At 51.8% G+C, this 284,832-nt stretch overlaps 4 protein-coding genes and 1 pseudogene across 7 annotated transcripts; all 5 read left to right on the top strand.

The window, feature by feature from the left end:
- The first annotated feature begins 17,050 nt into the window (after positions 1-17,050).
- On the top strand, positions 17,051-20,086 carry C1QA (complement C1q A chain). The gene is made up of 3 exons (XM_082449428.1): positions 17,051-17,156; positions 18,099-18,268; positions 19,345-20,086. Exons 2-3 carry the CDS (start codon positions 18,106-18,108, stop codon positions 19,917-19,919), a joined length of 738 nt encoding a protein of 245 aa, XP_082305554.1. The 5' UTR covers positions 17,051-17,156; positions 18,099-18,105; the 3' UTR covers positions 19,920-20,086.
- A 3,313-nt stretch (positions 20,087-23,399) lies between these two features.
- Positions 23,400-28,206, top strand: C1QC (complement C1q C chain). The gene is made up of 3 exons (XM_082449487.1): positions 23,400-23,531; positions 23,811-24,003; positions 27,365-28,206. Exons 2-3 carry the CDS (start codon positions 23,823-23,825, stop codon positions 27,919-27,921), a joined length of 738 nt encoding a protein of 245 aa, XP_082305613.1. The 5' UTR covers positions 23,400-23,531; positions 23,811-23,822; the 3' UTR covers positions 27,922-28,206.
- Positions 28,207-28,645: 439 nt separating this feature from the next.
- Positions 28,646-34,778, top strand: LOC309654848 (heterogeneous nuclear ribonucleoproteins A2/B1 pseudogene; annotated as a pseudogene). The gene has a single exon. The product of its transcript is annotated as a heterogeneous nuclear ribonucleoproteins A2/B1 pseudogene (transcript).
- Positions 34,669-39,962, top strand: C1QB (complement C1q B chain). Its single transcript, XM_082449437.1, is given in 4 exon segments — positions 34,669-34,778; positions 37,860-37,869; positions 37,871-38,063; positions 39,248-39,962. Coding segments are annotated over 4 exon segments (873 nt in total). The 5' UTR covers positions 34,669-34,683; the 3' UTR covers positions 39,823-39,962.
- A 39,082-nt stretch (positions 39,963-79,044) lies between these two features.
- On the top strand, positions 79,045-263,444 carry EPHB2 (EPH receptor B2). 3 transcript variants are annotated; one of them, XM_082448782.1, is made up of 16 exons: positions 79,045-79,257; positions 143,940-144,004; positions 147,259-147,943; positions 220,847-221,002; positions 222,154-222,489; positions 237,740-237,864; positions 245,673-245,742; positions 247,858-247,966; positions 248,867-248,934; positions 256,383-256,505; positions 257,099-257,346; positions 258,305-258,520; positions 259,412-259,561; positions 260,616-260,809; positions 262,290-262,445; positions 262,995-263,444. In XM_082448782.1, exons 1-16 carry the CDS (start codon positions 79,197-79,199, stop codon positions 263,101-263,103), a joined length of 2,871 nt encoding a protein of 956 aa, XP_082304908.1. In that variant the 5' UTR covers positions 79,045-79,196; the 3' UTR covers positions 263,104-263,444. The 3 variants fall into 3 exon arrangements, with proteins under 3 accessions (XP_082304908.1, XP_082304906.1, XP_082304907.1); XM_082448780.1 differs by having other exon boundaries at positions 245,580-245,742; XM_082448781.1 differs by having other exon boundaries at positions 79,046-79,257; positions 245,580-245,742; positions 248,870-248,934.
- The last annotated feature ends 21,388 nt before the right edge of the window (positions 263,445-284,832 follow it).

The raw sequence follows: 284,832 nt of genomic DNA, 5'->3' as shown, positions 1-284,832 counted from the left end.
GGCCGCTACCTGCCCACTCTGCCTGCCGGAGGGGTCTCATCAGTGTCAGCAGAGACCTCTTAGCGAGATGAGGTTGACATTTCCTGCACAGCCTGCCGTGGGCTGCCTGTCTGTCCCAGGAAGGGGCTCTGGTGGGAGGGGTGTGGCGTGAAAGGCAGATGTGACAGCCAGGCCCTGGAGACTGGCCCCGGGTGCCCTCCTTTTCCAAGTGCTTGACGAAGAAACAGATGCAGCTCCAGCCCCAAGCTAAGGACTTGCAAGAGGAGCTGCCGGCGTTTAGGGAGGGCTCCTGTGTGCCAGGAACCACACCTTATCCTTTATTCTTACAGCTGTGCACAAAGGAGGCACACGGAATAGCCCCGTTTTACAGTTAGGGAAACCGAGTCTCGGAGACGTGAAATTGATTGCCTAAGGTCACACAAACGGAGCAGTGGATGCAGGGCCAAATTCTCTTCAACCCCAGAGTCCTCACCCTTAAACTCCCCTCTCAGGGGCCTCAGCTGAAAAAAAGTAAGTCACATAAACGTGGCCCCTGTTCTCTGGGAACTTCCTCCTACTATTTAATGAGGTAGGAGAAAAAGGCCCTGGCTGGGGAGCTAGAAGACGCAGATTCAATCCTGCTGCTACAGAGTCCCTCTCTGTGTGACCTTGGGCAAGTTACTTAACCCCTCTGATCCCCAGCTGTGACATCCTCAAAATGGAGACTTTTATGCACCCACGTCTGAGAGGGAACATCCTGCCTGTCTGATCCCTAAAATCCCCTCCACCCTCTCACTCTCTGATTTCTTGGGCTGAAGAAGACTTTCATACTGAGAAGGAGGAGGTGGCCTGTGGCAGTCAGCCTCGGAGAAAACAAACAGCACAGCCTGTAAGAAGACTCCCAAAATGTGGAGTGGGGCAGAATCGGTCCAACCCTCATCAGGGACCTGATGAGCAGAGAGCAGTGACTTGCCCAAGGTCCCACGGCACATGAGCATCCTGAAAGGATTCCCAGTCCAGCACCTTCCCCTGTGCAGCTGCCACAGCAGTTAAAATGTTCAAAGAAATTTAAAGCTTTACCTTTGGCCCGTTTTTTTTTTTTTTTTTTTAATCTTTATTCCTTTTTCTTTGAAGAGAACAGCACATTAGGGTTCTTGGAAACTTTTTTTTTTTTTTTTTTTTTTTGTCCTTTTAAACAAAAAATAAGCAAACTCAGTCTAGAAGACCCTGAGGACAGAAATGGCATCTCGGCTTCCTCTCGCTACCCCCCTGGAGACCCAGTGGCTGTGTCCCCGAGTCCCTGGCGACTGGCACCGTCATGGAAAGGCCCGCCGGAGTTGGGGGGGATCTTGCTGGACCAGCTGCTGCGTAAACAGCCAGCGACTTCAGACAGACTGGAAAATCAGGCATCACTTCAAAGGCTCGATGACAGTCGGCACCGGTGGTGGGAGCACGGAGGTGGCCTCCCCTGACGACCAGCCGAGAAGCGGAGGCTGGACTCGCTGCTGTGCTCTCACCTAGAAACAGCCGACAGAAGGACGGGCACCACCTCGCCCCAGCAGCGAGCAAGTTCTTACAACATTTGTCAAACCCTGAGCTCCAGGGAGGGTGGATGATCCTGCTAGAGGAAGGGGAAAGGGTGGGAGCAGAACGCAGCACTGGCCCTGGGGTCCGGGCCTAACCCCTCCCGGAGCCAAGCATCACCTGCAGAGCTGGGGCCTCGAGCCGCTGGGGAGGGAGCAGGGGAGGGTGGCCGTGGGGCTGGGAGCCGGGCTGAGATGGAGGAAAAGGAAGGGCCCAGCTCCCTCACCCAGGTGCCTCGGGGTGCCGGGCAGTCTGCGGCCACCGCAAACCTCAGGCCACGCAGTTCCGTCCCCCTTTACAGAGGAGGGAGGGCTGGACTCACTGGCCGCAGAGAAGCAGCAGGAAGCCCCACTAGAAAGGTTAGAGTGAAACAGAAGCAGTGGGGAGTGTGCATATGTGTGCATATGTGTGCATATGTGTGGGTGCACCCATGTGTGTGTCCTCAGCACCACCTCTTTCACACTCACACCTGCTGGGCGTATTCCCGAGGGGCTCATCCCACTTCAGGCCCCCACTACCCTCTCACTTCTCTCTGTCCTCCCTCCCCCTCCTCCACATCTGCTGCTCAGAGAGACGTTGGAATGAGACAACCCAGGTTCCAGACCCAGTTCAGCAACCCCAGGCTGTGTGACCTCAGACTAGGGGCCCCGCCTCTCTGAGCCTCAGCTTCCCTGTCTGTAAAATGGGACATATTGCTCTGCCTTCTTGGAGCGGTGGAGGTGTGTGAAGCACCAAGCTTGTGTCTGGTACACACAAGCCCCCAGTGTACACAGGTCCTTCCCCTCCAACCCCCATCCTCTTCTTCCCTCTCCTTAGCTCTTCCCAACCCCTCTCTGTGCCTCTGTTTCTCCGTCTGTAAAACAGGGTTAACGCTGCCTATCTCCAAGACTGGTGGTTAAGATTAGGAAAGATATGTTTAAGCAGGGCCTGTGGTTCCGTCACTCTCTGGCCGTGTTCTCGTCATCCTGTCTCAATGCCTGGCACATAAATGTAAGTTGTTAGTACTGAATGAGGGAGGGGCATTGGTCTCGCGTGTTTAACGGTTTGCACTGATCTTAAGTGTACAGCAAAATGGCTTAGTACATAGGTATACACCCATGACACCACCACCCAAATAAAAATGGAGACCATTCCCAGCAGCCCAGAATGTTCTCCCTTCCAGTCAGTACCTGCCCCCACCACCACCGGAGGTAACCAACCGCTATTTAGGATACAGCCAAAGTTTTAACCTAGAAAAGCTGCGGGTTTAGACCACAGGGAGGAGAATGGATTGGAGGACGAGGCAGGGGACCAGGGCACAGGCAACCGGGCAGAGATCTAGCGGTGATTGCATTTGGGGTGGGATGCCAGGAAAATGCTGGCTGTCAGAGAAGGCCCGCGAGCCTGGGGTCTCAGGGGACCCCTTCTCCAGAAGCCTTGCTGCCCGAGGGAGAGGCAGTAAGTGTGCACGGTGTAGCTTGTGGTCACATGCATCTTGGGGCTCTGGGCTGGGCTGCGCCAACAGAGCCAGAAATGTGGGCAGCTGCCACCCCCGGGTCTCTGATGTGACAGAGATGGAGACACACACATGCCCGACAATTAATTAATTGTGACTTTCACCATGCAGCGGCCGCTTCCTATTGATCTACGCCCGTCTGGAGTGAGAAAGACAATTAAGAGGGAGCGCAGCGGCGGCAGCTAATTACCCACAGAATGAAAACCGTGCCTTTCAATTTATTAAACTTTTATCACAAAACTAACCTGGCCACCCCCTCCTGCTGAGAAGCCAAGGTGGGGTGCTCTGGAGTGGCACCCCCAGTTAGCCCTTCACAGAGGCTGAAGGCCCTAGGAAGTCATGACACCTCATTGCCACAGAAGACCCTGCACACACCTGGGTTCTGGGAAACAGAGCTGGGAGGGGGGGCCAGAACCAGCCCCGGGGGCCTGAGGCCTGAGTTCTGAGTAAAATCAGGCAGCGGAGCAAATGAAATCAGGCAGAGGCCTTCCAGGAATCCAGAGGCTTAGCTGAAGGCAGGGAACATTCAAGCCAAGCTGCAAAGGCTCTTGGAAGTCACCCAGCCCCACCCCTCAGGTGACAGAGGCAGCCGGGCATGTGAGCAGGTCCAAGAGGTCACGCAGCCCTGGTTCAAACCTCAGCCAGGCCTCCTAGGACTTATATTGCCTGCCATTATTTAATGCCTGCACAGAAGAGACTGCCACTCCCATTTTACAGATGTGGAAACTGAGACTCAGAGAGGCAAAGGTGCTTGCTCAAGGCCACAGAGCTGTATACGGTAAAACCCAGTTTACACCTCTGCTTTCTTATTCTCTTAGTGCTTGGCCTGGGGCAAATGACATCACCTCTCAGAGCCCCCATTTTCTTATCTGTAAACTGGGAATGATATATCTCCCAGGCAGGGAAGTTGTGAACATTGAGATTTTTTTTTTTAAAAATCCCTGCCTGCCCTACAGTGTGGCTAACTGCCATCGCCTTTGGCAACAGGGAAGCTGAGGCCCCGAGATGGTGTCACGGACTCAAGGCCAGCACGCAGGCTGCAGAGGGAGCAGAGGCTACCCAGCCAGCCCTCTTTCTGTTCCATAAACGTCTCTAAGTTCAGACCCAGTTCTGCCTATTGTGGGATGTCTGTGGGGGACCCTGAGCAGGTCACCCGCGAGCAGAACTCTGACGCCCTTAGATCTGCCTGGCTTTGGGGATGTTCTTTCTTGAGTATCATCCCGTGGAGTCTGCCCCCAGCCCCACGAGGCAGGCAGGATGGTGCTTGTTAGAGGTGAAGATACACCCCGAGAAAGAAGGGAGGGGCTGAGGTAGCATAGACAGAGCCTGGCCGAGCACCCGGTCTCCAGCCCCCAAGCAGGGCCCCCTCTAGGTGCCTGGGCAGAACTAGTGCCCCAGCCTGGCTCTAACAGCAGCCTGGAACCCATACCCAGGCTGGCCCCAGAGGCCAACCCACGAGTTTTTGCTTCCTCTCTTCCCCGCCAGGTCAAGCCGGCCCCCAGAAAACCCCCCAGCAGCCTCGGTTCCTGTGGGAGATGGTGGGAACAAAGGGAAGGGTGCTGGTCCCACCAGCCCCCACCCCAGTGTGTGCCAACTCTCACCAGGGTCTCCCAGCAACTGTTGTCTGCTGGGAGCCAAGAGGCTGGAGAAATCGAGTGGGGCGGGGGGCGCCCAGAGCGGGCTGCTTTGAAGTCCATTTCCCAGGGGAGAAAATAGCTGAGCCAAGGCTGTTTGCACTGCTCTCCCTCCCAACCCCGTGCCTTCAACCCAAGCCCCCCACTAACACCCACAACAGCCTGGCAGTGTAGGCAGCAGGCACATTCTTTACTTCGTGGAGACAAGGAGAAGCCAGAGGCTAAGCAGCTCTCCTTGTTTAAGTTGCCTCAAGGCAACCAGGCACCTGCTGACTTTGAACCCAAGTTCCTTCTTCATGCTCCTTCCCATTAACTTGGCCAAGTTTCCCTGAGCAAGCACTATGTATTTCTGGAATAAATAACATCTAGTATTTTGTAAGCACTTGCTATGTGCTTGGCACTATTCTGAAGACATTACTGTCTTGACCCCATTCAGCCTCAGCCCAGCCACATGAGGTGGCTTCTATTACTATCCCCATTTTACAGCTGGACACACTGAGGTGCAGAGAAGTGAGGAATAAAGTGACTTGCCTAATATCACACAGCCAGGGAGAGGCAGGCTCAGGATTTGAACCCAGGCTCTCTAGGCTGCTTCTCTAGCAAGTCAGCGAGGGTTGGGGGTGAGGGGGGGTGGATGAGAGGGAGGAAATGGTGGGGGAGGTTCCGTTCATGGGCCAGGCACTGTGTCAAGCTGGGAACAGGTGACTCTCACCTGCCCCTGCCCCTGCCCCCCCAGGACTCACACTCTGCTGGGGCTTCTATGTGGGTCAAACAATTCAAAGTCCATTGTGACCCTTCTTGACCCACCACAGGGTCCACACACAAGGACCCTCCACTCCAGGCATCTCAAAACGGACAAAAGCCCTCTTACCTGGAATTCAGGGCCCGCGCCAGGGAAAATGGGGGAGTCCATGGCGCTTGTCCCCCACCCCTGCTTTCCCCCATTTTCTCTCTTGGGTAGGACATGGTCCACAGTCTCTTGTGGGTGGAACTTGGTTGTGCCTGGGCTCCCATCTTCAATTTCGTGTTCTCATGGAGAAGCTTCTGCGCTGGGCCGGGTCTCAAATCCCCACCCAATAGAGCAAGAAGAGGCCACGGAGCTCAGCCCTCTTGCCATGATCCCTCCCCACCCACCTCCCTTCACTATAGCTTTCAAGCTGGGTCTGGTTCCTGGGAGGCCTCCTATCTTTGCCCCCCGCCAGGGCTTGTTCGGTTCTAAGACCCACTCAGAAAAGGAGTATTTCGCTACTGACTCTGCTGCCTCTTCTAGCTTGAAAAGTCAGAGTGTGACAAGACTCAGGAAGTCACGTTACCTCTAATTCATCCCTCTAGTGCTTTAAACCAAAGAGTCTTTGGTCACCCAAGCTGGACACATTCTGGGGGGCGGGAGGAGGACTCTCATTTTTGCTTTTCTTCAAAGGGAGATTATCTCAACAATATTCTGAAGGAAATTCCCTATTATGAAAGGGAGGGTGTCGGTGAGACCAGGCACAGATAATAGTAATCTAAGGTTTAAAGTAATCAGAGACTTAAGCAAGGGATAGATGGAGGGTTGGGCGCTAGAGGGGCAGGAGAGAACACTGGAGGGTAGAGGTGGCTTCCTGGAGTCGGCGTGCATTCAAGATGAGCCTTGGGGGACGCGTGGATTTGGACTATGGAGATGGTGCAGCAGGGCATGCCAGGTGTAGGGGAACTGTGTCGGCAAAGGCATGGAGCTGAACAGGTAGCAGAATGGCCAGTGGGCCGTGAGCTGGGTGGGGGTCTGGTTCCTGGATCATTGAGAACTGGGGCTCCTGGCGAAGACCTTGGAGTGGCCCCCCAAGATGGTGGCAATAGTAGGGTCTCATGAAAGCAGGGACTCTAATAGATATCTGTACATCCATGTTCAAGGCAGCATTAATCACACTATAACCGGAGATGGAAGCAACCCAAGTTCCATCAATAGATGAATAGATATTAACAAATAAAATGTGGATGATACATACAATGAAATATTATTCAGCTTTAAAAAAGAAGGAAATTTTGGGCTTCCCTGGTGGCGCAGTGGTTGAGAGTCTGCCTGCCAATGCAGGGGACATGGGTTCGAGCCCTGGTCTGGGAGGATCCCACCTGCCGCGGAGCAGCTGGGCCCGTGAGCCACAACTACTGAGCCTGCGCGTCTGGAGCCTGTGCTCCGCAACGAGAGAGGCCGCGATAGTGGGAGGCCCACGCACCGCGATGAAGAGGGGCCCCCGCTTGCCGCAACTAGAGAAAGCCCTCGCACAGAAACGAAGACCCAACACAGCCATAAAAAAATAAAATTAAATAAATAAATAAATAAATAAATTTAAAAAAAAAAAAGAAGGAAATTTTGACACATGCTACAACACAGAGGAACTTTGAGGACATTATGCTGAGTGAAATAAGCCAGTCGTGAAAGAATAAATACTGTCTGATGCCACTCATGTGAGGTACACAGAGCAGTCAGCTTCACAGAGACAGAAAAAAGAATATGATTGCCAAGGGCTGGAGGGAGGGGGAACGGAGAGTTGCTGTTTAATGTGTACAGAGTTTCAGTTTGGGAAGATGAAAAGAGTTCTGGAGATGGATGGTGGTGATGGCTGCACAACAATGTAAATGTATTTAATGCCACTGAACTGCACACTTTAAAATGGTTACAATGGTAAAAATTTTTGTTATGTATACTTTGCCCCAATTAAAAAAAAAAAGAGTGGAATCTCAAAGGTCAGGCATGGAAAGAGTGGGAGATGTGGTCAAGGCAGAGGAAGCAGTGAGGACACAAATCCTAACACCAAACAGGCTCTGGTGAAAGGCAGGCACAGCTTGCAGTCCACGCTCAGCCGCTTCTTAGCTGTGTGTTTTTAGGCAAGTCACTTGCCCTTTCTGAGCTTCCTTTTTCTCGTCTGCGAAACAGAGACAATACTAGTTATTTCTATTCTCTTGCAGGGTTGTTGCAAAGGTCAAATGTGGTCATAAAAACAGCTCTTCATTGAGCAATTACCACATGCCAGGCACTGAGTAAAGCGCTTTACACATATTAACTTGTTCAATTCTCAGAACAGCTCTATAAAGATGTATTTTTATAGTCCCCATTTTACAGATGAGACAACCAAGGCTTTAGGAGGGAAGGTGCCTGCTCTGCATTACACAGTGCGAAGTAAAGGAACTGGGACTCAGACTTGAGTCATGATGAGAGCCTATGAGTACCCAGAGGGGAGTTGCTGTGGCCACCTTCTTCCTCCTCCTCCAAGAAGTCTCCCAAGATTCCTGCACTGGGGTAACTCTTGTCTTACCCACTGGGAGCTCCCACCTCGGGTTTCTATGCTGTCTGGCACCCGATAAGCCTTCCACTTTGGGAGTTATTTCTGTATCTGCCTCCCTGCCACAGAATTTAAGCTCTCCAGAGGTGAATCTGGGTATTTTTCATATTAGAATCCTGGGAGCCCAGCCTAGACAACACAGAACTGATGAAAGTCTGGGCAGTGCTGGAGAGCTCAGCCTGAGGACAGGACCCTGGAGCTCAACGGGGATCAGCTGGGGAGGGTGTAGCCTGAAGGGTTCTTTGAGGGTGTTGTCAATGACAACGACAGCCTGAAAATGAAGAGGAGGAGGAGGGTGGTTCAGACTCTGAGGCCAGCAACAATATCGACGTCATTATCATTCTGTGTCAGGCCCATCCTATGCTGTATGGGTCAGGAGAAGGAAGTTATGCTGTAGAAACAACCCACACCTCAGTGGTTTGACACCATCAAGATTTACCCATCGCTCCTGCAAAGCCTGTTGTGGCCCAGATGACTCTGCAGGGCAGTGGTCCTCCATGCAGACACTCAGCGAGCCAGGCCACTTGGATTCTGTGGCTCTAACCATCGCAACATGAGGACTCCACAAGAGCAGCAGCAGAACAAGAGCGTGTTAGAGGATTTGCACCAACAATGTCACTTATGCTCACATGTCATTGCACAGAACTGGTCCCAGACCCTGCCTAACTGCTAGGATGAGGTGGGGAAGTGCAATTCCCCTGTGTCTCCAGATGTGCAGAAGCTCTTAAATATCTCACAATATGTGACAAACATTTCACGTATCACACCTCACTTAACCCTCATGATGATTCCTGAGCACAGACAATCCTGGGACAGTCAGTAGAGTAGAGGCCAAGGCTTTGGACTCTGGAGTCAGATCTGGCTTCAAATTCTAGTTCCACTGCCAAACAAGTGATGTCCTGGCTCCATTGGTAGTGAGCTCCCTGTCACAGGAGGTATACAAGCAGAGGCTGGATGACCACCTTGGTCATCACCATCATTGTACATTAATGTGTGATGTCTCCCAGAAGATACCCACATTTTATTTATTTTAAAATTATGTTTTATGGAAGTAAAATATATATACAGTGAAATACACATAAATGTACCATTTGGTAAGTTTTGACAAATGTGTACACCCGTGTACCTGATACCCCAGCGTAGATATAAAATATTTCCATCACCCACAAAATTTCCTCGTGCCCCTCTCCCTGCTCCCCTCTCCCATCCCTGCACTTTAAAGGACAATGCTTAACTCTGAGAGATGATTTGACAGATGTGGGGTGTCAGCAGAGCCTGGACCAGCATGAGGTGAGCGAGGTGCCCAGGGCACACATTTTAAGGAGGGGTTCACTCTCGGAATCAGTTCGGCACTCACAGAGTCCTGAGCGATCGCCTCCTTACCCTAGTCCCGGCCCAGAATTTCAGGCCAGGCAGGAGAAATAACGTACCTGGGAATAGAAGGGCCATTCCTGAAGCCTTTCAAGTCACATGTCACAAGACTGACTGCAGCCCTGAAAGGCAGACTGGGAGAGGATGAGCCCCCCAAGGGGGCGGAGCCTTGACTCAGGAGTCTTTGGCCCACAGGGATGCTATGGGCATCTTTTGATGCTTTCTGGTAAGAGTTCCCATTTACTGAACACTGAAATGCCAGGCCATGTTAGACACTTTGTGTGCTGTCCAACTCTCAGTACAAGCCTGAAAAGCGTGTCTTTGTATCCCCATCTTTCAATGAGAAAACTGAGGCTCAGGAAGGTGGGAGTGACTTGCCCAGGGTCACATAAGCAAGGACCAGTGGTGTGATTCAAAGCCAGCCCTCTCTGAGCCCTGAGCCTATTTCTCCCTCTGCCTTCCCGCAGAGCTCCAGACACAAGGACGGCAGGTGTGCTGGGGAGCCCCGAAAGTGAGCCCCCTGCTCCTAGGCTGACCCCTCCAACCTCCCTAAACGTGACGGCCCAGGACCCCTGCAGCTGGGGTCACCGTTTCCCAGAGCCTCTCCCTTCTTAGCAGCCGGCGCCGCCCGCAGCTCTGACGGCCTTTCCTGGGAGCCCGAGAGGGTGGTTTGCATACTAGGGGTGTCATTTGCATATACTTAGGAAAAGCCTTCATTTTTCCCACCTGCAGCAAACTCCAGGCTGATTAGTTCTCCCCACGTTGGAGAGTTAATTACTCTCCCGTGTAGACTGGTGTTTATTTGTAATCAGCAGAGGGCTGGGAAGAGGGGGAGGAAACAGGCTGAAGCATCTGTCATTAGCCCAAATTCCGAAGCCGCCCCGTGGGTGGAAAAATGAGTAGGAGCTGATCACGGCAGACCTGCGCCCAAATCCCAGCTCTGCCCCTGGGCTTGCCCCCGTTCAGGGAAAGGAGAAGGGAGATTGGACCTGAGGTAGCGAAGTGTAGGACAATTGCCCGCTGTGAGTGGCTGGCAGGACAGAGGCGGAGGCTCAGAATGTCACACTGAAGAAAGCAGCGCCTCGGGAGTAGGGCACTGTCTGTCCCGGACATCTTCCAGGACCGCCTTAGGGTGGGGCTGGTGGCGGAGTCACGGCCCCAGAGACAGGAGACTGGACCAGCTCTGCTGTGTAACACGGGAAACTGATTGCCCTCTCTGAGCCTTAGTCTTCCCATCAGTTCACCGGGGCTGACAACAGTAGTCTCACCAGTCCCCTGGCGGGGAATCACGTGAGGCACGCAGGGGCTGTGGAAAACATAAATCTCTACTCAGATGTAAGAAATATTTCTGAATTCCCAGGATGGAAATGGTCTCAGCCCCAGGGAGATTTAGTGACCTTCCCTCCCTCCCACCCCCACCCAACCCAACAAACCTGGGCTTTCCCCCGCTTCTCCTACTTCATCAAGGCATTTCTAGACACTTCAGCACCTGCTCCCCACTTGTCCGATGAAAAAGGCAGGCCCAGCCCACCTGTCAAGATTGGAGAGGCCCTCAGGTGCTGTCAGAGCTCCAGAAAGATGCTGGGCTGCCTGCCTCAGCTCACTCAGGGCACCTATGAAAACGGCAGAAGCCCCACCTCACAGATTCTAATGCAGTACACGTAGGGATGCAGCTCAGGCAATGGTATACTTAACCAGCTCCCCCAGGTGACTCTGACCCAGGGAACTACTGCTTTGGTTCAACTCCTCCCTCTTTTTTACAGATGGGGAGACTGAGGCCCGGAGGGGTGATCTGCCCATGGACACCCTGCAGAGCTGGGAGTAGAACCCAAGTCCCCTGCCTCCGCCCATAGTGGCCTCTCCTGATGAAAGTCTGGGGCAGGGAGAGAGTTGGCAATGATATGGGGGGGGGGGGGTCACAGTGGGAGAACCTGGCTGGGGTTCTTGGCTTGCCCACAAGAGCAGTGATCTTGGCCCCCAGACGGAGATGAAGGCACCTATTCCCCTTTCCCCTGGGAGGCAGAGACAAGCATCCCCTTCAGCCCACATCTTCCTACCAAGATAGGCTTCCCAGTGAGCCAGAAGAGTGGGGAGAATAGTCACCCACAGGCTGTGTGACCTCTGTAGGCTGCCAGATAAAATACAGGATGAATAATTTTTTTAGTATATCCTATGCATAGTGTTGTTTATCTAAAATTCAAATTGAACTGGGCATCCTGTATTTTTATTTGTCAAATCTGGCGGCTCTAGACCCATGAGCAAGTCACTTTACCTCTCTGAGCCTTAGTTTCTTCATCTTTAAAAATGAACCAAAATACTACCCTGTAAGGATACTGTGTAAATTAAGTGAGATGATATATGTAAAATGCTTGGCACAGGGGAGGTAAATTTGTGAAACTGGCAAATCTTGCCTTCAGAGTCCCCATACCCAATGCTTGTATCTCCTCCATTCCTCTCTCCCTTTCAGAGTTCCTATTTTAGACCCCCGATCTGCAGGATGCCAGTGAACATCTTCAGAAAGGTGCCTGCTGTGGTGGAAATAACACTACCACTTACTGGCTGTGTGACCTGTGGGGATTGTTTACCCTCTCTGATCCTCATCTGTAAAAATGGCTTGTCATAGTACTACCTCCCTGGGGTTGTGATGATGAAATTTTTAGATAGTGTGTTAAGCACTAGTACTAAGCCTAGCAGTAGGGCTCACTAAGTAGAGCCCATTAACGTCTTGCAAATGCACTAAGACACAACTTTAATTGTAAAACATCCCAGAGAAGGCAAAGCTTACCCCACGGAAAGAATGAGTAAAAGTGGAATTGCAGGCCAAGCGATGGGCAAATGAGGGAGGTCATTTCTGCGTGGCGAGTTGGGGGCGGTGGTGGAGGAGGATAGGGGGAAGAAGGGTGGCGGGGGATTTAAAGGTGGGGGTAGGGTGGGGCTTTCCCCTGGCTACTCCCCTTGCATCTATGTGAGCTCCTTTGAAGCTCGCATTATCCAGGCCTTCTGGGTGCCGCATTTCCCGGCTGTGGAGTCCAGGCAGCCCTCGGGACCCGGGGCCCATCCCCCACCAGGCAGAGGCCTGTCCTCCTTGCTGGCTCTCACAGCCGTGCTTGTTTTCCAAACTCTCTCCTAATCCTCTTAATCTTTTTACATCTCATCTGCCTGCATGCCTGGTGGCTTCCATTAGCGCCTTTCCAGCTCGACCTGCGATCTGTGATCTACACGTTGGAAATTTCTTCCAGAGTAGCTCCACCTGGCCCCTTGCAGTCTTGGCTGCTTCCTCCTGGGCAGCCAGGATGCTGGTCTCCAGCTGTGGCCAGCTGTTAGGGGAGCTTGTCTTCTTCGTATTTTTCTTACTCTCCCCGCAAAATCATTTGTGCTGTGTTTGGTCTTCTTTTTACATTTTTCCCCACAAACTTCTCAACTGGTCTCCGTGCATGGCCCCCCGAGCAGCAGGTGGGAATTTTGCTAAGTGCCTCCTGCCACATGCCAGGTTCAAGCCACACTGATCAGAAACCTTGTCCCAGTCCGAGGGGTCACTGCCATTCCCCAGACACAGGAGTTCTCTCGTGCAAGAGCAAAAGGGAGGCAGATGCTGGATTTGAACCCACGCTGCTTCCGTCTCCACAATAGATCATTTCTTGTTCTACAATGCCCTCCGTTTTTCATAAAACAATCCCCCAAAGCTCTTTTATCTGCCGAGAGAGGCAAAGAATAAAGAACATGCACTGAAAACGTGTAGCAGTTTCTGACAGCTCCCTCCCCAATTCCCAAACATCCCCCCCCAAAAAAAACCCTGATCTTTTGGGTGGAGGGAAGGTGAATGGAAGGAGAGATTCAGAAGGCCCCAGAGGAGGGGAAGGATTTCACAAGAAAGCCAAGATTAAGACAATCTCCATAATAAAGAGCCAGGAAAAGGAGTACAAGCGGATCGGGTAGAGGGTCCAGGAGGTTTGTGTTTTTGAGGGAGAGGGAGTGGAAGAGGGAGGTGGGGGGCAGTGGATGGGAGAGAAAGGAGTATCCACGTCAACTCCATGTCCCCTTCTTGGTGTTCAAACAGTACAACAGGGATTTGAGCACATCCATTCACAGGGTGGCACAAGGAGGAGGGTTGTACGCGAATGTTCTCAGCAGCTCTCTTCATCATTACCGAAAATATCCACGAACAGGAGAAGGGCTACACGAAGTGCACTGCATGCACGCAATGGAGTACTACTCAGCAATAAAACCGAACCGACACGAGCAATAAGACAGCTGAATCTCACAAGCATGTGAAATGAAAGAAGCCAGACACAAAAGACACACACTGAACAATTCTATTTACGTGAAGTTCAAGAACAGGCAGAAATAACCCATGGTGAGAGAAGTCGAAACGCTGGTCACATTGCGGGGAGGGGGGAGTACAGTTGTCCCTCAGTATCTGCAGGGGATTGGTTCCAGGACACCCCTATATCCCCTCGGAGACCCAAATCCAAGGATGTTCAAGTCCCTTCTATAAAATGGAGAAGTATTTGCATATAACCTACCCACATCCTCCCCTATACCATAAATCCTTTCTAGATTACTTATAATACCTAATACAATGTAAATGCTATGTAGATAGTTGTAAATACTATGTAAATAGTTGCCAGCACAAGGCAAATTCAAGTTTTGCTTTTTGGGAACTCTGGAATTTTTTTCAAATATTTTTGATCCGCGGTTGGTGGAATCTGTGGATGCAGAACCCTCAGACGCTGAGGGCTGACTGTACTACAAGGGGCACGAGAAAACTTGCTGGGGTGATGGAAATGTTCTGTATTTTGATCTGGGTGGTGGTAAAGGATATCTTCATTTACATGAGAAGCCATTGAACAGGGCACTTAAGATTTGTGCATTTTACCGTATGTAAATTATACCTCAATGTTTTTTGATTAAAAGAAAGGAATACAAGAACTTCAGAGTTACATTATATGCACATTTGACTATCTGTATTTTGCCTAGTAAAATTCAGAGTGAGAAAGAGCTAATGATACCAATGAAAATAAGGTAAGGGACGCTGCCCATCACTCCAGACCCTCAAGGAGCCTATTCTGGAGCGTTTTCCTGCGGTCCCCACGTCTGCCTCAAATCCAGAGCCTCTCGTGGTCTAAATGCCTCACCACTGAGTACAACTCTAAACCTTAAATATTGAATTTCTTTCTTTTTTTTTTTTTTTTTTGAAATAGGAGGTATATATTAGCCAACTGATATGCAATTGAAGAACAAGAAATCTGTTCTGATGTCAAAGCTAAAAGTGACAGCATAGAAGTATCCCGAAATGGTAATACAGTCTCCAACATGGCGCTTTCCTAAGAATTTCTTCCAAGGGTAATACTGACCATTTACAATTATTGCCTTATACGCTGATTTTGGACCCCAGCCCTTGAGTGAGATGTGACTCCACCATAAGGAATTTGAGTAATTTAGAAATTATTTTTCTGGTTATTCCTTAGACCCTTGGCTATACTGTGGGATGGGGTCCCTGGATCCTGACCTCACAAGCATGACAAGGGGTTTCCTCTCATCCCTATATCTCCTACCTCCCCTCCAAGAGCCTGAGCTCTGGAGAAAAGGAAGAGAAAGCCATCCCCTCTGATTGAAGGTGTCCCAGCTGTGACATTCACAGGGCTATTGCCAACCCATTACTTTTCACATTAATGATATGTTTATTACTATCGATGTCTTTTATTTCTTGGGAAGTGTTTATATTCTTGTAACAGCCTGATAAGTGAAATCATCCAACACTTGGAAATAAGGCAAATAGATAACTCGTGTCCTTTCAAAGTCAAATTCGAGTAGTGTCTAACAAGCCTTCCTAAGGATCATCTGACACTCCAGGGGAATGTCACTTTGCTTGACTTATTACTTACTATTGATTAGGGCCCAGGCTCTATAAAGATAGCTGTTAGCTGGTACAAAACTGATAAGTTGCCAATTATTTTTGTCTGGTAGAGATGCAAATGATTTCTTTCCAATACAGAAGATAGCCCCAACGTTAGGATTTTATTGCCCTATAGAACATTAACCAGTTTTGTATGTAACTTAGCAACCTTATGAATATTCCAGAATTCTTGGTTTTTTGGTTATTGTTGTTTTTGTTTTTACTGAATCTTTTTTACCATATATAGGTATATATAAATTTTTTTCTCATATCCTTCATTGCACTAGCTTTGTCCTTCATTTATAAGCTACAAAGAAAATTCACATGAGCTCACTATGTATTTCTATATGAATTGTGTATTTAATATTTTGAAAACTACATTTTGAGAAGTCTTTCACAGTATTTGTTTTTCCCTCATGCCACCTCTGCCGTTCTCTGCTTCCCACCACTCTCTCATCTTGAGAAAGTGAGGCTCAGAGAGGTTAGGTAACTTGCCCAAGGTCACACAGATATTATTCATAATGATGACTTATTTTAATGTGGTGTTTGACAGTGTAAACTTCCTCATATATTCATATAATCCCTTGGCAGCTCACCGAGGGGACTGTATCATCCCCATTTTACAGATAAAGAAACTGAGGTCTGGAAAAGTGATGTGGCTTGCCCAAGGTCATAGAGAAATTCTAGTTCCCCTAAGCCCCTGAATCCTGGGGAGCAGTAGAGGGTCTGGCAGGAGGAGCTCTGGGTCCCCACCCTTAAACCAGAGCATCCCCGTCTAGATTTGTTGTATATATATTGTATGTCACACAAGATTGCAAATGAAAAAGGAGTCCCAAAGGCTTGAAAACCCTGGCCCTAGACTGTCTTCACCTGCCCAGGTACAATAGCCCTCCCTCTTCTCCTCCTCCTCTTCCTCTCCTCCTCCCTCTGGAAAGCAAAACAAAACATCAACAACGACAAAAAACATGGTCATGGGAAGAAACAGAAAGACATGATCAGCCCAGGCCTGAACACATTGGTCTCCAGTCTGGAGGAGACAGAATCACTCAATCTAAAGAAAAACATTCTCCGGGTCCAGGCTGTCAATGACAAAGTGAGCTGTGCTGACAGGTAGTGAGCACTCCGTCAGTGAGAGTGAGTAAGGCTAGATGATCCATCCAAATGTTAACAGCAATTCTCTAGATGGGCTTTTGTCGCTGATTTTTAAATGTTGATAAAAGCTAATTATTAAGTGGTCACCATGTGTCCACTGTTTTGTATATGTATTATGTTATTAAAACTTTATAATATTCGACAAGGTAGAATCTGTTGTTTCCAATTTACGAACAAACAAACTGAGACCCCAGGAGGTCAAGTATCTTTCCAAGGACATGCAGCTAGGAAGTGGCAGGTCTAGGAAGTTGATTACTGAGCTTCCCATTACTACTGCACTGTTCTTCTTTCTTCTGTATTTCTGTATTTCCAAGCTTTGGCAATGAATACATGCTGCTTTCATAATCATGAAAAAGTCTTACAAGTTACTGATTTTGTAAAGGTTCCTTCTGCCCTGATGTTCTAGGCCTCTATGGGTCTCACAGCCCTGCCCAGTATCCCCACCACGGCCCCCCCGGCAGACTCCCGGCCTGCTGTCCCTGTCCCCACACCATCTGTGGCTGGGGTAGGATGTCCCATGTCCCAGTCTTGCTGAGGTCTGCTCAAAATGTCCCTTGCAGGCCTGTGACCCTAGGGCAACACTGGGGGCAGTTCCAGGGAAGGAGAAAGGGAAGTGGGAAGGGATGTGAAAGTTGGCCACAGGCCAGCACCGCCCTGCTGGCTGTCCCACAGGGGTCCCTGGGTGAAGGGACGGGAGTATCCAGTGCGTGGACGACCAGACGCAGGTGAGGCCAGCGCTTGACAGGGAGGGAGCTGTAAAGTTCAGGGAACCAGGAGGGGTGGCCCAGGAGGCTGGACCGGGCAGGGAGGGAGGGAGAGCTCTGCTGGCTGGTTCTGTACCAGGACAGTGTTGCGGGGGTGGGGGGGGGTGGGGGGAAATGACCCTGATCTAGGACCCAGAATGAGTGAGTGGGGGGACCTTAACTCCAGGGGCTTGGGGGAGGGGGGAGGTAGTGACAGACCCATCAGCTGTAACCAAAGTTCCTGGGTCCTGCCCGCCCACCCCCAAAACACAAGAAGCTGGGAAATGGCTGTGGGTGTCAGAGGCCAGCAGAGGGGTCCCACGAAGGGATAGTGGGTGGCAGTCAGCCCTCTGTCCTCCAGTGGGTGCTGAAAGGGGCCGAGTGTGTGGAGGAGGGAGCAGACGTGTGTGTCAGGTGTTTGTGAATTCAGGTATCTATGCGCAGCTCTGCCATCTGGGTGAGAGGGTGTAAATTAAATGGGGAGCAGGCACTCAATAAATATTTGTTCAGTCATCTGTAGGAGTGTATGACTGTGTGTGTCCAGGTGAGTGCGTGGGGGGGGGGCACATGTCAGTTTGGGTGTCAGTTTGTGTGTCCAGGAGTGTGTGGTGGACTTTTGACTTTGCTTATTGTGTCGTGTAGGTGCGTGAGCAAAAAGCTGTGTTCGTGTGTAACTATATGGGTATGTTCAGTTGCATGTGTGTATCTGTGTGAGTTTGTGGTTCTGTGTGTGTGTTTGGGGTCCCTGGAGCTGGATGGAGGGTGGACATTGAAGGCCCTCGAGGAGGTGTGTGTGCAATGGTCGGGGAGATGATATATATAGATAGACAGAATTGGGCGGGGTTGGGGGGTTCAAGTGTGGGTGTTGGGTGTGTGTGAGTGTGTGATGTCCAGCCTGCCCAGGCCCTGCCCGTGTCTCCACAGGGACACCATGGAAGCCCCCTGGGGCTGGCTGGTGATCGGTGTGCTGGCCATATCCCTGGCCTCTTCGGTGACCCAGGACGTTTGCCGAGCACAGGATGGGAGGGACGGGGCCGCAGGAATACCCGGCCGACCCGGACGGCCAGGCCTCAAGGGGGAGCGAGGGGAGCAGGGTAAGCCCTCCCTCTGGACCCCAGCCCCTCATCCCTGGGCTTCACCTGGCCACCAGGGTGGAGGCTTGAGATGGCACTGAGAAACAGGAGTCCACCTGGGCCCACACATGAAGCCTCTCCAGTCTGCACTTGGTCCCAGGGGCTGAGGGGGGCCTATCCTTCTTCCAAGGCCATGTCCACAGGCCCCAGTGGCCTCTCTGTATCCCCTTTACTGCCCGGGTCCTCTTTCTTTGGCCTCACCTTCCTCCTCTGGACAGTGGGTCACTGCAAGCAATGAATATGAAAGGTCCCAAAGCTGTGTTCAGTCCTTGGCCTTTGTTCAGTTACCAGAAAGATTAATGCCCTTGGCTTTAGACTCAGGAGCCCTTGTCTTGCTGTGTGACCTTGAGCGACTTACTGATCCTCTCTGAGACTCAGTTTCCTCATCTGTAAAATGGAGAAATAACCCCACCTAGCACATCGAGAGGGATCAATTCATGGCAACTATCTTTTTTGCTTCCAGCTTCCCCACAACTCTGTCCCTGCTTCCCCCTTCCCTGCCCCTTCAGGCTTCAGAAGCTCTCATGTTCTAGAAAAAAAGGCTAAGGGTGAAGGGAAAGGGAGGAGGGCACGACCAGAGCAGGAAAGGAAAGTCTCATGTAATCGCCCTGAGCCTCCCAGTCCATAGCAGACCAGAAAGATCTGCATGGGCATTTGCAAACCATCTGCACACAGGCATCCTACATGTAGTCCCTGAACCTGAAGAAGTCAAGGTCAGTGCCCTGGGGGGAGTGTGGAGTGCAAGGCTGTGGGCAGGGGTACCGTGAAGCCAGTGGACTGCTTTTCCCAGAACCTGACACTCCCAAGTGCCTGCTCACATTTCTCTCCATTTTACAGATAAAGAAGCTGAGGCTCAGAGAGGTTGAGACACGTGCCCAAGGTCACACACAGCCAGTCAGAATCAATGTCTTGAAGGCCCAGACACTCCCCCTATCCTCTATCCCACAGCCGTCCGGGGTCCCAGCCACCTCCCTGAGGTCTGGAGGACACTAGACCAATTGGGACTCTCACTCCCAATCTGGCCTTTCTCCCCACAGGGGCCCCTGGTATCCGGACAGGCGTCCGTGGCCTTAAAGGAGACCAGGGAGAGCCTGGGCCCCCTGGAAAACCTGGCAGAATGGGCTACCCAGGGCCCAGCGGCCCCCTGGGGCCCCCTGGCCTCCCAGGGTTGAAGGGCATCAAGGGCAACCCAGGAAACGTCCAGGACCAGCTGCAGCCAGCCTTCTCGGCCGTGAGACGGAACCCTCCGATGGGCGGCAACGTGGTCATCTTTGACACGGTCATCACCAACCAGGACAGCCCATACCAGAGCCACTCGGGCCGGTTCATCTGCACTGTGCCGGGTTACTACTACTTCACCTTCCAGGTGGTGTCCAAGTGGGACATCTGCCTGTCCATCGTGTCCTTTGGCAGGGGCCAAGTCCAGCATTCCTTGGGCTTCTGTGACACCAACAGCAAAGGAATTTTCCAGGTGGTGTCCGGTGGTACGGTGTTCCAGCTCCAGCAGGGAGACCAGGTCTGGATTGAAAAAGACCCCAATAAGGGCCGCATTTACCAGGGTTCAGAGGCCGACAGCATCTTTAGCGGCTTCCTCATCTTCCCATCCACCTGAGCCCCTCCCCACCATGGCCCCCGCTTCCTGCTGTGTGACCCTGGCCCATTCACTCCACCTTTCTGGTGTCTATGCACTACTCTATAAAGTCGGGGTGCTGTTGCTTTAGCTGCCTGAAGGAAGATCATTTCTTGGAACTCTTCCTGGAATAAATACCTGAGTCCATGTCTGCTGACCTTGAAGTTCAGTTGCTACCCTGGTCATTGGGAGGGAGGCTTAAGAATGACAACAATTATTGAGTGCTTACAGGCCAGGCCTGCATTTAATATTTTACAATAAATATTTAGCAGGTCCTGGGAGCCTCATCGACCTGGGCTCAAATCCTGGGCCACCATTTACTTACTAGTTGTACAATTATGTGCATTTTATGTTACTTCAGTGAATCTCAGTTTCGTTATCTGTAAAGTGGGAATACTAATGGCACCTTCCTCAAAGGGTTGTTGGGAGGATTAAATGACTTAATATATGAAAATTACAGAGGAGTGCCTCGTGCATAGTAAGGGTTACATACGTTTTAGACTTAATTATATTTTGTTTAATCTTTACAGTTGAGCTCTGAGGTGGGTATTATGACCTTATTTTACAGAAAATGAAACTGAGGCTAGGGGGCTGGGACAAACTTAAAGCCCAAGGTTAGTGTGTAAGTGGAGAAGCTGGGGTTTGACTCCAAGTCTTACTGACACCCAAGCCTGTGTGTCTACCTACTACCCTAGCCAGCCTCCACAGACACACGCCTGACAATTGACACGTGTCATTTCCAACGCTCAACCAGAAAGGCAGATCCAAGGGCATCCAGAAGTCTTCCTGAAGCCAGGTTTCCCGAGGCCAGCGCTGGACTTCTACCCCGGCAGGCACAGAGGCTGGGGCTGTTGCCTGCTGGGTATCCCACCTGGGCTGGGGACTGGGAGGGTCTGGAATGTTTGTGGTGCGTTCCCAGGGTCCCACTTAGTCTGTCTGGGTGCTGCTCAGAAGCAAAAAGCCCCACTATGCCCTTCGTATGTGAGAAAAGTAAGGCGACCAGAAGTTCAGTCCTGAAAATGTCCAGCGTCCTGTGCTTTTTCCCAAAGGAAGCCGATTTTACCTTTGTGCTGCACACATTCACGTATGCACACACACGCACAAGAATACACATCACACTTGCACACACACCTCCCGAGATGCACGTGGACCCACATTCCTGGACCAAGACTCGTCTACTCCTCACCCACACACCCACTCCCTGAGATCCACCGGGTGCACCCCTGGATGCACTACTTACGCCTCCAGACCCACAGACGCACTCAAGGATACACATGCGTCATACCCGTGCACACCCACCTCGTACACCCATGTGCCCCCATCAACCATCAGTAGTGCTCTCACACACACGTGTTCCAGACACACCCCTGACACGAAGGTGCACACACCCTCCTCTCCCTCTGACATGCATGTGCCTTAGAAACACCTGTGATCTCCAAGTCCTCACGTACCCACCACCTCCACGCCCGCCTTCCCCACACACTCAAGACCCACTTTGGGGGGAGGCCCAGGCCCATCAACAGCCTTCGGGGGTCAGGAAGAAGAGAGTAAAGCTCTGCAGCCCCAGAGCAGTTCTGGACTCCTCAGCCCCCTTTGGGCCTCCACTCCGCCCCGATTCTCCCCCTGCCCACCCAGAACACACACACCCACGGACTGGGAAGAGAAACAGATCTGTGAGCACCTACTGTGTGCTGGACATTTTATAACCATGGATGCATTTAATCCCAACAAAATCGATGAGGACCCTGAGGCTCACAGAAAGGAGACATCTACCCAAGGTCACGCTGCCAGAAAGTGGCAGGGCCTGAACTTGAACCAGGTTTGCCTGACCCCAAAGTGAAGGGCTTCTTTCATTGCAACAGGGCTCAAAGACAATGTCAGGGGTAGGGGGCCCGTAAGAAGCTGGAGAGGCCAGGCTATAGAAATGGCGGTGCAGGGAGTGCCCCGCTGCTTCTTACCCTAAATTCCACCCATACCCACCCCTCTTTGCAGAGGCAAATCACTTGCCCCTCTGGAAGGAGGGGACCCAGCCGCAACCCAGGCGGGCGGGGCAGGGGCGGGCTGAGCGCAGGCTGAGGCTGCCACCTGCTGGAGAAGCCAGACCCGGGCGCGAAGGAGGTGAGGACTGAAGATGGGAGAGAGGCCTGGGTGCCATCGGCCGGGTCCCCCACCCCCCATAATGCTGTGTCCGTCATTTCTGCTCTCTCCAGCCTTCCACCCACCTGGGAATTCCAGGGCCAATTACATTCACGTTCTTGCTCTTGTTGCACACTCTGCAGCCCTGTGCCAGAGGATGGAGAGCCAGCTGGGGAGACTGAGGCCCTGAGGGTCACCCAGCAAAGCAGGGGCAGGGCTCGGAACTCTGCTCATGGCTGGCACAGGGCTAAGCACTGTGTATGCGTTAGCACTGCCCTGCATGGAAGCTACTGGAAACCCTCATTTACAGAGGAGAAATCAGTGCTCGGGGAGGTCAAACCACTCACTCACATGGGTGGCAGGAGTGGAATCAGGGCTGGAACCCTCCACTGCCCATCACCTCCTTCCTCTCCGGAATCTCATGTGAGGAGAAGAAAGAGAGGAGGGGCCTCTCTCAGCTCTGCCAGCCTGGCCTCGACTGCCAACCCCTCACTAGCCATAATAGGCTCTGAGACGAGAGGCCAGGGATGGAGGTGAGGGAGGGGGTGCTGGCAGGGAAGGTGGGATCATCAGGGGCCCCAGCAAAGGAAGAGGCACCAATATGAAAAGCCTGGTCCTCCCCCACCACCCAGTATACAGATGGGATGACTGAGACCTAGGGGCCAGTGGTTTGCTGAAGGCCTCGGGGCCAGGGAGTGGCGGGGCTGGAAGGAGAACCCAAGGCCGCTGACTTTGTAGCCAGAGGAATCTGTCGGCCACAGCAGGCTGCCTGCTGTCAAAGTTTGCCCTGGATGTCCACCCCCAAGTAAGGCAAATGGGAGGGGGCATATGGAAGTCTCTAGAATAAGACCTGTCACTTCACAAGTGCATATGAGGCTTGTTTCTGAGGGCAGCTAAGCAGAGGGGTCAGAACAAGGCTTTGGACCCAAGAAACCGTTCACTAAGTGACTTTGGGCAAGGGTTTTCACTTTCCTCAGCCTCAGTTTCCTCATCTATACAGGGGGAATTATAACTTCCCCCTAGGGATCTTGTGAAACAACGGGGTCTCAGGTACAGTAAATGGCAACAAACAGGGATGGGCATTAGCTGGGCTGAACTTGACTCTAGGGGAAGTCTGCCCAGGCGGCTGATGTTTACACGCGCACACACATATACGCACCCTTCAGCAGACCCGGGGCAGCGGACATTTCCTCATTTCAGACACTCATGACCTGGAGGTGGAAGGACACAGGGACATCACTGCGGTCAGCCTGGCTCAGCACCCAAGAGAAAGTATTGAGTCAGGAAAAATTATGGGAAAGGGGATGTGGTATTGGGGAGAGGAGGGGAGGGGACAGTGCAGTCTGCCCAGGCCCTTCTTGCTGTGTCCACGCTGACACAGTGTCCTCCTGCCTTGGAGAGGGGAAGCAGATCTGAGGACATCTCTGTGACCAGACCAGAAACCTCCCACCTGTCCAGGTGAGGGCAAATGGCAGCTTTTCCCCGCTGCCACTTCCTGAAACGTGGCCCCAGGGACAGCCTGATTTGTGAGAGGAAGGAGGGTCCCCATCTCCGCTAAGCCGGGGCCTGAGCTTGAAGAAGAGGCCCCATTCCCCATCCACTGGGCGGTCCCAAGGGGCGAGGGGCCGGGGAAGGGAGGTCAGCTCCTGAGGGCTGAGAAGGACGACTCCTGGGGAGAGAGAGGGTGAGGAGGGCAGGCCGGGGGCTGGGGGACAACTCAGCTCTCTCCCCATCCAGCTCCTTCCCCAAATGGACATGGGGTCCAACTCCTGGCCCCACCTTGTACCAAACCTGCTGCTGCTCTTGCTGGCACTGCCGCCTGGGGGCCAAGCCGGCACAAACTGCTATGGGATCGCCGGGATGCCGGGCCTTCCCGGGGCCCCAGGGAAGGATGGGTATGACGGATGGCCAGGGCCCAAGGGTGAACCAGGTGAGTCTGCTGGCCTGCTGGGGAGGGGTCACCTAGGGCCTGGGGGCAGGAGTCGGAAGTGTCCATCTGGGGCTGACTCTGGGGAAGGTGGACAGCTGCTTGATGGAGAGGAGTGTGGGTGGTCCCTCCGGCCACGCCTGCTCCCAGGGCAGAGTCTTAGCTCTTGTGGCAGGTCTATCCCCTCTCCCCCTCAGAGCCCAGGCTCCTCAGTTTCCCCATCTGATAACAGGGAGAGAACAAGAGCACCTGCCCTAGAAGGTGGCAGGGAGGATCACAGAAGACGATCCAGGTGAAAGCCTTTGGCAAACTCTAAAACGCTCTGCTACTATTGTATTCCAACCCCTCCACGACTTGCCCTGCAACATGGACCCCAGTGACTGTATACAATGCCCAGGTGGCCAGGGTTCAAGTACCAGCCCCACCACTTCCCACTGTGTGAACTTGCACAAGTTACATAACCTCCCAGTGCCTCAGTTTCCTCGTCTGTAAAATGGGGAGATGGTAGTACCTACTGCACAGGGGTGCTGTGATGATTAATAAAATTAAATATAAAACAGTACTAGCACGTGGTAGGTATCAGTAAGTGTGGGCTATGTTTGTTACTGCTGTTGTCATCTTTGTTTTTATCAGAGATGTGTGCTCCCTTCACTCCCTAGGATTCTGGGTAGTTGGAGGGGTAGGGAGTAAGGAGTCAGGATCACAGTCACAGAATCTTCTGTCGGAGATTCACGGGCAAACCCTAGCACGAGTGAAAAGGGCTGAGGACATGAACGGGCACCAGTGTTGGGTGAGAACTGGAGCCTGCTGGTGACTTGTCTGGGAGTAGGTGCACATCTGGGGGTGGAATGTGTCCAGAGTGGGCATGAGGGAGGCTGGGGTGTGGCTGGGCAGAGGTGACAGGGGTGGCAGAGGCACTGGGCGAGGGAGGCCAGTGGAGGGGAATGTCCTTAGGAATTTCCCACTGTCATCTTCCCTCCTGGCAATAGAGTGGAATTGTACCAACATTCCAGAAGGAATTCTCCAATTCAAGATGAGTCAAATGAAGCCCCCAGGTCTGCCATTTTTCCAGGACCCTGTACTTCACAGCTGTCTCTGGCCATCTCACTGTGTGGGATGGCTGATGGACACCAATTTTTTTTTATATAAATTTATTTTTTTTAATTTATTTATTTTTGGCTGCTTTGGGTCTTCATTGCTGTGCGCAGGCTTTCTCTAGTTTCAGAGAGCAGGGGCTACTCTTTGTTGAGGTGCGCGGGCTTCTCATTGCAGTGGCTTCTCTTGTTGCGGAGCACGGGCTCTAGGCACGTGGGCTTCATTAGTTGTGGCTCACAGGCTTAGTTGCTCCGCAGCATGTGGGATCTTCCCAGACCAGGGATCCAACCCGTGTCCCCTGCACTGGCAGGTGGATTCGCCACCACTGCGCCACCAGGGAAGTCCCGGACACCAATTTTTAGCTCCTAATTTGTACCAGGCACGGTTCCAAGTGCTCTATGTATATTCATCTCATGAGGTAGATAAAATTAACTCTATTTTACAAATGAGAAAACTGAGGCCAAAATCCTTTGAAGAAACGATTTACTCCCATTTTACAAATGTCAAAGCTGAGGTTCAGAGAGATTGAGCAACTTGCCCGAAGTCACACACTGAAATCCTGTCCAACTTCCAAGGCCACGCCCTTAATCGCTACCCTGCACTGCCTCTCAGGCCCCCTCCCCACTGCCGTATCCCACCCCTCCCTAGTTGGTTGCTGGAAGTCAACCTGAAGCATGAGACACAGCCCTGCTTAACATAGCTGACAGCCATCACCGAGACCTGACATTACTGAGCACTGCCTATGAGGTGCTCGGTACGTGCATTCTCCCACCCCACTCTGCCAGCAGCTCTGTGGGATCCGTTCTATTATGCCCTTATCTCAACTGGGCAAACAGAGGCTCTGGGAGGGGAGATCACCTGCCCGGGATCACGTGGCCTGACGCTTAGGTCTGCTGGGTTCTGATTCCCCACTCCTAACCCTGGGATCTAAAAGGCTCACAAGCTGCAGAAGATCCATCACAGTAGGTCTGCACAGACACCCACCCCAAAGGAAGTCGGAGGAGGAAGCAGCCACGAGGGCCAGCAGGGGTGGTCAGAGAGGGCTTCTTGGAAGAGGAGACTGGAGCCAGGCCCTAAAAGATGAGTATGGTTTGGACAAGGGGAGAAGCTCTTAGGGGCTCAGATAATTAAGGTGGTAACAAGAGTCAGACACTGACTGGGACTAGCCAGACTTGACTGTGAGTCCTGACTCCACCTCCTACCAGCTGCATGGCCTTGGGCAAGTTTCTGACCTCAGTTTCCTCATATGTAACATGAAGTAAGTTGAACCAGGCCAGTTGTCATAGGGGTTGAATTGGGCTGAGTGGGGCTGGGGGAGCTGGGGAAAGGCAGCCTCTGTGGTTCCATCCGGTGGATCCCATGTGCTAAGCTGGCCTGGGCCTGGGTGGTTCCAGCTCAGAAATGGAAACAGGTTTTGTGGGGCTCTGAATCTCATAAAATGTTGAGGATCCTCTTTAAGAAAAGTAATACAGAATTTGATGCGGGGGAGGGGGGAGGTCTCACAAATCTACACATGCTACAAAATTGTTTTAGAACTATAAACACACAAATAATGCATGTAGAAGTGGAGCTCTGTGGATCCTACAAAGGTTAATTTCTTGGTTTTGATTTCGTACTTTAGTTATGTAAGATCGGGGATAACTAAGTAAAGGGTACATGAGACTTCCTTGTCCTTTTTTTTTTTTTTTTTTGCAACATCCTGTGAATCTGTAATTATTTCAACATAAAAAGTTGAAAAAACTATAAATATAAAATTATGCAAAGGGTCTTGAAGGGGCCAGTGCAAGTAAATGGGGCCCAAAGCTTAAGTTTTATGACCTTTCCAGGAAATCTGCCTCTGACGAATCTTCTGATTTTTGTCAAGAAAAACTAAGAACCTAGACTTTTAGTTGAGGAGTTATCTGAGGCCGCATGCTCTCCGTGGGCTGACAGTCGTGGCCTCTGGCACGCTCTCTGAGATGCGGCCCAGCTCTGCCACCTCCTGAGCTGGCTGGTCCTACCCTCCTCTCCATCACAAACATGGAAACTGAGGCCGAGACGAGGCCGTGCTGTAGCCAAGGTCAGAGGGCAAGAACATGGGGAGGCAGGATTTGAACCAGGGTCTCCCTCCCCTCTTCTCCCTGCACGCTGCTCGCAGGTGAATAGGCCACCCTCTGGGGGAAAGAGAGTCCAGAGACCAAACCCTGGTGACATGTCCCCTGGAGGATAACCCTGTCCCTCTTCCCTGTCCCCTGCCCCATCACTTCCTTCCCACCTGCTCTCTCCCCAGGAATCCCAGCTATCCCTGGGACACGCGGACCCAAGGGTCAGAAGGGAGATCCTGGCACACCTGGCTATCCTGGGAAAAATGGTCCCATGGGAACCCCTGGAATTCCAGGGGCTCCCGGCAACATGGGACCCCCTGGGGACCCGGGCGATGAGGGCAGGTACAAGCAGAATCACCAGTCAGTATTCACTGTCACACGGCAGACAGTCCAGTTCCCGGCGCCCAACAGCCTGGTCAAGTTCAACTCGGTCATCACAAACCCGCAGAGGGATTACAACACGAACACTGGCAAGTTCACCTGCAAAGTTCCCGGCCTCTACTACTTTGTCTACTACACGTCACACACGGCCAACCTGTGTGTGCAGCTGTACCACAGCGGTGTCAAGGTGACCACCTTCTGTGACCACATGTCCAACAGCAAGCAGGTCAGCTCAGGTGGTGTGCTGCTGCAGATGCAGGTGGGCGAGCAGGTGTGGCTGGCGGTCAACGACTACAACGGCATGGTGGGCACTGAGGGCTCCGACAGCGTCTTCTCCGGCTTCCTGCTCTTCCCTGACTAGGGCAGGCAGGCCTGCTCCGCTCCCCGGGGCCACCCCATCTCCCTCAGCTTCCCTGCAAGAACCCACTGGGCCACACATCCTTGCTCAGGTCATCTCGCCACCGGATGGACTCCTCCTCCAGGAAGCCCACCCTGCCCTCCTGCCCTGAGTTCTCTCCCTCCTCCAAGCTCCTTCAGGAGTCACTGCTTTGACACTTAACCAACACCTTCTGATACTGTCATTAGTGTTTTCCAAGTCTTGGAAGAGGCAGAGAGATACATGAATAAATAATTAAATCAAAGACTATGCACGGCTCCGAATCCTCACTGCCAATTCCCTAAGAAGTAGTTCCCTTCATCTTCCACTTTGCCCCTGCCACAGCCATCTGTGGGCTCCAGATTCAGGCATGTAGCTGGTGTTCAGTAAAGCTTGGTGCCAAGGTTGAGACGCTCAGCACCATTTGGCCATTTGGGAGAGAGATGGTCCAATGTGGCTGAAGGCTGCAAGGGGTCCCCAAGGGGCCATCTGCTGTCACTTGTTTGGGTGAGAGGCACTGCTGTCATTAAAGGTATTCGTGCTCACAGGTAAACGGGAGTGAGTTTGCATTCCCAGACCTATGCTGACCGACGTTGAGTTTGGGGTCACCCATCACAAGAGGGGTTTGGGCTCAGGCAGGCCCAGCACAGATGAAGGCAAGATGGGCAATGAATTTGTGCTGAGTGAGTGAGTGAGTGAATTGGGGTGAATGAATGACTAAAAGCAGAGGGAATGAATAAGTAAAAAATCGTAATAGCTAACATTTATTGAGCACTCACTATACACCAGGCATTATGCTAACGCATCTATTAAATGATTTAATATTCGTAATTGTGCTCTAGGTGGGCATGGATGGGTGAGGGAGAGAGTGAGAATCTGACTCCTGGATGTCTGATTTTCCCCGAATAACTGAGACTCTGGGGGCCCCCAGGAGACCATCCAAAACCACTACTGCCCACAAGCCATCAGGGTTTCACTGTGAGACTGCTGAACAGTTGGGCCCAGCTGCCCCGATCCTTGTTGGAGGACCAGGAAGCCGGCCGTAAGCTGCTGCACTCTCGCTGCACTCACCATGAGAAGGGGTTGACAGTTCGGGTTCAAAAAGATAAAAAGTGTAACTTTCCTGTGCAGATTGAGGGTCCGGCCTCAGAGCCCAGTGAAACCCAAGGCTCACTCAGGCCAGGAAAAACCACCCCAGCCTGATTGGGCTCTCAGCTTGGTTCCAAAAGGCCCCACAAGGCCCCACAGAGCTCACAGAGGCATGAGATGGGCTGTAACAGCAGAGGCTGGAGCTCAGCTCTCCAACCACCGCCATCCACTTTGGCTCCTTTGTTCCTGAAGGAAGCTGTTTCACACCCCCATAGCTTTGCCAATGATGTTCCTTCATTCTGTAGAGCCCCCACCCGGCTCATACAAATCCTCCGTCCACTTAGATAATACACACTCAGCTGTCAGGAATCAACACAAAGATCACCTCCTCCATGAAGCCTTCTCTGATTCTCCCCTTCGTGTTCCCACAGGGTCCTCCACCGACTTGGACCACAGATTCATGACTTGTTAGAGCCCAGGTTCCCAAATCTGGGGGTGCAACAAAATTACCTGCAGACTTATTTATAAAATAAAAAAACAGATTTCTGGACCCAAGCCTGTTACACAAAGGGGTTTGGGAAGGACTGCTATTTCCAGCAAGCTACAGGCTGTCTACATCTCAGGAGTGGGTCTCAGGACAGCTCTTGGGACTAGGGGAACCTGCATTGACCTGTTTCACCAATCAGCCTATTCTGAAAAATTGAAAGTTGCTCAAGGTTGATTCAAGGGCGGCAGCGGCTCCAGAGGCAGCAGCGCCGGGTCCCCATGGAGGTGCTCCTAGAGCTGTTTTCCTGGAGCAGTGGAAGTTCTGACCGCAGGGTCAGGACCCATCAGGTTTGTGTTCTCACCATAGCGCAAGGGCCAGTTCGGTTCCTGTTCGTGCCCTGAGATCTCCCTCATCCCCCTGAGTTTCGGGAAAATGGCTGAAGCTAGTAAGCCCATGATGAAGAAAGCTCCAAAATCTGTTCCTTTGGAGAGGAATAAGAGAGAAAAGGAACAATTCCGTAAACTCTTTATTGGTGGTTTGAGCTCTGAAACCACAGAAGAAAGTCTGTGGAACTACTACCAGCAATGGGGATATCTTACAGACTGTGTGTTAATACGGGAAACTGTAAGCCAAAAATCAAGAAGATTTGGTTTTGTCACGTTTTCATCCATGGCTGAGGTTGATGCTGTCATGGCTGCCAGACCTCATTCCATTGATGGGAAAACGGTTACGCCCAAACGTGCTGTCCCAAGAGAGGACTATGGAAAGCCGGGGGCTCTTGTCACTGTGAAGAAGCTGTTTGTTGGTGGAATTGCAGAAGATACTGAGGAACATCATCTTAGAGATTACTTTGAGAAATATGGAAAAATCAATGCCATTGAAATAATTACTGATGGGCAGTCAGGCAAGAAAAGAGGCTTTGGGTTTGTTGCTTTTGATGACCATGATCCCGTGGATAAGATTGTGTTGCAGAAAAATCATACCATCAATGGTCATCATGCAGAAGTAAGAAAGGCCTTGTCTAGACAAGAAATGCAAGAAGGCCAATGTTCTAGAAGTGGAAGAGGAAGAACCGCTGGTTTTGTATATTTTCATGGTGGTGGGGGAAAGTTTGGAGCAGGAAATTTTGGAGGAAGGAACTTTAGAGGACGATCTGATGGATATGGAAGAGGACATACATTTGGGGATGGCTATCATGGGTCTGGAGGTGGCAATTTGGGGGTTAGCCCTGGTTATGGAGGAGGACGAGGAGGATATGGTGGTGGATATGGCAACCAGGATGGGAGCTCCAGAGCTGGTTATGACAACTATGGAAGAAGAAATTATGGAAGTCAAAATTACAGTGATTTGGAGAATTATAAGCAGAAACCCTCTAAGTACGAATTACTGAAGAGTGGAAAACTTAGTGGCAGCAGGAACATGGGAGGATCATATAGTGGAGGAAACTATGGTCCAAGAGGCAGTGGAGGAAGAGGGGGTTATGGACAGACAAGATGATATTGAGCTTCTTATTTGCCATGGGCTTGACTGTATAAATAGAGAATTACAGCCCAGAGGTAACAGAAGAGCTTTAGGTTATCGAAATAACAATGTTCAGGAAACCCTTATCTCAGTCATGCATAAATATGCAGTGATATGGCAGAAGACACCAGAGCAGGTACACAGAGCCATTTTGTGAGCGGACTCAATTATGTAAGAACATTACCTTCCTGTGGAGGAAAGGCTATAAAAAATGCTTTTGAAACAGTTTCTTAGCTTTTGAATTGTTGTGTCTTTCCAGTGGTCTCTATAAAAGTGTGGAAGCATCCCTTCTTTGATAATGTCAAATTTCAAAGTTTTGGGTGACATGTGAAACCTCTTTCAAGATTTTTCTCAAAGTTCTGAAAGACTATTAGCCAGAACCATGGTGTAATAAGACATAACATCATTCTTCTAAAAAAAAATCTATTTCGTGTGTAGAGTTAAGAAGCTGTTGTACATTTAAGATTTAATACAATAATTCTAAAGGTAAAACAGTAGTAGTTTGTCCTCTTTGATAATTTTGCACTTTTAGTTTTTACCTTTTAAATGTTTTTCTTGTTTTATGATATCAAATTTTGAAGTGTAATGATATGACTTACCTATATTATGAAATGGTTACCAAAAAAAACTTTTTCTTCTTGTGATGAATAGGATCTATTGCCTTAACAACTTTTATAGAATCCTACAGCTGTGCTCATTTTGGCCTTCTTGTACATTCCATCTTTTGTAATGGTGAGTAACTGGTCATGTATCTATTGGTCATTTGGATATCTTCTTTGGATAAACGTCGATTCAGTTCCTTAGTCCATATTATAGTTTGATTATTTGCTATTGTGGCGTATGAGTTTTTGTTGTACATTACCTGTTTTGTATTTATTTACCTTATAACTGGAAGTTTGTACCTTTGAACAACCTTTATCCTGTATTTCCTCCCACCGGTTTTCTGCTGCTGGGAGCCACAAGCATGATGCATGATTTTTTTTCTGTGAGTTTAATCATTTTTTTCGGGATTTCACAGATAAATATGATCATACAAAAAAAGAAGGGTTTGGGGAGGACAGAGACATGGGTGGGTGGACGGTCCGCCAGGCAAAGTCAATGCACGAGGTCCACCACCTGGCCTTTCTGCACTTATTTCCTTACAGGTCTGCATCCCTCACCGGACTGTGAGCATTCTTGAGGGCGGGGCCACTTTGATACAGGCCAGGCGCATAGTAGGGGCATGGGAAACGTGTCCGATGAGAAGGAAGGAGAGATGAAGACACACACACACACACACACACACACACACACACACACACAGCAATAACAGAGGCCAGGGCCTAGGAACTCGGCCTGGTCCACAGAGTCTGAGAGCCCCTGGCAGGGACAAGGCGGGGGTCATGGGGCCGCTCCACCTACAGCTCACCTCCAGCAGCCACTTAGCAGTCCGCCCGGCAATGCCACAAATGATACATCTTTCTTCTCATTTCTCTTTTGTTTAAAAAATCAATGCACCGTTTATGTAGGCCACGGTGTCAGATCAGAAACCTGTACTTCGGAAACGACCATTTTTGTACCATTTTTATTTTCCATAATTGTTTCTTTGTTGTTCTCTCTTTGCCAGGAGAGACAGGCCTTTGAAAATGCCAGCTTGTCTGCTGGGCTGAGGGGAGCTGGGGGAGGGCTTTTAAGGGGGATAGAAAGGGTGGGACAGGAGCTAGTACGAGGCACCCCAAGGAGCAGGGGGCCTCTTTCAGACCACGGGATGTGGAAGGGTCTTAGGCTTCCCTTCCACCCTCTGTAGGGATTGTCCCCTCTCTATCAGGGATGCAAGCCAGCGTTTTAAGGGTACAGAGGCCAGCTGGCTCTCACTCAGGGGCCAAGGGTCTCCCTAGCTCCTGACCCCTAATCCAGGCATGGCTCCTGTGCCTCCAGGCTCCAAGATTTCTGTCTTCTCTTCAGAGAAATCACACTACTCCCAGGTCTGCCTTGGGTGCCTACTGAGGGCTGGGCACTCAGCTAGGCCCTGGATATGCGGGGTTACCTCACTGGCCCCACAATCACCCCAGGAGGGGGTGCCCATGCCCCTGACTCATATACGGGGAAACTGAGGCCAATAAACACGCCTGACGCCACATAGCTAGAAAGAGGTAGGCCTGGGATTCAAACTTAGGAAGGGCTGATTCCAAAGCCCGTGCCCTGACCCCCCCACCCTGCTGCTTCCTGTTCTTAGGCTCATTCTGTTTCTACCCCAAATTCAAGCCCATCTTTTCCCATTTTTACCAGCCACCAAATCATTGGAGGGTCTATAGTTGGCTGAACCCAGAGACCCTTGGGTTTTATCACACGAGTCTCTTCTTTCCCTATCACCCTCGGCAGTAAACACTTAATTTCCGCCAAGAAGCATCCACAAGCCCAACGATTTTCTCTCTCTAAGCACAGATGTCAAGAGAGCCCTCCTGACCTATGGCAGCTCCTGGGACTTGCTGGGCAACCATCCCTGAGAGGGGCATCACGTTGCTTTAGACGCAGCCTCGGTAAGAGGGCTGATATCCCGGTGCCAGGGATGCCTGGTTCCAAGTCCTGCATCTGCCACTAGCGAGAGCTGTGGGCTCCAGCAGCTACTTCTTGTGACATTCATCACAGGAGCAATGAACCATTGTGTCCCTTGATGTTTAATACCGGTCTCCCCCAGGAGAAGAGACACTCCATGGGGCAGGACCCAGGGCTGATTTGCTTATGGCTCTATCGCCAGTGTACATAGAGGCTCATGATAAATATTTGCTGAACAATGCTCTCTCCCCTCTGGGCCTCGGTTTCCCCATATATAAAATAAGCGGCCCGGGCTGGGTGACCTGCAAGCCCCTCTCCTGCCCGAACTTGCTGTGATTCCAGGATCTACGAGCAACAAGCTCCTGCCTGTGCCTATTACAGGCATCAGCTACAGGTCTGTGGGAAGCAGAGGAAGGGGTATAAGTAAATAATGACCACATTTTAAATTCATTTTTCATTATTAGATTATTTTCTGAGAACAGGGAAAGAGCCGGGGTGTAGAAGGGAAAGAAAGCAGAAGAGATGAGCCCAGGAAGAGGAGGCCTGGGACATGGTATGATATTAACAATTAACATGTGCACTGCACTTTACAGTTTACCCTCCTCTTTCTCCTCCGCTCTCCCATCTGAGCCCCCCAGTGCAATCTGTAGAGCAAGTGCAATTATGGTCCCACCATATGGCAGAGGAAATTGGGGCTCCCTTGGGTTCCCTTGGCTGAGAATGTTTAGTTGGTAAGTGGCAGAGCCAGCATATGAATCAAAGTTCCTGACTCCAAATCCAGCCCTCGGGCACCAGGCCAGCCATGTTTCCATCTCATTGAGGAACACCCCTGTTCCTGAAGAAATTCATGAGGTCAGGGGCCTTGGCAGGCAAGCCCCCAGTTGTGGACATTCTCCCGGAACAGCCCGTTTCCCCCGAAAGCTGCTGAGCTGGCAAAACCAAACTGGCCACCCACCCATCCTATTTACAGTAAACCCCTCCAGATTGCAGAAACGGGACCTGAAACTGCCTGAGGACAGCAGAACACGGTGAGAATGGGGTGACAGGGAGGAGGGCCGGCCTGCTGGGCCCCTGGGTGGGGACTGTCAGGGGAAGGCCCTTGTTCTCGCTGGAGAATGGAACTTCCGCTTTGGACTGAGAACAGGAGGCTCCCGGCTCCCGGTCCCACTGCTGCCCAGCCCAGCGGCATCAGAGGACACCAGGTTCCCAGGTGAGGATGGGGCTCGGCGCCTGGGGGGACTGGCGGGCAGGACCAATATGGCAGAGGGTGGTGATTCCCAAAGGCTCTGCATCCCCTGCCTCAGAGCCACCTGGAGTGTCTGACAGTGAGGATTCCTGGACCCAATCTCAGACCTCGGGAGTCAAACTCTCTGGGGGTCAGCTTGGGAGTCTGCTGCTACCTGGGGCCCCAGGTAATGGGGAGGCACCAGGATAAAGGCTTTGGGGTCACCAAGACTGGAGCTGAGCCCTGCTTCTGCCTCTCAGGTGCTGGTGATCTGGGCCAAGTCACATGACCTCTCTCAGCCTGGACGCTCTCTGGGGATAACAGAACCTTTCAGGGCTGCTGTGAGCCCTAAAGGATATCAGCTCAGCCAGCGCTGTCCCCCATGGGGTTTGGATGGGTTTGAATGGGGAGCAGGTTTGAATCTCAGCCACACCAGGGCTGCGTGACCTTGATCGAGGTTCCCGCCCTCTCCACTGCCCAGTTTCTTCGTCTGTGAAATGAGAAAGCAGGGGTGCTTTCCCAGGGGGCTGCTGTAAGGACCAAATTAAATGAGAGAACGTGGCCTGTGAAGTGTTTGGCACAGAGCCTGGCACCTGCTAAGTGCCCAACGCATTGATTATTAAGGGTGTCAAATTGTCGTTGTGTAAAACCTCCAGCCAGATAAGCAGGATAATCCCCAGAGCCACCCTCTCTTGGGAGCGTGACAGAGCCTAAGCTGGTCACTCGTGGCCCTGGTCACACCCACATTTGCAGCCCCCCTTTCCTTGGTACCCAGTACAGCCCCTGGTCTAATTCAGCTCCTGGTCTGAGCCATGAACTGATTAGGAGCAGACCGAGGGGGCTGAGGCTGACTTTCTGAGCACATGAGCCCCACATCAGCAGGTTTTTCTGGGCTGGCACAGGCCTCATGAGGCAGAGGGGGCAGGGGTCTGGCCACAGCCCCACCATTAGCCAGCTCACTGGGTGATTTGGGGAGGGTTGTTTTCTAATGTTTGCATCTCAGTTTCCTCATCGGCAAGGTGGGAAAATAATCACAACCCACTTCCCTGGAGTGCTGTGAGGATCAGAAAACCCCAGCTACGGGTCTGAACTAGAGCCCAAAACCCTATCATTCTTCCCCAGCCATGGCCTCACCTGGATCCCCACGGTTATCTTGGGAGATGAGCAGGGACCCCTCTGCTCTCCTATTTTAAGAGCAGGAAACTGCTCAGCCTTTGTGGGCTGAGGGGTAATGAGGGAAAGGCTTCCTGGAGGAAAAATGCTTTGACCTGGGCCTGGAAAGATGGAGAGAATTTGGATCTGGGCAAAGGTGGAATGGGCTGCCTCAGAAGGTAATGAGCTTCCCATCACTGAGATGGTACAAGTCATGGACGGAAGGGGCCTTGGCAGAGATGTTATTAAGGAGACTTAACAGTAGGCTGAGGGTCCCTCAAGAAGTTAAACACAGAATTACCATAAGACCCAGTAATTCCACTCCTGAGTATATACTCAAGAATTGAAAACAAGTTTCAAACAATTCCTTGTACATGAATGTTCACATTAGCACTAGTCACAGTAGGCAAAAGGTGGAAACTTCCCAAATGCCCATCAATAATGAATGGATAAACAAATTGTAATCTGTCCATACAATGGAATATTATTAAGCCATAAGAAGGAATGAAGTACTGATCCATGCTACAATGTAGATGAACCTCAGAAACATTATGCTAAATGAAGTAAGCCAGACACAAAAGTTCACAGTGTATATAATTCCAATTATATGAAATATCCAGAATAGGTAAATCCATAGAGTCAAAAAAGCAGATTGGCGGTTGTCAGGGGGGAAGTGGGATTTGGGGGTAACTACTTAGTGAGTACAGAATATTATTTGGGTGTTATTGAAGTGATGGAAATATTTTGGAACTAGATAGACGAGGCGGTTGTACAACATTGTGAATGTGCTAAATGCCACTGAAATGTTCACTTTAAAATGGTTACTTTTATGTTATGTGAATGTCACCTCGATTTAAAAAAGAAAAAAAGAAGAAGCTAAGCGTTGGACTAGATGAATTTTAAGGTCCCTTCTGTCCTGAGAATCGATGCCATGGGCACTGGCCATGCTGACCAGCTCAAGACAGCCCAGGGCTTCTTCCTCGTTCCCCGGATTAGGAAGGGGCAAGCGCCGTCCTCTCACCGGGGCCCCCAGCCTTTGGAGGGACCTGAGAATATTCTGCCAGAAGAAGGGGCCTGGTGCACCGGCAGGGACACCGGCTTCCACGCCATACAGGCCTGGCTTTGAGTCCCGGCTTCGGTCCTTCCTCTGTTACCCTGAGCGAGTGACCTGACCTCCCTGAACCTCAGTCTCCTCTTCGGTGTAGAAAAATTGGTTCTTCCATGCAGGGCTGCTCTGAGGATGTGACGTGGCCCGCTTTGGAAGCAGCATAGGCAGCCCGAACTCAGAAGTTCTAATGACTGAGAACACTTGGAATAAAATCCCAAACCACAGCTATCAAGACCCTGACCTCCGGTCCTCCGACCCCTGACTCCCCTCTGGCTACACTGGCCTCCCTGCTGATCCTCCACATTTCCGACTCTGTGCTGCCTCTGGCCCTTTGCCCTCCCTGTCCTTTTCTCCTGGAACATTCTTGCCCCAGCTCTGTCTGAACCTTCAGGTCTCGGCCTAAACATCACTTCTCAGAGATGCCTCCCTTGTATAAAAAAACTTTCCTGGTGGGAAAGTCTATAGTCTACAGACTATAGACTTTCCTGGTGGTAAGTCTGTAGACTTTCCTGGTGGGAGGACTTCCCTCACAAAACCAGCCCTCCAGGCACCCTTTAATGTCGGCCAGGGCACTCACCACGGTCTATAACTAGTTCTATTGACTTGTATGTTGACCTGTTTATTGTCTCCCAGACTGTCAGCTCCATGAGGGCAGGGACCACATCTGCCTTGTTCATCAGCGAATCTCCAGCACCCAGAACAGGGTCCGGGGGATAAGGCACTCAGTGAACACAGGAACAAGTGAAGGAGTGAATGAACAAACCATGGCCGTCACCTACCGCATCTTCCTGTCCCCCCCCCCACAGGAAGCAGCTGAGACAGGGCCGTGATGAAGACCCCGCGGGGCGGCGCCCCAGTGCTGCTGCCGCTGATGCTCCTGAGTCTGCTACACGCCTCCCGGGCCCAGAGTGGCTGCACTGGGCCCCCGGCCATCCCTGGCATCCCGGGCATCCCCGGGAAACCGGGCTCCGACGGCAAACCAGGGACTCCAGGGATAAAGGGAGAGAAAGGTACTGTGGACTTTGGGAACAGACTAGTGTCACTGACCAAGGTCCCATCTCTTACCTCCCAAGTCCCAGTTGCCCACCTTAGGGATTGCAAAACACTTGCAAATCCATCAGCTTGCTGAGCCCTCCACAATAACTTTGCAAGGAAGGAATTCTGATTCCCATTTTACAGATGGGAAAACTGATGTCCAAAAGGCTACTGACTTGCCCAAGGGAACCCAGTAAATGTTGAGGCTGAGGCCAAACCATGGCTCTCTTACCACTAAATCCACTGCAGTCACACAGTCCTGGGTTGTTACCTCCAGGGTAGGTGGCTTCGCCTCTCTGAATTGCTATTTCCTCACCTGTAAAATGTGGATAATGATTCTTTTTCAGAGTTGTCACAGGGCTCAAATGAGACTTCCTGCCATAAAACCCTCCTGTAAGATGTAGTCCATGCGTTCATTTAACCGTAGCCTTCCGCTGTCCTCACGTAATCTCACAATCCCACAATCCCACAAAATATCGTCATGCTCACGATCCCACAAAATATCATCATCCCCATTTTACAGATGAGGAAGCTGAGCCTTGGAGAATGTGACTCAGTCAAGGTGACCCAACTAATAATGGCAGATGTGACATGAGAAACACATCTGCCTGTCCTCTGAGCCCATGTTCACAGCCACTATACTCTGCCACTCTACTGGAAAAGGTTTTATCTTGTGTTCTGCCAAACCAAGGAGGAGTAGCTGTTTGGAGTGGTGGAGTGAGAAGGATTCTAATAGTCGCTTCCGGGTTCAGCAAGAAAGAATGCGTGATTGATGAGGGATGTGTGCCATCAGGGAGGGGGTGGAGAGGGATAGCACGTGTGCCCAGAATTCCTGATCCCTGCTCCAGGCTTAAGCCTGTATGAGCTGGTGAGGAGGGCAGGTCCAGCACCTTCCTGAGGGAGACACCGCTCCCCACCCCACGGGCATCGGTCCCCATTACTGTCAAGCACATCTCAGACTCGGAAAGCTGGGCTGGAAGGAGACTCGGAGGCCCTCCCCGACATCCCGTCCTCTTGTTCACAGATGGGGAGCTGAGGCCCAGAGAAAAGCAGGGACCTGTCTGAGGTTACGCAGCCAGGCTCCCTGCCTCCCAGCCCAGCTCTTTCCGGGTTCTCAGCGACCTCTGGTCCCCTCATATCTCTTGTCTCTGCCTTCCAGGGCTGCCAGGGCTAGCTGGAGACCATGGTGAGCTTGGAGAGAAGGGGGACCCAGGGTTTCCTGGGATTCCGGGAAAAGTCGGCCCCAAGGGCCCCGTTGGCCCCAAAGGTGCCCCAGGGCCTCCCGGAGTCCATGGCCCCAAGGGTGAATCAGGAGACTACAAGGCCACGCAGAAAATCGCCTTCTCGGCCACACGCACCATCAACAGCCCCCTGAGGAGGGACCAGGTCATCCGCTTCGACCACATGATCACCAACACCAACAACAACTACGAGTATCGAAACGGCAAGTTCACGTGCAGGGTGCCCGGCCTCTACTACTTCACCTACCACGCCAGCTCTCGAGGGAACCTGTGCGTAAACCTCATGCGGGGCCGGGAGCAGACACAGAAGGTGCTCACTTTCTGCGACTATGTCTACAACACCTTCCAGGTGACCACGGGCAGCGTCGTGCTCAAGCTGGAGCTGGGGGAGACCGTCTTCCTGCAGGCCACCGACAAGAATGCCCTGGTAGGCATCGATGGGGCCAACAGCATTTTCACCGGGTTCCTGCTCTTCCCAGATGCAGAGGTGTGACCTGTGGGTCCAATTCACCCCCTCCCCTGCCAGCCACGCTCTCTTTACCCCCAACACCAGCCCCCACCTGGCCAAAACACACACTAGGGCTCCATGGATGTTGCTGAATGAATGAGTAAATAAACTTTTCAAGGCCAAGGGACAGTGGTCTAATTCAAATCTGTGTCCCAGCGACTGGCACATGGTAGGTGCTCAGAAATGTTGCTTGAATGCTGCTTGAATGACTGAACAATGAATGAATGAATGAGCTCTGAAAGCAGAAGCTCTATCTAATTGGTGGTGACTGGAGGGCCAGACTTTGTGTCCAGTTCTGTGCCAGACACACAATGGGAGATGGGGAGGGAACACCATCTGTTGAGTACCTATAAGCTCCAAACACTGGGCTAGACCCTTTCCCCCTTCTCTCATTAATCCTTGCACTCATCCTTGGAGATAGGTTAAATCGTGCCCAATTCACAGAGGAGAAAACTGAGGATCAGAGGGATGAAGGGGTTGCCCTTGATCCCACAGAAGAGCTGGGAGGGCAGATCTGCCCACTGATAACTGAGACCTCTTTCAAGGCAAGGCATCTAGGCCCCTAAAGGGGTATTCTCTGTGTAACATCACAAACCTCCACCCAAGGGATCAAGGAGCCCTTCTTCAGTCTTAAGTGACCTTGGAATCAAGACCGTTCCCCTTCTGATTCTCACCACATGCTCTCCCTCCCAATGTCTTCCCAGCCTGGCTCAAGCTCAGCCATCCAGTCAGAACACACGTCACTCCCCTGCTCAATAACCTTCAGTGGCTCCCCACTGCCAAATGGACACAGTCCCTGCCCACGAGCCTGGCATTCAAGGCTCTCTATGGATTGACCTTCCAGTCTCAATCCTTCCTCTCCTGGACAAAGAATATCTCCACTCCAGACCAGCTGGGCCCTTTCTGTCTTCTAGGCAAGACACATGCTTTCCTGCCTCGATGCCCTTACTCTCACTGTTCCCCTTCACCTCTACCTATCTAACCATCCTTTAAAACCTCATTCAAGCCACACCCTCTCCCTAAAAGCAGACCATGCTAGCCCTCATAGCTCTTACCCCTCCAACCTCCTCTAACCCCATTTCTCAATTGTTCAAGTCTGAGCACACACTGCTTGCATCTAGCGTTTCACTCATGCTCACCCCGTCTCCCCAGCTAAGCTGTGAGCCCCTTACCCTGCTCATCTCTGAACCCTTCCCAGCCCTGCACCTGCTCTCTGCAGCCCCTCCTACTAGTCCCACCCAGCAAGACTCTCAACCAATCCTGACCAGAGGTAGAAGGGATTTAAAGCACTTCAGCCTATCACATAAGGTTATGGCACCAGTCCAGCCTCCTGCTTGGCTAGCCTGTTTCTCAGGATTCCGTTCATTGGGTGCAGCTTCTGCCCTATCTCCTGGGCTTCAGGCCTGCCCCCAACCTCAGACTCTTCAAAGGGGACCTGGATTGAGCCTTTTCACCAGGGGTGGGCCTTCTTTCTGCTACTCAACCCTTTCAGTACAAACTGTCTGCCTGGTCTTTGTGTCTAGTAAGAATTGTTATAATAATAACAACCACACCACAACTGAGTTACTGTGTACTTAGTGTTTTGTGTGCATTAGCTCATTCAATCCCCACCACAAACCCTGGGAGGCACATACTATTATCCTCATTTAAAAAATAAGAATCTGAGGCTCAGAGAGGGCAAGGGATTTGCCCAGGGTCACACAGATGCAAGTATACAGCCAGGATTGGAGCCTGCTTCTGTTTGTCTCAAAGCTCTTGCTAAATCTATAGACATACCACTCCTTGCCACCCTCTCCTGTTGGAATTCCCTCTGCAGTCCCCCAGCCTCTCACCTGAACCCATCCGACCTCAGGAGTCCACGTTCCCGAGCCTCTACCGTTGGGTCTGTCTGTACAGGGCTACACTTCACCCCAAGGGCAGATCTGCTTGCTGGTGGTGAGCACGTGCAGGGCACCCCAAGTCGCTGCAAGGACCCAGACAAAGCCAGCCATGGCCAAGACATCAGAGCTTGTCTCTAGTGCTGCCTCAAGCCGGCTGGCTTTCCTGCAGGACCTGCCCTCCTCTGACTCCTGACCCGTAGACCCTGACCCTGCCGCCTTTCCTCCGTCAGATGCCTACCCTGACAGCACTCTGAACAGTGCCCCTTTTGTGCCTCCCCTCCCAGCTTCCAGATCTGCCAGAAATCCAGGGCTCTCACTGTGTGTTCAGCCATGCCCACTGCAATCAAACATACCTTGCTTTACACAAACATTAACATATCTAAACACTTTACCTTTGTTATTTCTCTTTCCCACCCTGTGAGGAGGGTTGTCAGCTCTGTGGAGAGATGGTTGAGGTTTCATCACAGGAACCAGGACCAAGAATGATGGGGGGAGCCTAGAGGTGACCATAGGTGGGTCTCGGGATTTTGCCTATTCCATCACTGTCCGGACCTGCCTTTTCCCCTTTGCCCCTTCTCAGCGGGGATGGGGTTGAAACTCAGATCTCCTGGCTGGGCTAGCAGTTGGGCAGGGGAAGGAAGGGAAGTGGTCTTCTCAGGCCTGTGACCCTTGACCTTTATGCACCCACCTTGACTCTGACTCATAACCCTCAACATGCCAGAGTCCTTTTAGTTTCCAGACTTCTAAGAAACCTCCTAGAAATAATTTACCAGAAAAGGAGGGACTTATCAGGAGAGGCCAGAGGACCTACAGGACCCAGGAGCAGGTGGGACAGCCCAGTCTCAGGGGACACGGGTGCCAGACCGGGGCTGCTGTGTTTCCCACTGGGACCTCTCGGCTCTAAGCCTCTCTCTGCAGATTGGCCCTCTTAACTGTTAAGGGCAAGTGGAGAAAAATGGATGCCCCAACAACAGCCTTGACCACCAAGTCATCCCCTACCCCTCAAGGAAGTAACATAGAGACTAATGTCTCCAATTCCCAGTTCCCAGGAGAGGGGATCTGATTGGCCCCACTTGGAGCAAGAATACTCCTGGCCCAATCAGCTGAGGCCAAGAAGGAGCAGGCCTATAATAATAGCAGCTCATGATTATTGACCTAAACGCCCAGTGAGTATTCTCCCCTGTACTAGCCACAACAAGCCTAAGGAGCAAATCTTCTAATCCTGTGGTTGTCAAACTTCAGCAGGCATCACAGTCACCACGAGGGCTTGTTAGAATTTGCATTTCCTGGGAATTCCCTGGTGGTCCAGTGGTTAGGACTCTGTGCTTTCACTGCCGAGGGCGCAGGTTCGATTCCTGGTCGGGGAACTAAGATCCCACAAGCCACAAGGTGTGGCCAAAAAAAAAAAATTTGCATTTCCTAAGAGTCCCCACATGCTTCTGGTGCTGCTGCCTGAGGGACCACACTTTAGGAACCACTGCTCTAATTTTATTGCTCCCATTCTATAGGTAAGAATGTTGAGGCTCAAGGAAGGGATGTTACTTGCCCATGTCACACAGAAGATTCAGAATTTGGATCCAGGGACTTCCCTAGTGGTCCAGTGGTAAAGAATCCGCCTTCCAATGCAGGGGACATGGGTTCAATCCCTGGTCAGGGAACTAAGATCCCACATGCCGCGGGAAAAATAAGCCCGCACGCCACACTACTGAGCTCGCGCACCTCAACTAGAGAGACCGCGTGCGGCAAAACTACAGGGCCCACGCGCTCTGGAGCCCACATGCCACAACTACAGAGCCCGCCCACACGCTCTGGAGCCAGTGCGCCACAACTAGAGAGAGAAAACCCGCACGCCACAACTAGAGAGAAGCCCGCGCGCCGCAACGATGAGCCCACGCACTGCAAGGAAAGATCCCGCCTGCCTCAACGAAGATCCCGCGTGCTGCAACTAAGACCTGATGCAGCCAAAAATAAATAAATAAATAATAAATAAATAAATCTTTTTTAAAAAAATAGAATTTAGATCCAGGCCTATGTAACCCAGGGATCCATGTGTTAAACTCTGTGCCCTTCTGCCAGACTGCAGGGTTGGCTGGGCAGTTCCCAGAGCAGCAGCGTGGGCGGCTCCATGGTGTCTGCCACCTCCTGGCTACAGTGCCCTATCCTTGATTCTCCACCTCCACCCTAGTCCATCCAGATGGGCGTGCCCCTCCCAGTGACCCACAAGCTTTGAGCCAATTAAGAAGAGAAAAGGAGGGACTTTCCTGGCGGTCCAGTTGTTAAGACTCCACGCTTCCAAGGCTGGGGGTACCGGTTCAATCCCTGGTCAGGGAACTAAGATCCCACATGCCATGCAGCCAAAAAACAAACAAACAAACAAAAAACCAAAAAACAGAAGAAGAGGAAAGGAGGGTGAAAGCAAAGAAGGAAGGTGGGGGCTTGATAAGTAATAATAATAACAGCTCACAGAGTACCTGATGCTTGGTGACCTTTACAATCATGTCCCCCTTTCACAGAGGGGAACACCGAGGCACAGAGCAGTTATGTGGCTTGCCTGATGTTACACAACTAGTAAGTAATACAATGAGCATTCAACGCAAGGCAGTTTGGCTTCGGAGTCACTGCTCCCCACGGCAGACAGGAGGCCCCTGAGGGGAAGTGTGGTGTGGCAGGTGAGGGCACTGCCTCTTGAGTCAGACAGACTTAAGATCAGATCCTGCCTGAACTTTTTACCAGCTGTGCGACCACGTCAAGTGACTGCCCTGGTCTTCTATGTTACCCGCTTACAAACAAACGATGCAGTGTGCACGCTGGTATGTATCGGTGATTCTTCTCTTGGATTAAATTCCTCGAAGCGGATTCCCTAGGAGAAAGGATGTGTAAACCTTGAAGGCTTTGAAATGTGAAAGGATTGGCTGTCAAGGCTGAACACACCAGGCCAGCTCCAGGCTTGCTGCCACCAGGGGGGAGCAGACACCAGGAGAAGGACAGCCTGGAAGAGGAGCTGGTAGACGGGCAGCTGAGATGGGACCTGGAGCTCCTGCCTCCTCCCTCCCTTCTCCCCAAGCCCATCCCACTCCCTGGGTGGGCTACAAGCTTCTGGGGTGGGGCTGAGCATCAGCTTTGAAGATCCAAGTTCCTCTAAACCAGGGTCTTCAAAGTGTGGCTCCAGCATCAGCATCACCTGGGAGCGTGTTAGAAATACAGGTTCTCTGTCCCCACCCCAGATTGGGCGAATCAGAAAAATCTGGTGATGGGCCCCCACATTCTGTGTTTTAAAACAAGCCCTCCAGGTGATTCTGATGCAGCAAAAGTTTGAGAATCACTGCTATACACCAGGGGCTGCCAAACTTTTTCTGTAAAGAGCCCGATAGGAATTATTTTAGATTTGGTGGCCATACAGGCTGGAAAGAGCATGAAAACAGCCACAGACAATATATAAATAAATGAGCATGGCTCTGTTCCAATCAATCTTTAAGCACACTGGAATTCGAATTTTACATAATTTTCAAGTCACAAAATATTTTTCTTTTGATTTTTTTCCAACCATTTAGAAATGTAAAAACCATTCTTAGCTAGCAAGCTGCACACAGTCTGTGGGCTGGATTTGCCATTCTGCTCTAGACCCAGGTATGGCTCCAGGCTTGGAAAGGGAAGAGCAGGAACTTGAACCCAGAACTGCCTGATTCCCAAGCCAGTTCACCTTCCATTAGGCTAGTCTGCCAGGCTCCAACCTTGGGACATTGACAGAAAAACTCTCTGGGCCTCATTGTCTTTGACTGTAAATTAGGCATTGCAATTCCTAGCCTGAGTGACCAGAGGCACTGGGTCTCCAATTCTGGTGGGCAACGAAATCCCCTGGAAACTTGCTGGTGTCTAGGCCCCGTCCCAGAGGTTCTGATTCCGTAGGACCTGGAAGCCCCAGGAATCTGCACTTTTCTCAAACACCCCTGGTGATTCTAGTACAGGTGGACCTTTGCTCCCAGTGAGAAGGCTAAGCTGCTAGACATGAAAGCGGTGACCAGTAGTAGCCCAGCCTCTGCTCACAGGAGTCAGTGGGCTACACGGGGTTGAGGAAAGAAGGGAAAACAAATTTCTTGTCTGTTGGGACCTACACAAAATGAGAAACGCAGTGAGGGAGGAAAGCCTGGGGGCTCAGGAACCGGAAGGACAGAGAGGCTGTATTCAATTCCCACCTCTGCCACTTATAGGCTGTGTGTTCTCAGGCTAATTACTTAACCTCTCTGAGTTACAGTTCCCTCATCTGTACTATGAGGGTGATAATCATATACATGCCAGAAATCTGATGAGGGTTAAATGGGATTCTATGGGCAGAGCCCCTGGCATGCAGAAAGATCTCCACAAGTATTAGTTATAGTTATCAATGGTGGGCTGTCATTGGAACTGGGGTGCTGTGATGGTGCAGGGCTCCTCAAACTCTAATGTGCACAGAACCCACCCAGGGTCTTGGTAAAATGCATTTTCTAATGCAGCAGGCCTGGGGTGGGGCCTGAGAATTTGCTTTTCTAACAAGCTCCCAGGGGAAGTTGATGCTGCTGGACCAGGGGCCACACTTTAAGTGGCAGGGTTAGGGGCCCTGGTTCAGTCTGTTGATCTGCCGTGAACTGGATTTCTCTCAGCCACGGGCAGCGGTTATCACGGGAGCTGGTGGTATCTGGCAAGCACTCAGTGATGGACCTCTTACTGTTATTGTTGCCATTGTGGTCATGTGATTATGTTCTGATGGGGATGGTGAGCAAGTACGCAGGCAGACACAGGAAAGGATGAAGAGCGGAGGGTCCATCTCCCCGATGCTGAGCACCCCTTGCTCCGAGCACTGCGGGTCTGGCTCCTGTTTCTCCTCCACGTCCTTGCCTTTCTGGTCTCCTGCTGACAACGGGCACCAGCTGCCCTGCCTTTCCCCCCACTACCCAACACACACACAAACACACACCCTCCTTTCAGAGCAGGCTGCGAGCTGCGTTTATTTTTGCACGTAGCCAGGAGGCATTCTCATGGACAACCCTGTTGGCCAGATGTAAGAGAAAAGGGTGTTTGTTCGAGAAACCCAGCAGGGCCCACCCAGAGAGGGACACCCACAGTGAGGGGACCTGGCAGAGCAGGAAGTGCCCTGGATGGGAAGCCAAGAGCTCCCAGTTCCAGGCTGGCCTCGGAATCTGACTTAGTGTGTGACCTCAGACAAGTTGCTACCCCTCTCTGAGCGTCAGACTTCCCCACAGAAGGAGGGGCTTGAACTAGATCAGCTGCATTAGAACCACCTGTGACAGAGATTCTCGGGCCCGCCCCAAGCCTACGGATTAGGAACCTTAGGAGGGCTTGTGACACCCATAGGAAAAGGGAGAAGAGTTATTACTGGGTCACTGACCAGGGAGGACACAGTGGCCAAGTCCCCCAACATACCTCAATTTTCCAGCATCCTCACCTATACAGACGGTAGCCAGGACCCAGAAGCAAACAAAAGAGGCCAGAAACAGACACGTCACAGCTCAGAGAGCCCAGAAGATTCAGGTTTATCAAATGAATGAGTGAAAGCACATGTGTGTTAGTTAACTAATTGATTGATGAATATTTCTTACTCCAGAGAGTACAGGGTCTGGAGACAGATATACATAATATAGGCTCAATAAATAGTTGTTGAGTGGAAGGAAGAAAGGCAAGATGGAAGGAATGCCAAAATCGTGTCCTGCCCAGAATGAGAGGGAATGCAATAATGTTTTGTAGGCCCTTGGGACAATTTCCTTGGGAAGACTTGACATTTCCAGGGGAAACAAAGACAGGCAAGCAGAAGAAACTCAACTGAGATCATGAATGTCATACAGACATTAACCCATTTAATCCTCATGACAATCCCCCCTGCCCCCTCCCTGATGTGGGCATTGTCGCCCCCGTTCGCAGGCAAGGAGACTGGGGCTTATTCCCCAATAATGCAAAGAGAACTGAGCCCCTAGCGTCTCCAAAGCGACGCACCAGCAGCGAGTGGGCACATCCGACGGAACATATTTTCTTGGAAGCCTCCTTCCTCACTTCTGTTCCAGATCTTCCTGCCTCCCCTACCTCATTTTCACGTTGTCTTTTGCAGATTCTTCTCATCTGTGCCTCTTGTCAAGTATTTGTCCCTATAAACTCTTACAGCATCCAGGGGAGCAGGGAGAATGTAAACAAGCCGTCGGCAGAAAGAGGGCAGAAGAAACAAAGTACAGTCCACGGAGCACCTACTGGGCATCAGGCACCTTGCCCGATGCTTTGTGCACATTCCCTCATTGGCTTCTCACAAGAGCCCCACCTGGTTCAAATCCAGCTTTGCCACATTCTAGCTGGGTGACCTTGGGAAAGGAAGTCAGCTCAACCCTGAGCTTTTGTTTCCTCGGCTGTAAGATGGAGCTGTATTGGCTAATACTGGCATGAACGCTAAGCGAGCTACTGCGTGTAAAGCACCTGACTGGTCTGTAGTAGGCACACAATCAAGAGTGGTTTTTATAAAGAACCACATTCCACACCTGACACACAGTAGGTCCTCAACAAACGTTGGCATCTTCATCTGAAAAATGAGACTATTGCTTGTTGTAGGGTTCGGAGAAGCTGCAAGAGGCGAACAAGCTTTGCACGCAGAAAAGTCCGGTGCCCACCTTGGGACAAACTTCCCTTTCTCCCCCCAGCCTGGGTTTGCAGCAGGCATGTGGGCGGCACCGCAGTGTGGGCTGTCTGCAGACTCCGGCTCCTGAGTTCGCACCCCTCGGGGCAGCTCTCCCCACAGGCACAGGTTTCCTTGGGAGAGACAGCTGGGCCCTTGTTAAAAAGTCGTCTGCAGACCTTGTTTAGAACATGTCAGCTAATGTGATTAAAGACAGGACATAAATGTCAGCCTTGCGGGGACCCGCCCCAGCTGGTTTCCAGGGAAGGAGACCTGAAAAACATGTCTTCATTCCTCCTGTTTCTCAGTGCTGGAAACCTGTACGGGGCCTGCGAGGGGTGGCGAGCGGGACAGTCTGCCCCCAACCAGGCCCAACCACAATTGTTGTGACCTGGAGTCACCTATGCCCTTTGAGCCTTCTTCCTCATCTATAAAATAAGAACAATAATCTATGTGCCACGGACTGTTAAGAAGAAAAGGATAACATTTGTAAGATACCCAGGATAGTGCCTTGCACAGAGCAGGTGTTCATGGCAACCAGGAAAGTAGAGACGTGGACACTGGGGAATTGAGCTGCACACTTTGTCTGCAGAGATGCTCAGAGAATGTCCCTTTAGCTGGATCCAAGCTGGTAGGGACCTTGAGATCCTTAGCGAAAGGACATTAAAAATAGATAATGGGAGCAGAGTAAGATGCAGGTGCACTGGTTCCAGAGTCATTGACTCACTGTGACCTCAGGTAAGTGACTCTACTCTCTGGGACTATAAAATGGGGGGCTGATCCCTGGTCTGTCCAGGCTCTTCCTTCTGGCGCACTGTGATGAGGCTGAAGCCTGGCCTGCCCATGTCCTTGCTGGCCCTGGTGGACAGGGCATAGAGCTACTGAGATTCTGATGCTCCCTAGGCCTGGATTTCAATCCTGGCCCCCTACCTCACCCAGACCATGGGCTGTGGGACTTCAGGCCAGTCCCCTCATATCTCTGGGCCTCCATGTGCCCATCAGTAGCATTGGGCACAAGTTATGGCCAGGCTCTCAGAGACAACTTGATGCAGAGAAAGGGCACTGGACTGGGAGCCAGAGACCTAGGTTCAAGTTCTGGCCTGAACATCCACTTGGTGTGTGGCTTTCCCTCTTGAGCCTCAGTTTCCCATCTGTAACATGAGGAGGCTGGACCAGGTGATCTCTGGGCCACCTCAACTCAGGGACATTGAATTTCTTTCAGGAAAGGAAACAATGGTTGGGACTGGGCTGAGGGAAAAGGGCAGTTTAATGATTAACCAAAGGGCAGACTGCATGCGGGGAGAAACCCCTGGACTCTCTCGGAGTCCCGCAGCCAGGCTGAAAGATAAACCCAGAGCAGGGAGTGAGCTCACCAGGCTGCAGCCCCAAGCCCCAGATAAAGGTGGCACTGGGAGACCTGCGTCCCAGACCTAGGAATGGTGGAATGAGGACAGGGGAGGGGAGTTGAGCTTCCTTCTCACCAATTGCTTCTTAACGTCAGAAGAAGAGAGTACTAGCAGCTGGCATTGACTGTGCTCCTCCTTTGTTCCAAGCTCTGTTCTAAACGCTTCCTATATCTTAACTCATTTAATTCCCGTGAGGCAGGTATTATTATTACGCCCATTTTGCAGATATGGAAACTGAGGTACAGGGAGGTTACATAACTTGGCTAAGGCAGAGCTGGGACATGGACTAAGAGAGTGTGTCCCCTGCGCTGCACTCCTGAAGTAATGATGATGATAAATCATTTAATGTGCACCTACTGTGTACCAGGCTCTCCGCTAGCTTCTGTACAGCATGATCTTCATTAATTGTGAGAGCCTCTTTACGAGGAAGGTGTTTCATTCATCATATTTTGCAGATGAGGAAATGAAGGCCTAGAGAGATGAAGTGCTCCCCAGAATGTGGCTGAATTGGGAATCTGACCCAGATCTGTGTCCAGGGCCTGTCACCAAGCTGGACAGGACTCCTCCCCAGAAACCCTGAGGGGGTTCTAAAGCAGGTGTCAGGAGGAGACACAGCCATGGCTGTGTGTAATGTGACAAAAGCCCTTCAGGCCCCACTCCGGGGCCAGAGAGGAGGGGGCCAGGGTGTGGCTAGGTGGCAGGGACAACCCCACGAAGGAAGTTTGGGAGCTTCAGAGAGCTGTTGTGAGCGTCATCAGAGTTGAGGAAGCAGGTCTCTTTATTGAGCACCTGCTGTGTCCCAGGCACCACACTGAATTCTTTGTATTTATTGTCACTAGACAATAAGTTCTTACCTGTGATGTAGGTACCATTGGTCATCATCCCCATTTTATGGATAAGGAAACTAAGGCACAGACGAGTGGAGTCACTAGTCCAGTGTCACATACTTAGCAGGAGCCAGGCTCAGGTCTGTGGGTCTCAAAGCCAGTGCCTCTTCCACAGGGTACACTTTCCCATCCAAGTTCAAGTGTTCAAACCCCTGGCAAGTGCACGGCAGCACGGTATCTGGTGCATAGCAGGCACACTCAGAGTGGAAGCCCGCCCTGCGCCCTCCTAGCTCCCTCCCAGGGCCCTTAGTGGGTTAACTTCCCGGAGGCCCCTGGTCGTCCCTGTCAGTCTCCCATCTTCTCCCCTGCATTATGAGGACCAGACCCACTCCTTGCTCCGGGCAGCTGACGGGTTCTCTGTTCAGTGGTTCGCACTCCAGATATTAAATTACTCATAAAATATTTGGCCTGTCCCCAAAGCGACTGCCGCCTCCTCCCTGCGCCCGCCGCTCACCTCCCACTACAAGGTCAAGTTCTTCAGTGGAGGGGTGCAGCACTCAGAATATGAACCCACCTTCATGTGGAATTAGCCTACGATGGGGTGTCAGAGAGCCCAGGAAGGAGGCTCTGGTAGGGTTGGGATTTTCCAGGAGAAGGGATCCTGTCTGTGACCCCCATTCTGGGTTCCCAAGCCTGGCCTGAGCTAAGAACTGCTCCCCCAAATCCCAATACTGCAGGGTATGAAGAACCCAGAACTTCTGACCACCCCAATGCTCTCAGGACAAGGCCAAGTGTGACCTGGAATAGGTTCCCATTGTCTGAGGGGCAAGTGGTCTCTCCTCTCCTCCTCCCTCCCCCATTCAGTTGTCATGGCAACTCCGGGGGTTGGGGGAGACTGGACCGCTCAGCTCCTGGCCAGGCTACCCAGTATGCTCTGCTTTCACCCAGTTTTCTCCCTCGCTGCCCTTCGGCAGGCAGGGGGGTGGGGCCAGCTCTGCCCTGTCACCAGCCTGCAGAGGGTTCACATCCAAGGGTCACCACCTCCAGTCCCCAGTCTTCAGGCAGAAGGTTTTCCTGCACAGGCCTCAGGACCAGGATTTTTATGAATGTGGTTTGACAGAGAATGATTTGGGGGGTCTCTCTGGAGCCCCGTGGAGTTAATGAGGTCAGTTAAGCCCTGGGATTAGAAGGTCGGGGTCATGGGTACAGCCCGTGTTTGCAGAGTATCACCCCACCCCACCCCTAGCTCCCACCAGCTGTTTCAGAAATGCCTAATGCTGGTCGTCTAGGGAACTGGTGAAGGAGTGTGGCTGAGGTCTGGCAACCCCATCCCAAGTACCCACAGTCACAATCCTCAGGGACACACCCTGCAGCCTGGGCTTTGTGGGCCTCGCCTCTTTCTTCCTGTCTAACAGAGGACACATTTTCATAATAGTAATGCCTGTTTTAGCAGGCTCTCATCACCTAGGCCTGGGGTTTCATAAATTCAACACCCAAAGGAACTGGGTGTGGCCTTTGTCATAGCTCCTCCATTTGGGGTACACTGCCACCAGGTGGCGGCAGTCACTGCCAAGGTTTAGGGTTTCGCTGAGATTCCAGAAGGTGATTTTCCAGTTTACGTCCTCTACCACAACCTATAAAATGTAATCCCATTGCTTGTTTTTTTTTACTTTTATATTAAGGTTACAGGGCTTTACCAATAGCCGAAGTTAAGCAGGCTTTAAACAAACTCTACATTTTGGCAGTATAATAGCAGTACAGTCTCTGGAAGAACCAGACTGCCTGAGTTAAAATCCTGGCTCAGCCACTTGCTTGCTGTATAACCTTAGGCAAGTTACCTACTCTCTCTGTACCTCAGTTCTTTCTCAGCAAAATGAAGATGATAAGAATTATCTCCCTCATAGGGCTACTGCAAGGACTTAACGAGTTAATGCACATGAAGTGCTTAGAACAGTGCCTGGCACAGCATTAAGCTCTAAAAAAATGTTGGTTATTCATATTTAAAGATGATGCATGAGAGCAAAGTTTCAAAAATAATTTGCATCCTGAGATTCACAGGCATATCTTTCTCTGCTTGGTCTTTTATCTGCTGATTCGTCTCAGGGCTGCACTGCTTAGACAACCATAATCTGCCCTGATGCCGTCTCCAGCTCCCTCAGCCCCACGTTCAAGCCCGCATCCTAACGCTTTACCTCCTAAGTGTCTGTGGCGTTTGTCCCTTCCACTCCAGACTCCTGCCACCTTGATCTCACTCCTGAACCTCTACAACTGTCCCCTGACTGTCGTTCTGCTCCCCGAACAGCCGATCTCACTGCAGCCATGTGATTTTTCTAAAATAAATCAGCCCTGCTCAAATGCCCTCCGTGGCTCCCCGGCACCTCCAGGATAAAGTCCAGCTCTTTAACTGAGTCCTTCTCCCCGACCTTTCTCTCCAGGCTCATCTCCCTCCCCCTGTTGTCAGAATGCTGTGCTCCTACCCTAGCAGCCTCCTTGCCCTTCCCCCAAAGCCTCAGGCTCTCTCAGACGCTATGGCCTGTGCAGGAGCTGTTCCCTCTTCCCCCATCTCCGCCCTCCCCCCACCCCCTCCACCTCCCCACCCCCGCCTGCCTAGCTCCAGCCTGCTCAGCCTCAAGATTTGGCTGCTGTCTCTGCTCTGGGAAGCCCTTCCTGATGCCTCTGCAGCCTCCAGACAAGATGGAGACCCTTCTTTGGATGCCCTGAATCCTCTGCACGCCGGACGGGCCCTGTTGTAGACTATCTGTATCCCCAGAAGATGCCCTGCGTGCAGCAGGTCCTCTGTGAACCTCTGCGGAACACATGCAGGATGACCACTCTGTCCTATTCAGTCTGGAATGTCCTCTTTCCCACCTTCTCTGTTCCAGTACCTTCTATTCATCCTTCCAGGCCTGGCTAAATGTCACCTCCTCCAAGAGCCTTGGGTAACCCTGGCCCCCATTTCATCCCTGCATGAAATATTTTACTCCGTCCTCCGGCAGGCAATCCCAGTGGGAATGAACTCGACACCTATAACTCTATGGCTGTATCCCCAAGGCCCTAGAACAGCGCCTGGCACACACCCAGAGCTCAAGAAACATGTGTTGAATGAAGGAACAGACAAATGACCAGGATTACAGTCTAGATCAATGGTTCTCAACCGTAGTGATTTCACCCCTAGAGGACTTTTGCAATGTCTGGAGACATTTTTGGTTGTCACAGCAGTGGGGAGGGGTGCTACTGAGATCTAGTGGGGAGAAGCCAAGAAAACGGTTAGACATCCTACCACTCTCAGGATAGCCCCCACATGAAGGAATTATATGTCCCCAAATGTCAGTAGTTCCGAAGCTAAGAAACCCTGGTCTAGAGCTTATTACATACAAAGCTGTCCCCCTAGCACACTGAGGACCCTCAGAGTGGAACCTCAGCTTATTTCTCTGTTTGCTCAGCACCCACCAGAGAGCAGGCACTCAATCAACAATTATTTTTTAAAATAAATTCATAGGTGAGATCATTCCTGTTCTTTTCTCTGCCCAGCTACCACCTCTCACTTGGAGCTTGGCCTCACACTGGGCTCTTCCTGGGTCTCCAGGCTTCAGTTTGCCAAGTCCCTCCAGTTTCTCCTGGCCTCAACCTTCCTTTTCTCAGGTCCTCCTGGTCCACACAGCTATGTGGAATAAGCAAGCAGGAAAGGGAGACCACATTTTCAAGAAGGCAGGGAGCTTTGTTGGGCATTGTGGGCCCTGGGAGCAAGTCTTGCTTGGCCATCAGCTTGCTAGGTGATGGGAATAAGACAAAATCTGGGCCTGTCCCCCAACAGACTTCCTGAGGCATCCCCCCTGCTTCCAGTGAACCCTGGGGTGTAGCCTCTAGCCCAGGACTTCCTGCCCTCCCTGGAGCCTGGGTGCTCCCGGCTCTCCGGCTCACACGGGGTGCCGCCGTCTCCAGGGGCGCCACTGTCAGCTGTGACCCCTGCACCCCCAGAGGCGGCCAAACAAGCGGCCTTTGTGGGCTGGGCGCGGGCAGCCGTGGGTAGCAGCACAAAGGGTGGGAAGAAAGGCGCCAATCCTCTTAGGACCAGCCGGGCGCTTTCCCACTGAGGCCCATCTGCTCCTGGGGAGCCCGGCAGAGCTGGCGCCTGGCCCCACAGCGGAAAGCAAGCAAAAGCTGCCCGGGAATGAAAGACCAGCCCGGCCAGCCCCGATCCCCACGGCAAACACAGGCCTGGCCTGGGGCCTGGGAGGGGGCACGGCTGAGCCCGGGGGAGAACACACTTAAAAGCGCCGCCCCGGGAGGGGGACCCTGGGCTAATCCCCTCCTGCCCTGCGCCTTCCCTTCCCACACCGCTGCGCCTGGCTGGGGCAAGGGATGGGAGGGGAGAGGGGCTGGGATCCAAGGTCCTCTCTCGAGTGCCAGACCCCCAGTGCACCCCTTTATATGCACCCCTTATCTTTTCCTTGCCGCACCCCATTTTATGAATGGGCTCAGTAAGCCTAGGTCACTTGCCCAAGGTCACCCAGCTGCTTCATGGCAGAGTTGGGATCTCAGCTCTGAGCTGAATCTAAATTCATTCACTCGGGTGAGTCTGAAGTTTGCTGAGCCTCTCTATGCCACGGCTCTACAACCATCTCCATTTCTTCCTGCAACCCTTGGACACATGGGGAAACTGAGGCCCAGATGCAGAAGGTGATTTGCCCAAGGTCACAGACCAGGTAAAAGTCCTAGCTCTACTCTGCATTCTGGTCCCAACCCTCATAACTCTGTGCAGCCTTGGACAAGTTAGCATCTATGAGCCTCAAGATCTTCACCTGTAAAATGGGCATAAGATTAACCATCTCATAGGGTTGGTGTGAGAATTCAATTGATGAAATCATTCGTTATAGTCACTTAGAATGGTGCCTAGTTCACGCTTAAGTTCTCCAAAATGTTAACCATTATCAGTTGTAGAACTCTACACAAGAGTTTTGAAGAGTGGACGGATAATATTTGTCCCATTTTGTTGATGAAGAAACTGAGATTCAGAGTGGAGAGGTGACTGACTTAAGGGAAATAGTAGAATGGGGACCTGAATTCACCTCTCTGACTGCTCGTCCTGTAGTCCAGAGTTGGGGTGGTGCTGGAGAAGATTGAGTCTTTAGACTCAGCTGGACCCAGGTCCCAGGCCCAGCTCTCCCATCTTCTGGCTTACAACCTTGGGCCGGTCACATCACCCTTCGGAGCCTTGCTTTCCTCATCTGTAAATGGGCATCTGTGAAGAGGGTAATTCTGAGGGTTTGATAAGATCATCAGTTAAGACTTTAACTCAGGCCTGGCACACAGTAGGTGGCCAATAATGGTATTAAATGGCCCAGAGCAGGATGGATCCCAGAACCGGAAGAGAAGGAAACAGTGAGTTTCCGCCCATTAATGGATGGCCCCAAACACTCATTTTTTCCATGGTTGGGGTTTGTCTGGCAGAGTGAGGAAGGAGCCGGAGTGAGGTGGGGGAGGGAGGCAGCAGCTGGAGCCCAGGCTGAACCCCTTCCAGGGAGGGGACTGTGGACAAGCTGTCCCCGGCCCCCACCCCGCCACATGAGGCCCAGAGCCCGGGAGTAGTGGAATTCAGAATATCAGAGCCCAGATGCTGTCTCGGCACGCACGCGCGCACACACACACACACACACACACACACACACACACACACACACACACACACACACACACACACGCACGGCCCAACTCTGACCATTTTACAGATTCCTAAACTGAGGCTCAGGAAGGAGGCTGTGAACTTTCTAAAGATCACCCAGCTAATGAGCACGGCCCTGTCTCCAGCCACCCTCTGCCCTGCCTTGAGGGGATCTGTCCCTGGGTCCCAGCAGCCCCCCTCCAGGCCCTGCCCAGCACGGAGCCACACAGGGAACAGGGTGGCCTGAGTGAGCCATCCGCCCCTCTCACTTCCCCGGATCTGGAGATAGACTCTGCTCAGAAGATGCAAGTGAACCCATGGCTCTTTCCTCTCTCTCTCCTCCCACACCCCACTCCCTCCTTCCTATCTTTTCCCTGCTTGCTCTCTGTTTCTCTCTCTTTCTCTCGCTCACACTGTCTCTCTCTGTCTCTCCCTGCCCCCACCCCGGCCCTTGACACACTTTCCCCAGGGAACCTGGCTGTGCGCTCCTCTCTGTGTACCAAGGGCTCTCCTGGGAGCTTCCCCCACTGATGGTGTCCCCCTCTGGAGCATGGGGTGATGGTCAGTGCAAGGTCATCGTCCGGGGCCAGGTCTGGACAGGGCCTCTGTCTCCCTCTGTGCACATGGCCAAGACACATGATAGGCGTGGTCCCACAAACCTTCCCGTCCCCAAGAACCAGAGTCACGGAGTGATTTGAGGAGCTATGTAAGAACTTTATTCACCTTTGAAAAGGGTCCTTCCTCCAAATCTTGTCTCTTCTACCCCTCCCCCCGCAAACCTCCCATGCCTTGTGTCCCCCAGGGACCCCCATCTCAACACCCTGGCCTGACCGCCTGCCCAGAGCTCTCAGACTGCCCCCTCCCAGAGCAGAGTGGGCCTGTGGGTCTTGATTCTGATTCATCCTAAGGTGTCACCAAAGGACCACGGCATTCTTAGTTAACTTTGGCCTTGAGGTCACCAGGAGTCAGGCAACCTGGGTTCAAATCCCGCCTCTGTCCATAACTGGCTGAGGGTGTTGGGCAAGTTACCTCTCTTGGCCTTATTTTTCTTCATCAGTGAGGTGGGGATAATTACTGATTTGTAGTTGAAATTTAAGAAAGAGATGTTACAAAAGAAACTGGGGCTAGGGTGACATGTTGCTGAGTTCATGGATTGGCTAATTTACATACAACAAAATGTCTGCTCTGCATGGGCCCTTTATACTTATAGGGAAACTGAGGCTGGGAGAAGGGAGGCCACCTGCCAGGGGTCTGACAGCAAGAGGCAGCTGTGCCCAGACTTGAATTCTGGCCTGGCTCTCAGCAGTTACTCAGTGCAGATTATCAAAGACAGCCGATTCCAGAAGGGAGATCAAAGGCCTGCTTCTTTATTCACAAAGAGAAATCCTCATTAAAACATGGCCAACGGCTGAGGCAGCCAGGGAGACGGGCCACGTATGCACAAAAAGAGAATTAATGATCCCAGGCAGACTGTGCGGAGCGGCGAGGGAGCCATTCAGAGAGTCTGAGCTGGGGAGAGCTGGGGCCAGGGCAGGGGTGGTCTGGGAGGGCTTCCTGCAGGAGGAAGGGACTCAGGCCAGCCTTGTGGGGGGAGACAGGATGTCCAAGGAGACTTGACTACAGCTACTATTCATTGAGAACCTACTGTGTTCCAGGCACTGAAAGGATGGGGAGCCTATTCCCATTTTCCAGAGGAGAAAACTGAGAGGTAAGGGACCGGATTAATGCCATAGGGCAAGCCAGGGCCAGAATTTAAACCAGGTCTGGGGTCCCCATACCTCCAAGCTTGTCACTGCTGGGCTGTGCTGCCCATGTAGGAATAGTGTGTGTGCATGTGTGTCTCTGAGCATGAGAAGAGGATGAGGTCATGGTCTGTCACCAATTTGTCAAAAGCAAAGGGTCTGGGAAGTGAGGTGGAAGGGCCTGAGAAGGGTCTGGCTAGAACAGCAGGTTGGGGACAGTCTGAGAAAAGGTGCTTCAAAAGTGCCGGTTGAAGTGTTCATTCAATCACCCATTCTTTGATTTGACCAAATATTTCATGAGCGTGTACTACGCAACAGATACTTTTCCAAACACTAGGGACACAGCAGTGAAAAAACAGACAGTACATGGTCTCATGGAGCTGATCCCTTGGAGAGAAGGATGGAGAATAAACACATAAATAAATAAAATCATTTCAGATGGTATATTAGCCTCCTAGGGCTGCTGCAACAATCTACCACAAATTGGGTGACTTAAAACAACAGAGATTTATCATCTCACGTTTCTGGAGGCCAGAAGTCTGAAATCAAAGTGTGGCAGGGCCCTGAGTCCTCTGAAGACTAGGGAAGAATCCTTCCTTGCCTCTTCTAGCTTCTGATGGCTCCTGGCACTTCTTGGCTTGTGGCAGCATCACTCCAATCTCTGCCTCTGTCTTCACATGACCTCTTCTCTGTGTCCTCTCCTCTTCTTATAAAGACTCATTGCATTTTACAGAGGAGGAAACTGAGGCTCAGAGAAGAGAAATGACTCACTGGAGGTCACACAGCCAGGGGCTGGGGAGCCAAGTCCAACTGATCCCCAAGGGTTATGTGGGGACCCCAGTGCTATACTACATGTAGGGGGGCTGGACACTCATTACTTCTATGGGAGGAAGGCCCTCAGCTCCAAGGGCGTCCACCCTGGGGGAATGGCTCTCACCTCTGTAAGGTCCAGGCCCTTCCCCTGGCAGCAGCCCCGTGGTTTTCCTTTGGCGACCCGCCATCCTCACTCTCTGTCTATGCAATTTGGGAGGGGCTGATCCTGCTGCCCCCACCCATCCCACCTCCCGCTCCAAGAGTGGGCACACCTCCCAGGCCTGGCCAATCAGCATAGGCCATTCTCCTATGGCAGCGGTGACTGGTTCAAAAATGGGCACGTGACACATGTCAGGCCAGTGAGAGTCTACCCAGGAATTCTGTGGACAAAGATTGGGAAAAAGGAGCCCTCTTTTTACTGAGCTTGCTATACAGGAAGCCTTCTTGCCAACACATGGGCAGACGATGCTTGGGGATAAAGCGCTTGAGGAGGAAAACAGAGGTAAGAGACGGGTGGCTGATGACATCACTGGAAGTCCTGGATCCAGCCACGCCAGAGTGGGGCTAGCACATGGGCAGAGCTCACCCAGTTGCCCGAGGAAGGACCAGGGCAGCCTGGAATTAGCATTCTTACAACCCAGGTCAGCCGTAAGAGACCTCCCAGAACCGTATCAGAGCACAGGACTGAGGTCAGGCCCATGGCTTGATGTGGATCCTTTCGCATTCACCTGGCCCAGCACCTGCCTCTGCTTGGCAGGGTGTCCACATTCTCAAAACGCAGCAGAACGGCCTTGGGGGCCTTTCTCACTGATGCGCTGAACACGCTGCTCCCCTCAATCTCCCCCACCCGCATCTGAGCACCTTCCGTACCCAGCTTCTGGGCCTCCAGCCACCCGCTCAGCTGCCCGCTCCTCCCATGTCCCCAGTTCCCCTCTGGGCTGAGCCCTCGCTGAGCCGCTCCTTGGCTGCTCCTTGGAGCTGGCTTGGATCACACAGTGTTTGCTCAGCAAGGCTGGGAGGAGACAGACTCCCACCCCCATCGATTGGCTCCTGCCAGGCTGGTATGCAGCCTCCAGGCCACACACCCCTTCCCGTCTCCCGGCTGGTCTCACAGCGGTGGTGGGTGCACCCAGCTTGGGGACCTTCCCCCAATCCTGGCAGCTCCGTCCTCAGTGACAGTCTCCCTCCCAAACCACCTCATCTCCTCCATTACCCAGGTGCCTGTCTCTGGGTGCTGCCTGTGGGGTTCGAACTCAAGTAGTTCCAAACACGATTCACCATCTGCTCCCCAAACCTTCCTCGACCAGGGCCGTGACTGGGCAGCCAGCACTCAGGCACCTGAGCTGGGGCTGGAGCTGGAGCCTGCTTCCCAGCCCTGCAGCCAAAACCATGCCCCAGGCCCCGCCTCTCAGCCCCACTAACACCTCTCAACCCTGCCCCTCCTCTCCAGGCCCTCGGGCAGGGCTCTGCCTCAGCTCCGAGGGATGGGATGCAAAACCTGCGTCTCTGCCTCCAGGATCCCCTCCTCCCATTCATCCTCCTCATGGAGTGCTCCAGGGATCCCCTTTCAGGGAGTTGGTGAGGTCGAATTTTTTTCATGATAATAAACCAGACATAAAAGAGATCTGCAGGGACTTCCCTGGCGGTACAGTGGTTAAGAATCCACCTGCCAATACAGGGGACATGGGTTTGATCCCTGGTCCGGGAAGATCCCACAAGCCGTGGAGCAACTAAGCCCGTGTGCCACAATTACTGAGCCTGAGCTCTAGAACCTGCGAGCCACAATTACGGAAGCCCATGTGACACAACTATTGAAGCCCACACACCTAGAGCCCATGCTCTGCAGCAAGAGAAGCCACCGCAATTAGAAACCCACTCACCGCAACGAAGAGTAGTCCCTGCTCGTCGCAACTAGAGAAGCCCGTGTGCAGCAATGAAGACCCAACACAGCCAAAAAAAAATAACTAAAATAAATAAATTTATTAAAAAAAAAGAGAGAGAGATCTACAAAAATGTAAAACAATGCCACTCTGCCCAGTCTATACTTTTATTTTGGAAAATACAGTTATCTTTCATAAAAAGGTATTATTTATTTTAAAATGTAATGGGTTTATTATTGTTACTTTGAAATGAACAAGTAAATATTTTAAAGTTTTCTCAGTCTACTGGATTGAATCCAAGCCCCAGGGCCTTTTTAAAGTTCCCTGAAGGTGCTGTTCCCTATTTTGTCTCCAGATCTCTGCCCACACTCTTCCCTCTACCTCAAATACCCTCTTCATCTTCCTTCACCTGGCTTCCTTCACCTATTCCCTCTTTAAGATGAGTCAGACATCACTTCCTCCAGGAAGCCTGCCCTGATGCCTCTCATCTCCCCTGTGCTCCCACCACTCTCACACTGCCCTCTTTCAGAGCACCTAGTGTCTCTGTTTTGGTGTGTCTCCCCCATCAGATTGCAAGCTTCTCTCTCATCTCTGTATGCCCCACCCCTGGCACAGAGTCTGGCACTCAGTAAGTGCTCAGTGAATTTTGGAGCTGAATGAAAAGTCTGTGACACGTGGATAGATATTATTGGTGGGTCCAGGGTTCCTACGTAGGAAAAGCTTCGAGGTGACTGTCTTGTTAAAAGGCATTTCCGAGGGTGACTAGGGGATCTGTCTGAAGTTATAGTGGTTCTTACAGAGTGAGCCATTTGAACTCTCTGAGCCTCCATTTGCTTATCTGTGAGATGGCATTAATGACAATACCGCTCCTCTCTGCTTCACAGAAATGTTTTGTGAACCATAAAGGGCTGTGCACATGCAAGATTTTCATTATAACTATTAGAAATGGAAAGGAACTTGGAAATGGCAGGATAGCCTTAATCTAGAGCTGAGAAAGATCTGGGCAACTGACTCATCAAACCTCCTCAATTACAGGTGAGAAGACTGAGCCTTGGGTGGGAGGAGTTACTTATATAATGTCACACAGTGTCATGGACCACAGGAGGGCCATTTTCCATTCTCCATTCCTAACCCTGTATCTTCCTCTGTCAACTCAAGGGACCCCAGAAACTGGTATCCTCACCTGGGCATCGACTACTTGGTTACCATTCTGGTCTGTCCTAACTTGCTTGCGGAAGAAGCTCTTCCCCTCTGTGGCTGTTTTCACATCTGTCAAAGTAAAGGGCTGGATGGATAAGCTTCAAAATACGTTTCAGTATGATTTTTTTAATTAATTAAATTATTTATTTATTTTTGGCTGTGTTGGGTCTTCATTGCTGCATGCGGGCTTTCTCTAGTTGTGGTGAGCGGGGGCTACTCTTTGTTGCGGTGCGTGGGCTTCTCATTGCAGTGGCTTCTCTTGTTGCAGAGCACAGGCTCTAGGCGTGCAGGCTTCAGTAGTTGTGGCATGCGGGCTCAGTAGTTGTGGCTCACAGGCTCTAGAGCACAGGCTCAGTAGTTGTGGCGCACGGGCTTAGTTGCTCCACGGCATGTGGGATCTTCCCGGACCAGGGATCGAACTTGTGTCCCCTGCATTGGCAGGCAGATTCTTATCCACTGCACGACCAGCGAAGCCCCAGCACTCTTGATAGTTTTGATGACAGTGGTTAGTCAAAATTGTCGAATCCTATAGCCAAAGTCTTTTAAATATGGTATGCATATCCTTTGGCCTAGAACAATTCACTTCTAGGATCTTATTGTAAGGAAATAATGAAAACATTGAATGTTGTTCATTGTTTATACAAGAGAACGAGACAGACAGACAGACAGACAGAGAGAAGTGTCCAATCAAAGGACACTGGTCCTGGCAATTGCCAAAGATACACACAATGGAATAATTCTGCAACCACTCAAACTGATGACGTAGCAGTGCATATATAGATGTAGAAAAATATTGACTAGGAAAAGCAGATGATAAACAATATAGGTAGCACATTCCTATTAATGTTGTTGTTTTAAAATGTATGTTAAAAAAACAAGCAAAAGATTCACTAAAATGTTAAAGATGTTATCATTGGGTGCTGGGATTATGGGTGATTAAAAAATATATCCTTTTGGGGTTGTTTTGCAGTGATTGTATATTACTTATAAAATAAGACAACAGATAGAATCAAGTCCCTTTCAGCTCTGAAATTCTAGAATGTGGGGCCCTTCCCTGGTTGTGTCCTCATTAATATCATCTTGTCCCTCTCAGCCTTAGTGTGAATCATGGAAAACAGGAGCAACAGTCAACCTTAGAGGAATGTGGATTTGGTGGGGAAATGCCGTGAACCTTTGGCCAGGACATGAGCAGTGGAAGTTGTCATCCATGAGAAGGCTTTTCTGTGACTGCGCAGGCAGGAAACCAGGTGTCAGTGCAGACAAAAAAAATTCCTCAGGGCGTGAAATGGGACTTGGAGTAGGGCCCACCGGGAGGGGACAGAGGGCGGCTGTCCAGCAGGACAGCCAGTCCTGACACGGGGAATTCCAGCGACCAGAGCATCCCAGAGCGATTTGGCTGCAAGGCCTTCAGAGCATTTGCTGCTCCATCACCCCTTTTTACACTCAAGGAAACTGAGATCCAGTAAAGTGGACCAGCAATGCCTTTAGACCTACCTGGGCAAGAGAAGCCCTGTCCCTAGGCCCTGCACTTTGTAAGCAGTGCTCTCAAACTATCTATTGCAAAGGACCATTTGGCTTTTAAAATTTCCAATCTGTGGCAGACTGAACGTTTTATAAAGACCATAAAAATGAATTACTACTAGTAAGGCATCTAAAATAGTCTAATTCATAGAAACAGAAAGTAGAAGGGTGGTTCCCAGGGGCTTCGGGGAGGTGGGGGTGGAATGGGGAGTTTAAATAGCATAGAGTTTCCATTTTGCAAGATGAAAAAGTAGAAGAGATTTGTTTCACAACCCTGTGAATATACTTAACACTACTGAAATGTTCATTTAAAAATGGTTAAGATGGTAAATTTTGTTATGATTTTTTTTACCACAATAAAAAAAAAGTTTCATAACTTGCAATGATATAGATGCCAATACATAAAATTCTATTTTGAAATGACAGTCAATGCTTCATAAAGCAACGGTACTAAACTTGTTCAGGAAATGAGAGAAACGCATTGTATTTGTCTTAGAACATTTTATAAAATAATTACAAAAAGATGAATGACTAGGAAAGTGAACATGAGCTTGGGTGTAGCAGCAACGGCTGTGAAAGTTTTGAAACACCCTCGGTTTCTGCACAGCTCCTGCACCAGCCATGGTCCACCAGACCACACTTGAGTCGTCCAGAGACCTGCATGTCACAGTGCAAACAATTTATTAAGGAATCCTGGAGCCTCGGCCACCTGGCACAGCACTCTCGTGCCTGACGCTGTTCAGGTCCCAAGGAGGACAGGGAAATGCTTCTGCTCATCCCTTGCTGTGTCCTCAACACAAAGGATGGCTGCATTCAAATGCCACCAACACTTGTGGGTTGTATGGCTGTTGACGTTACCGATGGTCCCGGCTTTGGAGCACAGGGAGGCTTTGAACAGTAAGAAAAGCCTTTGCTCTTCGGTGAGAGAGAAGACTAATTGACTTCTTAGATCTTTCCTCTTAGCACAAACGCAGTAAATTCCCAATGGTACTGAGTGTCCATTTCCTTGCTTCTTTTCTTGTTCCAATCTGTGGTTCCAGAGGTACACAAAAAAGGGCGTGGTATCCAAAATGCACAGGGCAGCTGGGGAACATTTTGCAATATTAAGTAATTCATATTACCCTTAAATTGGTACATATGAAGGTCCAGATGTAACAAACTTAAAGCATGACACCAGTCGCTCACATGAGTGTTGGATCTAGATATTGCTTTGAGAGGCAGTAAAACTCAAGATATACATGATAGGATTTATAAGAGGAGCTCAAAGAGTTTGTAATATTTTCCACAGTGATCATAATTTATCAGATGCAATCCCATTACAACATTTAAACTTGCTATGTGAAACTCATGGCTCATTTCCTAATCTAAACATTGCTTTTCGAATATTATTGACAATTTCTTCTTACATCTCTACAGAGCAAGTGTTTCCCAACTGAAATTAATTTAAAACTATCTGAGAGGGTCTTCCCTGGTGGCGCAGTGGTAAGGAATCTGCCTGCCAATGCAGGGGACGCGGGTTCGAGCCCTGGTCCAGGAAAATCCCACAGGTCGCAAAACAAGTAAGCCCACGTGCCACAACTACTGAGCCCGTGCTCTAGAACCCGCGAGCCACAACTACTGAAGCCTGTGCACCTGGAGCCTGTGCTCCGCAACAAGAGAAGCCACCGCAATGAGAAGCTCACTCACCGCAACGAAGAGTAGCCCCCGCTCAGCGCAACTAGAGAAAGCCTGCGCAGCAATGAAGACCCAACACAGCCATAAATAAATAAATAAATAAATAAATAAATAAAACTATCTGAGAAATACAATGACTTGAGAAAGGTGGTCTAATTTCATATTATTAGCAACAGAACAGAAATTATGTGAAGATCTTGATTATAACAACACAATTATTGATTTTGCTGAAATAAAAGCAGGAAAAACAAAATTGACAGACTAAATGTGTAATAACTTATGAATCCTGTCTGTTTTTATTTTGTCACTTACTCAAACATCATCGGCCCGTCAAGAGAACCCAGGCATGTGTAGTCATCTTTGATACTTGGCTGACTTTCACTCATATAGAAGCCACAGCTGTGCACATATTTTGTATTTCGTTGTAATGAACGTATAGTTGTCATAACTCATTTATTATTAATTAGTTTGATTTGCAGCTTTAAAATATTCAGATTTATGGTATGTAAATCTCCATTTGTATCTTGCCCTGGACCCCACAAATGTTTGGATGGGTTTGGCCGAGGGACCTGCCCAGGGCCACACATGATCTAAATGCCTTGCCTCCCATTCAAACATGCATTTAATGAGCACCTACTGGTTGCTAGGCATGGGAATTAGGCCAAGGAGTGTAGTTTACAACCCCTGTTCTTGGAAGTGCACCGGCTCCTGGTGGAGCTCAGAAAGACCCATATTCAGTCACTGGAGCATCTCTAAGAGATGTCTGGCATGTGGTTCCACACAGACCAGCTTTTAATTCAAATGGGCCAGAGCTGAGGTCTTGAGTCCACCACATCATTACTGAGTGGCCTTAGGCAAGTGTCAGCTCCTCTCTGAGCCTTGGTTTTCTCATCTGTAAAATGGGAATAATAACAATGCCTGCATCCTTATGTTTTGAGAGTTAAACTAGATTATGTGTGTGTTTTAGTTATCTATTACTGTGCAACAAATTATTCCCCAAACTTCATGGCTTAAAAAACAGTTATAACTTCACTGTGTCTGTGGGTCAGGAATTCATGAGTGGCTTTGTAGGGTGCTTCTGGTTCCGGGTGTCTCACCGGGTCGCAGTCAGAATGTCGGCAGGGGCTGCACTCATCTGAAGATTTGACTGGGGCTGGAGAATCCACTTCTGAGCCGGCTCCCTCATGTGGCTCTTGGCAGGAGCCTCAGTTCCTTGCTGGCTGCTTGCAGGAGGCCTTCATTCCTTACCACCTGGGCCTCCCAACATGTACCTGAGTATCCTCAAGACACGGCAGCTAACTTCTCCCAAAGTGAGTGATCCAAGCAAGAGGAGAAAGCCACAGTGCCTTTTTATGACCAAGTCTCCGAAGACACATATCATCATTTCTGCTTTATTCTATTAGTTAGAAGCAGGTCACTAAGTCCAGACCACCTTCAAGGGGAGGGAATTAGCCTCCATCTCCTGAAGGGAGGAGGAGCTCAGAATTTGGGGACATATTTTCAAACAGCATGAAAATGCTTAGCAGAGGATCTGGTAAGTAAGCGTTCATCGTGAGTGCCATGATTATTTCCCACGTTTGTATTTCGTTGTACAGTTAACAGGGTTTTTTGCATCCTTTGCTACATTTAATGTTCATAAGAACCCTGTGGTGCCATTATTTCCATTTTACAGATGAGGACACAGGCTCAGAGAGAAGTGAGTTACCTAGAGTCAAACAGACAGGGGTGGCAGAGCAGGGCTGCAAGCCAGCCCACTGGTAGGACAGCAGCAAGCCCAGCTGCTTCTCGTATTGCTTCCACACACGATGGGAGCTCAAGTTCTGCATTCTGAAGTACTGGGAAGTCTTAGAAGCCATAGAAATCTAGCAGGCCACTGGCAAGGGCAGCGACTCTTCCTGGAGAAGAGGGTGGGATGGGATGGAAAGGGTCTGGTGAGCGTGCAAGAGGGATGGGACGAGACAGGATGTGGCTGGCATTCGAGCATGAAGTGCTGAGGGATGAGAGCGGGGAAGGCGTGATGGAGAGAGACCTGGGGCAGGTGTTGGCAGTACCTGAGGACAGACTGATGCAAGTGACCACGTCTGGGGTTTTCTGGCAAGGGGATGGGAGGCAGGATGGGCTTTGGGGTGGGATGGTACAGGCCAGTGTTAGCCTTGGAGGGCCTCCTAGGTGACAGTTCCCCCAGCAGAGCAGACAGCAAATCTCGAGGACAAGCCTGGGCCTTGGAGTAAGGTTCTCCTGGGGCCAAACCTTGACTCGACTCTAACACCTCCAAGCTGTGTGCCGTTGTGTAATCTCTATACCTGTCTGAGTCTCTGTTTCCACAACTACATTGGAGACTAATAGCCACTGAACTTCTCTTTGTACACCCCCATACCTGGTATAAACACAGCTATCAGGACGCCTGTAACACACTATGGTGCTTAACTGTCTTCACAGGGCAGAAAAGCCTAACTCTCTGGAGCTGTGCTGGTCCAATGCAGTAGTCACTAGCCAGCTGTGGCTACTTAAATTCAAATATAAATTAATTTAAATAAAATCAAATTAAAAATTCACTTTCTCAGTCACAATAGCCATATTTCAAGTTCTCAATAGCCCCATAGGATTTAGTGGCTACCATACAGGACCAGGCAGAATAGAACACTTGCATCATGGCAGAAAATTCTATTGGACAGCAGTGGTTTAGAGCAGCAGGTCCAGTAGAAACATAATGCAAGCCACGTGTGTCATTTAAAATTTTCTGGCAGCCACATTAAAGAAAGTAAAAATAAATAGATGACAGTAATTCTAATAACATATTTCATTCAACCCAATATATCCTGAATATTATTTTGACATATCACCAATTTAAAAATATTAATGAGATGTCTTACATTCTTTTTTTTTTCTTACCAGGCCTTTGAAATCCAGTGTGTGTTTCACATTTATGGCACATCTCAAGTCCCACTGGGCAAATTTCAAGTGTTCAATAGCCACCTATGGCCAGTGGCTAGTGTATTGGACAGAGTAGTAGGAGAGCACAGGCTCAGGGACCTGCAGAGCTGGGGTGAATGCTTCCTCCTTCACCTGCTGTAGTGCTGTGTGAACTTGGGCAAGTTATTTAGCCTCTCTGAGCCTCAATGCCCTTATCTGTAAAATGTCTGTGATTCTCTATATGTGATATTATTATATAGGTGACACTATCATATTCTATATGCGATTATTATATTATTATATCATTATCTTATACCTTATTATTATAACAGCCAGTGACCCTTGTGAAGATTAACGAACAGACTGAATATAAGCCTGTAGCACAATGCATGCTACAGGGTAAGCTCCTGATAAATGCCACTTGTGGTGGGGGCTGATGTCACTATTACAGGTCTGACCTCTCCAACAGACTGTGAGTTCCTGGAGGACAGAGACCAGGGTCTGTTCATTTCTCTGCCCCCTCCCTCTATACCCTCCCCCCTTCCTCTGCACCTGACCCAGAGTTCCCCTCTGTCTGGGCCTCACTCTGCAGTCAGACAGGTAGGAAATCTGTTCAGCTTTCGTGCTGGCCCCCACCCCCAGGGCCTAGCTCAGAGCTCATGACTCAGGTTCAGCAAACATTTTCAGCCCGTGAGGCAGTTGGTGGTTCAGAAATCAATTCTCCTGTGGTGAGGGGGGGGTGAGGGGGCAAGAAAACTCTGGGCTGGGAGACAGGAGACCTGCTGATAACTCCATCTGCTACCTTGGGTGGGTGCCTTTCCCTCTCTGGCCTCAGTTTCCCAATTGTAAAATGGGCAGGTCAAACCTGATGAATGTCAGGGCCCTCCCATGGCAGCTATAGAGCTGGTAATGAGGGCCCCTGACCATCCAGGCTCTGCTCAGAGGCAGAAGCACAACAAATGCGTCCCTCCTGACACACACACTCCTGGGGACCCCAGATCAGAATGCCCAGTCCCTGCACTCTGAGGGAAAGCCAGGCCTGGACCCCAGGTCTCCTGACCCTGAGGCACCTGCCATCCTTCTCCCTCCACTGAGGAAGGTAAGAGATGGCACAGCCCATAATCAGGAGCCAGCCTGTCATCCTGGCTTGGCCACTCACAAACTGTGTGACCTTTAGTAAGTTTCTTAACTTACTTCAGTTTCCTCATCCATAAAATGGGTGTATTACTACTTACCTCATAGGGTTGTTGTGAGCCTTAAATGAGCTGATGTGTATCAAGAGCTCAGAACAGTCCCCACCTCTTGTAGGTGCTCTTCAAGTGTTCACTGTTACATTATTTTTCACTGTTGTATTAAATATAGATGTGTGTGTATGACATATAGCTTGATGTTATACTATTATATTATTTATATTACTGATGTTATTATATTACATGAACTATTGTTACAGTCATCCCACATGAAGCAGGTGGAAGAGGAGGCAGAGTTGGCACTATTGAGCCATCCTAGGCAGTTAATGGACTGTATCTCATTCAATCCTTACATCAACTCTATGTAACTCTATGAGAGTGCTATCATTGTCCCCATTTCACAGATGAGGAGACCGAGGCTTAGGGGTGAAATGACTCACCCAGCGTCACACAGCCAGTAAGTAGCAGAGCAGGGATTTGAACCCAGTTCTGACTCCAAAGGCTTCACCCTTTCTCCTATGCCTCTGTCTTCTTGGAGAAGAACTAAGCTCTGGGTTCTGTGGCTGAGTTCCTGTAGGGTGACCAGTCCAAGCTCCTCTCGGCTAGGAAAACCTATTCCCAGACTCCCTCTAGAAGTTCTGGCCCCAGGCTGGGCCCTGTTAAGTCAGGGTCCCTCCAAATGCCTCCCCCATGGCCCTAGTCCCAGCCCTGGCCTCGGTGGGTGTTTTCTGGACAGGCCTTTACGCAGCCAGAACAACCAGGAGCTCAGAAATCTCCTTTTGCATGGCTTCATTTGCATAATCCCCACAATCCAATGCAGACCCAGTTTCCCTTTGTGATATTAATTAAGTGGAGGAAAATGTCCTGGGCAAGGAGAACTGGCTCCTGATTTTCAACCATTGTCCCCTCATGCCAACCCTCCTACTCGCCCTTCCCAAATGTATCATGAGTAAGGTGCAGAATTGGAACTTAGGAACAAGAGGTGTGAACCTGCTCCTACGTGTACCTCCATTCTCTGCCTTCCCCTGGGGCTGCCTGAGCCCCTTGAACCACTAGAGGACGGAAGGCCTGGCCCCTGCTCAGAGATCAGCCATCGGTGGATGTTAAGTGTTCAGTTGTGTGATAAAACATGCTATTTGTATTTAAAAATTAATCCCAAAGGAAAATAATAGACTATTAGTTAATGGGTAGAATTGACAAACTGGCTACTTTCCAATGCCGTCTCAGGCAGTTACAGTGCTGAGCTCTGCACAGCATGCGAGATGGTGCTAGAAAGATGAAAACCACCTTCCTGGTCTCCTTGGACTCCCCTTGAGCTCCTTGTCCCAGCTCCGTGGTTGGAAGTCTGAGGCCAATTGCCAAGTCGGCTCCATAGCCCAGAGAACACCTCACCACTGTCACCCACTAACTTGCTGTGTGAACTTGAGTTAGTCACTTTCCTTCTCTGAGACTCAGTTTCTTCATTTATAAAATGAGAGGGGTGCAGAAGCTGATGTCAGGCTCTTCCGAATTTAAAAATTCTAGGGTTCTATCATCACCAATATCAAACACTTGCCCTGAGGCACAGCACTTTGAGGCCCTCTTCCCAGGAACAGAGTCTGTCCAAAAGAAGTCTGGGAAGGCTGGGAAGTTCAGGCCCAGTACTTCAAGCCCCTTCTCCTTCCCTCTTCTCAGAACCTCTCCTGGACCCCAGATGTCTGTTCTCATCCCGGCCCAGAGATAGAAAATCACCAGGAGATCTGAGTTCTCGTCCTGACATTGCCCCAACCCACCTGAGACCCTGGGCAGGGCTGTTCCCTCTCCCATGAGACCCAAGGGCAGAGGACTTTGGACTGACCAGGGACCCATGGGGTGGCATAAATGCTGTGCCCACCCTGGGCTGAGCTGCTGGCTGGACCAATCCCGGTTTCTCCCGAGAAGCACAGTCAGGCAATCAAGGTGCATGCAGAGAGGAATAAGCTGCAGAGAGAAGAAAGGGAACCAAAGCCTCAAGCAGGCATGCTGAGAGAATGTTTCAAGGGGTGAATGAGACAACATTTATAAAATGCTCAGCACAGCCCCTGGCAGCTATTGTTATTACTATCATTATCTCAATGGTTAGAGATGCCTTAGATTCTGAATAATCACAGGTCACATTCAGGCCTCCTGAGTCTTTTGCCGCGTTCCATTAATGCCTGATCATAGAGTAGAGATTCCTATTTTTTGATTGCCAGATGCGTCCTTCCAAAAACTCCTGAGTCAATTTCTTGTAATCCAGAGAATCTTCCCAGCTCATATGTCACCACCTCCTGGAAGCCTGCCTGCTTGTCATCATCCTCCCTCCTCTTCATCCATCCATCCATCCATCCATCCATCCACTCATCCATCTGGTAAAAGCTTCTAGAACACCTCCTTGTGCCTGGTCCTATTTAAATATGAACCAGCTGTAATCTTTGTCCTAATGGGACTTCACTATTATACTGGAGAGCTCAGCTACACCTGGTTCTATGACTTCTTTTCACGTACAAGTGTCCTTAAAGAATGATTTACCCTTCTGTGGGTTTCCCCAACCCCAGTGCCCATCCCACTCTGAGCCTTATCTGGAAGGGGGTAGCTCTCCTGACCTTCAATGCCTTCTCCTGGCCACACCCAGCTTGCCTGTCCAGCAGCCCCACCCTGCTGCACCCCTGTTGCCAGGCACCTATCAAAACAGCTCTTTCAAACTCCAAGAGAGAGGCAAATTGGGAAACAGCCGGCCAGGCGAGCAGCCATAAAAACCTTGTGTACTCCCGATGTGGTGCAAAGATCAAAGCATCCTGTATCAGGCTTGGTGGTCAACTGTAACAACCTTTTACCTGGATACGACACTCCACAGTTTCCAGAAGCAATTCCTATCTCCCGATTCCTTTCAGCTCCCAACAGGGCCCCTTGCCACAAGGAAACTGAGGCTCAGAAAGTGACACAACTACCCAAAGCCATGAAGAAAGTAAATGGGGGCATCGGGACTTGAACTCAGGCCTCCTAACGTTTAATCTGGTGTCACATCATAGCAACAGCCTCAAAAGGGTCTTTATCTGGGGGTCAGGACACCTGGCACCTAGCCCAACATTCACGAGTCTGTTGAGTGACCTTAGCTAAGTCACATCCTCTCGTGGCTGCTGTTTCCTGCACCATAATATGGGGAGGGCTGCCCGGCTCACTAGATTGTTGTAAGGATCAAAGCAATGATGGGTGGGAACAGGCTGTGGAGACAGGCTGCCCATTGCAAGCCAGAACAACACCCCTTCTAGGACCCTCAGCTATGAGCTGGATAATTCAGGCCCTCCCAGCTCCCAGGAGGAAGTGACTGTGGCTCTGAGTGGTAATTCCCATGGCTCACGGCTACTGAATAGCATTTCACCACCTGTTTCCAATGCCAAGAAGGTTTTTTTGTGTTGGTGGGAGAGAAGTTTCGATTCACTATAGCAAGCACTTACACAGGACCCATGTGCCAGGCCCTCTGGGATTCTGAGGTGAACGAGATGCAGCCTGCCCCAAAGGGGCTTCCCGTCTAGAGGGGCCATAAGTTAGCAGGGAATGGAACTAACGTCTCACAGGTATCTGCAGGTGGCAGGTGTTTTGTTTGTGTCCTCTCCTTCTACACTCATAACAAACCTGTAAGGATTAGGACCATTTACATAGAAAGAAACTGAGGCTCCAAGAGGTTAAGTATCCTCCCTGCTCAAGATCACACAGGATTTGAACAAGTACCTCCCTTAATCCCAAAGCCCAGATTCTCTCCATCCCATGAGGCTATTTACAAGAATACAAGATGAAGGAAATTGACATGTGTGCCATCAGCATGCCGTGGAGCTTCGGAGTGTGGGAGTAGATCTATGGCAGGATTCCTGGAGGAGGCGGTATGTGATGAGGTCTTTGGAGGATGGGGGAAATGTGGTCCAAAGTGAAGCTGAGTATGACAGGAGCGTGGAGGTGGGAAAATGGAGGATGCCCCTGGAGTCTTGAGGACAACGGTTTGGCTGGAGCAAAGGGGACCTGAAGGTGAAAAATGGGAGACAAGACTGGGAAGGTGAGCTGGGTCCTGTTCCCGAGGACCTTGAATGCCAGGCTAGGGCATTTGTATTTATTGCAGGGAGCAGCATGGAGCTACTGAAGACTTTTGAGCAGGAAAGTAGTTCAATTGGAGATTTCGAGTTTCAGGAAAACCTTCCAGGGGTTGGAAGTTTAGGAGCAGAGATCTAGAGAAAGGGGACGAGACTAAATAAGATCCACCTTCTATACTTTGCATTTAGTTTCCCTCTGGCATCAAATAATTAAAACATCGAGCACTTACTGTTGTAGATAGACTATTATTATCCCATGTTACAGATAAGGAAACCGAGGCACAGAAAAATGGAGTGGCTACCCAAGGTCACAAGGTTCCTAAAAAGTAGAGCTGGATTTGAACCTGGGCAGTCTTTCTCCAAAGCTACAACCCTTCAGAATGAGAGCAGGAAGGAAGCCCTACTCCAGAATAAAAACTCAGATGCCCTCCACTGCGGAAGGCTGGTCACAGAGTGGTGTAGAGACCAGGGGTCAAAAGTGGAAACCCAGGATGCCAGCACCTCCTGACACAGGCCACCTGGGTGGTGCTGCGCTCCTGGAGGGTGCATTCACTTCCAGGACCGCCAGGTGGCAGTGGGGAGACTGGCTGCTCCGAACTGCAGCCCAGCCCAGCCTTCTCCAGCTCCAAGCCACAAAAGCCCAGGACTGGCAGTGAGGAATGAGGCACAGCATGGCTTTCAGGGCACCTGACCCTCCTGGTTGCTCCTTGCATCAATCCCCGCATCCTCTGTTCTCAGAGGGGCATCCAAAGTGGAGCTGGTATTGCAGGCACCCTTAGGTGAAGCAGGAAGGCACAAAGGTTTTATGGCCAGTACTTCCCTGGAATAGTACATAGCCAATAGCAATAGTGTTGCATGAGAGTTTTTAACAACTCAGGGAGATGCTCGCTTTACAGTGCTAGGTGGGGAAAAAAAATAGGACACAGCACTGTGCATACAGCAAGATTATAGTTATATGCAAAATACTTGTGCCTAAAAAAGTGCCTGAAAGGAAATGGATTGAAACATTAACAATGCCTCTCAGGCTGGGGAAATTATGGTAGTTTTTGTTTCCCTTCTTAACTCTTCTGTATCTTCTTTACTTTTACCGATGAACATGGGCTACTTTTATCATGAGGTAGAAAAACTTTTCTTAAAAGGGATAGGAAAGATACTAGCCATCAATAAGATTTTTTTGTCTTTCAACTGTCACCTCCTCCAGGAAGCCTTCCGTCCTTCTCCAAGCAGAGGTAGTGATTCCCTCCTCTGCGCCCCTGAAAGGTTTGAACAGTCTTTATAAAAGAGCACTTTTCACTCCGTTGGGTAATTATTGATGTCAATGTCTAAATCTATGCTATTCAATATAGTAGCCACTAGCCACTTGCCACATGTGACTGTTGAGCATTTGAAATGTGGCAGGGGTATACTGAGAGATGCAGAAATATAAAATACATGCCAGACTTCAAAGACTTAGTATGAAAAAAAAAAGTAAAATAGTTCATTAATTACATGTTGAAACAATAATATTGTGGATATATTGGGTTAAATAAATATATTAAAATTAACTTCACCTGTTTCTTTTTATGTTTTTTAATGTGGCTGCTAGAAAATTAAAAATTACATGTGGGGCTTGTATTCTATTGGACAGTGCTGGGCCCTGAGCTTCATGAGGGTAGATCTGTGACTGCCAGCACAGGCCCAGAGAGGGGAAGGGCCCTGTCTGAAGTCACACAGCAAACTAGTAGCAGAACTAGAACTTGAGCCAAATCTCTACTAAGAAACTCCCCCTGTCCTGGCACTGGCTCCAGGTGGGTCTGACCCACAACTGGCCATGTGCCTGCATCAGTCCTGCACCTGGGCAGGGAAGGGGCATTGGGACGGGAGTCGGAGACCTAGGTACACTGAAAGGTGACCTCTATGTTCTCTCCAGGCTGTCACTCAGCATAATGCACTTCCCTTTCAGAAGCCCCTCCACCTTCCCCCTCAGGAGGAAGGTCTCAGGGAAAGCTGAGGGGACCAAGAACACATTAGCATCCCCTGGTATGGCTGAGATGAGGACACAGGTCCTGCTGTCCCCACTGAATCCACAACACTGAGGGAGTCAGGACTGAAACTGGCCTCCGAGAAATCACCTTGGCCAATGCCTGCATTTTCATTTGTAGCAAGTGGGGCCCAGAGAGGGTGAGTGCCCTGCCCAAGCTCACACAGCAAGTTAGAGAAGGGCATCGACATACCCTGGAGTCTCAGTCTAGGGGTATAGAGGCCCGGCCAGCCCCCTAGACCAGGAGGATGGTGGCATGGATTAGCACCCAGGCTGCCCACAGGCCCTGCTGAACCACCACGCTCATACTGCTTCCTCTACCTCACATCAGTTCATTCTCTACTTATAATCCTCGATGGCTCCCCATTGTGCTTAAAATACAATCATATTCCTCCTCCACCACCTAATCTCCACACTCCCATTGCTTGCCATGCTTCAGCTGCTATTCCTAGAAGGTACCCTGTATATTCCCACCCCAGGGCCTTTGTATTTGCAGTTCCTTCCACCTGGAACTCTTTTTCCGCACTTTTACATGGTGGACTCCCCATCATCCAGCTTTCAGCTCTCATGTTCCCTCTTCAGAGAGGCCTTCTCTGATTTCCCTGGCTAGAATAGCCGCCTCCTCTCAGTCACCAACTGTCCCATTGCCTGTTGTCTTGTCTTCCTAGCATTTATCCTTATCTTAATTATCTTGTCCATATATAGGTCTTACACAGCAGAATGTAGGTTCTAAAAGAGCAGGGCCTTGTCAGGCAGGTCCACAGCTGTGTCCCTGCCTCCCCAGTAACTGGCCTGTAGGAAGTGCCCCTTAATGTTTATTCATCAAATTTGATTTAAAGCTGTCAGGTCACTGAAGGCCTAGTTCCAGCTGCACCCCAAATTTGCCATATGTCCTTGGGCAAGTACTTTTTTCCCTCTCTGAGCCCCAGTTTCTCCTTCTGAAAAATGGAGCTCCCACTGCTGCCAGGCTGGCTGGCAGGATAGGCTGGTTGAATTAGCATCAGTCGAGTTGATGGGTGTGAACACTGCTTTGTAAACTGTTAAAGCGTGATTGCAAATGCGAGTAGCTGTTGTCATTAGACAAATGAAGCTTAAGCCGCCTCTTCCTCTGCTGAGGAGGGGATTGGGTCAGATGCTCTCTGGGGCCTCCCGCCCTGGGAATATATTGTTCAGAGTCCCTGCACTGCCTGCAGGCAGCTCCCAGTCTGAAGGGGTGGTAGAGATAAGATGCAAATTAGAAACAAACAATCTGAGACACCAGCAGTGGGCTGCTGTGCATGGGGCTAACCATCTCTCAGGAAACAGATAACAAGTGCAAACGGTCTGAGGGGGGTGAGGCCAATGTCAATTAAAGCTCTTGGTGGGGGGGGGGCGGCAAATCCAAGCCATTAGTGTGGAGAGGACAACCAGGTGGAGTGCACAGCTGGGACAAAGGCACAGCTGAAGGCAGTTGCCACAGAGACCAGTGAGGAGGGGCCTCGCCAGACTGCAAAACCCAGCCACACTATGGGCTCCCAAATGGGGAATAAAATAATGTGTAGGGAGAAAAAGATGGGAGAGAAGGGGGCTTTATTTGATTATTATCGCTATTTTCCTTTTTAGCCAGTTAAATGCCCTGGACTGATGTCCATTTAATTATATAACGTTGAGTGAGTCACTTCCCTCTTTAGGCCTCAGCTTCCTTATCTGTGAAAAGGGGATGTGGGAAATCGACAAATGACTCTCTGAGCTCTTTGCGTCCATGAAAGGCACAAGGGGGGCATCAGTGTTGGGGTCAGACAGGCCTGGGGTTAAATCCCAGCTCTGACTTGCTGTGTGACCTTGGACAAATTGGTCCTCAATTTCATCAACTGAAAAGGTGAGCTCCTACCTCATAGGGTTGAAAGATTAAGGGGAACACTGTATAAACAAAGCTTAGCCTAGTGCCTGGTACCAGGTCCTTAATAAATGCCACTGCTGTTCTTATTTGGAATCAAAGAGGGAAATACCAATGGGGTGGGAAAATGGGGACAAGGGCTCCAGGGGATAGAAACACAGCAGAAGTGCTGAATCCCCCCAGCACATAACAGGTGCTCACAAAATATTTCTTGAATTGGGAAGGGGTGGGGCGCACCTGGATGTTGGCACTGATGAGTGCAATAGCTTGGAGCCTCTCTGCCCAGGAGAGGGAGTCTTGCCCCAGGATGGGCCAAGCTCAGGGTCTCTCAAACCCTGGGTTCCCTGAAAAGTCTGAGAAGCAGGGACTAAAAATAAAGGCCAGCCACACCCCAGTGGATTTTGACCCTGGCCAAGGAGGAGTCTGAAGCTTAACAGGGGGCAACCCCCCACCTCATTTCCTGTCTCTGCTCACTTCTGCTCTGTCTGCTTCCCAGGCAGTCTCTCCCAGCCTTCCTGGCCCACTTCTTCCTGGGGGCCTTCCAGGATGATGCCCATTTCAGTTGGACCCTTGAAGCTTCTAAAGATGACCCACTTTTCCAAACCTGAAATGGGGTCTCAGAGTCTGTGGTGTCCTTTTCTTGGTGTGAACTGTAGGGTGGGCCTGAAGGGAGGGGATTGCTGGGACGTTTTGATAGTTTGTGGGACAAAGGGATGGGAGAGGTCTGGGTGGCATCGATTGAATTTAAACCGTCTGTTCCTCCCCTGGGCACTTACACCCACTCCACAGGGCAGGAAGCTCCTGGTTAAGTCTTGTTTGTCAGGAGTGTGGCTACCAACGGCCAGAGGCCCTGACTGGGTGATTCCTGTAGCCCCCCTGCAGCTCGGCCACCATCAGCCTCAGCAAAGCCCTTAATGATGATGATGATGAAGGCTGTCAGAGCAGGGATGGAACAAGGGGTTGTGCCCTCCCTGAAGGGACAGCCACAGCACAAAACCATGGCTGCACAGACAGGTCCATTCCATGGCGGCGGGGGTGGCTTCCCGAGACACCCCCCCATCTGCACCACCCCCAAACTGCATTGGGAACAAGATGAACAGAGAGAGAAATCCAGTGTACAGACAGAAGGGGCTACAGGGAGGGGCTGGTGGGCTCGCTCAGAACAAGGCAGGGAGGGTAGGCCTGGGGTCTGCCTGCCAGGGCCCGGCCCGCCCCTGCCAGAGTGACCCCCCCCACCCCAGGCCCCAGTGTTAGCGCCAAGGCCCACTCTCCCAGGCGGAGGCCCCAGCCCAGCCCCAGCGCCTGGGAAAGACGCCTGTTTTGTTCCCATCTCCACCCCCCCCCCCCTTTTTTTTTTTTCATTCATTGCAGTTCGGTCCCTTTCGGAGCTGCAGGGACCCGGGTGGCAGGGCTGAGGCGAGGGGGGTGGCACTCCCGGCCCTGACAGGTAGGGCCCGCCCCGCTTTGGGCAGCCCCTTCCCCCGCCCTCCCCCAGGGTCCCCTTTCCCTGCCCCTGTCAGCCGCGCCAGACGCTCTCCGGCTTTGCAGCATTCAATAAAAATTCAGAAACATTTGGGCTGAAATCGCTGCTTTATCTGGAGGAGCTACAGCGCCGGGAGAGACCACTGCTGCGCGGGGGGAGCCCTGCGCCTCAGTCGCCGTAGCGCGCGACACCTCCGCGCTCCAGCGCCCCCAAGGCCCCCGGGTGGCCCCGCGGACGCGGGAGGCTGGGGCTCCAGCAGCGCGCGCGGCCAGTTGGGGTCCCGGGCGCGTGCGGGGAGCGGCGGCCCGGCCGGGCTCCCCCCGCGCCCGCGGCTCAGGTGGGCCGCGCCCAGCGCTGGCGGAGCCCGGGTCCCCGTTCTGCCCGGGCTGGATGGCTCATTCTGCTGGCTGCGCGGTGGCGGCGGCTGTCTGTGCGCCGCGCCTCGCCGCTCCCCCCGGCCCCCCGAGCCCGGGGCGCGCGCTCCAGCCCGGGCCGCCCGGGCCCCGCGGCGCCGCGGCCCGAGGCCCCGGGAAGCGCAGCCATGGCCCTGCGGAGGCTGGGGGCCGCGCTGCTGCTGTTGCCGCTGCTCGCCGCCGTGGAAGGTGAGCGGGCGGGCGGGTGATGGGGGCGGGGAGCGGCCGGGCATGAGCGGCCGCCGGCGCCCACCTCCGCCCGGCGGCCCGCAAAGTTTGCCCCGGGGCTCGCGCCGGGCGCAGGTGGCCGCGGGGAGGTGTGTCCGGCCGCGCCGGGAGGCGCGGGCCCCACGGGCGCCCGGGAACGGCGGGCGCTGATTGACTGTGCCAGGAGGAGGCGAAGGGACCATCTTGCGGAGGCTTTGTAGCCAGCCCGGCGAGCGCCGCCCAGGGCCGGGGGCTGCCCACGCGCGCTCGCCGCCCCCGGCCCGGCCACCCCCTGCGCGCGGGCCTGGCCTTGCTCGGCACGGGGTGGAGGGGCGCCGGCCGCGGGGCCCGGCGCGCAGTTGGGGCTGGAAAGTTTGGCAGGGAGCGGAGGGAGGAAGGCACCGCGACTGGCTGGGGTGGGGGCTCCCGGTCCGCGCCCCCGGGATGGGGTCGGAGCCCCGAAGAGCGGGGACTGGCAGTGTGGAAGTGAGCGCGCCAGCACCCCGCTCTGGTGCCTGCCCATCGCCCGCGGCTTACAATGGGGTCCCCTCCCCTGGAGGACTACGGGGGGGATGGGTCCGTGGGCATCTCTTGGCTGCGCGGGGTCTCCGGGCACCCCTGCCGGCCACCGCCCCGCTGGCGGCAGAGCTCAGAGTGGCCGCTGGAGCCCCGGGAACTCTCCAGCTGCCGCCAGGGCCGGACCAGATGCTCTTGCCATGTGTTGGCCTTGGCCAGGGTCTCTGGGCCGTCTCCCCATAGCCTCGTGTGTTGGTCCCACCCGACCCTCAAGGGGTCAGGGTGGCTGCCAAGTCTCCTGAGCCAGCTTGCTTTGGAGGGAAAGTTAGTGGGGTCTGGGTGTGTCCACCAGAAATGGACGAGCCTGTAGGGCAAGAAAGGACTATGGATAATGGTTCTCATGTGTACAGCTCTTTACAGTTTTCAAACCGCTTTACAGTTTATGAAGTACTTTGCACCATATGCAAAGTACTGTGGTTTACAACGTGCTGCACAGTTGACAAGGTACTTGAAGCTTTACAAAGTGCTTTCCCACCCACAATTTTGTTGGATTCCCCAAAATAAGTCTTCCACGAAAGTCAGGTGGGTATGAGTCTTACTTCCTTCTAGTAGAAAGGGAAACCAAGGCTCAGAAAAGTCAGTGTCTCACCCTGTGGTCACTGGGTGATAAAAATAGAATGGGAATCTGAAGCCCCTGAAGCTTGTGCTCTGTTCATTTTGCTGGGTCTTCTTGTCCCTAAACAGGGTGACCTCTTCCAGGATTCTGCCACCATAGGACTGAGGAGTACCTTCATCTCGGGCCATTTGGGGATGATGTGAAGCCCCTTTCCTTCATGCAGCTCAAAAACCCCAAAAATACAAAAACAAAAAAAACCTGATCGGACCAGGCATGGAGGCTGCAGCCTCTGGAAAAGGCTCAATGGGGGATCCCGTGCTATAACTTTAGTTTCTCAGTAATGAGTGCTTTAGTGACCGCAGTTCAGGGGGTGGAGGGGTGTCCCTGGATGGCAGCCATAGTTTCTGGCACAGAGGCAGCTGTCCTCCGGCTCCTGGAGGATTTGGCGGCTGCCTGAGGTTTCCCGGAGAGGGGCCACTGGGGCACCAAGGGTGCCACGGGCCCTGGGTGTGGAGCGCAGCCCTGAGGCCCGGTGCTGGTGGGAGCTCCCTGGAATATGGCTGAGGTACCACTTATTAGCTCTGGCTTTGGGGAAATGACTCATGCGTTGGCCCGCTATACATTGGGATGTTTACAGTATTATGGGGAGCTTGGCATAAATATTGCTATTCGGATTGTAGTCAGCGGTGCTGGAGGGGAAGAAAATTGGCCCCTCTCGTGTTGGAAAAGGCCTGGGTGTGTTTTTAATTACCGTGGGGTAGATGGAAGGGCCACGTCTGTCCGGCCATGGCCCCGGGAGGCGGTGGTCGGAATCTGGTGGGCTCTGGCCAGGGCTCTCGACCCAGGGCCCTGGACCCTGGACACAGGGCTGATCGGCTGCTGATGTCACAGGAGGGCATGGCTGCTCGGACTGCCACTTGGGAGCAGGCTGGGAGGAGGGCTGTGGTCGGCACCCCAGACCTTGCTTCAGGCTCTTCCTTTGCCCCCTGGACACTAAGGAGTCTAGTCCATTAGGGGTTAAGAAGGAGCTGGCCTAATGGAGGGGGAGGTGGTGCAAGGTGGAAGTCAGAGGCCCCACTTCTCACTTGCTATGGGACCCTGGGCCAGCTCCCTTCCCTATAAGGGGCTCAGCTTCTCTGGGTCTAAAATGTTCAACCTAATCTCCTAGGATTCCATCATATGCACCCTACCTCCCTTCCCTGAGCTTCAGTTTTCTCATCTGTCAAGTGAGGGTAATCATGCCAATGATTAGGCATGTTTGTGAGATTCAGACCAGATAATGGATGGCAAAAAGTCACCTTGAAGAACTGTGTGGCCTCTGGGGGATGGAAGATGGGGATGGAAGATGGGGATGGGCAGTGCTGTTCATGACACAACCAGAAGAGACAGGATCCTCCCGGGAGCAGCACAGTCTGTAAAAGCAGATCTGAAGCTTGGAGTGATGAGAGGGCAGCCCCTGGGGCTCCCAGTACCCAGAGGCGTGTGGCCACCACTCCTGGCCCTTCCCCCTCCTCGTGCCCTGTAGTAACAAGGCTGTCCTGAGTGTTAAGGTCTAGGAAATCCCCAGCCTCTGAGAGAGGAGAGAGGGTGTGTGTAGTTTTTTTTTAGGGGGGAGGGTCCCTGTGTTAGGATGGTGAGTTTAGTATCTTCCCCAAACCATGAGACCCTCCAAAGGAAACACAAGTCTGGAGCATCTGGCATGGGCACTTGGAGAGGATGGAAGTGCCCTAGGGACATGTCCAACAGAAGACCAGCCACTAGATGGAATCCAAAAGTTGAAGTCTAGAGAAAACCGATCTCCCCTGTACATTTGTTCTCTTGGTTTCCAAATATTTATGGAGCTTGTTCTCTAGCTGGTGTGGTGCTGGCTCCTGGGGCGGGCAGGGAGATAGGGGACAAACTGATGGGGAAACAGTTGGCAAGATATAATGTGGTAAGTGTATCCCAAGTGCTGCCAGGAGGAAGTTGTGAACCACCTGGGGCAGCAGAAGCCGTTTAGGCTGGAAGCCGGTTACTTTGTCATTTATGGCTTTATTCTTTGCCTCATTTTCTTTTTCTTTTTTTTTTTAATTTTTTTAATTAATTAATTTATTTTTTTGGCTGTGTTGGGTCTTCGTTTCTGTGCGAGGGCTTTCTCTAGTTGCGGCAAGTGGAGGCCACTCTTCATCGCGGTGCGCGGGCCTCTCACTATCGCGGCCTCTCTTGTGGAGCACAGGCTCCAGACGCGCCGGCTCAGTAATTGTGGCTCACGGGCCCAGCTGCTCCGCGGCATGTGGGATCTTCCCAGACCAGGGCTCGAACCTGTGTCCCCTGCATTAGCAGGCAGACTCTCAACCACTGCGCCACCAGGGAAGCCCCGTGCCTCATTTTCTTACTTCCCATTCTCTCTGCAACAAAACTGTCAGCCACCTGTCACATTAATGAACTGTGTTCCCAAAAGTTAAGGAGGTTAACTTTGGGACTAAGAGGAGGCAAATTCTTTGCCTGGAAACAGCGTGTGTAGAGACACAGAGGCAAGATGATTGGGTACTTACTTGGGTGTATCTGAGGGAGATGGGTGTTGAGGGCAGCAAAGGGGGATGAAGCTGAGAATGGAGAGCAGGGCTCGGATGGAAGGCTGAGGAGTTTGGAATTGATGCTGAGGGCAGTGGGGAGCCATTGAACGTTCTTGAGACATTGAGGGACCTGGCCAGATTTGTTTTTGGAAAGATCACAGGCTTCAGTGTGTGGGATATTCAGGTGAGCCAGACCCCGTCCTACACAGTCAAGAAAAGGCCAGCTTGTCTCTTCCTTGCTAGACTCTGAGCTCCCTGCAGGAGCTCATCTGGCTCATTTTTGTGTCCACAGTTGTGGTAAAAAGAGCTCCATTCAAATGCCACCTCCCAGAGGCCTTCCCTGATTACCTCATCTAAAACAGGCTCAGTTCAGACACTTTCTATCCCTCCTGCTTTGTTTTACTTCAATATACCCACTGCCATCTGAAATGGTATCAGAGATGTGTTGGTTTCCTTGTTTAGTGTCCATCTTGCCCACTAGACTGTAAACTCCAGGAGGGAAGAGGTTCTCGTCTGCCATGTTTGCTACGGCAGCCCAGTGCCTTGAACTGAGCCCAGTCACATGGTGCCCAGTAACTGAAAGACATAATCCGCTAAGGAACATTGAATGAATGAATGAACGTTGAGTGAACAAATGAATGAATATATTATACTGTGTTATACAGTTACTATCCGGAGAATGATACGGAGATGGAGGAGAGAGTCATGTGGCTGGGGAGATGAAGGAAATCTTCCAGGAGGGAGACGCATAGGGATGGTGTGAGCAGGGATCCAGAATGCAGGAGAATGGGGATAATGAAGAGATCAGTTCAGCCAGAGCTAAGGATTCAAAGGGACCAGCAGCAGCTGTGTGCTAGGTAAGTCCCCCTTCTTACAGGGGTTGAGGGAGCCTGCCTGCCCCTCCCCCCTGCCATACACCTCTTGTCTCTCCCACTCCCAGCCCAGCCCTCTGCTTGGGCATTACCTATCTAAGACCCAGCGACCTTCAGTGGGATTAATTTAGAATTGGTTTTTCTTTTATGTTTATTTCTCCTGCTTCTCATTTTTAAAGGAGGCTGCTTTCATGTATTCGTCTTAGCCAGGAAATCAGGGCTTAGATTTAAAGCCCGAATTCAAAAGCAAGTTGACTTATTCATTCCTCCACCCATCTATATATTTTAAAAGAGTCACCAGGCATCTCCTTCATGTCAGGTGCTGGGTGGGAGAAGGGATTCCAGCTTTGGTGGGAAACAAGGCTAGCCAACTTCACTGACTGTGGAGTAGAGAAAAGGCACAGCCTTCTGGGCAATCAGACCTGGGTTCAAATCCCAGCACTGCATGCTGTGTGCCCTGGGCAAGGAGCTGGACACCGTGTCCTCAGGGGTTCTTGTGGACACCCACATAAAATGTCAGGCACGTGGCTATGTACAGTAGAGGCTGTTCTCAGCCCCACCAGGGCCCTCTTCCTTGGAGTGCCTGTGGGTGTGGTCAGTGACGGCTGTGTCCTAATTTGCCCCCCCTCTTTGGCATTTAGATTGTTCAGGCAACGAATCAACCCTCTGTGTCTCCCCCAGCCCATTGCACAGGCTCCTAACTGCCCCTCAGCCTTAGGATGGTGACACCGCAAGTGTGGGCAGGCCCGGAGCCCCATCTTGGCCTCCTTCTTCAGGGCCCTGTTGGGGGCAGATACTTGGTTCTTACAATGGCAGGGAACTGGGGGTGGGGGGGGCTCTCAACTGGAGTCCACAGGCCTTCTTAGTTGTGGGGCTCTGGGATAACCCTGAAATTATAATAGAATGTTGGATGTTAATGTGGATTTTCCAAGGAAAATCCTTAGCTTTCAGAAGATTCTCAAAACAGTTGTGAAAACACAAGCCTACACCCAGGCTCACAGTGGGGGGCTTGAGTCCTAGGTTGGCCCCGTGGCCCTACTGCCAGCCCCCCTGCCCTGCTGTGGCCCCAGTCCCACCCAGGGGGTTGTCCTTCCTGGTGCCTTTGGCCCCCACCACTTCATCAAGGTTTTGCATCAGCCCCAAAACCAGGATGGGGGCAGGTTCTCTGGGCAGCTATGCTGGGTACTCAGCAAGGCCCAGCGTACCAGCTTGTCATCTCTGCCTGCCCAGAGCTCACCTATGAGCTTAGGCTGGAGGTCAAACCCCTGCAGGCAGAGAGACCCCTAAAGGAAGGGGCAGATGGAGCTGGCTGGTGACAGGCCTGGGCTGGACAAGGCAGGGGGGCTGTGCTCCCTCAGAGGCTGGAGGGGTGAGACCAGGAGGGCCTCCTGGCAGAGGTGGACCTGGCCTGCACCTCTGACCGAGGCCCTGTCCCATCTCGTGGCCTGGCCTGCTTGCCTGACTTAGCTGGAGATTTGGTAGATCCAGATCGAGGCCAGGGATCTGTATTTTTAACTCACTCCCCAGGTCTTTCCATTGGGCAGGCAGATTTGCCCCCCCAGTGCCCTAAGATAAAACACACGACTCCTGGGAAAGAGGAAGAGAAGCCTCAGCAGGAAACTGGAAAAGACTGAAATGAAGTGAAATCAATCAGTTAGTGCCCACCAGCCCAGGCTGCCTGCCTGCTGGTGAACGGAGGGAGGCTTGGCTGGGGGAGGGCAGGGCAGGGAAGAATGTTTGCACACCTCTCAGGGGTGGAGTGGGCCGTTGATCGTGACAGCACCTGGAAGCTTCCTGATTGGGATCAGCTGTCTGATAAGGCTGCCTTGAAAGCATTTTAGGGTTTTAGGGCCTTTTAAAGCAGGTGCCTTCCGGAGGGTGGAGAGGGGACACCTGTCTCCCCAGTGCTCCTGTGTCACCTGGGGGGCTTGCCTAGACCACCTTAGCCTGGGCTGTGAGCTTCCTGGAGCCATCTGCAGCCCCGCTGCAGCCCCCTGGGGGTAGGGGTATCTTCAGGGAAGAGACCTTGTCTGCTCTTTGGCCTCGAGCAAGTGATGTACTCTTTGAGCCTCAGTTTCCTGATCTGTAAATGGGAGATACTGCCTGTCAGAGGCTCGTGGTGAGGGTTAAATGAGGTCCTGTATACAGTGGCCAGCAGAGCAGACTGACCCGCGGCTGTGCCAGTATTCATCAGTTGTCATTACTATGAAATGTCAGCACCCTTACTCCTTGCCAGAGTACTTGCTCCTTTCTCTGAAATCCCAGAGCCCTTTAGGCAAGCCCTGACCACTCTCTCCCTTGTTCCATAAACAGCATAGCCTGCGGGTTACAAGGATGTCTGGAGTCAGACTGTCCTTTACTTTGTGTCCTCTCGTCAGTTACTTAACCTCTCTGAGCCCTGGTTCCGCCACTTCTAAAATGGGGATAATAATAGTTCTTGAGATGGTTGTGAGGAATGAATGGGTTAATCCATGAAAGATGAAGCTGACAGACTGAATGTGTACCTCATGTGTGATGAGCACGCAGTAAATATTAACTGTGGCTATTATTTTTCAAAACCAGTGGGAAACCGGATTCAGAGTAGGGGGACGTGGGTGCTGTTTTACTAGGGGACTCTGTCTCCAGCTCTCCCACTCTTCACTTAGCCCCAGGAAAAAGCCAAAGGTTCAGAGTTAAGTTCTGAGTCTATCTAACTTTTGCTGAGTAGTTGAGAGGCCCCTCCAGCCTGCCTCTCTGGTTCCCATCCAGGTTTTCCTCAAGGGTCCATCCCCACCCCAATTCAGCCTCCCTAATCCTAGGAAAGGGACAAGATCTTCTACGGCTGTGCCCTCCTTCTTGGCCCTATCTGTGCCTGCCAGGCACCAACTTCCATACATGATAATGATAACAGCTCTTAGCTCTGCTAAGGGCATTGTATATGTCATATCATGCAGTTGCCCCAACAGCCTACGCAGTGCTTTTATAATTACGCCCATTTTACAGATGTGGAAACTGAAGCTCAGAAAGTGACTAGCCCAAGGACACATAACTAGGGAGTGGGAAGCAGGGATTCGAACCCAGGTCTGGAGGACTTTGAAGCTCATGCTCTTCACCGCCCTTCAAGTGGCCTCTGGAATGTATCTCCTGGCTCAGAGGAAATGCTTGGCTCTGGCGAGGGTCTCCAAGGCAGCCATCCAGCTCTGACTCCATCAACATCCTGAGATAATGCAAGCGGGAGGGTTCTGGAACTCACAAACCTGCCATAAAAATGCAATCTCTGTCATAATGGTCAGAATAATGTTGTTCTAACTTAGACAAATCGGGTGTTAACTCATTACATTGTAAGGGGCGCCTCCACAGAGAACTGAGGCTGTGGAACAGTCACAGGGCCATTCGTAGCTTGTATTTCTAAACCCGTTAGCTCATTGGGTTTTCACAGCAACCCAGTAAGTGGGCAGGAGCCATGGGGCCCATTTTAGAGATGAGGAAACTAAGGCCTGGGGGGATAATACGACTTGCACTAGGTCAGTGGCCAGAGAAAGCTTGAAGCCCAAGGCCAGTCTCAAGGCCCAGGGATCATCAATCCAATTTGAATTCTTAGCCAACATTTAAAAACCAAGAGAGTTTACAGAGAAATCCCGTTTCTGGCTTTGTGAAAAGTCAGACAATCTGGCTTCCCTAGGCCCACATTCCCACATGGCCACAGTTGGCTGGAGCCGAATACTGACTGCCTCTTCAGATAGAACACGTGAACATGGGGGGTAGCTCACCACCAGCTTGCGTCACACATTTGTGTTACTTGCCTGGCTCCTGTAGGGTTCAAGTTTGCCTCCTAGATCTGCCCCTGTCTCTCTTGTGATCTGGAGTAAATTGCTTCTCCTCCCCGGGCCTTAGCTACCTCCTCTCTAAAATGAGGAAGTGGGACTCAGTGGTTTTGGAGGCGCCTTCCAGCTCTGGGATTCAATGCCCAGTACCAGGCTCCAAGCAAGAGAGGGGAGAGCTGGAAAAAGGACAGGGCTCTGCCCCTGGGAAGCGTATCAGTTATCCACTGCTGCCTAATAAGCCACCCCAAAACGTACTGTCTCAAAACAACAGTGATTTAGTATTTCTCCTGGTTCAGTGGATTGGCTGGGTGAAGCTGGGCATTTATTCTGCTCCATGTGGTGTCAGCTGGGATCACTCCTGAGCTTGCACTCAGCTAGGCTGTGCCGGAAGCTCTGCCATGGCCTCACCCACACCTCTGAGGCCCTGGTAGGGAAGGCTGGAAGACCGGGTCCCCGCTCTCACTCCTCAAGATCTCTCACTGGTCAGTAGTCTACACTGAGCTTTCCCTGGCGGCTGGCTCCCAAGAGGGTAGAGCAGAAACCGTAAGACTTCTTGAGGCCTGGGCTGTAATGTCACAAAACATCACCCCTGCAGCCAAAGCAGGTCACAAAGCCATCTCAGATGCATCCCAGGCTTCCTCATCTGGTTCAGGGAGAGGGGAAATACACTGGGCTTGATTTTCTGTTCAGTCGTTAAAGGGAAGCGCCATTTCCTGCTAACGGTTTAGCACACAACATTTGCCTGTGCGTTGCCCATAATCTTCAGCACGTCTTTGGAGGTGATGCTCAGTGCCCCCCCCCCACCTGCCCACTTCACCATGTGCACACATCTCCTTGTGCTCTGGGCCAACCTGTGGTCCAGACTTAGCTGTAGGCCCCCTTAACGGGAGGCGGCTTTGTGTTTAGTGACGGCAGGTATAGTTGGTGGCCACATGGGAGACAGTCTACCACCGGGACCGAGAGGGCAGGGACTCTCCACTTCACCTCATCCCCTGCTCTGCCCAAGGCCTGGTGCATGATAGGCGCTAAAGAGATGTTTGTGCAGTAAAGGAACCTACAAATTAATTACAAATAATAACCCAAGTCATAGCTATTCAAGACCAGGCATGAGGAAGAGGCCCTGGCCTGGGGGGATTGAATTTGGAGGATGGGACCAAGGTGCCCTTGTGGCTTGGAGCAGGTCACATCGCCCCTCTGGGCCTCAGTTTTCTCCTTGGTAAATAGGGGATCATGATTTAACCACCTCAGAAGGCTGTGCCAGGGAGCAGCTGTGTTCTTCATTCAACCGTAAAAGAACCTGTAATGATGTGACTGTGGTTTGTCACTCCCGCCTTGGCCAGGGGCCACTGTAGGAGCAGGGAAGCACTGGAGGAAATCCGAATGTCTAAAGGCATTGGTTGGCCAGTTGCTATCAAACCTAAGTCTGGACTACAGGTTGGCTGAGAGCACGTGGAGATGTGTGCACATGGTGAAGTAAGTGGGTGGGGACATAGCTCTGAGCAGTGCCTTCAAAGATGTGTTGAAGACCATGGGCAACACATAGGCAAATTTTATTGTCAAACCATTAAGCAGAAAACAGGGCTTCTGTTTGCTGACTGAACACAAATCAAGCCTACACAGATAATATATTTTGTTCACTTTTCTTTTTAATTGTATGTGGGGAAGGGGCATTTTATTTTTTTTAATATTTATTTTATTTATTTTGGCTGCGCCACATCTTAGTTGCAGCATGCGGGATCTTTAGTTGCGGCACACGGGATCTTTAGGTGTGGCACGCGGACTCTTAGTTGAGGCATGCATGCAGGATCTAGTTCCCTGACCAGGGATCGAACCTGGGCCCCCTGCATTGGGAGCGTAGAGTCTTACCCACTGGACCACCAGAGAAGTCCCTACACAGATAATATAGACACATAATAAATCGTAAGAGTCCTTCTGATACACCTTAGTCTTTTATTTTTAGAAACACTAAAAATATGTTTGGGTATGTTTCTTGTTTGCACAAGGGGAGCTGAATTATTATTTGGGGTCTAGTTTTGTTACCCAAAGTCTAAGTCTCATTCTTTTAGTAAGTGAGTTAAGCCTGCTCGTGTTTTTTGTTTTTTTTACATAAATTTATTTATTTTATTTTTGGCTGCGTTGGGTCTTCGTTGCTGTGCATGGGCTTTTCTCTAGTTGCAATGAGCGGGGGCTACTCTTCATTGCGGTGCGCGGGCTTCGCACTGCGGTGGCTTCTCTTGTTGTGGAGCATGGGCTCTAGGTGCGCGGGCTCAGTAGCTGTGGCTCACGGGCTCTAGGGCGCAGGCTCAGTAGTTGTGGCACGCGAGCTTAGTTGATCCGCGGCATGTGGGATCTTCCTGGACCAGGGCTCGAACCCGTGTCCCCTGCATTGGCAGGCGGATTCTTAACCACTGCACCACCAGGGAAGCCCCTGCTCATGTTTATTGATGTAACTGATATGTTTGGTCTCAACTCTGTTGTGATATTTTATAATATTGTGTATTTTATTTGCTGTGCTTCTTTTTCTACAAGATGTGAATTCTCTACTCTGGTTTATTAAATATGTTTGGTATTTAGGAAGGTTTTTGGTTTTGTTCTGGTGGTAACCTTTGTACTTATGCCTTCTTTCTTCTGCAGTGTCTAACCTGCTCTTACAGCATCCAGTGTGTTCCTTCTCTCTAGAATTTCCATTTGTGTCTTTTTTATATCTTTCTTGTCTCTACTGAACAGATTCAGTCTTTTCCTTCTTAAACATATTAAACAGTTATATTAAAATAAATAAATAAACAAATAAGTAAATAAATCCAAAGAGTCCTGGCCGGAGACCCCAGACTCGCAAGCTGTCCGGGTTGTGAATGAGTGAGGTGATCTGGGCATTCAACAAACAGCAGTGCCCCTGGGAGAGCACGTCTTGTCTAAAGAAGGCAGGTGTTACCCACTCTTGACCGTGTTGCTGTGCCGGGATTGGGGCTCAATTTTGCCAGATCTTCTGGTTTGCAAAATTCTTTTTTTTTTTTTAATTAATTAATTTATTTTATTTTATTTTTTTGGCTATGTTGGGTCTTCATTGCTGCACGCGGGCTTTTCTCTAGTTGCGGCGAGCGGGGGCTACTTTTTGTTGCGGTGCGTGGGCTTCTCATTGTGGTGGCTTCTCTTGTTGCAGAGCCAGGCTCTAGTTGTGCAGGCTTCAGTAGTTGTAGCTCACGGGCTCAGTAGTTGTGGCTCGAGGGCTCTAGAGCACAGGCGCAGTAGTTTTGGCGCACGGGCTTAGTTGCTCTGTGGCATGTGGGATCTTCCCGGACCAGGGCTCGAACCCGTGTCCCCTGCATTGGCAGGCGGTTCTTAACCACTGTGCCACCAGGGAAGCCCTGGTTTGCAAAATTCTGACGTTTATGGAAAAACTGGTTTTTAAATGTTTGCTCGATTTATTCTAAAATATAGTCCTAGCCAAACCAGTTCATGTTTGCTGGCTGGATTTGGCTCCCTGGCTGGCAGTTTACAAGCTCTAGTTGAGGTGTTGGGGGGAGAGAAGTAGCAAGGGTGTTGTTACCTCCATTTTACAGATGGAGAATTTGAGGTTCAGAGAGCTGAAGTGACTTGCCTAAGGTCAGTGAAGGTGTCAGAATGCTGGTAGGCAGTGAAGGTGTCGGAAATGCCTCATAACCTTGGACTGGGGAGTCTTTTTTCCTGGAATTTCCCTCCATGGTTTCTGTTTCCCACCTTCCAGAACAATCCAGGCGCAGAAGACCCTTCTTGCAGGCATCTGCCATGTTTGAAGGCAGAGAGCATGTCTTGCTTCAGTTTCTTCTTTGAGGGCAGAGTTGGTGGAATGGAAGGTTCGTGGTCTTGGAGTAGAACCATGCCAGGTTGGACCTCTGGCTCTGATACTTACAAACAGCCTGACCTTGGCCCTTTTAACTTACCTCTTTGCGCCTCAGTTTCTTCCATGGTAAAATGGGGTTAGGAAAGCTTCTTAGAAGAGGTGACTTCTAAGATGCTTAATAAGGAAGAGCCAGGCGAAGAAGTGGCAAGGCAGGCATTCCAGGCAATGGGACATCAGCAAAGATCCGAATGAGAGGCCCATGAGTGTGTGTGATGTATTTGGGGAGCTGGAAAGGGTCCTGTGTGGCTGAGAATGGGGCATGCCAAGCATCGGGGCGGGGTACAAGCTGCCTGGTCCCAGCAGGGAGAGAGTGTGGGGTCAACATTCCCATTATGGCGACGACATATGTCCACAGCACCAACTTGTCACTTGGCCTGAGTCCATGGGAAGCCGGAAGGACAAAAAGCATCTGAAATGTGTAAGTGGGGAGAAAGCGGCTTAGCGCACAGTGGGATGCGTCCGCCTGAATGGGGCTTCTCCACCTCTCACGGGGAGGCAGAGCCTGGGAACAGCCCCGGCCAGAGCCCGTGGGGCCTTTCTGGAACCCACGAAAGGCTGTGGCCCAGGGAGTCTGTTCGAGTTGGGGCCCCGGCCGGTACGTCCTCTCGCCTGTCCCCGTCAGTGTCAGCTGTCACTCCCCACGGCCTCAGATGGCAGCTCCTGCGGCTCTCGGGAGAACAGTCGAAAGTGCTCCTGAGATGCCAAGGAGGCCCTGATGCTGGGTGTCCCCGAGCCGCCCGGAAGCCCAGCCACGCCAGCAAAGTTCAGGACTCCCTTCTGACTGGCCCCTTCTGGAGTTGAAAGGGTTCCGATGAGGCCGGGCCCCTTGGTGTGGGTCCAGGGACATAGGCAAGGCAGGAGACGGCTGGGGCAAGATCCTGGACTTTGGAGACAGTCAGACTGTTTAAATCCTGGCTTCTCCATGTACCAGCTGTGTCACCTTGGGTAGGTTATTTCCTCCTTGGCCTTAGTTTCTCATCTGGAAAATGAGGATAATATCACAGATAAAAGAGATAATGTATGAAAAGCAGGTGTTTACCCAACCTCTCCTAGCCTGAGTTTCTCAGTGGTTTAGTGATTAATAAGAGTAGTGGTAATAATAACAGTAGCAACTAGCACTTATTGAGGGCTTGCTAGAGACCAGGAACTGGATTTAGTGTTATTATTGCCTGCATCCTATAGATGAAAAAATTAAGGCTTAGAGAAAGTAAATAATTTGCCCACCATCATTCAGCCAGTAATGGTGGAGCTGGAATCTAAATTCAGGCAGCCTGGGCTTCCCTGGTGGCGCAGTGGTTAAGAATCCGCCTGCCAATGCAAGGGACAAGGGTTCGAGCCCTGGTCCGGGAAGATCCCACATGCCGCGGAGCAACTAAGCCCGTGAGCCACGACTACTGAGCCTGCTCTCTAGAGCCCACCAGCCACAACTACTGAAGCCCGCGCGCCTAGAGCCCGTGCTCCACAACAAGAGAAGCCACCACAATGAGAAGCCCGCGCACTGCAATGAAGAGTAGCCCCTGCTTGCTGCAACTAGAGAAAGCCCGTGCACAGCAACAAAGACCCAACGCAGCCAAAAATAAATTTTAAAAAATAAATAAGTTAAAAAATAATAATAATAAATAAATAAATTCAGGCAGCCTGACTTCAGGATAGATTGACAAAGAGCTGATTTCTTTTCTTTCCTTCTTATTTTTTTTTCTTTTGGCTGCGCTGGGTCTTCGTTGCTGTGCGCGGGCTTTCTCTAGTTGTGGCGAGTAGGGGCTACTCTTCGTTGCGGTGCGCGGGCTTCTCGTTGCGGAGCACGGGCTCTAGGCACGTGGGCTTCAGTAGTTGTGGCGCGTGGGCTTCAGTAGTTGTGGCTCACGGGCTTCAGTAGTTGTGGCTCCCGGGCTCTAGAGCACAGGCTCAGTAGTTGTGGCGCATAGGCTCAGTTGCTCCGCTGCATGTGGGATCTTCCCCGACCAGGGATCGAACCCGTGTCCCCTGCATTGGCAGGCAGATTCTTAACCACTGTGCCACCAGAGAAGTCCCTCTTTTCTTCTTCTTTTTAGTATTTAAAACATACAGAAAAATTTTAAGTAAAGTAAACACCCATATATCCTTCACCTAGATTCAACAATTGTGACCATTTTGCCACATTTGCATCCCTCTTTGTATGGGTGTACGTGTATATTTTTTTCTGAACCATTTGAACATAAATTGCTGACATGGACAAAGAACTAATTTTGACTGAGAACTGATCCATGTATGTCTAAGATCACTTTGCCTGGCACACAGGAGGACTTGAATATTGGCAGCAGTTAGGAAGAATAGAATACCTATAGCTGACCACGGAATCCCCCTGTTTTACCTTATTCAGTGCTCGATGTGGCCTAGGAGGGAGCTGTTAGCTGTGTCTTCATTTTCAGAAGAAGGAAGAAAGACTCAAAGGTTAAGTAACTTACAGCAAAATGTGAGGTTGGGATTTACACCTGTGTCTACTTGACAGCAAAGCCTGTCCCACAAAACTTTGGGGGCCCACTTTTCTCCCCATCAGGTTTACCCCTATTGTAGCCACCAGAGCACAAGCCAGGGCAGCATGTGGCAACTTTGCTCCCAGCTATAGTTGGACATGGCCCTTTCTCTCTGGGAATTGAGGGGGAATTATAGAGGCAGATGGACTTGGAAAAATTGGGGGCTGGCCCAGGGTTCACAGTTGATCAAGTGGTTATGAGGACTCAGGCCTTGGGACTTCTAGAATACACCATGCTGTTTTATATTGCCCCCTTGCCTGGGTACCCGTCTCACCTTCTTCCTCTGGCTAATTCTTGCTGCATATTAAGACCAAGTTTGAGTGTCTCCTATTTGAAGCCTGCCCTGACCTCTCTGATCCCTCCCGCTTCTATGTGTAGTGTTGGACTGTCCTTGGTGACTTCTGTGTTCTTGGTGGCACTTTGTATGTACCTGTTTTATATTGCCTAGGTTAGATCATACTGGATACTGTGTCAACATGTCTGGTTTCCCCCCAACCATACTGGGAGATCCTCAATCATACTGGTTGAATAGAGTACAGTTGGAGAACTAAATAGCTGAGCAGTTGGATGGGAGCTTGAGTGATTGATGGCTGGCTGGATAGAGAATGAGTGCATGGATTGGATGGTTGGATGAATGATGGGCAGGTTGATAGATGGATAAATGGATAGAGAGAGAGAGAAAAGGATGATTTGATGGAGATTGCATGGATTGGATGGATGGAGGGATGGTTGGATGGTTGAATGGGTGGAGGGATCATTGGATGGATGGATGGATAAGGGCAAAATGGTTGCATGTTTTAGATAGTTAGGTGGTTGGATAAATGGATGGAAGAATGAACAAACACAAAAAACCAGAGTCCATTTCTCCCCCTCAGATTCCCTTTGGCATCTAGACTGTGATATTTCCTTATTCTCCACTTTCTGGACTTAGAAAGAGCTGGCAAACAGCACACTCCCCAGGTTTGGAGAAACCTTCGGAGCCATTGACTGTGGTTTTGCCAAAGTTGCTGCACTGGGGAGTTCCAGAAAAGTTGGCCCCCAAAGTGAATTTCTGTAAAGTAAATCCTATTTTCCCATTGACTTGTTTCACAGTTTTGGAGCTGTGTTCCTGCTGTTAGGAGCTGGTACTCTCAGAGGCTGGTGACAGGTGGGGGAAGAGCTTGAACTCCCGGGGGCATCAGCTGCCCTGAGCTTCCACTCACTCAACCTTGAGAGCAGCCTGATGCTGGCCAGGAGCACAGGAGCTTGGAGCCAGGGGAACAGATTTGGCATCTGGTCCCAGAAGCCTCAGCTTCCAGTAGGATGCTCTGCTGCTAGGCTTCTGGGGTAGCACACTCAGTCTCCTCCAGGCTTATCTGTTTCCATTCATCTGTCCATACATCCTTCCTTCTTTCCCATAATCCTAGCTTCCTTCCTTCTCTCCATTCATCCATCCTTTCATTCTGTCTATCCATTCAACCATCATTTATGAAAGCCTCCAGGATGCTGGGGGACATAGAGGGGAATGAATCAGAATTGACTTTCTCATGTTAAAGAGTTATATCCCAGCAGAGGGACGGGCGATGTCTCCTTCCTCTTCCTTGTTTTCCATCTCTTTCCCTTCCCCTTCTCTTCTCTTTCTCCTATTTCTCTTCCATTATCAACATCATCATCATAGCAGCCTCTCACCATTGAGTCTCTATTAAGCGCTAGGTACCATACTAGCCGCTTTTCTGACACTTTCTCATTTATTCCCCTCAATAACCCTGCATCATAGTTATTATCACTGATTTTGCCAATAAAAAAGCAGGTTCAGAGATGTTTGGTGAAGTGATAAATACTTGGGTGTAATGGAATTTGTTGAGTGCAAAGGGGAAATGTCTTCCAGCCTGGGCTGGTGGAAGACATATTTAGCCCAGTAGGATTTTTGACCCATGGTAAATGGAATGGAGGGCATTCTTAGCAGAGGGGACAGCTTGAGCAAAGGCCAAGAGGCTGGAGAGAGGCGGGTTTGTAGAAGCCACAGTGAATGAAACTGTGTGAAAGAAAGAAAAGGGAGATGAGGCTGGGGGGGAAGGTTTGAGCCAGGTAAGAGAGGCCTTGAGTAACAAGGCCTCTCTTGTGTTTGAACTTGATGCTGGAGGCAGTAGGGAGCCATGGAAGGAAATTAGAAGCAGGGAAGGGTTCAGGAAGATGGCCATGGGGGCTGGTGTGGGGAGAGGATCCAGAGCGGGGAGGGGCAGGCTGGGAGGGGTGTATGTGGTCTGGCCCGGATTAAACCAGACCCTGGGTGCAAGCTAATCCTGCCCAGCCAGCTCCTCTGGTCATGGGAGGGGCCAGGATGTAGGAAACATACTGGGAGGGGGGCCAGAATGGTGGGGACCATGGCAGAGTGAACATGTCAGGGAGGGCAGCTGCCTGGCCCCTTGCTCCCCTCCTGGAAGCCCTCCAGCTTCTCCAGAGAGCTCCTGGGAGCCTGTCCCACCCCACCCACTTCACCTCTTGGTGCCAGGGAAAGGTTGTGGACACCTTGCTGGGGCTCAGCAGTTCCACAGAGCCTAGCCAACCCAGGCAGCACACCAGGAACCATCCCAGAATGCAAAATACTAGAGCCAGACATGTGGGGAAACTGAGGCCCAGAAGGGGACAGCACCTGCCTGAGGTCACACAGGGCCGGTTGCAGGCCTGGAACTAGGTCTGCACCTGTGAAAAATCTTTCCAAAGGAGATAAAACCTTTAAAACCAGTGGCTCCCTTTTCTAGCTGTAGAGACTTGGATAAATTATTTAACATCTGCCTCTAGCCCTTTTGAGAATAAGATGGGATAAAAATAAATAATGGGCGTCTAAAAAATGACTTAACCATTCTGACTTGCAGCTTGCCCTTCTGTAAAATGGCAGTAATAGTAACGACAAAAACAAAACATCATTTAGTCATTGTCCTCCCCGTAAGAATGTAAGCTTCATGAAGGCAGGGATTTTTGTCTCGTGTTTATAAGTGTCCGGCATGGTGCCTGGGACATAGTAGGTGCTCAGTAATCCATGAATGAATGAATGAATGAATGAATGAAAGAGGACTAGCCATCATGTATGGGCTCCCTGCAGTGCGCCAGGCACACAGCCCTTTACATGTCGAATCCTGCTTAATCCTCACAACAACCCCATGGAGTAGGTATGATTATCCCCACTTTACAGATGGGGAAACTGAGGCTCATATGACTTGCCCATGGTCACAGGGTTCCTGGGCGATGGAGCTGAGATTAAAGCCCTGCTCTGTGTGGCCCTGCAGGCTGCAGGGCTGCACAGCTGCTGCAGAGTTGAGTGAACGCCGTGGTGTTTCTGGGACCTATTTCAGAGCCTGGCCCAAAGCAGAGGCTGGATGTGCGGTGTCCCTTGCCCCGTTCTCCCTGGTCCCCTTCCCTGGACCTCAGTTTTCCCATCTGGAAAGCTCCAGGGCTGGACTCTTACCTTCTCAGGGCGCTTGCACATGGACCTCCCACACTAGGGAGGATGCTCCCGCAGCTAATAACTCTAGATTGTCCAGGCGACTGTGACCAACCCCCATCCCAAAGGGAAAAGACCTGGAGGTTTCTCCACATTCCCTCCCCCTCCTGGGACTGCAGCACCTCCCTGGTCTCTTCGCTAGCTTCCCGAGGGGCCCCGAACTGGAGGCCAGACAGATCCGCCTGGATGGCAGCACCCGGAGGCCTTCTGGGAGGGGCGTGTTCCCCGCTGCCTGGCGGCGTCTGTCCCAAGGTGCGAGGCTCCAGCTGCACGCGGCAGGCCAGGCTGCCGCTCTGTCTGGAGCACTGCTCAGAGAAACAAACACAGCTGTGTTTATTCCAGAAATTACACATCCTGATAATCTGCTCACTCGGGATAATGCCTCCCAGTTAGGATCACAGGGGGAGCCATGCCGAGTTTCCTGAATTTCTGGGCAGATTTTAATTCTCTGTGACAAGTGTGCTGTTGGGCCGACCTTGGCCAGTGGGTAGACCTCAGCCAGCGGGCACCTAGACACCTTTGGAATATTCTGTCTTGAGGATGGTCGGCATTCTCACCTGGGCATGAGATGCTGGGAGGAGAGGACCTTTTGCCTTGACATCTCCAAATTGGGAGACTTGAGCCTGACCCGCCCACCCCCCCCAAACCCTGGCCACCCTGGGACAAAGAGACACACAGACCTATTTTGGGAGAACATGACCTGGGATTGGATTTTGAATCTAATCATGCTACTTCTCTAAAACATTTCATGACTTCCTATTGCTCTCAGGATAAAGACCCACCCTCCCCATAGCCCAGAGGCCCTGCTTAGTCTGGCTGCTGCCTATTCTCTGGCTTATCTCCATCACCCACCTTGGTCTAGCAGTTCTACCCACTCTGGCCTTTCAATTCCTTACACTCCCTAGGCTTCTTCCCACCACAGGGCCTTTGCACTGGCTGTTTTCTCTAAGCTGATTGCTTTGCTCGTCACCTGGACAACTCTCACCCATCCTCCACTTTTGCAGAGAAATTTTCCATAAGCTCTCAATAGTTCCACAGGCCGATCTTTTACAGCAGGGGTCCCCAACCCCTGGCCATGGAAAAATTGTCTTCCACGAAACCGGTCCCTGGTGCCAAAAAGGTTGGGGACCACTGTTTTACAGCATCTGTCAAAGTCATCATTGTAAAATAATTAATGTTGTTTCTTTGATCGTCTCTCTTTCTCTCCTACCCAATGATACACTCCATAAGAGGAGGAACCATGATTCAGTTGCTTCATCGCTAGATTCCCGGGCCTACCATAGAGCCTGGCCCATAGTAGGTGCTCAATAGCTATGTATTGATTGGAAGACTGAAGGAAGGAAGGAAGGAAGGGTGGGTGGGTTCTCAGGATAAGTGAAAGGAGGATACGCTTCTGTTGTTCTTTTGGGTGACAGTTGGCAAAGTGCTGTGACATCCATCATCTCCCTTTAATTGAAGAGACTGGTATTGAAGTCTGCGGGGGCTTGGCACAGGGCCAAGCCCCAGGGTGGGGGTGGGGATGCGAAGTGAATCAGGCATCACGGGTCTTGCCCTCGGAGCTCGCACACTGGATGTGCACAGCCCCCTGGGAGGAAGGCCCACTGGGATTGTTCTTCTAGATGGACGGATGAGGCTTCTGGTACTCAGAAAGGGGAAGTAGCTTGGTGGGGCCACTCACTCAGTGGGTAAGTGGGGACAGATGTACGCTCATCTGCTGGACGTCAAGTCTACTGACCCTTCCCCTCTTCTCTCTGGCACTCAGATGGGTGGTACCAAGGAGTCCCTGGCCTCTGGGGGCCTGCAGCCTGGTGCCTTGACATCCAAGCCTCTAACCAGCTGTGTGATTGTGGATGAATTACAGTGGGCCATGCAGACTGTCCTGCCCCGTGGAGCTTTCCTTCTAGTGGGAAAGACTGGAAATAATATCTAGTGAGCAGGTTGGGTGTTGGTGATGCTAAGGAGAAAAATGAAGGGAAGGGGAGCCACGGTCAGGACTTGGCTTCTACCTTGAGCAAGATTCCAGCAGTGGAGGGTTTTGAGGAGGTGACAGGATCTGACTTGTGTTTAGAAAGCATTGCTCTGGCTGTGGTGAAGGGAAGAGACTGCAGGGGCACGAGCAAACGCAGGGGACAGGGAGGAGCCTCTGCATAGGCTAGGCAGGTGGAGTGCTCGGACTGAGGTGGTGGGAGTGGGAACCAGTCAATAGATGGCCCTGGCTTTGCTGGTTTGTGGGAAGATGCAGGGGTGAGGAAGCACCCTGCATCTCTTCTCGTCCTGACCCTTCACCCCCTCCTCCCACCCCAGGAGACTCTGTTGGTGTTTGTGATGTGGAAGCATCTGTCTTTTTGTTTCTAACATAAATTAATAAGTTACTGACAACTCAATCTCCTGGCAGCCGTGTTGGCAACTGAGGCATGTGCTGGATGGTTCTGGCGGGGGCTGGAAGGCAAGCGGGAGGGGGAGGGCCTGGCTGGGTCCAGGTCCAGCCTTGGTCAGGACCCTCTGGGTGACTTTGCTCAAGTCCCTTCACCTCCTGGGGCGATGGTTCGTCCATCTGTAAAACGGGAGGATGAGACTTGGCACCTTCTGCCCTGGCCACCATAACCTCATGGCCAGCATCCTTGGATCTACATATATTAAGCACCTGCTGTGTGCTGGGCTCCTTAGAGCAATACAGAGAGGACTATGCCTTTTTGGCATCCTCAAGGAGGTCAGAGTCAAAGTGAGAAGACTGGGTTAAACAAAAGCCATGTGTTGGGCCCAGGATGATTAAATAATGCACAGCCAGGGGCAGCCGGCCAAGGGGCTCTGCAAACACACTAGCTGGGTTCAAGTCCTGGTGGCAGCTCTTAACTAGATGTCACTGCCCTGGAGCCCCAGTTTCTGTATCCGTAAAATGGGGATAATGATAGTCCTTACCTATTGAGGTTGTGACACATAGTAAGTGCTCAATAAATGATGATCATTGTGTAGAGGGCAGGCACAGAAGGCAGAGCTGGGAATGCCTTTGTCCAGACTGTGCCCCTGACCCAGTCCACACCCAAGGAGAATTTGCCTGATCCTCGGTTCCAGCAGTCCTAGGGTTCACCCCTGGGTCTCAGGACCTACAGAGCCAGGCAGCAGTGACCCCAGGAGACAGTGCCCTCTAAAGGAAAGGACTCAGCTCCAGGGTGCAATAGACCATTCGCAGGCTGTGTGACCTCAGGCTGGGGACACAGCCTCTCTGAGCTCCAGGGGTGAGAAGTGTCCCCATCTGTGCCTCCCAGGGTTGCTTAGGGATGAAACAAGAGCCCATTTGGAAAGGGCTCAGAGGGTGGGGCTCAGCGAGTTCTGGCTTCCTTCTGCCCAGATGCCAGTTGCCTCCCAGGTGTGCGAGCCAAGAGCTGCAGGGACCTAGGGAAGGTGAGGGACGGGGGCGTGGATAAGTTGGTGGGCAGATGCCTGGAGGTGGGAGGGAGAAGGATTTGGAGGAGGACCTGGGGGGGGTGCCAGAGGGCAGGTCTAACAGTTCTCTTTAATTTTTGAGAAAACCTTTCCCCCATTCTCATATAATTAAGAGTATTTTTAAAATGCTGTGTTGAAACAAAAATAGTCCATTTCCATATGACCTCATTTCATTCCACGCCCCCCACGCAAACACACACACGCACACACTCACACGACTAGATTTTAAAGCTGCCTTTAGTGCCTCTGCTAAAGGGTCCTTATTTTTGTGTAACAGGTAAATATTTAGGGACCCCCCCCACCCTTTTATGTTCTGATTTGCAGTTGGGGGCCTTTGACAATAGCTAACACCGCAGCTCTTTGCAGTTTACAAGGTGTGTTCTCAGGCACTATCTCAGTTGCTCCTCCCGCAGTCCTAAGGAGGGAGTGGATGTCCCCATGATCTACCACTTGAAGGTAGGACCATGCCAACTTCATCTTTTTATCAGCATCATCTGGCCCAGGACGGCACGTTCCACATTCAAACTCAGTTGATGTCAGTTGAATACAGATAAAGAATGAGGCCCATAGTACAGAGGAGGAAACTGAGGCTCAGAGAGGTGAAAGGATTTGCCCAGGTGGATTTTTCTTCAGATTCAAACGCAGGACTGTCCAAATTCTCTGTGTGTTCCCCTCCTCAGCTGTCTTTCTAGTCAGCCCCTTCATTTTGAAACTGGGAGACTAAGCGCCAAAGAGGACAGAGGACCTGTGCTGTGTCACACAGGGATCACGTGACCCACAAAAATGTTAACACAGCTTTGACTTTACAAAGTAGGTTCACATCCTAGTAATGAGCATACCTGCAGCCTCACTCTGTGCTAATTACATTCCCTTGTTGAATCTATCACGGCAAGGCAGGACGTTATTGTCTCTGTTTTCGAGATAAGAGAACCTCTGAGAGGTTTAGTAACTTGCCCAAGGCCACACAGCCAGTAAGTGGCAGAACTGGGATTTGAATCCAGCATCTTCTGACTAAAACCCATGCTCAAGGCTACTACATCAGGCTGGCTGGACTTGGGGGGAAAGAGCCAGGAACCCAGGACTCTAGACTCTTGGCCTCCAAAAACAAAATTACAGCCAAGAAGCCATCCCCATGGGGAGCTCCTGCCCTGGGCCCCCCGACTCAGAGGCCAGCCTAGGGTGGGGCAGGGGGCTGGTGTCTCTCTCAGGCCTCTCTGTGTAGGGGCTGGAGGCAGCTGCTGCTGTGGCCCAGCCCATAGGGAGCCAGCCCTGCTGCCTCTTTAGCAGGATAAGGTACCGCTCCCTTCTCGCACAGCCCTGTACACTTTACCTTTCACCTCCACAATCCCGACTGAGCCCTGAAACATCCTCATGAGACAGGCAAGGCAGGGAGAAACCTCAGTTTGAGAAACCGAGGCCCAGAGATATGTACACCCCGAGAGAGTGCTACAGGAACGTCAGTGCTCTTTGGCTGTGGTTCTTAACTTCTTTGGGGTCGTGAAGAGCCTGGAGAAGCTGACAAAACCTATGAACTCCCCACCCTCCCAGGAAATTGGAGACACACCTACACATACTTTTGTATATAATTTCAGGGGGCTCACAGGTTAAAAGCTTCTGTGGTTTTACTCTGGGATGCCGATGATGATGACATGCTGCTTTGTGGCAGGCAGGGTATTTGATGCTTCACATACATTACTTCATTGAATCCTCCTAGCATCCCTGCAAGGTAGGGAAACGGAGAGGGTAGCACTCCCTAAGCCTGCCCAGCAGGGATCTGAACCAATTCACCGGACCCTGAAGGTTGTGCTCTGGCCTGGGGACATGGTGTTCCAGCATCCTTCAGAGGCTATTACCCAGAATCAGGGGCTCAAAGGAAGTTCAAAGTCCCTAGTTAATTTCTGCCTCTGGGAAAGGAGTGCTGGCTCACCCCCAGGGCCTGAGAGCAGGGAGAGCCACCAAGACCAGCTTTTTTAGCGCCCCCAGGAGCTCCCACTTGGTTGCCCTTCTTCCACTTCCTAGGGGTTTGATTGGAGGGCCTTGCGGGGAGCCCCTCTCTTGGTTCTGTAGGACTGGAAAAATCTTCAGTTTAAACTGGACTCATTTGGCTTAAATTATGGGAGTTTATCTTCCCTGAAACTGCCCCTCCCACCCCTGGATAGCCTCATAATTGTCATAGGGAACTCAGAACTCTTTGGAAATGAGTCTGCCCTGAGGGCTGGGGGTTGATGAGGTCACTGAACTTGGAGCAGAGCCTCTAGGCCTGTTTGCCCTTCATTAACAGCCTAGTGTGTGGTTAAGAGTATGGGCTCTGGGGTCTGATGGACTTGGGTTTGAATCCTGGTTTAGCCACTTACATGCTCTGTGACCTTAGGCTGCTTTCCCTCTCTGAGCCTCAGTCCCCCATCAGTAAAATGAGGATGATAAGGTTGTCCAAAGAGGCACATTGCACGATGCCTGGCACAGAGGAAGTGCTTGATAAGGACAGTGATAGTTGGTCATAATTACTATTACCATTAGGGCCTGTGTGTGTGTGTGTGTGTGTGTGTGTGTGTGTGTGTGTGTGTGTTTAAGGGAACATATTGCCCAACCTCCAAAGGTGTGCGTAGACGGGTCTGCAGGAGGCTGGCCGGTGTTAGGCCTCCATTTCCTCCTTGGCAAGGCTGTACCTGGAGGGGGGTTGGGTGAGGAACGAGCAAGCTGGTGGAGGTGGTGGTGGGTTGGGGGAGGCTGGAGACAGGGAGGCCCCTCTTGCTTGGTTGGTGGGAATGAGGCCCAGGGGCTGGGCCCGGAGGCACAAAAGCCTCTTCCCTTCAACTTTCCTCTCAAATAATCCTGGAGGCTGGACAAAGAGTTCCTTGGGGCCCCTTCCCAGTACCTAAGCAGGGGCTCTGTTTAGCTGCCCCGCACCTTGGTCCAAACCCACCTAGGTCACGATGCTGGCCAGAGCATGATTCCTCGGCGGGGGTGGTGGGAAGGGGCCTGGGAGCATCAGTGAGGCCTGCAGGCCGCAGTCTGGTTCCCATAGGCCCCCGGAGGAGGCCCCTTCACAGCTTCAGCACGAGGCCCTTCGGGGGAGGGGCAACCTCTGCAGCCCGAAGTGTCTTTGCGGCTGACACTGTGGCAGGGTCACCGTGCATAAAGGCGCTGCCCAGACCCCGGGCCCAGCCTGGAAAGGGGCTTTCTTGTCAGAGAGGAGCTTTTCTTCCCAGGGCACTGTGGGGCGGCGGCAGGGGGTCACCCGGCCTTGGAGGATAATGGAACTTCGCTGATGGAGACACAGGGCCCAGCCTGCTCCCCATCCCCACCCCCCATCAGAGCTGGGGGGAAGGGGAGGCTGGGGAGGCTGGTTGGCTCAGAAATCCTGGCTGCCACCTTGGCAATGGCTCTCTGGGCGGATTCTGAAGGGGAGACACAACCGAGAACTTGGGACTCCCCCCAGAGGCCTCCGGGTATCTGTGAATCCAGCCATTAGCCTGACCAGGAATCCTGGGCCAGTCATCCCGTGCTTCAGGTTCCCAGTCTGGCTGCCTTGTGGATGTGGGGAGAGAGTATCCCGACCAGGGGCGGCATGGTCCTTTTCATCTGTGCTTCCCTTTCTCCCTGACCATTCCAGTTGCTCCCTGACTCTCTATTTCTACAGCCTGCACCTGACCTCAAGGCCTTACCCTTCCTCTCCTGGACCATCTCAGTGACCTCTGGACCCCACAGAGCCTCACCACTGAGTCTTCAAAACTGCAGCTCAGATCATATTACTCCCCTGCTCAGACCTTGGGCTCCTTGTCATCTAAAAAATCAAAGTCAAACCCCTTCCCCTGGCTTACTAACCCACCTGCTTGGTGGCCTTGGCCCCTGTTGACCTCCCTGCCTGCCTTTGTCATTCTCATCCATAAGCTCTTAGGTTTCATACATATATGTCATAAACGCCTGGGCCCCCAGGCTTTTGTTCAGGCCCTAGTTGCCTATGATGAATGCCCTTCTCTCACTTCTCTGCCTGGTGAACTCTTGGTCATTCTTCAAGGCCCAACTCAAATGTTCCCTCCCTAGTATATCCTGCTCCTAGTATATCCCTAGTAGCCCCCTCGGCGCTTTAGCCACAATTTTTTTTTTTTTTTTAATTTGTCTGCGCCACTCAGCTTTCGGGGTCTTAGTTCCCCGACCAGGGATCAAACCCGAGCCCCAGCAGTGAAAGCGCCGCGCCCTAACCACTGGACTGCCAGGAAATTCCCCATCAGCCACAATTCTTTTATAGATGACTTTAGAACACCAGGTATGGCTAATCTTGTTCACATCAGCTTCCCTCACTAGACTGGAATGTGGACTTCCTGATCTTATTTATCATTGGGCCGCCAGTGCCTAGCTCAGAGCCTGTTATCAGCGGGCTCTCAAACCGATGTTTAATGAATGAGAGAATGAATGAATGCACCGCCTGCCCATAAAAATAACTTCTTCCTCTATCCTAGAAGCTTTTACAACTCAGCGCGACACCCTCTCAAGACCTTGGAAGTGGGAGGAAGTGATCGTAATGCACAGGCTGTTCCGATGCTTCTAAAACTAGGTAGAAACTGGAGAGAGATGGGAGCTGGGTCTCGGGCCAGAACAAGGTGTCTCTGTTATTGGCCCAGCGTTGAAGAGGTCTTTGAGTTCATGCCCTGCCCTGAGGCAGGACCTAGCGAAACCATTTACAGGTGAAAAACACCAACTCGTCTCAGAGATGAGAAATCCCCACTTTGGGGCTGGAAGGATTCTTGGGGGCCCAGCCTGGCTCAGCCCCCTCTTTGTGGATGATTTACACGGATGGCTTTATTCACTTGGGAGTCTGGTCTTAGCTTCCTTTCCTCTTTCCCTTATCATTTTCTTTTTCCTAAATATGCCTGGCTCTGTCCATGTCTGTGTTGATGATCTTTCCAAAGCCAGGAAACCTCAAATGTTTTTGGTCCCAAGCCCTCAAGCATCAGTTGTAAATAACGACCATGGTCATGAGAGTAACAGTTTCCATCTCTGAGCCTGCCCGGGTGCCAGGTGCTGTGCCAAGCTCTCCTGGCACCTTACTCCATTGCATCTCCCTAACAGCTCCTTGTGGTGGGTACTGCCGTTATCCCACATTGCACGTGAGAAAACCACGGGCTCCCAAAAGCTGAGGAATTTCCCTGAAGTCACCCAGCTAGTAAGTGGCAGAGCCAGGATTCAAATCTCCATGCGAATTCCTTGTGCTTTCCTGTTCTAGGACCACACTGCCCTCATCCATCCATTTATTCATTCAGTAGCCATTTATGGAGTGCATATACTATTATGAGTCATTTTGATCATTTATTCATTCCCAGCATTCAATAAATGTCTATTGAGGGCCTACTATGTGCCAGCGTTCTGCTGTAGAGGTTTCCAAGGGAGATGAGACTTGAAGTTGGTAGAGAGGAGGAGAGGTGTTCTCAAGCTGTGATGGAGGAACCCCTAGGGCTGGGATGCCCCCACAGTCCTGGAAAGGTTGGACCTATGGCCTCGAGGTCCTGCCGTTTGACAGGTTGGGGATAGTGACATGGGGGCATCGTCAGTGAGCCAGCACGCTCGGGGGTCTTGGCTGGAATACTGAGGCACGCTCAGGGTTTTGGAGCCGGCCCCTAGAGCTGCTTGTCTTAGCTGCCACGTTTTCCTTTCCATCACGTCACCCCTCCCAGAGCCTCATTTCTGAAGTGGGCTGACCGGCCCTAGCCCAGCTGGTTATTCCGAGGCCTCAAGGAACGCGGTCGATCGGACGTAACCTAGTCTGGGCATTTCTAGTGTCACATATCGATGACCCTTGAGGCAGAGTCAGGAGAAACTGGTCCGAGCCCACCTGGCACAGCAGCCCAGCGCCCGGAGCTGGGAGTGGAACGCGGGCCACCCTCCCCCCCGCGCCCAGCCTGGCCTGGAATCAAACTCGGATTTGATGAGTGATTCATAACCTGACGCTGCAGAAAGTTGTGCCGGGCCGCAGAAGGGCTGCCCAGGGTTTGTGGTTTTGAACGCAGGGAAGAATTCCCTCGCCGTCTCAGGGTAGGATAACTTACTTGTTGAGAGAAACATTTTCACAAAATAAATCCTTAGAGAAACCAGGCGCTGAGGCAGGGAGGCCTGGGGAGGGATTATCTAAATAAACCCCGTTTTTGAAGCTTCAGGCCCAAATGATTTGCCTGAGCCTCTTGTTGCTTCCTTGTACTCAGCCTGTGGTCCCCAGTGACCCTGAGATCTTTTTCAGTGGTACCAGTGCAGCCAGGTCCTTTCCATCTGGGTGATGTCCCCATCATCTGGCCTCACTGGAATTCTCTTCAACTGGGTCACTGGAATATGTATGGTTCTTTTGGGGGTCGGTGTCACGATTAGTCTAATCTACCTTTATTTTTTTAAACAAGGTTTCTCTCCATATTTTGCTCAGGATAATTCTTCCTTTTGTGGGACTGTCCTGCCCATTGCGGTATATTTAGCACCCCGGTCTCCAGCACGTGAAATGCCCACAGCATCCCTCTCCCCCATTGTCGTTGTGCCTCCACAGTTCTCAGATGGTTGGACCCATGGTCCAGTCTAGCCGGTTTCCGGTGGCACTGCTGTGGTGTCAGCGGGGAGCAAGTGTGCCCGTGAGTCTCTGTTGTCATTTAAAACAACCAAAACCACCTCTACATGTTTCTAAATGCCCACTTGGGGGCACGGTGCCCAGCTGAGACCCACTGCTCTCACCACAGCCTGTGTCTTCCACACTCAATATCTTGCTGTTCCTTGCACTCACCCTGTTTCTTCTTACTGCCTGCCTTTGCTCCTGCTGTTCCCCGGCCTGGAGTGCCCTTCCTCACCCCTCCATTCTCGTCTGGAGGTTCCCCCCCGCCCACACTTCTTACCCAGGAAGCCCTCTGTCAGGAGCAGGCAGCACTCTGCTGGCTCCTCTGCTCTTGCTGCTGTGTGGCCTGGGACTCTTCCTGCAGCTCTCTGGGCCTCATTTTCCTCATCAGTAAGATGAAGCACAGAACAAAACTTTCCTCCCCTCATTGTGGGGTGGTTCATGCAAAGCCCTTAACTTGGTGCTGGGTCAAGTGTGAGCCGCCCCCGCCATGGCCAAACCTTCCCCAGTTGTGCACCTGACTGCTTTGCACCCAGCTCTGCTCCCCATGCCCCCGGCCCCCCGCCAGGTGGTGGAGGGGGCAGTCCCATCCTCCATGGGCTCCTCCTACTCAGCAACAGTGGCCTGGTCACAGTGGCGAGGAGGGTGCCCCGTGGACCACTGGGTGCCGGCTAAAGGTGGCCAGTGGGGCTGGCTCTGGCTTGGGAGACCCCCCTCCCCGCGCCATCCTGTTACTCCATCTAATGTCTCCTGAGGATCTTCCTGCAGCGGCAGCCTTGGGAGACATCTCCTCTCTCACCCTGGGCCCGCTGGGACTTGTCTTCCTAACCTGACACCTCGACGTCCCCTCCACTTTATCCTCCTTCTAAGTAAAACCCCTTAAAACTGCGTTCCTGGAGCCGTCTGCTTTCCCTCCCTCCCGACACCTGGCTGCTCCCCCCACCCCACCCCCACCGCCCGCGCACCCCAGTCTCCCTCTTATCTAAATCCCAAGCCAGCTTGTCTCTCCTTGGGAGATAAGGGGATTCCCTCTCTGCACCCCGCCCCCGCCCCCACCCCTGCAGATACCATAGTTACACGTGAGGCGCTCATTGCCTGACGCTTAGAATAACTCCTGGTGCATAGTAGGCACCTGAACACTTGTTGAGTAGGTGAATGGGCTGTGTGGCCCATCTGGTCCTCCATTTTGGAGATTTAGAATTAAATCTAAAAGCCTCAGGGGAGGCAGGAGGTATTCGCTCTGAGGGCCTCGTTTTCTTCCCAGCAAGAAAACCCAATCAATTTCTCACGTCCCTCTGTGGCTCCTCGTAGTAACAGTAACTACAAGAGAAACAAGAATGGTTAACCTGCATGAGAGCTTAAAACGTACCACGCCTTCCACGCCCATCTCAGGTGGGCTCTGTTTTTCTCCCTGAAGCTCTGCGTTGGTTGAGGCACCTGCCCCACTTTGTGGGGGGCAGGGGGGAGAGGTAGAGTTGGGATTCAAACCTGGTCTGGGCCTTCAAGGCCCATGCACGTCGTCACCATCCCACACCTTCTCTGCACATTTTATTGTCCTTGTAAACTCGTCCTATTACAGGTAGGAAAACTGAGGATCAGAGAGAAGGACTTGCCCAAAGCCTCCAGGTGAGTGGGAGGGCAGGGGTCAAGCCAGGGCCAAACCCGGAGCCCCTCCTTCCGGGGTCCGTGCACATCATCTTCCTGAAGGCTCGTGTGAGCCCAGGGGCCATGATGATCTTGCAACAAAAGCTCAGCTCACGGTGTGGGCAAATCACAGAGTCGCTGACATCGAGGCTGCCCAGCTGATCTAGGAGGATACCCAGGAGACAGGCTGGAGTCAGACAGCGTTTCTGCATTCAGGGTGGGCATAGGACAGGTCAGGAGTGATGGAGGGAATGTTGGTGGAAAGGGTCGGGGAAGTGACACTGGGAGCTGGATTTCCACATGCTGTTCCCAGCCCCTGGGCCTCACTCAGATCTGAAGAGGAATGGGGTTTATTGACTCTCTATTCCAAGTGCTTTGAGCTTGTCTTTCTGGGCAGAGAGAATCAGCCCCCGGGTTTGCCCCAGGGTCCTTGTTCTTTTTTTTTTTTTTTTCTGGCTGCGCTACATGGCTTGTGAGATCTTAGTTCCCCAACCAAGGATTGAACCCGCGCCCTTGGCAGTGAAAGCATCGAGTCCTCCCGGGGGCGGGGCTGGTGGGGGAGGTGGTTCTTGTTCCATTCCTGCTTTGACTTTAGCTACACTCACTTGGCTGTTCAGTTGCCAACAGGCCTTGATTGAGCACGGACTCTGTGCTAGGCATCATACTCTTGGGGATGCATTGGCTATTAATGGTCACATAACCCACAGCTCACTAACCCATCCCTCTGCCCTGATAGGCTACTGACCTCCAATACCAGGAGACCACTCTTTCCATACACTTACTTCCTGTGAGACCCAGGCCAAAGCACCTTCCCTTCTGAGCCTCAGTTTCCTCTTCTATAAAATGGGATAGTCATTACTGCTTCACAATACATTTGGGAGGATTAAAGGAGATGGAAAAAAAAAAAAAGCTCTGAGTACAGTGCCTGGCACGTAGTAGGCCTCTTCCTACACCTCCACAAATGGTAATTACATCTGTTTCTGGACTGGGAGCCTGGAGTCCGGGTCAGTTATTAGTAGAGCCACATTTATCTGAACCCCCACATTGCCCATAGGAGGTCTGACAAAGGGTTTATAATTGATTTGTGAATTTGTTTCTAATAGAAATTACCCAGTAGTATTAAAAAGAATCAAATCACATTTCATTATTAACACAATAAATCACCTCTATCCAAAATATTAAAAGCACCCCACGTCATGATTTCCCTAAGAAAAGACTGGGGCAGTGATGTGAATAAAAGCAGTCACATAACCCCTTTGGAAAACAATTTTGCAGTTTCTGCTACAGCTAAACATATGCCTATCCCATGGCCCAGCAGTTCCACTCCCTGTTAAGTATGTACTTAAATGAAGTGAGTACACATGTTCATCAAGGCAGGTCCCAGACTAGAATGTTTACAGAAGCTCTGCTCTTAATAGTCCCGAAGTGGAAAAGACCCAGATGCCCATCAACAAAGACCAGGCACATACATTGTGTTGGATTCACACAATGGAATACCACACTGCAGTAAAAAAAGCACAAACTGCTGATAACATGAAGCACGATGGATCAATCTCAAAATCATGACGCTGAGTGAAAGAGGCCAGGCACCAGAGAGTACATGCTGAATGGTTCCCTTTCAAAACTTCAAAACCGGGCAGAACTCATCAATGGTGATGGAAATCAGGATAGCGATTGCATGTGGTGAAGGGGGTTAGTGATGAGGAAGGGACACGAGGAACTTTCTGGGTGGTAGTTACTTGGGTACATCCAGCTGAGAAATTCATCGAGCTGAACATTGACGATTCTGTCCACTTTACGGTATATACATCACAGTTCAGTTAAAAAATAAAGAATCCAAGCCACACCCCCCTCCACTTTGTGATAGTGTGGCCTTGAGTGACTGACTTCACCTCTCTGAGCCTCAGTTTCCTTCATCTCTAGAAGAGGGTGACAATCCCCACATTATGGGGTTGTGAGAATTTAATGAGTAACTACAGTCTGTGCAGCGCCTGGCAGACATCGGGGGCTGGGCAGTGGGGGCCTCTGTTGACGTTGTCCAGTGGGGCCTAGGCTGGGTCTCAGACGGGTCAGCAGCTGTGAGCATAGGAGGAGCCTGGCGTCTGTGCGCACGAATGTGACCGGGGTGTCTAGCTGGCACTCGTCTGGTTTCTGTGACAATCTCCAGCTTATCTTCCAAAGCATGTCTCCCCTTCTATACCCCTGCAAGCAGCCTGCAAAGTGGGGACAAAGCAGGATCAATTTAACTTCTCTGTATGTTACCAAGGCTTGGTGAGAGAGACCTCTAATCCTCTAATCATCCACTCTGCTCAGAATCCAACAATGACCAAGTGCCTGCTGTGGGCTGAGCCGGGGGCCAGGGTATAGCCATGGGAAGACCATGCAAGATGCCTGCCCTCAAGGAACTTAGAGCCTGGTGGCAGCGCAGACAGTCATCAAAGGACTTCATAGACATGGGACCACCGCATCTTAGCTACTCCAGTAGAAGTTGTAAGGGAGGATTGGATCTGGTAAGGAGGCCAGGGAAGGCTTCCTGGAGGAAATGACACACAGTATAGCCTGAAAGATGAGTTGGGAGCTGACCTGGCTCAAAGAGAAGGGAGGGAGGGTGCACCAAGCAGAGGGAACAGCGAGAGCAAAGACCCAGCAGGAGTGTGGAATCCTGGTGGCTGAAAGGACATAGAGTGGCTGGAACTGAGAGGTGGGGAGGGAGAGGGGTGGCTGAGGCCAGAAAGGCCTGATGGTCAAGCCCCACCCTGTATCGCCTCATACTTGGAGCAACAGGAAGCCCGCCGCCCTTCCAGAGTTTTCTGCAGGGGAAAGATGAGATGATGAAATTGGCCTTTTGTGAAGAATAGCAAAACGACCTGATTGACCACCTACCATGGGCCATGGTCTGCGCTAGGCCCTCCGGCCACACTCCTGACCCTGATGCCTCCTGCAAGGGTCTGCTCCCACCTTTCAAGATGGAGAAAGCAGGTCAAGAAGGTGTTAAGTGTTTTCTTCATGCCCTTCCAGCTGGGAGCGGAGGAGCTGGGCTCCAGACCCAGCTCTGTCTGAGGCCGAGTCCACATGCTTCCCACTGCGTCCTTCTGATCTACAACAGCCTCCGGGTGTAAAGCCCTTCCCTTCTCAGCCTTGCTTTCCTCATTTCTGGAAAGGGGTTAGGACCAGCCCTGCGTCCTTCCTAGGGGGCGTTGCCAAGTCAGATGAAATAAAGGATGAAGTGACACGTGGTCAGAGTGGGCCAGCTCCTCAGTCCAAGCCTCTTATAGAAGGGGAAACTGAGGCCCAGAGAGGAGGACTGGCTGGCCCCAGCTCACACGGCCATTAGAGGCAGGGCTGGGATTGCAGCTTGGGTTTCTGCACCAGCTGCGGCACACCAGGGACCCAGGTAGAGCAGTGGATCAGGCAGAACTGCCTTTTTGCTATGACCTCAGTCACTGGGCCGGAGCCCCCATAAGGCAGGCTCGTGTCTGTCCATCCTGGTCAGAGTGGCTGTGGCCCACAGATAGGCCCAGGCCAGGTTAATTGTATTAGTAATAGCTAGTTTATTAAGCACGTTCTATGCGCCAGACACTGCGCTAAATGCTTTTATTGCGTGATATTATTTAGTCCTTGACATTGCCCCCCTGCTGATGAAGTGACTTGCCCAAGATCAGACTCAGACTCAAGGTCTGTTGACTCTAGACCAACCAGACTCTTCCAGGAACTCTTTGTTATCCTGGCAGGGCAAAGCGAGAGGGGCTTGGGATCCTGCAAATCCCATCTGTCCACACCTTCACGCAGGCCCAGCCAAGGGGTGGGGGCTCTGAGTGACTCACCCACTTGGGAGCAAAGCAAACACCACAGAGTGGCATGTGGCTTGTGAGGTGGCATTGCTAGACCCCCCAGTCATCGGGGACCTCTGCCAGCAGGGGCGGCCTGTGGCAGAGTGGGCAGGTGAGCCATCAGGATTCCCCTGCTTTCAGGGGACTCGGTGTGGCCTGTCCCATCCCCTGGAATGAACTCTTTGCTTCCTTTTGTCAGTGGCATGTGCTGTGGAGCTGAACCCGTCTGCCAGAGGGGAAGCACAGGGAGGTTGGGCAGGCCCCTGTCTGCTACAGATGTGCTGTGTAACTCTGGGCAAGTCACTCCACCTCTCTGTGCCTCTGTTATGTCACTTGGCACATGAAGGTAATAATTCCACGTTGTAGAGCTGTGCAAAGCCAACGAGAAAGCACGCATAAAGGGCCTGGCAGAATGGCATGGTGGCCAAGTGCTGGTGTGACTCTGGACCCAAATTTCCTAGTTCATATCCTGACTCCACTGTTCGCTGGCCACTTGAGCAAGAGACTTATCCTCTCTTGTCTCAGTTGCCTCATGTGTAAAACGGGGCAGATGATCTTATGTATTTCACTGGGTTACTTACTATGAACGTTCAATGTGTTTCCACACATAAAGCTTTAATGCCCGGCCCAGAGTAAGCACTCAATAAGTTTTGCCTCTTCTTCTTTTTTTCCTTCATTTTCCCCTCTCAACCTGCTTCCTTTCTCACTTAGGCTGCTGGGAAGCTCAAAGCAAACGTGGTTTCCTGATAACAGTCATTATCTTATCCCAGATTCATGGCACGGTTCTCTTTCCCTCACCTCTAATGGCTTTCTGGATGCTCTTTTTCCATACATGTGATTCAAATGTCGTATATATTTTAAATTATAAACTTCCCTCCAATTCTTTCTGGAAATAGCAGAGTATATAGTATTTTATGAAAACCAGCAGGGTAGGCTACACATGTCATGGAGCCTCTTGTCTGTGAGCTCCTGCCTTCAGGGCCTGTCCCATTCCTTTGTACCTGTGACTTTGCTGGATACCAGCATATATTGGTACCCTGGGAAAAAAGGAATGGAGGGCAGGGACTGGGACGTGTGTGTTTTCTTCGGAATCTTCCTCCCTCACACTGCCTAGGCCAGGGCTGGGCACATCATAAACATCCAGCAGAGACCTGGTAGTGAACAGAGGGATTCAAGGTGTTCAATTCAATTCCACGGGTAACCACAGAAGGTGTTTTTTGGTTGTCTGATGTCACAGATCCAGGCTGGCATCAACTCCCACTGAGGAAAGTTGTCCCTCCTGGTTCCTCTTGGAGGGAAGGGGAGAGGAAGCTGAGGGTTTGGGGCCCCAGATGGAGAGGGGAAGGGACACTACCTCCTCCCTGTCTCAGGTGGCTTAGGTCCACTTGAGCCATTTCTGCATTCATTCATTCATTCAACCAACACTTTTTCAGCTGGGCCTCCATGGGGCTCCAGCCCTGCACTGCGGGCTGAGGGTACTGACCGGAGTCCGTGGGTCCCTGCCCTCATGAACACTAAGAAAGACAGACAGAAGGATGGGATAAGGCGAGAATGCATGAAGTGCTCTAATTACTGTAATCAAGACACATGGTTTGACAGAGGACTTTCCCTCAAATTTTGAATTTATTTATAACAACAACTATCCTTTATTAAGTGCTAGCTATGTGCCCAGAGCTGTGCTAAGCCCTTAACCTGAATTATCATGTTGACCCCCCCACCCGCGGTAGGTAGTTTTCTCCTCATTTAGCAGATGAAGAAATGGAACAGAGCAGGGACGTGAGTTGCCCAAGGCAGGTCAGAAATGGAATTTAAAGTTCAGAATCCTGACTCTTAACCTTGACCGTTTACCACTTCCCTATGCAAAGAAGTGGAGTGGGATAGTTTAAATTGGAGCCAACTGAGCAAATCCAGGCCAGGTGGTGGCTGAAGCAGTAGGAGGGTTCTCAGCAGGTAAGGGGCAGGAGAACGAAGGGACGAGGGCAGAAGGGGTGCTGTGGACCGACCCTCCCATGGCATCAGAGCTCCACGCTCTTCCGGGAGTCCAAGGTCATCAGAGCCAGACTTTTGGACATGCTTTAGTCCCGTGTTTACCAGGGTGTCCGGCAGAGCAGACTCTGGGAGGAACACAGAAATGACATTAAATAACACTGAATCATACGGTAAGAAGGTTCCCCTTCCCTTCTCCTCCACGCCTGCTGATTACTCACAGTGAAAGTCTCTGTTTCCTGCCAACATGTCTCTAACACCTTTCTGACAGCCCCTAATCTCCCTTTTCAATAGGAAAAAGCAAGCCTCAGGCTTAGCCCCGACTAGGGAGCTGGAATGCCAGGGCACCATCTCACTTTCATTGTGCATAGTTTGCTTATGTATTTTTATTTAACAAACACATATATAGCACTTACAGAGTGCCAGTGCTTTGCAAATATGAACTCCTTTCATCCGCATAATAACTTTATGAGAAAGGCACTATTATTATCTTCATCTTACTGATGAGTAAGCTGAGGCACAGAGAGGTTAAGTAACTTGCCCGAGGTCACACAGTTTCAGAACAAGGATTTTGAATCCAGGCAGCTGGCTCCACAGCCCCTGTTCCTAACCACCTTGCCAAACTACTTCTGGTACAGGAATCGGAGCTGGCTTTCTTCTAGTTACAGTAGCAGCTTGATTTTTCCTTTACTAATGAATTTACTTCAGTAAAAATAGGTGAGTCAATTTAAAAGTGAAGTGCAGTTCAAGTGGTTACATGCATACGGCCAAAGTCCTAAAAATACTTTAAGAATAATGGACGTTTGAGAGTTTCTGGTCCAGTCTAAGCTCTTTATATGCCAGATGGAAAGGTGAAGGCCGGAGAAGGATGGGACCTGCCCAGCGTCACACAGCAAGCGAGTCTGTAAGCTGCCTTGGCAGATGGGGCTGAGCTGTCACCTGCAGCCCAGACCCATCTCCTTCCCTTCCTGCACTCAGGGCTGATGGGCACCAGACGGCAGGAGTCCTGAGGTGTGCTCACCTGCCCAGAGGTGTCCGGTGCTGTAACAGGACCCCCGTTAATCTCTGCTGTTCCCCGGCACAGGTAGGCCCTCACCCTGAGGCCCAAGCCCACATCAGCATCTAGGCCATGGCTGAGCTGACTTCCGTTACATTCTCTACCTTCTCTCCCAGCTCTCACTGCAGCCTGGGCAGGGAGCTGTCCTCATCCTGCTCATCAAACCTTCATACCTTTTCAGAAGGTTCCACACCTCTGCCTTGCAGAGACATGAGCTGACCTGGGCTCAAGTCCTGGCTCTGCCACATACCCACCTTCAGCAGGATGCTCAGCTCCTCTGAGCTTTGCTGCCCCCACGTGTAAAGCAAGGCTGAACAAGATCAAGGACATTGGCTGAAGGATGCATGAGGGGCGGTGTGTCTTCTGCACAGGAAGGCAGGAGCAGATGTCACGGCTCAGCTCCTTTTGGAGTCACCAAGCTGCAGGGCCACCTCTTTGTCCTGGAGGGAATAAGGCCCCATTGAAGAGAATGAGTTGGGGTTATCGTCCCCATCATAGAGATGAGAAAACCGAGACCCCCCAAGTGGGGCACCAGCTTCTTCCAAAATCAGGCGCTGGTCTGGAATTCCACCCTGTGGGCCATGGCCCCACTCCCAGGCTTTAGACCCTGGCTGACCACTGGCTCCCGTGGCCTTGGGTGGGTCGTTTCTCCTCTCTCGGCCTCAGTTTCCTCATCTGTCAAATGAAACCTACCACGCAGGGTTAACGTGAGACTTAAATGTGATGGATGTTCTCAGTAATGTCTGAGGCACTCTACAGATGTTACTTATGACTGTCTTTATTCCTTGTGTAGACAGGAAAATCACTGTGTGACACTCCTACCATGTAGACAGGACATACACGGGAAATAAAATCCCCTTTCCAGTAAGAGCCTCTGAAAGGGGCCTGGAGGAGCTGGATCCCATTCATTCTTCCAGCCAACAATCTTTTTTCGCTCGCTACTAGGTATGGAGGAGATTGCATGAGCTCCAGTGTGGGGCAGCCCTGGGTTTGCATCCTGGCTGTGTGACCCTAGGCAAGTCGCTTTATGTCTCTGAGCCTCAGGTTCCTCGTCTGTAAAATGGGAGTGATCATAGGACCTGCCTCTCCAGGTTGTCATGGGGATTAGACGAGTCGATGTATGTGGAATGCTTGGCATGCATCCTGGCCCATGGTGGACACGTGATGGTCGCTATTCTTGTTGTCATATAATTACTACACACAGGGCCCTCCCACCAGGCTCTCGCGGCCGAGTCGGGCAGGTTCGGCAGACGTCCAGGTCAGTCGGTCAGTCCCCATCCTGGTGGAGGAGGCCCAGGTACGACGCCCAGCCTGGGTGGTGAGGGAAGGCTTCCCTGTGCCGGGTGCAGGGGAAGGAGAGGGCACGCCAGGCAGAGGGATCCGCACAGGCGAGAGCTCGGCGTCCTGAGAGGGGCCACGCTCTGCCTGTGTGTGGGGGAGAGGCAGGAGATGAGGCTGCTGAGTAGACGGGCCCCTTGGGGACAGTTTGTCGGGGAGCTTGACAAGGTTAAGGATCTTCCCCGAACATCCTTTCACTTCCTCTCAATAACCCGGCGCGGATCTATCATCCCTGTATTTATCTAAACCCTTGCTGGACCCATTTATATCCTCAGCCTCTCCAGCTTCATGGAGTAATGAGCTCCAGATGTGGTGAGGGGGCCTTCCCGAAACCTCTACCTCAAGCCCGGGGGGTGCCGGGATTGGGGGGCCGAGGGGAAGGACTTAGGGCCTGCTCCCCAACCCTGGCTTCATTCTTACATGGTCCTAAGGCGTGGATTAGGGTGGGCACCGGGCCCCTAGGGGTTCCGGGCTGCTGCGGGACCCCAAGTCCTGGGCCTGAGTGCTCTGCATGCCAGGGCATCTGTGGGCTCCTCAAGGGGTATCCACTCCAGGAGAGAGATGGGGCAGCTAGGAAGCTCTTTCAACCCACAAAGAGACCAGAAAGATCCCTGAACCAAACCAGAGTGTTCAGGCTTGAAGGGGCTCAGAAACCTTTTGTCCTGTGGTTCCCAGTTGTCAGTCCTAATTTCTGCCGTCTCGAGCCATGTTCTCGCTGTTCTTGAAATGACTCACTTTTCTACTTATTGGAGTGAATGTATGAAGAAGGAAAGCCCATATCCCTGCCATACATAAAACACCAATATCTACTGACACAAACAGAAGGTAACTAACTGTAACTATAGATACAGCAGAAACAGGACGGGGGAATTATGGTCCAGCTCGAGCCTGACGCTTGCTCTCTTAGCTGGGCTCCCGCAGAAGGGAGGGGAGCCTGAGATGGGTTTTAGGAGACCAGAGGGGCACAGGGAAGCAGGCAAAAAGGATGCAAGGGTGAGTTTCGGGGCTGTCACTGCTGTGGGCAGCTGGGACTCGGTCTCACCAGGACCTGGTGTGGGGCTCGGGAGATTGACCTCAGCATCGCCACCGCCCTCACCGGTCAACGTTACTCCTGGGGAGGTATTTCCTTGCACATCCCTGTTTGCTGTTTGCGAGAGGAAGAGGGCCCGGCAGACACTCGGGTGGAAGCGGTAGGGCCGGCGGGTGAGGCGAGGATCATGAGCCCCAGGGGCAGCTCTGCACAGGCCCTGAGCTGAGGCCCGCTTGCCACTCTCTGTTAAAAAGACCAGTGCATTTCAGAGAGGTGTTGAAGTCTCAGCAGCCCCCAGTGGAGGCTTTCTCTTTGAGGGATCAGGGGATTGAAGAGAACTGAAAAGGTGGAGACATTCTCAGTGTACAACATTCTAGGATTCAGCATCAGGTCCCACTAACTCCTCTCAGACTTGCCCCCATGAGAGAACAGGTTCCAAGAAGAGAAAGGGACTTGTCCAAGGCACGTGGGTGCTAGAAAGCTTGGTTCTCCTTTCACTGCACTGACCTGCCTTCCCCAAATTCATTTTCACTCACCTTTACAGTTTTTGAAAAGCAAAGACCAGGAAATATTTTTAGACGGATGCAGGAGAGGGGATCCCCAAAATTGAATGGGCAGGAGGCTACCTTCAGCCAAGCTATGGACTGTGGAAAGAACCAGAACCTCAGAAAGGCCCATCTGTCCCAATGGTCTCCCCTCCTCTCCACACCGCCCAGTGCCCTCAGGGTGAATCTCTGAATTCTTGTTATTAGAGGAATGACACAGGACAGAGAGGAGAGCTACCTCTCTGGCTTTGAGAGGGCTTCCTGGGAAAGCTAGATGCATTGGGTTCAAATCTTCCTTCTGCCCTCGACTGGTCCCGTGACCTTGGACAATTACTTCTCTGCTCTGTGCCTCCGTTTCCTCATCTGTAGAATGGGGGAGGGGGGTAATACAGTGCCTATCTCATAGGAGTGTTAAGAAGATTAAATAAGGTGATACATGTAAATGCTTCCAGCTGTCCTGGCACAGCACTGCGTGTGTTTGCTGATATTATTATTGTTATTATTAGGCATGAGAAGAAAGGAAGGAGACTAACATTTATTTAGTACTTCTGAAGGGCCAAGCACTGTGCCTGCAGTTTGCATAGTTCATGCTATGCAGTCCTCAGGACAACTCTAGGAAGGTATCAGTAGTTCTTTGTCAGGTGAGCAGCTAGGGCTCCGAGAGCATAAGTGATGTCTGGGGTCACACCTTTGTGGGGCTGCAGCCCACGTTCTGTCTGGATACCTGGATATTCACTGCATGGACTTAGGCAAAGTGGGGAGGTGTGGACATGCAGTAAGAGGAGCTGAACCAGCGCAGCAGAGGGCTCCAGGGTGGGGATGGGAGACAGGCTGGAAGGGGCGGCAGGGCTGGCTCAGGAATTCTGGGGGAAGAAGGTTGCACTCTCTCCCACAGGCACTGGGGAGCCACCAGCAGGCCACAGGCAGGGAGTGACATGATAAAAGGGGTGTTTGGGAAGGGTCTGCGCAGCTGCGGTTTCAGGATGGATGGACAGCAGAAGGGTCCGGAGAAGAGGCAGGAAGCTCAGCCCAGCGGCAGGACGGGAAAGGTCCCGGAGACACGCACAGGGACCCTCAGTCAGATGGACCCCCGGGACCCCGGAGAGGGTCCGGCCGGATCAGGACCCAGGGCCTGAGATGCTGACTGGGCCCCAGAGACCCAACCCTCCTTCCCTTTGCCAGTTTTTGGCTTTATCTGGGAGCCTCCGAAGGGCGTCCCGGCCTCCTGCAGATTTATGAGGTGTGGGGGAAGCAGGAGGGGGTGGCAGCACAGGAGACAGGCCTGGAGGGGGAGGGGAGGATGGATGTTCTCCAGCCTCGGACGTGCTCTGACCCCACTTCCACCCCATCACTCCGTCGCCGTTGCTGAGAGCCTGCCCTGGGCCGGGCCGGGCGCTGGCACCTGCTGCCTCAGTTTCCCATCGCAGACACCCCGGGGGGGGGGAGTAGAGAGAGGCCACGAACGAGAACCTTCGACGTGAAGAGGCTGTCCCAACTCAATTCCCAAGCCGCCAGGAGAAAGAATGCGCCGGCAGCTCCTGTACCAGGTCGGAAGATGTCTTTGAAACGTCAAGAGTAGGTTATCAACAGTATGTTGGGTATGATTCCGTTTGTGACTTTCACAGGCATAAATATGCATTTATGCCTCTCTGTGTACAGTTTACGCACAGTGAAACGTCTAAATGATATCTAATTGTGACTGCCTTCGGAGAAAGAGCTGTGACTTTTCACTTTCTACTCTTCTACGATGTTTCACTGTCTTATAATAAGCATATACTTTTTTTTTTTTTCCCCACTTAAAAACTGTGTTTTTAAAATTCAGAGTAATGGCAAGGGGGCGATGTCAGGGAGAGAAGGGAGGGTCTTCTCCATGCTCGTGGGTGGTGGATGGGCTTTTCCATGCTCGTTGCCAGGGCCTGAGGGCACTCAGAGCTTGGGTCATTCTCTCTCTGCTGAGAGCCCTGCCCACCCCCCCCACCCGGAGACCCCAGCTTTAGTGGGTAGACTGTGCTGACCACATGAAGACATGCTCTCGGGAGCATGGAGGTGAGTTGGGCCAGTCACGGAGGGTCTCCCAAAGGCAGTGGCCCTTGAAGTATGTTAAGATTTGACTAGCTGGCAAAGAAAGCTAAGCCCGAGTTTTCTCATCTGTGTAATGGTGATCCTAGTGTTATTAAAAACCAGACTGTGCTCACTATGTGTAAGCTATTATTTTTAAGGTATGGGGATCCCAAAAGCTGGGGGATGGCCCCCGAGAGCTTGATGTCCAGGACCCCAGCCTGGTAAGGCAGAGGGTCAGGGAGGATTGTGTGAAGCAACACGGAGGGGAGATGATTTCTCCTAGGAGGGGGCTTCCTAGGCGGCTGGACAAGGGCAGGGAGACGGCGGCCCCTCGTAAGGGCACCAGGCAGCCCTTGGATTGCGGACCCCCAGGTCTGGGTGTCCAGGGGCAGCTGGCACTCCTTTGCATGGGCACTGCCTCCCGAGTGGGGCTCAGGGACATCCACAAAGCAGGACACCATGGTGCCCATCCACTAGTTGGCTAATAAACACACCAGAAAATGGAATTAGGCAATGAATGCTCCCTCCTCAGGGCCTTTGCACGTGCTCGCTCTTCTGTGTGGGACATTTTTTCCCCAGGTTCTTTTCCTGGCTCACTTCCTCACCTGCCACGAGGCACCCTGAAGGGCACAGCACAGCCACTAATCACCACGGACCTTGAGCAAAACCCTCGGCCTCACTAAACCACAGTTATGTCACCTGTGAGATGACACTGACGCTTGCCTGTTTGCTGTGTGTCCCTGGCGTGCCCCGCACCCCCGTACCCCTTGGCTGTGGTACCTGTTACCCTTTATTGCAGTTAATGGTGGTCTGTCTGCCCATTGTCCTTCCTGCCCCCACCCCCCTCGTTATCTGCATTGCCCTGGGGGCTGGAGCTCCTTCCTCTAGCGTGAGGCCGCATACAGCATATAGCACGGGCTCAGTGAAGGCCTGATGAATGGATGAATGCCCACGTTGCAGGACTGTTGTAAGAAAAGCATGAGACGATGAAGGAGAAAGTGACGTGCAAACTGTGAAGCACTGTGCTGTCATCTTCAAGGAACCTTGGCCCTTGGGGCCCATGGCCACACCAGTCACACCCTCCATGGCTCTGTCTCGGTTACCCTTCTATGTGTCCCTGAGTCTTTGGGCAGAGGATTCAAAGCAGTGCCCCCACCCCCACCCCTGCAGTGTGTTCTGTGACACACTGGAGAGGGGGTGTGAGGAGTGTTGTTCTCACAAGGGGGGATTAGCAGTTCACCTTCCTTGGTGACAGCTGCACCCTCTGGAGGGGCCCCCTCACCAAGCCACACTAGCCTGATGGCTTCTGCAGCCCGTAGCCTGCAGAGGTGACTTTGGGCCCAGCTGACAGCAGGCCTGGGGCTGTGTGTGGGAAGGGGGCCTCAAGGACCTGCCCCAAATCCCACCCATGCAACACTCTCTCTCCCCAGCAGCCAAAGGCTTATGCACTTTACAGTTTTCAAAATGCGGCCACATCCTCTAATTTGCTAGAGATGCCGAACCTCTGAGGCAGGTGAGACAGATGACATGACTATCCCATTTTACAGCTAGGAAAACTGAGGCTTAAAGACATTCATGCTTGGCTTATTCAGAAAGAGCATAATCTGACCCAGCCCTGCCCTCCTAGACCCCACAGTTTGGTGGAGGTGGGGCACTCAGAAACAGTTATATCTCAGTGTGGGTGGAGGGGGGGGACACACAGAAAGGGGGACTGAGGGAGCCCAGGAGGTGACTTTTGAGCCAGGTCCTGAAGGCTGAGCAGAATTTTGGCAGGTAGGGTGGGCTGGGGGAGGCTTTGGGCTGAGGTCAGTTCTGGGCCTGGCAGTGGGGGCCTGGTTTTTAAGGACAGGAGTGGCTGGTGTATGGAGTAGGCAGGGCAGGCAGGAGCTGGGGGGGGAAAGGCAGGAGATTCATCCCGGAAGCCTGGCACATAGTAGGTTCTCAGTAAGTGTTGGTGGAAACGACCACCAGTCTCATTGGGAACTTCACCTGTGAGACAATCCTTGAGTGACTTGTACTGTGGAACGGTTGCTCCGGGCGGGCAGAGGCAGGGTCTTATTCAACAAACATTATGGTTTTGCTTCTCAAAGATCCTCCTGTCCCACCTGTGCCCCTCTTCCCTGGCTCCAGGTGGCTCCCGCCTGTCCTCAGGGGACAGCTTCTCACCCTTTCCAAAGCCTGAGCCCCCAGGAATCTGCCTCGCCAGCATGTGCCTGTGGTTCACACATGCCCACTGTCCCAGAGGGCCGATAGGACTTGGGGAGATGAGACGGAGGCCAGGCCGGCTGAGCACACCTGAGGGTCTGTGGTGGTCACTCCCCACTTTAGAATCTGTTTTTCTCTCCTCTGGGGGACTCTCCACTGTACCAGCTGCACCCCAGGAAATTGGCCTTAGGACCCTTATGAAAGTGGCTTTGGGAGAGTTATGATGACAGCCTTGGGAGGGTAGCAATGTCTCAGGTGAATGTAAGATGCTATTTTTGGCCTTTTCCTCTCATTCTCTTCACAACCCTGCAAAAGAGCATCCATTTTTTCCAGATGAGGAAGCTGCAACTCAGAGAGGTAAATTCACTCACCCAAGGCCACACAGCTCAGCGTGTGGTCAAGCCAGGTGGCTCCTACTGTCTCTGGAGCCTGTGTTCTTGCCAAGTGCAGGTCTGTGGGCTGATCCAGGCTGGCTGCCTCGATGTCACCCGGAAAGCTTGTTGAAAATATAGATTCCCAGCTGCCACTTGCCAGCCCGCTCCCAAGATTCTGATTCTTTCCATCTTATGGGGGAAGGGAGAGCCAGGACTGGTGTTTTTAAAAGGCACTTGAGTCCATTCTAATGCACAGCCAGCTGCTACCCTGTGCCACCACCAAGCGGTATTAAAAGCATCACAAATTACACGAAGAAAAAAACAAAGAGCTGAAAGAACACGCCAGGACGTTAGCAGTGGTTGTATAGGGGTGGTGGGACGATGGGGGGGAGATGATGATTATTTTGTACTTTACATTTCCTTCTGACTTTCCCACATTTTCCAAATTGTCTTTAATGAGCATGTATTGCTTTTATAATGAGAAAAGTAAATAACAGAGCATCTAGACAGGAGCAATTTGGAAAGAGGTGAGAAAGAGAATGGGAGATGTGCTCACACAGACCTGGGTCAGTGGCCCAGCCTCGCCCCTTCCCAGCTACTGCAGTCTCGGGCCGGGCACAGGGTCTGCTGAGCCTCCGTTTCCTCATCTGTAAAATGGGAGTGGGAAAACCTCAAAGTGTGGCTGGAAGTGTTAAATAAGATAGTCCCTCACGGCCAACAATTGTCCTTCCTCCCTCCCTCTCCTTCACCTCTCTTTCCCTGGCAGTGACGCCCCTTACATGGGACGCCTTTTGCTGCGATGCCCAGCTGGAGCCGCATCCCCTAGTCTGGTCTAGACCCTCATAAACTGTGGGGCTGGCAGAAGCTTTGGGGGCCACCTCAGCCAGTCCATTTTACAGCTGGGGAAACTGAGGCTCAGAGCAGCCTCAGGGCTTGGCTGCTGCTCCAGCTCCCCGGCCGCGGGAGGGGCGTACACGTGCTCACTGCACATCTCTGTCCCTGTAGGCGCCTTGCTCAGTGTGTGTGAGGGGCAGCAAGTCACCATCTGTGTTTTCCAATAAAAGAAAATGAAAATTGAAGCACATTAAAAATAGCTCAATTGGGATTCCGAGCAGGGCTCTGAGGCCTGCTGTGGCAGAGACGCCCAGCCTGCCCCCTCCCACACCTCCCAGCCTGGCAACGATGCCACCAGGAAGTCATCTGAGGCGAACGCCTCCTGGGAGGGGCCGGGGTGCAGGCAGCATCCCCAGAGCACCAAGGGTCTTTGGGGTCCCCCAGTTCTGGCTTCCTGGCTCCTAGCTGCTGGTGTCCAGGGTCTTGGGGTCCTTTTGGAGGCCACAGAACATGGATCTAGAGCCATATATCACCCTACTGGGCAGACTCTGGACCTGGGTCCCCAGGGACCTCAGCTGGGGCCCCTGCCTCCTGAGGAGGTCACAGGAGGGACACCCTGTGGCCGAGAGGAAGGTAGGCTCTGGGGCCTGGAGAACTGGGTTCACCACCACCACCACCCCCCCAACACACACACACACACTACCGCTGCACTGATTCACTGGGCCTTGAGCAAAAGCCAGGACCTCTGAGGGCTCATCTCCTCTTCGGCCCAGTGAGGATCTCAACAGGCCGAGGGGATGGCGTGTGAGTGGGCTTCTGAAGCCCCGTGGCTAGTGGGAATGAGGATGATTTAGGAGTTTCCTCCTGGGGATGCGTGAGAGGACAGCAAGCTCGTAGCTCTGTGCCCGGCACAGAGGGGTCTCCGTGAATGGCCGTGATGATAAGTGTTCTCACGGTTATTTTCAGGGAAATGGGGATGTGATGACGAGCTGTAGGAAGCCCGAGAGAGGTCATACGGATGGGAGAGGGCTGCTTTGCACCAGCTGCAGCTGCTCACGTTGAGGAAGGCCTGGCATCCATCCAGGAGTGCTAGTTCCGTGATTCCCAGAGCGGCTCTTCCTTCTCTGAAGGGTCCAGCTACCTCCAGGGCAACTGTGACCTTAGCTACCATGCTGAGACCTCTGTGAGTCAGACAAAGGGGCCCGATTCTCACCCCCAAAGGCCCAGAGAGTGCTGGAGCAGGGGGGTCACCCCGGGTCCCCCAGCTCTGTCTGCAGCTGAGGTCCACTGCCCGGTAGGTCTATCAGATCTGAGCGGCCTGGGGTTGGACAGGGCACTCAGGGAGGGCCAGAGCTGCCCATGCTGGGCCTGTGCAAGCAGAAGTCAGACCACATCATGCTGGACGGCTTTGGGCAACTTGCTCTGAGCCTCAGTTTTTTCATCTGCAAAATGGGGCTGATAATAGTTCCCGTGCTTTGGGAAGATTGGGTCCTGGGCAGAGCTTGGCACATGGTAAGCACTAGATAGATGGTAGCCCCAAGAGTAGCCCACCCCCATCCTGCTCTCCCATCCATCCAGAACAGAGACTGTTGCTGGGCCTATGGGTGCCCAGTTACCTGGGCCCAGCATCTGTCCTGCCAGAGCCCCAAGCCTCTCCCAGATGGGCACATGGGCCAGCAGGACAGGAAATGCCAGAGGAGAGGGCTCTCCTCAACCACAGCCATGAACCCCCCAAACTCCCACCACCGCCCTTTCTCAGCAAGGGGCTAGGCTTTTTCTCAGTGGCGGGGAGTGAGCGTGTGGCATTCTTGAGGGTGGAGCAATTGCTGGGATGCGGGAGGTGACCATGCTGGCTTAAAACAGCGCAGATTTATTGTTACGTTATAGTTCTGGAGGTCAGAAGTCTGAAATGGATTTCACTGGCTGAAATCAAGATGCGGGGCGGGGGCGGGGAGCAGGCTGCCCTCTCCAGAGGCTCTAGGAGAGAGTCTCTTTCCTTGCCTTTTCCAGCTTCTACAAGCTGCCTGCGTTCCTTGGCTTGGAGCCCCTCCCTCCATCTTCAAAGTGCGTCACTGCCGCCTCCACCACCATTCTCACATCTCGGCTCTTACTCTGACCCTCCTGCCTCTCTTAAAAGGATCCTTGTGATTAATTGGGCCCACCTGGATAATCCAGGATAATCTCCCCATAACAAGATCCTTAGTTTAATCTCATTTGCAGTCCCCTTTGCTATGTAAGGTAACATTCACAGGTTCTGGAGATTAGGATGTGGACATTTTCACAGGGACCATTAGTCTGTCTACCATGGGTGGAAAAGCTGGCATCTGCCTTAGCCTCGACCAGAGGGGCCTGGCTAATGTTGATAATAATGATATCGTAACCTCCATTTATTATTTTTTAAAATAAATTTATTTATTTATTTATTTTCGGCTGTGTTGAGTCTTCGTTGTTGGGTCTTTGTTGCTGCGCACAGGCTTTCTCTAGTTGCGGCGAGCGGGGGCTACTCTTCGTTGCGGTGCGCGGGCTTCTCATCACGGTGGCTTCTCTTGTTGCGGAGCACGGGCTCTAGGTGCGCGGGCTTCAGTAGTTGTGGCACGCAGGCTCAGTAGTTGTGGCTCGTGGGCTCTAGAGCGCAGGCTCAGTAGTTGTGGCGCATGAGCTTAGTTGCTCCGCGGCATGTGGGATCTTTCTGGACCAGGGCTTGAACCCGTGTCCCCTGCATTGGCAGGCTGATTCTTAACCACTGCGCCACCAGGGAAGTCCGTAATCTCCATTTATTAAGTGACTGCTTTGTGCCAATTTGTGTAGAAATTTGAGTTATATTAATGATAGACAGTATTTTACTGAGCACTATATTTTGCTGAGCCCAGGCACTGGACAGAGCGCTTTCTGGGCATGATCTCATTTATTGTCACAACCACCTGCAAGGCAGGTACCAATGTGATTCCCATTCCACAGCTCACGGACCTGTGAACTGTCACAGGAAAGGAAGTGTCTGGCCTGAGGTCCCTGGATTAGGAAGTGGGGTTCAAATCAAGATCTAACTTCTGAACCTACACTCTGCATTCCATGGAAACACCACAGCCTATGCTGCTTCCCTGGCATTTGGACCCAGCAACATCTGGGTTCCACCACCAGCTCCCACCACCAGGCTCCCGCTCTCCTGCCCATCTCGTCCCACCGCCCAGCGTCTGCTCTCTGCTCTGGTGGCGGGTACCAGAACCACTGCTCAGTGTCAGCCTGGCCAGTCTGTGGTTCCCCCGGCAGGGACTGTGGCAGTAGGTGTGCTGTGAGCGAGTGTGCTGAAATCAGAGCAGAGGACACGGGCAGGGGTGTTGAAGACCGCGTGTGGGAGAGCAGAGTGGGTGCGTATGCCTGAATAATCCTGCGTCTCGGTGAGAGGTGGGGGACTGGGAGCCAAACAATCTGGGCACCAGTTCTGGTCACACCACTGAGTGGCCGATGCACAGGTTGCGCCCAGACCTTCCTTTCTGAGGCTTTTCATCTGTGGCATTCTGTCCCCCGCAAGGCCTTCAGAAGGCACCGGCCCACTGAAAACCCCAGATCCACGCCTGTGAGCACCGTTACTCTCTGCTCCATCCCCGGGGCCCTTCCCCAGTTCTATCTTTCTCCTTCTCAACGAGCTTTCAGGGGCCCTTCTCTAGATCTGTCTCACCCACACACTGCTGCCTTGCCGTGGGATCTCGGACCAATCCCCAGGCTGACTCAGTCTTTCCATCTCTACATCTGGTGCTATCTTTGTGCCTCAGCCCTTGGTGTGATCTTTTCACAGCCTCTGCAGGACAAGGAGCCTGCCCACCCTGGGAAAGCCCCTCGCAGTCCCCCGTGCTGGCCTGGTCAGTTCCCTGGGGCGGGGCAAAGGGGAGAGAGGCCCAGGAACAGGAAACCACATGTCCTCCATGCTCATTCAGTCCCAGGCTCAGGGAGGATTCCTTAGAAACTCCCTGTTCCTGGCATTCCCCATCAGGGTCTTCCCACCTCCCTGGAGAGCTCAGTTGTAACCAGAGGGAAATGGGACAGATAATTGCAACTTTAAATAAGGCCAAGTTAACACTCCCTACCAGGCCCAGCATGGGGGACTTTCTGAGCTTTAATGGGAGGCAGCAGGAAGCCCTAGATGGTGCTGAGAATCCCAGTGCTGCCACTAACTCCCTGGTGACCCCAGGCGAGTCACCGCCCTTCTCTGAGCCTCAGTTTCCTCATCTGTGAAATGGGGACCAAATGGCATCACCCATGAAAATGAGCACAGTGCCTGGCACATATAGTAGTAGGTACTCAGCTAGAAGTCAGGATGCAGCTGCCCATCCCACACCACCCCAGCGGTTTCTCTGGGAGCTGTTCTCAGTCCCACTGGCCTCTGGGTAATGAAAGGTGATAAAAAATTGTGGTACTAACCTCTCCTGGGCTAAGCTGACTGTGCCAGGCCTGTGCTAGGAGCTTTGTATCCATACCTGTGAGTAAGCCTTGCTTAGTGCTCCCATTTCCCAGATGAGTTCACTGAGGCCGCAGACCTGGAGTGGGTATGGGGAGGATAAGGCCAGCGGGGAAGAGAGTGGGAGCACCGGTCAGCACGCGGGTACAGGACCACCCACCGCACACCTTAACCCCTTCAGAGAAGCATCCTATCCCAGCGCAGCGAGATGCTTGAGGTTCCAGATCCAATATCTTTTTTTTTTTCAATTTTTTTTTTTTAATATTTATTTTTGGCTGTGTTGGGTCTTCGTTTCTGTGCGAGGGCTTTCCCTAGTTGCGGCAAGCGGGGGCCACTCTTCATCGCGGTGCACAGGCCTCTCACTATCGTGGGCTCTCTTGTTGCGGAGCACAGGCTCCAGACGCACAGGCTCAGTAGTTGGGGCTCACGGGCCCAGTTGCTCCGCGGCATGTGGGATCCTCCCAGACCGGGGCTCGAACCCGTGTCCCCTGCATTGGCAGGCAGACCCTCAGCCACTGCACCACCAGGGAAGCCCCAGATCCAATATCTTAATCAGAGCAGGAATTCCTGAGCCGGCTCCCAGCGTCAGCGTGTCTGCCGGGGCTACCCCAGGCTGCTGCCGCCACCACTGGTACCATGGAATTCCTAGTGAGCAGGAACCCCAGTGTGGGCCTGGGGAGCTGAGGGCTGATTGGGGCAGGGAGCTGGGCCTGACTGTGGCCAGTGGTCCTGTGGTCTCCAGCTCCCAGGTGGACCAGCTGAGTGGCACAGCCAGCAGCTTGAGGGGGCTGCTCCTTGGCTCAGTTCTGAGGCAGGGCCGGCCCGTTGTGTTTGTGGTCTTGGCCCAGACCACCTGCTTGTCATCTGACATGGCCTCTCCTTGTGCCTGCGGGGAGCTGTCTCCTGGCCACACTGGACACCAGGGGCCACCACGTTCCACCCAGCAACCAACAGTGCAGCACTCCTGCCCCCATCTAAACACCAGGTTAGGAAAGGGCATCAGATACACTCTGGAAAATTGTTGCCCAGAGAAGGGGCATCTAACCCAGGCTGGGAAAGTGGGGGCGTGGTGTTGGTCAGGGAAGGCTTCTTGGAAGAAGAGATGCCTGATCTAAGTCTTAAGGGTAAAGAGGACTTTTCCAGGTGAAGAAGGTGGGCAGAGGAAGAGGATTGGGCTGGTAAAGGAGGCAAAAGGAGGTCTAGAATGTTTAAGGGACTCTTCTTTCCTGCCCTGGGCTTCGCTTCTGCTGCTCTGCCTGCCTGCCATGGCCCTGTCTTTTCAGAGAAGGTGTTTCAGGCAGGGGTATAGGCAAGAGCAAAGGCTCGACAGTGGAGACGAGAAGGCACGGGCTCTGACAGTGAACAGACTGGCCCCGTGGCATGGGGGGAGTCAGAGGCCAGGGCAGCCCACGGAAGGCCTTGCAAGTCAGGCCAGTCTGGATCGTCCCCTCAGGGCAGGTGATGGAAGAAGCTGCCTGGCCCATCAGCACCTGGTCAGCTTCCCAGGGCAGCACTGGCCTGGAGGCCTGTAAACTCACAGGTGAGAAAGCAGGGCTCTGCCCTCCCAGGACTGTGGCTGACTCCCCCTGGAAGCCTTCTGTGACTCCATGGAATGATCTCTCGCACAGGCAAGAAGTCTCCTCTGCCATCCCCTGCACCCTCCCCAACACGGAAGCCCAGAAAAGCCCATTGCAGTTCATGTGACTGTCACAACCCACTTCCTGGAGCCGGCAGTGCCCTCCTCCTGACACTCCTCAGGCTGCAAAGGCACCCACAGGTTGTGGTGGGAAGAGCACAGGACTGGGTGTCAGGTGGCCTTGTCCCCTGTCCACTCCCCCTCCCTGGGGACAGCCTCCTGCTTCCGGATCAGACTTAGCCTGCTCCCTGATTCCATGCTGCCATGGAAGCCCCCTACTTCCCAACCCCACCACCTGCTTCAACCCTCACCTGAGACTGTGGACTCCCAAAAGGCTTCTTAGGGTCATGAAAGGAGTTGGGTCACGCAGCCCAGAAATCAAACTCTACCTTCCTCACCAACTTGCAGGGGATCTTGGCCCACTGACTTGTCCTCACTGAGCCTCAGTTTACTTGTCTGCAAAATGGAGACTATATGCCCCTTGAAGGGTTTGGGGAGGCTCAGATGAACTCAGATGCCCTCCTGGATGTCCCTTGCATGGCACAGTGCCTGGCATAGAGTAGGTGCTCAGTAAACAGTCTCCATGGTGATGGAGATGCTGCTGGTGGGGGTCATATTCCCTCGCCTCCTGGCCAGACTCCTCCCTGCCTCTGACTCAGAGAGCCCTTTCCTTAGTGTCTTCTCCACCCTAAGGACCCTTCATTTCAAGTCCTGTTCCTTCTCAGGCCCTTCCACTGTCATGAACCTTCTGTGCCGGCATGTCATGAGCCCCAGTAGTGAAAAGCTCTTGGGCCCGCCTGGCTCTTTGTCTGGCATCGCCCCTCAGGATGTCGGGGAAGGTGGGGAATGAACGGTAACTGATGATGAAGATGTGGAGGCTCTGATCATGAAGATGATGATGGGGAACAGGGGCACGTTAGAAAACGCCCCAGCAGAGCTGTGTCTGCTTAATCACCCGAGGTGCCAGGTGCGGCTGGCAAGTGAGCCCAGGGAGTGAGAGGGAGCAGGCGGAGTCTCACTGAGCAGAGACAGTGCCCTGGGAGTTCTGTCACCGTACTGACGCTGCCACCGAGGGCCACAGAGGCAGAGCTGGAGGGGAGTATTAGCATAGGAGGGATGCAGGCATTCTGGAAACAGCTCCTCTGAGACAGCAGCTGCTTTCAGAATGAGCGAGGGCTTTGGAGCCATCAGACGTGGGATGGAATCTTTGCTCTGCCCCTGACCAACTGTGTGACCTGGGGCAGCCCTCTGCACCTCTCTGATCCCAAGGGTGCAATTTCCTCATCTATAAAATGGATCGGTTACACCAGAGAATGCAGTGACAACTGAATCAGGCCACCCGCCTTCGATGGCTCCCTGCTGCCCTCGGGCTGGTCTTGGCTGTTCGGCCTGGCATTCGAGGCTCTTTGTGGTGTCCGTAGTTCTCTTTCTCCCAGGACTTCCTCCTCCCTCGTGCAGCTCCCTGCAGGGGCCATGCTTGTCCTCTCCTCCCAGCCTTTGCACAAGCTGTTCCTTGTGCCCAGAACACCCTTTCTCCTCTCAGTTCTCCCTTTCCCTCCTTCCAGCCCGGCTGTCTCCTGCTCAGTACGTTGGGGTTCAGGCCAGGTGTCACACACTTGAGAAGTCTCCATTGACTCCCAGGCAGGGTTAGGGTCCCTCCTCTGCTATGCAGTTATGTCTGTTTATGCTCGGGATTCCGCTTCCACACTGTGCAACAGGGGGTCAGAGTTGGAGGTGAGGCTGGATCTGGGCCCAAGTTCTCATTCATTGGGTCCTCTGTGGGGTGCGATGGGTCTCAGCCATATCCATGTCTCATATGATGGGGGAAGCCAGGTCTACAGGCCAAGGGGGGGCCCAAGTGAAGGGGGTTATCTGGAGGCAGAGGGAAACCAGATTCAGAGGCAGCAGGACAGAACCCAGGATGTCAGCCTGAGCAAGGGGCCAAATTCAAGGGTAGAACGTGGAACTTGGAAAGTCCTTGGGAATTGGGGGTGGGAACCGTTAAGGGTTTAGAGTTTATCCCGAAGCAGCACATTTAGAGGTCAGTGACAGTGTCTATTTTTGATTTTCAGTACTTAGCACAGCCTTGGCACGTAGTAGGTGTTCAATAAATGCAGTCTGGATAGATGGGAGGAGATAGATAGGTGGCAGATTTTTAGACATGAGTGAGTGATGTGAATGGTCAGGTGGATAGATGAATGAAAAGAAAGAAAGGATGGGTGGGAGGTTGGCTCAGAGGGAAGATGGATGGATGGATGGATGGATGGATGGATGGATGGATGGATGGATGGATGGATGGATGGATGGATAAATGAATAGAGAGGCATGCAAATGGGTAAATAGGTAGATGGCTGGGTGGGTGGATGACAGGATAGTTTATGGAGGATTATAAGGACTGCATGGTTGGAAAGATAGATAGATAGATGAGTAGGTGTGTGGATCAATGGGTGAATGAATGAACAGTAAAATTTCATGTGGCTAAATGCCCCACATCTTGCCCAGAAGCAGAGGTGTGGTTTGGGTTCTGGGATTCGAGTTAATTGTCCTTCACTGGGAGAAACCAGTGCCAGTTAGGCAAAGAGATCTAGTCCCAGCAGGTCTTGCAGCAGGCTTTCTAATTGACTCCAACCTGACAGTCCCCAGCTTGGACTTACAGTGGCCTGTGTCTTATTGATTTGTAATTTATACTCCACACACATCCAAAAGGATTTGAGGTGACTTGTAATATTAAACCTGCATGCAACAGGACAGTTAAAAATGAAATGAGAAAAAAGTGAGAGACCACACAGCAGAGTGGTTAAAAGTGTATCTGGTTCAACTCCTGGATCTGCTGCTTACTAGCTATGTGATGTTGGGCAAGTTGCTGAAGCTCATTTTCCCCCATCTATAGGAAGAAAAGGAGCAAGAGATGATGGAAGGAAAGGAAGTTGGTTTAATGGTGGAAATATATGCCTGATGATTGGATACTTAAGTGGGAAGCTTGGTATATGGGCAGGTAGATGAATGGGTGGTAGGTTATAGGGCAAGTGGAATGGTAGACGGATGGTGTAAGTGAGAGGGTGGATGGATGAATGGATAGTTGGATGGATGATGGGTGGATGGGTAAATGGGGACAATAATAATTCTATCTCATAGGGTGTTACGAGCATCAAAGGAGTGACAGCACAGTCGTTGGCACTAAGTAAGTGCTTTGAATTATATAATATATGGAGCCACCTTGATAACAGTAACCGTATTTCCTGGAGGAAAAATCCAGACACCCAGATGGTGTAAGCAGAAAAGAGCATTTGATGTCTGGGTAGTCTGGGGGGTCGGGGCGAGGTGGGGGGTACGTGGCTTTAACAGAGGCTGAGGGCTATCACAGTGATCCAGACTCTGCCCTGCCCATGTTGTACTCACAGTCCAGTTGGGCTGATGAGTAAAAGTCTCAGGGCAGGGTGACAAGGGTGACAATGAGAGGTACACGTAGGACTGTGGAAACCCCAGTGCTGGGGTCATCAGGAAAGGCTTCTAGGAGGGGGTGGCATTTGAGATGGGTCTTGAAGGATGTGTATGAGTGTCCTGGGCAGGTCAGAAGGGCGAGAAATGTTGCAGGGAGAGGAACACCTTGAGTGCTGGACTGCAGAGTGGGAGGTCTGTCCAGGGGGCAGAGGGGAGATGCAAAATATTTAGCAACCGCTCAGAAGGGGTGCCTACTGTAAACACCTGGGGTGCCTGGGCTCCTGCCTCCCTTAGTCAGCCCGAGGTGGGTCCCGGAAGTAACTGCCTACCTGAGTGTGTCTCCTCTTCTTTAAAATGGCTATGGCAAGAGGGACTTCCCTGGTGGCGCAGTGGTTTGCCAATGCAGGGGACACGGGTTTGCTCCCTGGTCTGGGAAGATCCCACATGCTGCGGAGCAACTAAGCCTGTGTGCCACAACTACTGAGCCTGCGCTCTAGAGCCCACGAGCCACAACTGCTGAGCTCACGTGCCACAACTACTGAAGCCCGTGTGCCTAGAGCCCATGCTCCGCAACAAGAGAAGCCACCGCAGTGAGAAGCCCACGCACTGCAATGAAGAGCAGCCCCCGCTCGCTGCAACTAGAGAAAGCCCGCGTGCGGCAACGAAGACCCAACATAGTCAAAAATAAATAAAATGAATTTTTTTTAAAACATGGCTATGACAGGGACTTCCCTGGCGGTCCAGTGGTTAAGACTCCACGCTTCCACTGCAGGGGGCACGGGTTCGATTCCTGGCTGGGGAACTAAGATCCCGCATGCTGCACGGTGCGGCCAAAAAAACCAAAATGGCTCTGACTCATGTTCCCAACTAATCAGTCACTTTTAGGGTCTCACGAGATAAAGTCAAAAAGTGCTCAGCACAGACCTGGCACATGGTAGGTGCTCAGTAATGCCTGCTGCCATCACTATATTTGTATTACCTACTTAATATGTGGGAAGGGTCTATGGATTTATTTAAGTAAAAGGGCCTTAAAAATTAAAAAGCATTGGGACTTCCCTGGTGGTGCAGTGGTTAAGAATCCACCTGCCAGTGCAGGGGAAATGGGCTCGAGCCCTGGTCCAGGAAGATCCCACATGCCGCGGAGCAACTAAGCCCATGCGCCACAACTACTGAGCCTGCGCTCTAGAGCCCGCGAGCCACAACTACTGAGCCTACCTGCCACAACTACTGAAGCCTACGCGCCTAGAGCCCGTGCTCCGCAACAAGAGAAGCCACCGCAATGAGAAACCCACGCACCGCAACGAAGACCGAACGCAGCCAAATATATATATAAATAAATATATAAATTTATTAAAAAATTAAAAAGCATTGGACAATGCTGGCTGTGAGAGGCAGCCTGGTGTGTCAGGAAGACTCAAGGGCAATAGAAGTGAGTTCGTTTTCTGACTCGCTGTGTGACCTTGGCCAAGTCACCTAACCTCTCAGAGCTTCAGTTTCCTTCTGTATAAAATGGGACCAGTAAGAGTAACAGGCATCCCTCAAGGTTGTCGTGAGGACTGACTGAGCTCTTCTGTGTGCAGGGCTGTTCCCGTCCCCGCTTCCCTTCTTTCCCTTCCCCAGAAAGCCCTGGTGTTCATTTACCGCCCACCCCACCCCCCAAGCAACCCCTTCCCAGACCCCCATCCATCATCCTGTCCTTTGCGGAGGTTAAGTGGGTCCCCAAGCAGCGAATCCAAACTCTCCCAAAGCCCCGGCCGCACAATGCGGCCTGCTGTTAGCGAGCACCCCGGCTGGCCCGGAGGATTGGGTTTCAGCCAGGCGGCCGGCGCTGGCGGATGCCCAGGCCAGCGGTGGGCAGGCGGGGGACAGAGTGGAGGAGCCGGCGTCGTGGGGACTCCTCCGGCCAGGCCTGAGAAAACAAGAACAGGCTCCAGGCAGGCAACCGAGGCAGAGAAGGGCCTCCGAGCGGCAGGAGGACAAGGAGGGGTATGTGCTGGGAGAGTCGTTGGGCAGAAGGATTTTACATTAGCTGGGTCCCCTTTCCGTGAGCCTGGGGGCGGAGCAGGGGGGCCGAGCCGGAAAAATATCATGCTGCCTCTTGGCAGATTTCACCTTATAAGATCCGTAGCCTTCTCAGGGCTGCTCTGGCATCACCACCCCCTACTTGGTTGCTTTGGACCAGTGACCCCAAGACCCTCTTAGCCACTGTTCCTCACCTGGTTTTCAGAGGAGAGGCCACGGGAAATCCAGTTGGGCTGATGGTTCAAATCCAGCTTTGCTGCTTTTTGGCTGTGTGACTTTAGGCAGGTCTCTTAGCCTTTCTGAACTCAGTTTCCTCATCTGTACAATGAGGATAACAGTGCAAGCCTTGCAGGGTGTGCAGAGTGTTTGCTCAAGACCTGGCACTGAGGGCATGGTACATGAATGCTCTAATTTTTTCCTCTCCCATTTGCGAGGCATCATAGCCTGGTAGTTTCTGGGCTCAGACCGAACAGGTCCCATCCTGCCCTGCCCCTTACTGGCTGTATGGCCTTGGGGAAGTCCTTGATCTCTCCAAGCCTTGGCTTCTCCATTACTTGCTCTGGGATGTCAATGAGACAGGGTCAGTGAAGCCCACTGTCTTCCTCTGTGAGTGTTAGTGATTTTCACTGTTGCCTTCGTATGGCCCAGCCTTCGCATTTTATAAAGACCTTTGCACCCAGTTCCTCCTTGGATCCTCTAAGCAGCTCTGTGAGGTACACAGAGTGAGGATGTTGTGATCCCCATTTAATAGATGAAGAGACTGAGGCTCAGAAAGGTGAAGTGACTTCGCCAAATTACCTAGCTTATCAATGGCCTTGAACTTTATCTGCTGATTCCTGACTGTGCCCTCCTCTTAGAATTCTAATATGGGTCGTGGAAAGAATGCTCCAGCTCCCAGCCATTGATAGCCCAGGTCTGGCCTCCAGGCTGTGGCTAGGATCTCACCAGGCTGTGGTGGGGCAGACAGGCTTGTGTTTGAATCACCTCAGCCTCATTGGCCCCACCAGGGAGCAGCCAGAGCTGCTGGGAAGGGTTCAGAGCAGCATCTGAGGCTTGGGTCATGTGCCAGGCTGATGGGCTGCCTGAGCTGTGGGCTGCTGGCCAGTCTGGAGCAAAGACCGCAGGGAATAGCTACGAGGTGTCTGTCCATCTTCAGGATCGACCATGTTCTCAGGACAGACCATGTCACTACTCTCCTCAGGAACCCTCTATAGCTCCCCATTGCCCCATTTTGGATCTTTGGGACAAGATTCAAACTCCTTAGCTCCACATTTGAAGCCCTACAGGTCTGGCCCCATTCCAAGCTACCAGATCCATCCACAAAGCGTTTTGCTCCCACCCCATGGGACAGACGCTCCAGCATGATGCAGTGGTTAAGAACATGGGCTTTGGTATAAGGCAGATGCAGCTCCACCACTGCCCGGCCATGAAAACCTTGAACAATCTCTCCTAACTTTAGTTTTCCCATCTGTAAAGGGAGATTCAATAAAGTACCTACTTTATCAATATTTACGATACCATGAGATAATGAATGGCAAACCCTTAGCCCAGAGCCCTGCATTGAGACCCAGTCCTCAGGTTTTACTGTTGCCCAAACTGCCCCTCAAGTTTCATACCTCCGTGCCTTTGATTCTGTCATGCCCTTTACATGGCATGCCCTTCCCCTCTTCTCCCAGCTCAAATGCCACCTCCTTTGAGATGCCTTTGCCGATTCCCTGGTCAAAGCTAATACTTTCTTCCCTTGGGTTTCCTGGCTCGCGGCCTGGACCAGCTGTTTCACTCTGCCTCTCCCTGTAGAAAGTTCACGTGTCAGGCACTAATCTGGAAGCTCCTTGAGGGAAGGACCTGCTCATCTGTTTCTGCGTCCCCAGTGCTCAGCACAGGGCCTGGCTCACAGGAGGTAGAGTAGATGTGTGTTGAATGACCATGATCTTGTTACTTAACCCAGGAGAATTCAGGGACAGCTGCCAGGAAGAAAGAACCTTTGAGTTAAGTTTTGGAAGAGAAGTTAGCCAGGCTATAAAGCTGGAAGGGCCAGACATTCCAAGCAGGAAAATTGGGAACAGTCAAGTCACCAAGGCCCAAGGAAACAGTACCTTCTGCAACCAGAAGGAAATTCAGGATGGCTGGACACTGCTGGAAGGTAATTAGCTGGCCCAGCCAGCAGGGGCCTTGAATGCATTGTTGAGGAGCTAGCACTTTATCTCGCTGACAGTAGGAGCTCTGAAGGGCATTAAGCTCAGTTAAGACATGATCAGACATGGGCTTTAGAAACCTCACCCAGCTGCCATGTGCAGATCGAATATATCTACTGTGTATCAGAACCAGTTCTCAGTGCTAAGGTTACAGTGGTGAGGGAAGCAGACACAGCACTCCCCCAGAATGAGGGCCCTGGGAGACTGGAGATCAACAGGACTCACCTACATGATGTCACTTAATTCTCACGTGACCCATTTTACAGATGGGGAAACTGAGGCCCAGAGAGGAGGACGATCTTGCCTGCAGTCACACACTAGAGCTTGCCAGAACCAAGGTTCTAGCGTAGACAGTCTGTGCCCCACTCCCCTGCTGCCCTCCCCACTCCTTCCCCTCCTGTCCTTACACAGGGCCATATACAGGGAGAGCATACAAAAAGTCCTGGGGTGTGTGTGTGTGTGTGTGTGTGTGTGTGTTTTAAGGCTATAGCTGCAGCCTCCTAAAAATAACACAGAGGAAGAATGAGACACATGTGGGTTCAAATCCTAGCCCTGCCTGTGAGCCTTTGTGCAGGCCGCTTCACCTCTCTGATGTCAGTTTCCGCATCTGAAAAATGGGGCTAATAGTGTGTACCCCACTGGTTGCCATGAGCCTGAGGCCATACGTAGAGTGCCCAGCTCATTGCCTGGCACATGGCAGGCGCTTAATGAATGTTCCTCCTCGTGTCTTTGGAACTCTCACCTACTGTCATTAGTGCAGATAAACAGTATCTGTGGCCCTAGAGAAGTATGACCCAAGAGGGGGGTCAGACAGAGCTGACCAGGGGTGGGTTGGGGAGCAGAGGGCGACCACCCACCCCAGCCTGAAAACAGAGCCCCGCAAAGCCACCCTCCTGTTGGCCCAACGCTAACGACTTCAGTGTGTCTCCCCTTTTAGCTCAAATATTTCTGAAATGCGCACTGCTCATTCACACATAGCCAGAGGGGTCTTCGGGCCTCCCCAGCCTGTGCAATTGGGGCCTCCTGATTGCTTCCTTCTGTGCAGTCTCCAGGAAGCAGAGGGGGTGCGGGAGCAGTGGGGCAAGGGCCAAAGCCGCTCCCAGGGCCCAGACCCTGTTTTCCCACCAAGAAAGGCACTCTGGGCTGGTGGCTGGAGGCCCTGGTTCCAGCTTTCAGCTGGATGCTAAGAATCTTGTCCACAGAGCCTCGGTTTCCTCATCTTTCTATTGGGATTTTTTAATGGTCACTTAGAGCATCCAGGGCTTGGGAACTGGACATTTGCAGGGCTAGCTGGGGTGGGAGTGCCCAGAGGTGAGTGGAAGGGCAGTGTCAGGCAGGATGGGGGGTGTGGATGGCACCAGGGGGGCTGGGAAAGATGTGGGCAGGTGGGTGTGGTCCAGCAAGGGGGCCTCGGAGAGCCGCTGACCTTTACTGGGCGGCTCCTGCTCCAACTCTCCAGCTCAGTCCTCAGCTCCCACCACTCCCTGCCCCCCACACATCTATTCCCACAAACCATGCTGTTGTCTCCTCCGTACCTTTGCCTCTGTTGTCCCTTCTGCCTTGCACAACCTTCCCACTCAGCCTCTCCTGACTCCCTTCTAACTCATTCTTCAAGCCTTTATCCATGTCACTTCCTCCAAGAAGCTGTCCTTGAATTGTTTGTTTTCTTCTCCTTCTGTACCCTATTCCCATCACGCACAGTACCCCATACACGTTCCCGTTGCGGTCTTTGTCACATCATGTGGTGATTAATCAATCATCTGTGTACAACAAAAATGGCTTCCCCTGCACGCGGGATTGTCATTGTCACGGTGGGGATGGGGATGGGGACATTTCCAGCAGTCCACAGGCAGCTTGGTGGAGCCTAGTGGTCCCCAAACTGTAGGAAGTGAGATGATGTTAGCTAGTTTGCAGACGAACATTTTTAATTGTAATGGTCTTATGTTTATTTTCCTTCCTTTTATGGCAAGTGATATTGGTTTCCCATTTCTAATAATGATAATTTTTTTCCTCTTTAAACTGCACTTAAGAGAAAAAGAGTCAGAAGAAATTTTATAATTAAATAACAGTGCAGGCTGTAGGTGGAAACAGCTGAAGTCATGGATGGTGTCCTGATGGAGCATGTGTTCAAGCCCTACAGTTTTAGGGGAGGGAAGGGGATTTCAGCCTTCAACTGAAGACCTACTAAGTGCGAAGCCCTGTGCTGGGTCCTGGGGCAGGTAAAGAAGGTGTAGAAGGGGAGAAGATCAGAAGGAACAGTGTGTGTGAGAGAGTACCAAACAATCTGCAGCTGGAGCACCACGTGTGAATGGAATAGTTGTGTGGCCTTGGGCAAGTTCCTAAGCCTTTGTAAGTCTCAGTTTTCCCATCTGTGAAATGGGACAGTATCAACTATCCCTTGGCATCATTGTGAGAATGTTGGTGAGGGTTTCTGGCTCCTAATGGACAGGGTCTCTGTCTCAGTGAACATGAGTTCTCTCCCTCTGTAGATTTTTGAGATCAGAGGGGCAAAGTCTGGGGTGTTACAGGGAGGAGGCAAGTGCTGGTGATGGAAACGGGGCTTGGCTTTTTGAACCCACCCAGGCTCCTGAGGCAAGAACTACTGACCCCAGATTCCCCGGGAAACTGAATTTGACTTTGGGGCTTGGTTTGAGAGGAACAAAGAGGAAACCAGGGCATCCCAGGAAAGCGGCATCAGACGGACCAGGAGGGGCTCCCCAGAGGCTGCGGCCCTTGAGCGAGAAGCTGATGTTTGTCAGATGTTGGCAAGCATGGTCTGGGGTGTGGCGGGAGCTGCTTGGACTCGCCTTCACTTGCAGGGGTCACCTAATGAGCCCAAAGGAAACGGTGGGTGTGTGCAGGCACTGGGTCGGCCAAAAAGCACCACACTCAGTCTAAGAAAGAATAGCTGCCACTTATTGATGATCTGCTTTGCGCTGGGCTGCAAGCTAATAGACCTCCCGTCTCCTTGCGTCCTCCTGTCCGCCCTCGGAGGGTATTATGGCCATTCTCCAGGTGAGGAAACTGAGGCTTAGAAAGGTTGCCTGTCCAAGGTTACAAGGCAAGTGAGTGGCAGAGCGAGTATTGGAATTGAAGTCTGACCTCCCGACCCCAGTTGATCTGCTCTGCTTAGCTGCCTCTTTTGCAGAGGGTGGAGGGAGGTGTCGACATGGAAAGGCAAAAGGCCAAGGGGAAGTTGTAGGGAGAGCACCCCGGGGTTCCCTCCTGCCACGGCCCCAGGGGTAACAGCTTTCCCAGAGGCAGCCTTCAAGGCAGAGCCCAGGACCAGCTTGGTGAGAAGGAAGCCCAGGAGGTGCCGGCCTTCTGTGTCCTTCCCAGGGGACATGCAAGCTGGACCCTCCTCTTAGCCCCTTCTTGCTGTGAACCAGCCTGCGCATGGACTTCCTGTCCTTCTGAGATCCTCCCCTTGCTGGTTCCAGATGTGGTAGGAGGCTGAGGGGAGGGGGCAGTGGAACCCCCAAGCCTGAGCTCCCTGGGAGCCCAGAGTTTGAGGACCAGCCTTTAGTGTGTGACTTTTGGCAAGTCATTTGCCCACTCTGGGCCTGAGTTTCCACCCAGGCGATGAGGATGTCAGTTCACAGGCCCTCCTCTGGGCTGTGGAATCCTCTAGTGCTTGGCCTCTGGGTCAGCCCAAGAATCCAGCCAAGGGGTGGGGCCACCTGCTTGGCGGCTTGCCTCCCCCGCCCGACCCCTTTCTGGTCCCAAGCAGAGCCTCCTCTCTCCCTTGTTCCACACGGCTCCCAGCAGCTGTTCCTCGGGCCCAGGCAGAGAGCCCGGCTTGGCGCGTCTCTGGCTGAGGCCGATGAGAGAAAACAGGTTAAAAGTTCAGCCCTTGTTCTCTCCAGGAGGAAAAATCTGTAGCATTCGGAGTGTGAAAAGGAACCCTTTTTTTCAGCTCCAAAGCAGCACAATACAACTTCCCTCCAATTTGCCATCAGAAGGATGCCCTTGGCACTGGACTCCACTGTCCCTGGCACCCTCCTCCCCCCTCACCAGCCCCCAGTGCAAAGGGACACAGTGACCGCAAACACAAGCCACAGGCGGTCATGAGGACACTGCCACATCCTCTCTTGTCAGCTCACAGGTCTGACTGGGGTCACCTCTGGCTAAATGCTTCCTTCTATCCCACCCTCCCATCCATACCTCCCCTGCCCTAGTTCAAGACCTTGTTACTCCCATTTCGACCTTCACAGAGACCTGGACACTGTGCACCCTGCCCCCACTCTCTCTGCCCGAGTTCATCTAACCCAGGCCATCAAACTAAGTGTCTAGAAGTTTATAGGGTAGGAAGCAGGAGACCCTCACCTCCCACTCTGCCACCAACTCCTGTGTGATCTTTGGGAAGTCTCTTTCCCTCTCTGTGCCTCAGTTGCCCTATTTCTAAAATGAGGCAGTTAGGCTAGACCAGGGATAGCATCTCAAACGGTGGGTGTTAGTTTCCTGGAGGACTGTGGTGAGAAGCGTTGTGTAGCCACAGAGTGTGGGGATTGATTAGTGATGTGTTCTGGGCGCAGAATTGGAGCATAGCAGCGAGCATGCCTCCACTCACTCTCGCTGATCTAGGTGGTGTGGAAGGTCCAGCTGTGATCCTCTAGATCTCTCCGCCTACCCTCTCACAACTATTTGTATTCATACCCCGTCTCCACTACCAGACTGTGAACTGCTCCATGGTAGGGCTTTGCTATTCACCGTTTTTTCCCTCAGGGTACCCAGTACAGTGCTTGGTACAGAATGGGCATCAGGATATATCTGTTGATTGAATACTTGAGCAATTTAAATCTTCTCAGTGCGTTGCAGTTCAGTTCAAAAAGTATTTTGAATCCCCTGTGGCAGGAAAGGGGTAGAGGGAGGGGTGCTGAGCCTGATCTGGGGGTGATTGGGGATCTCTCTGGCCCTGTGGGTCTCCTTTGTCATTGGCTGTATGGTTCCTTTCCTCCAGCTGCTGGAATAAGGGGAGGCAAGTGGGGCCTGGCTGGTTCAGAAGCTGATCTGAGTTTCCTGAACCCCCAGAGGGCAGGTGATGGTCTGGCCCCACTGGACACAGTGCTCACCCCTTAACACCCCTCCATCCCCAGGGCCCTATCCTAGGGGCAGAGTTGGCTGAGCCCTAGGGGAGGGGGCCCAGGGATGAGGACACAATGGAGAACCCCAAGTTCCTGGAAAAGAGGGAAAGGTATCCCTCACAGGAGGTGTGGGCCAGAGGGCCAACGTGGGATAACTGATGCGGCTTGGCTGGGACCCAAGGGAGGCCCCTGTAAGGCCAACATTCCAGTTTCTGAGAATTTGATGCAAGTGGAAAAGCAAACAGAACCCTAAGTCTGAAGTTAAAATTTGAGATTTCCTGAGGACTCTCTGAAGCCCATCCAGGAGACCCCAGATTAAGACCCTTCCCTACCAGTAAAGGAGCAAAGGGGCAATACCTAGGTTGGAGGGATGTGATTGGCTAAGAGGGTGGGGCATGACCATGTGTGAAAGGGCTGGAGTTGGACCTTAAGGGGTGGAGTCTAGAGGAATAGAATCAGATGATTGGCTGGAGTGTGTGAGTGGGTGGGATTATGGAGTGAGAGGCAGGACCTAAAGGGAGGGTAGTCTATAGGGTTCGATCCAGATGATTGTTTGGAGCAATGGAAGTAGCGCTCTGTAGAGAAGGCCCTCAGGAAGTAGGTTGTTGGTGATTGACGGTGCTTCATAGGCAGCTCAGTGATGACTCTTTGCTGTCTCCACAGAAACGCTGATGGACTCAACCACAGCGACGGCGGAGCTGGGCTGGATTGTGCATCCTCCATCAGGGGTGAGTCAGTGGTCCTCAAACCCTGCCTGGTCTCCCAGGATACCTCGGGTTCTGCTGCGGGGCCCAGATGCCCCGCCTCCCCAACCCCGCCGAATTCCAGCCCCTTCCCCTCCTTTAGGTCCCAGGACCTGGCCTCTCATTGCCCCACCCTGCTGGTCCCCTACCATTGATGGAGTGCTAGTTACCATGACAACATGCTGGATGCTTTCAGACTTTATCCCATAGAATTCTAAACGGGAGGCTGAGGGAATTCCCTGGCGGTCCATTGGTTAGGACTCCGCGCTTCCACTGCCGAGGGCCTGGGTTTGATCCCTGGTTGGGAAACTAAGATCCCACAAGCCACACAGCGCGGCCAAAAAATAACAAATAAATAAATAAATAAAAGCGAGGCTGAGAAGTGGTACACACACTACCCCCATTTTATAGATGAGGAGGTGAATTGTCATTTCCTGAGCACCCACTGTGTGTCGTACTATATCAAAGCACCTTTACATACATCATCTCCAGTCCTATGAGGAGGAATCCCCTCCATTTTACAGGTGCGGAAACTGAGGCTCGGAGAGCTATAGCCACCTGCCAGGGACCCTATGGCTAGTAAGTGATGAGGGCTCAGGTTTGCATCCAGGGCTGTGACCGAGTCTTCTGGGTCCCTTTTCTGGGTCCCCGTAACACTAGGCTCCCCCTTCCTGAGCTCCTACCATCACACTGCCTTGGGTCCAGTGGTCTGAGCCCATGGAGGCTGTGAGCTTCCCAAGAACAAGATCAGGCACAATTTGAGATTCCTCTTTCTTGCCACAACAACCAGCCCAGCAGTTACATACAGACTGTGGGGTCAGACACTCCTGAAATTCTGTCCCAATGCTGCCACTCACCAGCTGTGTGATTTTGGGCCAGTTCCTTAACCTGTCTGAGCTTTAGTTTCCTCATCTATAAAACGGTGATAATAATGTCTTCCTCATAGGACTGTTGTGAGGTTCTCCTGCCAAGTGTCTAGCACGGTGCCTGACGTAGAGTGGGCTCCCAGTGACAGGTAGCTATAGTAACTGTCACCGTCATCATTGTCAGTTCTAGTATCATTCCCTCCTCATCCCCCTGGTCTCTGGGGAGGGCTCTGGGCTCCCACAGCCCATCCCTTCCCTTCCCCCCATCCCAGCTCCTCCGCTGGGACTCAGCTGCTGCCCCAAGGAGCTGCATCCCCCCACCCCCCTCAGGTCTGTGCTCTCAATAGGCAGGGCCCCAGGGTCAGGCCTCTTTCTGTGGCTCTTTCTTGTCACCAATTTTCCATCTGTGAAGGCGGCTGGGCGCACATCCCCACCCTGTCAGTAATGAGGCCAGGCTGGGCTGCAGGGCCCCCGGACGCAATTATTTGGGGTGTTTAGGCTGCAGGGCCTCTGCATGTTAATTAGAGAGAGGGGAGAAAGGCAGAGTGCTCTAATTAAGTGCTCTAATTAAGTTCTGAAGAAGAGCAGTGATTGAAACAAGGGGCTGACTTTGTCACATGGTGCCACCAAAAAAAAAAAAATTAAATGCAACGTAGGGAGCTTCAGAGCCGCCATTGAAGGAGCGGCTGGGCCAGCTCAGCCTTCCCCACGCACACTTGCCCTTCACAGCATCAGCCCTCCCTGGGCTGGCAAACACCACCCCGCCCTGTGCAGACTTGGCCCGGAGAATGTGAGGGAGGCAAAAGGACAAAGAACACCCACTTGAGAGTGACACCTCTCCCACCACTTGCCCCCGCCCCCCCGAAGTCACATTTGGCAGTTGGGGAAATAGAGGCCCAGAGAGGGGCAGAGACTTGCCTAAGGCCACACATCGAGTTAGCAGAGCTGGGACAAAACCCAGGACTCCTGGGCCACTGTTGGGTCCTCATGTTTCAAGACAGTGTGGACAAGCATGGGTCTGGGTCTGGGTCTGGGTCTGTGTCTGTGTGACCTGGGTCAGGTGACCTCACTTCTCTGGTCTCTACTCCCTCATCTAAAGTAGAAATAACCCTACTTACCACATGTGATAATCATGACAAAGAAATGAGATCCTGTTACAGCACCCACCCTTGGCCCAGCATAGGTGAGTGGGGTTCACTCTGCTGTTGGGTCTACCCCAGACGAAGCCAGCCCAACACCAAGGGGGGCACAGGAGAAGGAGGGGATGGGTGGCTGATCTCAACAAGCTCTCAGTCCCACTGGGGAGACCAGACCAAGAGGGCCGGGAGTGCCCGGCACTTGTCCAGGCAGGTTGTCCCCGAGGGCCCGAGGGAGAGTCGGTGAATGCGAACACTGCAGCTGGAGGGAGAGCCCGCGGCAAGAGGTTCCAGAGGATGGACAGAGAGACGAAAGGTGCTCGAGGGGTCACAAAAGTGTGAACAAAGGCTCAGCCTGCGAGTGAGCTTGGCCTGTGAGCGTCTGTGGAGGGAACACGGCCTGTGCCCTTCCATTTCCAACTTTCCATGGCCCTGCCCAGCCCCTTCCAGCAGTGGGGCTTGGGAACTCGCAGCTGGGTGAGAGCCCAGGCTGGGGCCCAGTGAAGTGCCGAAGTGCGGACCCCAGGCGGGAAGGCGGGAAGGCGGGAAGGTGTCCCTCCAGGCACTGTCTCAGCCACTTAAGGCCCCAGAGCAGAGCTGCTCTCATGGGGAAAGGCCTTGTCTTCCTGTTATGGGGGTGAGGGCTCTTCTTCCATTGGACTGGGAATCCCCAAGGGCAAGGACTGTGTCTCCCTGGTCAGACAGGGAGCTCCCGGCAGGCAGAAGTCCTGTGTCCCCCATCAGACTGCTAGCTCCCCAAGCACAAGCTCTGTCTGCTTTCAGACACAGTGGGCCTCTCCCTGGTTTCCCTTCCAAGTGGGAGCTTCCCAGGAACAGGGGCCACGTCTTCTTTATCAGATTAGTTACCCCTGGGGGTAAGGGTCACATCTCCCACGTTGACTAGGGCAATACCAAGAGCAGGGCGTGTGCCCTTCCCATCAGATTGGCGTGTCTCCCTCGTAGACTGGGGGATTCCTCAGAGCCAAGGCTATGTCTCCCCCTCAGCTTAGAGTTCTCTGATGGTAAGCATCGTGTCTCCATCATCAGACTGGAAGATCCCTTAGGTAGGGTCTGTGCCTCCCCCATTAGACTAGGAGGCCCCTGGTGGTAGGTGTCCTGTCTACCCCCATCAGACTGGAGGATTCCCTAGGGAAGAGTCTGTGCCTCCCCTGTTAGACAGGGTGTTCCCTGGGGCTAAGCCCCTACCTCCCCCACCTGACTAGCATTTCACCCGCAGTGGGAAGAGGTGAGTGGCTACGATGAGAACATGAACACGATCCGCACGTACCAGGTGTGCAATGTGTTTGAATCGAGCCAGAACAACTGGCTACGGACCAAGTTCATCCGGCGCCGTGGCGCCCATCGCATCCACGTAGAGATGAAGTTCTCGGTGCGTGACTGCAGCAGCATCCCCAGCGTGCCTGGCTCCTGCAAAGAGACCTTCAATCTCTATTACTATGAGGCCGATTTCGACTCGGCCACCAAGACCTTCCCCAACTGGATGGAGAACCCGTGGGTGAAGGTGGACACCATTGCCGCCGACGAGAGCTTCTCCCAGGTGGACCTTGGTGGCCGGGTCATGAAGATCAACACCGAGGTGCGGAGCTTCGGGCCCGTGTCCCGCAGTGGCTTCTACCTGGCCTTCCAGGACTATGGCGGCTGCATGTCTCTCATCGCCGTGCGCGTCTTCTACCGCAAGTGCCCCCGCATCATCCAGAACGGCGCCATCTTCCAGGAGACTCTGTCAGGGGCTGAGAGCACATCGCTGGTGGCTGCCCGGGGTAGCTGCATCGCCAACGCGGAGGAGGTGGACGTGCCCATCAAGCTCTACTGTAACGGGGACGGCGAGTGGCTGGTGCCCATCGGGCGCTGCATGTGCAAAGCGGGCTTCGAGGCCGTGGAGAATGGCACTGTTTGCCGAGGTAAGGGCCACGGCGGGGCAGGTGCCCCTGCAAGTGTGTGGAGTTGGTGTTGGCTGCAGACTTGAACCTGGCAGCTGGGAGGGCAGGCTGGTGAGCACAGAGGCCTGGAGCTGACCGTGAGGCCCTCTGTGGCCAGGGTTTCCAAATCTACAGCCGTCGTTCAGCTTCTTAGAGGGAGGCATTAAACAGCACTTCTTGAATGGTGGTATGTGTACGTACTACAGGGGGTATGCAGGCTGATTTTAGTTGAGGATAAATGTTTCTCATTTTAATTATTATGTAATGATGGCAGGTGGTACTTTATTTCTTCATTTACAAAAATGATATGGTTTCCTTTTTAAGAAAATGTGTAAGTCATAGTAAATAACATTTATAAGAGAACCTTCATTGCGCTTTTGCTGTATCAGTCAGTATAGGCCAGGCCACGCTGAAGTGACAAAACAATAAGAGTTTATTTCTCACTTAATGCTACACTGTGAGTCAGCTTGGGATTCCTCCCCCTGGGAGCCAAGCAGATGGAGGAGCCACCATTTGGAATGTCGTGATCACCAGGGCAGAAGGAAGGAGCAAGTGTGACAGATTGTATATGGGATCCAAATCTTCCCCCCCGGAATGGCTCAGACATCACTCCTATGCACGTTTCAATGGCCAAGGCAAGTGATGTGGTTACTTCCAATTCAAAGAGATGGAGAAGTGCAGCTCCACTGTGAGCCAGCCCTCCTGATTACCATTTTTACTGTGTGCTGAGCACTTTACATGTCTAACTCATTTAATCCTCACAAGAACCCTATGAAGGAAAGTGCCATTTTATAGGAAGAAATCACAGCTCCTACACAGTTCATACAGTGAATAAGTGGAGGTAGCACAGAATCTTACCCAGGTAATGTAATTCCAAACTACCCTCTTAACCACTGTGCCCCTTAAGTTAATTTAAAGAAAAATATTAAGTAAACAGTAGTACAGGTAGTATTTGATTATGGCCAAGAGTCACAAAGGTGCTGTGTAAACATAAGAAGTTGTACGAGGTACTGCATGGTGGTGAGAAGGCTGTGAAGGTAGACAGACCTGGGTTCAAATTCCAGCCCTGCCAGTTACTAGTTGGACGTCCTGATCCGAGTTGTGGAACCCTCTTTCATAGGGTAGTTGTGAGGATTCAAGACCTTAAGACATGTAAAGCGCTTTTGATGGCTTCTAGTATACAGTAAGAGGTTAATAAATGTTAACTAAATGAGATGCTACATATAAAGCCCAGCGTGGCACAGGTTCTCTGCAGTGTGAGCTATGGTGGTGATGGTGGTGACATAGGAGACTTGAAGCCTGCTTGTGCCACTTCCTCTTGCCTTCCCAATTGGAATTGGGTCCTGCGGTAGTTCCACATGCCAGGCTACGAGTTTGGACCTTTTCCAGGGGCCTCGAAGAGCCACTTAAAGTTTAGCCCAGGGTAATTGCAATGATCCTCACCTTTATGAAATTTTGTCGCATCCGCCATCTCCATGGCTCCTCCCTCCAGCCCTCTGAGGCAGCATTTTAAGGGTCCTGGGAGGACAAGTGGGTGTATAAGAGACAGGAGCAGTGGCCTGTGGGGAAGCTGCAGCAGTGATCTCAGGTGATGATGGCTGCGTGGATTGGGCGTCCACAGTGCTGGGGAAGAGGAGGGGTGCGGTCAAGGGATGTTTTGGCAGTGAATCAGATGAGATGTGGAGACAGATTGGAAAGGGAGGAGGGAGAGGAATCAGAGGGAACCAGGAATTCCAGCTTACAGGGCTGTGATGGTCTTGGAAAAGAAATGGGGACATTGGGAGAAAAGGCTGGTTTCTTAGGGAAGACAACAAATCTGGTTTCCTATACTTGAGTGTGAAAGTGCACAGCCCTGGGACATGGCAGGGGTGAGACAGGCCATGGGGAACAGAATCAGTCACTCATTGCTTATTGGTTATTCACTCATCAAACCTTCCCTGTACCTCCTCTGTGTCAGACCTTGTGCTAAGCACCAGGTAAGACAGAAGAGAGTCCAACTATGGCCTTGCCTTCTAGGAGCTCACAGTCTAGCAGAGGAGACTGACTGTAAATGAACAAGGGTGGGAATGCATTAGACTTGTTTTAATAGGAACTGCTCAGGCTGAGGTGGGCACAGAAAAAGGGAAGGCTTCACAGAGGAGGTGACATTGGAGCTGAGTCTTGGGAGAGGTGTACATTAACCAGGTGGCCCAGTCCTTCTGGAGGTTGGATCAGCATCAGCAGAGACCTGGGGACATGAATCAGTGTGCCTCATTAGGGGGACTGGTCAATTGTTTGGTGTGGCTGTGGCTAAGGGTGCAAGGAGAGATGTAAGAAGAACCGTGGCTGGAGTGGTGCCCAGATGAAAAGGTGTATTAGTTATCTTTTGCTGCATAACAAGTTAGCCCAAAATTTAGCAGCTTAGGACAACAAGCATGTATGTATGTATGTATGTATTTATTTATTTATTTATTTATTTATGTATTTATGTATTTATGGCTGCGTTGGGTCTTCGTTGCTGCACGAGGGCTTTCTCTAGTTGTGGCGAGCAGGGGCTACTCTTCGTTGCAGTACGCGGGCTTCTCATTGCGGTGGCTTCTCTTGTGGAGCACGGGCTTCAGCAGTGAACAGCAAGCATTTATTATCTCGGTTTCTTAGAGTCAGGAACCAGGCACGGCTTAGATGGGTGCCTTTGGCTCAAGGTCTCTCCTGAGGTTGCAAGCAGGCTGTCGGCTGGGGCTGCAGTTTCATCTGAAGGCTTGACCAGGGAGGGATCTGCTTCCACGTTCCCTCGTGGGGTTGTTTGCGGGCCTCAGTCCCTCCCACGTGGGCCTCTCCCACGTGCAGTGGCTTCCCCCGAGCACATGATCCGACAGAGGGAGCGTAAAAGAGGGAGCACCCAAGACAGGAGCCACAGTCCTTTCTCATCTCATCTCAGAAGTGACTTCTCATTACTTCTGCTGTGTTCTCCTCATTAGAAGTGAGTCACCAGGGCTTCCCTGGCGGCGCAGTGGTTGAGAGTCTGCCTGCCAGTGCGGGGGACACGGCTTCGAGCCCTGGTCTGGGAGGATCCCACATGCCGCGGAGCAACTGGGCCCGTGAGCCACGACTACTGAGCCTGCGCGTCCGGAGCCTGTGCTCCGCGACAAGAGAGGCCGCGACAGTGAGAGGCCCGCGCACCGCGATGAAGAGCGGCCCCCGCTCGCCGCAACTAGAGAAAGCCCTCGCACAGAAACGAAGACCCAACACAGCCAAAAATATAAATAATAAATAAATTTGGGAAAAAAAAAAAAAAAAAGTGAGTCACCAAATTCAGTCCATGCTCCAGGGGAGGGAATTACACAGGGTGTAAATGCCAGGAGGTGGGGGTCCCTGGGGCCATGACAGAGGTGGCCTGTCACAGGATCAGAGTCTGAGCGGCTTCTTGCAAGGGGTGGGAGTTCGAGGTAATGCTGGGGCAGAGTGTGTCCAGCGCTGGCTTCCCCCCTCCCACCAACCCCCGGACGAGGCCCAGCCCAGCCCAGCCGGCTACTGGATGTCAGTGGAGGCCAGTCAAGGTGTGATTAATGAGCTCAGGGAGCCAGAAGGACACCAGCTGCTGCTGTGGCATGTGTGCAGCCACCCAGATGTGGGGCTGCTTCAGCCCAAGTCCCACAGGCACTGGCCCCGCCAGTCCAGGACGTGTAGGAATGATGATTATTGCTCACATCTGGGTGGTTGGCAAAGTGCTTTCCCCATCTCCAGCTCAGGGATTCTCAGCCTTTACTATGCCTCAGGATCCGCTGGGAAGTTTATTAAAATGCAGATTCCTGGGTCTGGTGCAGACCTCTTCCCCAGGTCTGGTTCTGTGCCTCTGAGGTAGGGCCAAGAATCAGCATTTTTAAACAAGCAGCACTGATGCTCCTATAACAGGACTATTAGCTCAGACACACAATGTGTTAACACATCCTTGGCCAGACCAAGCAGGACTCAAGGCCAGCCCCACCACCACCCCAGGGAGCATCCACCCTAAAGGGTGGGAGGGGACGTTAGCGGAATCTCTGGGAGGGTGTGGTTTGGAAAGATCCATTTAATATTGAAACATAACATGATGGGTAAAGAATCCATTGCTTTCTCAGAGAAGTACAAATTAGAGAAAACTTGACGGTGGGGGCGGCAGGGGGGAGTAGGTGAGTCCTCGTGGGGAATGGCGGCGATCCCAGGGGCGGGCAGTGGTGACTGGGTGTTCCCAGTGCACTGAGTGGTTCGTGAAACTATGGACTAAACTGACTCAATCAGACCAACTTCCTCTAGTGCCTGTTTGTTGTGTGCAGGGCACAGTGGGGAGGGGAGGGGCTCGGAAAAGCCAATTAACCCCTCAACAAGCATGTATTGGGTACCCCCTGTGTGCCATTTAGCCCTCTAACAGATATTGATTGAGTTCCTTCTCTGAGCTAGGCACATGCCAGTGCTAGGGAACACAGATGTGAACAAGAGGGACACATTCACTGCCCTCCCAGAGTTTTGGTCTGGGTGGGTGGATGGGGGAAGATGGAGGAAATAAAGTTAATAAACAAATAAAATAGTTACAAACTGTGAGGAGTGAAAAGAAAAATATAGGGTACAATAAAAGAGATCAAAAGGAGGATCTGCTTTAGCCAGGTGGTTCAGGGAAGGCTTCTTGGAAGAGGTGTCATTTGAGCTGACTGAGGCTGTCCTGGGATGGCTGGAGGAGAGCGCCTGAGAGTCACGGTTTGTGGCTTCAAGTGTCTCCTGGGCAAGCAGAGCATTCAGACACAAGGGAACAAGGCAGAGCATGGTCCTTCCAGAAATGAAGTCTATCCAGGCAAAGTACTTTGAGAATATGAAGAAGAAGGCATCTTTTCCGACTGGGCATCTGGGAGGGCTTCAAGGAGGAGGTGGCATTTGAATTGGGCCTTGAAGAGTGAGTGGGATGTGGATGGGTGAAGGGAGGGGAGGAATTGTAGGTCGAGAAACCGCATGAATAAAGGCCCGAGGTGTGACAGTATAGGGCACGTTTGGTGGGTGTCCAGGGCCCTAGTGGGTGCAGGGCTGGGGCACGACTTTCTCCTCTTCATTCATCTAGTCATGGTTCATTGAGTGCCTAATCTGGGCCTGCACTGGCCCCACAGACACCAGGTGGGAGACTCCTGGGACTTCCTTCAGAAGAACTCCGCCCCCTTCCCCTACCCCAGTCCCCAGCCTCCGCAGGATCACAGTTCCCACTGGGGCTTGCCACCGGCTGATTTGCTGGTGGGGGTCGGGGGGAGGGGCAGGAGAGTGGCCTTGGAATTCCTCCTCTGCAGCAGCTGCTCCCACCCAAGCCCTGAGTCTGTTTGCCTGACTCTTTCCAGATGTTTATGGGATTGATTGTGAATGTGTCCCTGCCTCAGTTTCTCCAAGTTTGTCTCCGTATCCCTATTCCCATTGGTCTCTCCTTCCCTAATGAAGCCCCTACTTGCTACTCCCTGCCCATCAGTGGGAGCCCCCAGCCCAGCAACCGCTGGGGACCCTGCCCTCCTCTCTCCCCATGGCAGACGTGCATCTATAATGGATCCAGAGGCAGTTCCACAGTGAGCGTGATTGCCGTGATGCTATTGGGGTGTAATGGGATTTTTAATGTTTAGCTTGGACAGGGAGAGGGACTGCGAGCCAGCGGGTTAGGGGGGTGAGGGGGTGGGAGGTGCTTGCACACACATGTTGATCCGCTGGCTCCAACTCAGACTTCCCAGTTCCCAGCTGCCGGGCTTCTCCTCCCAGCCTCTCCCTCTCCTCCCCCTGCCCTGCTTGGCAGCCCCTAGCCCTGCTCTCTCCCCCACCCATGGCCTCTCCTTGACCTTGGCCATGGAGACCTGTTTCTTCAAACCCCAGCCCTGCCACTTGCTAGCTGTGTGACCTTGGGCAAGCAGTGGACCTTCTCCTGGTCTTTGTTTTCTCATCTGCAAAGCAGAGTAAACAGATGCACTGCTGTGCAGAGTAAATGAGAAAATACCTAGAAAAGTGTTAGAAAAATAAGGACTTTTACAAACACTGTCTTTTGCCTGTGGACTTTTTTTTTTTTTCTCCTAATGAGCTTTTTTATTTTGAGGAAAAAATAACTTTTCCTTATCACAAAAGCAATACAGGTTATTTGTAGAATCTTTAGAAATTACTGATAAGCCAAAAGGAGAAAATTAAAATCACACAGAGAGTAACCACTGTTAACAGACTGGTGTGGATCCTTCTAGGTGTATTTATATGTATTTAAGCATATTGATTTTTTTTTAAAAGAAAAAACAGATTCCTTCTGAGAATACATGAGGATTTTTGACTTATTAATATTTTGTGGGCATTTTTCCATGTCCTGTTGGATCATCATTTGGGAAGGCTCTTAGAATTCCATAATAGATAGATGTACCATGATTTATTTACCAGTTCTCTAGTGATCCACATGTAGATTGCTTGCAGTTTTTCACTATCTTAAATGCTGGCATGGACTTCATTGTCCCTCTGCCTTTTTGCACTGCTCCTGGCATTTGCGTAGGATACGTCTCCAGGCATGGAATCGTAGGGTGAAAGGGTATGTACTTTTTTTGAGCTTTTGATGCACATTGCCAGATTACCCTCCAGAAAGACTGGGCTGAATTACCCGCCTGGCAGCAGTCTTCGAGAGTGTCTGTTTCCCCGCATACTCACCAGCATGGGATATTATGCCTGTGGCTTTATTTTCTATTTCACTCCCAGAATCCTGTGCCTCCCCAGCCAAGGTAGGGAGGGGCCAGGGGTCCTCTCTGGGCCCTCAGGGTTGGATCCTGGGCTGCCCTTAGGGTTGGATCCTGGGCCACCCTCAGGGTGGCCTCCTTCCCACCCTGCTCTCAGCTCCAGCCCTTCCCACAGAGGCCGGACCAGTGGCCCAGATGTGTCTGGCAAGCCTCTGGGGGTGGGTGCGGTCAGTCTCGGGGTGAGGAGGAGGGAGGCATCCAGCTGGCAAGGCCTGTGCTGGCTGGGGAAAGGGGTGTGAGGGTTGGAGTGCTGGGTGGGAGGAACGGCCCAGACCCCCACACAGAAAGTTCTGCTGCTTCTCTTCAAGGGCAGGGTGGAGACGCCCAGCTTGGGGAGGAGGAAGGGTGATAGATAACCCCACCAGACCCCCAGGCTCAGGCCAGGGCTGAGACCACACAGGCCAGCCTTTCGAGAAGGGGATTGGATGGGGACCCTGGCCAGTACAGGCTATTCAAGTCTTTGCTCTTAAAAATTAGAAGTACCCCCTCCCCACTTCCCCTTTTCTATATGCTCTCAAAGCATCTATTTTTGTTCACAACTATCTATCCATCTCTCCAACCATTAATCCATCTGTTTGTCCATCTATCCAGCCAGCTGGCCAGCCAGCCATCAGCCATTCACTGAACTCCAGTTTCTGATTTTTTTGCTTCGTGGAGAGATCAGGTGATGTCTTCATAGAGGACCAAGAAGCTAACACACAGTGAATAACACTCCTCAGGCACCTACTGTGCGCCAGTCCCTGAACCAGGTGTGGGGACTGCAGACATGAGGAAGGCCCTTCTTGCCCTCATGGAGCTTCCAGTCTGGTATAGGGGAGTTGGCTCCATCTGTAACTGTAGCCTTGGGGCACTTAGGAGGGAGTCAGGAGAGAGCTGGGGAGGCTTCCTGGAGGAGGAGCCATTTTCCCGGGGCTTTGGAGAATGGGAGGAGGTGGAGGCAGGAAAAAGATAGTCAGAAATGATACTGATTCTTTTTTAACCCTGGCCTCTTGCTGACGCCCAGCCATCTGGGGGAGTGGGGTACAGGAGAAGTATTCTTAGCCAAGGGAGAAGGGCAGAGGGGCTGCCAGCACCCTCAAAGGGCTGAATGAGGCAGAGGCTGAAAGGAGTCCTGAGAAGATTGGAGAAGGCCAGGGCAAAGGGTGAAAGGTACCTCCTGTGTGCCCAGCTCTGTGTTATATGCTCTGCTCCACTATCTTATTGAATCTTCCGCTGATATGATTAGGTGCATTTACAGATGATGAGACTGAGGTCCAGAGAGGATCAGTGAGTTTTCCAAGGCCACACAGCCAGTAAGTAGCAGAGGCAGAATATGAACCCAGCTTTCTCCAGCTTGCTGGGACAAGTGATTACCCGGGAGTGAGTGGATATCTGAATGTACTCTGCCCTGCCCACCTCCCCATTACCCAGGAGCCCCTGAGATGTAAGAAGAGTTTGACAGATAACCAGCTGAGGGGCTCACGTGTGAGTCTGTGAGACCTCAAAGAAAGGAGAGGGCAACCAGAAGGGCTTCCGAGGGGAGGAGGGAGGCTCACGGCTGAGCCTTGGCGGACGCGTTGCTTTCATATCAAGAGATGTAGGGCAGGATGGAGCACGGTCCCAGGGCAAAGGCTCAGGGGTGGGGAAGCCCCCCGTAGGCCTCCTCTCCTCGTGCCAAGCCGTGTGATGGCCTCGGGGAAGGAGGCCGGCCCACGCACCCCCGGCTAACCTCCGGCCAGAGAGGAGTCCCCCCGGCCCCCATGCGACATTTACCAAGTGCTCCCGTCATGCTCCCTTCCTGCCTGGTTACCTTCTGGAATCCCCCCATCAAATTAGAAAACTGAGACTGAGGGCCAACCGTCACACCCCACATAGTTGGCAGAGGCAGGTGTGCACTCTACTGCCTCCTACTTCTGATCTCCTCTGCTTCTTGGAAGTGTCAGAAAGCCTTGGTAGCAGGGCCCCCGTGCTTATTCCTACGGACCAGCAGCTCCCCACTCAGGCTCTCACTGACTCCCAGTCACCCTCCGGGTTAGGTAGCCTCATCCCTATTTTACAGAAGAGGAAACTGAGGCTCTGAGAGGTGAAGCAGCTTGTCCAAGGTGATACAATTAGGAAGGGATAGGATTTGAACTCAGGTCATCTGACCCTGGAGCCCCAGCGCTGCCCCCTCTCAGCCCCAGACAGGTCTCGGACCCTGAAGGCATCAGGTTGATGGGTTTGGTCGCAGGCTGCCTCCAGAACACTCTGGCAGGACCATAAACAGCTGGGGAAGTTCCCTCCCTCCAGCGGCTGCCTTTTCATCTGGCTGGGCTTCGGGATCTGGCGAGAGAAGCCCGTTTATTGAGGAAGTTTATGCATTTAACAGTTTAAGCCTTTCTAAGCCTGTGGTACAACAGGATTTGGGAGCTGTTAACAATTCTGTGTGGTTAAGAGATTTTCATTGCTCTGCGGCAGCTGGCTCAGGCCCCACAGGCCCTGTTCTGGCCTCCACCCTGCCCTGCTGGGCACCTCCTCCCTAGGACCCTTTGTCTTCTGCCCCCATCCTGCTGCTTCTCCCTGCTCCCCCTACTCCTAGTGTCTAGGTATGAACTTTGACCTCAGAGGGGGGAGCTGCCCAAGGGCACACAGCAGTTAAGAGGCTTGAACTGAAACCTGCCTGGCAAAGCTCGAGTCCCTTCCCACACCCTAGACTGCCTTCTTTGGGTAAGGGGGGTGGGGTAGGAGGACATTATGTTGTTAATTCTGCACTGGCAGAACTTATAAAACCCCTCTAAAACCAGCATCTGACCTCTGCCAAGGCTTTGGAACAGGCCGGGGTGGGGTAACTTGCCCAGCTTCACTCACCCTGTCAGGTACAGAGCTGGAATCAGAACTCAGGCCTCCCAAAGTCCTAATGAGAATTCTTCATACTATACCAAACAGGGTTTTTTTTTTTTTCCATAGCCTGGTGGGGGGTGGGGGGGGATGCCATTTGTAATTATAATGTCTTACATATGTACAGTATTTATTTACTTACACTCTGCCTCATTCCAGAAAAGATTAGAGGCTGCTTTTGTATAGCATTTGGTCTCACCCTGTGAGATACTTTGATCTGAATGATACCCACATGAGAGAAGCAAGGCGAAGGTTATTAGCACCATTTTAGAGGCAAGGAAAACTGAAGCCAAGAGGGGACCAGACTCTCCCATGGTCACAGTGTACTTTGGTGGCAGAGCTGGGACTTGAACCCAGTGCTCTGGCCTCCTAGGCCCAGGCTCTCACTGGGGCCCCTTGTGATGTTCAGTCAGATAGCCCCCACCCTTTGCCTCCACCTCTGCAGGGACGAGACCCCAGCGTTCCCTGAAACGCCTTAGTCTCCATCCTAGGTGGGGAGAGGTGGCCTGGAAGAGTTCCTTGTGGCCCAGAAGACACATGGTTTGTGTGAAGAGGAAGGTGTGGGTGGGTTTGGCAGGATGTGAATCAGCCCCCGACAACCATACGGATAAAGGAGCCCGTCGCTGGTGGCCCAGGGGTCACCCTGAGGGGTGGGCCTCCCTTCGGACTCCTACCCTCTCTGGTTCCTCGGGCTCTTTGCTTCTTCACCAGGCCTTCCCAGTCTTTTTCCATGGATGGAGGTTGGATGATGCTGTTGTTTTCATCACAGGGATTTGTTTCCTGATCACGGTGACCCATCTGCCCAACCCATCAGCCAACCCAGGAGAGGGTCACAAACACGCAAGCGCTCCCACGTCACTGGCATCCAGACACAGCACATGAACTTTATCTCTTGTCCTCTGCTCCCCACCCCACCCCAAACGAAGGGGCCAAGGCCACTGATCACCAACTTCACACTCATGAAAACTGAGGCCCTAAGACGTTAGATGAAATGGCTTATCCAGAGACTAGAGCTGGGTCACTGGGTCGGTTTGACTCTGACGCCCAGGCTGTGACCCTCCCAGCCCCCTTGCTGCTGATTCCTGTTCCGAGACCTCTCTTGAACCCGTTTATATCAGACCTCTGCCCCATCATTCCACTAAATATGCTCATAATCAAGGCCATGAGTGACACCCATGTCGCCAATTCAGCGGTCAGTTCCCAGGCCTTGGCTTCCCTGAGGAGCGTTTATCAGAGTGACCACTGTCTCCTGGTGTCCCTTGTGCCTTGCCGGGTGCTTCGTGGCCAGTTCCCACTCGACTCCCGCCTCTCTACCTCGGAGGCCCCGGTGCTGAGTCCTTGGCCTCCTCTTCTCTCTCCCTCCCTGGGTGATTCCGTCCAGGCCCTCTCTGGTCAATCTCCAGCCTGGACCTCTTCTCTAAAGTCCAGATTAACATACCTAACTACCTACTGGACATCTCCACCATGCTTCCTCCCTGTTCCCTACAGTCTGTTCCCTGCCCTGCAGCCAGAGGTCCCTCTAAAATGTAGATCATGGGGATTCCCCTGGCGGTCCAGTGGTTAGAACTCAACGCTTTCACTGCTGGGGCCTGGGTTCAATCCCTGGTCGGGGAACTAAGATCCCACAAGCCGTGCAGTGTGGCCAAAAAAAAAAAAGTAGGTCATGTCCCACCTCTGCTCAGAATCCCCCGAAGCCCCTCGTCTTACATAATGCAAAAGCTGAAAGGGCCCACAAATCCCTCCATGATCTGTCCCTCCCCTCTCTCGGACCCATCTTTTCCCATTTCCTCCTTGCCTCCTCCACTTCAGACCCGCTGACCTCCATGGTGGTTTCTTGTGCCTGGAATGTTCTTTCCTCAAGTATCTACATTGATTGCCCTCTCACCTTCTTCAGGTCTCTGCCCGAACGTCACCTTTTCACCAAGGTCCCCCATTGCCCTAGTTTTCCAAAGGGTGCATATATATTCACATGCACACGTGTGCACATACACACACGTGCACACAGCCCGTCCCCCTTCCCTGCTTTACTTCTCTCCGTTGCCCTTGCTGCCATCTGGCATACTGTTTCTTTGTTCCTTACCTACTTGTCTCCCCAGCTGAAATGCAGGCTCCGTGAGGGCAGATGTTTCTGTTTTGTCCACCACTGTGTCCAGGTTCTAGACTGATGTTTAGCTCATAGAAACTACTCCATAAATGTTAGCTGCAGAGACCCACTCACCCCAGTTTCACACCCTGTACCCTCCCAACCCTGATGTGAGCGATTATGCTAACAGAGGCCCTTGGAGAAGCCGAGGGCTCTTCCTGCTCCAGAGGGACCAACTTAGCCAGGATGCACAACAGGTCTGTCTGTGGTTGGGACAGGTGTTTCCAGGCATGGATTGAGGGTTCTTTTCCTTGGGACTCAGCATCTCCTGTAAGAATCTTAAATCCAGGAGCTGGGGACCTCAGAGAGCAGCTTTCAGTCTTCCTTGTGTTTTCACGTTAACAAACATTAATTCCAGCTCTTGCTCCCTTGCCTGCGCTGGCCCAACAGTGTTTGGACTCCCTGCATGGTCGTCCTAGACCAGGGCCTGCTGGGGGACCCACCTCTCAGTAGGAGCCTGTGGGAGCCCACCACAGGCCCGGGTCTGTGCAGACACAGAGCAGGAGGAGGCGCCCAGCCCGCCGAGTCTCCGATCTCAGGTTCAGACCCCAGCCCCATTGCCTGACTTACTTGAGGAGGCCTTTGCTCTGAGCCTCAGTTTCCTCATTGTTAAATGGGGCCTGTAGTCCCAGCCTCACAGGGTTTAGAAGAGGCCCAGAGGAGTAATGGGAGCTCAGAAAATAGGAAAACGATGGGGAGTGGAGGGGGTGCCCCTGCTTCAGGAAAGAATGTTTCTTGGGGGGAGTCAGCAGGCAGTGCCCTGGCAGCGCGCCTGGAGAGCAGAGCTTGTGTACATGATTAAGGGGGCCGGGGGTTGGTTGGTAATCCCCTCTCAGTTACAAGCAAGCCTGGGTACACAGTGGGTGCCTAATACATGCTTGTGGCTTGGCATTGTTTTAACCAGACAGGGTGCTTTTATTGAGCAGCACAGAAGCAGCTCACAGAGTCAGGGTGCCTGGGTCCAAATATGGGCTCTCCCACTCACCCTGGGACCCTGGCAGAGCACCTCCCCACCCCACCCCATCTCGGGGGCTCAATGTCACCAGCTATAGAATGACTCTTATGCACTAACAGCCTCTGATTCTGTTCTTCCTGGTCCTCACAGTGCCCCTCGAGAGGCCAGCAGGACAGCTGTGACCATCTGCGACACCAGGATAGTGACCCCAGGTTACCTGTCATGCTCTAGCGCCCTCAAGCAGGAAGGTTTAGAGATGTAGGTAAGAGCCAGCTGCCTAGGTTCTAATACTGGCTCTGACATTTACTAGCTGTGTGACTCTGGGCAGGTGACTCACTTCCCAAAGCCTCAACCTCCTCATCTAAATAATGGGTGTAATAATAAATGGAATGTTACAGGTGAGTTGTGAGGACTCAGTGCGATAATCAAAGTAAAGCACTGAACGCAGCACCCAGCTTGTGGCATGTGGTCAGTGCTGATCATAGCCTGGGACTTGCTGTCTAAATGCTCAGGGTTGTTACCATATCCTTTTGCAGATGAGGAGACAGGTTCAGAGAGAGCAGGTGACTTCCTTTGCTCCAGGCCACACAGCAAGTAAGGCCCCTCAACCCCTGTTGTCCAGTGGGGCGTGAGCAGAGGGCTAGGTGGGACTTGGGGGCCAGTCAGAGCTATTTCCCGCCTCTGGCCCCTATGTCCCCAGCAAATTCTGGGCCCAAAGCCTCATGTTATGTTGGCTTCTTCCAGGGAACCAGACTCAAGCTTCTTCCCTTAAAGGCGTCACCATCCGATTTGCAACATTTTAAAGACCTGAGAGTGGTCTCTGGCCTTTTTGCGCTGCCTGGGCGGGCCATGAAGCTTTGGGAGCCCCACGTCCGTATCCCTGGCAACTGCAGCCCTGGGCTGCCCTCCCCCCACACCCTGCTGTCAGAGCTGTCTGTCTGTGGGAGCTCCCTGGAGGCCTGGGAGGGATGTGCACACATGCGTGTGCTGGGTCAGTGCAGAGCGTCCCCGACACACCTGCCTGTGTGTGTGTGCAGTGGCCCCGTTAGACGTGGGAGAGTGCGTGCTGGGCCTGCTGGGAGTCTGTGTGCCCGTATGTGTAGAAGTGTGCCCACTGACCCAACATCCATCCACGTGTGTGGTTGGAACATCTCTGGACATAAGAGCATGTGCGTACATTTCAGGGGTGGGGCCCATACGTGCCCTTGCCCACGCAGTTCACCCTGGAGCCCACTGTGAGTCATTACTGCCTTTGTGTTTGTATGTTCCTGTGTCTGTCTGACCTGTCCCAGCACATGTGTGTGCAGGGAGGAGCATATTCATGCATGTGCTGGATCACTTGGACCAGTGCACGTCAAGGAGCATAGGTGCCACAGAATGAGTGGGTGCACCCATCATTGTTTGAGGGGATCCCTGTCCTTGGGTGTGTGTGTCCTGGGTCAAGTGGGTGTGTGTATGTTTGTGCATATCCAACCACAAGCAGATCAAGCCAGAGTGTATATGTTCATATATATATTGTATCAAACCAGATGCACATGCACTTGGAAATGAGTATTTGTGAGCATGTGTGTCTGTGGTGCACTGGACCCACCAGTGGAGTATGTGTGTTGGCGGCAGGGGTGGGTGGGGGGGATACACACATACACACACTCACACACACACTTTCTGGGGGCCAGAATGTCAGGGCCATTGATTTTCTGTCTCTTAGAAATTCTCTTTGAGGTCCTCTTCATGTCTCTTTCATGAACCAAAGTCAGTGGTTCCAACATCCTTAAAGCAAATCGGGCCCATTTTGCAGCAAGCCTCTATCCTTGGCCTGCCCGCCTTCCCTGCTGGTTGTGTGCACAACACGTACATGCAAAATGTGCTTATGATTTACAGGAAAGCATGGGGGCGCCCTGGAGGGGTGCGGTGATGGTGCTGGCCCGGGGTCAGTTCTTCACCAGGCTCCGATATTTTCTAGTCGGTGGCCTTGGGCATTTCCCTCACTTCCCGGAGCCTCCGGTTTCTCATCTGCCAAAGAGGCCAGACGGTGGTAAAGACATGACCGCAAGGCCCTGCCCAGGCTGGGATCGTCATTCCTCTCATATCTGTCTGAGGTGTTTTGTTTATGCAGCACTTTTGCCTTCTTCCTGGGGAGAGAGGCTGTGTCTACACGAGACACCAAAGCAGGGCCAGTGGTGGACAGGCCAGCAGAGGAGCCATGGTGCTTCTAGGAGGAAGGGAAGGGGCACACTTGAACTGTGCCGCCCCTCCGCCGTGCAGCCCCTCCCCCATGCAGCCCCTCTGTGTTATCCCCACTCCACAGTGGAGGAAACTGAGGCCAGAGAGCTGCAAGGGCCTGCGCGAACCTCCCAGGGGGCAGCAGGGGGCAAGCCAGCATTGGGACCCAGGTCCAGCCGACTCCTAGGCCTTCCCGAGCATTCAGAGAACGCTTCCTAGAGCAGATGGGAGCGAGAGGTCAGGCCTCGAAGGATGCCCATTCCCCATAGCAGGCTGGATGGCATACAAGCCCAAGGCACTGCATGTGCAGAAGCGGGGAAGCACCAGGCGGGAGGAAAGCAGGCCCTTCGGCCTCCGCCCCCCGCGAGCCTGCTCCGGCTCTCCCCGCCCTCTCCCCGCCCCGGCGCCCTCCAGATGGGCAGCCCCTCGCCGAGGTCCCCTCCCGCCCCTCACGCTGCAGTCTTTGTGGCCCGGGAAGAATGCCTCTCTTTATCTCCCGGACGCCCCTTCCCTTTGATTCTCCTCTCCCCAGCGTTTCTGCCAACCTCTGCGTGTTGGGAATCCAATTAGAGGAACGGACAGAGAGAGTGACAGCCGCACCGAATCCCGCCTCGGCCCCTCTGAGCACGCCCAGCGGAGCTGCAGGCAGCATGGGGCCTGCTTGTCACGCCAGGCCCAGCGCTGGGCTTTGTGGGGATTAGCTGCCGGGGGGTGGGGCTCTCCCCAGATGGGACCAGAAGTGATGCTGGTGAATGTCACGTCCCGGTGAGAGTGGAGGGGGCCACTCTGCTCTGTGTGGAACCCAGCATGGGAACAGGGGGGAAGGTGCCAGGAGGCAGGGTGGCCTTGGCCTGGAGTGGGCTACCTTGACCTATAGGGGATGCTTGGGGAAGTGATGGCCCAGCCCAGTCGGGTTATTTGGTTCCAAAGCTAGACTCAAGCAGAGCTGGCAGCCAAGCTCAGGTCTACCTGCTGTCGGGGAGACACCTGAATTTCCACCTAGGAGGGGCCGCAGGGGTTCATGTGCTTGCAGGGGTGGGATATTATCTTGATGCTTCATTTGCAAAATACTTTACATATGATTGGGAGGGGAAACCCCAAGGAATGGAAAGGGGGCAGCCACTGCATGACGGTGTCTGAAGAATCGCCCACCACAAGCTACTCCTTGGCCTGGCCGCCAGGTTAAGGCCAAGACCCTGCCCTCCCACACCCACCACCATGAAGTTATCCTCCTGGTTTACTGCCAAGGAAAATGAGGGTCCCAAGGACAGAAGGCCAGTCTGAGGCAGAGCTAGGATTTCTCTAACCCCCTCCTACCCCCGGGTCACCCTGACCCCACCCCCAACTCCTAAGTTGGGAGAGTCCCCAATGCCCCCTCCCCAAGGAGGGATTTGGTGGCTGAAGAAGTGGATTTCTGGACCTCAGGGAAAGCAGCAGCCTCATCCCCAGCCCCAGGAGCACCAGGCAGAATATGGGCCAACAAATGCCCCAGCCTCTCCAGAAATGGCTGGAGACTACAGTGCACTGGGCCTTGTCCTAGGCCCAAGCACAGAGAGGGATTTGCATCCAACGTGGCTTCCGCCTCCAGGAGCTCACAGTGATGGCGTATGTAAAGGGGAAGCTCAGGACCGTGAGGACCCACAAGGGACCCGGGGAGGTGGGGATGGGACCACACTCAGCCCGGGCGTCCCAGCGGGCTTCTTAGAGGAAGCTGCACCTGAGCTGAGACCTGGAGGACAAGCAGAAAGAGCTTGAGGAGGCACCGAATATTCTAGGCATGAGAGGCAGGGCAGGTGTGGGGCTTCCCGGGGAGAGGCCCCTGCCCACCTTCATCCCCATCCTCATTCCACAGCTGCCTGGGCTGGGCAGGGCTGACCCACCTCCTACCCCAGAGCCCCAGCGGGGCTGCACAGCTGTGACTACCTCCTGGGCCTGGCAGGGTTGGCAGCTTTGGATGCTCAGCATCTTCAGTAAGAATCATCGCGGAGGTGGGACGGGAGAGCCAAGGGAGGCCACAGTGCCTAAGAGCACCCATTAGAGAGCCGGGCCTCTTACAGACACTGTCTCCTCGGATCCCACATCGACCCAGGGAGCAGGAACCACCACCCCATTTTACAAGTGAGAAAATGGTTCAGAGAGACAAAGGGGTTGCCCAGACTCAGAGAGTATGTTAATTTATGGGACCAGCATTTAAACTCAGGACCCCCATGGACCTTTCCCACCACTCTGGGCTGCCACAGCCAGTGCAGATAGGAGTTTGTTGGATTTATGTTTTTGGTTCTCCTGTCCCAGCACAGTGCCTGAGTGGTGGGTGGGTGGATGGATGGATGGATGGATGGATGGATGGATGGCTGGCTGGCTGGCTGGCTGGCTGGAGAAAACCAATCAATCAGTTGACCAGTTCTTCCTTACCTGTTGCCTTTTTTAAAAATAACAAATTGGCACTCATCCCCATCCTGCCAATAAAGACCATGTTAATTATGAAGTTATCTTTCAGCTCAGTCCTTGTGAATACAAAATGAGAAGGGTGTGTAGACCCAAGAGAGCAAGAAAAGACACCCTGATCTGCTTCCCACACCTGCCTGGGCCTGAAGACTTGCTCAGTCACACAGACCCACTCACTCTCACATGTTCTCACCCACTCCCTCCCTCACAGCTGATGACCCCACCCCCAGGGACCTCCCCACCTCCCCACTCCCCATCTTTCCACTTCCAGGTGAAGGCCTCTCTGGGCTCAGCCCTGGCCCTGCCCGCATGTATGCGCACACCTCTTCCAGCCCCTCCGCTGCCTCTGAACTTGACTCCTCCTCCCCTCCCTCCTCCCTCCTTCTCTCTCCCTCTCCCCTCCTCCTGTGTTTCCTTTCTTCTTCCATCTCGTGGTTTCTCTACCTTAATGGGGCTTCAGGTCTCTGTCTCATCCTCCATCTGACTGTCTGTCCTCTGGGTCTCTCCTCCCGCTTCCTCTGTGTCTCCCCCTCCCCCTTCCTCTGTGTCTCCCCCTCCCCCTCGCCCTTCCTCACCTTTTTCCCTCCGACCCTAAGGAGATCCCTTGCCCGTCTTGGACTCACCTGGGGCCTGGGTGAGCTGTGGGCTGGAAAAGTGAAGCCCTTCTCCTCAACCCAGACACAGGGGTCAAGCTGGGGTCCAAAAGCAGCCCCCCAGCCTTCCCCCTTAGAGGGGGGCGTGGTGCACGTACCCAGGGTGGCTGCCTTAGTCTGCTCACCTGCCGACCCGTGGAGTCACCTGGCCAGGCCGTTTGTTTGCTGCCCACACACCCTAACTGCCCACCCGCACGCCCACCCCCAGCCCAGGTGAGGTGGGGGAGAAGGCTACAGGTTCACGCAGCCCCGGGTCAGATTCCCTCCATGCCCTGAGCAGGTGCCTCCACCTCTGAGTCTCAGTTTTCTCATCTGTAAAAGGGGACAGGAGACTTGTGTGAGGCTCAGGTGTTCTGCCCGACACAGTAGGTGCTTGGGAATGACCGTGGAAGACAAAAGAGAAGAGCAGGCTCTACCCTCAGAGGACTCACAGCCCAGTGGAAGGCAGGTGGCTGGGAGAAGTCACCCCTTCAGGCTCTGGGAAGCTGGCAGAGCCATGATCAGAGTCCATTTGCCCCTGAGGTCAGACGGAGGGGCCAGGGTCAAGGGTCACAGGGAAGAGGTCAGCCTCAGTCCTGAGTGACTCTGGGGCCAGGCCTTAGTGGGAGCCACTGCTGGGGATTCAGCCTAAGGCCTGGTCAGCTTCGCGTTTGTCAGTCAGTCTAGGGGTTCTCGAGCGCCCGTGGTTGGCCCCTCTCCTGCTCGCCAAGGCTAGAATCCTGCAGGCTTGAGATGAGCCACCCACCTCCGGAGCCCACATCATCCACCCATCATCTCTGTCCCGTGCTGGCCACAGGGGACCTGGCCTGTTGATTCTGAAGGGACTTCAGTGGTGCCCCGGTTTAGCACGATCCCATTTGTGTCCTTGAGCCACACCCATCCTCTCTGAGCCTCAGTTTCCTCATCAGGGCCTTTGAATAGCTTAAACAAGGGGCTGCGGGCCCAGAGTGGGCTCGGGGTAGCCGTCTCCCAGCCTCCCGAAGGGCTCCCTATGGTGGAAATTCCAGACCTGCCCCTCCCCTTATGGCCCAACTTGGGCCCTCCCTTTCAGGAGCTGACCTCCCCTCCCACAGCCTGAGAAGTCTGGCCCCAGGACGCTCTCGCCCTCTGCCCCCTCCCTCCACCTCCCCTCGACCACCCAACCCAGCCAGCTGGGCGGGAGGGGATCAGAGGCTGTGAGTAGCAACCTCCCTCCCACCCACTGGGCCCAGGGTCAGTAAGCCTTCGAGCGTGGGAGGGAGACAGAGACTGAGATTCTATGGGGTGGGGGTGAGGGTGAGAATAAGGCAGGTGTGTTTGTGTGCATGCGTGCGTGTGTGTGTGTGTGTGTGTGACTTTGTGTGTGTGTGAGAGAGAGAGAGGGATTGCCAGTGCATATGTGCCTTCTAGGGGGGCTGCAGATGTGTCTGAGGACCCGGGAGGGTGCGCCTGGGGAGAGAAGACAAAAGAATGGCGTGAGCTGAAGAAGCTGCCCCTGGGTGGGAGGCTGAGCCTATTTGTATGCAGCAGGAGCAGGAGCCCAGCAAGGCCGGCTCTTCAGAAGAGCCTCAATTCCCAGGATGCTGGAGGGAGCACTGCAGAACCCTCCCTCACATACCATCCTGCCCAGCCCTAATTGTTCAGGTGGGGAAACTGAGGCTGGGGAGCCGCATGGCAAGTGAATGGCACAGCTGGGACTGGAACCCAGCCAGCCTCCCAGACCAGGGTTCTTCCCATCCATTGAGTGCCTCTGGGGGCTGCAGCTAGGTACAGAGTTGGATGCATGAAGGAATGAGTAATGACCGTTGATGTTTGTCAAGTGCACTGAGCAAACATTTTATGTTAACTCAGTGATCCTCACGCAACCTGTAAAGTATGTGCCGCTTTTATCATCCCCATTTTACAGATGGGGAAACTGAGGCACAGAAAGGTAAAGTAACTTGCTCCAGATCCTACAGCTAGTAAGCAGCAGAGCCAAGATTCAAGAACAGGCCAGCTGGTATCAGAGTCCATGCTTGCAGTCACTGTACCATGCAGCCTCTTTGAACGTGAAGTTCTTGAAACACAGGGACTGTTACGTCTCTGTCCCTCGGGTTCTGAGTGCTGGTCCGGCACATAGCAAGTGCTCAGTGATGCTTACTGAGAGAGTGAATGAGTGACAGGGGCTTCACCACGAAGACATCTTCCCAGGCCCCAGGAGCCTAGCTCCCTCAGCACGGTCCTACTGCGTGTGCGTGGCCCCTGCCCCCACCCCCACCAGGCAGGTGTTGGCTGTGCCCTCCTTAGGACCAGGCCCCCGCGGGGACAAAGCCGGGGGCGCGCCTGGGCGGCCCAGCCCCAGCTCAGGCTGAAGCTGCTAACAGGCTGGAAATCTCTTTTGTCAAAGCCTGTGCTGCCTCCAACCTCCTTTAATTAAAGACAATTAGTGCTTTCAGCCCCTCTGCACAGCTCAGCTCCCCTGTTTGCAAACACACAGCTGCGGGAGCTTTGTGGGCCCCCCTCACCGCCACCCCCAGCCCTGCTTCCCCAGAGGCACACAGAGGTGCCTTTATCATCAGCACTCAGGCTGCAGCACCAAGAGGCGGGCGCCTCTGCTCGAGGAAAGGATGGGAGCGCTTCCCAGCAAGGCGGGGGAGCGAGGAAAGCCGAGGACCCTGGCGTGGCCTGGCACACGTGGACCATGGGTCTCACTTTTTGAGGAATGGCCTGTGGGTGCCAAGTCCAGCTGGGGCACCTTGGAGGGACTTGCCGCCTCCTTTTCTCCCCCTCTGCTTCTTAGAATTCGAGCCATCCATGTGTTTTCTCCCAGAACTTTGTGTCTGACTTGGGCACCGCAGGGCACAGATTCTGGCTTGAAGTGCTCCCTAAGAAGGAAGGAAAAGGGAGAAATGGCTTTTACTGAGCACCTGCTATTTGCTGGGACCCTAGCTAGACTCTGACTGCACAGCATAATTCTATTACAGACGGAGATGCCAAGGCTCAGAATGGCTCAGTCACTTGGCCAGGCACGACTAGGAAACAGCAGAAGCAGCATTCAAGACGAGGCCTTCTGAGCTGAGCATACTAGTTGGATCTAAGTATACTAGGAGCCCAGCCTCTCAGAGTTCAAAAGGTCAACTGGTCCAGCTCTCCACCTGCCTCGGCCCCCATGGACAGCCTGTGCCACGTGCCAGGCAATCTTGGGCCCCTCGGGGTGTTGAAAAGGGCACAGACACAGCCATGCCCTCCAGGAGCTCCTAGTCGAAAGGAAGCTGCCATGAACAGACCCGTGCACAGTGGCAGTGCCCTGTGATAGCAGAGGGCTTTGCAGACTTCTCCGGCAGCGCAGAGGTGGGAGTGACTGTTTGCAGGGAGAGGTGGAAACATTTGAGCTGGTGCTCAGGGATGAATAGTTATTCTCAAAAAAGAAGACAGTGGACAAGAGCATTCTAGGCAAAGTCCAGGCATAAGAGAAAAGCCAATTTCAAGAAAGGTGAGTAGTTCAGGCAGGAAAGGGATCGCTGTGCCTGCTGTGGTTAAGGGGAACAGGAGCCCAGGTGGGCTGAGTGACTAGTCTAAGGTCACACAGCAAAATAGTGCTGGAAAGAGAGCCTGACCGCCCTCTGAATGCAGTACTGCAATCAGCCAATGAAGGTCTTCCCCACTGGACTCTTGACTCTAGTGGGAAACCGTGTCTGTTTTTGCTCACCTTTGTAGTCTGGGGCCTTGCCCAGTCCTGACCCAGGCAGGGGCTTAATAAATATCTGCTGGGCAAATGAAATGTCCCAGCAAAGGCATGTGAGAGGCTTGCTGGCCACCACTCTCCCTTCCCAGGCCCAGGACAGACATCATAAATCCTTCACCACACTTTTCCACTCAGTCCAGAAGGACTGCAGGCAGACTCCTTGGAGCTGGCATGTGTGATGAAATGTATGTGTCACTGAAGAGTCAAGTCCAGGCTCACAATTGCAGATGAGAATTTCCAAGTAGGATGCTTCCAAATGGGAAGGAAGGTGTAATAATAATAGCTTAACATTTACTGAGTGATATTCACATACTAGGCACAGTTCTAAGCTCTTAATATGTAAGTCCCACAACACCCCATGACATGGGTATTTTTCTTCTTCTTCTCATTTTCCAGAGGGGGAAGTTGAGTCACAGAGAAGTTAAGTAACTGACCCTAGAGCACACATCACTAATTTTCGGGGCCAGAATCCAAACCCAAGGAACCTTGCCCCAGAGTCATGCCCTCAGTCGCTATGCCGCACTCCCTCTCCTCCACTGGCGAGGGACCTCCTGGCCCCCAGAGCTGGCCACCCCGAGGGCTGGTGTGCATCCAGCCTCGCTATGAGGCCCTGGCTTCCTCTCCCACAGTGGAGACCCAATAGCTTAGAGCCAGGAGGGCCAGGCTGGGCCTGGGATCCATCTGCCTTTCGGCAGCTCTGGGCCCACTTCCTTCAGCCTGGACAGCTTCCCAGTGGTGCCTCTGCAGGCCCTTTCAAGTCCCCTGGCACCCCTAGCCCCACTTCCTGCGACCCCTGGCCCTGGCCTGACCCGCTCCACTCAGTTTCCCAAGATGAGTTGCAGAAGCTGCAGGGTCTGTGTGCAGAGTCGGGAAAATTAACGAGCTGCTCCCCAGCAATTGGCAGTTTCCAGGCACCAGCTGGCCTGGAGTATTTACTCGGCACCCTCAGAGCAAGACAATTAAGTGGAGCTTAGGCTGGGGTGCAGAGATGAGTAGAGATCAGACGGAAACCCTCCTAAGATGTTTTTCCAAGGGATCAGTGCCCGAGAATGAGTTTCCAGGGAACTTGGGTCTTTATTCATTCTTATTAGTGTATTATATAGTAATATGTGTATATATAACATATATATGTATAGTCATTCATTTTTGTCCTTACCTGGGTTACCATGTTGAATCCTCACCTTTTCTCTGCAAGGTAGACATGGTTATTGTCGTTTTACAGATGAAGAGATTGAAGCCCAACGAGGTTAGGGGACATCTCACAGGTCACACAGGGGAGCTGGGATTTGAACTCAGGTCTGACTCCAAACTTCTGCTTCTTGCCATAGAATAGGTCTCCTTCCTTGTCTTGGAATGTACGTAGCACTGTATTAGGCACCAAGGATGAGCCAGGAGCAAGAGCAGATCCAGTATGTGCTGTGTACCTACTCTGTGTCTGGCACAGAGAAGAGTAAGATCCTGAGACCCCTTTCCTGCCTTGGGAATCGCCATGTTAGAAGTATGTGCTGTACAGTGCATGAGCCCAAGAAGATCTGGCCAGCTCAAATTGGTTCTGATGATGGGGCAGGGCTTCATGGAGGAAACAGACTTTGTTTTGGGCTTTGAAGGCTGAATAGGAGCCTGCCAGGTGAAGATGGGCCAAAGAGCATTCCAGGGGGAGAATTCCGCATGGACACTACAGTGCTTTGTGTGCTAGGGAAGTGTTCAGAGTTCAGTCTGGTGTTTGGTAAGATCGTTGGGTGGGGCAGGAGGAGGAGCAGAGACGGCAGAGAACACAGTTGGGACAAATGACAAAGGACCTTGAAGGTCTGGCCAAGCAGGTTGGACTGGGCAGCTCTTGTGGGGACCTGGGTACTAGCCAAAGAGAAGAGGCACAGGAGATGGGAATGGGAGCCTGATTGCCAATGCCATCCTAGGGCACCCCCCACCCAGTACCACACGGCAGGAGTTCCCCATTCCTCCGGCCCTTTCTCCTGGGCCTCACTTTGATGTCTTGGTGGCTGGCGGGGGGAGCAGCAGCGGGGGCCAAGCTGGTTGCTTGTCCACTGAGCCACCTCCTCCTTGCTGTCTTCCAGGAGCTACAGATCCACCTGTCGTCTCCCAACCCTCAAGTCAGGCAATTACTCACTCACTCTGCAACCTGGGGCAAGTCACTTCTCTCTGGCCCTCAGTCTCCCCAGAAGTCTAAGATGGAATTAAACCAAAGGTCTCCAATGGCCCTTAACCTCTGCATCCCAGAGTTCCCTGAGAGAATGAATGAGGAAGCTCTGCCTCGTGGATATTTCCCAGTGGATGGGGATGGGGGCAGGAAGTTTGGGGACTTCCCATGATGACTGTCCCCAGCAGAGCTGTCAAGGCAGGAAATGTATCTTCCAGCCTCTCTGCCTCCTGTCCCACCCCCATCAAGGCCCCTTCTTATTCCTTGTCACCCTGTCTCCCCTGATGTGTCACTTAGTCCCTGTCATCCCACCTCAAAGCTGGGAAACCTCAAATGGGGGACGTTCAGACATCCTGACACACCAAAAAGGGTATATATTTGGGCAGGGGCTCTGGCAACCCCAAGTTCCCCTCCCCAAACCCACTCAGCCCACTGACAGCCCCCGAGTGGCCTTTTATTAAAATGCCCTATTCCCTGCTTTTGGGGTGAGGTGACAGGGCCTAAATTAGGGAGTCAGAAGAAACAGGGTCTGGCCATAGCTTGAAAACCCACTTGTTGTGTGACCCTGGGTGAGTTCTTTGGCCTCTCTGAGCCTCCGTTTCCTCATCTGTACAGTGGTGGGGTGCGGGAGTAGATGAATGCTTCTTAGCCCGAAGAGTATATGAGAATCACCCGGGCCCCCAGTCCCATTTCTGATGCTGTTGGTCTAAGGAAGGGCCCAGCCATCCTGCTTGAACACTGCTAGCCTAGGAGATCCCTGAGGGCCAAGTTCAGCTCCAACACTTGTGAACTCTGCTTTTCCATTTGCCCTACGTCTGACCCCTCGCACCCTGATGACCAGGACCACAGAGCAAGGCAGTGTCAGCCCCGTTAGCCCTGCCACACTTGGGATGTCCAGGCCAGAATGTCATCTTTTCCCCTCAGTTTCACTCTCAGCATGCCTGTCCTCAAGCCAGTCTGTCCTTGTGGGTGGCCTGGGTGAGATAGAGGCTAAAAATAACCCAGCCTGGGCACTGGGAGTGGAGGGTAAAAACCATGTACAGGAGGGCGAGGGGAATGAGCCTGCGCGTCAGGTCCAGGCGTAACATCCCAGGCCTAGCCCTGCTTAGCTGTGTGGCCCAGGGCAAGTCAGTCCACTTCTCTGCACCCCTGGACATTGTAAAATGCAGGCGTGGCACCTACCTCTCTGGATATTGAGAGGAGTATGAAATAATGGCAAATTTAGGCACCACCAGTTCAGTGCCACCTTGCCCCAGATGTCCTGCCTGGCGAGGGAGAGAAGACAGCCTTGAGGGAGCAATGGAACTGCAGCCCTGCCGGTGCGGGTGGGGGTGAGATGGACACACAGAGCTACTGGGGGGCCTTCAGGCCCACCTGGGGATTTTCCGCAAGGCTTCCGCTCGTAGTGTTAGCAGTGATGTCGGTGAAATCATGGAACACATTTTGTAAGAAAATTAATAAGCAACGGTTGGAGATGGAAATTATGAGCCCTTGGAAGCCGGGGAGGTGGGGAGACGCATGGCTGGTACTCAGAGGTGCCAGACCCACCCGATTGAGTTGCTGGGGCGGCGGGGGTGGGTGTCTTTCAGAATCAAGGAAGTTGGGAGCAGGGGCTGTGGAGAGTGAAGTGATCATAAAACACATGAGATGGTGTTGCCAGTGAAGGCAGGAGGGGACTTCAGGGCCAGCCAACAGGAGAGAGGGATGTGGCACTGAGGTGAGAAAGGTCTTCCAAGTCCCTGGATCTTGGTCTCATCCTCCCTGAGCCTCAGTGTGCTCACCTATAAAATGGGTGGGTGTGAGGATTAAAGGAGGACTGGGAACAAGCCTGGCATCCTTGGGGCTCCATGAACAGAAGCTGATATTGATTTCCATCGTAGGTGGGAGTAATGTTCTTCTCACCCCATCTGAGACTTAGCAAGCACCCTGCACCCAGCAGGAGTTTGACGAGTGTTGGTAGAATGGCCAGATTGATGGATTGGTGGATGGACAGACTTGATGGACAAAGGGATGAGTGAATGACTGCAGACCACACTCACTGGTCACAGGCGCTGAAATCTACATTATATGTTTTTCTTCTGTCACCCAAAAGCCCCCAGTCAGCTGCTGACATCTAGTACCCTTTTGTTTGATTGTTTGTAATTTATTATAATTAGGCATATATGTTATGTACGTAAGTTATGGTTCAACACTATAATCCATTATAGTTCTTTAATTAAAGTCCATCACCTACCCAGTGCTTTTCTGTTACAAAGCACATCCACGCTCATCAACTCGCTGCCTCATCCTCACAATAACCTGTCAGGCAGGTCCTCTTTTCCAGGAGAGGAAATCCAGGCTCAGAGAGATTCAGTAGCTTGTCAAAGTTACTGACATACATCTCGTAAGTGGCAGGGCCAGAATTCAAACCCTGGGTCTTTTGTCTTCAGGGGCACTGCCTGCTGAAGTAGGTCATTCTGGGTGGGGCATTTCAGATAATTTGGAGCCTGGAATGAAGGTTTAAAGGAGGCGTCAGGGGTGGGATCAAGAAAAATGGGTTGAAGTCGGGCATCAGAGATCAGAGGCTGTGGGTGGGGGCAGCTCGGTGCCGGTTCCAGGGTGCGGTCTGGCTCCTCGTGAGGGCCTGAGGGGCCTCTGCCACAGGAAGGTGACCTCCACACTGCATTTGAGGTGTGTGCTGGTGAAGGGAAGAAGAGGGGGAGTGATGGGAGGGCCAGCCGGGAGCAAGGTCAGCAGCAGGCATCATAGGCCTTGGGGGATGGGTGGGCATGCCCAGATTTTCCCAGATGAAGTGCATGAGTGCTGGCATCCTTGTCCCCTGGCCATGTGACCCCAGCAAGTGAATTCACCCCCCTGAAACTTGATTTCCTCCCCTGCAAAATGGAAGCTTCAATGGGAGAAGTCAGGGAGCCTTCACGTCCAGAGCCCTCCACAGAGAAGCACTCAGGGCACCATGGCTGGTCTTCTGTCAGTTACCAGTCTTCTACTCTACCCTCACCACCTCCACTCCCCACCCTGAAATATGCCCCCTGGCACTCCCCGGACCACACCCCTAGACCTGAGTTTCAGAAGTGATCATCACCACGTTTATTCGTTTGTTCTTATTTATTCATTGACGACCTGTTGAGTGCCAACCATGAACTTGGCTCAGCGAAGATAGTAGAGCACAGTGTCAGTTATTCAAGCTTACCTGGGAAACAGGTAAACAGACTGTTGCAGTTCAGTGCGCTGAGTCCTGTAATGCAGGTGGACATAGAGGGTGCCGTGGGAGCAGGAGGAAAGGGCCTCCGACGCTGCCAGGAGGAGGTGGCCCTATGCACCTATGCAGGGGTGATGCTGAAAGGCAGGGATGGGGGGCAGGTGGAGGGAAACCAGCACCTACTTTGCGCCGTGCTATGCCCTTTCTGTCCATCTCAGTCAGTCCTCCTTGCAGCGCGTCTTTGTAGCCTCCTCATGCCCACTTTAAGGGTGAGGACACTGAGGCTCAGAGAGGTGAATGCACTTGCTCCAAGTCACACAGCCAAGAAGCTTATTCCAGCGGAGGTGCATCTATTTCCAGAGTTACCATGGTAGGGTAGATGGGCCTGAGTAGGGCCCCAGGATGCTGGGAGGAAGCAGGAGCACCAAGCGCAGCAGCCCAGAAACCGTGTTCCCCAGGCCGGCCGAGGCCACTGGCAGCTGTGCTTTACAAGGCGTGGGGCTGGCCTGAGATGTTTTGCTTCACAAATGCACGCCGGCTCATCTGGGGTAAGTTTGCGCCTTTATGAGCGTTCTTCAAAAGCCCAGCTCGGCTCTGTGCCCGTCACCATGGAGACGGCTCTGGGTGGCTGAAAGCGGCCGCCCTCTGTGGCCACGCGTGAAGGCTGCCAGGTGCTGGGGCCGGCGCCACGCTGGGTGGGGCACCCACGGAGGCCTTTCCTGAGGAGATAGATGCTTGTTGAGGGCAAGGAGTCAGGCATTTAAATCCAGCTCCCATGGAAAGTGAAGAGGTCAAGTCCACTTCACTGGCGGCAGAGCTCTGTGGGCTGGGGGCTCCTCTCTCAGCCCCCCATGTGCCTGCTTCCCACCCCCCGCCCCCGCCCCACCGTTGTCCCGATGAAGCAGTGCTTTTCCCCAGCCCACCACCCTTGGAATCTGGACAGCTAAAGCCGGGTGGTGGGAGGGCTGGATTTGCATCCCAAAGATTGGCTGCACACCCACACCCCTAAAACTCTCACACAGAAATCCCATTTTGTAAATGGCCCAAGGCCCGGCGAAAGGTGGTTTGCCCAAGGTCACCGAACCAGGTAGAGGCCAGGTGAAGCCTGATCGCCCCCTACTCTGGGCCCAGCCCATAGGCCACCAGGAGGCAGACCCAAGGTGTGGCTGGGCCCCACTTCAGGCCAAGGCTGGGTGCAGCCAGCCCGCATTTGGAAGAGAGCTTGCGGGCTGGGAAGGCGGCCTGAGCCCTGCCTTGGCCCCAGGCCCTCCTTGGCTCTCAATTTTGGTCCAAGTCTCAAGGGCTGTTTAAAGATTCCAAAGGCATTTGAACATTTTGGAAGCAATTTGTCAGTCCTGGAAGCTGTTTGGAAGCTCCAAAAACTATTTAAAGGTTCCAGAATCTGTTGCGTTTGCAAAGAAAGATTTCCAGAGTGGTTTGAGGTCCCGGCTGATGTCCCCGAGGCGGTGTTGGGGTCTGGGGCGGAAGCATGCTGAGAGCCCTGGGTGGCACTGGAGGTGGAGCTCCTGGCAGCTTGAGCTCCCAACTTGCTCTCCAAGGACTCAGCCTGGGAAGCCGCCAAGCCCCTCAGGACATCTGTTGTTCTGAGGAGCAGAAGGTGTGTGGGTGCTGGCAGCAGGGGGACGGAGTTTAGAACCCAGCTTTACCACTCACAGGCTGTGTGACCTGAGACCAACTGCTTAACCTCCCTGGGCCTCCTTTTCTGCTATCTTCTGCAGGCCCGATTGTCCCCCTCCCATCTCGTCTCAGGCATTTGTGGGATTAGTCAGAGAACACCCCCCTCTAGGGCTGGTTAACACTTTCCCTACTGCTCCTGGGTGTGGATTTGGAGGTCTCTATCCGGGTGGAAACCTGACCTGCAGTTATTGGCCTGCCAGCCCTCCTCAAACCAGACCATCCTGACCCTGAGGCCCAGCCCTGCCGTGTCTGGTCATGGGGGAGGAGCCATGGGCTGAAGCCCCGGTTGACCAGAATGCCCATACCTGCCTAGGCCCCCATGGAAAGTTCTTCCTGGTCGAAGTCCAGTCCTGCCTTTGCCCTTTCCATACATCATTGCCACCCCTGCCGTTTTTCCCTCTAGTCTTTATCATTGGCCCAACTACCCTATCCCCACCCACTTGTACCTTATGTCTCAATTTGCTGTTCCCTCTGCCTGGAACGTCTGTTCACACACACACACACACACACACACACACCCCATGGCCCTCCTGGATCCCCTTGGCTCCTTTCTAGCCCCCACTGCCTTTTTCATGTCGCTGACCAGAGTGGTACAGTCCGGGTCTGTCACCTCCTGGGCTAAAACTCTTGCTACCCAGTGACTCCCCATGGCACCTGTATGGGGTTGGCCTGGGGTTAGGAGTCAGACCCCAGGCTCGGCTAGGCCTCTGCCCCACACCGTGACCTGGGGCAGGCTTGTGGCTGAGTCCTCTGAGCCTCAGTTTCCCCCTCCATGAAGTGGGAGTGATAAATCATGCTCTGTCTGACTCCCAGGGTTGTTGTGAGGGTCAAATGAGATGATGCATTAGAACAAGGTATAGAAACGCTAAAGTAAGGGGGCTGATGGTGGCTGAGTGATTTGCCTAAGGTCATCCTGTGGAGTCGGGGGCCAAATAGGACCTTAATCTTAATCCAAGGCTCCTACGAGGGTATTGTTGAGGGCTTCCTCCCACCGGAACCCCAGACCATCCAGGGGCCCCCTCTGAGAAGTTTTACTTTCCTGCAACTCCCTGACCCACTTGCAGAGCTGCAGGCGGGCAGGCTGGCTCCCAGCTGGGACCATCTACCGGCAGCCAACTGATGCGCTAAATGCATCACGCCTTCCTGAGAGACAGGAAGATCGATACCGCTGTGGACCGACAGCTTCGCTCGATGCCACAGCCAGCCCCCAAGGGTGAGAATAGGCCTAGAATAAATATAACCAGGCCTGCTCCCTCCACAGGGTCAGTCCAGGCCAGACCAGCACGACGTGGGTTTGATGTGGCCACCTGTGGCATCATCATCATACCAAGCCATATACATGTGCTGCGCTCTAAGTATTTTTAGCATATGAACTCACTGGATCATCCCAACCACCCTGTAAGGCAGGTGCTGATAGTATCCCCATTTTACAGATGAAAGGTGACCCAGAGAGGTTTAGTGACCTGCCCAGGGTCACAGAGCTAGAAAGTACCCCACCAGGATCAGAACCCGCACCTGCCTGCCTCAAAGCCCATGCTGTTGGCAAGAATATGCTGCTGCTTTTTCAGTCGTACAGAACGCTCTGTGGCCCACACAACCACAGGCTCCTTCCCTCTCAGAATGCCCACTTAGGGCCTCTTCCCCAGCCCCCTCTGTGCTCTGGGCACTGGGGCTTTGGCTCCTGAGCTGCATTTTCAGGGCTTGGCATGTGCTTTGGCCAGGAGCTCCTTGACAGGTTGGGGGAGGCGCCTACCCAGCAGGTACCCATGCTCAGCTTCATTCTGCCAGAGCTCAGAGCAGGCAGGTCTAAGGTGGGCCTGGCCCCCACGGTCACTCTGGCCATGGGAGACCCCCTGGCTGGCATGAATCCTCAGGGGGCCTAAACCCTTGGCCTGGAGTGGTCCCAGCCTCACCGCCTGTCGGCCAAAGATGACATACCCATAGCCAAGCATGGGCTGGCCTGAGGTTTGGCCAGCTCCACACCTTACAGGCAAAGCGGGAGAAACCCCAGCCTCAGGTGGGGTTAGGCTGGAAGGTGGGACAGATGTTCAGGGCACAAGATGTGGAGCTACAAAGTGGGCCCAGGCCTATGATCTTCTCCCTAAAGGGCAGCTTGACTGGTAGGAAATGTGTGGGCCTTGGTAAATCCTGCTGGATGCCTCCTAGCTGTGTGACGTTAGATAAGACACTTAACCTCTCTGAGCCTCAGTCTATCACCTCTCTTTCACTTTTCTCTGAACCACGTGGTCCATCTGCATTCAGGATCATTGTGCTCATCCCTTCTATCCCTCAAGCCCAGTACACATGGCCAGTCCCCCACTGGCCTCCCTCCAGCCCTCCCCCAAGTCATCCTCCAGCCCTCCCTCACCCTCGTGCCTTCCAGACAGTCGGACACCAGATCCTGTCCATTTTCCCTCTAAATATCTGAGTAGTCACTTCGCCTTCTGGCCTCACTACCTCCCCGCCCTGGTCTAGGCCTTCTTTCTCCTGAATTTACGTAGCAGCCTCTTAACTGCACCCTGCATCAACCCATTCCCCTACGGCAGTTCCAGAACCATCTTTCTAAAATGGAAATCTGGTCATGCTGTGAGTACCTAAGACGCAGCCTGAGTGCACACGGGATAAACCTTCAACTCCTTCCCGTCCTAGAAGGCAGGCCCGTCACCAGCTGGCCCTACCACCTCTTGCCTTAGCAGCCCTGCACCTCCAGTCGTACTGGATGCATGAGCTCGGGCCGACCTCTGAGGCTTTGCACACGCTGTTCTCTTGGCCTAGAATCCCCTCTGTCTTCACCCTCCCCCTCACCTTTAGTCTGACACCGTCTATCCTTCAGGTCTCAGTTTTGACAGCACCTCCTGCATGAATCCTTCCTTCGCCACCACTCCCCAGGACTGGGATGGTTGGCCACCCTGAGCGCCCACACCCCCGTCACAGCAGCTTTCCCTCCGAATTGTCATCATCTATTTACATGTCTCCCGGTCCACTAGTTGGGGGTCCCCATTTCCAGACTCAGAGTTGGCCCCAATAAGTGAGAGTAAGGGTCCCCCAACCCCAGGCCCTCCCGTCCCAGGTAACCTCACTTCTCAGCTCACTGGACAGCTAAGCAAGGTCTAGTCCCAGCTTCCCCAGGGCTGCACTGTGAGCCTTCAGGCCAGTGCCTTCCCCTCTCTGTGCCTCAGCTGCCAAGGATCTATAAAAGGCAAGTCTGAACTAGATGGCGTCTCAGGGCTCTGCCAGCTCTACAATTCCACAGCTTGGTCTCCCAGCAGAGGCCCCTCTCTGCTGATGGTTGTGCCTTTTCATTCTGTCTCAAAACTTCGTCTCCAGCCACCGCTTCTCACAAGCTCTGTTTTGGCCTCTCGGCAACACTTCTCTCCCTCTCTGCCCCCAGACTTCCTGTGAGGACTGAGGCCTCCTTTATGCAACTCCAGATCCAGGTCGAAGGGCAGGCCTGGAAGCCGCCCCAGTCCCTTACCCATCCTCCCGTCATGGGACCCGCCATCTGCACAGCCCCAGTAGGGCCATTAACTAACCATGAGTCGAACGAAGCTATAAATAAGTAAAGGGACGAGGGTCCCAGGGGGGCTCAACCCCAGCTGGCTGCCCCGTCTCTGGCCAGGTCTGGGGTCTCAACTGCCCCAGGACGGACTCAGCCTGACAGATCTTGACGTGTCATCACTGTCCCCAGAGAGTGATGGGGAAATCACCAGGCCTCTCCGGCCCCCATTAGTGTCAGTAACTGCCAATCAATTTCCTGGGATCCTGGTGGGGAAAAGGCCCCTGGGTGTCTCTGGTGGGGAAGCCGCCTCTAATGGCTTTTATTTGGATTGTTGCAAATTGATTGGTTATTTTTTTAAATGGAGCTTTGGTTTTTTCCCTTGCATCCTAACTATCCCCTCAAGGCCCCTTAGGCCAAAAGATGAGTGATGGTATGACTTTACTCCCCGGAAGAACTGAGACCAGAGCTGGTCATACCCACACCATTCATGTATCCTCCATTCAACAGACACTTCCTGAAGCCACAGCCACGGCTCCCATTTCCCTGGTAGTAACCCCACCCCACGTCTTTCCCAAGGTTACCAGGTTGAAACCTCACAATAACCCTCATGTGATTAGTATCACCATCTCCAGGAAAAGGTGAGAAATGATGAGGCAGGCTCAAAAAGGTAACACGGCTTGGCTAAACTCATAAAGCTAATAAATGGTGAAGTTGAGATTTGAACCCAGCTCTTTCTGGCATCAAAGCCTTGGTTTTCCTATTGTTACATGTACCTTGCAAAGTGTCACATATAAAGTGATGGTGGTTCCCTTAAAAGCTATAGAGCTACAGGAGTTACAGCTTTCATGGAACTCCTAGGGAAGGGATTAGCTGATGATAATAATAACGGCAACAACAAAAGCAGCTATTATTTACTCAGCCCATAATTATGAAACAGAGACTATGCCAATAGTTTTACATCTGTATTTCATTTCCTCCTTAGAACTGTGCTGAGAAGATTATATTATTATAACCATTTCATAGGTAGGGAAGCCGAGACTCAGAGGTCAAGTGACTTAACATAAGATCACTCAGATTGTTAGTGGTAGAACTAGGATTCAAACTAGGTGTGTTTTAATCCACAGCATGCATGTTTAACCAACTGTTTCAGTTTGGATTAGAAGTTACACAAAACCAAATAAGAGTGACTTAACCACGATAGGAGTTTATTCCTCTCTCAACTAAATGAAGTCCAGAGGTAAGTAGTCCAAGGCTTCTGTGGCAGCTCCATGATCACAAAGGTCCTAGGCTCCTTCTCTCTTGATCTCATGATCTAATTTGGCTTCTAGAGCTCCAGCCATCACATCCACATTCCAGCCGATTGGAAAAAGGAAAGGATAAACCGACATGCACATTTCTTTTAAGGATACTTCCTAGAAACTGTACCTACCATTCTTGCTAACATCTCATCGGCCAGAACTAAATCACATGACAAAATCCATCTGCAAGACAGGCAGGAAATGTAGACTTAATTCTAGGAGGCTGTGTGCCCAGCTAAAACTCAGGGACTATTATTCAGGAATGAGAGGAGACCAGCTATTGGGACGGTCGTCAGTGACTTCCATTAGCATCACTCTAAGCTGCCCTCCTAGATATATAGAAAGAATTTTCTAGTGCAGTCTAGTAAGTCACCAGCCCGGCTTCCTGGTATCTCAGAGGAGGAGCCTGAGGTCCAGGGAGGGGAGATGAACAAAACCTGGAGCAGAGCGAAGTTTAGAAGCCTGTCTTAGTAACAAAACTCACGCTCTTGGCACACCTCTGTCCCACCAACATTCTGAGACCTTTATTCTGGTTCGTGGATTATTCTCACTTTCTCATTTTCCCCTCTCCCTTTTCTGGGCCTCATGTTAGTGGCACTTTGGGGCTTCTTTTAACCCATGGATTGAGTAACAGAGGATCTGATTCCGTTCCCAACATCTATACTAAAGTCTGACCTTGGTTGTTTGTATTCTCGTCCGAGGACCTTGAAGGTCTTTCTTGCTCTGACAGTTTATGAGATACTCGGAAGCTAAGGGTAGCTTTTGCTTAGCAAATGTAACCCTAGTGCCAGTAGAGCCGTATACTCCTTAGCATGTGAGGCTCAGAGGTGACACTTGTGGGAGGGCTGGGCACTTGTGGAAGGGGCGATGGACAAGGGATGAGAGGCAATGGATAAGGTCCTTGGATGATGCTAGGAGGAAAGAATAATTTTTTTTTTTTTTTTTTTTGTCCATGCCATACAGCATGTGGGATCTTATTTCCCAGACCAGGGATCAAACCGGTGCCCCGTGCAGTGGAAGCACAGACTCTTAACTACTGGACTACCAGGGAATTCCCAGGAAAGAATAATCTTTGTTAGGCATTTACTCTGCACCAATTACAGTACTAAAATAAATGTGAATAGGTTATATCTTCTTATTAAACACAGTGACTCTTAGATGAGGTTAAAAATTAGAATAAAGCCAGCTTCCTGCCCTTTAAAAAAGGCACATCTAAAGCAAAATGATGGAGGATTAAAAATAAAGACATGGGAAAAGGCCTACCAAGCTAGGCTAAAAGTAAATTATAAAATAAAGGCAGGGAAAGAAAGCAGAAGTGGCAATACTATTATCATCCCTATTTCACAGCTGAGGCTCAGATTAGTAAGGTGACTCACTTAAGGTCATGTTGCCCCTAAAAAGACAGAGGTGTGATTTGAACCCAGGTCTTTCTCTCTCCTAAATTTGTGCTCCTCTAGGAATGTCTAGTTGCCTCCAGTGAAGCCAACCAGTGGGGTAACCTTGACCTGATGGGGTACTGAAATGCAGCCAGGTACCCACCATCATAGAACAAAACTGCAGCAGGCGAGTGTAAAAGGAAGGCCAAGTTGGCCCGTAGTTACTAGCACTGGGCAAGGCACGCACAGCCTCTGCGCCAGAGCCTGACTCCTGCCTGCTGTGCACTGTCTGGCCTGATCTCTGCTGGTTCCAGCACAGCTCCAGGCCTAGAGCCCACAGAGGCTTCTGCCCCTCCTTCCCACTTCCCAGCCTCAGATAGCGGCTAGGATGAGGGAGGACCTCTCCCACAGAGCCACGTGGCTGAGGTTCATGCCTGGAAGGGAGCTCCCTCTGCCTGGCAGAGGACAGCAAGCCCAGGGGCCTCAGGAGACAGTCTGGCAACAGTCAGGGCCCAGCCCCAAGCTGAAAGCCCCTGAGGCCTGCTGTACCCCAGCCAGTCCCAGAGGCAGGTCCTCGTTGTTTCATAGGAAGAACAGGGCAGAGGACCTGGATCCAAGTCTTAATTCCACCACATCCACTGAACACAGCAGGATCCAGACATGTGTCAGCGAGCCCCATGCACACAGTCCCCAGAAAGCACCCTCATCCGTCTCTCTCCTCTAAGCTTTGTGGACACAACAGAACACGCAAGCAGAGGTTACCTCCACGCAGCTAACGCTGCCCGTCCTTCACAACTCAACTTGGGTATTACCTCCTCCAGGAAGCCTTCACTGGCCCCTCCTCACTTCCCTGTTATACTGTATAGGAACACCGGGTTTGGCATTCCATTTTCTTGTGAGACTCTCCAACCATCACCATGGATTTGACCTGAGGAGTGTGGATGGACTTTAAGGAGGTTTGTAAATTCACTAAGATTGTCCGCAAAATGTTTTCTGTGTGTGCATGTGTGAATTTGGGGGAATAACAGTAATAACTTCCATCACATTCTCTTGAGGATCACTGCTCTAGACAGTGATGCTCTTATAGTTAAAAACTATGTCTGTCGCTATATCCTTGAGTGTTATGTAATCAGCAGGTGATACAATAAATATTAATTGAATGAATGTTGGGTGAGTAATTTGATGGATGACCTTAGGAAAGTAACTTCACCTTTTTTGATCCTGGTTTTCTCATCTGTAAAATGGGGTTAGAGTAGAGATTCTGCTGTCTAAGCTTTTCCTCATTTCTGTATTTCTCCTCTACCCTAGTACCCAGCACAGTAGCTGCTGGCACATAGTAGGTGTTCAGTAGATGGGTATGGAAGGAATGGACAGATGGGTGATTTGGTAGGTAAATGGAAGAATCATTGTTTTTATGAATGAATGGTGGTGAGTGAGTGAATGGGTGAGTGGCTGCTGTATGCCGAGATTCAGCAGACGTATTGGTAGGTTCATTGGACAGATGGATGACTCGGTGGATAGGAAGATTTGTTGATGGGTGGGTGAATAGAGTGAACAGATGGATGAATGTCTAGATGAATGGATCAGCAAAGGGAAGGATTGATATTTGGGAGGAGGTAGACGAGCAGGTGAGTTTCTGATGAAAGAATCAGTAGATAGATGAAAATGACGAATACATGACTAGATGGATCATAGATGTATTTGTGCGTGAATGGGAAGGTGGATGGATGGATGGGAGGGTGGATGGGTGGATGGATGGATGGAAATTGTACACCAGATTTTTATGTGTGCATATAAGGGATTATGGGATGTTTGGATGGATGAACTGATGGACAGTTGGATGGCTAGACTGATGATTGGATGAACTAACGGATGGATGGATGAAAATTGTACACAAAATGTGTGTGTGTTTGTGTATACGGGAGGTATAGAATGTGTGGATGGAGGGACTAAAGCGTGGATGGATGTGTGGACAGATGAATGGAAGGAAGGAAGGGAGGGAAGGACAATGGCCTCCATCTAACCCAGGCCAGAGAGTGATGAGGCAGGGACAGAGGGTTTCCTGTGCATAAGGCTGGCTTGCAGAGCAGATAAGCCACCTTTCCTCCAAAGCCTCCGTGTGTGGGGCCCCAGCTGAGCTCTTCCTTCCCATGAGTCCAGGGTCTTGCTGGCAGTGCCAGTGCTCAGAAACTGATGTAGGAGGGAGACAAAGGGAGTGGGCAGGTACCAGGGCCAGAGGGAAGGAGGGAGGGAAGATGGGTGGGGGCTGGGGCTGCCACTGGGCAGCCGCCCCTGTTTACTCAGCTCCGGAATGAAGCCCCGGAGAACGGCTGTTCATATTTCTCTCTTGAACAGGGAGCTGACATTAATGAACAGCTAATTAACATCTTGGAGTGCGATGGTTCCAGTGTCAGTGTCCCTAATTAGTCTCGCGCTAATCTGCTTTAATTAACTGTCCCTGTCGTGGTTTTAATTTAATTTTCAGCTCCAGCCCAGGATGGCAGCCCTGTGAGCATTCTGTCCCAGGGCACCCGTGGTCAGGGCAGGGTGGGCTGGCCGAAGCCAGGTTCCCAGGGGCACTGCCAGGCAGCCCCAGGTTGGGCAGAGCTGGTAACAGAAATCTTGGCTCCTCCCTGTCCCTGGGGGCAGAAAACTTGGGGACAGGACTGTTTCCTCCCCATCTCAAGGGAACGTTCTCAGGCCACCAGTTGTTCCCAGAACATTCACGAGTCAGGAGTAAAGTCTATGACTGCCCCTTGGACTCAAACAGGCCCTATAAACTGACCACACTTTCTGGACATGGGCTCTGGGTTCAGATGGATTCATGTCCTAGTTCTGGTACTTTCTAGCTGTGTGGCCTTAGGAAAAGCACTTGCTCCCCCTGAGGCCCTGTGAAATGGGGCTGATCATCTAGGTGTGGCACCTTGCCCCGGCCAAGGATGCGGTGAGTTCAGAGTTGATCCGCACGCCCAATTCCCTCATGGTCGGGGCAGAGCAAACACTGTGACAGCCACCCTTCAGTCAGGAGTGGAGAGGGCTGCGGGGGAGGGGTGGGTTGCAGGGGGAGCCTGTATCAGGGAGTGAAAAGGGCACGGGACCGGGAGTCAGGATACCCAGGTCCCAGTTCCAGCTCTGCTACTATCTCTAAGTCTCTCAACCAATCTGGGCTTCTGTCCCATTCCTACGCATAAGGTGGAAGAGGAAGGTGAGGGGAGAATACGATACTGTCTGAGGGCCACCCCCGCCCATGCTCCGATGGGGATTGGAGAGAGGATGTGCAGGTAGCTCCGAGAACCCAAATCTGGAGCATGAGGTCTAAGTGAGAACTGGGCACTGGGGCCAATCTGGGGGTCAGGTGAGGCCTCTGCATTTTGCAAGGTAAAGTAGGCGTTACCAGGGAGGATACAGCTGCCTTGGTTACAAGGTCCTGCTGCAGGTGGGAAACAAATCCACATGCCCGCTCCAAGGTGGGAGCCAGAGAAGCAGCTGTCAAGATAGTTAGACAAATGAGGATCGTCTGAGGGGAAGCTGGCTGGTGGCAGAAGATGGGGAGAGGAGAGCCCAGAAGCTGAGTCAGGACCCCTTGTCCAAGAGTGCAGGGAGCTAAGAGTATAGGGCAGGGGTGAGGGCTGAGGTTCGAGGAGTAAAAAGGCCCTCTCTGAGGCATGGATGCCAGCTAAGGAGTTTAGCTGCAACCCTGAGGGCACTGGGGAGCCATGGCAGGGTTTTGAGCAGGAGTGTGGCCTGATCCGGTGATTGGCCGCTGGCAGGCGGTGAGTGAGGTGAAGTGAGGAGACAGAAGGCAGGAAGGGCTGTGAGGGGGCTGCTGTCCTACTCAAGGCGGTACAGCCTCACAGAGGTTGAACAGGCTCAGTGAGACTTCCAGAAGCAGTGAGCTAATGTATGTAAAATGTGTGCTCTTTAGAAAAGGGGCGGGGGGTGGGTACGCCTCCCTCTCCCTATGGCCTTGGGCTTAATGAATATGTTTGGAGTTTCTTTGTGACACCAGCTCCAAGGCTGTATCTCACGCTTTCTCAAACTGGGTCTGCAAACCCCAGGATTTGGGGGTGGGGGGGGGTTCCCAGGTGTATTTTCAGGGTTCCAGGAATTCTAAAAGAATCTACAATTTCTGTGTTTAGATTTTAATGCTGATTCCAAAAAAAGGAAAAAAACAAAACAAAATTTTGACCACCTCTAAAGCAACACTGATTTCTCAGTGGTTTCATAAAGGGGAGCATCCTTATTTCCCAGCCTGATATCTGAGGTCTGGAGAGAGTTTCCAAGGTCCACAAAAGAACGTTTCTCTCTCCAAAGGACCCGAGCCTGAGAAATGCTGTCAGACCCGCCTTCCCCCAGGACGGCGAGCTCTTCCAATATTGGATCCATTTTTGGATCATCTCAGCGTCCCCACTGCCCAGCTGAACCCAGGGAAGATTTGTGAATTGAGGTGAATTCTCTCTCTGGATGCCCCACAGACCCCCTCCCCATGCCTTTGACCTTCAGTTGATCTTTGTATTCAGTCCAGAGGAGCCAAACCAGTTTTTCCTGAAATTCTCAGTTAATTAGTGTGGAATTCAGAGCTCCAGACCACCCCCACCCCCACACACACACACCTCCACCCACACACTGGTGCACAAAACTCCTATGAAAGGAGAAAAACCTCACATTTCTCTACACCTGTCCCCCGCCCCATGGCAACCCTGCACAGTTCCCCAGATCCAGTTCAGACCATGCCACTGCCAGAGAGCCCTCCCTGATTTCCCCAGATGAATATGTCAGTCAGACCTTGGAGCCCCTGGAGCACATGCCCCACCCTGGGCCCAGGTCTTCTCTTGCCTTGTGTTCATAATCACAGCCAGGAACTGGACTGCTGGCATCTGTGTCCCCTACTCCCACCCACCCGGTGCCTGGCTTATAGCAAGGGCCTGCAGAAGAGACTTACCCCTCGCCCCCAGGCTGGCGGATAGACATGGTCCCTGAGCTGTATTCTCCGCAGAAGGGCCAGTGGCCGCCAGCCTGGCCTCTAGCATGGTAGTCGTGGAGGTGGCTTTGCTGTCCATCAAGCCTGGGTTTCAACTGCAGCCCCACCCCTAACCCACTGGTGACTTTGGGCTGCCTCTCTTGTCTTACTTTTCTCATCTGGAAAATGGGTAATGATAGCACTTAACCCGTGGGGGCTCTGTGAGGACTTGAGTGAGGGAATCCCTGTAAAGTGCCTGGGACATAGTAAGTGCTCAGTAAAATGAGCTGACACCAGTGATGGCGGTGATGAAGTGCTAGAGCCTTATGCCAGAGCCCCTGCACCCCCCGCATCTAGGGGCAGAGCGGCTCACACAGACACAGCATGGAGTTAAAAGAAACCTAGTTCTCAGTTTAGGGGTCGGTCCTGTATGAGAACTGCTGACCCTCTTTTTCCCTCTCTCACTCCCACCAGGAAACAGCTAGGCCAGGGCTCAAGCTACCGCAGGGATGACCGGCTGAAAGGTGACCAGACCCCTGGCCTTGTCCCACGGGGCTTCAGCATCCACACACATACAGAGACCCACACACCAGGGACGTGCACAGAGATACCCACACGCACACATCCGCACATGTACACACTCACACACACACACACACACACGCACACACTCAGATAAGGAGAAAGAGGCCACTTTTGATGACTCCTAGGCAAATGCAAACATTGCAAAGCAGGAGTAGGTGGGGCAGACACTCTGCTGTGCTGCTTCCCCTGGCTCCCTGGGTGGGTTTCAGCCACACCTGCTCAGTTCCATTAGAGCCAGAGATCTGTGTCCGAGCCCGAGGCGGGGATACCACCAGGGTCTCAGCTCTGTGGAGATTTGTAGGGACTGCACGGTGGTTTGACTATTTCTGCTTTGGGGCTCATGAAGGGCTGCACATGCCTCTCTGTGGACCGTGGTGAGACGCAGCAGCAGAGCCTGGGCTGCTCCACAACCCTTCCAACTGTAGGGGCAGGGAAGCAGCCAAGGCATCCAGGAGGCCTCCAGAAGCCCGATGCCTGCCACCCCCACCCCAGAGCTCCCGGGGCCCCTTCTACATCGGCGCCGATGAACATTTAGTTGCCCCAATCTGTGCTCTCGCGGGACGAGGCCAGAGGGTCCAGGCTCTAAAGAAAACAGAAGGACTCTTCTGAAGGAACTGTGTGTCTTGCTAGAACCGCCAACAGCCAGGGGTTGGCTGTGGGGGAATGTCATGAGGTCAGACAACCCAGGCTCACAGGCTCCCAGGATATTACAGTCACCACCTGTTATGGCCACAGAATTGTGCAGTGTTAAAATCACAGTCAAGCAAGAATTTTCGAATGATTCAGGCCTAGAAAGGTTATAATCATAGAATTATAGAATGTTACAGTCATGCAATTATAGTAGCACCAAGAGGAATAAGCACACAGAAGACTAAGAAGCAAGAGTTTGAGAATGTTGCAGGCATAAAAAGGTCATAATCATAGAATTATAGAATTTTATAACTGTAGAATATTAAAATTTTAGCTTTACAAGCAGGAGTTTTAAATGTTACAGCCATGGAACTGTGGCCTGTTACAGTAAACTCACACACACATACAGAATATGCACTTGTAGACTTAGAGGCAGGAACTGTAGAATGCTGTAGTATAGTAGCAGAATGTCACAGTCAAGAACTGTAGAATATTTCAATCTTCAGGTGTTATAATGTCATACTCAAGAATCAGAGAATGTGAGAGCTGGAAGAACATTTCTTCCAGATAGATTGTGCCAGAGCCTATGCAAAGCTTGTGACGTCAACTAACTCATTACTCCTCACAACGGCCCATGAACTGGGCCGCTCCAAGATGGGCAGGGAGGGCTGGGAGGCAGAAGCCACATGCAAGCCCCCCAGGTCCTGGAGTCTCGGCAGGAAAGGTGGGAGCAGTTGCCTGGGCCTGTGCTGGGCCCCTCCCCACCCCCAGCACAAACCCAGAGGAGAGAAGCACAGGGCAGTGTTTCTCCTTTTGTTAACTCACGTCTTAGGGGCCTGTTGGATCAGCTTCCTGGGTGTGGGAAGAAAGCCTGCAGCCTCATGGGGTCAGCTCTGCAGGCCCCACCCAGATTCCTAGCCAGGGTGTGAGGGGCCATGGGTGCATGATTCCCAGAAGCCTTCCCCCACCTGCCCTGACCCTCACCTGCTTGTCTGGTACACAGGTGACCATGCCGATTTTCACCAAACACCCTTCATTCATTCTGTCAGTCGTCATTTTCAGATCACCTTCTGAGAGCCAGGCCCTATTCTGAACCCTGGGCAGATGGATATGAAACAAGGCCCCTGCCCTAAGGAACAGAATCATGGGGCTATTTGTGGATACAGAGAAAGTGCTATGGGGTCAGAGCAGGGAGAAATGGCCAGGGCAACATGGAGGCCTTCCTGGAGGAGCTGGATCTTAGAAGTAGGCAGAATTGGTATATACAGGTTTCCCCTGCTATCTGAAAGTAGAGTGTTCCTATGAAACCTTTCATAAGCTGAAATGGCATAAAGCAAAGAAGCAATTTTCTTTATCAGAAAAGCGAAAATCCTCCTCGGATTTCTTTCTTTTAGCAAAAATAGGTACTAATGTTTGTCTTTTGTAAAAGTAAAGTGGCATAAAGCGCACTTTTGAAAAGCAGGAGATACCTGCGTAGGGATGGTGGGAAGGGCATTCCGGACAGAGGAAGCAGAAAGAGCAAAGGCCCGAAGGCAGCCACGTGTGGGATGTGTTCAGGAATTATCAGAGAGCGTTAGTTGGGCAGCGTGAAAGGTGCCAGATGATGGACGTGGGGCGGGAGAAGTGGGTTGAGGCACTGGGCCAAGGCTTTGGGAGCCAGGCTAAGGAGGTTGGGATTTGTAAATGGTAAATGGCCGGGCAAGTTCATGATGATGCTTGAGTTTGACTGGCAGGAAGGGGGGATGAGGAGTTTACAATTTGCTTTTCCTCCTTTAGAAATGAGAAACTGCAAATTCCTTCCCAGGACTGGTGGGCCAGCCCCGGGCTGGGTTCCAAAAACACAGAGAAAAGGCTTTCGCGGGAATTCCAGGGCTGTGTAAGGGGTGCTGGCTGCATAGCCTTTGTCCAGGGAGACTGGCAGCAGACAAGGCTCTGAGGACAGGGCCCGGGGAGGTGCTCAGGCACTGAGCGGGACCCACGCGGGGACCACATAATTCCTTCTGGTTCTTCGCAGTGTCTGTAGTAATCTTCTCAGAGCAGGAGGCATGAAAAGGGCCAGACAGGTCTGCGCTCAAATCCCAGACTGGCCTCGTATTGCTGAGTTAGTTGAGCAAGTGACTCAGTTTCCCCATCTGTAATATGGGACTGATAACAGGATTCCTGGGAGGGAATGGATGCCTGTCCCCAGTAGGTTTGCAATTCATGTTTGTTCCCCTTATGCCAACAGTCTTAGGCTCAACAAGAAGCATTTAGTCCAACCACCTATTTTACAGGTAGACAAACTGAGCCTAAAAACTACAGCAGACATCTCAGAGGTAGAACGGCCAGATGTTTGGTCACCTGGAGGTGGGGAGCTAGGTGAGTTCAATGTTGACTGTAAAGTGTGAAGCCCAAAGTCTGAACCTGGGATGACAGGCTAGGTTGCAAACCCAAGGGCTCCCTGGATAAGCTCAGCAGGCGCTGACTGCGGCCTTGAAGGTGCACACTGGCGGCCTCACCACAACACCCTGTCGAGGGGCAGGGCAGCAGCTCCAATGAGGATGAGGGGCGGCTGCAGGGCTGGCGGTGGGTATTAAGCAAGGCGATTTCAGTAAAGCTCCTCGCAGCTTGTCCTGCACATAGCAGGTGTCCAGGCTCTGGGAGGGATGATCGTCAGGGTGTGTGCGCGCTGGATACAAACCAAAACTGGGATGGGAGTGACTGCCCCCTGCCAACCCTACCCTGCAGAGTGGCAGCATTTTGCACAAAACCTCAGCTATAGACACTACGCACCTTCTTTAGAATAATAACAGTTGTCTATGCAAGAAATGGTTATTGAGTTCCTACTATGTGCCAGGCAACCTACTAGGCCCTTTGCATGAATCATCTCATTTAAACCCATCAACCCTTATGAACAAGTCTACTATTATTTCCTTTTTACAGACGAAGAAACTGAGGCTCAGGAAGTGTTTTGCCTAAGGTCAGACAGAGCAGGGCGGGAATCCAGGGCTTTCCGAATCCAGAGCCTTAACCCTACACCACACCACGCTGGCATAGATATCCAGAGCTGCCGACTGAGATGTCTGAAAGGGTAGGTCCAAAATGAACACTGAAATCAAATCCCCGTGGTAGCTATTGGTGGGAGATGCTTACCTGGCCTCCCTCAGGAAGGTGTGAAATGTTGCCTCCCCTGGGCTCTTCAAAGGCTCAGGAGGGGTTGTGTTAAGCTGGGCTGGAGACAGAGAGCTGACCGTGGTGGGCTCCAGAGGGGGCTACACCCCACCCCCACACCAGCCAGAGGCAGCCAGGGTTCCATTAACCTGATTCTCTGCCCCACATAAACCTGCAGAGGGAGCCCCGGGAGGGAGGGGCGCTGAGGAGGGGAAGAATTGGGCTTCCCCAGGCTCCCAATGGAGCAGCCAATGGCATCAGTTTCCTTTCTTGCAGTCCGGGAGGGCCTTCGAGGCCGCTGGCTCTTTGAGGAGGGAGTGGGGAGAGGGATGGAGAGCGAGGAAGTAGGGACAAGGGAATCCAGGCTAGGGAGCACGGCACAGGCCATCAGAACACAGAGCCCTGAGTCGCAATTCCTGTCCCGCCCCCCCCCCCACATGGCCTTGGACCAGTCACGTCACCTCTCCGATCTTTAGATTTCTCCTCGCTAGTAAGGGCAAACCAATGCCACCTATTCATGTTGCTGGGCAGACTAGCAACACTGTGCCTGACACATAGTAGGTACTCAGGAATGGTGGCTGTTACTGTTGCCATGATTTTATAATCTTGACCCCTTCGCAGCTTGCCAAGCACATTCACATCCATTTTCTTGTTGGAGTCTTTTATCTTAATACTTCTTCAAGGCATGTGAGGATTCTTATGAGAGAGGTTAAGGGACACTCAGAATCACACAGCTTCTAACTTTATCGTGATTGTCACAGTGAGCCACCCCAGCCAGGCCACTCATCTTCAGTCTGTGTCTCTGTCAGGATTCAGGTCAAGTGCCTCTTCCTCCAGGAAGCCTTCCTTGATCATACAGTCTGATTAAGTACTCCTCCTCTGTTCTCCTTCAGCCTTCTGGACTTCCTCTGTCAGAGCACTTATCAGCTATTGTCACAATCATTAAGTGCCCCCACCTAAGACTCTTGAGGGCCCCAACAGAAGGAGAAGGAGCACAGTAAATATTTTGGTAATGACTGCCGCTGCTCCCACACAGAGGGGCATGCAGGTGTACATAGACTCACGTATAAGTACACAGTTGAGCATATACACAGTTATGCACATGTGGGTTGGTGAGTACATATGTGCACAGACAGAGGGTGAACTTTCTGGAACACAGTAGATTAAGCTGACATGGATGCCCCCATCTCCCCACACGTGCACAAAAAAATATTAGAGATGATATAGACAAAGCTTGGAAGAAAGGAAAATCTTAGGGTGTTTTTTTTTTTTTAATTTAGGGGATTTTTTTAAAATAATAGGTAGAACAAAAATAGACATAAAATAGAAGATAGGAGGAATAAGATTGGAAAAAACACATGCTAAGATGGTTTGAAGGTAGATGGGGATGTCAGTTAACTTTTGACTTGGTTGAGACAAATGTGCATGTTAAAAATGTAAGGGTGCAATCTTGGATACTTTATTGTCGGATCTTCATTGGTAAACCCCTTCCCTATGACGGTACAGTGTGTACTCAATTTTGGAGCATGGAAAATACATGTACTTGTTTTCTACCTGTAGTTTGGATATATAATTGACATCTTTGTGCTTTGGTGTTTCTCAAAAATTTTAAGGCTGTGATGAGGAGTCACATTTACAATCATCAATATATTCTCTACAATGAATATGCTCCCTTAATTAAATCATCATGCTGGAAAAACACACACACACACACACACACACAAAAAGTAAGGGTGGCCGTAAAAGACTAGACTACATAACTCTGAGCCAGTAGAGGAAGTAAAAAGGCATAAAGAAAATCAAGTCAACTCCACAGAAGGCAAGAAAGGAGAAAAAAGTTTTAGATGGGTGATAAATAAAACCCATACTGTAAGGTAGTGTAGATAAGTTCAAATATATTAGTAGTCACAGTAAATGAAAATGGATTGAACTCAACTGTTAAAAATCAGAGATTCTTAGTTTAAATGGGGGGGAAAGGTCCAGCTCTGTTTACAAGAGACATACCCAAAAGACAATGACGCACAGAGGGTTAAGTAAAGGGATAGAAAATGATAATGATATATCAGCAAATATTCTCTATAATAAAACAGGTAGGGCTCCCCTGGTGGTGCAGTGGTTGAGAATCCACCTGCCAATGCAGGGGACACAGGTTCGAGCCCTGGTCCGGGAAGATCCCACATGCCGTGGAGCGACTAAGCCCGTGAGCCACAACTACAGAGCCTGCGCTCTAGAACCCGCAAGCCACAGCTACTGAAGCCTGTGCACCTAGAGCCTGTGCTCCACAACAAGAGAAGCCGCCACAATGAGAAGTCCGCACACCTCAACAAAGACCCAACGCAGCCAAAAATTAAAAAAAAACAAAAAAAAAACGGTAGCAAGACAAATATCAGGGAGTAAAAAAACTTTAAGAAGCATTATTGAGGACAGAGAAGGTCATTACATAATGACAAAATGGATAATTCACCCAGAAGATATAATAATCCTGAACTTGCATGCACTTACAACAGTCTCAAAACACTTTAAAAAAAAACAATTATCTGTGAAAAGAAATTGTCAAATCCACATTCTCTTTTAAATCGAAGTATAGTTGATTTGCAATGTTGTGTTAGTTTCAGGTGTACAGCACAGTGATTCAGTTATAATCTATATATATTCTTTTTTGGATTCTTTTCCATTATAGTTTATTATAAGATACTGAATATAGTCCCCTGTGCTATACAGTAGGTCCTTGCTGTTTATCTATTTTATATACAGTTGTGTGTATCTATTAATTCCAAACTTCTAATTTATCCCTCCCTCCCCCCCTTCCCCTTTGGTAACCATAAGTTTGTTTTCTATGTCTGTGAGTCTTTCTGTCTTGTAAATAAGTTCATCTGTATCATTTTTTTAGATTCCACATATAAGTGATATGATAGTTGTCTTTCTCTAACTTCTCAAATCTACATTCTTAGTGAGACGTCTTAGGATAGCTTTCTCAGAAATTTATTGACTAAGCAGACACAAATTATTAGATTCAAATTACCTAATTAATAAGTACCCTATTCCCAACAAATAAAAACTGCACTTTTTTTTTTCTGATTACACACACAGAGAAGGTCATACAGACACACAGAACTTCTCCCAGGCATATAAGCACATAGGGACAGAGAGTGACAAGTATGTAAGCACAACTGCAATTAACATCCACAAAGATACCCAGAAATAGGAGCGGGTCTGGCGGCCAAGTGTTTGGCTAACTAAACATTTACCTGGTGCATGACCTTGGACAATTAGATACCCTGTCTGAGTCTCAGTTTCCTCATGTGAAAAAAAAGCAAATTAGCAGTCAGCAAACTGTAAAGATCCAGAGAATTCATATACAACTCAACTCTGCTGTTGTAGTGTAAAACCAGCCACAGACAATTCATACAAAATGGTTATGGCTGTGTTCCAATAAAACTTTATTCTCAAAAACAGGTGGCAGGTCAAATTTGGCCCCTGGATTATAGTTTGTCAACTCCGATGTAGATAATACCATTTGCCTTGTCAGGATTAATGATGACATAAAGAATGGTAATTGAAGCAAAGCATCTTACACAGAATGAGCTCGATGAATGGTCTGTATTGTGAAATAAGGACATAACATGAGGGCATGGACACACATATATGTGCATGTATGTACAAAGGCTCAGACGTGAAGATCTGTTTGCATCTGGATATATAGAGAAAGACTGTGTCCATACGAGCACATTTTGTGTACACACAGACATCCACGTGTAGGCAAATCATCTAGAAAATGGGATAATGGAACATAGACCCCGTTGGGTTGTGAGGATAAAATGAGGTGATGCTTGGTGTGCAGCCTGGTGCGTGGCCGGCACTCAGAAGTTAGCTTTTATTATATACGGGAACAGGTTCTGGAGACACAGCGAGGGGTGCATGACACCGCACACGTTCACACACGTACCCATAATGCAATTTTTGCGAGCTTGTTTCCAAAGGAAAGCCGGGCTAATGAGGAGGTCGTCTTCGTAGCCAGCAGGTGCCCAGAACAGCTCTGACGGGGATGCAATTTAGCTTTCTCCTGAGATGTTGGACATATGAGGAGAAAGGGTGTTTTAATCCCTTGTCACGTCTCCAAGGGCTGGAGGACATGTGCTGAGTTGGAATTTTTCAACTTCAGCCTTTTTTTTTTCTTGACACATCCATCCCAGAAACATCTGTGAGATAAAACAGAGAAGGTCTTATGAATTCAGCTCATACTCGGCCTGTGCTCCCACCCTGGGCAAGCGAGACATGAATCACCGGCCCGGGGGCCAAGCAGCCCCGCAGAGCAGCCTCTCCGGCAGGGCCCTGGCCTTTCCTGAGTAGCTGCTTTTGATTTCCCTGAAGCCTTCTGATCGTGTACACTCCACAGAACCCGTGTGTCCGAGGGGAGGCGTGCTGAGAGCTCAGCTCGTGCGCTGGGGTGGGAGGGTCAGCCACTCATTCCCCGGGCTCGGCTAAGTCCAGCTCTGCACCAGCCACTCGGGGGTGCAAAGACGAAGCAGACAAGGAGTCGAGGCCCCTTGATTGTCCCCATTTTCCCATTATTTGAAAAGACCGTGGAGGAAGACCGCTATTGTGCTTTTGTGATAGGTGCCTTACTGGCATGTTGATCCCTAGAATATTGTGCATTGGAAGTTTTTATCCTGCAAGCAGCGGGGGAGTGCATGGTGGCCGCTTCTGGGTCAGGGATCAACTGGCTAATGTCTTATAGCCAGCCGTTAATTGAACGTGACCTTCTAGGGGCCCTCATGCGCCATCCTGCAGCCTTGGATTCCATGATAGTTGAAAACCTGAGCCCTCTCTGCCCGGGCTCACATTTTGTCTCACTTCTTCTGTGTGCATCAAGAAAATGCATGGATTTCAGAGCTGTGGTGCCCCCTTGGCCTTCTATAACTTGTACCCAGGGCCAGGGAGGGCTGTGACTGGCTCTCTTGCTTATTTCTTCTGTCTAGTGAACAAACCCATGTTGGGTACCTGCTATGCTGTAGGCCCTGTGCTGGGCACTGTGGCAGCTGAGGAGGATAAGACAGAGCCCTGCCTACGGACTTCCCTGGCGGTCCGGTGGTTAAGACTCCACACTTCCACTGCAGGGGGCGCGGGTTCGACCTCTGGTCAGGGAACTAAGATCCTGCATGCTGCCCAGTGCCGCCAAAACAAAAACAAAAACAGAACCCTGCCTTAAAGAGCCAGCAGTCCCAGGGCACCAATAAGAAAGGCAGAAAGCTTTTTGTGTTCTCAGAGAAGCAGACCAAGTCTATGGGGGTACGGAGATGGGAAGAGAGGCTTGTAGTTCTGGAGGGCTGGGGCAAGACCTGGGGAGGCGTTACAGAGGAGGGGGCCTCTGAGCTGGATTTGAACATGAGAACATGGGGACGCATATAGGTGGGAAAGTGTGGAGTCATTCAAAAGATGTCCCAACCTGAAGGGGCTAATTATCATCTATCTCCCAGGTGTTAGGAAGAAAGCAACCGAGGCCTAAAGAGAGGAGGTGGATTTCCCATTGTCAGAGGGGCCCTTGGGATCCCCAAGTCCCTGTCTGGGACCATTTCCACAGTCAGGGGCGAGAGCCTCACTGGGGTGACTCCGCTGCACACACGGGCACTGGCTTTCTCTGCTCTGGTTAGCTGTGCTTTGGGGTGGAGATGATGTGATGTTTACAGTGTCACAAGTTTATAGGAGCTGCTCCTCCCAGAGGGACAGGGTCTCTGGAAAGAGGGTACAGATGGGGAAAAAAAGAGTTTCTCTAGTCCTGAAGTATTTGTCCCTAGGCCCATTTTACAGGTGGAAAAGTTGAGTCACAAGAGACCAAGTTAAATACTCAGGGTTGTAAAGTATTTAGAATAAGATGAAACCAGGCTTGTATGGAGCAGGAGAGAGGGAAGAGGGTGGATGCCAGACCAGGTCTAGCCATTTTCCCGTCTGTTCCCAGGTCATCCCTGTCTTCCTAAGGATAGTTCCAGACCAGTCCTTCTGGGTGGCTGCTTCTGGTCAGCTTCTCACCTTAGCTTTCCCTGCCTCATTCCCAGAATCCTTAGCAACAGACAGGCAGTCTGAGAGGGGCAGGAATGCCCCCCGCCCTTGGTTGGGGCTGGTGCCTGTTTACCCAGCTGGTGTGAGCCCAGGCTGGGGTCATGGAGAAGACCCGGGAGGCCTGTCGTCCAGCTGGCGCCCCACTGCTCAGGTCTTCTGACCCCTTCTCTCCCCTTCAAGGTCCCCCTTCAAGAGGTGGCCCAAGGTGGGGCTTGGCCTCCTGGGAGAGGGGAGCTTGGCTCCTGTTACATCCCCTTCATGTCTCTGCTCTTTCATCTTTCCTGAAAAAGCAGAGGTGGCCGTGAGGAAAGAGGGAGCGCAGTGGAACATAGGAGCTGGTTAGTAAGGGGCAGGTGGCCGGAGCATGGAGTTTAGAACCAGAAGACCTGGTGCATCCCAGTTCTGTGTGACCTAGCAAATCACGTGCCCACTCTGAGCATCAGTGTCCCAATCTGCCGACTGAGGGCGATGGTCACCCCTCCCTTGCCAGGGTCCTTGAGAAACTCAAGTGCAGTAATGAATGTGAAAATGCTCTGTGGAGTCAAATGCAATACGGCTGCTGGTTGGCGCCATTAAGTGATTGATTCAGAAAGGTACATGCAACCGACCGGGTGCAGGAGCGCTGGCGTAGGGGTCAGACGACCCCGGGACTGGTATGGGCACTTTGTGGCTCCAGGCACGAATCTTCACTTCCTCATATTGAACTGGGGTAATACGTCCTCTTCTCCCTACGGGGTCTCACAATAACCAAGGAAGATTATTCATCCAACTAGCATTTACTGAGCACCTGCTGTGCGCTAGGCTCTGGGCTAGGCTAGCATGTGGCTCGTGTCCCCAAAGAAAAATCACACTAGAAGAGGATGTGGGACTCAGGATCCTAGAGTGTCAGATATAATTGAGTCTAGTCTGCTCGTTTTACAGACGGGAAAAACAGAGCCTTAGAGAGGACCACAACCTTTTCCAGGATATCAGAAATGAGGAGCACCCGTTGCCACTCCTCCTGAATCCATGGCAGGCATTGCAAATCAATCACAGCGCTCTTTCCATTAAACCCGATGCTACTTCAGGATCCTTCTCAACACAGTGCTCCAGGCAGCTACCAACCAACTGACTGAAGTTGGAGGGTGAGACGAAGCTATTTGCATACCAACCCTAAATCCTAACCGTGGGCTTGTCCATTTGGCCAGAATTAGCAATGCTGGGACTCAGATGCAGGTTTTCTCACCCACTCTGCCTCTCCATTTATTCCTGAAACCAGCTTTTGTTGAGTAACCACCCTCTGCTCAGCTTTGTACTAGATTTAAAGATGAGTAAGCCCTGCTTACAGGCTCACAGACTGGTGGGGAAGAAAGTCAAAGGGAAAATAATTATGATCAGCACCCAGCCAGCAAACAAATGACAACCAGTGAGTTCCAGTATAGGGTCGAAATACATTGGGCTTCCCTGGGGATGAATGACATCTGTGACCTAAGACGATGTGAGGTGTCATAGGAGGGGCCATTGACCCTGACGAATGGTAGCTTGCAATGCTGAGAAGGGGCAAAGATGGAACTTAGGAGGAATGGCTTAGGAGGTGGTAAGAGAAATTTCTAGGCTACTTTCCTCCAACTACATGCACTGGCAGGCCCCTATTGAATGCACCCATCATACCCTGCACTCCTTCACTCAGGACCTCATCATGCTGCTCATTACTTAACGCAGTCAGTCTTCCCCAGCTAGACCAGAAGCCCTGATAGGGCAAAGACTGGGTGTCTTTTGTTACCAGCTGGGACTTGAACCCAGTCCTGATACAGTGACTGCCTGGCTCACAGTAGGTACTCAAAAAATCTTGGATGGATAGATGGATGGATGGATGGATGGATGGGTGGATGGTCGGTCATGCAGCCTCTCTAAGCCTGTTTTCTCCTCTGCAAAACAGGGGAAATGGTGCCAACCTTATCAGGATGTTGTAGTGACTAAATAAGATGATGTGGCTAAAAGCCCTAGAACAGTGCCTGGCATTCAAAAAATATTTATTGAAGGAATAATGATGACTGTTTAAGCACAAGTGCAAAGACACTCTCGACAGATAGCTCCTGACAAGTGCATTTTGCATCCTCTCTGCCAGGGTGCTTAAAAGAGGAGGGAGCCTGGGACATGATTGTTAGAAACAAAACCCAGCAGTTTCCGTCAGGACAGTAAGAGCTCGCTTGGGAAATCCTACATGTCCTTAAGAACGTGGAAGGACACAGCTAAGCATTAACTCTGTGCAGACTCACCTTTCTGAGCACTTTATACATATTAACTCATTTACCCCCGACAGTGACCTTGGTGGTAGGCATTGTTATTACCCCCATTTGTCATCTGGGGAAACCAAGCTACAGAGAGGTGAAGTAAGTTGCCCAAGGTCACACAGCCAGGATGTGGTCCGACTCCCAAGGCCACTCTGTTAACCACTTGAGAAGCTCCCAGTCCAGTGGAAGAGACAGAGCTGTACTACTGGGTAGCAGTTACCAAGGGCAGGGACTGTATCTGACAACTTTCTGTCCCGGCGAGGTGCCTGCCACATAGCAGGTTCTCAATCAGTGTCTGTGGAATGAATGAGTGAATAAACAAACAAATGAATGAATGAAACTTAGAGCAATGTGCCAGGCTCTAATCATGGCATTAGTAGACAAATGGCAGGGGTTAGTGCCTAAATCACCTGAGTGACCATGTCATTTCTCAGTGGATGTCATGGTCAGTTTTAAAGCTCACCTAAGACATGCGCTTTGCTGTCCATTCCTGTCTGTCACTACCCACTAATGGCCTTGTCGGTTAGCCCTCCGATCTTAACCAGAGCCCTGTGCTGTCACTTCTGTCCTTGTAGAACAGGAGGGAATCCGGGTGGCAGAGAGGGCCTGGTGCCAAGGAGACCATGCTCGACTCAAAGCTGGAAATGGAGACTTTGGCCCAGGCATCCGTTTGGCCCTGAGCAGTCACATCCTTCTCTGAGCCTCGTTTTCCTCATCGGCACAAGGGGGATAATAATCACACCCCATCACGGGCTGTTGTGAGGTGCACCCGTGGCCACGCTTAGGAAACAGAAGCAGGTTGTTCTGGAAAGTTGCGATTCACAGGCTGATTTCAGGAACAGGTGTGTCAGTCTTGAAGGTGGGAGCAGCAGGAGACCATGGGAGGTACGAACAGCAGCCCGGTGCCCTGTCGGCCCCTCAGTCCACCTCCCCCTACCGGATACGGTGCCTGAACTGTCCCCATTTGATGAACTCCTGGGATGAAGGCCTGGTGTCTTCCAGGAGGGAGCCTGCTTTGGTGCACACAGGTGCAGTGTACATTTTGACTCCCTGGCAAAGACGCATCCTTGGCCTCTCCCAGCATGAGCTGAGTTCAGAGGGAACAAGACGCAGCTGGGGCAGAGGGCAGATGCCAGGAGCTGGGCAAGATCTGAGACCCTGAGCAGGGGTCCTACGGGGCCTTGGGGCAGCTCGGGGAGCCACGTGCCTGGGGCTGGGTGAGGGCAACAGGAGGACCCTAAAAATGGAGCAGGGAGCTGCCCAGAGCAGCTTTCTTCCCTTTCAACTTTCTGCCAAAGAGCAGCATGGCCACGGGCTCCACACGACCCAGAGAGGAGGTGCTGCCAGCCCCCCGGGCACCTGTCCCAAAAGCCTAATTACAGGCTCTCGATGGGCAGTCAGCTCGCTGATTGAGAGTCCTTGGGGAGAAGGCGCTGCTGAAACAGTGAAATACTCGGAAGGAAACACTGTTACTGCTTCGAAGAAGCAGAAGGCTCTCACCCCTCATGTTCACACAGGGCTCTACGGGGGGGCAGAAGAAACTGCTGGCAGGTCCTCATTAAATCCAACCTCCTCTCTCCACCCTCACTGTCACCGCCCTGTCCAGCCACCATCACGTCTGCCTGTTCAAATCACAGGCCATTTCACAGCCCTGCCGAACACCCTCCATGGGTTTCCCATCTCCTTTCTGTGTCCACGGGCCTGAGGCTCAGTCTCCCACTCTTTTCCCCCTGTTCACACCTCTCCGGCCACAAGGGCCTCTGCACTCCTCAGACACACTAGGCTTCTTTATTTACTCCTGAGGAAGGGCCTTTGCACATGCTGTCCCCTCTGCCCGGAATCCCCTTCCCTGCGCTCTCCCCATAACCAACTCCTTCATGTCCTTCAGGTCTCAGCTCACATGTCACCTCCTCAGAGAAGCCCTCCCTGACCACCCCAGCTAGAGTTGTCCCCCCACTCAGCACCCTCCAGCACATCACCCTGTACTTATTTGATACCTGTTCGTTATTCATATTCCTCATCTGATTGTAAGCTCTACAAGTAGGGACCTAGTTTGTCTTGTTTGCTGCTGTGTCCCCAGCAGCTAGAACAATGCCTGGCACATAGTAGGGCTTCGTGTCTGTTGAATGAATGATCCCTACTAGGAGGGATCTGTAATGCAAGCAACATTTCTAAGGTCATGCAGAGAGCAGGAAGCAGAGACCCAGGTCTGTCTAAGTCCCCACTGTGACGTCTGTGTTATTAAAACAAGGGTTATAATCCTTGTTTTACATACAAGAGAACAGAGACTCAGAGAGGCGTGCTTCTGTGCCTAGAGACCTCAGCCAGGAAGAGTTGGGGCTGGGATTTGAACCCAGAGTGCTGCTTTCTCTACAGGGACAGGGCTGACAGGAGGCCTGGGCAGCTGGGAGGCTGGCCAGGCCAGGCAGCGGTCTGTAATGCAAGGGACTTTAGGGATGGACAGAGGCTGTTTGGTTTGGCAGCAGGGTCCAGGGTGCAGGGCACACCCCCAGACAGAGGAGACCACAGTAATAATAATATCTAATATTTATTGAGCACTTACTGCACGTGTGGCAGTGTTCTAAGTGCTTTATGTATATTAACCATCGTTTCAACAACCTTAGGAGGGAGGTAGCATTATTATACCCATTTTGCAGATGACAGAACTAACCACAGAGATGTTATGTGACTTATCCGAGGTCACCCAGCTAGAAGTGGTCCATCTGGGTTAAGCTCGGGAGCTAACCACTACACTGTACTGCCTCTCTGAGAAGACAAAACCGGGCAGGGCTTCAGAGCCCTCAGGTTCAGGAAGGGGCTCCAAGCCCAGCAGAGTAAACGAAGCCTGCAGCCTGGGGCCACCGGATTCTGATCCTCGGGACCGTGACTGATCCCAGGCCCTTGGGACTCTAAGTCTGGTCAGATCTGAAGGCTGAGTCCAACCTCGGTGCAAGGTGCCCAGGCCCTGGAGCCAGGCATCGGGGGTGAGGTGGATCCCAGCTCTGCGATCCCCCTGCTGCGTGCTCTTGGACAGGACAATCGACCACTCTGAGCCTCACCTTCCTCAGCTGTGAAACAGGGCCAGGAGTTGATCAGGATGTTGTAATGGGAGGAGAGGAGATGACGGACATGAGCCAGGCTCCACCCAGCCTGGAGCCCGACCCCTTGATGAGCTAGCAGTGGGTGAGGGAAAGCACATGGCTTCCATCTCAGTTTAAATCCCTCCTCTGCCACTCACTGAATCAGTGATGTTTGGCAAGAGACTTACCCCTCTGCCTTATCCCCTGTAAATGAGGATAATTATAGTATAACTTGAGATTATATAAATTAATCCACATAAGGCACTTAAAATAGTACCTGGCCCAGAGTAAGTGCTAAGTGTGAGCTGTTATTTATCAGAAGATTACAGATGTTAAAATAGTAGTTCTGGCCTCTCTTGTAACCAAGGAGACTCTCTCCAACTGGGTTGCCTTGAGGTCAGACAAAGTAAGTTAGGAAGCTATGCTCTCAAACCCTCACTTGGTGACAGCGTGGGCTTTCTCTGCAGGCTGCCCTTCCCGAGAAGTTGCCTCCCCTCTCTTCATCTCTAGTTTTCTCAAGGATTAGAGTCCTTCCCTCTGGGTGCTAGAACTAAGTGCTTGTCAAGTTTATGAGCTTTCAGAGCTGCTTTTAGTGACAACCAGGCCTCCCCGTTTTTATAAGGACTGAGATAAGAGGAGAGTTTATGAGATTAGAGGGTTGTCGTCATCCTCTGCTTTGATGTCTGTCTCTCTCTCGGTTTCCTTCTCTTTTACAAAACCAAAGCACAAGCTGGGAACAGCAGCTCCAGGCCCCATAAACACACTGTTCAAATAAAGGAGACATTTAGAGGAAGGTCGAAGTGCCGTTTAAAGGTGTTCACTCTAAAATGACCGTGTCTGGGCAATTTGTCATGAAGTATACCGGCTGCTAGCCAAAGATCACTTGTTCTGCAAATCTTGCTGTTGGCTCATAATTTTCAACTTTTGACCCGTTAAAATTGAAAAGGTGTGGGATTTTTGTAAGCTTTTGGGATAGGAGTGTTTTAAAGTAACTTTTTTTTTTTTTAATTATATTTCAGTAAGCCTGACTTTATAGCTACTTTATTTATTTATTTATTTATTTTTGGCTGTGTTGGGTCTTCGGTTCGTGTGAGGGCTTTCTCTAGTTGCTGCAAGCGGGGGCCACTCTTCATCGCGGTGCGGGGACCGCTCTTCATCGCGGTTCGGGGACCGCTCTTCATCGCGGTGCGCGGGCCTTTCTCGCTATCGCGGCCCCTCCCGTTGCGGGGCACAGGCTCCAGACACGCAGGCTCAGTAGTTGTGGCTCACGGGCCCAGCTGCTCCGCGGCATGTGGGATCTTCCCAGACCAGGGCTCGAACCCGCGTCCCCTGCATTAGCAGGCAGATTCTCAACCACTGCGCCACCAGGGAAGCCCTAAAGTAACTTTTAAGGAAGCCGTCTATCTTTGGGAAGGTTTGGGATCAGTTAGACTTGAAGGGCCCTAGTGAGCAGGCTAGTATCCCCAGGTCCCTGCTCTGCCATGGGGGACTTTATGATCCAGGAATGTTCCAGTCCAGGGACTGAGCAGGCTTCTTCCTGATTCTCTGTGGGTTCACAGGCTGTCAAGCCGTAGGCAGAGCTACTTGATCTGCATGCAGTGGGCACGGGGCATGGGTGGTAGGCTCACTGCTGTCCGCCCCTGCCTGCCTGTCCAATTTCATATCCTTTACCCCTGCACTCACAGGCTCAGGGTTCCAGCTGCAGGTCTCATATCTCCACACCTTTGCATGGGCTATTCCCTCTCTGCCCAGCATGCCCCTCTTTTCATTCTTTTGTCTTGTCCTTCTTTATCTTCCAAGACAGCTCAAGTGTATTACACCTCCAGGAAACAACAGTGTTAAGGTCCTCTTCTCTGGGCTCCCAGGCCCAGCACCTCCTCCCCCCGCCCCACGCGTCCCCTGGCACTGGTCACGCTGTTTGGAAACTGCCTATTTACTTGGACATCTTCCCCACCAGTCTGGGAGCCCATTGAATCTTGGGTTCCTGGGCCCAGCCCAGGTCCCAGCCTGGAAGAGGTGAGCCCATGAGATAGCTCGTCTTTGGACTCAGAGGTAGTGCTCCACTGCTCCCCTCCCAGCTCTGTTAGTGGCTGTGGGTGGATTAGTTAACCTCACAAAACCTTAACTGTCTTCTCTATAAATGGGAATGTCACTAGTACCTGCCTTATAGGATTGCTGTAAGAATTGTTGATGAATGTACACTCTACAGTATTAACTCTGAATTTTCCCTACAAGGTAAGTCCTACTGATAGACCCATTTTCCAGATGAGGACACTGAGGCACAAAGAAATTTAGGTAACCTGCCCAAAGTCAGTGGTAGAGCCAGGGTTCAAGGCCAGTTGGACCCTGACTCCAGAGCCTGTGCCCCTAACCACGGTGATGCACAGCCCCGCCCCCATAACGTCCATGAAGCCATCAGCCTGCCACATAATAGGTGCACAATAGATGGTATGAATGGTTGTTGTTAATAGCTCAGTTCATTTTTAATTATGGAAGAGGTGGAACTGGTTTCAGCAAAGGAGGAAAAGTTCAAGAACTAAGGAAAACAGAGATAAGATGGGTCAGAGTTGAGAAAGGGGAGTGGGTCAGCTGAGGCCAGAGCAGGAGGGCTGCAGTGCAAGGAGGCGAGGGCCTGGGCAGGAAGGTGGGAGGGAAGGACTGAGGGCACACGGTGACCATTTGAGCATTAGCACAGGACCACCACTGGCTTCCCCGCTTTTAGAGACTAAAAACCCAGACTCCATCAGTGACCACATACAGCCATTGTGACGTAGCCCCAGGTCACCTTTCTTGTGTTGTGTCCCCACCTTTCTCCCACACAGCCCATGCTCCAGCTACCCTGCCCTCCTCCTCACCCCTCCATGCCTTTGCACATACTTTTCATCTGCCTGGAAGGTCCTTCATCTCTTCTGGCCCTGATGGACTCCTACGCATCCTTTAATACCCAGTTCAACTGGCCCTTCCTCTGGAAAGTCTGCTTTGATATCCTAACTGATCATAATCACTCTCCCCTTCTAGACAGTGATCATCAAGGCCAGGGACTGTCTTATTCCACTCTGTGCCTAGTGCCCAACAGACGGCTGGGCACAAGATCATTACTTAGAATGTTGGGCTTTTTTTACTGAATAAGTCTGTCCTTAATTGAGGGCAGGCCATGGTGAGACCACACACGTGATCTCAAATCCCCAGTATACAGGAGGGCTAGGACATGGAGGTAGAAGCTGAGCAAGGTTAAGGAAAGAACTCATTACTACCCAGAGATCCAGGCAAGGGAATGCTCCAGGCCAAGTCAGGCTCCAGAACTCTGCTGTGTGCCTAGAAAATGCTGCCTGGAGAGTTTGAACCTGGGACTCTACTCCAAGCCCCTCCAGCACCATCCAAAAGTGACTGCAGATAGAAAACCAGCTGGACGCCTGAGATATCCTGTCCACTATCACTCGATGGACCTCCTTAAAACGTGGAGCTCAAAACTGACCCTGCCTGAGCAGCAGGGAGGATGCTGGGCTGTCACTCTCCTTCTACTCTTATAGCCTAAGACCACATTGGCTTTTTCAGCAGCTTTTGGCTTATGGTCAACTCAAACCCCCAGATCTTTTTCACTGGGATGGCTGCCAAGCCACATCTTGTGCATTTGATTTATGGCTTGGGTTCGCTGAGGCTCACTCCTGCTCCCCAGAAGCTGACAGGAGAAGGGCAACGGTTTCTGTACCCCTAGGAGGGAGAGCGACTGCAGGCTCCCCAACCCAGGACCCTCAGTGTGAATGTGGGCAAGCTCCCCTTCTCCCTGTTTGTGCTTCTTAATCCCTTCTCCTTGAGGCCCCAAACGCCGGGACCTCTTGAGTGGGGTTTTCATTAGCATCCAAGTCACAGGCCACCAGGGCTTGAGCAGACCAGTCTTCTGGGTTACTGGGGGGAAGCAGTAGTTCTGGAAAGCACCCAGAAGGGCAGAGAGAGAGGGGCAGGTGTTGGAGGCCCAGGCTCCTGAACTTGGTGTCCATGTGTCCTGGGGAAGGCAGTTCATTGCTCTGAGCCTTATTTTCTCATCTGCAGAACAGGGGTGACAAATCCTGACCTCATGGCATTCTTAGGACAAAAGTGCCCAGGCAGCAAGTGCCTTCGCAGACATAGTGGTGTCTGTCTGGGGTCAGAGACAGCTGGGGCCAAGCAAATGGGTGTCAGGCACCTGGTGATATCCTGCTCTTACCTCATTACATGGAGAGGAACCGAGGCCCTGAGCTTGTACCATCTTTGCAAATACTGTTCCTGCTCATTCTTCTCCTCAGGGATTGCCTTTTAAATGCTACCTTTCAGAAAGGCCTTTCCTGACCACACTCCCTAAGGTGACCCGCTGTGGTCCTGCCTCAGCCCCCGCTGTCTCCTTCATGGCCATCGCAAATCGAGTAGAGTATTTGTGTTTGTCCACTGCTTCTTTCCCTCTGTTGCTCTCACTAGACCCTCAGCTCCATCAGGGCGGGGACTGCATCTTCCTCACTCACCACTGTCCCCTCCGGCCCCAGCACATGGTCGGGACACGGTGGAGCGTGGTCAATGACCATCAGGGACTTCAAAGACCCTGGCTGCAGACTCTGATTGTGTTCAGCGAGCTAGGGGATGCGTACAGAACCCAAAAGAGAAGCGCACGTATATTTCCCTCTGCCACGAACAAGGTCACTTCCCCTCCCGGGGCCTCAGTTTCCCCAGCTGTAAAATGAGAGACTGAACGAACTCCTTTCTCTCAAGTCCTTCAAGCTCTAAAAGACTCTTAAGTCGACACAGGAAGGGGGAGGAAATTACATTGAATTGTATTGCCTGTTGGGTTGAAAAAAACAACTTCTGCCAGGAAATCTCTCTTACTCTGTCACTTTCTCCACTGGCCTGGAAAACACAGCCCTGCACAGGCCCAGGCCTGCGAAGCCCACACCGCAAAAGTTACAGGCCCCCTCCTGACCCGGGCCCGGGCAAAGGGGGCCCCTGAAAGGTGTATGGCAGCTCCTTCCCGGGGGGTCCTGGGGTTTGTTGCCTTAACCGAGCTCACAGAGCAGGTAAAAAATTCCAGACATGTGCTCCACTGACAGCTAATTGTGTCCTTTATTAATGACCATGGCTTTCTTGGGGCAGGTGGGAGGAGGGAGGAGCCCGGGGGCTCCCGCAGGTGGAGCTGATGACCACGTTTCTGGATCCCACATAAGGGGAAGTGCTCCATGAGGTGACCCTGAAAATGCACGCCCCCCCCCCCCAGCTGGAGAGGAGAGGGGGCTTTCCCAGGCTCCCCAAGCCCCAGTAGGGGCGGCTGGCGCCTACAAGATGATGCAGGAATTTTGGAATCTGGCGGCCCAGGTTCTAGGTCCTAAGCCAGCCTCTCAGAACACAACACCAAAGTCCAGTGGATGGCCTGAAGCAGGGATCCACAAGGGGGGCTATGGCCTGCAGGCAGCTTGGGAGATGCTCCCAGCTCCATCCGGTCGTCACCCCCCCTCATGGCATGAGGACCCAGCCTGACAGGCCCTTCCTCAGTGACCTACTACACCACCTGTCAATACAGCAGCCAGATGTGCCGGGGGACTCAGGCCTGCCCTGCCAGATGTGTCAAGCTCTCCGAACACATCCGGCTTCCCCTCGGGCACATCGTGATTACTATTTAACACTCGCTTTTCCAGCATGTGTGAGTCCTGAGGATTACAGGCTGGGAAGCTCCGCCATGTTGATCCAGCTTAAGGTCTGGGGGCCTGGAGCTTGTCAGTGGGGCTGTTTTCTCAAGGACCCAGTGAAGACCTTTACAAGCCCTGTTGCCGTGATAGCCTCGAGCTGGAGGGAGGGCTGTTGTGGAGCTTTATTTGTTCCCCATTTTCTCACTAGGATCCCATGTTAGCCTGGGGAGGAAGGTGGGGAGTACAACGTTAACCCCAGTTATAGATGAGGGATGTGAGGCTCAGAGAGGGATGTAGTGAAGAAGTAGCTCAGCTAGGACTTGAACCAGGCAAGGGAACCGCACATACAAAGGCCCTGAGGCTAGAGGAGGCCTGATATACTCCAGGACAGCCAGGAAGCTAGTGGGCTGCAGTGGGGTAGACAAGAGGGAGGCTTCTGGGAGGTGAGTTCAGAGAGGTAAAGGAGATACAATGACAACAAAAAGAATAAAATGCCTAGGGATAGATTTAACCAGAGAGGTAAAGGGGGGCTTTGTAGGCTATTGTTTTTTATTCCAGGTGAGGTGGGAGCTGTGGAAGGGCTTGGAGCAGAGGAGCAACACACCACTGATTCCTGTTCTCCAGGATCCCTCTGGCTGGTGTTTTGAGAGCAGGCTGCAGCCAGGGGAGAGTGGGGAGGTGGGAGGGCAAGGGCGAAAGCCAGGAAACCAGTCGGGAGGCTACTGCAGTGAGCTGACAGCTACTGCTCCTCTGCCCCTCTTTCTTCCCTTCCAGTCTGGGTATCAGGACTCCTGGGCTGCAGCCGCAGCTCCATCAGCCACTAACTTGCTGTGTGACCTTAGGCAAGTCACTGTCCCTGTCTGGGTCATGTATTCTGTAGTCATAAAATGAGGAGCTTGGACCAGAATATCGTGAAGGTCCTTCCGACTCCCAGTGACCCAGACCCCACCTGCCTCTCCAGGCTTATCTCCCACCTCTCCCAGACTTGAACTTCATGCTTCAGTGACCCTGAACTATTTGCAGCTACACACACACACACACACACACACACGCACCATACTACTTCAGGCCTCCGTGCCTTTGCACTGGCTGTCCCCTCTGCCTGCAGTGCCCTCTCCCACCGGCCACCCTGACTGTGGAGAGCCTGTGTTCTTCAGCAGCTCTCAAGCTCGCTGGCATCTCCTGCACAGCCTCTCCCTGACCCACCCCCGACACACACCCCCCACTCACCCCACCCCGCTTCCTCAGTGTTCCAGGGCACTTCCACAGGCCACGCTGTTCTTTAAGAGACAGTTGATGAAGTGGATGTGGACTCGGAACTGGCTTCAAATCCCAGCTGCATCTCTGGAGTTGCCTAATGTTTTTGAGCCTCTGTTTCCTCTGATAATTACACTTCCTACTCCCAGGGTCAAGGTGAGGATGCAGTAAAATTGCAAAGCATGTACGTAACCCAGCGCCTGGCACATGGTAACTGTCTGGAATCTGGGAAGCCAGATTCCAGCTGAAGAGAAAGGGCCGTCGCGTGAACAGGGGTGGCGGCAGGGGGGTGGGCGTACCCTGGACAGTGTGGCCCCAGATCCCTGGAATAGCCCTGGTCAGGAGCCCAGGGCGGCCTCCAGTAGCCCCATGACCTGAGGGCATTCCTATCCCCCTCTCGGGTCACCAGCCTCTCCCTGCGCTCACCTCCTCCATCAGGGTCTGGTCAAAGCTGCCTGCCGGCAGCGCACCACACTTAGAAATGTCCTTAATTGCTTCACCATAGTGGGGAGTCACCCTGCAGGCAGATAATTAAAAAGTTCAGAGCTTGATTAATTGGGAGGAAATTGGAGGAATGGGGCTGCCTGCTGGGCGGGCGGGAGCTCTCAGCCCCCACCGTGAGGATGGCAGGAAGGGAGGTGGGCCAGAGCCGGGACTGGGGGCCTGACGTAGTGTCCAGGGGCTGGCGAGCCGGGAGTAAATCGCCCTTAACCCACCTTCATGGCCGTGGGGTTCAGGGTCTGGCTCCCACAGGCGTCTGTGAGCTCGCCCCTCCGCACCTTGGGGCCTTCTAGCCTGCTGCCGAATGAGGTGTTATAGAGGGCCCGCTCTGTGCCAGGCAGTGAACAGGGCAGGCACGGGGGCTGCCCTCATGGAGCTCACACTTGGGCAGGTGGGATAGTGGGAGGTGGGGAGACAGACGTTAACCAAATGCCAAGAAGGACGAAGGGAGAATGCCTTGAGAGCCCGCTACTGGGGGCCCCGGATGAGCCCTGGAGCCTCTGACATGGTCCAGAGGCCTAGAACACAGTCTCCAGTCCGCACACAAGCTGGGTGACCTTAAGCACAAGATTCCACCTTTCTCAGACTCAGTCAGTCAGTCAACAGACACTTTCTGAGACCCCCTGACCATCACCTCTCAGCCAGACCCCGGGGCTGAGAGGTGCCAGACACTATGGGCACCCATTGCCACCGGGCTCACGGCCTTGTGTGGGGGCAGACAGTCACACCTGTATAATCACGCAGGAGCAGAGGTGAGGGGCTTCAGGAGCACAGAAGAGACACCCCAAACCCAGCCCTAGTGAGGGTGGCATCCCAGGAGAAGGACCCAAAGGAGCTGGAGCTGAGATGTGAAGGGCGAAGAGGAGTTAGCCAGGCTGGAGCTGGGACCGCGTAGCAGGCAGAGGTGACACCGAGCACAGCCTGTTGGGGAGCCGGAAGCTGCCTCCTGTGACCCGAGCCCAGGGCACGGCTGGGAGGCTGTGGGAGCTGAGGCCGGCGAGGTGGACCGTGGCGGGGAGGCTGAAGCGGGCGGGACGCGCCACAGGCACAAGGGAGCCACTGAAGGGTCTTGAGCAGGGAGAGGACTTAGCAGACGGCCGTGTGGAGGCTGGCCTGGGGGAAGCCCTGGGTTCCCCTCTCAGGCAAAGAGGAGGCGTGTTAACACAGCTCCTGCCGCTGCCTTCTGACTTCTGTCGTCCTGCCAGCTGCTGGCAGGGATCCACAGAGCCCGGGTCCCAGCGGGGGCAAGTGGGGGGAGCCTGGGCATGTGGGGGAGGGGGACAGGATGACTGACATCCCCTGGGTGGTCCCAGTAGGAGCTGCCACAGCAGGGGGATGACCCTGAGGCACTTCCTGGACTTAACCTGGAAGGGCAGGGCCCCCTTGAGGGAGGAAGGGCTGGTCAGGGAGGGGCCCTCTTCATCAGGCTGGAACATTGAGGGCCTCAGAGGCAATGTGAGAGCGTGGACTGTGGGGACACAGGCTCTGCCCCTATGTCTCTGAGTGACTTTGGACGAGGCACTTCCTTTCTGTGAGCCTCAGTTTCCTAATCTCTAAAATGGGGATAACACCTCCTACTGCACAGGGTGATCATGAGGACTGATGAGGTTATGGGCTCCGGAAGCTCCTGGCCCAGCACCAGCAGGCACATGTAGACACACAGTGATCAGAAGCTCCTCTTTCCAGCCCAGGAGCTTGTCGCCTGCTTCCAGTGTGGCTTTGCCCCTGGCACAGATCAGCACCCCTGCCCAGCCCAGCTCGGGGGCACTGACTCCACTGGCTTAACTTCAGCAGCAAAAGCAGGAAGCGTGCAAAATGCAAAAGACACTTTGCATGAGGGAGACCCCAAAACCCCACCCACCCAGCCACAAGAACACCACAAGCTCAGCCCTGACAAACGCTCAGCATAAGCCCCTGAAAATACACAAATCAGTTCTTCCACAGCTCAAAGAGAGCGCAGGGCCCAGGGTTGGGTGCCTGAGCCTGTCCACAGCCAGAGTCCCAAGGCTGGAAGAGGCCACAGAGATGGTCCCAGCCACACCCAAAGTAGGCAGGAAGTGGCCTGGACTCACAGAGCAAGGGACTGAGGGGGCAGCGGAGCCCTGGCCTCCCCCCTCTGGGCCTAGGACTCTTTTCTCTGTCCAAACTCCTCTCCCCGACCCACATCCAGAACTACCTGGAGATCCCAAGGCAGGAAAGTAAGCCAGCTGCTCTTCAAACCTGGCACTGCTGAGCCCAGGACCACTCCCTGGCCCCTCTGCCCACAGTGGCCACCAGTCAGCCCTGGTTGAAGACAGGTGTGCCAGCCTCTTGCTCAGTTGTAGCCTCTAACAGGCAGGGCCTGGCCCTTTTGTCTGCATCACTCAGTGCCTAGTACACAATAGGGGCTTAATAAGCACCTCTTGAATAAATTCATAACTCACCATCTCCCCAACTGTACCCACACTCCTGAGGGCAGGGACTACTTCTTCTTTGTCTCTCTATCCCTAGGTCTTAGCACAGAGCAAGTGGTGGGCCAAGAAAGAAATGTATATAATAAAAGCAAACACTTGCATAGCCCTTAATATGAGCCAGGCAGGCTGGTTGCAAGGCTATTGCAAGTGCCTTCTCTGAATTAACTCGTGTAATCTTCCCAGCAAATATAAGAGCAGTGTCATCATTCCCCCCATTATATAGACAAGGAAGCCAAGGCACAGAGAGGTAGGTGACTTACCCATAGTCACACTGTTAGCAAGAGGCAGGCTTGGGATTCCGCCCTGGCAGCCAGCTCCACAGTTCATGCCCAGGTTCAATTTCATCAAGTTCTCGGGAGTGGGCGCTAGACTGTGGTGATCCTGCCTCTACTCAGAGCCGCAGACAGAGCCCTCTGGTCTACAGGACCCCCCAGGAAGATAGAGAAACTCCTTGCCCACCCCGGAGGCCTGGCACACTGGGCCTGACAGCATCTGAGTCCACTGTGGCACCAGTCATTCTGGGGATTAATCCGGAGTCTCTGGGAGGCGAAGGGGGAGCACAGCCGCAGGCCAGCCAAGGAGGCTCCAAGGATCACCCGGTGCCAATTAGCAGCCCCGCCGTGCCAGGCCCAGATGGAGCCCTGCCTCGGCCTGACTCATGGCTCATTCGGTCAATTATCACCTATCCCCGGAGCCCAGGGGGGAAGGCCAGGAGAAAATCTGTTTCCCCATAATCCTCTCTCCTCCTCCCGGCCGACTGCCATCCCTGCCTTCGGTTGCCTGGCTAAGGGCTCTGGGCGTCTGCAGAAGGCAGCTGCTGGTTGGCTGCTTTGGCTCCAAGTCCTGGGTTTGGGGCCCAGGCTTTGGCTCTACCTTGCTGAGTGACCCCAGAAAGCCCTGTCCCCTAAGTAGCCCTGACAAGATGGTCTCCACTTGTGTCTCCACTCAGCAACTTGATAATTTTGTGTCCTGGAACCACAAAGACCTGGAGTCAAACCTCAATTCTGCCATTTAGTAGCTGCGTGACCTTAGGGCATTCACTTCACCCCCCTGAACCTCACTTTCATCATCAGTAAAATGGGGGTGATAATGGTACCTAATTCCGTGGGTGGTCATGTGCATTTAGTGAGAGAACCCATGTAAATCACTTGCACTGGGCTTGGCACCCGGAAAGCACATAACAAGTGGGAATTTTTATTGTCCTTGCATGCTGGGTGAGTAATAATACCTAACATTTATATAGCGCTTGCTGTATGTTCTAAGCACTTTATGTATGTTAACTTATCGAACCCACAGCTCCTGCCCTCAAGTTGCTCACTTTCCAGTTAGGAAGACAGACCTGCCTTCATTCGGCAAACTGAATTAACTGAGCACCTACTATGTGCCATACCCTGTACTAGGTGCTCGGGGTGTAGAGATTAAAGCTCCAGCCCCTACTTAAACCAGGGTTCACCAACTAGTGGGTGGTTACATATGGGTGAGGTCCAGTGGTGGGATGGGCTGTTTTTTGCTGGCTTGGCTCACAAGAACTGACTCTGGGCATTTCTTCCCAACTCAGTGTTCAGTTATCTCAGATTGGTAGCTTGAAATTTGCCCTGATGGGAACATTTTCACCATAGAAATTGGCAAACACAACAAATCAGGGCTTCCCTCCCCCCCAACCCCAGCCATTTACCAGCACACAGACGTCCATGGAGTCTGAGTTGTGTGCTGTAGAGAGTGGAGGGCAGGCCTCCCAGAGGTGCACGTGTCAGATTCACCAATCCAGCAGGGCAGGAGGATGGGAGAGAAGGACATTCAGGCACAGAGAACAGTGCGTGTGCAGCCAGGGCATCCAGAGAACTGCCAACAGAAGAGAGAGGTGACAGATGGGGCTGAGAAGCATTCAGGAGGGTTGTCTGGGACTGAGGGCGTTTCTGGGATGCAGAACTTCCAGTTTGAAAACTGGGGACAACTTGGTCACCCTGGTGTACAGGCTCACGGGAGGACCCGTGGGGAGAACATTGAGAGGTGGAGAGGTAACTGAGCGTCAATGCAGCCTGGTGAAATTGACATGATAACAGCGGTAACAACCTGGCATTTACTTGGCCAAGTATTTTCTACCCCACTTTCTCATCTGATTCTCACAAAACCCTGTAAGGGGTATATTCGTTCACTTAGCAAATATATATTGAGCACCTGCTGTGTTCCCACTACTCTGCCAGGAGCTAGGGAACCAATGAGAACCAGACAGACCCGGTTCTTCTTTTCCTCTCCAGGTACTTCCAGCACAGGGTGAAGACAGATGGCACACAAGACAGATGTAATTGTTTTCTAATACAATTACAAATTGTGATGAGGCTCAACGAAGGAAACAGAGACTAAGACTGAGGGGAGTGGCAGGAAGGGGCAGGAAGACCCCAGAGCCGCCCTTACAGGGCTAGGTGTGTGCATTCATTCTAAGTATGCGGGGAGCCCCTGGTGAGTTTGAGCTCTGATTCATTCTCATCAGATCACTCCAGCCACGGCGGAGGATCGGCGGGGAGGCAGAGGTGGAGCAGGAGACCCATGCAGAGGCTCTCACTGCATCTCCACCACGCAGGTATCATCAACTACCTTCCCTGAGGAGACTGAGTCTCAGGGCAGGAGAGCTGTCTGAGCCCACACACCTGTCAGCGGTGCAGCCACCCAAGTCTGTGACTTCAGCTCTCATTGTTTTCTTACCACTTCCGTACAGGAGACTCAGGTGTAGGCAGGACGGGGTGCCTTCCCAGCTGAGAAGCTAGGAGCAGCGTGACCCCTGGGCCCCTTGGCAACGTGGACGGGGGAGCTGCCCCGGACCCCTCTTTGTGGGAGAAGAGGTGGCTGATGGGAGCTGAGGCCCTGCACACCCTAGTCACTCAATACACCTGGGATCAGAATCCGCCTCTGCTGCTGAAGAGCCACGTGTGTGTCTGCTCCTCTCTGGACCTCAGTTGCCTCAAATGTCAAACAAGGTAGCTGAGCTGGATACTCCCAGCTCCCCACTACACCCATCCATCACTCACTAGGTACCTGACATCGTATTCACGGTTTACAGTCCAGCCAGATAATTCCAGATTTGTAAGTAATTAAAATGGGCACCTCAACCCTTTGTGGGGGCTGAGGGAAGACTTCCTGGAAGGGCATGTACCTTCACTGTCTTAAAGGGGTCTAGGAATTTGCCTGATGACAAAGGGAGGGCATTCCAGGTAATCAGGGCAGGAGAGACACAGGCCGGAGGTGTGTGTGTGAGCCTGGGGGGCACCGTATGTGGTTGACTGTGGAGCATCAGGCACAAGGCTTGGAGTGGTGGGCACTGAGAGGGGGCAGGTGCCAGCCTTGGGGTCCTGAGTACCCTGAGGAATTTAGGGAGCTCTTGTGGATTTTTCTTAAGTAGGAGTTTTATTGTGATATAACTCACATACCATACAATTCACCTATTTAAATTGTACAATTAAGTGATTTTTAGTATTTTCACAGAATTGTGTAACCATCACCACAGTCAACTTTAGAACATTTTCATCATCTCAGAAAGAAACCCCATACCCATTAACAGTCACTCCCCATTCTCTGCTCTCCCCAGCCCCTGGCAACCACTAATCTACTTTCTGTCTCTATAGATGTGCCTAGTCTAGACATTTTCATATAAATGGAAGCGTACACTATGTGGCCTTTGTGTCTGGCTTCTTTCATGAAGCGCAGTGTTTTCAAGGTTCATCCATGTTGTAGCATGTATCAGTACTCCATTCCTTTTTATGACCGAATAATATTCCATTGTATACCATTGTGGATTTTTAAATGACACAGAAAGGTTTGTACTTTAGAAAGCTGGCCCCGGAGGGTGGGCGGGAGGAGGCCAGATGGCCATGAGAGGCTGAGGAGTGGGTGGGAGGAGCTTTCTGGATGCCCACAGGGGTGGGAGGGCCGCAAAGAAGAGCCAGGACTGGGCCCTGCTGAGGAGGAAAGACCTGGTAATTGATTTGCTGCAGGGGGTAAGGGGAAGGATGAGGCACCCGGGGTTCCTGGTGACCAGGTGGAAAGCGACACCACTTCTCAAGACAGAAGAGCGGGTTTTATGAAGCACAAAGATACAAAAGATACAGAAAGCATAGAATGCCCAGTGGGAGGGCCGAGGGGTGGCCGGGCAGTACACCTAGTGGAAAGGCTTCTGGAAGAGGCAGCCTGGGGAGTCAAAGAGGGGCCAAAACATGGCGATGGGAGAGGACAGCCGGGAAGGTGGTCCAGATGGAGGGGCTGGCACAGCGTGGAGGGGAGACTGGGCAGCCGCCCACCAGCCAGGCCCGCGGAACCGCCAGCAGATGGAAGAGGCATGCTAAGCTGGGCAGGCTCTCGCCTGAGAGGGGGCCAGGAGGATCCCAGTCTTGGGACCAAAACCTTCTGGCATCTATCAGGATAGTCCTAGACCCTCACAGGATCCCTGTGTCCCCATTCTACAGCAGAAGAAACTGAGGCTCAGAGAGGTCAACTGCTCAACTAGAGCCAGGGCTGCAGCCTGCGTGTCTTAACTAGACAGTGCCGAGATGGTGGGCTGCCCCTTCGTCCAGCCAGCAGGGAGAGGTTGGTGCCTAAGAGGGAGGGCAGGCAGGAGGACTCCGGGGCTCCAGGGCCAGCATGGCAGAGTGCAGAGAGCCCTGGACAGGCGCCCAGAGCAGAAGCTGCCAATCCCTGCCCGGCACTCATGGACTGTTGGCCCAATGCAAGTCTCCTAAAGGCAGAAGAGTGTGGTGGTTAGGGAAGTGACCTCTGCAGTCCGACCACCCGGGATCAAATCCCAGCTCTGCCACCGTAAGCCCACATCCTCGGAAAGTTGCTTCACCTCTATGCTTTCTTTCCCCCATCAGAAAATGAGGGTGACAACATTACCTCTGTCATAGGGCTGGGTGAGGCATCGATGAGTTACTATGGGTTAAGTCCTTGGAACAGTGCCAGCATTTAATAAGTACTCAATAAATGTCCATTTCATATTTACACTCTGAGCCCTGGTTTCTGTACGATGGATGCCCGAGGCACTCACTGCCATCCTCTTCTTTGGTGTCACCATAGCCTGGTTGGTTGCATCAAAGTACTGTCTTTTCCTTGTCTGGCGGCTCCTTAAGGACTGGGCTGAAGCCGAGATCTTCTCCGAGATCCTGGCAGGGCCTGGTCAGGGTGGCATCAGCCAGGGCTGCAGGGTTAGGAAGGTTGCCACCTTCTGGAAACTCCCTCCAAAAGGCAGGCAAAGTAGGGCCCCAGGGGGGTGGGGGATTCTGTTTTCTAGCACCCCAGGGGGAACTGTCCTTGGCTTATTTACTGAGACTCCCCTGAGATTGTAACTGCAACCCCTCCCTGACCCTGGGCCAGGCACTGTTCATCACATACAATCCTCATGGCTACTCTATGGGGTAGATGCTGTCTTACCAATGAGAAAACTGTAGCTCAGAGAGGTTGAACTACCTTTCTGAGGTCACCCAGCAGACTGGTACTTGAACCAGATACAGTTTAATAATGCCAGGAATTGTTTAGGCAGTTTTGCCTGAATGAACCAATGTAATCCTCATAACAACTCTAGGAGGTAGATACTCTTGTCCCCACTTTACAGATGAGGAAACAACTTAAGTGACTTGCTAAAGGCCAGATGGCAGGGACAGATTGCTAGGATGGGATTTGCTAGGCAGCCTGCACACTAACCACCATTCCTCACTGCCTTTCTACTTATGCGATCCCCAAAGCCCAAGCTCCTTCCACTTCAGCAGGCAGCTTCAGGAAGTATTTATGGAGCGCCTGCTCAGTGCCAGGTCTATGCTAGGCACAGGGGAAGGAGCTGTGGTTCAGACAAGGCTCCGATCCTGGGGGAGCCGAGGGCATGGCCAAGAGATCCCCTTGATGAATAATTATGGCAGGGGGGTAAAGTACCCTGAACTCAAGTCATGTAAGACCGAGGAGGGCAGCGTCTCTGAGGCTGGAGCTGGTTGAGGAGTTGGGAGGAGGGCGAGTTGCTAAGACTTGGACTTGCAAGATAAGCTTGAAGACTGGGCCTGGAAAAATGATTTAGGGAAATCTGTGTGAGCCATTTACATGAGGAAACTAATGCTCAGAGAGGTGGAGTTGCTTGCCAAAGGTCACACAGCACATGAACATGGAATGCAGTCCAGGTGAGAGCCCCTGGCCTGTGGACAATTCAGCCACATTTCATCCCAAGGAGGAACTTGTCCATTGGAAAGCTCTTCCCTGTCCACCTCTCTCTTACCCCTTGCTTGATCCCCCACCTGAGGCACCACAACAGAGCTGAGATTATGAACCCCAGTAAGCAAAAGAAGGCCAAGAAAGGGGCAGGGCCTACACCCCAGGCCTCCTGATTCCCAACCCAGGGCCAGGAGGAAGGGAAGGGTGGATTTGCACATAGGCCCAAACAGGAGTGGTCACCCTAAGCCCTGAGCTTTAGAGCCTGAATCCAAATCCTGAGCATCCCCCAGAGCAGGGAAGAAGGCCAAAGCCCATGGGAGAGCCCAGGTTGCTGAATGCCCACCAAGTGTAAATACTGCCCTCCCCAGGCTGTCCCTGGTACTGCAGGCCCTCTTTATTTCAATAAATTGATCAAACACCTGCTATAATAACATCTCCTATTCACTGGGCACCTGTACTTTGCAAGACCTCATGCCATGTGCCTTACACACTTATGCCAAATGCTCACAATAGCCTGCAGAAATGGGTCTTAACATCATAGTTTTACTAATAAAGAAACCAAATCTCAGAATGGTTAAGCCACTGGTCTGGGCCGCACAGCTAGAAAAAGGCCAAAGCAGCAGACCCAGGTCTGTCTGCTTCCAAAGCCAGCATTCTTTCCTGCTCTACCACATCACCTCTCTACATGCCCCGTGCTGTGCTAGGACTTTTTTTTTACTGTAATCATCGCAATCATCTGGAACCCAGGAATCTAGTTACAAGAATCAGAGCCCAGCCAGCCATTAGTAAACAAGACTGGGCCATGGGCACTGCCCCAGACCTCTGCAGAGCCTTCAGACTAAGTCAGGATTGGTCCCAGAAGCTGTAGCACAGCCAACCTGGAGTAGATAAAGGATGATTGTTGGGGGCACCAGCTGAACCCATAGATAGCTTCAGAGACAGGAAACCAGGTAGCCTGAAACCTTCTGGGCGTAGCTAGGACTGCCATGTTGGGGCCTGGAGACCCCCAAGAGCTTCAGGAGGTGGGGTTCCCCATCAGTGACACTGTGTGGCTGCCCTGTGATCCTGTGTGGCCACTCCGTGATGCTGCACCGTCCTTCCAAGCCCTGTGGCCTGAGTCCTCATATGGTTTCCCCAGTGACTCTCCTTGTCTTCTCTCCAGGTTGCCCATCCGGAACCTTCAAGGCCAACCAAGGGGATGAGGCCTGTACCCACTGTCCCATCAACAGCCGGACCACTTCAGAAGGGGCCACCAACTGCGTCTGCCGCAATGGCTACTACAGAGCAGACCTGGACCCCCTGGACATGCCCTGCACAAGTACGTTTAGGGCCCCAGAAGGGCGACACGCCTGACCGAGTCCCGAGGCCACCTGCTGAAAAACTCAGAGTGAGGGTTGGGTGGCTCTCCGGCTGTAGTTTCCTAAGTGAGGAGCAGCCAATTACCTGGTGGGAGGGGAAATGGAAAACTGGCTGGAAAGGACCATCCTGGGGTAGTCATGCTGCCAACACGCAGGCACCACAGAGCTGGCATCTGGCTCCTTATCCCCTTCTGCTAAGTCACATGGAGTATGAAGTCAAGGTCTTGATTCACAAAGGGACAGAGAATGGGAAGTTGGCAGAAGAAGAACCAACACAGGTGGTGTCTGTGGTAGAAAAGGCTTCCTAGTGTTCTTTCCTGGCAGCAGCTGCCTGAATCACAAGCCAAGATTCTCCAAGAACAGGGTGACTATGAGGGCAATGTCACAACTCTGTATCAGACAGGAATGGCAGTCAGCTGCAAGTAGCAGAGAGCTGACCCCAGTGGCTTAAACCATAAGGATTTATTCTCTCACATAATAGAAACCCAAAGATAGGCAGCCCTGGGGGTAGTGTGGTAAATCCATGAACTTCCCTGACACCCAGCACTTTCTTCTCCTCTTCCATCCATAGCGTGTGGTTTCTACCCTTCAGGTCACATCATAGTCCAACATTGCTGCTGAAGCTCCAGCCATCACACACATTCTCAGCAGCAGAAAGTATGACAGGGACAAAAGGACATGCTACAGCTGTCTCTTTTCTTTAAAAAAAAACATCCTAACCAGCAATTTCTGTATATCAGTGGCCAGCACTTAATCACAAGAGGCTGGGAAATATAGTCTTTAGCTGGACGTAGTTGCCACCCTGAATAAAATTGGATTATAAGGAAAAAGGGGAAATAGATATTGGGTGGATATAATCCCCAACACAAAAAGACTGTCCCTAGCAAGGAACACCAAGGAGGGTGGAGTCCAGGGAGAAAGGTTTAAGCAGATGTGTGTACCAGGATGCGAGTTATATTCTAGAAGCCTGTCTGTTGGGTGGAGAGGAGAAAGGATTTGGAGGAAACCTTTTGGGAGGCTTAGGCTGGAGCCAGGGCAGTGGGCACAGAGGGATCTCTTGGGGAACGTACCCCCAGAGGCCGCAGTGACCGACACCTCTCCCCCTCCCCAGCCATCCCCTCCGCACCCCAGGCCGTGATCTCCAGTGTCAATGAGACCTCACTTATGCTAGAGTGGAGCCCGCCCCGGGACTCAGGAGGCCGTGAGGATCTTGTCTACAACATCATCTGCAAGAGCTGTGGCTCGGGCCGGGGCGCCTGCACCCGCTGTGGGGACAACGTGCAGTACGCACCCCGCCAGCTGGGCCTGACCGAGCCTCGCATTTACATCAGTGACCTGCTGGCCCACACCCAGTACACCTTTGAGATCCAGGCTGTGAATGGTGTCACCGACCAGAGCCCTTTCTCACCGCAGTTTGCCTCTGTGAACATCACCACCAACCAGGCAGGTAAGCACTTCAAATGCAAGCGCCCGGGGCAGCTCCGCGCCATGCTGAGCCAGATGGGTATCCTGCCAGCCCTTGTTAAGGACTCCTTCACATCTGTGGAGTGGTTTCCTCTTTTCCAAGGCTGTCCGTGTGATCCAGCCACCTGGGAGAGTAAGTGTTGCCTCTCCACTGTAGTGGCATATATAATAATTGCAGGCATTTGTTGAGCATGTGTTATTGAAGGTGAGAGTAAAGCTGCTGTAACAAAAGGGCCCAGTGTTCAGTGGCTTAAAGAACACAGAAGTGCATTTCTCTCTCATGTAAGGGTCCAGGGGTGAGCAGTCCAGGTAAGCAGGGTAGCTCTGATCCACTTGGAGGTTCAGGGACCCGGGTTCCTTCTGTTTTGTCTCACCAGCCTCCATGCTCCTTGTCTGCTTGGTTGAAGCTGAGTTGCAGTTTTGTCTGCGCTCTAGACTGAAGGAAGGGAAGAGACAGCAATATGTTTTGTTTGTTTGTTTGTTTGTTTAAGATTTGTTTTTTCGTTTGGGGTATAGAATAATTGAGTTCTATTTATTTATTTATTTATGGCTGTGTTGGGTCTTCGTTTCTGTGCGAGGGCTTTCTCCAGTTGCAGCAAGCGGGGGCCACTCTTCATCGCGCTGCGCGGGCCTCTCACTATCACGGCCCTCTCACTATCGCGGCCTCTCTTGTTGCGGAGCACAGGCTCCAGACGCGCAGGCTCAGTAATTGTGGCTCACGGGCCCAGTTGCTCCGCGGCATGTGGGATCTTCCCAGACCAGGGCTCAAACCCGTGTCCCCTGCATTGGCAGACAGATTCTCAACCACTGCGCCACCAGGGAAGCCCAGCAATATGTTTTAAACAAGGTAGGCAGAAGTGGCGCCCATCGCTCCAGGGCATGGTCCGCTGGAAAGAACATGGTCACGTGACCTCGCCGAGCCACAGAGGAGGTTGGGAGATGTAATCTCTCCCAGCCTAACTCAAACCTCCATCACAGCAGAAGGTGGGGAGACAGACTTCAGTGGACATCTAGCAGTTTCCACACGTGCTTCCTCTGAACTTTCAGCCCCCTCCAGTCTAACTCCACCAAAACTCCTCTCCCCAGGCTCATCTGTAATAATCCTTCCTGTGACCCCATGTGGCACCCCCATCATCTGCCCTCTTTCCTTTACAACAAAAAAAAGTTGCCAAACAATGCAGTCTCACTACCTCCCCCCATCCCCTCTTCACTCCACTGCACTCAGGCTTCCGGCCCTACCTCTCCACCAAAGCCACTATCCTCAGGGTCACCTGGGACCTCCAGATGGCCAGGTCCAGGAGACACTTTCCAGCCTCATCCCCACCCAAGGGCCATGTGAGAATTTCAAGGACCTTATGGTTCCTGTGGTTCCTGCAGAAGACTCTGTGGTTGGCATTGTGAGTGTGCCCCCCAGTTATTCACTCAGCAACCTTTGCCAAGCCCCTGCTGTGAAGTGTGGTCTGGGCCCCATCTAAGTAGAGCCAAGGGAGGTCAGACTCCAGGACAGAAAGTGAATGGGCTGCCCAGCTTATCTTTCCGATGCCAGGTGGGGCCCACACAGTAAGCACTCAGGGCATCCAGAGATGGAGGTCCAGGAAGGCTTCCTGGAGGGGCCAGCATTTGACCTGCAGTTTGAAAGACTAACAGAATTTTGAAGGGAATGATAGGAATAAATGGAATTTGAGAAGGAGGAAGGGCATGCGTAAGGACACGGAGGAGAAGGGGGAGCCAGCTCTGCCTGGTTGAGGAGTGCTTTCACACATGACCTCACTGCCATCCCCCGGCCTCCTGGAGTAGGAGGAACCTGTGTCCTCATTTCACAGATGACGCTCAGAGAAGTTGAGTCACTAAGCTAGGCAGGGTGCAAGGCAGGAATTGACTAGGTCTACAGACTCCAGCACTCAGCACAGTCTACGGTGCATCCAAGGAACCATGGACTGTGGGTCTGGTGAGTGTGCGTGTGTGAGTGTGCACATTGGTGAGAATGTGTGGTGTGTCGTTGGATACGTCTGAGTGACCATGTGTTTGTGATTGCACATGACTGGCCATGTGGCTTCTCACATATACGTGCATTTGTGAGCATGGGTGTGTCTGAATCTGAGGGGCATGGAGGGGGCTGTGTCTGAGCTTGAGTTTGTATATCTGAAGGTGGCTCAGCCTGTCTGTGTGTTTGTGTGTGGGAAGGAGCGTGGTTTTGTTTGTCAGCGTTCGTGGTGCTGCTGGGCCGAGAGGGTGCAGTTACGAGCATGTGCTGCAGCGCTTGCAGGCCCGTGGGTGCATTTAAGCCCCCCTCAGGTTGGGGTTGGGATGGAGCTGACTCAAGGAGGGCAATCTGAGAGAACCCTCCAAAGCCAGCAGCTGTTGGCAAACACACCTGGCAGGTTATGAAGCCTCGGCTGTGAGTCTCTCCAGCTTGACAAAGCTCTGAGTGAGGGAAGCCAGGCTCCCAGTGGGGGTGGAGGCGAGGGAACTCTGTTCACCTGGGAGAAGCTAGAATTCCCCAGAGACCCTGGAGTTCTTTCCCTAGCTGTGGAGGCCTCTCCTGCATCCATTATGGGAGCCCTGAGTGTCAAACTGCCTACTTAACCAGCTCAGCTTATTAGCAGCAAAGGCTGCTGGGATGGACCCCTCCTGTCTGGAGCTGGAAGTTCCCAGAGAATAGAGAGATGAGGCAGAGTGGAAGTGAGGGCTCCCAGAGAGGAGGGTGCAGGGGGAGCCCTCAGGATTAAAAGGCAGAAGCAGTGAGGAACAAGCCCTGGGTTAGGAACAGGGGATCTGAGTTTGAATCCCAGTTTTGTCATTCATTTGTTATGTGACTTTAGTGTATTGGTCAGTTATTGCTGCAATGATGCTGCATAACAAAACCACCCCCAAGCCCAGTATTTTACAATAATAACATTTATTTTCTCACTCACTAGTCTCTGGGTCAGCTAGGGTTTAGCTAATCGGCACCAGGTCCTCTGAGCTCCAGAATGTGGGCTGGATTCAGTCTGTTCCATATGTCTCCTCATTCTCCTTGGACTAGCAGCCCCCCAGGCTTATTTCTCTTGTGGTGAATGGTGTGAACACAAGTGGCCGAGCCAAGCCAGGCCACATAAACCCATGCCATTGCCTGTGGCACAGTCATCCACAGTGAACGCACCCTGCAGGGCTCCTTGGCAGAGAGTGTGGGTGTGTGATCCTGTTACAACAGAGGCAGAGCTGAGATCACCCATCCAGCCTATCACACTGGAGAAAAATCAGTTCCTCCCTCTGGGCCTCAATTTCCCCACCAAATTGTACGTCAGAACTGTATGAGAACTTTTTCAGAACACAGGTCCCCTGCCCCGACCCCAGACCCGCTGAATCAGAACCCCAGGAATAAGCCCTGGGAATCAGCATTTTTAACAAGTGGCTCAAGTGTTTCTTAGCATCAGACAAATTTGGGAAATTCAGGTCTAAGTGAGTCCAAGCCCCTGTAAGCCCTCAAAGCCCTGAGGCTTTCTGGGTCATAACCACCCTTTCCCCCTCCTCTTTGTTCCAAGCCCCTTAACAAGCCCCCCCTCTCTCATAGATGCCCAGAGCCCAGCTGGGGGCTGTGCAGCCACACACACCCTCACCGCACTATCCCCCTTTGCCAGAGGAGGAAACAGAGGCCCAGAGAACTGGAATCATTTATGCGAGGTCCTGCTACTAAGTGGGCTCAACTAGGATTTAAACCCAGGACCATGAAACTCCAAGTCTACACTGTAGAAAACACGGTTCCTGCCATTGAGATTTATGCCCTGGTTGGGAAGATAAGACATGGACAGAGTTTACATATTAGATGGCATAAATGAGGACCCAAGGAGGGGTCTGGGAGGTGAGGGAGATCACAGGCAGGAGAAATCATTTCCTCCTGGGGAATGGGAGAAAGGCATGCCATGGAAGGCTTCCTGAAGAGGAGGCATTTGAGCTTAGCTCTGAAGAGTAGAGAAGCTTCTAATCAGCAGAGATGGAATCGTGTGGAGAAGAAGGTATCCTAGGAGAGGGAAGTACAAAAGGCAGACTGGAGGGAGAGGTCTCCTTTCTCTTCTTCCAAGGCACCAAGCTTCTCTGCCACAGGGTTTTTGCAAATGCTGTTCCCACTGCTTGGAATGCTTTGCCCCATTTCCCCCTTCCTTTTGACCTAGCTCATCTTCATTGACTTTCCTGACCTGGTCACATGCCCCCAGCACCATGGCCCTCAAGTTCCTGTGGCTGAGATTTTAGCTTCACGTCTTTGATCATTTCATTCCTGTCTCCCCACCATCACCACTCATTGGTTCACAGTGAGTCTCCTTTCCCTCACTGTGGTTCTCCTGGAGCCTAGACAGGGGCACACCACAATGTATGCTTGGTGAGCAGTTGCCGAGGGGTCCAGAGAAGCATGGAGTGAGGTGGGGTGTGGAGAAGTACGATGAGGCTGGAAAACAAGACTGGGGACTTGATTTCCAGACAAATGCATTCAGTGCTCGGTTTTAATCGGACCCTAAAATTCAATATATAAATATCTAGCTCATGGCCTTATAAGGAAAAAGTATTTCTTTTGGGCAAGTGCTGGGCCTTGTTCGCTATCCCTTGGCACTCACCAGGGCCAGAGCCGTCGTCTGACTTCATAAAGCCGTCACGCTGCCTTCGAACTATACTCCGCCACTCCAGAATGCCTTTCCGCCCGTGTTCACGAGTCCTCTCAGGGCCCCCCAGAGACAGGAGGCCAGGCTGGGCTGCGTATCCCCACTTGGAGGATAAGGAAACGGGATTGGGAGAGGTCAAGCACGTGCCCGGGCTCACTCAGCTGGGAAGGGGCAGACGCAGGGTTCAGTCTGGCTCTGCAGCGTCCACGGTCCCCAACACAAACAAACAAGACAACATAGAGATGGACGGGAGGGGGAGGGCGAGCCTCGGCGGCATCAGAGGATCAGAGGAGAGCCTCTCTGAGGAGGTGGCATGTGAGCTGAGATCCGAATGACAAGGCGCAGGCAGCCATGCAGACCTAGGTGCAGGCAGCATTTCAGCAACGTGGGGCCTATGCTAGGGGCTGTCCCCAGTACTCCGGGCCTCCCTCCAGGGCTGCAGCGGACACACTGTCACCCCAAGCGAGCCCTGAAGAGCTGCACCTCTGCCTGGTCCCAGGGGTGGAGGGAAGGGTCTGGGCTTTGGAATCAGGCAAACAAACCTGGTTCTGAATCAAGCCTAGCTGCTCACCGGCACTTAGCCCCAGACAAGTCACTTAGCCTGCGTCCGATCGCATCTTCCTTATGGGCCTCCTTACCACCCCCTCTTTGCGGGATGCTGTGAGGCTTTGACCTCATGTTCTCAAGGTACCTCACAGGCTGCCTGGGATGGCAGGCACTCAAAAAGCAGAGATCGTTCTGTGTTCACTCGAATCATACAATAGCTCACATTTGGCAAGTGGTTTATTATTTTTGCCAGATACCAAGTCCTGAATGATGAATCTCCCCAACCTCAGTGGGTTCTATTATTCTCCTATCTTACAGGTAAGGAAAGCAAGGTGTTAAGAGTTAAATGACTTGCCCACCAGGCAAGTCGCTGGCAGAGCCTGAATAATTACATCACTGCATACTCAGGGCCCAGTGTTGGCTGGATCCAAGCCTTCTGCACAGGCAGGGCAAGCTGTGTACCTAGACCTGCCACACCACAGCCTGGCTGAGCAAATGCAGCCTTTGGGGCCACCCATACTGACTGACCAGTTAGGAAGATCCCCCATCATCATGTCCTAGGGGGTCGTGTGGGAAAAAAAGGCATCAGTGCTGAACTTGACAAACTCCGCCCTCATCCAGCACACCCCTTTCCAAGCTATGTGACCAGGCTGTCTAGGGAACCTTACTTCTCTAAGCCTTAGAATCCTCACCTTCAAAATGGGCATGTTTCCATCATCCCAGCTTTGCAAGACGGTTGCCAAGTTAGTAATAATGTGGGCAAAGCACCGGGCACAATAGATGGCAGCTAGACTTAAAAATGAAATCAGAAGGTGTGTTAGTTTCCTATTGCTACTACAACAAAATGCCACGAACTTAGCAACTTACAATGACACGCGGTTCTTATCTTACAGTTCCGTGGGTCACAAGTCTAGTCTGGATCTCATCAGGCTAAAATCAAGTGTCAGCAGGACTGTGTTCCCTGCTGGTGGCTCTAAGGGATGACCTGTTTCCTCGCTCACTGGGGTGTCTGCAGAATTCAACTCCATGTGTTTTTAGGATTGAGGTCTCCGATTCCTTGCCAGCTGTCAGCTGGGAGGTCCCTTAGCTCCCAGGGGCGTCTCTCCGGTCCTTGCACGAGGCCCCCCTGCATCTCACAAGCAGCAGCAGGGTGTCGAGTCCCCCTCCCGCTCCCGCTCTCTCGTCTGACTCTCATCTGGGAAAGATTCTCCTCTTTTAAGGACTCAAGTGATTAGAGTGGGTCTACCTGGATAATCCGGGATAATCTCCCATCTCAAGGGCCATAACCTTAATCACATCTGCAAAGTCTCTTTTGTCATGTAAGATAACGTATTCACAGATTTCGGGATTAGGTCGTGACATCTTTGGGGGCCGTTATTCTGCCTATCACATGCACACGTAAGTCAGAGTACATCAGCATTCATCCAGTGCAAACACCTCCTTTTATAGAGAGGAAAACTGAGGCCCAGAGAGGTTCCTAAGTGGCTGCCCAAGATCATACAGCAGGCCCTTGGCAGAGCTGGTCTCTAACACCCTCGCCAGGTGTCAGAGTCTCTGTCCGTGACACCACTCCACATGGCTTTCTCATGGAAAAATTTTTGACTTTCCAAAGCCCTTTCTGCCAGCCATGTTCTCCTCTGATCCTTTTGCCCTCCTGTGGAGCGGGCACACAGTGGCTGGTCTCTAGAACTGACATGATCATGTACTCACCTACTTCTCTCCCTGGGGGCGGAGAGGATCAGAGAGAGATAGGACAAGAGGGCCCCCAGTGAGGCCCATGCCTGGGGAAAGGAAGAGAGAGGGAGAGGGCAACGTCCCTCCCTGGGCTGAGTGCTCTAAATGCGTCGTCCTCTTTGATCCTCCCAAGCGTTCTGCAGGGGAGGCACTGCCCGCCTAGACTATCAGCTAAGATTGGTTCAGCTTGCCTGTAACAGGCTGCCACAGTATGCTGTTTAGCAATCAACTGCAAAAGCAATGGCGTAAAAGCAAGAAGCACTTATCTAGTTCGTGAGTCTCCTGGTTGGATGGGTCTTGGCGGGGAGCATTCATACGTTTGCGCTCCAGCTACTCCGAGTTGCTCAGCACCTCTTCTCTTTGGATTTTGTCAGGGCTCTATTGCATGTTTGGGGTTGAGTGCTGTGGGCTGGTCAGGAATGGCCCTGGTGGGGACAACTGGGGCAACAGCTCTGCTCCATGTATCTCATCCTCCAGCAGGTCGGCCTGGGCGTGTTCTCGTGGCCATGGCGGGGCACCTAGACAGCTGGCAGATACACGCGAGGGCTTTTTCAAGCCTCTGCTTATGTCGTATTTGCTTATATTCTATTGGCCGGAGCGAGTCACACGGCCAAGCCCAGAGCCAGGGTCAGAGGGGGATTACACAAATTACAGGGCAAAGGATACAGAGACAGAGAGGCAAGTAATACAACCAGTCTACCATAGTCGCTTAGACCAAATGGAGATTTATTTTTCTTATGTGTAAAGGATGTCAGAAGACAGGAATTAGGGCAACTCCATGGACTCAGTAGGGATCAATGCCCTGAGGGGGAACGAGGCACACAGAGGGAAGGCTACTTCCCCAGGTCTCAGCTGGTGAAGAGATTGGAAGCTCCCCCAGGGCTCGCTGGGGGCAGCAGGGCCCCTGACCACCTGCTCCCGCCACCGAGCAGGCCCTGCCTGGCCAGCCTCCCCTAACCTCTCGACCACAAGCCTCTTTTGTGCTTGCTCCCTGGGGCTCCATCTCCTTGCAGGGGTCACGGGCCGCCACTGATCCCATCCCCCTGCCGGTGTGCCTGGCTGGTAATTGAAAATACCAGAATTCCCTAAAGACCAACTTACAGGGAAACCTGACACCTCAGGGTGGGCGGCGGGCAGCAGGAGGGATGGGAGAACATCCAGCTGTTCCCTTTTCTCCGCCGTTAATCCCCCTGGATTCCAGGAGAAAGGCCAGCCCTGCTTGGCCCTCACTGGCCCGCCTTGATCATCTTCCCAGCAAATGCCTCCTCCTTGCCACACCCAGGGTTACGGGGCTTATGGGATCAGAGCCTGAGTTAGCTGCCTGTAACCCAAGCCTGCCAGCTAAGCCCGCCAAGCCCAGACCCCCATGGCTGTGGGGGACCTGCCTCCACCAACAGCTGAGCGCCCAGAGCCAGGGCGGCCGGGTGGGTGGTGGGTGAGGGGAGTCAGCCAGAGCCGGACCGAGTTAGCTTTGCAGCAGCCCTCTGAGGCCCACTGGTTTCAAGACCTCTGTGGTCAGCCTGCATCGGCCACAGCCAATGGAGGGGAGAGGAGATGCTGGACTTGGGTGGGCCTGGGTTCAAATCCCAGCTCCACTGCTTGGTAACTTTGGGCAAGTTACCTCATACTTCAGTGCCTCCGTTTCCTCACCTATAAAATGGGTATAACAGTAATACCAGCCTCTCAGGGTTGCTATGAATGTTAAATGAGTTAATTGACGTAAAGCATTTGGAAAAGTGCCTGGTGTAGAGCGAACAAGAAAGTGTTAGGTGTTAGCTGTGGAGCCTTCCCTTTTTTTTTTTTTAAGGCATCATGGGGCATCCAGAGGTTGTCCAGATGACAAGCTTGTGTTTTAGTTAAGGAACAGGTTGCCACCCCTACTGCAGTCCTTCTGTGGCTCCCCAGTGCCTTTGCGACAAAGCAACTCCTCGGCCTGGAGGTCTGGCCCCCACCTTCCTCTGCAGCCCCATCCCTGTGCCTCTCCTGAAACTACCTGTACCACTGCATCAAGACTCTGAGTCCGTGGGCCCCGGAGGAATACTCTAGCCTGGGCAGATGAGAGGGGCTGTCTTGGGCAGAGCTGGGCTGGGAGAAGCAGCATGGTGGGTGGAAAATACACTAGATGAGGACTCAGCTGATCTAGACTCTAGACCCGGGCCCACCTCTACCTGCTGTGTGACCTTGGACAAGTTACTTCCCTTCTCTGGCCCTGAATCCACTACTCCTAAAAATATGGGCCACAGGCCAGCAGCATCAGTATTACCTGGGAGCTTGTTAGAACTACAGATTCTCAGACCCCATCCCAGACCAGCTGAACCAGAATCTCTGGGGGCGGGAGGAGGGGCCCAGTAATACGAGTTTTAACAAGGTCTCCTGGTTATCTCCTTACTCCCACTCAAGTTGGAAAAGTCCAGTAATCTATAGGGACATACGCTACCACTTTCACCTACATTATTGGGAGGTGAAATTGCAGGGAGAGATGTGGAAGGAGCAGCTTCACCCCTGCTTGGGACTGGATCACCTTGGCCGAGTTCCAAAACGGGGGCTTGGATCCAGGAGCTCCACACCAAGTCCAAGTCTCATGGTTTCTCCACTGCCTAGTATGGTGCCCAGCCTGGAGCAGGCACTCATTGGACTGAAACAAATATGCCTTCTCCATTAGACTGTGCCCCCTGGAAGGCAGAGACCCTGCAAGGTTCCTCTCTTGAGCCCCAGCACCCAGTACCGTGCCAACATCACAGTGACTCTGAATTGAAATTTTTTTCCAGCTTTCTTGAGATATTATTGACATAGATCATATGCAAGTTTAAGGAGTACACTGTGATGTTTCGATACACATGTATATTGCAAAATGATTGCCTTAGTAAGGTTAGTTAACACCTCCATCCCTTCACATAATTACCTGCGTGTGTGTGTGTGTGTGTGTGTGTGTGTGTGTGTGTGTGTTGATAATATTTAAGATCTACTCTCTTAACTTTCCAGTATATAATACAGAATTGTTAATTATAGTCACCCTGCTGTAAATAGGTCCCCAGAACTTATTCATCTTATAGCTGGGAGTTTTTACCCTTTGACCAACATCTCATTTCCTCCAACCCCCAGCCCTGGGTAGCATTCTACTCTATTGAAATAGTCTTAATAATATCTCCCTCCTGATGGTGCTGGGCATCACACTTAAACCTTTACCTGCATTTCTCTTTTCATCCTCACAGCATCCTTGCCAGGTAAGGGTCCCCATTGGACAGGTATAGAAACTGAGGCTCAGAGAGGTTAAGAGAACTTGCTCAAGGTCACAATATTGAGGAGTGGAGGAGTAGGGAGTTGCATGCAGGTCTGTCTGATTCCACCTCTGGGCTCCCAGCCACTAACCTAGACTGCCCTTCTGGGGGCTGGATTGGAATTTCCTTAGCCGAGCCTTCTACAGTTCTCAGCAGGAACCACTAGGTAAATGCACGTAGTGGCGGCTTAATGAGAATACCCCTCACCTATCCCTACGGGCTCAGTGCGTGTCTGATGCTCCACGGACGTGCAGTGGCAGCACACCCTCCCCGCCACATACATACCCCTCCCACCTTGGTGAGAGATCCCAGCATTCCAAGGAGCCCTGAAGATGACCTCATCCAGCCCCTCACACCAGAATTATCCTCAGACCCTTGGAGGCAGGGGCAGGGCATATCCCTCCTCGAATCCCTAGTGGCTGAGTTTAAAGCATCCTCACTGATTTTCCAGTGCATGTGAATGCGTGCACACGAGCGCACGCGCACACATACACACGTACACACCCCCCCTGAGTGGTCACACTGCCTTGTGTTTCGTCTGAGAGGGGCTGAGAAGCTTAGGGGAGGCCTGGGGGCGGGGTGCTTCCTGGGCCAGTAGGAAGGGTAAGCCCCCAGCCAGGATCCCCCAGATTAGCCCAGATCTGGGAAACTCCAAAAGGACTAATTTTGTTGTTTTCAACGGGGAGCTGACTACGACAGGCTGGAGAGAGGGACAGACAGCTCGGGCCTCACAGAGGAGCCAGGGCCGCCAGAAGTCCAGGAGAACAAGCTCTACACAATGGTGGCTCCAGAGGGAGGAGTGGGGCTGGGACTGGAGACAGGGTCGAGGAGGGAGGGGACAGAGAGTAGGACCAGCTCTGAGGGACAGCAGGGAAAAGAGCTGGGGCAGGATAGTTCAGCTTCAGGCATAGCTCAGCTCCTCACTAGCTGTGTGACCTTGGGGAAGTCACCACACCTCTCTGAGCCTCAGTTTCCTCTTCTGCAAATTGCAGCTATTAACCCCCATCCCACACTGTTGTTGAGAGGATCAAACAGAATGACGCTGGTCAGCTGCTCAGTGCACAGTGGCCAGTGCCTAGTGATACCCGTGAACACTCACAGAGCTGACCACGTGCCAGGCACCACACTGAGCACCTGAAATGCTTTCATTCATCTGTCCTCACAACAGCCCCCAAGGCACGTTACCATTAGGCTCACTTTACAGATGAGGAAACCAAGACACCGAGAGCTCTGACCACTCCTCCACAGGGATCTAGCAATTTCCTCATTAATTTCCGGTGAGCATTTACTTGGAACTGGGCTGACCGCATGGTAACCAGGGCTGCGCTGGTAAAGAGCCTGAACCACCAGGTTCAAGGGCTAGCCCTCCACTGCCTTGCCGCATGAGCCTTGAGCAGGTCACTGAACAGCTCCAAGCCTCAGTGTCTCCATCTATAAACTGGGGATGTTAATAGCCCTCAGCTCATAGGGCAGTTGTGAGAATTCTGTGTTACACCTGTGTTAATAGGTGTTGAGTACGTGGAACAGGGCTTGGCACAGAATAAGAGCTCAGTAAGTGTTAGGTTAGTGGCTTTTTCCTTGTTATTATTATACACATACACACAGCCCTGAAAGCCCTTCAAGTGACTTCATGAAGCATGAGAATATGTTGCTCTGTCCAGCCACTTACTATCTATGTAGCTTCAGGCAAGTCCCTTTACTGTGATTCTCAGTTTCCCCATCTGCAAAACGGGCTGAAGGAGGTCTGCTTCACAGCTTGTTGTGAGGATTAAATGGGTGCGTGGGTACTGAGGACATAGCCCAGCATTAGTAGATGTCAATAAGCAGTGGTTGGTGGGGCCCCTCCTTTGGACTGGGTCTTCTTCTTTTTTTTTTTTTTTATTTTATTTTATGGCTGTGTTGGGTCTTCGTTTCTGTGCAAGGGCTTTCTCTAGTTGCGGCAAGTGGGGGCCACTCTTCATCGTGGTGCACGGGCCTCTCACTATCGCGGCCTCTCTTGTTGCGGAGCACAAGCTCCAGACGCGCAGGCTCAGTAATTGTGGCTCACGGGCCTAGTGGCTCCGCGGCATGTGGGATCTTCCCAGACCAGGGCTCGAACCCATGTCCCCTGCATTGGCAGGCAGATTCTCAACCACTGCGCCACCAGGGAAGCCCTGGATTGGGTCTTCTTGATACCCTGGCAGGGAACAAGGAAGACAGAGTCTCCTTGTTTGACTAAGGAGGAAACTGCTGGGAGCTGGGTTCCTGATCTCCCCAGAAGGCCCACTGCCCCTGGCAGGGCAAGGAGCCAAGCTGAGGGACAGGCAGCCCTCTCTTGGGGGGGACAGTGGGGGAGGGGTGGCAGAAAGAACAGAGGCTCTTCAGGGACACCTAGGCCAGGGTCCAAGTCCTTCTTCTGGGTGGTACCACCCCATCTGGGGTGTCTTGGGACAATTTTCCACAGTTCCTTGGGGTGCTGGAGGGAAGCCTAGACCTTTTCAGCCCACGCTGGCCCCTGGGCTGATCCAACTCCAGGACAAGGGCTAACCAGGAAGGACAGGCAGGGAACATGTGAGCTGCAAGATCACAGGGATCTTCCAGCTGTGCCCATGGTGCAGAGGAGGAACCAGGTCCAGAGAGGGGGGTCACTTGCCCAAGGTTGCCCAGTCAGTTAGTAGCAGGCCAGAGAGCAGGGCCTGGGTCTTCTGACCAATAGACAGCTCCCTCCACGCTGGGGACAAAGGGACAGAGACAGAGCAGGAAACAGGCGAGGATCTCCAAGCACTAATCCTCCAGGAGCCCCTACCGGTCCCTGACCCACGCTCATGTCAGTGTGGTCAGAGGCCCTGGAAAGCAGGATTTGGGTGGGAGGAGAAGGGTCAGCCTCAGCCTCCTTCAGGAATCACCGTGATGGTCAAGACAGGGCATCCGCTTGTCATGGACCTGCCCAGGAGCCAGGAGAGACTGCAGGAGGTGCTCCTCTCACCCTGGTGAGTCCTCAGCCCCTCCTGGGACCATGAAAACCTCAGGCCCAGAGAGGCAAGGGGGCTCTGCTCCAGTCACACCATAGGGAAGGACCGGGTCAGGACTCATGGACAAACGCTTCTCTGGAGAGTGGCAGACCTGGGTTCAAGTGCCGGCTCCCCCACGGACGGGCTGTGTCATCTCAGGAAGCCCTGTGCTGCTCTGAGCTTTGTGGTCTGCACCTGTCGGTGGGGCTAATACTGCCCCCTCACTGACAGTCAGCTCAGGACACACACGTGTGAAGGGCCCAGGGCCATGGCCAACACGTTGTAGGTGCTTTGTGCAGGTTTGTTTCATTTGAGGAGAAGGCAAAAAGCACAGGCATGGATGCTCTGTGAAAGAAGGAATCAAGGAAGGGGCAGCAAGCTTGAACTCACTGTGACCTTGGGCAGCTCACAACCCTCTCTGGACCTCAGTTTCCACACCTGTAAAATGAGGGGATGGGACTAAATTATTTCTAAGGGTCCTTCTAGCACTAAACACAGCCTCCCCTGACATCTTTTTTTTTTTTTAATTTTTGGCTGTGTTGGGTCTTCGTTGCTGCGCACGGGCTTTCTCTAGTTGCGGCGAGCGGGTGCTACTCTTCAACACGGTGTGCGGGCTTCTCATTGCAGTGGCTTCTCTTGTCGGACAGCACGAGCTCTAGGCACACGGGCTTCAGTAGTTGTGGCGTGCGGGCTTCAGTAGTTGTGGCATGCGGGCTCAGTAGCTGTGGCTCACAGGCTCTAGAGTGCAGGCTTGGTAGTTGTGGCACATGGGCTTAGTTGCTCCGCACGTGGGATCTTCCCAGACCAGGGCTCGAACCCGTGTCCCCTACATTGGCAGGCAGATTCTCAACCACTGCGCCACCAGGGAAGTCCCTCCTCTGACATCTTGTCTCCTACATCTAACAACCCTCCATGAGGGCACTAGCAACGCTGCTGGGAGGGATGGGTGAAATTCCGTAACATGCAATTAACCATTTTAACGTGTACAGTTCCGTGGCATTTAGTACATTCACAGTGTTGGGCAATTACCACCTCTATCCAGTGCCAAATCATTTTCATCACCCCAAGGAAAACCCCATACCCAGCATTCCCCATGCTCCCTCCTCCAGCCCCTGGCAACCACTAATCTGCTTACTGTCTCTATCACCTTACCTATTCTGAATATTTCATATAAATGGGACCATACAATATGTGACCATACAATTTGCATCTGCCTTTCACTTAGCATGTATTTGAGCTTTATCCTCATTGTAGTGTACTTCATTAGTACTTCATTCTTTTTTATGCCTAAATAATATTCTGTTATATGTGTATACCACAATTTGTCTATCCATTCATCTGTTGATAGACAGTTGGGTTGTTCCCACCTTTTAGCTGTTGTGAATAGTACTGCTATAAATATTCATATACAAATATTTGCTTGAGTACCTGTTTTCAGTTCTTTGGGGTATATGATTAGGAGTGGAATGGCTGGATCATATGGTAATTCTATGTTTAACTTTTTAAGGAACCACCAAACTGTCATCCATAGTAACTATGGATTTATTTTTATATATTTATTTTTCCCAGTCATCTTTATTCACTGCAGTATCCCTGCACATAGGAGGCACTCAATGCACGTTTGTTGAAGGAGTGAATGAATCTCCCACCGTCTCTGCTTCCCTGTCCCAGAGCCCCGTCACCATGTCTAGGGTCTGTATGTCCCCTGGTTCAGTAGACTGGAAGCTCCAAGAGAGAATGAATTAACATTTCGTCCAACCCACTTGGGGCCAGACCAGAGAAGGGGCCCAATGCATCTGTCTTGACTTGATGTGGCTGAGCTTCCCCAGGGATGGCTGGAGTTGTCGGTGTCTGTAATCTGAAGGTGCCCCATGAGAGCAGCACCTGCGGCCCTGCACCCTGTCGGCTCCCCAGGCTGGCTGTGTGGCCTAAGCCAGATGCCTTCCCCTCTGTGGTCCCATAGGTCTCTGTCTGGGCACCTTTGAGGCTGGGCCAGAAGCTGCACCCTCTCATGCCCACGCCTGACCCCTGACCTCTGACCTCTCTTCCAGCTCCATCGGCCGTGTCCATCATGCACCAGGTGAGCCGCACCGTGGACAGCATTACCCTGTCGTGGTCCCAGCCCGACCAGCCCAATGGCGTCATCCTGGATTACGAGCTGCAGTACTATGAGAAGGTACGTGTGCTCCTGGGCACTCTCCCCACTCCCCGCTCCCACAGGGCCCCCGTCCAGGCTGGGTTCTGGGGTTCTATCATCCCGCAAGACTAGGCAGTCCGGTGAAGCGGAAAGAGCCCTGGCCTCAGCTCCACTCCTCCCCAGCTGTGAGACCTCAGGCAGTTGCCTTGACCTCTCTGAGTCTTGCTTTTCTGGTCTAGGGGATCAGGCCACAATCTCAGTAAAATGCAATGGTCACAGCCCTTTCCCCACCAAGACCCCTTTCATCTTGATTTTGATGGGCCTGATGTTCTGAAAAAACTGGTTTTCCCAAAAGCTGCATTTCTTAAGTAATAATTAGTCATTTACCCATTCTGAAGCAGAGATTTGAAACTGCTCAAGAGAGCTTCTGTACAGGGTGAGAGGGTGGAGCTCCCTCCCCATGTTGCTCTGATTCCAGCTAAAACACTTGTTTTTGTTTGCCTGAGTGCCCTTGGTATGTATGGGGAGAGAGTGATTTCTCTTTGAGCTTTTAAATCAGACCTTTATTGCTCCCTTCAGGGACCCAGGGTTGGAAGCCACTGGTGTAGAAGAAGGAGCATTGGACGAGGAATGAGAAGCTGTAGGTTCAAATCCCAGCTCCATCCATAACCAGCTGTGTGACCTTGGGCAGGCATCTTTCTCTCTCTGAGCCTCAGTTTCCCCCTGTGTCAAATACAAATGAGACCACCTCTCTCGCATGGCGGCTGTGAAGGTTAAGGAGAAAAGGCAGGTGTAGTGCCCAGCATTGCCTGGCCCTCAGCAGAGACAAGTGTGCTTTCCCTTCCTCCCTCTTCTGCCCTGCCTGCTTCTCAGTGGGCAAGAGCTACATGATGTAAGGCCAGGTGAGCTCAACACATCTGAATGTGGGGCCTGCACAGTACAGAGACAGCAGGGGACAGAGCAGCTGGACATCAGAGGCTCAGGAAGCTCTCTCTTTTGGATAATGACATTTTTAACTGCTCCCTGAGGCACCAAATAGCCACAGAGACTGTCCCTGGGAAAGGGGTCACTGGACTCCCATTCAGACTAGGTTGTAAATGACTACAGGAAGTACATTAGTTGAGGGTAAGCCCACTGGGAAACAGAAAAGGATGGAAAAGCTCTCCCTAACGACTGAGAGGAAGAGAGGGGGAGGCAGTTCCAGCCAGCCCTGCTGGGGCCCGCGTTCCGAGCCCCAGCCCAGCCCTCCCACTCTATTAACCCCTGTATCGGCCAAACTTTGGTGAGTCTCAGAGGTTTGGCAAACACCTACCCAGCCTCACCCAGCTGCTTTGTGATTGCTTCCTCGCTCATCCCCTCGTCTAAGCAGTGCACTCCGAGAGACCAGGGACCACATCTGTCCAGTACACCACCTGTTCCCAGCGCCCTGGGCCTGGCACCAAGGAGACACTTGATAAACATTGGCTGAATAAATAAGTGAGTGAATCCCTTCCCGTGGCCTTGGTAGAGAGTGGAGACCTTGCCTTATCTCTGCTGTGTCCCTCGCCTGGCACACAGTAGGTGCTTGAGGTGTTGTTAGACGGCCTGAGCTGGGATGAGGTGAGGGAAGCAACTCCACCCTTGCTGGGCCCTGGAGAGCCTTAAAGTAGCTGGGCACCCAGGGTAGCTGGACCAGCTGCTGCCAGGCCCAGGAAGCCCCAGGCTTTGCAGAAGCCAGCACTTCCACCCCCTCTGGTAGGGACAGCTTAGCAGCTCAGAATTAAAAAAAAAAAAAAAAAAAACTAATTAAGAAGCTTTATGATTAAATGAAACTGAAAGCATTTGTCCCCAAAGATTGGAACGGAAATGAGAAATCCCGGCGCGGGTCCTGCCTACGACCCATTTCCTACCGAGAAGGGAGGGGCTGGGGAGGCTGATGGAGGTGTGAACCAGGAGGCAGCTCTGTCCTACTTTCTGCCGCTACCCGGGCATCCCCAGGCCCCTGCCAGGGGTGGCAGGACCAGCAGGCCCTGCAGCAGCCAGAGTTACCACCTGCTCACATTTCCTGAGTGCCCACTACGGGCTGAGCACATCACCTCTGTCACCTCATTCATCCTTGCAGCAGTGCTATTCGTCTCACTGGACAGGAGGGGAAACTGAGGCACAGGGAAATTGTGTAGCTTGTCCAAGAGCACCCAGCTGCTAAGTGGAAGACTTCACCTGGCCCTCCTGCCTCCCAGTTTTCTCCCAGGGATATTCTGGGATGACTGTTAAGAGGTGGACAGGATCAGGCCCTGATGGAGAATTTTAGGCACAAATGGCAAGAGAGGGGCAGACCTGAGGGACAGCTGTGATGAGACGTGGCCTTACTTCTGTCAACCCCTCCTCACAGGGCCTGGGTGCAGAAAGAGACAGCTTGGCTCTGCCAGTGGGGAGATGGACTCTGGTTCGTTCAACATTCACTGTCACCAGCTTTGGGCTGGGCTGCTGGATGCCTGGAATACTCAGAGTAACCAGACATGCCTGAAGGCCTCAGGGATTTCACAGTCCAAGGGAAAAGACAGGTTCAGACACAAATAGCCATTAGACAGGATGTGCTACAGGCCACAAAAGGGCCAGCAAAGGTTTCATGGGGGCATCATAATCCTGGCATGGATGAGAGGAAATCTTCATTTAGGTTACATTTGAGCAGAGCCTTGAAAGATGCTAGGAGTTAACCAGACAGACAAGTGATGAGAGCAGGGTCATTCCAGATGGCAAGAACAGCATGTGCAAAGGCCCTGGGGGCAGGAGTGTGCTCGCTGCATTCAGGGAACAAAGAAGGCGAGAGTGGCAGGAGCAACCAGAACAAGGGAGGGATTGGTAGGGGAGGAGTTTGGGGAGGGAGGCGGGGTGGGGTTGTGGTGGGACTTCCAGGCCGTTAGAGTCTGGATTCAATTTAATAGAGTATGATAGGAAGCCATCAGGAGATTCTGGAAGGATGTGATCTGACTCCTGTTACTTTAAAGATTCCTACAACTTGCCATGTGGAGAATAGACTGCAAGGGGGGTCCCAGGGACACGGTAGACCCAGCGCCGGGCTCTTATGGGATGCCAAGAGAGAAATGATGGTGGCGTGGAGTTGGAGGGCTGGCAGCAGAGATGGTGAGAAGCTGAAAAAATCAGGCAATATTTTGGAACTCAGGGGACCAGGGAGATGTGAAAGATGACTCCCAGTGGATGGTGGTGCCTTTTCCTGGGGGCACATGTGGGTTTGTGATTTGCAGATGTAGGTGCAGTGCTTGCCAGGGGTAGGGAGATGTAGCCAAGAACAGACAGGAGAGGGTGCAGAGGAAACACAGAAGTGGAAGGATAGGATCCAGGAGAAAGGCAGGATTTAAGGAGAGAAAGAAAAAGTTGTTGATGAAAGTGTCGGAGAAGACACCAGCAGAGGGTGAGGAGGAGAACCAGACGTGGCTTCTATCCCTGAGTTGTGACATCCCAGCCACCACCTCTACTTTCCTGAGTCAGCCCCGCCCTTGGGGAGGGAGAGCCGGGCTGCTAGTGGCGAGATTTATTTCTGATAAGTCCACAGCCGGCTCTTAACCAACACTCCAGCATCCTCCTGGTGCCTGCAATTGATTTCTTTAATGAATGCTCCAGATCCTCCCAGGTAGGGATATTAGGAACTGAGCCCTGCAGTCCCCTGTGGGCCCCACCCCCATCATCCTTCCCACTCCTCCTTTCCTTCTTTAGAAAGGGCTCTTTTGGAGCAGGCTCTCCGTTTGGCCTTTCCCCAGCTCCACTGGGATTTCCCAGCCTGCCCGGAGCCCGGAGCTGACAACCACTTTGCTGGAAGGCTTCTGGATGCCGCTGACGAATGGTGTTAGCCAGACCATGGTTGGCCGTTTCCATTGGTTCTGGCATCCCAGGGGAGGTGGCCTCCTTTGGCAGCTGCCCTGAAGCACACAGGTTCACGCTCCCTTTGGCTCTCCAAGAGCTCAAGAAGAGTCATTTGTGAGGCGGATGGGCCCTCGTAGGCCACATCGATTTATGTGTTTATTCAACAGAAACTTCTACTTGGCAGAAATGTAGGGAAAGGATATTCCAGACAGAGGGAGCAATGGTTGGGGGAGGAGGGAGTGAACTATGAAAGTCCAGGCTGCATTCAGGTTGTTGCCCAGTGTACATGGAGTTGTATCTACGTGGAGACGTTTGTCACTCATTCATTCACTTTTGCAGTCACTCATTCATTTAATGACCATTGGTGAAGGCCTACTCTGTCACGTGTTGATGATAACAGTGATGGTGGTAGCCTACATTTACTAAGTCTTTAGGTGTCCTAGAGACTATGGTAAAAACTTTCCCCTTTTTTTCCCATTAAATCTCCACAATCACCCTGTATGGTACATAGTGGTGTTATCCCACTTTAGCGATGAGAACACCGAGGCTGAGAGGGCTTAAGAAATGCAACCAGTGCCTCATTGGTCCATTGGGTAAGGACCTAAACTAAGCACTAGTGGATTTCGTACTAAATTTCTTCCCATAATCTGTTGGTGCTTAATCTTTATGCAGATAATGGAACTTCAAAGAGAGGGGAGAGGGAAGGGAATTGATGGCTCTTGAGCATCTCCAATGTGCCAAGCACTACCTGATCAAATTTTATCTTCACAACAACCCTGAAAAGTTGGCATTTATTGCTCCATTTTCCGGAATAGAAAACGGGCTCAGGGAAGTGAAGGGTCTTTCCCAAGGTCACAGTGCAAAGAAGTGGAAGAACTGGCATTTGAAATGACTTTCAATCCCCTGCCCAGTCCTGTGCCTAGCTTTAGAGAAGGGATCCACTCAGGTTAGTGCCTAAATTTCCCGAGGCACCCATGCCACCAACAGTTTCCTCCCATCTCCTCATACAATCAGAAACTTAAAACTTCCAGCCTCTAAGCGGGCAGCCACCCAATCTGCAGAATCCAATCCCCCTTTTCAAGCCTGAGCCCATCCCATGCTGGACAGCGGCACCTAGTGGCCAACTGTGGTACTGCATCCCAGGTTCATAGAATGAATAGTTTAACTTTCATTCATTCATTCATTATGTCAGTAGTTAGTGAGCACATACTATGTGCCCAGCCTGGGGGTCCCAGAGATGAACCAGACAAGGTCCCTGCCCCAGGGAACCCACAGGCTTAGAGAAGACACATTTATATCAGAACAGTGGGTGGGAGAGGAGACAATGGACCTGCAGTCTCTGGCTGGGACATCTGGGAAGTCTCCCCAGCCGAGGCGATCCTTGTGCTGAGTCTTGAATGATAAGTAGGGAACTGCCAGGCAAATGAGTAAAGAGTATTTCAGACAGGGGCAACAGCACTTGCAAAGGCTCAGAGTGTCCAGGTAAGGTCGGATTGCCAAATAAAATATAGGACACCAGGTTATATTTGAATTTTTTAAAATATATTTTTAGTATAAGTATGTCTCAAAGAATGCACGGGACATACTTATACTAAAAAATTATTCACTGTTGAGCGGAAATTCAGATTTAGCTGAGCATTCTGTTTTGTTTTGTTTTTTCTAAATCTGGCAGCCCTACTAGGGAAAGGGCAAGCAGTTGCATATAGCTGGAGCCTGGAGGACCCTGGGAATGTGGCAGGAGAGACTGGCAAAAGCCAAGTCATGGAGAGTCTGGAATGCCAGGCTAAGGAGTACGGCCTTCACCCTGTTGCCGTTGGCAAAGGACTTTGCATGCAGGCCCCTATGCTTGGTACAGGGGAACAAAACACAGCCCCTTCCCTCCAGAGTTTACAATCAAGGGAGTGAGAAGAGCATGGGCCTAGGGTGACGGGACATAGCAGAAACCAGACAGCAAGTGCTCCAGAGCTCAGAGGAGGGGAGGCACATCTGGCGAGGAAGTCAAGGAGGCTTCCTGGAGGAGTAGGCAGGGGATCTGGCTCAGGAGAAGAGACTGCCTATCCGCTGCTGCCCCCACATCCCAAGCTCTTTCTCACCTCCTTGCCTTTGCACCTGCTGCTCCTTCCCAGGAACGCCCTCCCGCTTCTTTGCCTGGGTGACTTCTGTTTGTTCTTTAAGGTTCCGTTCCAGTTGCCCCCAGTTTCCAGGGAGATTTCCTTGACGTCATCTGATATCCCCCACCCAGGCCAGGTCACATGCCTCTGGGCTCACTGCGCTTACCCTACCCGTGTAAGCATTTCATACGTATTAATTCATTTCATTCTCTAAACCCTTTGAGGTAGCTATTATTATTATTATCCCCATTTTACAGGTGAAGAGAAGGAGGCAGAGAGAAGTTAAGGAGCTTGCCCAAGGTCACAAAGGTAGTAAATAATAGAGTCAGGATTTGAACCCAGAAAGTCTGGCTCCAGTTCCCTTTAACCTATACACTATAATAACATTGTAATTACATTATTACAATGTAGTTGTGTAATTACATAATAGGATTGTAGTTACAATTATTATCTGTAATAACATTGCTCACACTGAATTTAATTTTTTCATGAGAGTTTTCAAGGGCTCTGCGTCCCCGGACGTGTACATGATTAACATGTACAATCAGGTGTGCGTTTTTCTGCATAAGGGTTCATAGCTTTTCATCGGTTTCTCAAAGGGGTTCATGATCCTCAAAGGGTTAAGATCTCCCCAACATTTGCTTTACTGAACTGAGCTCTCCAAGGAGGCCAGGGCCTCTGCTTTACCTCCTGTGGGTCCCTAGTGCCCAACCCAGGGCCGAGTGCAAAGAGGGTATTTGGGGAGGGTTTGCTGGGTAGCTGACAGACGCCTGAACAAGCACCATGTAGGCTGGTAAACATCTGCATCAACTCAAGCACTTTTCCACTCCCACTGCAGCAGCTGGATCTTTGTCCTGTCCCAGACTCCTCGGGTCACCCTGGGCAGTGATCAGGTCAGAATTGGCATTCTCCTCTCTCAAAGGAGGGACCATCAGGTCCTGGGTATCCAAAGGCATAGGTATTAGAGGCGGCTCCATGCAGGAGACTTAGTTTGAGTCCCAAAACAGCCACCAACTGATGCATGTGACCTTGAGCATCATTTTCCCTTTCTGGGCCTTAATTCCTGCCTCACTCAAATGTGCTGAGGCTGAAAGGGGGTCCGTCCACTTAATCCGTAGAGGCATGGGGCAGGAAGAGGGATGCAGAAGTGAGTAAGTTGGGCCCTCTCCCTGCTGTCTCTAAGAACTCACAGTCTAGTCTTCAGGGTCTGCATACAGTGGCCACTCAGTATATGTGTATTAGTCAGCTGTTATTGAGATGATGCTGCAGAACAAACAATTCCAACAATCCAGTGGCTTACAACAACAAGAGGCTATTTTTCTTGCTCATAGGTTTTTGTCTGTGGGTCAACTGAGGTGGTGCTGTTTCAGCCTAGGAGTTAGGTCAAGGTCTTCTTCACAAGTTTCTCCTTCTGGAACCAGCTGTTACCCAGGTTAAGCCTCACCATGGCAGATGGCAGAAGCATAAGGGACCAGGTCAAATCAACAAGCACATGTAAAGCCTCTACTTGCATTACGTCCTTTAGAATATTCCAACAGCCAAACCAAGTCACATGAACAGATTCAGCATCTGTGAGGCAAAGAAATATGCTCTGCCTTCTTTTGTGGGAAGTGTTGCAAATCATATGCAAAAGGTTTGGGTATGTGATTCTGTTACAGGAAAGGAGTGAAGAATTTGGAACCACAGATGTTTGTCCAGTAGCCAGACCTGCTCCAAGTGGCAGGAGCAGATGGTGGACTCTGGGCTACAACCTCACTAACTGCTTTCTCTGTTCCTCGGCAGGAGCTGAGTGAGTACAACGCCACAGCCATAAAAAGCCCCACCAACACGGTCACTGTGCAGGGCCTCAAAGCCGGCGCCATCTATGTCTTCCAGGTGCGGGCACGCACCGTGGCGGGCTACGGGCGCTACAGTGGCAAGATGTACTTCCAGACCATGACAGAAGGTAAGCAGGGTCCAGAGGGCAGGAGGAGGGTGTTGACTCTACAAACAGAGCAAGGACCACCTCCTATAAAGTGCCTTTGTGCAAATTAGAAAAGGCACCCCCTCTTCTAGATGTCAATTCTCCCTCCCTCCTGGGTGAGAACCTTTGTGCACTGTACAAACCACACAGCCATATTATAGAGGACTGTTTCTGTGGCCCGGAAAGGATATGGACTCCTCCATTACCATCATGTCCTTTCCCAGGATGGTTGGGAGCTCAGCCCCAACTTGCAAAGCCACTCTGAGCAAGCCAATTCCATCCCCTGGGCCAGTTTCTTCTCATCTATAAAATGAAAGTATCATATTCCATCTGACAGAGCAAACATTTTTTCCATACATTACTCCAGTGACTTGCAGTTGGTTTGAGAAGAATTCTGAAGCCATGTCTGAGCTCAGCAGGGAGAAGTGCAGGGATGGATTAGTAATGTCTTCCCTGGGCAAGAGAATGGAAGGTTGTAGCCCGTGTGCTTTGTGTCTCCAAGTTTGGGACCACATGGTCTCTAAGCACCCTTCCTGCTCTAATAATCTTTGAGAAGCAGCACAGTTAAAGAATGCAGACTGTAATGCCTGACAGATGGAAATTACAGTGCTGATTCAGCTCTAGCTGCGTGGTCCTGAGTAACTCACCTTACCACTTGGAGCCTCAATTTTCTGATCTATAAATGGGGATGACAACAACTAACTCATTATCATCATCATCATCAAACTAGGGTCGGGATGGGGGATAAAGGTACAGGCCCAGCACAGGGTTGGCACTAGGTCTCACATCCTTAGAGCTCACCAAATAGTAGTTAAGGTCATAGTTGTCATTGCTGTGAGTCTGGGGGCCCTTTCCCCAACCAGCCAAACTCCAGAGCAGACTACTTACGACCAGACTTCAGTATCCCTTCTTAGCATCTGCTTCAACCACTGGGCATGGGCCTCAGCCTTTGCCTGGTTGAACATTTCAGAGGCTCCTGGACCCCTGAATTCTTGTCTTATCACAAAAATCCTCCCTTATAGCTCCACCATCTCTCCTAGTACTCAGCTCCTCTGGAAAATTCCCCTTCCTCATGGCCAGCATTTTTCACCTCTCTAGGTCCTCTTGCGTGTTGGATGAGGGTCACTGACCTGGGGATTGGGGAACTGTCTCAAGATCTTTCTTTATTAATTCAACAAATATGTGTTGGTTCTAAGGACCCACAAATGACCTAGTCCCTGACTTCAATAAGCTCCTGTCTGGTCATGGAGGCAATGAGAAGTAGTAATAATAAAATTTTAAACAGTGAAGATGTTGATGACATTGAGAATGCACTGAATGGTTTCCAAGAGCCAAGGCCAATGCTGAGCACATTTTACACATTATCTTACTTAAGCCCATGGCCTTGGATCAAACTGACCTGGGTTCAAATGCTGGCACTGGCCACTTTCTAACTGTGTGACCTTAAGCAAATCACAATTTTGCTAAGCCTTAGTTTCCTGATCTGTTAAATGGGATAATTATAGGCAGTCATAGGACTATTCTGAGAATCACACAAGATACATAACATATTTAACCATGACAGACACTTAAAACACTTAAAAACAATAATAGTTAATATTTACTGAGTGCTCACTATGTGCTACAAGTTATGCTAAGTCCTTTACACAAAAATCCCATGAAATGGGAATTATTATTCTTCCCACTTTACGTATGAGGAAACTGAGCCATAGAGAGGTAAGTCACTTTACCAGAGATCACAGAGATAGTAAGTGGCACCACTGGGACTCAAACCCAAGGAGTTCGGCTTCAGAGTCTGTGCTTTTAACTGCCTCTGTATATGTGTCAGATAATTATTATTATTGATTTTCATATCAAATTGAGATGCAGGCATTATTATGCCCATTTTATAGACGAGAAATTGAGAGTTGGAGCAGTTCACGGACTTGTCCAAGGTTACTTGTGAGGGAGTGACAGCCAGTTCTCCACCCGAGCATGACAGATGCTCTGCCAGGAGCGGAACAGACCTGGGATCCAAGGAGACCCATGTGGTGGGGATGCGGGGGGTTGTGACCCCCAGAGCCAGGCTGAGAACACTGCGCTGTGCTTTCTCCCCAGCCGAGTACCAGACAAGCATCCAGGAGAAGCTGCCACTCATCATCGGCTCCTCGGCAGCTGGCCTGGTCTTCCTCATTGCTGTGGTGGTCATCGCCATCGTGTGTAACAGGTGGGTGGTGTCCCCCGGCCTGGTCCAGGCCTGGCTGTCCAAGAGGGCTGTCCGCCCATTCTGCCATTCCTGAACAGTGTCTGTGAACAGAGGGGGCAGGAGGGGCTCGGGTGGCCTGGAGACCCACACATGGCCTCCCACTGCCTAAATGACCACCGTTGGCAGTCCATCCCTTTGAGTCAGGCATTGCCCTGGACAAGTCCACTATTCGAGGAGGTGGCACATTGAGACACTAATACTTCAGCATGAAGGGACGTCTCAGAACAGTGAGTGGGAAAGACTGCAGGATGCCGGGAGCCAGGGATGGTGGAGAGGGAGTACCAATCACCCTACTTTCTGCTCCAGTAGAGGCCCCTTCATGAATAGGGCCATAAGCAGGCTGAGGAACTCGGGTAAGCCCCCCTGGCTGAGGTGGCTGGAAGGAAGGGGAGAGGACATAGACAGGAAGAGGTGCAGGAAAGGGCATCCCAAGTGGCTGGCACAGCATAGGCAAAGGCAGGCGATGGGACCGGTTCCTGGACTTCTGCTGGGCTTAATGCAAAGACTCTCCTTTCTTCCTTAGAGCTCCCCACTTAAGAACAGACTAGGTCATAAGGTCAGATGGACAGAAACCCCTGAGTTTCTGGGGCCAGGGGCCATGGCCAGAGATGACTTTGCTCTTTGAAAGGGGCTCAGCTGGAGAAGGGACAGGGGAAATCGTGAGCCTGGACTTGAAGTGGGAGAGGTGGCAAGAGCTGAGTGGGACCAGGGCAGGTGAGGCTGCTCGGCAAGGGGCCGGCAGGGCGTCCTCTGGCAAGGGGGTGGTTTCAAGGGCCTGCCCACCCTCTCCCTATCACCTACTGTGGCTCCCAGCTCCCCCGGGCGCCTCCAGGTGGCTCCAGCCCTTTGCTCTTGTTCCAGAAGACGGGGGTTTGAGCGTGCTGACTCGGAGTACACGGACAAGCTGCAGCACTACACCAGTGGCCACAGTATGTATCCCCGCGGGGCCAGCACCGCGGGCCCTCACTGTCAGCGCCCAGCAGCCTGTCCAGCCTTCTTTCACTGCCTCCACCCTTGCTGCGGTCAGACCGATGCCCAGCGGTTCCCAGAACGTGCACCTGCCACTCCCTCTGCCTGAAGCACTCTCCCCTCTCTTTACCTGGGTCCCTCCCTCTCCCTCAGGCCTCATCATATACAGACCCCTCTGAGAAGCCTTCCCTGACCCCACCCTGGATTTAGGGCCCTCGTCTGTGCTTACACCGCGCCCCCCTACCTGGCTGCGTGGTGATGGCCGCTTCCTTTCTCCCCACCATTATGCTGGGGGCACGTGGGGACCTGAAATTGTCTGACACTCAGCACTGCTTCCCCAGCGCCAGCTGGCGGCCCTGCACACAGCAGGCACTGGATACAGACTTGCAGAATAAATACAGGAGTTGAGTGAGATGGTGAGGAGCCCAGGCTCTGGCCTGGGAGGGGAGAGAAGGGAGGCAGGAGGGCCCCTGCAGTGCCTCCTCAGTGCCTCCTCGGCTGCCCCTTCCCCAACCCTGTGCCTCCATTTCCTGCGCTGTCCCACCGCACCTTAAGCCAGGTCTGGGGGCACATGAGCCACACAATCCCAGAGCAGATGCCCCTCCTGGGGAGCCGATCAGAGAGAAGAGCAGAGCAGAGATTCCTCTCCGTCTGACCCTGGCAGAACCAACAACCTGTGCGGGGAGGGGACATGTGGGTCCTTCCTCACTTCGGCTCACTCAGCAAACAGGAATTCCAAATGGGCTCAGTGGGGTACCGCAGGGCTCCTCAGTTGGCCAACAAGTAAGGGGGGGTCATCGGCACATCGCTTCATTTGTCACATATTTGTTGTGGCCCATTATGTATGTCAGGCCCTGCTCTAGGTGCTGGGGACACACAAGTAAACAAACCAAATATCCCTGCCCTGGTGGAACTTATATCCTAGTGGGAGGGACAGGGAATTTTTTAAAACACACGCAATAAACGAGTAAAGCGTATGGTATATCAGAAGATGAAAAGTGCCATGGGAAAAAAAGCAAAGTAGAACAGGGTGATTGGGAGCTGCAGGGGTCAGCGCTTCATTTTTAAATAGGGGAGAAGGGGTGGGCCTCAGCGAGAGGGCTTCCTCTGAACAAAGGTGCAGAGGAGCTGGGGGAGCGAACTGTGTAGAACCTGAGGGAAGAGCATCCCAGGCAGAGGGAATAGCCAGTGCAAAGGCCCTGAGGCTGGAACGTGTCTGGCAGGTTCAGAAACAGGCAGGAAGCTAGTGTGACTGGAGCAGAGTGAGGGGGCAGGAGCGGGAGGTATGAGGGGCCATGACATACAGATTCTTATCAACCGTTGCAGGGCCTTGGTTTTTATTCTGAGTGAAATGAGAAGCCTCTGGAAGGGTCTGAGCAAAAGACTGATGTGCTCTGAGTTACAGTTTTCACAGGACTTCTCTGGCTGCCATGTGGAGAATGGACTGAAGGGGCCGGGCTGTGCCAGGCAAGGACAGAACAGGGACCGTGAGGCAGCTGCTGGGATGATCCAGGGAAGATATGATGGTGGCTGGACCAGGGTGGCAACGGGGGAGGTGGTGGGAAGGGATTGGATTCTGACACACTTTGAAAGTAGAGCCACCAGATTTGCTGCAGGATTGGATACAGGGTGTGCAAGGAAGAGCAAAGCCAAGGAGTTCTAGATATTAAGCCTCTGGGTAAGACTTAACTTGAAGTAAAAGTTCCTGGGCTTAAAAATCATTTTAGACATAAATGTAAAAATAATTAAACCATTAAAATTTCCAGAAGACAATTTAGGTAACTATTTAACTGATATGCGGATGGAAAAGCACCTCCTAAGCACAAAAGCAATGGAAGGACCACAAGACAAAGGTGGACAAATTTAACTACACAGAAATAAAAATCCACCTGTATGTTAAAAATAAAAGTCATAAATTCCATCACCCCATCCTATTCCCCAAGTAATAAAATCATGATCGTAGATGTAGCTTAAACATATTGTGTTCTGTGTGCCAAGAACTCTTTTAATGCTTAACGTGTGTTTATTCATTTAATCCTGATAATTTCCCACTTTGAGTATGAGGAAACCAGGACACAGAGAGGTCCCACAGCTGTGCAAGGCAAAAACTAGGGTACAAACCCAGGGTGTCTGGCTCCAGATCACACACACTTAGCCACGCTGTGCTACCTCCACCCTTCTGAGCTAGAATAAGACAGGCTCACACGCTCCGTCACCTGGAACCATTTGGGAGCATCACTATTTAGAGGGTGAGTCAGTAACAAGGAAACAGGTGACAGCAGGGATTTGTTTTCAAAACAGACCCCAGAATAGAACGTGTTGTTCACAGATCAACACATTCTCAAGCTCAAGCTCCTACGCCCTGCATCTGAGCAGGATTTTGTTTTTTGTTTTTTTTCTCAAAGCACTGCCAGCCCTGTGATCGCATATCCACCAGCAACCCTCTGTGGCTGGGACAGAGGAGGAAGCTGAGGCCCGGGTATGTGTGTGATGGCTCGAAGTCACCCTCACGGGCTCATGTTTTCCATCGTTCAGCAGGTGCTGAATGAGTACCGAGGTCTATGGTGCCTGGATGTGGAGCCAGAGGGACTCACCTGGGTTTCTCAGCCATACTCTGCTACTGGCCAGCTAGGTGACCTTGGGGAAGCCACCAAACCTCTCTGAGCCTTGGCATCTTTATATGGGAAGCAGTAGGAATGATACTTTCACAGAGTTATGAGGGTTAAAGGATTTAATGGATATTAAAGTGCTTTCTAATAATATTTAACAATAGCCAACTCTTCATGATAACAGTTAACAATTATTCAGTGCTTTCTATTTGCCAAATACTGTACAAAGCCCTTTAAAAAGATTCTCATTTAATCTTTGCAACCCCCTTACAAGGTAGGGGATTTGTTTATTTATTGTCTCCATTTTGTAGATGAAAGAAGTGAGGCACAGAGAGGTTAAGTAACTTGCCCAAGGTCACACAGCCAGATCAATACAGTGGTTGATCTTGAATTCAAACCCATAAAGCAGCTCATTTGTGACCATTATTACTGGCAGATCCAGAATTCAAATCCAGGTCTCTGGATGCCTGGATCCTCCTTCCCTCATCCTGAATTTCCCATGTGGGTTCAGGACGGCAGTTGGTGACCCTGACAGTCATAAATCATCCAGGAGTCCAATATTTTCTGAAGACTCTTGCCTGCAGGGGTCCTCGTCCAACTTCAGTTCAGCAAATGCCCCTCCCGGGAGCCAGGCCTTGTGCAAGGCTCTGGCCACAAAGAGCTCACATTCTATCCCAAGACACAGGCTGGGGAAGCACCCAGAATAAACTGGTAGCCTGGCAGTTGTAAGTGTAGATTTTACAGCCTGGATTCAAACAAGACTTCTGTCATTTATTAGCTGTGTCCATGTCCCCTTGGACAGGTCATTTAACCTTTCTTATACCACAGTTTCTTCATCAAAAATGGGGGGGATAATATTATGTTGGACCAAATGAAATTGCCATTTCTGTAGGTCAGAAGCAGTCAAATATTGACAGTTTCGCAGAGCTCAGTTTAATAATACTATTTACCTGGGAAGATTGTTAGGGAGGATTAATTGGGTCGATGCCTATAAAGTACCTAGAAAAGGGTCTTGTATGTGGTAAATCCATGCTAAACTGTGAGACAATAGTGTTATTAATGGTGAGGCGAAACCAAAGGGTCACCAAAGCAGGGATGGCTGTGCTCAGAGCCATACATTCAAAAGTGTTTATTAAGCACCTACTTTATACCACCTTCACATATACTCCAGAGAAAACATTCTAGAGCAAGACCTCACAACTTGGGGTTCACAGACTCCTAGAGCTTCCAGGGCCTGTGAACATTCCAAAATTATATGCTGACTATGGGCATGTGCACATACACGTGAATACGTTGCCGACAAGCGGATTCATAGCTTTCATCAGGCATTCATGACCCCAAACAGGTGGAGAGAGAAAACCAGGGCACGTCAATGAGTAATGCTGTTATTCTTCTAGTAAGCATTTATTTATTTATTTATTTATTTATTTTTAAATTCATGTACTTTTTTTTTTTTTTTAAGCAGAGCATATACACATATTCAACTTTAAATTTTATTTATTTATTTACTTATGGCTGTGTTGGGTCTTCGTTTCTGTGCGAGGGCTTTCTCTAGTTGCGGCAAGTGGGGGCCACTCTTCATGGCGGTGCACGGGCCTCTCACTATCGCGGCCTCTCTTGTTGCGGAGCACAGGCTCCAGACGCGCAGTCTCAGCAATTGTGGCTCACGGGCCTAGTCGCTCCGCGGCATGTGGGACCTTCCCAGACCAGGGCTCGAACCCGTGTCCCCTGCATTGGCAGGCAGATTCTCAACCACTGCGCCACCAGGGAAGCCCCAAGCAAGCATTTATTGAGCACCCTCTATGTGCCAGGCCCTGGGATTTAGCAAGAACGAGATAGACATGGCTTCTGTCCCCATGGGGGAGAGAGGGTAAAGCAAGCCCTCACAGGCAGGAGAGTGTTCCAGAAAGGGGTGGCAGGAGGCTGTGGGCCTGTGAATCTGGGAGCCCTGAGACAAGGTAGAAAAGCCATACAGACATCCGTGGGAGTGGGTATGGAGACAGGGCAGCAGGAGCCTGAGGGGAAGGCATTGGTCTCCACTGGAGGGATCCAGGCAGACTTCACAAGGGAGGTGGCATTTGATCTGGACACAAAGGAGGAAAAGGATGTTCCAGGTGGAGAGAACCACATGAACAAAAGCACGGAGGCAAGCAATTATGAGGTGTGTCTGGGACCTCTGGGTAAATAATTCCTTGTGCTGGCATATAGAGGAACAAGGGAGCTGTAAGTGGAGCCCCTCACGGAGCACTTGGAATGACAGGTGAAGGCATGCACCTCTGTCCTGTGAGGGATAGAGAGCCCTCCTGACTAGCACTCCTGACCAAGGCTTGGGACGGCATCTGATTGGTTGGCAGCGCCCAACTAGGCTTTGAGCTCCTGCCGTGCTTCTCCTTAGCTCCCTGAGCTGACCCATTCCTGTCCTCCCTCCCCAGTTGGCCCGGCAGGAAGGGCTTCCCCCAGTTCTATTGGGAGGGAGATTGAAAGTCAGTCGCCAAGAACCACAGGCCAGACACTGAGTTTGGGCAAAAAAGAGAGCATCTCCAGGGAGCTGATGCACCCTCTCTGAGGAGGGCTGACTTGGGGAAGGAGTCACAGCTGAGTACTCCAGGAGGAGGACGCATGGACCAGATCTGGGTGGATTTCCTCGAGGCAGTGAGCATGGTGATTAAGAGCCCTGGCCCTCAGCTCAATTCTGGCAGACCTGGGTTCAAATTCTGGCTGTGCCATTTGCTAGCTGTGTGGCCTTGGGCAGATTACTTGGCCTCTCTGAGCTGCAGTTTTCTCACATGTGAAATGAGAATAATGATCCCTTCCTCCAAGAGTTGATGGGTGGAGGAGATGAGATTATGCATATAAAGAGCCTGGCACAGTGTCGGGCACAGACAAAGGGCCCAGAAAGTGTAAGCTGGTATTCTTCTTCTATCTCTATCATCTGGATTCTGTCGTCTGACACTGAGTGTCTGTTATGTGCAGAGTGTTATGCAGTATGCCAGGGAGAAAGGAATGAGAAAAAAACATGCACCCATCCCCCTCTTCCCAGGCTCCCACAGTCTAAGATGGTGGTTCTTAACTTCTTTGGGGTCTCAGACTTCTCTGAGTCTGCTAAAAGTTTTGGATCCTATGGCCGGAGAAACACAAATATGCATATGTGTGTATATAAAATTATAAGATAGAAAAATCCAGAAAAAAAATTTATACCCAGGGATAGATTTTTGGAGAACTTTTACTTTCAACAATATATATTTACATAAATTTTAAACTGTTTATAAGGAGCATAAATTACTTTTCTAATTCAAAGAGACAATAATAATAAATGCATTCCATTTCAGCAGCCCCACCAAACCCATCCTGGGACTGCCAAGTCGTTCACAGACCCAAATTAAGAAAACCCTGACCTAAAGGGCTAGACAGACACCCACACAAATAATCCAAAATAAGAATAATGTGTTAGAGCAGCGGTTGGCAAGCTTTTCTGTAAAGGGTCAGACAGTAAATATTTTAGGCTCTGCAGGCCTTATGGTCTCTGTTGTAACTGCTCAACTCAGCCACTGTAGCGTGAAAGCAGCCACAGGCAAAGGAATGTGTGTGGCCGTGTTCCAATAAAACTTTATTTATGATACTTTATTACAAAATGGGCAGTGGGCCATTTTGCCAACCCCTGTGTGAGAGGTTCCAGCTCTCAGATTACTGGAATGTCTGAATTAGAGGCGGAGAGTGGTCAACTAACATGTCCAAGATCACGCAACCGAGCAGGGCTGTGGCCTCACTCACCAACCAGCCAAGCCTTGCTACGGCCCAGGGACTTCAGCTCCCAACTCCTAGAGCTGCTGCCTCCAAAGTCACAGCTCCTGAAGCCGTGGGAGAATGTGGGCAGGGAGCTGGGGAGCCAGAGGGAGGCCCAGGCTGGGTGAGGGCCAGATGGTCTGGGAAGTGGAAGACTAGTTATCTGGGAGGGGGAATGAGGGATAGATCATCTTTCCCCTCCTTCAAAGCATTTTGCTGACTCAGTGCTGGGGTCAGAATTGGGTCTTTAACATCCAAGTTACAGTCTTCCCTTCTGCATCGAAAAGTAAAAATCCACATCAGATCAGGAATCAACTTCATATGCCCCATGTCCAGCCTCACACTGATCACCAGGGAATTTGAGATCCAGAAAGGTTTAAGACTTGGCTAGCGGGGGGACCTGGGAGGTGGGCGCAGGAGCCATGGGTACTCAGACCCTTGCGAGGCAGCCCTTCCAGTGCCTGGGAGGGCTAAGGCAGCCAGGAAGTCTCGTGAGGGGAGAGGAGGCTTGAATTAGGCCTTGAAAGGCAAGGAGATCTCCTTAGCAGAAGCCCAAGAACATGGTCTGTTGCCTGCTCTTTCTATATTTTTGTTCCAATTCTCTCTCTTCCTTCTTGACTTCCTCTTCCTTTACTTTGCACCCCCTGATTGTCTATCACAAGAGTGATAAGCCTATCTATCCTTTCATGCCCACACTCATAACAGACATTGTTAATCAATCTTGACAGTCTTTTAGCTGCTCCAGGAAGCCATTATTAATCAATTAGAGTTGGAACAAAAACTAGAACCTATTTGCTATCCCTGCTGACCTCTCTGTTCCCCTCACCCTTCTACTCAGCTCAGTGCCCATCTGCTCACTGAGACCCAGAGAGGTCAAGTGAAATGCAGGGGCTTGCCCCATTCATACAGAGGCCACATGGGAGTGTACTTCCCTCCACGGAGGGACTGGCTCTCACTTTTCTATCTGTCCACATCTTGTGTCTGCGCACATGACTGAGCCTGGTCTTCTGTCCCAGTGACCCCAGGCATGAAGATCTACATCGACCCTTTCACCTACGAGGACCCCAATGAGGCAGTGCGGGAGTTTGCCAAGGAAATTGACATCTCCTGTGTCAAAATTGAGCAGGTGATCGGAGCAGGTAGGTGACTGGTACCCTCTCAGGTACCATGGCCTCAGCCACGGGTCAGGGGACCACCCCGGTGTGTACTCCTGGGATAGAGGGCAGGATGTGGGGCAGGAGCCTCAGAGGACCCTCCAAGGCCTGAAGGCTCAGAATACCCAAGGTGGAAGGGCCCTCAAAGTTCGCCCAGTAAAACTACTTCATCACCAGATGAGGAAACTGAGGCACAGGACTGGAAAGGAACTCGCACATCACATCAGAGATTGAGCTAAGTCTGGAACCCAGGTCTCTGGACTTAGTCTAGTGCTTTGTCCTTCCCACCATTCATCCCAGGTCCCTCGCTCCATCTCCCCAGGTTCCCCTACATCCTCACCCCGCACCCAGCCAAATACCACAGGATGGCCACGAAATGTTTCCTCTTACTCCCAAAGGTGGCTGAGACTCTTCTGGGCCCTTGCATTCTATAAAGGGGTTCTGTGTCTGGGAGGATGAGCTGACCACTGAGGAGGAAAAGCTCCTGCAGGTCCCAGGAGCAGAGGTTACAGGGAACAGGGAGGTGGCCCTTCCACCTGGTAAGGGACATCCTGCCTCTTTTGGTGTGTCTGTCCCAGGGGAGTTTGGTGAGGTATGCAGCGGCCACCTGAAGCTGCCAGGCAAGAGAGAGATCTTCGTAGCCATCAAGACGCTCAAGTCGGGCTATACTGAGAAGCAGCGCCGGGACTTCCTGAGCGAGGCCTCCATCATGGGCCAGTTCGACCACCCCAACGTCATCCACCTGGAGGGTGTTGTCACCAAGAGCACACCCGTGATGATCATCACTGAGTTTATGGAGAACGGCTCCCTGGACTCCTTCCTCCGGGTAGGGGAAGCCAAGAGTGGTGCGGCAGGAAAAGGAGTGGTCGACACCGCTTTATACTGTCAGAGCCTGAAAGGGTCTTGGAAAGATCTAGGTCCAGAATGGCTTGCTTGCTGCCACTTTCCATTCCTTTACCCATGCCAGGCATTGCTAATAAATCCCAGACTCTGTCCCACTAAACCCAGAAGCAATCTCAGAATCCGTGTCAATCCAGGAAACCACAGCGAGTTGATCAGAGTTGGCATGCAACCTGAAATCTGTTCCCTCCAAGCTCTTAGCCAGCCTTCTCATTATGCACGAGAGAACACTGAGGCTCTAAGAGAAGTAGAGTTTGCCCAGTGTACCCAGAGGGTCGAGATGAGAGCCAGGACTGGAACAAGGTTTCTTGACCCTGAGTCCAGAGTTTTTACCAGATTTGGATTTTCCCAAAGCTGTACAGGGAGAGAGTTCAGAGCACAAGGCCAACAGAGGAAAGTCTCTAGGCCCCCCAAGAGATCACAGTCAACCAGCTAGACAAAGAGCACTGACTAGGAATCAGAAGTATGCCATCAGACTAGATGCTATTTAATAAATATTTATTAAGCACCTAGTACGTGCTAGGCACCTTCCATGCACCTTCTTGTTGAACTCTGACAGCCCTAGAAGGTGGGTGTTAGTTATCCCCATTTAACACACAGATGATGAAACTGAGACTCAGAGAGGTTAGGTCACATGTCCAAGGTTGCACAGCCAGCAAGGGGCAGAGCCAGAGTCAAACCAGCTCCAGAGGCCATGTTCTCTCCACCACCCTGAAACTGGCCTCTCCTGGGCCTCTCTGAGGTCTCTGAGCATCTGAGTCCTTCCCACCGAGAGCCCAGGCCAGGGCAGCAGGGTCCTGCTCTGGTTTCCCATTCTGAGAATGCCCCAGAGATCTGACTCATGCCCTTCCATTTACTCTGTGTTTCCTCCACTTCTCCCGAAGCAAAATGATGGGCAGTTCACAGTCATCCAGCTGGTGGGCATGCTGCGGGGCATCGCGGCCGGCATGAAGTACCTGGCAGACATGAACTACGTCCACCGTGACCTGGCTGCCCGCAACATCCTCGTCAACAGCAACCTGGTCTGCAAGGTGTCTGACTTTGGGCTCTCACGCTTTCTGGAGGACGATACCTCAGACCCCACCTACACCAGCGCCCTGGTAAGATGGAGGCAGGGAACAGTGGAGTCACAGGGCCAGGGAGGAGGACAGATATCCATCTCTCCCCGCAATACGTTTTCACCAGCACTTGCTCATGCCAAGCACTGTGCTGGGCCCTGGAGACGTAGAGACATAAACCGTGTTTTCTGCCCTCTTGGAGCTCACAGACTGGTGGACACAGAAGTGCAGAGCACCACAGAGTGACGGGGCTGTGAGTTAGACACCAGCCTTGGGAGGCAGAGGAAGGCTCGCCAAGAGGGAGTGATAGCTGAGCTGAAAGCCGGGTGCCAGTAAAAGTTTGTCAGATGCCGTATTCTCATGGGGAGCTGTGACTGAAACACAGGCTGTCGGGGAAAGTGGTGGACACCCATGCTGGAGAAGTAGGCAGGGCCAGATCGCGGAGACTCTTGACTGCCCGAGCTCAGGACTCTCTCCCGGAAGCTGTTGGGGTTGTTGAAGAGTTCTAAACAGAAAGGAATAAGACACAATCCCTAGCCTCAAAGAGCTCAGAGATGGTTCAAATAGAGCCAGGTAAGTAGGCAAATGATATGAGTACTGCTGTCTGTTGAGAAGTGCCTCCTGATGGAGGGGTGTGGCACACAGTTGTAGGATTGAGAAGCATGAGCAACTCTTTGGGACTTAGGGAAAGATTTGCAGAGGGACTTCAAGGATGAGAAGGAGGTTACCAGATGGCAGAGTGGGAAAAGGCACTTCATGCAGAGGGAAAGGCATGTGCAAATGCCTGGAGGTCTAGAGCAGCAAGGTGAGTCTGGGGAACAGTAAGATACTTCGTGTGATTGTGCAGCACAGGGCACAGGGTGGGGAGCTTTGCGAGCAGAGGGCATGAGGGTAAGCCTCCCACCCATTAACCCTCCTCATTCTGTTCCCCAGGGTGGGAAGATCCCCATCCGCTGGACGGCCCCAGAAGCCATCCAGTACCGGAAGTTCACCTCGGCCAGTGACGTCTGGAGCTATGGTATCGTCATGTGGGAGGTGATGTCCTATGGGGAGCGACCCTACTGGGACATGACCAACCAGGACGTAAGTCTCCAAGGGGGTGGGCAGAGCCTCTCTGGCCAGCCAGACAGGAGGGGAAGATCCAGAACTTCTGGCCTTTTGCGTGTCCCTCAGGGGGTGGGAGCAAGGTCTCTGAGATCCCAGCCCGATGTTGGTTGATTCAAACATCTGCACAGGACCCTGGACCCTCCCGGGGGCTCAGGAGTAGGAAAGGCCTACCCATCCACAAACCAGCAAATCTTCAGGATGCTGTCACCTGTGGCCAACCCTGAATGAGACCATATCTGCCCCTCAGGTGTTTGCCACCCACATGGGAGACAAGACAATTATTCTGGGAACCAGATGTAGTTATCAGGTGCTATATACGGTCAGGTACTAAAGTGGAGGAGGGAGGTGTCCAGCCCTGTAGGTGTTGGAGCAAGGGCAGTGTGGGCAAGATCAGCCAGGAAGTCTTCACAGACAGGTGGGACTCACACAGTAGTGGGACTTGGAGACGCGAGGGCTTCCAGTGGAAGGAACAGCCTGTGCAAAGGCCCAGAAGTGGGATGATGAGGGGTCGTGTCGGGGGGCATGGAGAGGAAAGTTGATCCGAAAGGTAGATGAGGTTCAATAATGGGGTGTTTGAAAGTCGATCCGAGGAATTCTGATTGGCAGCAACGCCAGAACAGGGAATGCTTGAGCAGGGAAGGTACCTACAGTCAAGCTGGGGAAGATGAATTTGGCCCTGGGGGCAGGAGAGTTTGGAGAGGTGTTTGGGCTCCTTTCCCTGACAGAAGAGCCAGGTGGGGTTGCCCACAGGAGGGTCAGCCTGGTGGACCCTGAGGCAGAGGGTATCTCAGGGTGCTGGGTGGGTGAGTGGGGGGAGCAGAACACCCAGCTGCCAGGCCAGACCGAGGCCACAGATGGTGGGAACCCAGGTGAGGCACATACTGGGGCTACCTCCAGGAAGTGGAGGTAGTTGCCATGGCAGCCAAGCAAGTCTGTCCTGCCATGTACTGGGGGCAAGACGAGCCAGGCCAGAGGGCAGATGCTCTTACCTCACCCACCCAGCCCCACCCGGCCCCTGTGTTGTCCCCAGGTAATCAATGCCATAGAGCAGGACTATCGGCTGCCACCACCCATGGACTGCCCAAGCGCGCTGCACCAGCTCATGCTGGACTGCTGGCAGAAGGACCGCAACCACCGGCCCAAGTTCGGCCAGATCGTCAACACGCTGGACAAGATGATCCGCAACCCTAACAGCCTCAAAGCCATGGCGCCCCTCTCTTCCGGGTACCGCCCCACCTGTCCCGCCCCTTTTCCCAGTTCTGCCCTGGCCCCGCCCCCTCTGGTAAAGCTGAATTGGGATGGGGAAGGACAGCACTAGTGTTTGTTGGGAAGATGGCTACCTTGGGGTGCAGAGTGCAGGACACAGATTATCCTGAGAAGGAGAAGGAAGCCCAGTCTGGTAGAGGAAGCATCTTTTAAAGCATGGTCGGAGAGGACAGCTTTTAAGAGAAATCGTCAGGATCTTGGTGAATAGATTTACTCCTCACTCAGTTTCCTCCTCCACACTTAAACCTGGACCCTCTGACTCGCATTTGCAGCCTCCTCGACATGGCCAGGCCCACACACACATGCATGTACACACACAAATATAGTCCCGTACGTGCACGTGAACATACAGCTGGGCACAAACGCTCATGCTTGCACTCACACACAATCTCACACACATGGAGACACCCATTCTCAGGCTCTCACACCTACACACATCCACAGGTCCCTGAGCACACACGTTCAGAAGTACACACACACCACACAAACACATGCACGCACACCCCACACTCGGGTTGCCATCCTTGTATCAGAGAGACTGGCTCAGGAGGTGCGCTAGCTCCAGTGGTCCTGGAGCTTTCCTTCTCCCAGCGGTCCCAGGGCGCCCTCCATCAGGTCTGCAGCCACCACTGCCTTGCCGGGGCAGCTTCAACAGGCCAGTCCCGGCCCTGCACACTCTTACCCTTCAGGACTCTTGATCACACAAGGTTTCTGAGGGGCGTCCAGCTAGATGTCCTCGGGGTCCAGGGCTGGCTGTGGCCAGAGACTCTCTGGGCCCAAGTCCTTCACCTGCCAAGTTCTTAGGGCCAAGAGATTTTCGTGTTTGCCTCTGCCCGTCCCTCCTCACCATGACCCTGCATCAGCCACTCCTGATTCTTCGGATAAAAATCACTCTGAGCTTTTAGCCTGAGGGTCACTTCACACCTCGCCTGCCAGGAAGTCATTCCCACTAGCCCCACCAGCTCTGTCTGGACTTTGGAGAGGCAGTCCACAAGATCAGCTTCCTGTAGCACAACCATGGTAGAGAAGGACAGAAGGGCATCAGGGGAGGAAACAGCAAATAATCAGCACAGTTAGTCCAGCTGAAGTCCCTCCTCCTCAAAAGAAGAAGCATGGAGAAGCATCTCCCGCCTCACCACTGTGGTCCAGCCTCTCCGCAGTCCCTGTAGAGGCTTCCCTAGACTTTCCAGGTAACCCCAGCTCTGAGTTCTGCACACACTTACTCTCGCCTACTCACACATATATGTGTGCACATTTACGTGAGTTCAAACTCACTCCTGCTCTCACACAGAAATGCTCACATACATACACACTCACCTGCGTTCACACACATGGATGCACGCGTGCAGGTACGCACATAGCCTGCAAGTGTAGTGCTTACCTTCACCCCCAGGTCAGCATGTGCCCTGACCGTCCCCGTTGCCCACCCCACCCCCAGAATCAACCTGCCGCTGCTGGACCGCACGATCCCCGACTACACCAGCTTTAACACAGTGGACGAGTGGCTGGAGGCCATCAAGATGGGGCAGTACAAGGAGAGCTTCGCCAATGCCGGCTTCACCTCCTTCGATGTCGTGTCGCAGATGATGATGGAGTAAGTGCCCAGCCGCTTCCACCCACTGCCATTAGCCGCCCTCCCCACCCATCCCGCCACGCGGGGGGCTCTGGAAAGTGAGGAATAGACAGTGTCCCAGCAGGGATATGGGGGACCAAGGGGCAAGACGGCCAACACGGACTCACATTCATATCAACACCCAGGTCTCCTGCCACCCACTGGCCACGACCTTGGGCAAGTCACAGAACCCTTCTTAGCCCCAGTTTTCTCTTCTGTAAACTGGGGAGTGGTAGGAAGATGAAAGGAGATATAAAGTGAATGACTGGGTACTTAGTAAATGCAGGTTCCCTTCTCCTCCCCCGAGGCAGAGGAGACACGTGCACCTAGGCGCCCTGATTCCTAATCACGGGCTCCTCCCATCTCAACATTCACTCACTCCAGCTCCAGATGCCCACCCATTCCCCCAGGCCCTTCACCCCCTGCCTTGCCCTCTCCAGCAGGAAACCCCTGGAAAAGCCCAGGCAGCTCTACCTGGACAGAGTCCCTCCACCCCCGCATTTCCCTAACACACGTGCTTCTCTCCCAAAGGGACATTCTCCGGGTTGGGGTCACCTTGGCTGGTCACCAGAAAAAAATCCTGAACAGTATCCAGGTGATGCGGGCACAGATGAACCAGATCCAGTCTGTGGAGGTTTGACGTTCACCTGCCTCGGCTCACCTCTTCCTCCAGGCCCCGCCCCCTCCGCCCCACATGCCGGCCCCCGGTTCTTCGTCCACCGCAGGGTCAGCCGCCTGCCAGGAGGCCACGGGCAACAGGAAGAACCAAGCAGCGCTCCAGCCATGAGACGTCACCAAGAACACGTGCAACTTCAGATGATGGAAAAAAGGGAATGGGGACAAAAGAAAATAGATCCCGGGAGGGGGCGGGAAACACAAGGAATAGTTTTTCAAGAGGATTCTCATAAGGAAAGCGATCATTGTTCTTGGAGGAAAAAAAGGGCTTGGGAGATTCATGCAGTTTGTCCAATCGGAGATCAAAAGCAGTTTCTCTCCAGCTCCCTCTGGGAAGGTGACCCGGCCGGAGCCAAGAAACACTTTCAGGAACACAAATGTGAAGGGGAGACACAGGGGCCACACTTCTCTCCTGTCCCCGGGGCTGCTCTTCCAGGTCTCACTCAACAGCCACACGCCAGGCGGATGGGCAGGCGACGGGTAGCCACCCCCGGAACCACTCTTGGAAAATCCAATCCCGCTGCCGCTGGGCAAACAGAAGAATTTTTCTGTCTTTGGAGAATATTTTAGAAACTCCAATGAAAGAGACTTGTTTCTCCTGTCAGCTCCCGGGGCTGAAAAGGGACTTTTGTCCTCCTGGGTCAGGGAGAACACGGGGACACCCGAAAGGTCAGCCTTCCTGAGGTTGACCATCCCCCTCCCCCCGGTCTGCAGCTCCACGTCCACGTCACGCACACAGCTCGGCGGCCATGGCCCAGCTGGGCACCCACTCCTGCCCGTCCACACCTGGAGGACTGATGCCGCAATGACTGCCATCAGCTACGACTGCCACTGAGAAGGATTGCTCCTACATCTGGGTTTGTTTACAGCAATTTGTGGACTCGGGGGTATTTTGGTCAGGGGTGGATTTGGTTTTGGGGGGGTGGTTTGTTGGTTGGTTTTTTTTTATGACAATGAAGTGACACTTTGACATTTCCTACCTTTTGAGGACTTGATCCTTCTCCAGGAAGAAGGTGCTTTCTGCTTACTGACTTAGGCAATACACCAAGGGCGAGATTTTATATGCACATTTCTGGATTTTTTATATGGTTTTCATTGACACCCTTCCCTCCTCCCCCCTGCATAGAGTTCCCACCTGCTGCCAGGCCTCACCAAAGCCAACTGCCACGGGGCCATCTGGGCCATTCAGAGACTGAGTGAGATTTGGGTGGAGGGTGGGGGCCAAGGTGGAGGAGCATCCCACCCCAGGACTGTTTTTGAAAGCAACAGATTGAGAAGGAGGAGGAGGCTGCAGGGCCAGAAGCCTCTGCCCACATCTCCACTCTCCTTCTGTCCCAGTCTATCCAGTACTTTCCAGGCAAACAGGCCCCTTCGAGGTTCCTGAGTGCCCTCGGATGGCCAGAACCCAGTTTTGTCTCTGGGAGCCTAAACCAGGCTGCATCCGAGGCCAGGACCCAGATCATTCACTGTGATATCCCAGCCCTCCAGAGCGTCACCCTCAGACCGTGTGCAGGCGTGCTCCTCTCCTCCCCTTGCAAGAAAGCATGTGATTTCTCTCCCACCTCTTTCCCTCCACCAGACCTTTGCCCAGGTCTGAAAGTCTTGGCCATGGGAAAATAATCAGCCAAGGGGTCTGGCCACAGACTCTCTCCTGTGAGCAAATGCAGCTGCCTGAGCAGAACAATCGGTTAGTGAACTGAATGGAAATAAACACTTTAGTTAGAAAATGACCCCTGTTCTCTGTCAGTTCCAACAGAGACCCTGGCACCTTTGGGACATGTCAAGTGACCCATGATGCTCTTCTAAGGGACTTTTCCTACCTCAGGGTTCCAGAAGGCCCGGGGCTGAGAAAACACATGGAGGACACCAGTGGTCCATGTGGCCTTTCTGGCTCTGGCTTGTCAAAAGCATAGGCAATGAAAGAAGTGAGTTGGAAGTGGCTCAGAACTTGGAGTCTGATGCCCTGCAGATCAGTGTGAACCACTGCAGGACGCATTTGGAGCAGGGAGGTGACAGCAGTGCACTCGCTCTTTTGGGCCAGAGAAAGGGGGCCCAGGTATTAAGTGAGCTGTGATGGTGGGAGTGTGAGGGTCCAGGAGAACCCATGGATCCGCAGCCAAACCCACAGGTATTATCACCTTATCCTGGTCAACTCTAATTATCCTCTGAGCAGATGAACGTCTACTCACGTACAATCAAAATTCTTCGTGTGGAAGGAGGAGGCTGGGGAGGGGGAGCCAGGGACGCCACATCTCAGGACCTTTCCCTTTGTTCGTGGGAGGCTGACCAGTGAGAAAGATTCATGCCGCAGGTGGTCAACTAAAGGCCCCTCGGTGAGAGCAAGCATCCAACACGGACCAGCCTGTCATCTGTCACTCACCTGTTCTCAGAGCCCGAGATGCGAGGGGAAGGAAGGGATTAGAGGGGAGCATGGGCCCCCCCAGGGGGAACAGCAGAGCAAGCCACAAGGAAGGCATTGGCTGGCTTCCCGCGAACTGGCCAGCCTTGGCCCAGCCAGCTGCCCTTTGTGCCCCAAAGATGCCCAACACGGGTGGCAGCTGTCCCGACACACAAGGTCACCTTCTGGAGGGAGCTGCCCTGATGCTCTTCAGATTAACTCTGTCTCCTCAGCCCGCCCCCCCAACTGCTCTGGGGCCCCACAGGGGGCTGGCAGTCGGTGCTTCCTGTCAGATGGCTTCCTGTCCTAAGCCGCTAGGCTGGTGTCTGCTAGCCAGCACGTCTGCCCATCCACCCTTCAGGGCCTGAGTCCTCCGTGGTCCTGGGCCTCCACGTGCCGGCTTCTCAAGAGTTAGGGTGCTACCCAAACCCTCTGTCTCTACTTCAGGGTAACAGACAGACGTCGCTGTGACTGTCCCCGGTGCAGGCAGATGCTCCCCTCTCCCCGCTGCTGGGGCAGCTCCCCCCGCCACCTCTTGCTTGCTTCTCAGTGGGGATGGTGGGCCGTGCTGCCAAGCGCCTTCCACTGATGCTGCCTGCTCGCCCGGGGCACACGGCTCTGAGCCACCCGCTGCCTGCTTACTAATCCTTTCCTGGCTCAACCTCCCCAAGTGCCAGCCCCCACCTGCCCAGCAGCGTGAGGGGAGTTTCCGGCCGCTCTGCACACAGTTGGTACTTGAGGAAAGAAAGCTGCCTTGCAAACATGGGCCAGGGCACCATGGAAATGGGGACCAGCTGCTCTGAGAGGGTGTGACAGGCAGATCTGCACGGCGCCAGGCTGGGTAATAGAGAGCCCTGCCGTCGCCCCCACTCCTACTGCCCCAGAAGCGCCCCCAGATGGGTCAGATGGGTTACTGTTGATCAGCAGGCCTCTTCCTGGGGGATAGTACTCTAAATACCTATCAACCGGTAAGATGGGGGCAAACCAATCAGAATAGATGATGGCCATAGTGCTACACCAAAAGGCCCCAGAGTAGAGGCTAGGGTGGCGGGGGCAGTCGGGGATACTTAGGGACTTGGGGCGGTGCCTCCTGCTCAGATGGCATTAGCTGGACTTTCCCCATCATTTCTGGCCGGTCCCTCTCAGGGAGCTCTCTGCCACCCCCTTGTGTGCACTCACTAGCTTTGCACCCCTCTCAGATCAGGGGCTCATCTCCAGAAGACTAGGAGCTCCCACCCCGTGCCAGCTCTTCCTCACCCCTGGCTGAAGCACAAGCAGCAATCATGGCGCCAGACCACTGCCCACCCCGGTGCTGGGTCCTCAGCCACTCCTGGCTCTCCCCTGAGCCCCTGAAGTTCCAAATGGTACCAATGGCTGGATGACTTGTCCGAGGAAATAATGTAAACGCATTTGAAGGTCAGGATGAGGCATGATGCTAGGGAAAAAGCACACTGCCATCAGAGTGGCAGCTCTGACCACTAACTTAAGACACAGATCTGGGCAAGCCAGCTCCCCTGAGCCTCACTCTCACGTTTGTAAAATGAGAGAACTGGACTGGGTGAGCCAAGCATGCGAAACACTTTATACACTGCAGCCCTGTGAGGAGGGACTATTTCCTTCCACAGATGGGGTTGGGGGGCTGGGGGAGAATGGGCTCAGAGAGAGGAAGTAGCTTGCTCAGGATCCATAGCCAGGAAGAGGCAGAGCAGGGCTGTGTCTACCTGCTTCCAATGCCCACTCCACCACGCTCAGACGACATGAAGCACCTGATGTCTGAGTGCTAGTTGGTAAGAGAAGGGAAAGAGCAAATGGGCTGGGATTGTCACGGAGGGCTTCACAGAGGAGGCTGTCTTGACGATAACAGACGTTGAGAGAAAGGTCACTCCAAGTGGGAGGTGCAGTGTAACCAAAGATGCAAAGGCCAGCATGGTTAACAGTGAGGAGTCGTTTCCGGATGGACCAGAGCAGTGCTGGAAGGCGGGGGTTGGTTTGAGGGGAGGCTGAGGCAGTTTGGACACGATGCACAGTCCAGCCACCACAGGCTCTTGAGAAGAAGAGTGGCAGAGTCAGCATCAGGTGCTAGAAGGAGCAGGCAGTTCGGCCATCAGATGGGAGCAGGATGCCTCACAGCTCCCCCTCTCCCCCCCGGGGGGAAAAGCCCCCTGGAGAAGCCCTCATTTATTCCTGGAGAATCCAGGCCCCGCTGCTTCCTTTTCCATCCTCACTCACTGACGCAGATAATCCAAAGAGTCATTTCAGCTGCTTGGAACAGCAGGGTTGGATTTTGTGCTACCTGATTCTTAATTCAGCTGCATTCGACTGAGATGCCCACCCCATTTCCTCCAGGCCAGGCACTGAGAGAGCTGCCACTCATGGCCAGAGTGGAGTAGACGCGGGTGGTGGTAAGGGCACGGGAAGGCAGGCAGAGCCCCGCGGGGGGGCAGAGCGGAGTGATGAAGCGAACAGGGCTGGGGGCTGGGTAAGTGGTATGCAAACTGCTCAGGAAGCCCATCTCTGCCCTGTCGCCCTGGCCCTGGAGAGATTACCCAGACATGCTGTTGGAAGGGGGCGGGGTCCTGCCCTTTTCAATAGCGTGTTATTCTGGGGAACCCAGAGGGAGGTTAGGGAGTCGCACCGCACATGCACGCTCCACCTTGCCCACCTTGACCCCGCCTCCCATGAAATGGCTCCTACCATAAAACAGCATGGACTATGGCCTCGAAACTGGCCAGATTCCCCTTCGGGGAAATCAGAGGAAGTGACTTGGCCTTTGTTCCGTGACACAGGAAGGCTCAGGGACTCCCCATCAGAGGCTGGTCTCAGGAGGCTGATGCCACAGCAACTGCACTAATCGCTGAACACTTAGCCTACACCAGTCCCATGCGCGGGGCCCTGTGGGTGTCACCATCCCCACTCTACGAGTGAGGAACCAGATTCTCAGAGGTGATGCCCAGGGCATTCCAGCCCGGCCGTGCGCCTGCTCCACCCTGACCCCCTAAGTCAGAATAGCCAAGGTTGGGCTCAGGAGCCCCTGTTTTTAACAAGCTCCTCCAGGAGATTCCTCCAGACACTGAAATTCTCTCTTTACTTCCCCCACGATGAGCTGTGCCCTGATGTCTGCAGGGAGAGGGCCTGGCGTAGACAGGGATTAGGAAAAAGCAGGACATCGTCAGATAAGATGCCCAAACTCAGACATGGATTAGGACCCATGGAGTGGGGGGAAGGGCTGACCCTCAGGAATGTACTGAGCTAAGCTTTCAGGAAAATTAGACCCCCCGCCTCCCCAGACCCAGAGTCTGTCTGAGTCTAGCTTCACAGCTTGAAGGCTGCTTCAGGAAAGCTGATATAGCAAGAAGGAACAGGAACTTAATACTTCACAGGGGCCCAGCAGCCCTCCCAGGGCCACCCTCTGGAGACTCCACAGGCCTCAAGGCTATGATCCAGGCCTGTTCACTCAGCACCTGGCCAGGTGGGCCGGGCAAAGGCAGGGTGGGGCTTCCAGCTGGACCTGGAGCTTCATATAACTCCCCGCTACCAGCCTCTGCTACCCAGACTAAGGCACGGCTTTCCCAGGAGGAAGAGGGAGTGAAGGTCCTATGTCTACTCAGGGTCTAATGGCCCCTGCTGGAGGAGGGGAAAGGGAGATGGCAGAGGGAGGAGGTCAGAGCCAGGACCACATCCACTCTGGGGCCCTGCTGATACTGCAAGAGTCCAAAACTCTAACATTCCATGGGTGAAGATTCCAGCAAAACCTCACAATGCTAAGATTCCAACAGAAGGATTCCATGTTTTTAAGATTCCACCACCATATGATTCTATGCTGCCAATTCTTGAAATTTCAAGTCCCATTGTTCAACTCTGATCCCCAAACCTGAGGGTCCCAGCAGTGACAAAGCACAAAGAGAGAGCAAGAAAGAGAGAAAGAGATGGGGAGGGAGAAAACAAATAGCTAAAAACAAATACTAACAACTCCATCCTTTGAATCTGAATCACCTCCTTCTGAGTGTGATGGTGGATTTCGCTCCCTGGTAGAGGGGTAGAATTGCCCACACCTGGCCCTCCCAGTGGCCGGGGAGCTGACTACCCCAGGCTGCAGCAAAGCCCCACACAGCCCACAGTGCCCACTGGCTGGTGGGCTAGACAGCTCAGTTCAGGAGCCTAGTAGGGGCCCCAGTGGCTCAGTTTAGGGAGGGACTCATCTGGGGTGGACACTCCCCACCCCCTTAGAGAGGAAGCTGCAGGGCCAGGGATTTGTTGAGGAATCTTTCCCAAGCACACCACCTCCCTGTTCAGAACCCGAGTCTTAACACTGGGAAGCCATAGGGTCTCGCTGCAAACCCCAGAGTCAGGTGCCTTCCCTCTGACAGTCAGGATGCAACTTCCATGACCACACAGTCCCTGCCTCCATACAAAGGACGCCCTCACCTCCCAGTTGAGACCACTGCCTATGGAATCTGAGAGACCAGCTGAAAGACGTGCCTCTGGGTTGCTCAGAGCCTGGTAATCAGTCTGGCTGCTTTCCCCTCCGTGGACAGGGACTCTGGTGGGCAGGGGGCAAGAAATTGAGCCCCTGAGGCTGGCCCGGGGTAGCACCGGCAGGGACACTCCCTCACGGCCAGCCTCTCTCGACTCCAGAGAAGAGCAATTCCTGGTTGGCGATGCCCAGCCCCAAACCCTAATCACAGCTGCTATTTCTTGAGTGCCAACAGTGTGCGAGGTGCTGTGCTTAACTTTTTATACACAGTGTCTTGCTTAACCCTCACACAGCTCTGTGAAACAGGTGCAGTTATTATTCCCCCTCCACAAACTAGGAAACTCAGAGACGTGTGTGGTGGCCTTCCCAGGTCACACCGTCGGCCAGTGGTCTCTGGCCCAGTATCTGCCCTCGTAATCACTATGCTATGCCGCTACCTGTGGTCCCCACTCAGCCCCTCCCCACCGTCAGACCCTTTGCCAATCAAATCCAGATCCCCAAGGAGCACCCTGTCTGGGGGCACTGGGACACCCCCTCTGACCTTGGCCTCCTGGACGCGCTGTCTGAGCCATGGGCAGTGGGTGTGGGCACCTGGGCTGCCCATCCCCCGAGCGGTTCACTCTAACCTCGGCCATGCAGGCCAGAGTTCACAACTGGGGCCCGTGGGGCTTGGTGTGGTTTCACAGAACTCTGTTTCTTCTGGTCACAAATATGGGTTTTCCTGACAACACTGGGGAGTCAGGGAGGGACGCAGCTGGGGCTCTGTTGGTTGTGGGTCAGCCCTGGCTCCCGGGACCCCCACTGTTATGACCAAGGAAATCTCACCAACTGGCTCAATGAGCAACCCTGAGCCTGTGACTCGAATGCCTTTGTAGGAGTATTTTTAGCGAACCTTTTATTTCCCCAAAATAAATGTGAATTGCAAAAATTATTACTTGGACTCACAGTATTTTTTCCCCCTGAGGTTCACCAGGGAACAAAGAGGAGCTCCTAGAGGTCCTCAGCAGGTTTCTGAAGAGTGACTAGGAGTTTTCCAGGGCTAAGGATGAAGCCAGGGTTGGGGATTTGGCCTGGAGTGTTGAACTCTAGCAGTAATTCCTAAGTGTTCTAAGAACATTCATTCATGTTTAAGAGTTTGAGCTCTGGGGCTTCCCTGGTGGCGCAGTGGTTGAGAACCTGCCTGCCAATGCAGGGGACACGGGTTCAAGCCCTGGTCTGGGAAGATCCCACATGCCGCGGAGCAACTAGGCCCGTGAGCCACAATTGCTGAGCCTGTGCGTCTGGAGCCTGTGCTCCGCAGCAAGAGAGGCCGCGATAGTGAGAGGCCCGTGCACCGCGATGAGGAGTGGCCCCCGCTTGCCGCAACTAGAGAAAGCCCTTGCACAGAAACGAAGACCCAACACAGCCATAAATAAATAAATAAATAAAATTAAAAAAAAAAAAAAAAGAGTTTGAGCTCTGCTGTCAGGGGTCCTAGGATTTGAATCCCAACTCTGCCATTAGTTAGCTATGTATCTTTGGAGAGGGCACATCATTGCTCAAAGCCTCATTTTCATGTCTATAAAATGGGGCAATAATGCCTAACTCTTGGAGTAGAGGTGAGGATGAAATGAGATGAAGCAGGTCAAGTGCTCAGCACTCACAACCGGTAGCTCTTAGTATTTTGCCGGGAGGAAGCAGGGCCCATATCTGTCATACACTCTGCTGTGTTCTCCACAACGAGGACAAAGCCTGACTCATAGCAGGCTCCCAATAAACGTTTGTCAAATTCAAAAAAGGGGATTTGGGGGAGGGTTCCATGGTCAAATACGTTAGGCAAATTCTGGGCTTGGGCAAGTTGATCAGATTTCTTTACTTCGGGATATTGCAGAGCCTTAAATATGCCAAAAGCACAACGTGAATCTCTAAAAAAGTGTTATCATTTGCAGGGTTTCCCCTTGTGGAGGGAGCAGCTCTCAGTGTCCCTGGGAGTATACCTGGAGAAGTTCACCAGCGTCTGGGTACTGCCCTGGTGCTCAGAGGGAGAGCAGTGCTGAGGCTGACGCTGGGCCCATAAACATGAGGGGGTAGATGTCAGAGGGGAGGGTAGTGGGAGGTCTACCTGATGGCTTGACATTCAACCAGGGAGAGCATAACAGACCCTACCTTGCAAGACCTTTGTGAAGCTTAGATAGTTAACGGGTGCCGCAGTGCCCAGCAGAGAGCCTGGCACATAGCAGGGGCTCAGTAAGTAGTTACTCCCTTACTGCCCCCAGGAGCAGCCCTGCCATACCAGTCGGGATGGAAGGCAGGGGGATGGACTGAAGGGTGAGCTAGGCCTTCTTTCCATGGAGCCACTCTGCCCCCTGGGGGCTGAGGCTGGTAACAGGCCAGACCTGAGCCCCAGAGGAAGCTTGGCATCCTGGGCTGGTGGGGTGTGGTGACTACTTGACTCTCTGCCCCCTGCTCCCCACCCCAGCGAAGGTCCTGGCCAGTGGGTGGGGACCTAGAGGCACAGTGATGGGGCAGAAAGCAGAGACGTTGAACCAAAGGTTATCCCCTTACCAGCTGCCCTAGATGCCTCTTCCTAACTCCCAACTCCTGACTTAATATTAATACTGTGTCTCGGGTCCAGGATGTTGGCCCCAGAATTTCTCTACAGTAAGAACCCAGGAGCAACCAATCTGGTTGGGATGAGGAACTAGGAAATTTCTCCTGAGGTTGTAGTTACTCGGCCAGCATGCTCTTTATCCGCAGATCTCGAGTTTATCGGGCATGGCTCGGGGAGGAGGCAGCTGATGGAGACTGCCACCCCCGGCACCACCATCCACACTGTGTCACTGAGTGCCCGCAGCCACCAGAGAGGCGTATTACCAGGGGTGTGCTAGTAAGTGTGTACCAACCAACTCGCCAAGCATACTTCAGGAATGCTGGCTGACACCTCTATATGAGTCAAGGAGTAAGATAAGAGTGAAACAATGGGGGAGGGGGGAGGGGGAGGGACAAGACAGGGGAAGAGGATTAAGAGATACAAACTACCAGATATAAAATACATAAGATGCAAGGATATAATATACAGCCCAGAGAATATAACCAATATTTTATAATAACTTTAAATGGGGTATAATCTATAAAAACATCGAATCACTGTGTTCCACACCTGTAACCAAAATAACACTGAAAATCAACTATACTTCAATTTTTTTTAAAGTGAAACAACGAAGGTTTATGTTGGAACTTTTCTCGCTCCACAATGACATGGGTGACTTCTTTGCTGAATCAGATAATAGTTTTCAAATACTGGAAGAATATTTCCTCAGTTTTTTTGTGCTATTCACCACGTCACAGTTTTCGATTTAATCTGCATTAACATGTTATCCATTACCTTCTTAGGTCTGGACAATCAACACAATGATAAATAAACCAAGCCCTGATGGGTAGCAACTGCCATTTTCTACGGTATAAGTGGCCATCAAGGCCAATTTCAAACTACCAGTGTGAGTCACTGAACAACAGACTTTGGAAGAGATGCTCAGTAACATATCTTTTTTTTTCCCCCCCAATAAATTTATTTATTTATTTACTTATTTATTTATGGCTGCGTTGGGTCTTCGTTGCTGTGCATGGGCTTCTCATTGCAGTGGCTTCTGTTGTTGTGGAGCACGGGCTCTAGGCGCGTGGGCTTCAGTAGCTGTGGCTCAAAGGCTCTAGGGCACAGGCTCAGTAGTTGTGGCGCATGGGCTTAATTGCTCCGCGGCATGTGGGATCTTCCCAGACCAGGGCTCGAATCCGTGTCTCCTGCATTGGCAGGTGGATTCTTAACCACTGCGCCACCAGGGAAGCCCAACATATCTTTTTTATTTTTGGCTTATGAACAGAAATGTGTTTCTCACAGTTGTAGAGGTTTGCAAGTCCAAGATCAGGGTATCTGCATGGCCCTGGTTCTGGGGAGGGCTCTCTTCTGGGTTGCAGACTGCGAACTTCTCATCCTTCTCATTGTGTCCTCACGTGGCAGAGAGCAGAGCTCAGCAACACATGGTTACATAATATTTCCAAAATTCAGATACAATAGACGTAAATAACCTCAAGAATACAAATAACAGTAATACATAGTAAAATAATTAGGAAGCGATTTGTTTTGAGTGTTGTCTTTGTTTTTAATACACTTTATGCTATTGAAAATTTATATAATTTTTAATGATGGCATTGTTTAATAACTGCTTCACAAAATTCCTGAAGATGTAACAACTGGCTCTCACCAGCCAGTGTGAACTGGTTCCGGCACTACCCTGGGCCCTTATCCTGTTTTACAACAGTGGACACTGAGGCTCACAGAGATGGGGTGTCTTAACTGCTCAAGGTCAAGATGAATGGGGCTTGGTTGGGGTAACACCCAGGTATATTTTACTCTAAAACTGAGTTCTTTCAACTGTTTCCTAGATTTTCAAACTCCCTGCTCAGGAAGATCTGGCATCTTCTCTCTCCACATCTTTCCTGCGTTCCTAGGGTACTTCAGCACAATATACAGAATTTCCTCTTCCTCCTCCTCCCTCTTCAAAACCAATCCTGAAGCTGGACCCTCTCCTCATACTATTCCAGGGACACTAGACCCTGGAGCCTCTGAGGCCAAAGAAGGAGCCCTTCGGTCCAGGGGAGAGTGAGAGATGCCCAGCCCAGCCGGCACATGCTTGGGTGACCTGCCCCAAAAAGCTCACCCTTAGCTCACACCTCTAAGTGGTAGAAAGAGCTATGGGGCCCTGCAGAGCTGTGGTGGAACCCCACTGATAAACTTGTGACCTTGGGCAAGTCACTTCACTTTCTGGAGTAAAATGGGGCTTATAATCCCTACCCTCAGGGCTGCCATGACAATTATCTAAACACTGCCTGACTTCTTTCCCAGTTTCCTTAAATGGTGTGACTGAGTGGATGCCAGGGAGCCCCACGCTTGTCCCTGAGGCCTGGAATTCCATCATAAAGGGTCGCACCTTGGGTTTTCAGCATTGCCTTCTTCCAGTTGTTCTTTTTAATTCCATTATGCTTGGAGAAACAGGTGATCAGTTCTGAGTGGTATTCTGAGTGGTACTCCCTCAAGAGGGAGTCTGTTCAGGCTTCTTCCCTGACTGAGGCCCTGGGCTCTTCCCTTCTTCCCTCTCCCTTCCTGCTGTAGGCGGGGAAGCTGTGGTATGGCCTCCCACAACCAGAGGCCCTGGGCTCTTCCCTTCTTCCCTCTCCCTTCCTCCTGTAGGCGGGGAAGCTGTGGCATGGCCTCCCTGGCACGAGGCCCACAACCAGAGGCCCTGGCTTGGGTCTTCCCTTCATGAGTCTTAATCTTACCAGAAAGGAAATCCCACCATATTATCTGCAGTCATTCTAGGTCATTCTGAAAGGCTCATGGTTCACAGCAACCAGCCCTTAACGTGTCTGTCCCTGACTAGTCTTGACCCCTCGCAGCTGCCCACAGCGACCACTAACCATAGGCCAGAGACTGACTGATGGAAGATGCCAGATGACTCGACCTTCATTCTGGCTCTGCCACTATATCCCTGTGTGATCGCAGCAAGTTGCTTTCCCTCTCTGAGCTTCATTCTTCTATCAGCAGACATTTTTTGAGTGTGTTCTCACACCAGGCACTGTGCCAGGAACTGGGTTACACCCGGGAGCAGGAGAGACAAGGTCTCTGCCTTCGTGAATTCGACAGCCCTTATTTAAGCAAATAAATGGAATAAAGGCAAATTGTCACAAGTCCTTGGAAGGAAACCAGCAGGTGTTCATGATGCCAGTCAGAGAGGGCAGCAGACTTTAGAAAGAGTGGCAGGGAAGCTTTCCAGAGGGAGAATTTGAGTAGACAGCTAACCAATGAGGAGAAGGCAGCCATGTGAAAACCAGCAGAATCAGAAATGTAACAGGCCCCCCAACTCCTCATCATAAAAGGAGACTTCAAATGTTGCAACTCGCAGCCCTGAGTCCCAAAGAGGTGCCCAGCAGACCTTGTACAGGAGAAAAGGGAGGGCCTGGTGGGCTGAGCTTCGCCTCCACCTCCAACTCCACCTCCTCCAGAATAATTCTGCTTTTAACTGTTTTAAAGATTGGATTTGGATGTTTCTGAAACAAAAATGATATAGCTGAAAGATATTCAGAAACCACTAGAAACTCATCTCACTCGTGATGAGATGATGGCGAAGAACTCTTCCAGGTCTAAATCTTAGGCTCTCTGCATTCATGACATAAAGGGTGACTGCTAGGTTCACAGAAGAGGGAGTGAGAAGTCTGCAAATGCCTTGGAAGGACGGGGCAGGGCAGGCAAACCTCTCGTCCATGGCAACATGAGCGGTGATTCTGGAACTCAAAGAGCTCCTAGTTGTGCAACCTTGAGTGGGTTGCTAAACCTTCCTGGATCTCAGTTTCCGCCCCCTTGACCTGCAGGTGTATAAGTTTCCTGTTGCTGCCGTAACAAATTACCTAAAACTGCTAAATAAATTTAGTGGCTTAAACTACACACATTTACTGTCTTACAGTTGTGGAGTTTAGAAGTCCAACACGGGGCCCACTGGCCTAAAAATCAAGTGTCAGCAGAGCTGTGTTCCTCCTAAACGCTCTCGGGGAAAATCTGCTCCCTTGCCTTCCCACCTTCCAGAGGCTGCCCACACCTTGGCTCCTGTCCCCTTCTCCTCCACCTTCAAAGCCAGCAATGTTGCATCCCTCTCTGACTGTTCTTCCATATCTCATATCCCCCTTTAACTCCTTCTTCTACCTTCCTCTTCCACTTTTAAGAACCTTTGTGATTACACTGGGCCCACCCAGAAAATCTCTCAATTTTAAAGATCAGCTGATTAGCAACCGAATTCCCCTTTGCCGTGTACCCTCGCACATTCAAAGATTCTGGAGATTAGGAAATGGACATCTTTGGGGGGCCGGTATTCTGCTTAAGAAAGTGGGTTACATTCCCATTAACAGCCAACATTCTGATGCTCAGAGCATTCTCCAACCTGTTTAATAACAGGCTCTCCTTTGATGCTCCTTCTGGGACCAGACACCAGTATCTCTTGGGGAAGGGCCTAAGTGGTACCATTTTGCCAGTGCCCCCCATCCAGTCCCCCCAACCCATAATTCTTCCTGTACACTCCAGTTCTCCTTAAGGTGCCTCAAACAGCCATAGAAGCCATGCATATTAAATTCCTGTGTGAGCTAGACACTGCCTGAATCCTACTCCACCATTTTCTAGTTGTATAATCTTGGGAAAGTGATTTTTCCTACCTCTGAAGCTCAAGCACCTTGTGTGGAAAAAGGAAATGTCCCTTTCTTTATGGTATTTCTGTGTGGCTAAAACAAAATAATGTATGTACAATGCTTTGCATGGAGTCTGGCAAACATCTCCATCCATTCATCCCTTAATTTATCCATCCATCTGTCCATCCATCTATCTCCTGAACTCTCCATTGAACCATCCATCCATCCTTTAATTTACTCATCCATTAATTTATTCATTCATTCCCTTATCCTTTCATCTATTATCTGTCTTTTTATCCACCTGTTCATTCATTAATGTATCCATCCATCCATAAAACCATTCATTGAACCATCCATTCATCCATCCATTTACCCAAAAGAGAAAAGGGGGGAAAGCATGCTATGTGCTTTAAACACATGACCTCATTTAATCCTCACAACCCCACAAAGGAAGCAGTATTAGTGTTATTCCCAATTTGTAGGTAATAAAACTGAGGCACAGAAAGATTAAGTAATCTATGCAAGAACCATTACATGGGGGAGCAAGGACTGAACCCAGCAGCCTGGCTTTAGAACCACAAGCCCTAACAATACACTGCCCTGCCCCGACACAGGCCCCAGCAGCCTCTGCACCATTCTGGAGGCACACACGATACTGTCATTTTTGACAAGACTTTACCAAAGGCTCAGGAATAACTGGAGGAATGTTCAGCACAGAGGGGACAACCCACGGGCCACTTGCAGGGTCGGCTTCAAACTTCCAGGCTCAGCCCCAGCATGGTCCCCCTTCCTCCCCCGCACACACACACACACACACACACACACACACGAGACAACGGACTGCCCACCCCCACTACCAGGCGTGGCCTGGAGCTGCCTCCACTCCTGACCCAGGCCCCACCTTGGTGAGGCCCAAAGAGAGCAAAACATCGGTCCTTTATGTATGGCCAGAATGACCACAGTCCCAGTTCACAAGCACGGGTGTAAGAAAAAGGACACATCTTTATGTCCTTTGAAACAATTTAACTCCAGGGAGGCCCTGTCCTACCAGGCTGGTCAAAAATTTGACCTTGGTAACTATGGGACTCCTCCCCAGGCTTGTGCAAAGGTCCAGGGGGCTTCTGCATGGCTACCACTGACCCATACGGTGCCCTGGTGTGAATTAGACAAAGGTGCCCACTCTGGCGGGGACACAGATTAACACCAGGCACATGACAAATGGCACATTTGTGATAGGCACGTAGGGGCTGGAATTGCGCCCCTACGTGCCTACTCAGCCCTCAGGGTGCTGCTCTGGCAGCTGCCCGCCTCCATCCCCTCTCCAGCCTAGGGATGTCTCCCTTCTCCCCTCCCAGAGATGCTCACCTCCTGCCCCACCTAGCACAGGCTGTGTTTGCTTTTATGCATCTTCTGGTTTTCACCTAGCAAAATTCCCAGAGAGCGAAGAAAAATACTAAAGCCCTGGATTCCTTTTTAAAAGTAGAGAGAAAACATGATGGGAACAAACACAAATTAACTTTTAATATATTATCTAGCTCCACACTCATCTCCATAAGAACAGACAGGAGCGTAAAGGCTTGGTGCAGTTTATATCAGTGCTTTCAAACCATGGCCATGACTCAGTTTCCTTTGGGTGCCTCATGACTCACTGTTCCAGTTATCTCTTGCCGTGTAACAAGGACTCCAAAACTTAGTCACTTAAAATAACTATTCAATTTTTAATTAACAATTCATTGATGATTACTCTTTTAATTTTATTGTATTATTATTTATTTTAATTAGTTACTCATTTTGTGAGTCAGGGCTTTGATGGGCAATTCTTTGATGCCACATGGCATTAAAAGAAGTCATGCAGGGGTTTACAGCAGGTGGATATACCAGTCTGGAAATCCAAAACAGCTTCACTCACAACTTGTCTGGAGTCTTGGCAGGGATGGCTGGGAGGCTGGACTTGGCTGGGAGGCTAGGCTCCTCTAGGACTGTAAACCCTAAGGGTCTACATGTAGCCCCCCAATACAGCGGATCTCAGAGTAGTCAGACTTTAAAAGCTCAAGGCCCCAAGAGGGAGTGTCCAAGAGAGGAAGTGAAAGCTGTCAGTGTCTCACGCTGTGGTCCAGAAACTGGCATCTCATTACCTCTATCATATTCTATTGGTCAAGCAGGGCCAGAGCCCACCCAGATGCAAGAATAGGAAACAGATCTCACCTCTTAATAAAAGGAACAGCAAGGAATTTGTGATCATCTCTTACCACACCAACATTTTTTCTTTAACATAATAGAATTAAAAATAACTTGATCTATAGATTCAATGCAATCCAATCAAAATCCCAGCACATTATTTTGTGGCTATCAACAAACTGATTCTAAAGCCTATACGGAGAGGCAAAAATTCCTGAATAGCCAGCACAATATTGAGGGAGAGGAACAACGCTGGAGGACTGACACTACCCAACTTCAAGACTTACTGTAAAGCTGCAGTAATCAAGACACAGTGTGGTATTGGCAAAGGAATAGACAAATAGATCAGTGGAACAGAATAAAGAGCCTGGAAACAGACCCACATAAATATAGCCAACGGGGGACTTCCCTGGTGGCACAGTGATTAAGAATCCGCCTGCCAATGCAGGGGACACGGGTTCGAGCCCTGGTCCGGAAAGATCCCACATGCCGCGGAGCAACTAAGCCCGTGCGCCACAACTACTGAGCCTGCGCTCTAGAGCCCGCAAGCCACAACTACTGAAGCCTGCACGCCTAGAGCCTGTGCTCCACAACAAGAGAAGCCACTGCAACGAGAAGCCCACGCACCGCAACAAAGAGTAGCCCCAGCTCACTGCAACTAGAGAAAGCCCGCACACAGCAACGGAGACCCAATGCAACCAATAAATAAATAAATAAATTTATTAAAAAATATATATATATAGTCAACGGATCTTTGACAAAGAAGCAAAGGAAATACAATGGAGAAAAGATAGTCTTTTCAACAAATGATGCTGGAACAACTGGAAATCCACATGCAAAAAAAAAAAAAAATAGAATCTAGACACAGACCTTACATACTTCACAAAAAATAACTCAAAATGGATCATAGACCTAAAAGTAAAATGCAACACTATAGAACTCCTAGAAGATAATATAGGAGAAAACCTAAATGACCTTGGGTATGGTGATGACTTTTTTAATACAACACAAAAGGCACAATCCATGAAAGGAATAATTGATAAGCTCAACTTCATTAAAATTTAAAACTTCTGCTCTGCAAAACACAGTATCAAGAGAATGAGAATACAAGCCACAGACTGGGGGAAATATTTGCAAAAGACACATCTGATAAAGGACTGTTACTTAAAATACACAAAAAAACTCTTAAAACTCAACAATAAGAAAACAAACAACCCAATTAAAAAATGGATAAAGACTTTAACAGACCTCACCAAAGAAGGTATACATATAGCAAGTAAGCATATGAAAAGATGCTCCACGTCATATGTCATCAGGGAAATGCAAATTAAAACAGCAATGAGACAGCACTATACACCTATTAGAATGGCCAAATTCTAGAATACTGACAACATCAAATGCTGGCAAGGATGTGGAGCCTCAAGAACTCTCACTCATTGCTGGTGGGAATGCAAAATGGCACAGCCACTCTGGAAGACAGTTTGGCAGTTTCTTACAAAGCTAAACATACTCCTACCATACAATCCAGCAATTGTGCTCTTTGGTATTTACCCAAAGGAGTTAAAAACATGTCCACACAAAAAAACATGCACATAGATGTTTATAGAAGCTTCATTCAAAATTGCCAAATCTTGGAAGCAACCAAGATGTCCTTATTCGGTGAATGGATAAACTGTGGAACATCCAAGCAATGGAATATTATTCAGTGCTTTAAAAAAAAGTTACTGAGATGCAAAAAGACATGGAAGAAACTTAAATGGATATTACTAAGTGAAAAAAGCCAATCTGAAAAGGCTACATACTATATGATTCCAACTGTATGATGTTCAGGAAAAGGCAAAACTATGGAGACAATAAAAAGATAAGGGATTTCCCTGGTGGCGCAATGGTTAAGGATCTGCCTGCCAAGGTAGGGGACACGGGTTCAATCCCTGGTCCAGGAAGATCCCACATGCCGCGGAGCAACTAAGCCCGCAAGCCACAACTACTGAGCCCGTGCGCCTAGAGCCCATGCTCTGCAACAAGAGAAGCCACCGCAATGAGAAGCCCCTGCGTGCACTGCAATGAATAGCAGCCCCCGCTCGCCACAACTAGAGAAAGCCCATGCGCAGCAATGAAGACCCAATGCAGCCAAAAATAAATAAATAAATAAAAATAAAATTAAAAATTAAAAAAGAGATAAGTGGTTACCAGGATTTAGGGCGGGGGTGGAATGAAAAGGTGGAGCACAGAGGAATTTTAGGGCAGTGAAGATACTCTGTACGATGCTATAATGATGGATACATGTCATTACACATCTAACTAAACCCACAGAATGTACAACGGCAAGAAGGAACCCTACAGTAAACTGTGGACTTTTGGCAATAATGATGTGCCAATGTAGGTTTATCAACTGTTTACAAATGTAACACTCTGGTGGGGGGATGTTGATAATGGGAGAGGCTATGCGTGAGTAGGGGCAGGGAGTCAATGGGAGATCTCTGTACCTTCCTCTCAATTTTGCTGTGAACATAAAGCTGCTCTAAAAAATTAAGTCCTAAGAAAAAATAATAGAATTGAGAAGATCAAACTCCAGCTGTATGTGACAAGAGTAAACATTGTTGCATTAAAATTATTTCAGTTATAGTAATGTGTATGTGTGTAAAATCTATTTTCCATTGAAGGTATAGGTCAAAAAAGTTGTAAAAACTCTGATCTAATCCATATCAAGCATTCAAGCTAACAGGCACACACGACAAAGCTGCAAAATATGTGAAGCGAAAAATGACAGAATCAAAAAGAGAAATAGACAAATTCACAATTACAATTGGAGACTTCAATTTCCCTCTCTCAACAATTGACAGAACAACTAGATGGAAAACCAGCAAGGGTAGAGAAGAACTCTACTTGACAACCAACAGGTCTAATCGACCTCTATATAGCACTCCACCCGACAATAGCAGAATACACATCTTTTTCAAGTGCACATGGAACATCTACTAAAATAGACTATTTCCTGAGCCACCAAAAAAAAAACCCTCAACAAATTTGAAAAGAATTGAAATCATACAAAGTGTGTTCTCTGACCACAGTGGAATCAAATTAAAAATCAACAGTGGAAAGATCACAGGGAAATCTCTAAACACTTGGAAACCAACCAACACACTTCTAAATAATCCATGTGGTCAAAGAGGAAATCTCAAAACAAATTTAAAAATACATTGATCTTAATGAAAATTAAAATACAACATATTAAAATTTGTGGGATATAGCTGAAGCAGTGCTGAAACAAACATTTATAGCACTAAATGCTTACATCAGAGAAGAGGGAAAGCTTCATGTCCGTAAAGTAATCTTCCACCTCAAGAATCTAGGGGAAAAAATTCTAGAAAAAAGAAAAGCACAATAAATCCAAAGCAATCAGAGGAAAGAAATAATAAGATAACAGAAGAAATCAGTGAAACTGAAAACAGAAAAGCAATAAAGAAAACCAATGAAACAAAAAGTAGTTCTTTGAAATGATTAATAATTGACAAACCTCTAGCAAGACTAACAAAGAAAAAGAGAGAGAAGACATAAATGACTCATCTCAGAAATGAAATGGGATATCAGTACAGACCCTGCAGATGCCAAAAGGAAAATAAGAGAATACTATGAACAACTCTACATGCATAAATTTGACAACTTTGATGAAATGATCAGTTCTTGAAAAAGCAGAAACTACCACAACTCACTCTCATGAAGCAGATGGCTTGACTAACCCTATAACCATTAAAAAATGGAGTTAATAGTTTTTTTTAATTCCCAAAAAAGAAAATTTCCAGGCCCAGAGAGTTTCACTGAAGAACACTACCAAATGTTTTAAGAAGAATTAATACCAATTCTATACAATCTCTTTCAGGAAATAGAAGAGGAAAAAACACCTCCCTATTCATTTTATGAAGCTAGTATTACCCTGATACCAAAACCAGACAAATACCAAAAAAAAAAAAAAAGAAACTACAGACCAATACCTCACATGAATATAGATGCAAAAATCCTTAACAAAATATTAGCAAACAGAATTCAGCAATATATAAAAAAAAAATACATCATGACCAAGTTTATTTATTTACTTCAGGGATACAAGGCTGGCTCAATATTCAAACACCAATCAATATAATTTACCAGAATAATAGACTAAAGAAGAAAAATTACATGATCATATCAATTTATGCAGAAAAAAACATTTTACAAAATTCAAACCTTTTTATGATTTTTCAAAATACTCTCAGGGACTTCCCTGGCAGTCCAGTGGTTAGGACTTCGCACTTCCACTGCAGGAGGCACGGGTTTGATCCCTGGTTGGGGAACTAAGATCCCTCATGCTGTGCAGCGTGGCCAAAAAAAAGAAAAGAAAAAAGAAAAGAAATACTCTCAGAAAATTAGGAACAGGAGGAGAATTTCCTCAACTTGAGAAAGGGCATCTACAAAAAACTTACAGCTAACATTATATTTCATGGTCAGAGACTGAATGCTTTCCTTCTAAGATCAGGAACAAGGCAAGTACACCGTCTCTCATCACTTGTATTTGACATAGTACTGGAAGTTCTAGCCCGCAAGATAAGGAAGGGAAGTGAAATAAAAGGCATACAGACTAAAAAGGAGGAAACAAAACTATCCCTATTTGCAGATGACATAATTGTCTATGTAGAAAATACCAAGGAATCTAAAAAACAAAAACAAAAGTAAAAACAAAAACCTTCTAGAATGAATGAGTACAGCACAGTCACAGAATACAAGATTAACAAAAAAATCAATTGTTTTTCTATATACCAGCAATGAACATGTGGACACTAAAATTAAAAACATAATACCATTTACAAACACTTGTAAAATGAAATACTTAGGCTTAAATCTAACAAAACATATACAGGATTTCTATGCTGAAAATAACAGAAGGTTGATAAATGAAACCAAAAAAAGATGTAAATAAATAGACTTAGTGTATCCATAGATTGGAAGACTCAACAGAGTAACGATGCCAGTCTCTTCAAATTGTTATACAGATTTAATAAAATTCCTATCAAAATCCCAGCAGGACTTTTTTGTATATATAGACAAGATTATTATAAAATTTATATGGAAAGACAAAGAATAGCTAAAACAACTTTGAAAAAGGAGAATAAAGTGGGAGGAATCAGTCTACCCAATTTCAAGACTTACATATAGCTATAGCAACCAAGACTGCATGGTATTGGTGGAAGGACATACAGAACAATGAAAGAGGATGGAGACCCCACAAATATACCCTACAAATATGCCCTACTGATTTTTAACAAAGGTGTAAAAAAGTATTTCAATGGAGTAAAGACAGGTGGTGCTGGAATAATTGAACATCCATATGCAAAACATTAATTTCAACCTAAATCTCACACTTCTCACAAAATTCAACTCAAAACAGATCACAAACTTAAATG

The sequence above is a fragment of the Balaenoptera physalus genome (genome assembly GCF_965194825.1).
Source record: "Balaenoptera physalus genome assembly, chromosome: 1".
NCBI lineage: Eukaryota > Metazoa > Chordata > Mammalia > Artiodactyla > Balaenopteridae > Balaenoptera > Balaenoptera physalus.
This window is presented reverse-complemented; position numbering and strand designations above follow the sequence as displayed.

What these genes read in the sequence shown, in the direction of transcription:
- C1QC (XM_082449487.1), top strand. Translation starts at nt 23,823, where the DNA reads ATGGACATGGGGTCCAACTCCTGGCCCCACCTTGTACCAAACCTGCTG. An exon ending in AGGGCCCAAGGGTGAACCAG is followed by an intron (nt 24,004 to 27,364) that starts GTGAGTCTGCTG and finishes CTCTCTCCCCAG; the next exon opens with GAATCCCAGCTATCCCTGGG.
- EPHB2 (XM_082448780.1), top strand. Translation starts at nt 79,197, where the DNA reads ATGGCCCTGCGGAGGCTGGGGGCCGCGCTGCTGCTGTTGCCGCTGCTC. An exon ending in CATCACCACCAACCAGGCAG is followed by an intron (nt 222,490 to 237,739) that starts GTAAGCACTTCA and finishes CCTCTCTTCCAG; the next exon opens with CTCCATCGGCCGTGTCCATC. An exon ending in GTGTCGCAGATGATGATGGA is followed by an intron (nt 262,446 to 262,994) that starts GTAAGTGCCCAG and finishes TCTCTCCCAAAG; the next exon opens with GGACATTCTCCGGGTTGGGG.
- C1QA (XM_082449428.1), top strand. Translation starts at nt 18,106, where the DNA reads ATGGAAGCCCCCTGGGGCTGGCTGGTGATCGGTGTGCTGGCCATATCC. An exon ending in GGGGGAGCGAGGGGAGCAGG is followed by an intron (nt 18,269 to 19,344) that starts GTAAGCCCTCCC and finishes TTCTCCCCACAG; the next exon opens with GGGCCCCTGGTATCCGGACA.